This window comes from Sminthopsis crassicaudata, chromosome 1 (assembly GCF_048593235.1).
Source record: "Sminthopsis crassicaudata isolate SCR6 chromosome 1, ASM4859323v1, whole genome shotgun sequence".
In the NCBI taxonomy this organism is placed as follows: Eukaryota; Metazoa; Chordata; class Mammalia; order Dasyuromorphia; family Dasyuridae; genus Sminthopsis; species Sminthopsis crassicaudata.
The window spans coordinates 428,185,890-428,474,247 of NC_133617.1; the positions used below are offsets into that span (position 1 = coordinate 428,185,890).

General features: G+C 36.3%; 5 protein-coding genes and 2 long non-coding RNA genes across 13 annotated transcripts; 4 read left to right on the plus strand and 3 right to left on the minus strand.

Annotated features, from left to right (window-relative positions):
• The first annotated feature begins 11,479 nt into the window (after positions 1–11,479).
• On the plus strand, positions 11,480–29,637 carry METTL22 (methyltransferase 22, Kin17 lysine). The gene is given in 12 exon segments (XM_074280497.1): positions 11,480–11,633; positions 14,808–14,974; positions 15,851–16,228; positions 17,210–17,250; positions 17,335–17,479; positions 21,190–21,261; positions 21,544–21,597; positions 22,815–22,895; positions 24,082–24,116; positions 24,118–24,185; positions 25,871–26,039; positions 28,730–29,637. Coding segments are annotated over 11 exon segments (1,215 nt in total). The 5' UTR covers positions 11,480–11,633; positions 14,808–14,838; the 3' UTR covers positions 28,766–29,637.
• A 37-nt stretch (positions 29,638–29,674) lies between these two features.
• Positions 29,675–32,263, plus strand: LOC141550153 (uncharacterized). Its single transcript, XR_012484528.1, has 3 exons — positions 29,675–29,761; positions 29,848–29,908; positions 32,171–32,263. It is a non-coding gene; the product is annotated as an uncharacterized LOC141550153 (long non-coding RNA).
• A 42,061-nt stretch (positions 32,264–74,324) lies between these two features.
• Positions 74,325–199,941, plus strand: ABAT (4-aminobutyrate aminotransferase). Its single transcript, XM_074280515.1, has 16 exons — positions 74,325–74,477; positions 138,002–138,125; positions 159,335–159,432; positions 160,988–161,017; positions 162,412–162,529; positions 171,697–171,746; positions 179,112–179,196; positions 182,676–182,767; positions 184,498–184,560; positions 185,584–185,647; positions 185,928–186,076; positions 188,154–188,291; positions 189,909–190,076; positions 192,095–192,241; positions 194,758–194,869; positions 199,710–199,941. The coding sequence occupies exons 2-16, from the start codon at positions 138,056–138,058 to the stop codon at positions 199,829–199,831; spliced, it is 1,506 nt and encodes a 501-aa protein (XP_074136616.1). The 5' UTR covers positions 74,325–74,477; positions 138,002–138,055; the 3' UTR covers positions 199,832–199,941.
• LOC141550159 (uncharacterized) lies at positions 186,106–194,749 on the minus strand. Its single transcript, XR_012484529.1, has 3 exons — positions 194,679–194,749; positions 187,087–187,183; positions 186,106–186,285 (listed from the first exon to the last, which is right to left on the minus strand). It is a non-coding gene; the product is annotated as an uncharacterized LOC141550159 (long non-coding RNA).
• Positions 199,942–208,950: 9,009 nt separating the features above from the next.
• Positions 208,951–212,709, minus strand: TMEM186 (transmembrane protein 186). The gene is made up of 3 exons (XM_074280766.1): positions 212,674–212,709; positions 212,214–212,378; positions 208,951–210,232 (listed from the first exon to the last, which is right to left on the minus strand). The coding sequence occupies exons 1-3, from the start codon at positions 212,707–212,709 to the stop codon at positions 209,606–209,608; spliced, it is 828 nt and encodes a 275-aa protein (XP_074136867.1). The 3' UTR covers positions 208,951–209,605.
• PMM2 (phosphomannomutase 2) lies at positions 212,633–241,042 on the plus strand. The gene is made up of 8 exons (XM_074280507.1): positions 212,633–212,773; positions 218,919–219,030; positions 219,687–219,763; positions 220,361–220,452; positions 221,946–222,045; positions 222,204–222,279; positions 228,971–229,086; positions 239,803–241,042. The coding sequence occupies exons 1-8, from the start codon at positions 212,708–212,710 to the stop codon at positions 239,902–239,904; spliced, it is 741 nt and encodes a 246-aa protein (XP_074136608.1). The 5' UTR covers positions 212,633–212,707; the 3' UTR covers positions 239,905–241,042.
• Positions 241,043–244,218: 3,176 nt separating this feature from the next.
• On the minus strand, positions 244,219–271,026 carry CARHSP1 (calcium regulated heat stable protein 1). 7 transcript variants are annotated; one of them, XM_074280511.1, is made up of 5 exons: positions 270,841–271,026; positions 249,170–249,346; positions 248,574–248,738; positions 247,241–247,363; positions 244,219–245,915 (listed from the first exon to the last, which is right to left on the minus strand). In XM_074280511.1, exons 3-5 carry the CDS (start codon positions 248,729–248,731, stop codon positions 245,753–245,755), a joined length of 444 nt encoding a protein of 147 aa, XP_074136612.1. In that variant the 5' UTR covers positions 248,732–248,738; positions 249,170–249,346; positions 270,841–271,026; the 3' UTR covers positions 244,219–245,752. The 7 variants fall into 7 exon arrangements, with proteins under 7 accessions (XP_074136612.1, XP_074136613.1, XP_074136609.1 ...); XM_074280512.1 differs by lacking the exon at positions 249,170–249,346 and adding an exon at positions 261,521–261,633 and having other exon boundaries at positions 270,841–270,942; XM_074280508.1 differs by lacking the exon at positions 270,841–271,026 and adding an exon at positions 266,297–266,834.
• Positions 271,027–288,358: the final 17,332 nt, after the last annotated feature.

Here is a 288,358-nt window from a genome sequence, read left to right on the forward strand (position 1 = left end):
AATTTTTTGGGTTTATAGTTAATGCTATTTGGAAGTTTTAAAGCTCCACCCTCTGACAGTTAGTGGAACAATTAACTGGAATAAAACTGGGTTAAATATGTGCTGAAGGTTGAGTTTTAACTGCTTATGTTATATGATAATCATGTCCCTGAATTTTTTCCTCCAGACTGATGTGACTGATTTCTACAATTAGAGCAATGGGCAATAGAAACTGTTAATACACTTCAATTATGTCATACCTTGCTATTTCCAATCTGGTTATATGTAATCATTATATTCTAAATACTTGGGGAAATCTGTTACTGGATGTTGTGACTGGATATTCAAGTTTTTTTTAAAAGGTTTCTAACCAATGAGAGGACAATTAACAGTGGTCTGTGAAACCTAACTGCTATTTTATTTATTGGGAATATGGCTAACAGCCATTTGCCTGTCTGTGAAGAAAACCTGTTAAGCTGCTGGCCAATCTATTTTGGCCTCCCCACATCTTGTAGCAGTCCTTGTGGACCAGTCTTTCTATCTTAGATTGTTCTAACTTTTATTTGTTAGATTGGGGGGGGGGGGGGGGAAGTGTTAGATCTTGGTCAAATTACAGCCATATCTGGGACCTAGATCAGCTTTGATTGTCAGCATGCCACACCACATTCATCCCCCTCTCTGGACTGAGAATCTCTACCCATTCTCAGCATGAAACAGTTTTTTGAAAAGACCATCACCCCTGCTCCTAGTGTACTTTGAACTTACATGGGGGAATTTGGGAATGGTTGAAGAATGACTGTTAAACACTGACTGGGTCAGCTATTACTGTGTGTTTAAGATTTAGGATGGTAATTGTTAAAACTGTATAACTATTGCTGTTATGTTTCAGGGATTTTTAGGAAACCCTACTGTATTATACTGTTATGTATAGAAATTTTGATTCACTCTTGAGATTTATATGTGGGATGGTTATTTGATAATTCCTTCTGTGAGAAAAATAAAAGGGAGGAAGAGATAGGAAATTGGGGAAACCAGTGGATTTTTCTCAATACCTGAAAGAAGGGGAATTCCTAGTTTCTATTCACTTTGCCTCAGGTACTTCTGCCCCACTCCCTATCTCACGAGTTCAGATTGCATTGGAGGTCCTTAAATTTACTGGACTATGATTTGCTGGTTATGCTTTAACTTTGAAATCCCATATTCTGTTGGAATTGCCCTGGCAGACTCTGTTTGGGGATTTTTTTTTAAACCATCAGAAATCAGACACCTGTCCTGGGACTGGCAGTCTCTCTGATCTGTTTCTCCACTCCGTAACCTCAATTCCTTAATTAGTATTTCAGTATTCTTAAAGGACCTTGCAGTTTGGTATCAGGCCTCTAAAAGTTTGGGGTTGCCTGCCTTGGACTAACTGTGCATACTCTGACACTTTGCTCAGAAATCTGGATCCTTTCTGCAGCCCTGTCTGTTCCTCTGGGCGGGAACAGGTGGAGCTACTCCAAGCCTCAACTTCACCCCTGGAGAGGTTGCCCCTCTGAATGGGCTTTGAGCCCTTGAGCCCTGCTAATCTATAAGGAAAGGCTGAGTTAAGGGCACAAATGACTGCAGACCACCTAACTCACAGTGAACTGTCCATAGCAAACGATTCTCTGGCTAAGATACTCCGGAATTGCAGAGGGCCTGACATGCTAGCAACAGGAAGCCTTTGTATTGCTGGTTAACTCTGGGGTTATCAAGGAGAGACTTGTCTTTGCCATAAGTCCTTGCATATTTCTAGTTATATTTTGTTTATTTGCTTCACATAGGGTTGGTCAAAATTATGGTGCTAAGACCTTCCAGATATCTAGAGGAAGATAATTCAATTATTTGAATAGTCAGAGGGGAGAGAGAGTGTGGAATGTTATGCCACAGTTCCCTTTTATTGTCCTGATTCAGTTTCCCTAACTTTCCTGTCCCAACTTCCCTAATTCATTCTGCCTCTGTTCCTAACTGTAATGCTCAATCCTGCAATACCACCCTTCCCTCTTAATCATCAGAATGTTTGATGGGATAAAGATCTTATAACTTAGACATCATCAGAATGTCAGGTGCCTCTCTCTCTCTGGTGCCTCTCCCCATTATGCCATCTTTCTTGTTACCCTATAAAAGAATCTTTGTATCCCACATTGGTTGCTGGATTCTTGGAGATGATAGTCTCATTCAGCTCTGGGATCCAAACCATGGGATCCATTTGATCCCAGTAAATCTCTCCCTTTCAAATAAAATATTAAAAACTCTCTAATCCCTATCTTGCCTCAGTTTCTCTGGCATTACACCTAACAGAACTACACCCCTCTTTTCCTCTCTGTTGGGATTTCTCTGCTAGGAACTTTCTCTCTCTGTTGGGATCTTGCTGCAAAGGAAGTTAGCCTTCCTCACAAAGGCCAATTTTTCAATGCCAACAAACATTTTTTTGTCAGTCTAATTTTAAATTCTTTTAAAAAAGATCTGCACTGGCTAAGGAACTTGGTATGCAGCCAAGAATAACTTAGCCAGCAAAAATGAGCATCGTTTTCCAGGGAAGAAGATGGACATTTAACGAAATAAATGAATTCCATCTATTCTTGATGAAAAAACCAGACCTACATAAAATGTTTGATCTTCAAATACAGAACTCAAGAGATTTCTAAAAAGGTAAAAAGAAATCTTGAGAACTATACTTTTGCCATAAAAATATGTAAAGAACATATATATAATTCGTCCTAGAAACTAGAGGTGGAAAGGAAATTATATCATAAAAAAGTGTTAAGTGGTGGTACTATATCTCATGAAGAGGCAAAGGTAACCTATTATATCTGAGAGAAAGAAAGGGGGGAGATGAACATAGTGTGTATCAATAGACATATTGGATTTATGGTGAAACTTCTTCCACTTCATTGAAAAGTGAGAGGGAAGGAGTAAGCTAAGGGGAAGGGAATACAGAAATTATGAGGAAAAGGAGTAAAATAAGGGGAGGAACTTTAAGGTGGGGGAGGGATACTAAAAAGGAAGGGCTATGAAAAGCCAGTGGTGTTCACAAGTTTAATACTGGGTAGGGGGGTAAGAGGGAAGGAAAGGGGAAAAGCATAAGGATGACAAGCAATATAGAATTAGTCATTCTAACCATAAATGTGAATGGGGCAAACTGCCTCATAAAGAGGAAGCAGTTAGCAGACTGGATGAAAAGTCAGAATCCTACTATATGTTGTTTACAGGAAACACACCTGAAACAGGGTGATACATTCAAACTAAAAGTAAAAGGGTGGAGCAGAATCTACTATGCTTCAGGCAAAGCCAAAAAAGCAGGGGTAGCCATCCTCATCTCAGATCAAGCAAAAACAAAAATTGATCTAATTAAAATAGATAAGGAAGGGCATTATATCCTGCTAAAGGGTGGCATCAATAATGAAGCAGTATCAATATTAAACATATATGCACCAAGTGGTGCAGCATCTAAATTCTTAAAAGAGAAATTAAGAAAGCTGCAAAAAGAAACAGACAGTAAAACTATAATAGTGGGAGATCTCAACCTTGCACTCTCAGAATTAGATAAATCAAACCCCAAAATAAATAAGAAAGAAGTCAAAGAGGTAAATAGAATACTAGAAAAGTTTGAAATGATAGATCTTTGGCGAAAGCTAAATGGAGACAGAAGGAAGTATACTTTCTTCTCAGCAGTTCATGGAACCTATATAAAAATTGATCATATACTAGGGCATAAAAACCTCAAAATCAAATGCAATAAGGCAGAAATAGTAAATGCATCCTTTTCAGACCACAATGCAATCAAAATTACATTTAATAAAAAGCCAGGGGAAAATAGACCAAAAAATAATTGGAAACTAAATAATCTTATACTAAAGAATGATTGGGTAAAACAGCAAATCATAGACATAATTAATAAGAATAATTAATAAGAAAATGACAATAATGAGACATCATACCAACATGTGTGGGATACATCCAAAGCAGTAATAAGGGGAAGTTTTATATCTCTACAGGCCTACTTGCATAAAATAGAGAAAGAGAGGGCCAACAAATTGGGCTTACAACTAAAATTGCTAGAAAAGGAACAAATTTTAAAACCCCAGACAAACACAAAACTTGAAATTCAAAAAATAAAAGGTGAGATTAATAAAATTGAAAGTAAAAAAATTATTGAATTAATTAATAAAACTAAGAGTTGATTCTATGAAAAAACCAACAAAATAGACAAACCTTTAGTAAACCTGATTAAAAAAAGGAAAGAGAAAAAGCAAATTGTTAGTCTTGAAAATGAAAAGGGAGAACTCACCACTAATGAAGAGGAAATTAGAACAATAGTTAGGAGCTACTTTGCTCAACTTTATGCCAATCAATTTGATAACTTAAATGAAATGGAAGAATACCTTCAAAAATATAGCTTGGCCAGATTAACAGAGGAAGAAGTAAGTAGTCTAAATAGTCCCATCTCAGAAAAAGAAATAGAACAAGCTATTAACCAACTTCCTAAGAAAAAATCCACAGGACCAGATGGATTTACATGTGAATTCTACCAAACATTTAAAGAACAACTAACTCCAATCCTATATAAACTATTTGAAAAAATAGGGATTGAAGAAGTCCTACCAAATTCCTTTTATGACACAGACATGGTACTGATACCTAAACCAGGTAGATCGAAAACTGAGAAAGAAAACTATAGACCAATTTCCTTAATGAATATTGATGCTAAAATCTTAAATAAGATATTAGCAAATAGACTTCAGAAAATCATCCCCAGGATAATACACTATGACCAAGTGGGATTTATACCAGGAATGCAGGGCTGGTTTAATATTAGGAAAACTATTAATATAATTGACCATATTCATAATCAAATTAATAAAAACCATATGATCATCTCAATAGATGCAGAAAAAGCATTTGATAAAATCCAACATCCATTCCTACTAAAAATGCTTGAGAGTATAGGAATAAATGGACTATTCCTTAAAATAATAACGAGCATATATTTAAAACCTTCAGTAAACATCATATGTAATGGCAATAAACTAGAACCTTTCCCTGTAAGATCAGGAGTGAAACAAGGTTGCCCACTATCACCATTACTATTCAATATAGTACTAGAAACTCTAGCCTTGGCAATAAGAGTCAAGAAAGAGATTCAAGGAATTAGAGTAGGAAATGAGGAAATCAAATTATCACTCTTTGCAGATGACATGATGGTATACTTAAGGACCCCAAAGACTCTGCTAAAAAGCTATTAGAAATAATTCAGAATTTTAGCAAAGTTGCAGGATACAAAATAAATCCATATAAATCCTCAGCATTTTTATACATTACCAACACAATCCAACAGCAAGAGATACAAAGAGAAATTCCATTCAAAATAACGGTCAATAGTATAAAATATTTGGGAATATATCTACCAAAGGAGAGTCAGGAATTATATGAGCAAAATTACAAAACACTTGCCACAAAAATAAAGTCAGATTTAAATAATTGGAAAGACATTCAGTGCTCTTGGATAGGCCGAGCGAATATAATTAAGATGACAATACTCCCTAAACTAATCTATTTATTTAGTACTATACCAATCAGACTTCCAAGAAACTATTTTAGTGACCTAGAAAAAATAACAACAGAATTCATATGGAACAACAAAAGGTGGAGAATTACGAGGGAAGTAATGAAAAAAAAAAAATTAAATGAAGGTGGTCTAGCTGTACCTGATCTAGAACTATATTATAAAGCAACAGTCACCAAAAACATTTAGTATTGGCTAAAAAAATAGACTAATTGATCAGTGGCATAGGTTAGATTCACAGGGCAAGATAGTGAATAAAAATAGCAATCTAGTGTTTGACAAACCCAAAGATCCCAACTTTTGGGATAAGAATTCATTATTTGACAAAAACTGCTGGGAAAACTGGAAATTAGTATGGTACAAACTAGGCATGGACCCACATTTAACACCACATACTAAGATAAGATCAAAATGGGTCCAAGATTTAGGCATAAAGAACGAAATCATAAATAAATTGGAGGAACATGGGATGGTTTACCTCTCAGACTTGTGGAGGAGGAAGGAGTTTGTATGCAAGGGAGAACTAGAGACCATTATTGATCACAAAATAGAAAATTTTGATTACACCAAATTAAAAAGTTTCTGCACAAACAAAACTAATGCAAACAAGATTAGAAGGAAAATAACAAATTGGGAAAACATTTTTACAGTTAAAGGTTCTGATAAAGGCCTCATCTCCAAAATATACAGAGAATTGACTTTAATTTATAAGAAATCAAGCCATTCTCCAATTGATAAATGGTCAAAGGATATGAACACACAATTTTCAGATGATGAAATTAAAACTATTTCCACTCATATGAAAGAGTGTTCCAAATCACTACTGATCAGAGAAATGCAAATTAAGACAACTCTGAGATGTCATTACACACCTGTCAGATTGGCTGAGATGACAGGAACAAATAACGATGAATGTTGGAGGGGATATGGGAAAACTGGGACACTGATGCATTGTTGGTGGAGTTGTGAAAGAATCCAACCATTCTGGAGAGCAATCTGGAATTATGCCCAAAAAGTTATCAAAATGTGCATACCCTTTGACCCAGTCATACTACCACTGGGCTTATATCCCAAGGAAATACTAAAGAAGGGAAATGTGCCAAAATGTTTGTGGCAGCCCTTTTCATAGTGGCTAGAAACTGGAAAATGAATCCATGTCCATCAATTGGAGAATGGTTGGGTAAAATATGGTATATGAATGTTATGGAATATTATTGTTCTGTAAGAAATGACCAACAGGAGGAATACAGAGAGGCTTGGAGAGACTTACATCAACTGATGCTGAGTGAAACGAGCAGAACTAGGGGATCATTATACACTTCAACAATGATACTGTATGAGGATGTATTCTGATGGAAGTGGATATGTTCAACATAGAGAAGAGCTAATCCAATTCCAATTGATCAATGATGGACAGAATCAGCTACATACAGAAAAGGAACACTGGGAAATGAGTGTAAACTGTGAGCATTGTTTTGTTTTGTTTTGTTTTGTTTTGTTTTGTTTCTCTTCCCAGATTATTTTTATCTTGCGAATACAATCCTTCCTTTGCAACAACAACAAAAAAATTCGGTTCTGCACATATATATTGTACCTAGGATATACTATAAGATATTTAATATGTATGGGAATGCCTGCCATCTAGGGGAGGGGGTGGAGAGAAGGAGGGGAAAAACTCGAACAGAAGGGAGTACAAGGGATAATGTTGTAAAAAAAAAAAAAAATTGCCTATGCATATGTACTGTCAAAGAAAATGTTACAATTATAAAAATTTAAAAAAAAAATCTGCACTGACCAGAAGGGGTTCCCAAAACTCTCTGCCCTGTACCTAATCTCATCATTTCCAGCTCCAAAACTTCCAGCCTCTCTGATTCTCAAGTTTCCTCATCCGTAAAATGGGGTTAGTATTTGTACCATCTTACATCCAGTTTGAACAAACTGATCCAGAAAGCTGACATGACTTGTCAAGGATTATTGGGATAGTAAGCTTCAGAGCTATGATTCAAATTAAGGTCCTCTGAATCCAAATCTACTGCATCATGATTCTTTTATTTTAACTAAAAGTCTTCTTACTATTCCTCATCCAATAGAGAAGGGAAAAGCAAACCATTCCAGTAGTTTTGCCAAGAAAATCACTTACCAGGACACAAAGAGTAGGACAGGATTGAACAACAACAAAAAGATATACAGACTTGGAACCACAAGAAGCAAAGGAAATTACTTTTACCAACAGAAATTAAGGGGTAGGTAAGGACATAATGTGCTGAAAGTAACAGAGAGAGGTGTGGATAAATTAATTAATGCCTGTATTCTTTCATGGAAACTGAACACAAACTAAAACAGAGGTAGCTCAAAAGGTGTGAAAAAGGTCTGGGACAACCCTAGTGTAAAAGAAAAGCAAGTAAATACTTAGAAATAGCCAAACCTACCCAATTAATGACAAGGTACCTAAGGTGATGGTTTGTTTTTTTTGTTTGTTTCCTTTATCTAGTCAGAAACCTGTTCCATTTCTCTTCCAACCATCCCTAAACCATGTTCCCAGGTATAAAGTAAGGGAAGGGAAGAGGAGATGAATAAACTCTCATTGTTTTTTGTATTTCTTTGCATTTGTAAATATTCATCTGAGGTGCTTAACACTGGAGAACTTAATAAATGCCTTATCTGTCTACCAAATGATACTTCCAATAATTGGCTATCCCTAGGTCAACAGATTTATAACTATAAAGAAGTATAATAGAATTATAAAGTAGAAATATATAAACTTTTTTTCTATTAAAAATAAAAGCTTGGTAAATATATGTGAATGGCATATCCCTGTCACACTATCCATACCTGAATTAAACCTAACTACTCTGCCTGTGCTATGTTACATAGGACTATATTCACCTGGGTAGTAGGTGCAGTATTTTAGGGTCATACAGCTAGGAAGTGTTAAGTGGCTGAGACTGAATTTGAACTCAGTCCTCCTGACTTCAGGGCTGATGCCCTATCTACTATGCCATTACCCCTTAGACCTAGACTCCAAGGCCCCCTAGACCTTGGCCTTTTCTAGGTCTCAGCTTATCTGAGGCAAAGTTCATTCAGTAGTTTAGGGCTAAGCAAAGAATTGAGACAAAAGATGGTTTACTTCCACATCACAAAAGAATCAATCTGGGAGGAAAAAAAACTAAGATTTTCTGGCTAGAAAAGAAAACTATTTCTATTTATGCTTACTCTCAGCTAATCAAAACTCAAGTAATGCAAGAAAGGTTTGGGCTGGGACCTATTGTTGGCTATTCAATGAATACCAGAATGATTTGGTTTGAAAGGCATAGTCAAGGTGTTCTCAGTTTTCTTGCCTCAGTTTCCCTGAATTGTTCTGTTTCTGTTTCCTTGGTGGCAACCCTCTCTTCTTGGTCATTAGGACTGAGAAAACTAGGGCTGTAGAGCCCTGGCTACTCTAGCATTGCAAAGAGTCATAAACTCCAGATGACTTATCTCAAGTGCTTGGGCATCTCCTGGGCCCAGATTTCCTGTTTCCAACTTTCTTCCCTCTCAACTTATCAGAATTTATGATCCTTCTTCACCCCTAACCTATCAGAACTAAATTTATGGTCTTTTCCTGGAACTTCCATCTACCTAGTGCTTTGCCAACCCCCTTGCCTTTGTTTCCCTGATTGCTACAGCCCTATACAAGTCTCTGGAATCCCTTGCTTATGGTTGGATGCTTTGAGACAAGAGTCCCAGCCATCCAGCTGGTTAATATGGTTTCGCCAGTACAACTCTCTACTATTAAAATATTAAAAACCTCTCTAATCTCTGCCTTGCCTTAGTTTCTCCAGCATTACAAAGGAACTCCATTTGAATCACAATGGGCTTTTCAAAATCTGTTTTTTCAGAACTATATTTCAAAAAAAATTATAAATGAAAAATACACAAGAGAATTAGTTGTTTAATTTCTTTTTTAAAAATTATAAAATCAATAAATAGGAAATTTTTTAAAATGTCTAGCCCCCAAACCCCAAGCTATTTCATGAAATATAAGCAACCAAAAATTATATCCCTTTAGACAGAACCCCTACAGTTGAGGGTATACTTCCCCACGTGGGCAAAAGGACGACATGCAATAAAGAAGAAGAAGAAATATCAGAATTGTATAACTCAAAGTGAGTAGTTGAATCTGGAGATGACAGTTACTATTACTCACAAATTGTTGCTTTTAATGATAAGAAATAACAAGAGATAGATAAAAGAAAATTGAACTCCGTTTTCATAAAACCAGGGAAGGTTCTATTTTTGTTGAGTCATTTTTCAATCATGTCCCTGACTCTCCATGATACCATTTGAGGTTTTCTTGGGAAAAATACAGGAGTGGTTTGCCATTTCATTCTCCAGCTCTTTTTACATATAAGGAAAGTGAAGTAAACAAAATTAAATGATTTGCCCAGGGTCACAGAGCTAGTGTCTGAAGCCAATTTGAACTCAGATTTTCCTAAGTCTGGTATTCTATTCACCCATTCTCTAGCTATCCCAAAGTGCTGGAGAAAATTGATACACAGTAGAGTCAGGGTACAATTACAAAATATTGTATACACTGTCAGAAAATGTTTCTGTTTTAACTGTTAACTCTTATAAAATAGCATGTATCAACCTCTGAGAAATTTTGGAACCCTACGTTTCTAAACCAGCAGAAAAAGTTCCAAGGCTGCAACTGCCTTCTTCTAATTTCCTATCAGCACTCCTTTCTTGCAGTTTGGCTCTTCTGTTGACAGTAGGTAACTCTGCCTTGGTACCAGGCCAGCACCTTGCCTCTGCCAATATTGGTATATTGGCTTATCCCAATCCTGTTCCATCTACTTACCTGCCCGTCCCTCCTGAGTGTATACATCCTGTTGAAACTCCCCTCTCCGGGAATCCTTGTAAGAAAAGAAAGCCCGAGCCCCAAATTTCAATTCCTTGAACCTTGATAAAATGCTTCACTTGTTTAGTGAGTGAGTTGCTGGTCTCAGTTGTTTTTTTTGTTTGTTTGTTTGTTTTGGGTTGGGTTTGGTTTTTTTTTTTTTGAGTACTTGACACAGGAAAAGTTTATTGAAATCCTCCATGACTAACACCAGTAAAAAAAAAATTTTTAAACAAATGAAGAATGAAAAGAAGGAAAGAAATGTTAAAGGGATAAGGAAGGAAAGAAGATAAAGGAAAGAGGAATTAAGGAGAATCATGAGATCATAGATTTAGTCTTAAGTGATTTTCAAGGTCATCTCGTGCAACTCCCCTAGTTTACAGCAGAGAATTAAGTGATTTGGCCACGGACGGTCACACAGTTAGTGTTAAGAGAATGGAAGTGAAGTCAAGTTTTCCTGAGGTCAAGGTCAAAAAGGGAAGGAAGGAAACAAATACTGAGAGGAAAGAGAAGGAAGAAAAAGAAGTGGAGAGGGAGAAGAGAGAGGGGGAAAAAAAGAAATGGTAAGAAAGAAGAGAAAGGTAAGAAATAGGATTTAAAAGACAGGGAAAAAAAAGGAAAGAGAAAATGAAGTGGAAAAAAGGGAAAAAGAAGGAAAGGAAAAGGAGAGGAGAAAAGAGGGAAAGGGGGAGAAGGAATGAAAGCCAACACGAAGAGAAGGTGAGAAGACTCCGGACTAGCTCCACGCTTATCATCAGCCCCGGGATCCTTCAGTGCTCCTCCCGTCCTCCCTCTGCCCCGAGCAAAGGGGCCGCACTGCTGTAAGATGCGCGGGGCGCGCGCATGGAGCAGCTCAGTAATAAATGCAGGGTTCGAGTTATAAGTGCTTTTTCCTCAGGGACCCTGGGAACGGAATGGCACAGGTGGCCGAGACTGTAAGCGCTAGGCCCGGCGCTCTCGGGAGCCCTTCTCTCCGCTCTGATTCCGCCTGGCGCGCGCTCCCGTCCAAAGCGCCCTCTGGCGGTTCTTGCAGGCGCGCTCCCAGGCTGGAGGTGGAGAGTGGGGAGGAGGAACTGTGCAGTCGCGCGCGCCGAACATGGCGGCGGGGGAGGTAGCGGCTCAGGCTTCCCCCGAATGGTGAGCTTGAGAACTGGCGGGTCCACTCGGACTCAGCCTCGCCCCAGCAGCTGGGTAAGCCTCCCTGTCTCCCATCGAAACACAGAGAGCAGTACGTCCCCTGTGGAGCACGGAACATCGGGGGCGCGCTGGGGGAAACGCTGGGGCGGACTTTGGTAGGCCAGTGACCGGGGGTCGGAGAGGTGACGTACACGTGCGCGCGCCCTTGGTGCTGTCTTGGGGTGCCGGGGTCCTGACGGTTAGGCGGGCACGTACCCGTGATGGGGGGGACGGAAGCCTTGAGTGGGTTCGGCGGTGACGAACTTAGGGAAAGGTCTGAATGTCCTGCCTCTGTGTCCACTACGCTGCCTTTGACCCCGTACCTACCGACCTTCACACGCGTCAGCCCACCAGTGCTTGGAATCCCCATTCATTCATTTCCCAAACGCGTGCTAAGGCCTCCTCTGTGCCAGACCCCGCTGCTAGTACTGAAGGCTGTTAAAAAAAAAAAAAAAAAAAAGTAAGAAAAGTTCCCCCAAAGGAATCGAGACTCTGATACATTGTAACATTGTATATTTTTGCTGCTACTGTAGCGCCTTCCACCCACCTCACCCCACCTCCCAAAGTGTGTCCTGAACAACAATAAACCTCATCTTTTCGTGGTTTGTGGTGGGGTATCCTTCTACTTTGTAAAGTCCGGCTTCAGGAGCAAAGCGCTGTTTTCTCTGAGGAATGGGTTATCAGGTGTTATGTGGATACATACCCATGAAAAGTCCCCAACAGGACTGCCCCAAATGTAGTAGGCCCCTTGGCTATGTAATGCGTCCGCGGTGTTACTGTGTCGGTCGTTCTGTAAAAGGGATTTTTGTCTCAGTAGGAGATGGATCTCCATGACTACCCAAACCCCAGATTTTTTCCAGCTTTTTTGACTCCATGATTTATGTTAGAAATTTAGGTCTTAATTCCAATAGACTTGCGATGGAAGGTGCCATCGTCATCCAGAGAGAGAACTATGGAGACTAAATGTGGATCCAAGGATGGTGTCTTCACCTTTTTTGTTGTTGTTTGTTTATTTTAGGTTTTTCCCTCATTCTTTTTCCCTTTTGGTCTGATTTTTCTTGTGCAGTATGAGGAATATGGAAACTTGTTTAGAAGAATTGCCCATTTTTGACTTATATGGGATTGCTTGCGGTCTTGGGGAAAGGTGAGGGAGGGAGAAAAAAAAATGGAACACAAGGTTTTGCAAAGGTGAATGTTAAAAACTATCTTTGTATTTGGAAAAATAAAATACTTTTAAAAGGAGGAAAAAATGTACATCTTTCTACTTAGGCAGAAAAGGGACTTGGGGTTGAGAAGGAACCTTCCAAGTTCTGTAAAACAATAATGCTTGTGTGAATTTTTAGGCTGGTCAAGGGTACATTGTCCAGAACAAACCTACCTGTGTGGAAGGTAGTAAAGTTTTATTTTTTCTCATTTGACAGATGAGGAAACAACTGGGGAAGATGGAAAGTGACTTTCCCAAGCACACACAGTCAAGTGGTTAAGTTACTTACTTAAATTTGAAAGTCCAGGTCTTGGAAACAAACCATCATGGTCCTTTTGAGATAAGAAATTATAAATATGGTGGTAAATTAGATTCCTTTTCTTTCCCCTGCCCCTTTAGAAGGATACTGGACATTTGTAGTTTACAGAGTGTTTTTCTGAAGTTTCTTTTAGGAATGTAGACATTTATAAGAAAAGGAGCCACCATTCTCAATTACATGGATTAAAGAAAGACAAATTAAATACCACCCCTTCAGGTTTCTTTTCTTTCTCCCCCTTAAAAAAAAAAAATAATACTTTTATCAGAGTTGTTCACAGGCATGGAGACAGACTATAATTTTGCCTTTTCCCTTTTTGCTGCTGACAGAGGAAGAGGAGTAAAAGAGAGTTTTGAGTAATATCCCTAAAAAGAATCATTGGTCTAGTGTGGTTAGATTCCAAGAAACCAGATGGATTCCTGGCTGAGCTGTGTCTCAAGTAGTAATATTTCTTGCATATGGTTTGTGTTATATTCCTTTTGTATGATAAAGTACCTTTATTAGACATATTGTACGGGCTTGCAATTTACAAAATACATGATCTCATTCATCACTCAAAATAGATTATAATGCCTTTATGTTCTTAAATAGTCTAATTTGCTTTATATTTATTTGTATATTTGTCTTATCACCACCATTTAATTATAATGTCTTTAAGAACCTTGTTATAGTTAGCTTTGAATGTCTAGTGCCTATCATTTTGTGCTACATCATTTTTTTTTTTTTTTTTAGATGGGACCTGAGGTTTCACTGGTCTGGGAAATTCCTAATAAGTAAACTCCTTCTTCCCTAGTCTTAAAACAGTTTCTCAGGATGCTAACATACCCAGGTTCATACAGAAAGTATGGGTCAAAGGCAGAATTATTGAACCTGGGTCTTCCTGAACTCTGAAGCTAGCTTATGATATAATCCACACCTCTCTGTTTATTGTTATCACATATAATAAGGCATTAATAAATGCTTTTTGAAGGCCAAACCAACTCAAAAGTATATTTCTAAGTATCTTTTGATAAATGTTACATGAGTAATGAGACATTTTCATTTGTAATAGCCTTTCATTAAGGGATCATCTTTTTTTCTTTTTTCTTTTTTTTTTAATTAAAGCTTTTTATTTGTAAAATATATGCATGGGTAATTTTTCCAACATTGACCCTTGCAAAACTGTTCTGAATTTTCCCTTCCTTCCCCCCACCCCCTCCCCTAGCTGGCAGGTAGTCCAGTACATGTTAAATATGTTAAAATACATGTTAAGTCCAATATATGAATACATATGTATACAGTTATCTTGCTGCACAAGAAAAATCAGATCAAGAAGGAAGAAAAAAACTGAGAAAGAAAACAAAATGCAAGCAAATAACAACAGAGAGAGTGAGAATGCTATGTTGTGGTCCACACTCTGTTCTCACTGTTTTCTCTCTGGGTGTAGATGGCTCTCTTTATCACTGAACAAGTGGAATTGATTTGGTTCATCTCATTGTTGAAGAGGGCCACATCCATCAGAATTGATTGTCATATAGTCTTCTTGTTGTCATATATAATGATTTCCTGGTTCTACTCATTTCATTTAGCATCAGTTCTCTAGGCTTCTCTAAAATCATCCTGCTGGTCGTTTTTTACAGAAAATAATATTCCATAGCATTCATATAAGGGGATCATCCTGTCATTGTAGATGCTCCTATACAGATTAATAACAACACTGCATGATGGTGGACCCAGAAGAGGAGGAAACTATGGAAGAAATTACATTTAAAAGTGATACTGTGCTGTCTGATGTACATCTAAACACCCCAAACAAAAGGCATCTCATGGTGCGCCTGAATGCTGTTGGCCAACCTGGTAAGGATAAAAGGCTCAGGAGAGAAAAGATTGATCTCATGTATTTGTTTCCCATTTGCATTTGATTTGCCAAGCCATCCCTCAAAATAGAATCGTCTATCCTAGTGTTAACACTGATTGGGGAGAAAAAAGAATGCGGAGTTGTTTAGTTAGCTGCACTATGAGTTCTTCTACCAGAAAAAAAGCAAAAAAAAAAAAAAAAAAAAAAGCCAATTTTTTTTCTAGGCTGTGATAGAAGTATGATGCAATGGAAAAAAAATCCAGGATTGAGGAACTGGGCTCAAATCCTAAAATCTTTGCTCTATGACTTAGTGACCTTGTCACTTAATCCCTTCAGGCCCAGCTTTCCTATCTGTAAAATATTAGGCTGGGGTAAATGACTTCTGAGATCTCTTATCATTTTATTTTCTTTAGAGGTAATGAACTACTCACCACTCACTGTCCTCTATATAACCGATCATTTAAATATAGAAACACTAGGATTTGGGTTTATTTAACCTTTTCCCCCCAAATAGCTCCTTGGAACTTTTCTCAAAGAGTTTAAGTGCCAATCTTTAACATCCATCTCATAGCTATTGTCTAAATTGCAGGAGTTCTTAATGCATGATCTCCATGAACTCCAAAAGAGCCTAGGCTTCAGCAGACTGTGAACAGATCAAGGACACACACACATTAAAAAAAAAAAAATTTAAAAATCTGTGATCTAAAATCTCTCTAAATTTCCAAACCTCTTTAGCTATGAAGTTCTGAATTGAATATAATTTGAGGATTACCTTGAGGTTTCTGTGTTCTATATTCCTGTTCATGTCATTATCATGCTATATACCAAAATATATTCAGTGATATACTTTTGAACTTTTCTGTTTTATCTTTCAGTTTTTCTGTCACAATTCAAAATTCTATGGAACAAAGATTCTTGGAAAGATACTCAAGTTGGAGATAAAAAACAAAAAAACATTCAAATAGAAAATAATGCAGTTGATTACAGAAATATTCAGAAATCTTGTGGCAAGAATAGCAATGGTATAGATTGTCTGGACAAAAATGAAACTCAAATTCACCCTTGTACGAGATTAGAAGCTCTATTGGATAATGATGGTGACTTGGAAGTGGTAAGAAGACCACGGACTTTCTCTGAGACAAAACAAAAAGAACTATCAAGAAATAAGATACATCCTAAAATTCTAACCCAGGGAGCAGAAAATGTCAGTGAAGAAGTGCAAAAAAATGTCCATCATAGTATGGTTAAAATAGGTAAATATGCAAGAATTGTGTCTTCTGTAAGATTGTAGAAACATTATCCACTTCCCCTTTATGCAAGAACCCATTTGATAAATTTCCACTGACTGGTTATCCACTGTTCCCTTTGTTAAGTCTTGGTGCCTGGAAAAATGAGGTACTATTGATACAGATTGGTAACTGGCTTGGGGGTTGGGGGGAATGATGTTGCATTTGGGATCATGGCAAGATATATTTGTGGTGATGTCAAATAAGCAATTAGGGAAATTGAAGATTCTGTGATGTCGAAGCTGGAGGTGAAGATTTAGATGATCTCTATAGACATAAAGAGAATGTAAAAGTAGGGCAGTGTATGTGGTAATCCTTCAATAAAGTCTATAGTGATAGATAAAGTCTCAAAAATCAAGTGTGCCTCATGTGAGTGAAGGAGTATTAAAACCTGCCTTAGTAATATTCTAGATAGTACGTTTCTGAATTACCATTAGTCTTAATGGCTAAGTTTTGGCGGTTTGGATTATTAAATTTTTATGCCTTCTTGAAAGAGTGTATTTTATTACAAATAAATACATGGTTAGTTGTTTTACCTACTAGTCACAAATTCATCTAACCTAAATTTCTACTAGCCATTAGTTTGGAAGCATAGAATGAGAAGGGTGCTTTTTGGCTTTTAAATTACCCTTGCCTCAGGTACCAATAGTAATTTGGCACAGTAATAAGCTTGGAATATGTCCACTTTTAAAATTCAGAGCTGTTATTCTTGCCTGTTGGATACTTATTTTGTGAACAAAGAGCAAAAAAAAAAACCCTTAACTTTTAAAAATCAAGACTGTCTTCCTCCTTAGAATTAGATTTGTTCACCTATTTTCAAAGAACATATGATCATTTTTTTTTTAATTGAGACTTAAATGTAATTCTAACATCTCCTTTGACGTTATAGTTTTTGTTCAGCCCTCATTTCACTGTGGGTGTTTTTGTTTTGGTTTTCCATTTTGCCAGAGCACACCATGGCCACCCCTCTTGAAGATGTTGGCAAACAGGTAGGTGTGTTCTTTTGTTTTTTGTCTTTAACATCTTAGAACTTTCCTCTAAGCTTGACCCTTTGCTTTACTTGTGCCCTGAAGGTATGGCGAGGAGCTTTCCTTCTAGCTGACTACATCCTGTTCCAATGTGACCTATTCAAAAGTTGCACTGTGCTTGAGCTTGGGGCAGGCACTGGGATTGCCAGCATCATCACAGCAACGGTTGCTAAGACTGTTTACTGCACAGGTACTTTGTGTCTCCATTATTTGAGATAAAATAGCAGTATTATTAAAGTGTGCACACAAACTGAAAATTGAAAGCAAGCAACTATTGATTTTTCTTTATTACCCTGGCTTTCTCTCTCCTCCCCCCTTCCCCACCTTGATTTTGATCTCTATTGTCAAAGTGACCCTGAGCTTTAGATCAAAACCAGATAGAAACACAACCCCTTTAAGCCTGTACTCTTATCACTCTCCTACCAAGTGAAAAAGGAAAGAAGTGCCAGAGAAATGAAGGGGCAAAAGATAGGAGGGAAAAAGGAATGCATGCCTTTCTCATTTCCTTATTAAATGGAGAAATGTGAGAAAAGATCTTAAAATCGTGTAACCCTTTTACTAGCAAATTCTGTAACAGAATTTGGGTTAATCATGATTAGAAATCTATGATGAACACTTAGTATATACCAGCCTCTCCTTCCCAGTTTTTTGATAAATAACAAATGTTTACTTCTCAAAAAGATTAGCTAAGTGAAACCACAATCTTGAGACAGTTATTCAAGATGATTTCCTTTAATTTCTCTTTTTACCACATATTTAATAGCAAGCAGAATTTTGGGATATTTCAGAATCTCTTAAGAAAGTGTTTCTGTAACTCTTTCAGGTGAATCATAGCATTTTTGAGCTGGAAGGGACCTAGAGATCATCTAAATCAATCTCATTTTACAGATGGGCAAATTTCCCCCTGACCCCCCCCCCATCAAGGGAAATAGTTTACTCAAAGTCAAAGAGTTATTTAATGATTGTGCTAGGTAAGACCCAGTTCTACCAACTCTTAGTCAAAGCCTCAATTTGTTGCTTTTAACTTTAGAAAGGACTAACATTTTTTTTTCTGCCTAAATTTTTGTGTTTTGGAATCTGCAGTTAATAGGAGAAGGTTGTTTGGTTCACTTGCCATCTTGGATTTTTAATATACAGTAGGATGAATGGGATAACAGGTCTAGAAGGAGTAAGTTGACTACTTGAACTTTGCCCACATCTCCTCCTTGCTACAAACAATTAACCAGAATAGCACTCAACACCTCGAAAGAGTGTTCTCTTTCATGTTCATATTTGGGGGGAAATATTTTTTTTTTAGGACATTTAAATTAAAATTTAAGCAAGTGACTGTTACATAAAGAATCATTCTTTAGGAAATGTGTCACTTAAAATTTCAATAGAAGACATAACTATTAGACAAATGAATTTTTAAAGTCTTGTAACCAGATGCTATAAACTTATATTAATTTCAATTTTGATTTTCTGATGAGATCCTATAATTATATAATACCCCTTCCCCAAGTAAATTAAAATTTTAATAGGTCATATTTTCTATAATTCAAAATAGCAGTAAGAGGGATATTCTTTGAAATTACCTGATCCATTGTATTAAAACACTTGCCACTATTTATTAGAGGCTCAGTATCTCCTTATATAAAGAGGATGTTAAGAATCTTCTGTGTATTATTTAGGAAAATGATTCATTTCCAAGTAAAACCTTTCCTTATTCTAATCTTTTCATAACAAACTTTGAAAATCCTAACTTGAGCTTATTACAACTCCCCTATTGTTAAACTTTTATATACTATAGCAAAAAAAAATAGTATATTAATTTTTTCTGTTTTTCACATTTGTTGCCTTAAAACAGTAAGATTAGATCACATGGTTGACTTCTTTATCAAAAGCAGAATTATAGAAATAGCATTGATTTCTTGTAAACATGTTATTAAAAAAAACTGAGATGTATTTTTTAGCATACATGGAAAAGATACTTTATTTTCCATGTGTATCAGATGTAATATAGTCTCAAAAATTACTTTTTGAAAATTACTTTAAGAAAAACCAACTATAGTTTCTTTAGGTCAGTATGATTGCAGTAGAAGTATCCATTGAAACAAATGAGAAAGAACATGTCACAGAAACAACTTAGAAACTTTAAGTATAAATGATAGGAAGGGTTAATAGTGAAATATGTAGAATTTTAAAGGAATATTTTAATTTGATCTTGTGAGAGTTAGGAAAGGGGGAATCCCTTTTGGGTCGGCGCAAGGATAGTCCAGTGACAGCACAGAGTCCCCTGTAAAGGAATTTACAGGCCTGAAAATCTAGATTGATAAAAAAGGTTTATTGTAGGGGTTTGAAGTAAAGTTTAGTTAGTAAAATTGAGGGTAGAAATAAAAGGGCACTGGAATAGATCCAGTGGTCAGAAACCCTTGATATGACCCACATAAGGATGCCATGTTTGGGACTAATGCAAAACGTGGACTCCAGGGTTGCCCCTTTTATAATGGGGGCTCTTAGTGATCTTGAAGATGGGTGGAGTCCCAAGCTCCTGGGGGGTTTTCAGCTAGGGTCAGTATTGAATAGAATTCAATGGGTTTTCACATAAGGAAGAAACTGTTTGTGGGGGTTGGGAAAACCTAAGTTAGCTCAGATCCGGAGGGGGTTGGGCAAAACCCGGATATCATTGGAATTCAAAAGGGTGCTTTTTGACCGGGATTTGTGAATCAAAAGATCCTAGCTTAAAGGGACTCCAACCCCTATCAATCTGACTAAATAATAGTTATTCTCCCTCTGATTAGCTGTCTTTTAAGCACATATTTTAGTATAAAAACTCATGATGACAGTTCTTTATTACCCTCAGAAAAAACAATATAAGTAAGGTTGATGAGGTGAAGTCTAGTTTTGGGGGTTCCCAGTATAGGAACCAAAAATATGATGAGGTTTAGGTTTTGGGGTTCCCTTTTATAGGGAACCAAATGATAAGGTCTAGATTTAGGGAACCAAAATGAAATTAGGGTTTCTGGTGGTCAGGGAGCTAAATGATAAGGTCTAGTGGCAGGTTTGGGGTTCAGGGAACCAAATGGAGAGGTTTGGTTCTGAACCCTCTGAACCCTCTTGGGATTCGGTGCAAGGATAGGGAGTTTGGGGGAATTCCCTTCTAGGGCCGCAGAGATTCTCTGTAAAGGAATTTACAAACCCAAAAACCTAGATTGATAAAAGAGGTTTATTATGGGGATTGGGAAGTAGAGTTAGAAATCTTAACAGAGAGGCATAAAGTCTCCTTAGGGAAATAGATGAGGGGAAAGAGAGGGTAGCACTGGAAAAGAATATTATCCAGTGAGCAGAGATTTCCTTGGCATAGCATGGCATGTTTAGAACCTCTGCAAAGAGAAGATTTTAGGTTGGCTCTTTTATAATAGGAGCTTTGGCTACAAGCTGAAAGGTGCTAATGGGTGAAGTCCCAAGTTGGCCCATCTACAAGCTGGGTTTCAGTTTGAGCTGGAATTTGAATAGAATTGAATGAGTTTCTTTAATTCAATAGGGTTGGAATTCTTTTGCTCTGGACTGAACCGACCTCACCTAGATAACAGAATGAAGCTGTTTATCTTGTTTCCCTCTGGCGGGGTCCCTCACTGAGACAGAGTCCAAGGAGAATTTCTCCTTCAAGAAGTTTTAGAGTTTTGGGGTCCCTTCTTCAAAGTCACTGAATTTACTCTTCTGATTTCAGAGTTAAGATAGACTGGAAAAGTTTTTCTATACCTTCAGTATCCTTTCCTTACATAAACATAATATGGTCTTCTCCTATAATTTTATTTTATTCCCATCTTTATTATTAAGACATTCCCCAAATTAAAGCATTAGAATATAAATTGTTATCATTTCTCATACTGAAAAATGTTTTCAAACATGGACTTTCAGATGTGGGTGAAGATCTCCTGGCCATGTGTGAACGGAATGTTGCCCTAAATAGGAACCTAACTGCAACATCAGGTAAAGTTCATTTGATATTTTGCACTTGTGTGAGAAGGTTTTTTAAATCTGATTTTTGTTTTGTTTTTGTAAAATAAAATCACATTTTTCAGGCTGTTTAATAGTGGGAAAAAAATAGATTTTTTACTTTCTTTGATATATCCTACCAGCTAAGTAGAAAAGTTTATTTTCCTTAGTTATTGGATTCAAGCTCATTGTGTTTCTGGGAGACTTTTTTCTCCACATGTATTGACTCTACTTTCCCAATTTTTAATATGTGATTTGGTATTTTTTGCCCAACAGGAGGTACAATTAAAGTTAAAGAACTGAATTGGCTGAAAGATGACTTGTGCACTGGTAAGTTTGCTTCCTTATTATTCTTAATATTTGCTTCAAATTTTTGAACTGAAAGCTCTTAATTATAATGTCAAATCATCTACTTTGAAATCATTGCTAGTTTTTTGGAGGAGTTTCTCTTTTTTTATTCTTTGTTAAAAGAAAAAGCTGTGGTTAATTGTACACTATTTCAAAGTCCGATTCTTTTTGTGGACATGTATATATATTGTATTTAGCTTATCCTTTAACATATTTTACATGTATTGGTCAATCTGCCATCTGGGGAAGGGATGGGGGGAAGGAGGGGAAAAACTGGAACAAAATATTTTGCAATTATCAATGCTGAAAAATTATTCATGCATGTATCTTGTAAAAGAAAAGTTATAATAAAAAAAATAAATATACTCTTTAGAAATAAAAAAAGAATGAAAGCTGTTTTGGAAGGAGGGAAGAAAAGATGCATTTGGAAAGGATATGATATAAAAGTAAATATATATATATATATGTGTGTGTGTGTGTGTGTGTGTGTGTGTGTGTGTGTGTGTGTATAAACATTTGAAAAAAACTATTCCTGAATAAACGCTGAATTTCTGAATGAGAGGCTCTGATATATATATATATATATTGAAATATATATATATTTTTTTTCTTTTAAACAAATAATTGTCATATTTGCTAGATTTACTAAAGACATGTGGGAACAAGGTGACTGAGAAAGAAAAGTAATTGTCCATAGTCTACAATTTGAAAGAGCTGAAAGGGATCTAGACTTTATATTATACTCCCCCTGCTGCTATCACAGTGATCTTCACATTGTAGTTCCTTGATGATGAAATCTTGGCCAGATGCCAAAGCTGAGAGCCAGAAGATTTAGGTTACTTGCCCAAGGTTGTATAGACATTTAAGAAAAGAACCATGACTAGAGTCCAGTTCTTCTAACTTTCCAGCACCTTTGAGCTTTCTCTCTGTTAAAAGTTGGAGCTATTTGACAAATGAGTCAGTTTTCTAAAGTATGTTCAGAACTGATTTTAAATCTAGATTTCTCAATCTTTACTCACTTCAAAATGAGCAGATTCCTTTGAGTAGCCTTGCTGAAACTTTTTTTTTTTCCTTTTGTCTTCTACTAGAAAACCTGATTTATTTTTTTGGTAGCAAAGTATAATGGGGAAGTTGAAGTCACAATGCTCTCTTCTTTTTTCCTTTTTTTTTTTTTTTTTTTTTTTTTTTGATGGGCATAGATCCTCAAGTTCCATTCAGTTGGTCTGAAGAAGAAATTTCTGACTTATATGCTCACACTACTATCATAATTGCAGCTGATGGTAAGGTAACATTACTTATATAGAGGATTTTTTAATATGCTTAATACAATATGACTCCCTCTACTTGGTTTCTGGATTACAGAGGTGTTTCCAGAATTGATCATTTATAGATTCAGGCAGTTCTATAGCTCAATGAGGTACTAGTTCAATTCTAAAAACTGTGTGTTTCTATGAAGAAGTGTTTTAAAAGACTTTTGATAAATTAAACAACTCTGAGGTACTACCTCACACCTATCAGGTTGGCTAATATGACAGAAAAGGAAACTGTGGGAGAGAATATGGGAAAAATGGAATACCAATGCACTATTGGAGTTGTGAACTGATCCATCCATTCTGGTAAGCAATTTGGAAATATGCCTAAAGAGCTATAAAACTTTTGATCCAGCAATACCACTAACTAGGTTTGTATCCCAGAAAGATTAAAAAAAGGGAAAAGAACTTACATGTGCAAAAATATTTTGTGGTGGCAAAAAATTGCAAATTGAGGGGATGCCCATTAATTGGGAAATATCTGAACAAATTGTATTATATGAATGTAATAGAATACCATTGTGCAATAAGAAATGTTGAGCAGGCAGATTTCATGAACATGTATAAAGACTTATATTAGCTGATAAGAAGTGAATTGAGCAGAACCATATTTTTGAGCAGAAAAATATTTTACACAGTAATAGCAACATTATATGGTCATCAATTATGAATGACTTAGCTCTTCTCAGCAATACAGTGATCCAAGACAGTTACAAAGAACTTAAGTTAGAAAATGCTGTCCACATCCAGATGAAGAACTGATGGACTCTGAATGCAGATTGAAACATACTATTTTCACTTACTTTATTTTTTTTTTATAGGTTTTTCTTTTCCTTTTTCGGCTGTTTTTTTCTTTCAAAACTTGACATAATATAGAAAGTGTTTTACATCATTGTACATATGATGTACAAATTGCTTAATTTATATAAATATGTATAATATATATGTGTGTATATGTGTGTGTGTGTATATATATATTTTAAGAGGAAAACATCACATAATGAATTCCACATTATTATTTTCAAACTAAAAAAAAAAAAAAAAACTGTATGTTTCCTTTTGGGAGAGAATGATTTCCATATACCATTCATAGGTATTATAAGAAGATTGAAAATTTTCAAATGGTAATAAACTGTTTTTATTAAATTTTTTGCAGTTTTTTATGATGATGATCTTACAGATGCCTTATTTAAAAACACTCTACAGAATTACTCACAATTTGAAAAATGCTTGTACAATCTACTTATCAATAGAGAAAAGGTATGTTTGGCCTCACATTTTGTATGAACTACACTGATGACATGTAAGATTTTTTTCATGGGCCACCAAAAGTTTGCCTTTTTAAATCTCAATGTCCCTATCTCTGTTTCTGTCTCTCCTCTTCCTCTCTCTCTCTCTCTCTCTCTCTCTCTCTCTCTCTCTCTCTCTCTCTCTCTCTCTCTCTCTATGTCTCTCTTTCTGTCTCTCTCTCTCTTCCCTCTTTCCATACTTCCATACATATATATTGATTCTGTGATGGAGAATATATATATGTGTATATACACACATACATATTCTTCCTCATAAAATCCATTCTCATGGCTTTAATTATTATCCCCTAATGCTAAAATCTGCTTCCTATCCCCTTTACTCAAACTCTAGTTTCATATCTCCAGTTACCTACTAAACATTTCTACTAGATCTCCTGGCATCACTTAAATTCAACATTTCCAAAAATGAATTTATCTTTCCTCACAAACAAGTTCTTTCTAACTTAATATTTGTCAACAGCACCACTTCCAGAATCATGCAACTTGAGAACTTTGTCTTAAATCCTCCTCTACTTAACTAACTCCTCACTATTCTTCAGGGTTAAGCTTCCTTTCCTTTTCCACAAAGTGTTCTCTGACTACTTGATAACTAATAAGAGTCCAAAGTCAGAAAAGCTCCATCAAGTTCAGCAGAGTTCCCTTTTCTGGATTGCTAATGAGTAGCATAGGAAGAAACAAATAAAGTGTATACCTCAGAGATACACTTGAAAGACTCTAGAAATAAATATATACAACTCTAACAGCTATTTTTCCCCCCTGTCAAATAAAGTTTAAAATGTTTTTCCTTATTCCTTAGCATCTCTGCATTACCTCCAGGCATTTGAAACACAATTATGTTACTTCAGTTTTCTGACTACATTGTGCCTGCAAGTCTCTGTTCTTTGGGGTCTAGTATCTGAGGAACTGGGCACATTTCTGCTGATTTTCATTGGCATTTATATAAATGTAGTTTTTGTCTTACACAGAACATTGGCGTTTATGTATTTTTAAATGATAGAAAAATGACTCAAATTTTGGATTCAGACAAATGGAGAAAATTGCATGGTTCTAATAGAACATGCCCATTTTTTTTTCTTCTTAGAAAAGTGTTGCTCGTTGTGTACCCAGTGTCATCTTTGCATTTCTCCCACAGCTCTTCACCTAGTAGGCATTTTTTTTAATTTATTTTTTATTTATTTGCTGAGGCAATTGGAGCCTAGTAGGCATTTTAATAAAGATTTGATGAAAGTCTGCAGTTAACATTTGAACTACTTAAAATTACAGAGACAGCAATAGAATTATTAACCCCAAATTGAAGTCTACTGTGACTCAGCCCAAAAATGAAAAAGAGGATCTAGAAAATAATAAAATCATAACTATCCTGAAACAGATTTTAACTTCCCATTTAAATGCAGAATTTTCATTTCAACCTATAAACTCTGTTTATTTTCTAAAATATGGAACTTACTAACCAAAACAGTAAAGGAAAAAATAGGGATAGAGGCATATAAAGACATTGATATTCAAGCTGATATGTGTTTGGGATAATGTCAAATGGGTAGGGAAGTGAAGTTGGCAATGTCTGTAAGTATTATAGAATAAAGGCATATCTTGAAAAATTCCTCAATGTAACACATGGTTCTTTGTTTTTTCCAGACTAAACTTCACACTTAGACATTTGGACATTACATGTGAAGCTTACAATCATTTTCGATTTTCCCTAAATGATCTAGAGAAAGTCAGAGATGGCAAAATGAAGTTTATCGTAGAGCCAATTGAAGCTACTTTCCCCCAGTTCCTTGTTTATGAACGTATAGAGCAGTTGGTAAGTGCCATTCATTTAGTAAACTAGCAGTAATGTGCTGAGTTAATTGCTTTGCCACTAAGCTGTTTAGTCAGCAGAAAGAAAAAAAAAAAAAAAAATGTGAATGTGCCAAAAAAAATCCATACTGAAACTTCTTAATTACAATACTTTAAGAAAGTGTTTTGTTTTGTTTTGTTTTTCCTCCTCTGCATAGATAGTTGTACCCAGGGACTAGGATGTAAAAATTGTGAAGTATGCAAACACTAGGCTTAACATTTCCTTCCTTCTTTCCCTTTCAACTCTGTTCTTTTTAGCAGCTTCTTCTCCACCTTTCCAGGGAACCAGTACTCTTGTTAACTACCAAATTTTGTCTTTTTTTAAAAATCCTCATCCTTCTTGATATTTCTTATGCATTTACTATTATTGATTATCCTTTCCTCCTAGAAATTCCTCTAGAATTTCATGACACTAAACTCTCCTGGATTTTTCCTACATGTCCTAGTCTCCTTTGCTAGTTCATCCTCTATATCATGTTTCTTAAATATAAATGTTTCTCAAGGTTCTATACTAGACACATGCACATTCTTTTCTCTCCATATTTTGTGACCTCCTTAGTCACATGAATTTAATTATTTCCAAGTGGATTGGATTTATACATTTAAATCCATTTTTTCTTCTAAACTTCAGTCTATCACTTGTTGCCTACCAGATATATCACAAGTATACTGCAGAATAGCTAGGTGGCACAGTGGATAGAACAGACCTAGAGTCAAGACCTGAGTTCAACTGTGGCCTCAGACATTTACTAGCTGTGTGACCCTGAACAAGTCATTTAACCTAGTTTGCTTCCGTTTCCACATCTATAAAATGAGCTGAAGAAGGAATGGCAAATCACCCTAGAATCTTTGCCAAGAAAACCCCAAATTGAGTCACAGTGAGTTGGACACAACTGAAAACAATTGAACAAAAAAAAAACAACAGTATTGGAGACATCTTAAATTCAACATGTGTAAAATAAAACTCACTTTCATTCCCCATACCCAACTTATTCCTCTTCTAAACAATGCTATTTCTTTTGAAGGAACCACAATTCTTCCAGTTTCCTAGATACATGATCTCAGTTTTATCAGTTTCTCTCTCTTTCAGATCCTGTAAATCCAGACCTGACCAATCTTTCCATTTCTTTGTCTACAATATCTCTTATGTGACTCTTCTTTAGACACACAACTATCTCATCACTTCTTACCTAGCTTATTTAAATTGGCTTTTTCTTCCTACTCCAATCTACCCTCCACACTACTGCCAAAGTGATTCTCCTTAAGCCTTGTTGTAACCATATCCCTAATCCTACTCGTTCATCTACAGTGGCTTTCTATTACCTTTAGAATCAAATATAAGTACATACAACACTCCCATCTTTTTTTCCTGACCTTATACTAGCTATCCCCCATGCCTGGATTATACTCTCTCCTCACTTCAGAGAATCCCTGTTTTCCTTCAGTATGCACTTTATACATGAAGTATATAAACACTGACACATATAGATGCATACCCAAGCTAGTGTTTTCTTTTCAAACTACCTTGTCCTTATCTAATTTGTGTATAAATTTGTATTTATTCTCTTTATAACCATTATTTGATCATATGATAAAGATAGCTTTCTGTTCACCTATACTGAGGTTAGTCCAAGTGACACACTTACAAATACAAATGGTATTTTAGAAAATTGTCTTTTTTCATGTTTACTTTTATAATGTACATAAAGTGTATTCTGAATCCTCATTATGTATTTAATGCTATCACAAGAAACAGAAAATAGTTGCTAAATTTTACTATTGTTTTAAAGAGGAGAAATTTATGAGAGTAGGAAACTAATGGCTTTTTTCTCTCTAAAAAAAAAGCTGGCTTTTCAAGTGTTATCAGCATTTAGGGATACTCCATGTTCAAATAACATGTCCATCAAAACTGGACTGACATGAAATTTTTTTTTGACAGAAAATGTGAATTACATATGTTGCTTATATGAACCTTCCTTGTTTTATTAAAAGTATTACTGATCTGTATAGTAATTTGCATAATGTACTCTTATAGATGAATAACCTGTTCAAATTCTACATGAATGTTATACAGAAACAAACATATGTGTGTTCATATATATTTCTTATGTCAATACCTTTTTTCTGACAAGCTCAGGTATGGAAGTTGAGATCATTTGAATGTTCCTATTTTTCAATATTTTTCTAAATTAAAAGAGTTGATGTTTGGATGTGCTAAGCATATCCTTAGAAAATGAGTTTTTTACAGAAAAAATTCTTTGATGTTTTACATTCTTCACCTGCAGGCTTTAAGGGGAACAGTATATAGCAAAAGAAAAACTATACAAGATTCATCAGCCCACAGTACATTGTGCTTAAAACCCATTAAAATGGGAAAATTGTGATGACATTCATTTTGGCATTTTTCATTGTTTGAATCCCAAATGCCTTTTTATATTGCAAGAGATTATAGATTCAACTTCCCTTACTACAATTAGATGAGAGTATTTCAGAATAATAAAGAAATTTCCCAATTCCTAAAACAATCTTCTAGTACTCATAGAATATCATAGACATAAGGTTTAAGAATCTTGTGCTAATTATTTCCCTTTATTAAATTCATATTCTCATTATAGTGACCAGAATTGAGTTTTAAAATCTGTTTTTCCCTTCCAGGAACTCTGGAAGATTGTTGCTGCACCAATAAGTTGATCTCTCATGTGAACAAGGATGAAGATATTCCCCTAAGTCAGTTTGTTACATTTCTCCCTAAACTATACTTTTAATGAAATCAAAAGCTACCAAACTATTTGCTTTAATTTATATAATTAAAAATGATTAATGTGCCTGATGCAATATAATCATTTTTAAATTTTTGTGATAATTTTTCTGCTGCATAACACTGATTCATACAATCTTAAGAGTATTATCTCTTTTGTAAATTAAATGAGAATTATTTAGTTGCCACCATCTGTACTAGTCACTCGTGCAGCTTCTTGAAGACATTGAATCCTGTCTTTATCCAGTTGAGAAAATTCTCTTAGCTTTTCATAGCTCAGGTACTATTACCATGCACTTCAGTGGTGGCTAGACTAATTATAGGCTTTTACTAGTTTTTCTCAGTATTGCTGCTCTTATGCTTGCCATGTTAGCAGCTTGTATGTATTTATAATAATCAACACTAAAGATTCATCTGTTCCTGTTATTTTATATTCTCTCTGTCACAAATCAATATATCTGGGATCTGGAGCATGTAAAACTGACTCTGCCACTACATCATTGCTTCTGGAGCAAAAAGCACAAGTCATCGTCAAAATTTCTCTTTCTTCTTTTTAAAACTTATGGGTGATTTATGAATAAAATCAGGTAAATGTTCTTCATCCTTTGAAGCAAATACCAAAGCTGCCCACTGCTTTGTATTCTGTTTATTTAACCTTTACTCTCTCAATCTAAACTGCTTGGTTTGTTTCCTTTTACTCCAATCTGATTCCTCTTTCATCTGTGAATATGTCTAATCTGATTTACAGATAAACTTATATATGATGTGTATGGACATATATGTATATAAATGTGTGGGGCTATAATTTCTTCTGATGCTGTATTGGTTTTTTTTTCCCTTTTTAGAAGTAAGACTAAACCATAGGCCCTTAATAATGGGGGTATCTCCTCAAGATAAGATTGCCAACTGATTGATGTTCAGCTTGACAGGTATTTTATCACAGAAGCTAACTAATTCTAACTGATATGTCATCAGAGGGCCAGGTTTTCTTATTTTGATTAAAATCTTGTTACAGACCACTGGATGTTGTTTATCCATGAACCTGATATCATTTCTCACTGATTGGCAAGAGAATAGTAAGTGATGGACATGCTTCTTTCTTCTTCAAGTTCAACATGTTCTTTACACAGCTTATTCACAAAGTAAATAGATACCTAACAAATCCCTGTCTCTTTCTCCCTGTGGCTATATCTCTTAATGAAATAATATATCTTTCTTGTTCATCTGTATCTTTACCAAATTTATTGCTAAAATATTCACATTAATTTTTTTACTAAAAAACCATAATAGGTATTTCTACCTAACTTTTAAAACTGTACCAAGTGAGCAAAACCTGATAGACCACAGACACTTTATACATTGCAAGTTTTATTTAAGAAATCACTTACTGAAATACTTAACTTTAATTAAGGAAGGTGGCAGAACACAACACAGTAGCTGTGGATGAACTGAGAATTAATGTTCAGAATGGCAATCTAAGCTTCAACTAGATATGCCACTTTGTTATATTTCAGTGCTAACTCTGACATTTTCACAACCTTGCTAGGTACATGACTATAAATGTAATTTACATAGAGCAATAGAATTGTCAAGGCATTCACCTGATGCATTAGTATAGACTCAGGTTTTATGTGTAAACAACTCAGATTGAATGTTTCTTTTAAATGGGGCCAGGAATTAATCTTGATACCACTGTAATTCAAAACATCATCAGATTCTCACTCTTTGGAGTATAAATGTGATGTTATCATTCTGTTTTACAACTTAATTCTGAATTCCTCAGTTTAATGGAGCTTAAGCTGCTTTGCACCAATATTTTTAAAATATCAAGACCCTCTGAATGTTGTGATAGTTAATTAATTGGGCCAGTGGCTCATTTTGTAGTATGGTTTAACATTTCAGAATGTTATATGTCTATATGGTTTCATCAGTCTACTACAGTATATATTGAAGAAGGCTTGTAATAAAATAGAGAAGCTATGATCTGAAGGTTTTAGTTTTTAGAATCTGTGAAATGTCTTATCAAAAATCAAGGTAAGGAAAAAAACAGCTCTGAGAAGGTAGGATCATGTATAATTTATGGGAGCTTCACTATGTGAAATTAATCTCTAGCAGTTCATTCTTGAAAACAGCTTTCAAAACAATGAATGAATTTGACCAATATTGTTAATGATAACATGAAATGTTACATGTTACTTTTTTTCCCTTAGTGCAAACTGGTAAAAGAGCCTTAATCACATTAAGATTTACATTTTGCATTTAGGTCAGAAGGGTTAATGCTTCCTTTGTAAATAAAAATCATAAGTTAAAGCTTGGGCTTTACTGAATTAGCTTTCATGTAATAGGATTTTTTTTTTGAGCTTGATTTGCAAGGCTAAATATCCTATTTCATTTTCATTTTTGTCATACAGCAAAACCTTAGTTGCTCAGATTTCAGCCACCTATATGTCTTTCCCCCACTTTGACCCTCAATTTCAGCCCTTAGAGTTGGGCTTCTTAAATTTTTTTTCCACTCTTTTTCAACCAAGAAATTTTTATGTGACTCCAGGTATAAAATACCTAGTATAAAATAGGTATGCAAATCAAATATTATAAATCATAATTTTGCACACATACACCCCACATTAAGTTACCATACACCTTATGCTGTCATGACTGCCGTTTAACAAGCTGGGTTCTAGAATGTGTTTTTTAGCAGAGAGAGACAGATTACAAAAAGGATAAATTTTGTTGCAAGGATTTATCAAAACAGACAACTTTCAATAACTTTTCTAAGGATCATCAGCCCATTCTACTATGTTTGTCATAACTTGTGTTCATAATATAATTTTTCCATGTCTTGTCTTGGCATAAAGATGATCTCATGGAGCATTTGAGTTCAGACTCTGACAGGTGATCTACCAGAATGGGATGGCCATAAGTATGGAACTAGCAGCACACTGCCATCAAAGAACCAACTCAAATAATAAAGCAATTGACCTCAAAGTTTTACTGTGTATTAGTAAAAAAAAAAAAAAAATTATCAGAAAAATCATAGTTTCAGAAAACATGGTATCATATGGTGCTTTTGTATGAATTATGTTCTCATTTTTCTTGGTGGAACCGTGAAGAAGTTCATGCAAATATAAATTCAATTAACACAATCTTCTCTCTCCATCCTTCTACTCTTTTTCCCATTTCTTAAGCATTATAATTCATTTCAATTCAACAATTATATTAAATTTCAAAGTGTTTTTTAAATAAAAAGCTACTTAAATAACTTGAAGGATATTTAGTACTTGTGTCTGAACTTTGAAAATATAATAAAAATGATAATAATACATAAATTGTATTTGCAGCTTTGATGCTACAATCAAACTATCAGTAGGATATTTTACGGAGCTTGACTAATAATTATTTGGAAGCATAAATGATCTAGACTTGCAAGAGAAACAGTGAAAAACAACTTAGGAGTAAAGGGGAGATAGCACATCCAGACTTCAAATTATACTATAAAATAGAAATCAAAACTGTCATTAAATTTTAAAACATGGCTCTGATGGAAATTTGTTTTGCTTGACTCTGCATAAGTTTTGTTTTTCTCTTTCAGAACAGGATAAGGAGGTGGGAAAAAATGTAATTAGTTGAAAAAATACTTTTTAAAAGAACTATTCAGTAATGATTTTTAATATCATTTGAACAAACTAGATAAAGAAGTATCAGAAACAATTGAACTCGAACAAATATTAGGTTCCTACTATAGTACCAGGTGCCAAGAATTCAAAGAGAAAGTAGTTCTTGCTTTCTTAGAATTTTTATTCTATTGAGGGTAAGGGTAGGGGGCACTGGAAACAGAATACAGTATATATAGCATGTGTACTGATGGGTGTACAAAGTAATTTTTAAAGGTTAGCACATTGGTATATGAATATTATGGAATATTATTGTTCTGTAAGAAATGACCAACAGGATGATTTCAGAAAGGCCTGGAGGGACTTACATGAACTGATACTAAGTGAAATGAGCAGGACCAGGAGATCATTATATACTTCAACAACAATACTATATAATGATCAATTCTGATACTATATAATACTATATAATGATCAGTTCCAATAGAGCAGTAATGAATTGAACCAGCTACACCCAGCAAAAGAACTCTGGGAGATGACTATGAACCACTACATAGAATTCCCAGTCCCTCTATTTTTGTCCGCCTGCATTTTGGATTTCCTTCATAGGCTAATTGTACACTATTTCAAAGTCTGATTCTTTTTGTATAGCAAAACAACTGTTTGGACATGTATACATATATTGTATTTAATTTATACTTTAACATATTTAACATGTATTGGTCAACCTGCCATCTGGGGTGGGGGGAGGGGGAAAATTAGAACAAAAGGTTTGGCAATTGTCGATGTTGTAAAATTACCCATGCATATATCTGGTAAATAAAAATAATTAGCACATTAAACAGGGAGATGAGAAAAGATATTGCAGAACTGACAACTTGAGTTGTGTCTCAAAAGAAGGGAAGGATTCCAATGTATTCCAGAAATGGAGAACCAATTGTGCAAAGGCATGAGATAACATATGTTAATGGATTAGCTAGCTGTCCTTTTTGTCAGGAACAGAGTATAAAGAGGGAATGATTGCAATTAAATCTAGAAAGGTAAATGAAGAACCAGACTATAAGGACCACAAATGCTAGGCTGAAGCTTTTGTATTTTATCTAAAGGACAATAGAAAATCATTTTAAGTGACTGACTTAATCAGATTTGTGTTCTAAAGCTATTTGAACAGATAGTGAAGGCTAGATTGGAAAAGAAGTAACTACAAGGAGGGAGGCTGATTTTTTTTTCTTCAGTATTTTATTTTTCTAAATACATGAAAAGATGGTTTTCAACGTTAATTTTTGTAAAACTTTGTGTTCCAAATTTTTCTCCCTCCCCAAAACAGCATGCAATCTGATATATGTTAATTAAATATGTGCTGTCATTTTAAACATATTTCCATGTTTGTCATGTTGTGCAAGAAATATACCAAGAGGGAAAAACACAAAGAAAAAAATGAACAAAAATGTGAAAATACTATGCTTCGATCCACATTGTCTCCATAATTCTCTCTCTGGATATGATAGGCATTTTCCTTCCCAAGTCTATTGAAATTGCCTTGAATCACCACATTGTTGAGAAGAGCCAAGTCCATCACAGTTGATCATCACATAATCATATTGTAACTATATACAGGGTTCTCTTGTTTCTACTCACTTCACTCAGCATCAGTTCACATGGGTCGTCTTAATCAGCCTGCTCATTTCTTCTATATGGAACAATGTTTCATTATCTTCATATTATTCATAACTTATTCAGTATTCCCCCAATTGATGAGCATCCACTCAATTTCCAATTCCTTGCCACTACATTTTTTACACATATGGGTCCTTTGAGGGAGGCTGATCTGAAAGCTATTGCAATAGTTTAGGTCAGAAATAATGAAGGCCCAAGGTAAGGTAGAATTTGTACAAAAAGAGACAAGAATGAATACAAATGTTTTGGAAGAGTCAAGACTTAAAACTCTGTGGATATTAAGGTTAATAGAGATGGAAGAATTAAGGATGAGTAAATGGAAGGATAGTGTTTCTCTTCATAAAAATAGGGAAATTAAAGATGGGATGGCCTACAATATTAATTTTTACATACATATAAAGTATGTATAGATTGTGTAGACCCATAAATTGGGAACTAGGGATGACTAGAGAGAATATTTTTTAAGCATAATATTTAACATATAGTGCTTTACATATATTGTGTTCTTGACATTCCCCTCCCCCCCCAACAACCCTGTGAGGCAGAAGCTATTATCTCTTTTACAAATGAAAGAATTAAGACTGATCACTGGACTGTCTTAACTGCTTCATATTTCAATTTTCTTTATACTTGTCTGAAAATAGATGGAAATACCAGAGAACCTTTGGCCTTCATCTTTATAACATTAAGCAACAGAGTAATATGTAATCAGTATAGTCATTCCAGTATGTGACTTCCAACCAGTTAGTTGATCTTCAGTACTACCCCTATTGAAAGTAAAATGCTGCATGGAGACAGAGCAGTGTTGTGAGAAGAGAACTGGGCTTGAGTTCAAAGGACCTGTGTTAGAAATCCATCTCTGTCATATATGAAATACATGGTCTTGAGCAAATCTCAACCTCTCTGTCCCTCAATTTTCCCCTCTGTAAAATGAGTTGGACTTAATTAGCTTTATAGTCCCTTTTAGTTCTTGTGTTAAGATCCTTATATTAAATTGTGGCTTCTTATCCTATGATAAGCAACATCTGGAGAGTCACCCAGGAGAAAATTCAATTCCCCTTAAACCATTGACTGGTTATCTAATTGTTTCTCCTACCATTGTAATGCCAGAGAAACTGAAGCAAGATAGATTACAGAGTAATAATTTATTAAATAGGAGAAATTTACTAGGACCAAATTGATGCATGGTTTGGTCCCAGGGCTGAATGAGACTATCATCTCCAAGAATCCAGCAGACAGAGTTCTCAATGACCTTTATACACATGGCTCAGACTCAGGGGGGTAGACTGAGGTGGGGACGGAGCCAGGCTGCTGAGAATGGGAACGGGACTCTGACAATCCGGTTCTGATAAGGTGAAGGGAGGCATGAGGGGAGGAACTCCAGAAATGGGGACAGGCCTCTTGATAAGACAGCATCTGACATTCTGGTAGCTTGGGATAGGGAGAGGCATTCTGATATTCTAAAACATAAGATCTTTTTTCCTTATCAAATATTCTGATGAAGAGGGAGGGGAGGTTTTGCAGGACTGAGCTTTGAATTGAAGCAGAGAAATTGAGTCAGGACTGGGTCAGGATAATTATGGAAACTTAGAACTGTGGCATAACACATCATGAGTTATACTCTTGTCATAAGAGTGGACTGAAGAAGGGAGTTTTGAGTAATCTGCCAGAGGGAAATCTTGAATCTTAAGTGTTTGGGAACCATCGGGGTATGCTGGAGCCAACTCTTACCCCTCATCATGGTTCATTTTTCATTGTATTTGCATCTTGGAAATTGGTAGATGCTGCTAGTTTAGGCTTGTTTTATTATCTAGATAAGGGATGGAGAAAAAAGTCAATACAGATTCAACTTAAGAGTATGTCCTACCAAATGGCATCTAGAAGATATCCAAGGATAAACCTGTACTGTGTTGTTGAAAAATGACCCCACCATCTATTAAAAAAGCTTTTCCAATTTTCTATATGCTAGTGCATTATCCCTGCTGAATATCCCCAATTTGTGAACTCCTTGAGAAATGGGACTATCCTTTTTCTATGCAACTATAGTGCTTAACATTGTGACTGGCACACAGTGGATATTTTAAAAAGTGTTTCCTGCATACCTTTTCCCCGGGAGACTTGATTGATAAGCATTTCTCAGCACATCTCTGAGAACCATACAATAACAATAAAAAAAAATATGAATAAGATTTTTAAGGAATGAGAAAAAGTGGTCAATACTTTCATAAATAACCTTGTTCTTGTCCAACCTTGTTCTCTTTGGAACCCATATAATTCTTTTTTCCCTAACACATTATTATTGCTTATAAAGGACAATTTTTATGCTTTTAAATCAGTCAAGTAGAATTTATTAAATCTTTACTATATACTAGTCACTGTGCTAATGCTAAAAATACAAAGAAAAATTTGCAGTCTTTGTCCTCAAAACTTACATTCTAAGGGGAAAGATAAATCTATAAACAGATATATACAAAATAATTTCTTAACCTGGGGTCTGTGAATGTACTCCTTTTAAAAATATTTTGATAACTATTTCAATATAATTGGTATGCTTTGTAATACTCTATTTTAATCTATTTAAAAACATAATTCTGAGAAGTCATAGGCTTCCCCACACTACCAAAGGTTTCATCACACACACACACACACACACACACAAGATTAAGAATCGTTGTCTTAGAAGACAAAAAAAAAAAAAACGTAGCTGGGAAGATTGGTAAAGACCTCCTGCAGAAGGCTATATTTGAGATGGGTCTTGAAAGAAGCCAAGCATAGAGGAAAAAGATGGAATTTTGTGTTAAGAGAAATAACTAGTTAGCCAATTTGAAAGGAACACAAAATACAAAAGGTAGAGGGGGAACTGGGGAGTAATATTCAATAAGACTGGAAAGGTAAGTGGGAACCAGACTAGAGAACTACAAATGCCAGACTGAGGTTTTTGTATTTTATTCTAAGAACAATAGCAAGCCACTGATTTTTTTTTAAAATTTTTTATTAATTTTATAATTATAATTTTTGACAGTACATATGGATGGGTAATCTTTTTTTTTTTTTTTACAACATTATCCCTAGTATTCACTTCTTTTCCAAATTTTCCCCTCCCTCCCTCTACTCCCTCCCCTAGATGATAGGCAATCCCATACATGTTAAATGTGTTATCGTATATCCTAGATACAATATATGTGTGTAAAAGCAAATTTCTTGTTGCAAGCTAAGAACTGGATTCCGAAGGTAAAAGTAACCTGGGTAGAAAGACAATAGTGCAAACAGTTTACACTCAATTCTCATTGTTCCTTCTCTGGGTGTAGCTGTTTCTGTCCATCATTGATCAACTGGAACTGAATTAGATCTTCTCTATGTTGAAGATATCCACTTCAATCAGAATACATCTTCATACAGTATCATTGTTGAAGTATATAATGATCTGATTCTGCTCATTTCACTCAGCATCAGTTCATGTAAGTCTCTCCAAGCCTCTCTGTATTCATCCTGCTGGTCATTTCTTACAGAGCAATAATATTCCATAACATTCATATACCATAATTTACCCAACCATTCTCCAATTGATGGGCACCCATTCATTTTCCAATTTCTAATCACTACAAAAAGGGCTGCCACAAACATTTTGGCACACACAGGTCTCTTTACGCTCTTTAGTATTTCTTTGGGATATAAGCCCAGTAGTAGCACTGCTGGATCAAAGGGTATGCACATTTTGATAACTTTTTGAGTATAGTTCCAAATTGCTCTCCAGAATGGTTGGATTCTTTCACAACTCCACCAACAATGCATCATTGTCCCAGTTTTCCCACATCCCCTCCGACATTCATCATTATTTGTTCCTGTCATCTTAGTCAATCTGATAGGTGTGTAGTGCTATCTCAGAGTTGTCTTAATTTGCATTTCTCTGATCAATAGTGATTTGGAGCACTCTTTCATGTGAGTGGAAATAGTTTCGATTTCATCATCTGAAAATTGTCTGTTCATATCCTTTGACCCTTTATCAATTGGAGAATGGTTTGATTTCTTATAAATTAGAGTCAGTTCTCTATATATTTTGGAAATGAGGCCTTTCACTGATTTTTTTAATAAGAAAATAATTTATATTTGTATTCTAAAAATTATTATGTATCCTGAGATATATTAAAGATGGATTGGAAAGGGAAGACTGGAAAGATAGAAGTCACTTTGAAAGCTACAAAAATAGTACAGGTAAGAAATAGGGCAGACCCAAGATTCTCAGAAGCATAGTGAGAAGAAAAGATTCCACTATATGATTATCAGTTCTGATAGATGTGGCTATTTTCAACATTGAGATGAACCAAATCAGTTCCAATAGAGCAGTAATGAATTGAACCAGCTGTACCCAGCAAAAAAACTCTGGGAGATGACTATGAACCACTACATAGAATTCCTAATCCCTCTATTTTTGTCTGCCTGCATTTTAGATTTCCTCACAGGCTAAATGTACACTATTTCAAAGTCCAATTCTTTTTGTTCATCAAAACAACTGTTTGGACATGTATACATATATTGTATTTAATTTATACTTTAACATATTTAACATATATTGGTCAACCTGCCATCTGGGGCGGGAAGGGGGGAAGAAGGGGAAAAATTAGAACAAAAGGTTTAGCAATTGTCAATGTTGTAAAATTACCCATGCATATATCTGGTAAATAAAAAACTATTAAAAAAAAAAAAAAGAAAAAGAAGAAGAAAACATTCTAGACATCTGAAACATCCATAGCAAAGCCATAGACACAGGTGACAGTCTGTAGACTATACTGTGGTTGTACTACTAACAATGATAAGACTTTAAAGCTTGCAAAGTGCTTTACATTTTGCCTATTTATTGCTCCCAACAACTCTGTGAAGTGGGTGGATAGCTCCATTATATAGATGAGGGAAATAAGGTCAAGTGCTAAGAATCACAACAGCTAGCAAGTATCTGAAGCAGCATTTAAAATCAGGTGTTCTGACTCCAAGTACAAGAATATAAGAAAAGAAGTCTGCATATGTTATGTGATCCATGATCTAGTAATAATAACAGGAGACATTTGAACCTAGACCTCTTCTGATACCAGAGCCATTACACTATGCTTCTCCCTATATTATGACAATCATCTCCATAGATTCTAACCCTCTATTCATGTAAATTTCCTTTTTAAAAATAATTTCATGCCTTTTAGATTCATGTATTCCAGAAGATAATATATGCCTTTAACTCAAAATATGAAATATAGAACCTAATTTTAATTAAACCAATAATTTGATCCTAGAAAAAAAATGTCATTTTAGAATTTTATTCCAACTCTTCATGATGCCATTTGGAATTTTCTTGACAAAGGTACTGGAGAGTTTGCCATTTCTTTCTCCAGCTCATTTTACAGATGAGGAAACTGAAGCAAACAGGTTAAGTGACTTGCCCAGGGTCACTCAGTTAGAAAATGTTTAAGATCAAATTTGAATCCAGGTCTCCTGCACTCTGGGCCTAGTGCTCTATCCATTTCTATCTAGCAGCCCTTTAAACAGTCTGATTAAATAGGACATTTTTTCTATGCAGCTGAAAAAACTTAGAGATTATTTAGCCCAGCCAGCTCTATTTTAGAGCTGAAGAAACTGAGGACAGAGATACCAGACATACAGAGGAGAAGCAATTTAGAAATGTCATTAGCAAGTGAACAATTTCTTTTCAGACAGCATATAATAACCTGCAAATGTAGGGTTGTTTGGTGTTTGGTGTATTCAATTTTTTTCAGATTGGGAAGAAGATCCAGACATGTTACTTCCTCCAAAGACATAATTAAAAAGTCCTCCCAAGGGGAGGAAGACAAATAGAATTGAGGAAATTAAATGACTCAATAGTGGACCAAAAGCAAAAAGGTCATTGCTATAAGACAGTAAAAAAAGAAAAAAGAAAAAAAAAAAAAAAACAAGTCATGGCATTCAAGAAGTATTTTTCAAAGTTCTAGTATTAGGGTCCTCATAATCAGTGTTCTTGGCCAATATTCAAAGGAAGATAGCACCAGAAGAAGGAGGCCTACTCCTAAAGACTCATCAATTTAGATCATCTCTTCCCCACTACTCACAAACTCCCACAGACTTCTTTGTCCTTAACAGTGATGTAACTCCTAGGTAACATGTCTGAAACAGAATGATAGTGCCTATTTTTAAATTTAAATTGAGAGCAGTTGATAAGGCAGACAGGGCTGAATAATAGGCTTGAGTTATCCTGGCACAAAAAACAAAAAAATTTTCTGCAAAGTAGAGGAAGTAATTATAATTGATGTTCTATCAAGGTATTGAAAGATCTTGAAAGCACTGATGAAGAAACATAGATTCCGAATTGTTACTTGACTTCTCCAAAGCTATATAATTGCATTTAGTTCAATAAATACTTATTAAGTAATTGTTATATGTCAGCCAATGTGCTGGGAATACAAAAAGAAAGCTCCCTCAAGGAGCTTGCTTTCTGCTGGGACCCTGGATTATACAACATGCATATAAATAAGCATTACAAAATACATAAATTATAAAATATATACAAAATATATACATTACAAAAAAATACAAAATTACAAAATATATATATATATATATATATATATATATATAGACAGTGACTACCAGGCCCCTATTGCCTGAAAGCCAGATTGTTGCATTTTGTCCCTTCACTATGGTTCTCCAGTACCTTAAAGAGGCTTAGGGATGTCTCATGTCATTAACTCTATTTCCTATCTTTATTCCCCCAAGTTCAGGAGGACCTCTGCACCCGAGTTCCATTTAATTACTTAACATAAGATTTTACAAAGAAATATTTATGCAAAGGAAAAGTAAGAATAAACATAAAAATATTCCCTCCCCAAACCTGGTAGCATAATCACCCTATACCACTCCCTACCCTTGGGAGGAGAAAGCCATGTTTATGGCTTCGCTTAGTTCCTATATAGCACAGTTCCAAGTTCCAAACCAAAGTTCCCCTTGGGCATGATTCTGAGGCATTCTATCTTCTCAGGGTTTCCCTGTTGGTCTGATTGATTTCACATCTGGCTTTGAATTCTGCCTCTAAGGTCATCATGATTCATATCTAGGGGCAGTGGGGATTCCACCACCTATGCCTACAACTGAAAAGGACAAAGAAAAAAAGACCCAAATCAAAACCCCACTTTTGTTTCTCAGGGCCACAGGGTTAAAGGTGAGGAGGAGGAGAAAGGTGCATATATGTGACTGAGAAATTTGTTCCATGCAGTGATTAAAAAAGAAAATTTAATGAGCTGCAACGCTGAAAGATCTTGAAGCTTTAGATATTGCTGAAATTGAACTGAGTTTAATATAAAAAGGGAAATGGTAGCCATTTTCTTCCTTTTTTTTTAATTAAAGCTTTTTATTTTTCAAAATATATGCATGGATAATTCTTCGACATTCATTCTTGCAAAACCTTATGTTCCAATTGCCTCCCCCTTTTCCCACTCTTTCCCCTGGATGGCAAGTAGTCCAATATTTGTTAAATAAACATGGTAAAAGTATATGTTAAATCCAAAATATGCATACATATTTATACAATTATCTTGATGCACAAGAAAAATCAAATCAAACCGGAAAAAAATGAGAAAGAAAATAAGATGCAAGCAAACAACAATTAGAAAGAGTGAAAATACTATGTTGTGATCCACACTCAGTCCCCTCAGTCCTTTCTCTGGGTGTAGAGGGCTCCCTTCATCACAAGATCATTGGAACTGACCTGAATCATCTCATTATTGAAGAGAATCATGTCCATCAGAATTAATCATTGTATAATTTTCTTGCCGTGTACGATGAAAAGAAGGAACTTTTCAATAAGGCAGCCTTTGCATCATAAGGATTCAGAGAAAAAGACAATGGTAAAATAGAAGAATTTCACTTACCAGACATATAGATTGTATTCTATCCTTCCACTGAAAAGCTACACTGATTTTTGACCTTAGACATTAGAAAAGACAGTATTGCTCCTTGTAGCTTAAGAGTCAGGTCCAAGTCGATGTTATTGGTATCTGTTGGTTGTTGTCCTTTGTTCTTGAAGAACAAAATTACATGCTATGTTAAAGTTGAGTTACACTGTGTCTGACTGTGGCTGATCAGATCAATATGAGCTGGGAATGCTCTGCCCCAGATCAGATGCAAACAGTCCATATGGATATTTGGGGTGTCTTCTCTAATTTTGCAATCTTGCATTATTTCCAGGCTATTTCAGTTCTGCTTTACTCAGAGCACAGCACCTTCTCTGATAAGGGCACACCATGCCTGATGGTCCTGGGCCAGTATCTCCTATACAAGTAGATTCTAAAATTCTTAAGAGAGAGTTTGAGGGTGTCCTTGGGTCACTTTTTCTGACCATCCTGTAAGAACTTGTCCTGTGTGAATTCTCCCTAAAATAATCTTTTTGGGAAGCATACCTTTGACATTTACACAATGTGGCCATAAGATATTTAGCCTGCTGTCCTCTGGGTTATCTGTAATTCTTTTACTGCCTATAATACTATGAGTGAAACAGTCGATAGAGTGCTGAGCCTGGAGTTAAGAAGACCTGAGTTCAAATTTGGCCTCAGATACTCATTAGCTGTGTGACCCTGGGCAAATCATTTAACTATATTTGTCTTAATCTAATAGAGAAAGAAATGCTCAATCACTCCATACTTTGCCAAATATTGTTTGTGGGTTACAAAGAATCAGACACAACTGAACATTACAAGCATATTTCTTGCTTTGATAGCATAAATTTGGAGAGGCTCAAAAAGTGTGCAGTAGTTTTAGAGTATGTGACTGAATTCCACTATAAATTGTTTTGGGGTTTCTTGTGATTGGTGTTTTATTTTAGGGAGGCCTGAATTATTCAGTGAAGCTTCTTATAAATCTACTGGTGGTCTACATGTTATTTCATGATGTTATTTCATGATAAGCATTTAATAAAGGATTTTTTCACACACACACACTACCATTATCATCACTACATTATGATCTGTCTTCTTTCTCAGATTCAACTTTGGGGAAAAATATAAAGTAGAACTTTGTTTGGGTCTGTCTCACTTCTTTTGGCCCCTCTGCCTCTGAAATGTTTCCTGGAATGGCTTTCCCAAGTTGTCCCTTACCTAAATTTCATAGACAAAACACCATTAAGAGCACCTTTCTTGATTCCTTTCTTTCCGTACTCTCATTATAGTTTATCTGTCTTTCACTCAGGTGATAATATCTTATTTGTTCATTTATTCTTTATTGTTGCTGTACTCCGAGTTGTTTCAGTAATGTCTCATTCTTCATGACATCATTAGAGATTTTCTTGGCAAAGATAATGGAGTAGTTTACCATTTCCTTTTGCAATCTATTTTTTTAAAAAAGATGAGGAAACTGAGGCAAAGAAGATTAAATGATAGTGATATCTGAGACTAGATTTAAAGTCTTAAGGATGTTTTCCTGATTCCAAGCCCAGTGCTCTATTTACTGTACCTTTTAGCTGTCCCTCTTCATCTAATCCTTACTAAGGTGTTATTGAGAGCTAATAAGTTATTCAACAAGCATTAAGTATATGCTATCTGTGTTTGGTACTGGGAGATTCAAAAATAAAAATGAAACTTCCTGCTCTCCAGGAACATACATTCTAAGAAATAACACTATGTAATCTCCCTAGGTAACAACTACATTGATACATTGATTAATTGATTAATTAATTAATAGAACCTTCAAAACCATAGACAAAGTGAACATTTTCTGAGGATTTCAGACCCAGTGATAGGTAAAATGGGAAAGAAATTTTGAAGGCATTTCTCTCAAGGCACAACAGATATATATATATAGCTGTTTTTGTCTGTACTTAAAGCTGACCATATTTTTGTATTCTTTAACTTTATTTATGAAAGCAAATGTCTTTCTAACAGCATATTGGAAATTATGAAGGCATAATGAGCTTAAGGACTTTACCAAAAGTAATTATGCTAATTCCCTTCTTCCAGTGTCATAATTGTTAAATATTTGAAGTGTGGTATAGTATAAGGAACATTAAACTAATAATAAGAGATAGCAGTTATATATTATATTAAGGTATTCAAAGTACTTTGCAAATAATATCTTATTTTATCCTCACAGCAAGGAGGTGAGTGCTATTATTATCCTTTATAGAGGGTATTAAGGTTCACAAAGCTAGTAAGTATATTGGAACTAGTAGGTAAATCCTGTATTCTGTCCCCTGCATTACCTAGTTGTCCCAAATTATTCTCCCTACCTAAAAGAGATTTGGATTCTTCTGTTCCTGCCATTAACTTACTTTTTGATCTCTGATTTGCTTCCATTTATCCAGATGGGAAAAAGGAGGTTCCTATTTATAGGGTTTTAAGGATTATTGAAATAAAATCCTTGGATATTTGTCAGGGAAAATATTGCACAAGTTCTCCCCAGAAAACAATGAGTGACCTCCAATGCAGGGCCTCTGGATCATACTCACCACAAGATGGCAATACAACCTCAGGAACAAGCAGTGATCCCTCCATACCAAAGTCGCTCTGCACCCTTGTTCACCTTGGACCTCCCACCCTCACTGCCACATTTCCTTTAATAGCATTAACACTCAGAGGACGACCTGTGAAAGTCCTTGGAGGATCTGTGATTTCATCATGTCAGACTGTTTATCATAGTCATAAGTTGATTTTCCAAATACTTTGCTGGATCTTAGAACTGGAAGTAATTGATCTTTTAATCCATTCCCCTTCTTTTAGATGAGAAAACCATGGGAGGACTGAAGAAGAAAAGGGGAAAAGAAAAAATGGGCAATGTCTTATTTAAGTTAACACTACAATTTACTGGGGAAATCAAAATCCAGTTCTCCTGCAAGACAATGGAGAAAAAGGATAGAACTTTAGATTCTGGATTCCAATCATAGAGCATAACCCCTTCTTTGATGAGGGCACACCATGTTGGGCTTGTGTCCTATGTCCCTAATGCCTTTGTGTGATCCTGGACAAGTAATGTAACATCTCTGTGCCTCAGTGTCCTCATCTGCAAAGTAAGGGAAAGAGCTGGCCTCAATGGCCACCCAGGTCATAAATAAATTATGTTATTATCTAGGTTATATCTTAAATAGATGATCCTACCAAGTCATTACTCTTTCCAATACAGTGTGCTGCCTGTGCCCTCTGCTGGTGATCTGCCCCTCTTACTTACATTGCTTCAGGTTATCAATCATGGCTTCCAGTGATTCTAAATGTTCCAGACTGCATCTTGTCGCTACTTATTCTGTCTCACAGCCTTGCACAAATCCCAGTGCAGGGACCTAGCCCCCGATCTTACTTCCAGGTGGCTCCTTTAGTTGAAGATGTATCTTATTAGTTCTACAATGTGCCCTCCAGACAACCACCTGCCATCCATGAGAGGGCTGAATTTCAGTTAGTTCCAGTGGCTCTCCTTTTCAAGAAGGGCAAGGCAAGGGGTGATATGGTTGGCGCCCAGAGCTAGGACTTGTAGGTTCAAAATATTGCTTTGACATCTATTATGCATATAGACAAGAGCAAGTGATTTTAATCCTACAAGACTGTTTCTCATCTATGTAATGGAGTTCGTGATGCTCATACTGCTAAAAGAAATCAAAGAAAAATATCCAATATGCTGGAATATTACTAATAACATTCTATTTTTGTAGCAAAAACAGTAAACAAAATTGATAATTATTACTGATGTGGATTATGATGTTGGGCACAGAGATATATGGGATGTTAGAGACAGACAGACAGACAGAGACAGAGGGAATGCTAGGCTGGCACCAAACGATGTAGTTCGAAGACCCAAAGATGCTGTGGGCAATGTAGACACCAGATGATGATAGGCACCAGAAGTTGAGGTTAGGTCATGTGAAGAATTCTCTTTGGCAAAGGGTAGATTTATTTAGGGAATAGGTTGCAGACAATATTGGAGGGATACAATAGACATTGGGATTGGTAAATATGAAATAGAATGGGAGAGCATGAATAGGGGTTTTAATAACTAATAATAGATAATTTAATAACTAATAGTGGAACTTGCCATTTGCCAGGAGAAACATTTCATGTTGGGGCATGCCCTTGGCTGGCAGGCTAAATCCTGACAGGGACTTAGCACCTTAAAAGAGTTAGTAAGCTGTAAGGAGAAGTGGGATCAGGAAGCTTAGTGAAGTTAGGAGAGATACTATGGCATGGGGGAAGGGGAAAGGGAGAGACACCATGAGGCAGAATGCCTTGGCGGACTGACCCAGGGCAAGATGGCAACCATGGGATGACCCATGAGTAGTTTTCATAGGGAAGATTTGATCTTAGGGACGTGGCTGGGATTCCTGATAGGGCATGGCAAGATGAAACTGTTCAAGACCTCTATAAAAAGTGGGTCTACACAGTGGATATAACTTGAATCCCAGACTGGATCATCTCCCCATAGGGTAGGACCACGGAGCAAAACTGATCTCTATCAGTACCTTCTCCCTGCTTGCCTCAGGGACTCCTACTCAGGTAGGATTGGACTGGCAGGGAAGGAGGACTCAGTTCCTATTCTGGGGTCCATTCCCCCGGCTTGCAAACTTGCTGGTTTTGGAAAAAACTTGGTTCTGGGTGTAGAGTTCCAACCCCTTCACCTTTAGGTTTTTGATAGGGATTTTTGGTAATTAATCTGAATTTCAGGATTGAAAACTATATACTAATTATTTACACAATCTGTTGGCTTGGAAAGATGAAGACTTAGTCTATCTTTCCCCCACTGGGTGTGGCCACTCCTTAGAAGTGAGATAAAAAACCCATTCACTGGAGCTCACCCTTAACCCTCCTTCCCTCCCCCACCCTGGTTAAATGAAATTCCTTTAACATTAATAGCTTCTAATATTTAAAGAAATAGTTTACATTTACAAGGTTTTAATAATGGAATATTTTTTTTTAAGTCTGTGGTTATTTTAAGAAAAAGTCATTTGATGCTATATCAAAGGTTCTACTGCTTAGCAATGTAAGGAACTTCTAAGTTTGCTATATTTCTGGTTAACTACAATTTCTCAGGAAATGATTATTTCAAAACCCATCTAACAAATCATGGTTTCATTGTTTAATGAATATGATAGCAAATGTGATCTATAGCTTTCTTGAAGTACCTAGAGCAGGTTTTCAATCTAACAGTTCTGCATCTAATTTTGGCTGTGCTCTGCAGATACATGGGACAGATGGTTTAAGATCTAAAACCTTATTAGTGAAATTTGCTACTAAAAATGAAACAAATCTTTTAGGATTATAACTGTTATTATTTTGAATCTTGAATTTGGGAATGATTATCTGATGAATTATTAATAACCCACCATTTGAGAGCTGAATTGGCTATAAGATAGGATTGTTATTACATAACTGGTTGTCAGCTGTGACTTATGTGTCCTCAGATTGAAGCCCTGAAGGATCAGTTCTGATGCTATTATAATGGTATTCTTGCTTTTTCCTAGTATAACCAATCAGAGTAAGTGGTCAATAGAAACCATAAACACAGTTTAAGTAGATAATTTCTTGCTGTTTTCAATCTGAAAATATGTAGTCATTATATCTTATAATAAAGTAAATGAGTAATTTGGTCTAGTCACCTATCTGTTGCTAGATATATATGCCTATATAAAATAAGGTTCTTAAAAAATCTTATGTAAATATATAAACAATTGATAAAACTGTTTGTGGGACCTATTATTTTATTGATTAAAATCTGAAAAATCTTTCATATGTTGTGTGAGACATATGTATGCTAGAACCCCTTGCCCAAATTGACTACTTAGAGACATCTTCAGATACAAACAGCAAGCATTTATTTGCTCCTTGCAAGGAGAGGCCCAAGCACACCTGTTGAGCAGACCCAGAGCCTCTCAGCTCCCAACTCCCAGCACTGTGCCTGGTCTAGTGAGCAGGAAATAGTAAATCTGGCTAAATAACAAAAGACTTGGATTCATTGGGTGGATTGAAAAGGAATTAACCATCAACCAATGGTCAGCAATGCTGTCTGCTTCCTGTGGGTCATGTAACTTCCTGAAGCTTAGACTGAGGGTCTGACCTTTTGGCCCCTGAGAATAGGGATCATGTGACTTAGGCCTAGGGTCTGACCCCCTCCCTCTCAGACTTTTTGAGAAACCTTCACCTCATTCAGTGCTCCCTCTTTTTCATACGTTTGAAGATTTCTTACAATAATCCTGACATATTTCTTCCAATAGGACATCCTCATTATATAGGCCTTCAGTCTGGTCCCTCTTCAGTACTAACTATAATCCACCCTCTACATTCAGAACCAACACCTGCACATCAGTGGAAGCTTTTACTGAGACCATTGAATTATTCTAGTGACTATGAGCAGGAATCAGAGAATCCACTTCCACAAACTCCCACCATTTATCTTGGAAACTCTGTTATCACAAACCAAAGACTGGCTTCTGGTGGCCATAGCACTACAGCACTGAAAGGTCACTGGCAGCCTCAGGGCCATTGTCATGACCTTACCACCTCAAGCAGTCCAGACCCAGATTCATTGGGACAAAGGGATGAAGGTCTCATTTTCTGGAACTGCTTAAGGCTGACAAGGGGTGTGCAACTGGTCCTACCCAGTGGGGTCCTGACTGAGAGGGAAGATAAGTGACTCCCCAGCTTTTCCTGGAAAAATACTAAAGAATGTTTTCCCCAAATCCCTGCTTTTGTTTCCTAAAAGGATATGGGGCAATGGGTGGAACATTGTGGCCTTAAGTGAATATGATCTCCTTTAGCATAAACTTTAGGGCCATTTCAGTCTTATAAAGAAAGGCTTTTACCCAATTAGTACAGGCATTAATAAAACCAAAAGTAGCTTGAAGCCCCTTCAAGGGGACATATATGTAAAATCTATCTGCCAGCCCTCCCCAAATATGTACCTTTTCCTCTTAAGTTTCAGGAGAGGGGGGTTTAACAGTGTTTTCAGAATTTACTTGCCCTGGCAGCTAGATGAGGGAATGAAAGAGTCAAGAGTTGGGGAATTAAAGATGCCATGGTCAGGAACAAACAGGCAGACACATAGGCTTAGATTCAGCTGCCCATTTTTCTTAGCCTGAAGAGAATTCCCCCCCCCTTCCTTTGAGAAACATAACAGAAACTTCTCTAAATCCAGCTTGTGGTAATTGTTTTCCTCATACTTAATGGAGGAATGTTTGGCTGTCAAAATCCCCTTTCTTTTCATATAACCCCTGTGAGCATGCAAAACAAGAAAAACTTATTTGAAATCAGTATAGATATTCACTCCCATTTCTTTCCACAATTCTAAAGGAATTAGTAAGGCAAAAATGCTCTGAAGCATATGTGGGGAGCAATTGGCCCGGAATGAGTTTAGAGACTTCCTCAATTAGAAGGGCTGTGGCAGCTAACTCTAGGGCAAGAGGGTCACCCTAAAGACACCAAGTTTCTTTGAGAAGTAAGCAAGGGGTCTGGGATAGGGTCCCAGAGACTCTAGTGGAGTCAAGATCCCTTAGAGCTGGCCCCACGTTCCATCAATGTTCAGTACAATGTCCAGTACAATGTCCAATATTAAAAGCTATAGTTTTAGATAGGGCTAAGGCCAGAGTAAGAGATTAGTTTAGCTTTTAAGGCCCTATAAACCTTGGTCGGATCAAGGTGTGATAAGATTGTCTGCTTCCCCTCTAATGAGCAAAAGGGAGGTGGGAGGTGGCCCAAGTACTTAGTCAAAGTGGGTCTTCAGACAAAGAAACTCTGGACCCAGGAAGCAAGAAAGTTAAAGGGTTTATGGCAGCAACCAAAAAAGCCTTCAAGGCTGCAGATCAAGATATCATCTACATACTTATATTGTGCTCATGGCTTCTACTAAATTTGTTATAAAAGGAAAAAAGCAGGGAAATGATTATAATATAATATAATCAATCAAAACCCATTCTTCAGGGCCTCAGTCTAAGAGCACATACATGTCAGGATAAAGCATCCTTAGCTCTGACAACCAATCATGCAATTCCACCTCATAGCCAGACTCAGGAATAATCAGGTGGGAAGCAAAGAAACAGAACTGGGAAACTGAGTCAAAAGGAGCTCACCTTAAGCAGATGTTGTCCTCCAGCTCTTACACAGATTAAGACCTGTAAGGCAAATCTCTGAATAATTTATGGCATTTCTCTGGAATGATGGATTACTGACTTAATGATACATCAAGCAATCATATCCAAATTTGAAACTCAAAACAATATTAGTTTCAGTCCCAAGAGATTTCATCTCAATAACAAATTTCACTAATCAGGGGCTTCAGGTCTATATAAACACACACACACACACACACACACACACACACACACACACACAAAAAAAAAATCTTATAAGCAATTATGCATAACCTACAACATACCTTAGCAAAAGAGGGGGAATATCTTTAAAAAAAAAAAAAAAAAAAAGAGAGAGAGATATTGGCAGAGAGGCTTTTACATGTATGCCTCATATAGAAGTTTGGGTTAATCTCTATCTCAATATCCTGCTTTTGACAGGTAAAATAAACCTGTTAACAAAGAATTTTGTGAATACCTCTGTTATTCTAATGGGATTCACTCTTTTCTCAAAATTGCTTTTGGGATATAATGTAATCCTTATTAAAAGAGATGATGCTTAACTAGCTATTTGCAAAATCTTCAGAGAAAATATAAGCACACCTCCCAGGAAGGAGGGTTCTGCTCTTTGTACTTTCCTCTCTCACTCTAATTCTCTTAGGTTTTGTTTTCCTCTAGGCTTTGAGCAATTCACCTTCAAATAACCAGCATTAGATAGCTGTATTGACCAGCTTCAGGGGGTCTGATTCAACCCATTGGATCTTCAATCAGCTCAAGTTCCCTCACATGGGACCCTGTAGGATGACCTAACTCAACACCCATTCTCAGCAGAAAGTAGTTTCAGAAGATGAGATCATTGCTCCATACCCCAAAGGATTTTGTCACCTAATATCTGAGTGAGTTCCCTGTAAGGAGTCCATCAATCCTGTGAATGGGGGAGGTTATTAAAGCTACTCTCCTGCTACAATAATATTTGGAGTTTAGGATGGGGACATATTTGGAAAAGATACCCTACAAACAATTTAGTTTGATGCTTGTCAAATTGCAGAATTATAGAGGCTTGTCTAGCTATAAATAAATAGATCCAACAAGTGTTTGTGTCCTGTTAGAGAAAAAGAGGATTGTATGGAACTGATTGTCCATTTTGGAACAATGTTTGGTTTACTATAAGGGATGGACATTTAGAAAATGCAGATCAAAGAGTACTGTGGTAATAGGTATAGATTTCTTAGGAAGATTTGGAATCAAATTGAGGTCTTAAGGCAAGTGATAGGCACCAATACCTGAGCAGAATTGATAAAGTATTTTGTAAAGAGTCTGAACAAAAAGCTATTTCAATATCTGTTATAGGTTGCCCCATGGCCAGATTGCACCATTCCCTTTGGGTAAGGAAAAACATGGCAGTGAATTCCTTCTGTTCCTAAAATAACATTCCAAGGAAGAATAGCAGTGCTTTGCTCCATCTTTCCTTTTTGTGAGGGAATAAGCCAGGATATAGCAGCCCCTTAGTTCTGGATATCAATCAGCTTGCCTCCCATGGCAGGGTGAAAGATTCCAAAATATATGGACTGTAATGACATGTATCTGAGTCTGGAATGTAACTGAGGGTAGCTCTGGCATTTTCTCAGGGATGATCATACTCCAAGGAAATCTTGAGTGGTATCATGGAGGTAGCACTCTCAAACCTGCTTTGCCCAGGAACTGAATGGGCACCTGTGTACCAATCCAATTGGCTATTCCTTTTACTTTGACATTCAATGAAATAAGGAAGACTGAATCAAGAAGAATTAAGTCAAGGACTGTAACTGATGAATTCAAGGCTAGAAATCTAGTTCTGGATTTGGGTCATTCCTATTCTTGGTGAGTAAATATTATTGGATAAGTTACACCAGAGAAGCAGTGAAGGGTATAGCAGAATAGTTAGATGCCACTAGCAGAATGGCATGGGAAAATAGGATGACTCTAGAAAGGTTATTAGCAGGAAGAGGAGGAACATGCATCACAATTGGAAGTAGTTTCATTTCTAGTATAACCCTATCAGAAGAATTAGCAGAGTGAATTCAGAGATTAATTATCCATCCTGTATAAGGAGATCTGTGCAGGAATTAATTTATGAAGTGGAATATAAAAAAAATTAGCCAAATTTGAGGGATTAGAAAAGCATGTGGAAACCAAATTATTAAAAAGGAAAAAAAGGAGGAAATTGTGAGAAATGGATGGGCATTTTGGTTTCCACAGATATGAAAATTAAATTGGAGAAATGAAACTTAAATTAGAAAACTGAAACCCACAAGGACATCAAGGAATACTCAAGGATGAAAATTGCCTTCTCCCAAAAGAATGTAAACTTCTTGGGAGCAGGAACTGGCCATGAAATGACGGGTGGAGATTCATGTCTTGTAACTTCTGTAACATGGGGAATCAATGGGGAGGGACTTACTATTCAGGATAGGAAATAAAATGCTACCTTTGGACTTTCAAAAGTGTGTCTACCCACCTAGGCACCCTTTTTTGCAAAACTGTAAAAAAATCTTTCCTACATTCATCAATGAGTCAATAGAGTTCTTCGTAAGATATTTTGTTTCTTACAAAAATCATCTGTATAAAGATGATAACCATGGGAATTGAAGAGACAACCAAGTAAGATAATATGGAAGGAGAAGAGAAGGCCTAGGACAGTCATGGAGGACCCCCATGATTAGCAAACATACTAATGTATAAAAGGAGTGAGAAACTTTAGAGGAAGACATTAGGTTGGGAGGTTGAAGTGAATGGGAATTAGGAAACAAGCAATGGGAAACTGGGAATGGAATCTGAATGATAACTACCGCTGATCATTGATATGGGGAGGATATGACCAGAAGAATTTGTTAATAACTAAAAAGAATTAGCTATGCTTTCATTATCTATGGAGGTTTCAATATTAGAATATAAGAAATAAAGAATATGAAAATTTCCAAAGAAAATATAGGAAAACGTATATAAATTTATGCAAAGTGAAAACAAAACAAATGTTTTATTGTCATATTGTTTCATTATACATAATAAGAACAACAACAAAAAAAAAAAAAAAAACCCAGAATTTTGTGTAATAATAGTAAATCAGGAAGCCTGATGTTTATGAGTTCAAATCTGGCCTCAGTCACTTACAAGCTTTGTAACCCTGCTGATTATCTAAGTTTCCTCAAATGTAGAATGATCTGAAGAAAAAATGGCAAAACACTCCAGTATCTCTACCAAGAAAATCCCAAATGGAGACATAAAAAGTTGGACTCAACTGAAAAAATGACTTGCACAATTTTATTTTAAGATTTGCAATGTTTTAAATAAAATATTAGCAAAGAGATTACAGCAATTTATCATAAAGACAATACACTATGACTTGATGGAATTTATATCAGAAATGCAGAACTGTTTCAATATTAGGAAAACTATCAGTATAATTGGCCATATAACAAAACTAACAGAAATCATATGATTATCTCAATAGATGCAAAAAAGGCTTTTGACAAAAGACACCATTCTTATAAAAAAAAAAAAAAAAAGCAATTAGAGAGTATAGGATACTTAAAATGATAAGTAACATCTATCTAAAACCATCAGCAAGCATTATCTGTAATAGGGATAAGCTAGAATCTTTTTTTTAATATCTTTTTGTAATTGTCCAATTGTGTTTTTATCTTCTATGGAATTTTTTTCCATTTTATCTTTTTTATTTTTTAGAGAGCAAATCCTGTTTTCCTTGGAGTTGTTTACCTTTTCCAGCTCACTAATCCTGTTTTCCTAGGAGTTGTTTACCTTTTCCAGCTCACCAATCCTGTTTTCCTAGGAGTTGTTTACCTTTTCCAGCTCACTAATCCTGTTTTCCTAGGAGTTGTTTGCCTTTTCTAATTCACTAATTTTGTTTCTCAATGATTTGATCTCTTTATCCACTCTGGATAACTTCTCCAGGCTCTCTTGCCAAGCTTCCCTTTCCTTTTCCCATTTCTCTTCCAGCTCTCTTGTGAGAGCCTTTTTGATTTCCTCTATCAAGTTCTTTTGTATTGAGGAGCAGATCACATTCCCCCTTAGGAGATTCCTCTAGAGACAATCTGCTTTTAGTCTCCTCAGTATTTGAAGTCTGCTCTCTCTCCATACAGAAGCTCTCAATGGTTAGAGCCCTTTTGAATTTTTTGTTCATTTTGTCAAGAGCGGAATGGAAGAAAACAAACTGACAAGAGAAACAATTGGTCTGTTTTGTGGGGGATGGGGCTGGATGGTGTTAATGGGCTTCCTCTACAGACTGGGGGTAGGGCAGCAGAGAGCCACTAACAGAACAGCAATGACTGTACTGAGTCTGCGCTCTGAGGCTCCGAGAACGCACCGAGTCAGTCCAGGTGGGGGTTGGGGGTGGCCGGGCTCTGAGACACGCTGGCTTTCTGGGGTTTTAATCTTCACCTCCGGTGTTTACACCCTCTCCGCTGCTCCTGGCTTGCTGCCAAGACGGAGCATCCACACTGGGGCAAAAGCCTTTTCACAGAAACTGCAGAGATCGTACTTCTCCCCCCTTTGGTCTGAGCTGAGTGAGCTGCCTGTCTTACTCTGGCTGCCTGCCCTCAGTCTGCGCCCAGTCTGTTCGACCCTCCCCCGAGCAAACACAGACCTTCTCTGGTGAATTTCAAGGATGTCTTCTGTTGGTGATTATTTGTGGGTTTCTTTTCTGGTCAAGCATTAATTCCGAGGCTTGTCATGAAGTAAGTTCTGAGAGTAAACCGGAGCTCAAGCAGCTGTGTGCCTCCACGCCGCCATCTTGGCCGGAAGTCGGATAAGCTAGAATCAAGAATGAAATGAGGATGCCCATTATCATCATTATTATTCAGTATTGTACTAGAAATGTTAGCTTTAACAATTAGAGAAGAAAAAGAAATTGCAGGAATTAGAAGAGGCAATGAGGAAACAAAATTATCACTGAAAATAATAGGATGGTATACTTAAAGAATCCTAGAGAATCAACTATAAAACTATCTGAAATATTTTACAATTTTAGCAAAGTTGCAGGATATAAAATAAACTCACATAAATAATCAGCAGTTCTATATATATTACCAACAAAGCTCAGCAGCAAGAGACAGAGAAATTCCATTTAAAATAACTGTTGACAATATAAAATATTTGGGAGTCTACATGCCAAGACAAACCCAGGAATTGTATGAACATAACTACAAAACACTTTTCACATAAATAAAGTCAGATTTAAATAATTGGGAAAATATCAATTGCTCATAGGTAGGCTGAGCTAATATAATAAAAATGACAATTCTACCTAAAATTAGCTTACTTTTTTAGTACCATACCAATAAAATAACCATAAACATTTTATGGAGCTACAAAAAATAACAAAATTCATCTGGAAGAACAAAAGGGTGAAAATATCAAGGGAATTAGTGAAAAAAATGTAAAAGAAGGTAGTCTACCTGTACCAGATCTAAAACTATATTATAAAGCAGCAATCATCAAAACTCTTTGGTACTGGCTAACAAATAGAATAGTGCCAGAAAAACTTACAAGTCAAGCCAAGACAATATCCAATCGTCCTCTTAAGGGCAAAAAACCCAGAGAAGTAGATATCAACAATACAGACAATTTACCTTCAGGTAAACGGAACCAAAAAGCAAAAATAGTATTAGGAGAAAAAAAAAAAAAAGAAGTCATAAGAAATGTAAAAGGATCCACATGTACAAAAATGTTTATAGCATCTCTTTTTGTGGCGGCAAAATATGGAAATTGAAGAGATACCCATCAATTGAGGAATGGCTAAACAAGTTGTGGCAAATGGATGTAATGGAATACTATTGTGCTATAAGTAGTGATGAGCAGGCAGATTTCAGAAAAATCTGGCTTTCCAGGTTTTTCCACTTACATGGACTGATGTTGAGGGAAGTGAGCCGAACCAGGACATCATTATACACCATAATAGCAACACCGTGCAATGATCAATTATGAGAGACATAGTTCTCAGTAATGCAATGATTCAAGACAATTCCAAAAGATTCATAATGGAAAATGTTGTTCACATCTAGAGAAAATACTATGGAGTCTCAATAAAAATGGAAACAGACCATTTTCATTTTTTGGTTTTTGTTTTTTCCTTCTTGTGGCTTTTGCCTTGTGTTCTGATTCTTCTTTCACAACATGTCTAATGTGAAACTGTATTTACTGTGATTGTACATGTATATTTTATATCAGGTTGCTTGCTGTCTTGGGGAGGAAGAGAAAGAGAGAGAAGGAAGAAAAATTTGGAATTCAAAATATTATGAAAGTAAATGTTGAAAACTATCTTTACATGTAATTAAAAAAAATAAAATATTACTAAATGGAAGGGGAGAGAGATTTGCAGTGCACTTTACATATGTTATCTCATCATAATGACAATCAGAATATTTGTGTTTATGTTCTAAGCCAAGCCCCATTTGGTCATTGTTTGCGTCCAGAGTGATTCAGATTGAATATAAGTAGCAATCATTTCTTCTAGAGACCCTGAATGTTTTCTCCTCCTAAATTCATTCATTCATTCATTCATTTAGATGTTGGGGGGGGGGGACTAGATTAAAGAGGAGATTCTTTGCCTCAATTACTACCTAATTTTAATAATGAAGCTTCAGTCAAACAGACCTGTTGAAGACCTTAGCTTAAAAAGGCTAAGGTCTTCCATTTCATCCAGGGCCATCTCCAGTCATCTTGACCTCTGTCTTGGCACTGGACCCAGATGGCTCTGGAGGAGAAGGTGAGGCAAATGACCTTGCACAGATTTTCTTCACTTAAATCCAACTCACTTGTATATTATGGCATTACCTACCTTAATTCATAGTTCTCTTTGACAAAAAAGATAAGCAAAGTAATGACAAAGAAGCTTGACCCTGGAGAAGATTGGAAAAATGTACATTATTCAATTCTTCTTTAAATAGGATTGTTTTTTTCATTTTCCTTTTATATTCTGCTATCAGGTATGGCAGAAGAGAAATCTACTCAAAAGTGAGTATGAGGTGAAAAAAAAATCAACAAAAATTTTTTTATCTTAATGTCGTATGAAGTATGAGTTATTTATTAATTTTCTTTCCAACAGGTGTGGTAAGGTAATTTTTACATTGGTATGTAGGATTAGGAAGAGTAAATGGCCCATTGGATTTTTGCTGAAGTGAACCTTGAATCCAAAAAGTTTGACAAAAAAGTATTCTGGAATAGATGAAAAGTATTACTTCTTCATCTTTATGATTTAATGCTTTGGGTTTCAGTCTTGTTTCATTCCATCCTTTACAAAATTTTCATAGATTGTAAAATATAGCCTTTTTCTTATTTAGTGAATGAGCTATGGAGATAATTTCAATAATGATTAAGAACATATGTATCCCACAAGAATAAGATCCCAAATCAGAAAACATTTCTAATATAGTGAAATTCAGAGGGAAAATCCAAAATGACCCCACAAATTGAAGAAATAGTGCTACTGCCACAAATATCAGTAAATCTGGGGTTAAATACAGAGTTTGTTTAAAGATCAAAGAGTCACAACCAAAACAGAGATGAAAACAAAATCAGGGCAGAAAAAAGGTCACAAATTACTTAGCAGAAAGATATCATAATTATAATTACTTATAAACTGATTATAGCAAAGTTTTGAAAGATGTGATTTCATTAATGTAATCCAATTCCAACTTTCTATGATTTTTTAATTTTCATGGACAAAAGAAGTTATCATATGTGATCTGCTGGTGGTGAACTTTTTTCCACTTAGCTAAATTGATTGCCAGATGATAGATACTCTGTTGCTGTACCCATACTCAAATACTTTCTCTTTATAGCACAATATGAATATGAGTTGAGAATATTTGTGCTAAGATGTGTAAAAAGTAACACAAGCTTAGAAATAATTCTTCTAATGTGTTCTGTATTCATGATACTCTCACTATAATGATATAATTTGCCTAGTTTGTACACTCATACTTGGAGAGGGTCCAGAAGAAAATAACACAAATAAACAAAGAATAGAAGATTTGGCCCTATGACAAAAGATTAAGAGGGGAGATTTATTTTAGCCCAGCAAAAATAAGAATAGTGGATTATTATAACAATATATATGTATATGAGGAGAGTATTTTTAGAATTGTAATCAGATATTTTCTATATTCATAGAAAAAGTGAATTGGAAAAATAAAACAGGTTTTGGATATATTGGAGATACAGAATTCCATTAACTATAAAACTATATTTATTAGGATATAATTTCATGAAGATCAAGGTATGGCTGCAAATAATGAAAATGAGTGCTAAATAGAGGCTGCATAATTCCAAATTTGAGAATAAAATAGATAAAAACCATCAAGTGTAGACATTTAGAATCAGAGACTCACAGAGCTAAGGAAAACCTCAGAGAAGGTTTCATCCAACTTCCTCATTTTGCAGAGAGAAGCAAAGTGACTTAAAGCAGTCAACTGAACCATCTAATGAACCATGCTCTTCTGGGTGAGAAAGCAAGATGATAGTATAAAAAATAATCCTGGATTTTAAATCAATAGGCCTGGATTTAAAATCTACCTCTATTTCTTACTACTCATCATGACTTTGTATAAGTTACTTAATCTACTTTAGACCTCAGTTTTCTTATCTCTAAAATGAAAGTATTGCTCTATGATCTTAAATCCAGTACTCTCTCCCTTATAACAAGTGATTCATAGAATAAAGAATCTTAAAGATCTTGAAATTTAATCTCTTCATTTTACAGATAAGGATTCACTTTCCTCACCTTCCTTTGACATTTATGTTAAATAATAATTAGATCAGCTGCCCAGATTAATGTGATGTTACATTAAAACATTTCCATACATGGATTTTTCCCACAGAGAACTTCTCCTATAGAAGACACGATAGAAGCTAGATATAAAACACATTGGAAGAAGAGAAGAATTAAAAGGGGGGAAAGCCTACCAGCTTTAGGAATTACACAAATTAAACGATGAGTATATATAATAAAAAACTAATACCACATGATAAAGCAGGTTGTAATACTGTTGTCATTCAACACACATTTAGGATTCTATTCTATGTGCATGGAATGGGAAATGAAAGAAAAATTGGTTGTTCCAGTGTCATAGTTTACATAAAAGCTTAGTTACATTCAAAAGGGATTAGCCAAGTCTTCATTAGATAATTAGTAGCTTTTCCAGTGGTTTTTATATTTTATTTATATATATTTTTATATATGCTTATAGAAAGCTTTAAGTTTTTCCAAGCATCTTACATATAATCAGGGGAGAGTTGTACAGGAAAGAACCAATTATTAAGTTTTTATTATAAACATTTAGCCTTTGAAATCAGCAATTACTACACATCAGGATTTGCTTTGTAATTTTGTTGATTTTCTAGACTTAAAAAAGCAATGCAGAAAATTTTAATAATGCAGATTAAACTTAAAAGAATGTTGTGTGTACAGTTGTCTTTTTTGTGTGTGTGTGTGTGTTATTACTGTTGTTTTTTCTTCCTGAGAGTTAAACATTCACCAGCATATCTCCGCATGAAGTCTCATTTTATCCTCACAACAACCCAGTGCAACAAGTGATGTTACACCCATTTTACAGATCAGGGTATTAAGGCTGAGAGAGTTTAATGACTTTCATAGCCAATAAGTGTCTTATGCCAGAGTTGAAGTTATATTTAATTCTTAAGTGCTATATTCTATATATAGGATATTCTATATCCTACATATATATTATATATCCTATATATACTATGCCAACCTGATCCAGATATACTGAAAACTTTTTGAAGTTTGGGATTTTTCAGTACTTTTACGCTTACTTCCCCAGATGCTTTATAGATGATGGATGATTCCTATTCATAATCTTTGCCCCTAACAAGGTGTTAGGTCATCTAGATTCTGGGAAGTGCCAGTGAAGTAGATCCTTCCAGCAGGTGGCATCTGGAGATTCCAAATGAGAGAAATGAAACTACAATTTATGCTTTTATTTTAAAGAGTATCTCTGTTAGAAAGCAAGATACCCGGTCAATTTTGTTCTAAGATGCTTTAACCTCAGCTCCATTGAATGTCCCCATCTCATTTTCTTTGGACTCACTGCCAGAGGGAAGACCATTTATCTGACATTCCAGTGTACCTTTCATCTTGGTTGAGAGAAGTGGAAATAGGAGTTGGATAAAACTCCATTCATATGTTTGTAGTCTCTGACTGAAAATCAAGTAAAGCGATGGGACAGAAGGCAGGCAGTTCTTGTCAGACTGCCAACGAAGTGTTTGAACTGCAAAAAGAATCAGTCTTTTCATATGGCTGCTCCCACTGTGGGAGACAGATCTATATCGTGCTGATCCGGGCTCAGGACTAGTTAGCCTTCCTTTATGATCAGCTGCTCATCATTCATTGAAGAGTAAAAAAAAATTAAAATTAAAAAAAAATTTTTAAAAAGATTTAGGCTAAGTAGATGGGAAAAGAATGCAGATTCTGGCTAGTTTGCTAACATGGGATATCCTAACTAGATTTTTTTTTCTTTTTTTCAAAAGTATGAGGTACCAATTGATATCAAAGGATATCAATTTTCAGATGAAGAAATTAAAGCCATTTTTAGTCATGAAAATGCTCTAAATCATTATTGGTTGGAGAAATGCAAATTAAGATAACTCCAAAGTACCACTTCACACCTCTCAGACTGGCTAATATGACAGGAAAATATAATAATAAATGTTGGAAGAGCTGTGGGAAAACTGTGACACTAATACATTGTTGGTGGAGTTGTGAAATGATCCAACCATTCTGAAGAGCAAATTGGAATTGTGTCAAACTATAGACTCTTTGATCGAGCAATATGTCTACTGGGCTTGTATCCCAAAGAGATCATAAAAAGGGAAAAGGACTCACGTGTGCAAAAATGTTTGTGGCAGCCCTTTTTGTAGTGGAAAGGAAGTGGAAACTGAGTAGATGTCCATCAGTTGGGGAATGGCTGAATATTAATGTTATGGAATATTACTGTTTTATAAGAAGAGATCAACAGGATGACTTCAGAAAGGCCTGGAGAGACTTACATGAATTGATGCTAAGTGAAGTGAGTAAAACCAAGTTTTCTTTGTACATTGTACACAAGATTATGTGATGATCAACTGTGATGGATGTGGCTCTTTTCAACAATGAGGTGATTCAGGCCAATTCCAATAGATTTGTGATGGAGAGAGCCATCTGCACCCAGAGAGGACTGTGGGGACTGAGAATGAATCACAACATAATATTTTCACCTTTGTTGTTGTTGTTTGTTTGCTTCGTTTTTTTCTTTCTCATTTTTCCCTTTTGATATAATTTTTCTTCTGCAGCATAATAAATGTGGAAATATCTTTAGAAGAACTGCACATGTTTAACCTGTATAGGATTACTTTCTGTCCAGGAGATAATGGAAGGGAGGGAGAAAAATTTGGAACACAAGGCTTTGCAAGGGTGAATATTAAAAACTAATTTTGCATGGATTTTGAAAAATAAAGTTATTATTTTTAAAGTATGAGGCAGTCAGCAAAAGTGGATAGAGAGGTGGCCTTAACAGGAAGAAGATATGGGTTCAAATTATAGTTCTATCATACACTGCCTAGCTAGGCAGTTCATTTAACCTCTTGGTTCCTCCCAATTCTCTAAGATTAAAAATGGCAGAATTGGTGCTTATATACATTAACAAAAGTTGTTTCCTTAGAGTTGTGTACATAAAATTCTAACTTCTGCCCCAAAACAACAAATAAATATTTATTTTTTCATAGTTCTTATAGCAATTCCTAGAGCAATCTTGTAGTATTACACAATATAGGAAAAAGTATTGAAATATCAATTTTTGGAGTGACCATGAGAAGACAGGAGCACTAATGGTCCATTAATGGAGCTGTAAAGTGATTTGGCCATTCTGGGAACTCAATTATATTTTTACCCAAAAAGCCACTTAACTGTGACCCAATAATACTACTACGAGGCATATCCTACAAACAGATCAAAGAAAGAAAAAAACCTCTTTTTATTGTAGCAAAAGAAAAGAAAAGGGGTACTCATAAACTGTAAAATGATTGAACTATTATATATGGTTTATAGAATGTTATTGTGCTATATGAAATAATGGAAGAGTTTCAAAAAAAAAAAAACCTAAGAAGAGTTGTATGAATTAGTGAAGAGAGTATTGAGCATTATCTTCAATTATCTTAAGATAAGAAGAAATTATCTTCAAGTAAACATAACCAAAAAAGAGATATGATCACAGGAGGAGAAATATTTTTTATTGCATAAAATTAAAAAGGCTTCTCATAAACAAAACCATTGCAGCCAAAATTAGAAGAAAAGCAGAAAAGCCAGAAGAATCTTTGCAACAAATTTTTTTCTAATAAAGGTCTCATTTCTAAAATATGCAAGGAACTGAGTCAAATTTATAAGAGTAGTACTCATTCTCCAATTGACATCCCTAGCCAGTGCTCTCTGCCACACATCCCCAAAACCTACCGTGTTTCCCCGATAATAAGACACTGTCTTATTATTTTTTTGGGACTAAAAAACACCAGAGGGCTTATTTTCAGGGGAGGGCTTATTTTATCCTCCATCATGCCCCTTTTATCCTCCATCATGCCCATTTTAGCCTCCATCATGCCCCTTTTATCCTCCATCATGCCCATTTTAGCCTCCATCATGCCCCTTTTAGCCTCCATCATGCCCCCTGAGTGCTTATTTTATTCTCCATCGCTTACTGAACTTACCGAGTTTTTAGATGGTCCTGTCTCAGCTCTACTCCGCGGCGCTGCTCTCAGTAGCGCCAGCAAGCAAATCACCAGGGAAGAAGAGGATGACGCGCTCACTGCTGCAGCTCTGATTGGATGCAGCTCGGAGCGCGACGTGCGTTTCACCCGGGAGGGGAGGGCGGCGCTGCTTACTGAAGGTACCGCTACGCAGCATATAGCGCAGGGGATCACCATGATGACCGTTTTCATAGTAAGTTCGATAGGGCTTATTTTCGGGGGAGGGCTTATTTTAGCGGAATATTAAAGAGTATGTGGGTGTCTTATTTTCAGGATAGGTCTTATTATCGGGGAAACACGGTAGTTACCCAGTGTCTCTAAGATGGGCCCAGCTTTTTAGGGAACTTGCCCCACTATTGCCTGGAAGAATCTAGGTATCCTTGGCAGCTCCTAGTGTAGCAGTACAAGGTCAGGGAGCCAGCCAGCTTCTGTCCTTGATAAGCCTACCCTTCTCTATTCCAATTGCAAATGCGTATTAATTGTATAACCTATTATAGATTCTTTTATCTGTTTGCCTCAGTTTCCTCATTTGTAAAGAGAGAGGTAATAATGGTCATTGTTTTGAGATCAAAACAATTTAATGATTGTACAGTCTTTACCATAGTGACTGGTATATGCTAAATACTACATTATTATTTCCTTAATTGAATATAATTGTTCCATATTTATAACTTTAAAGTAGTTTTAAAATGCCAAAGGTAATAAGATCAATGTTTTTTATATGTGATAATTTGGAACTGCAATTGATGTCATCTGAAGTATATTGTTTATATTATCGTATTTCTAAATTTATATTGTAAAAATTGAGAAACTACTGTAAAATAGAAATGCTGGTAAATAAAGCAACTTTCAATCTGGATATTATCACACATTGAATCAGGCTTTTAAAAGGATGTTATAGAAAGTGTATATTTGAAAATTATAAAATATTTAATGAGACATATTTTAGTTATAAGCTGGTAACAATAATAATAATATTTATTATACTAGCAGATTTTCATTTGAAAATCTTGGCTGTTATGTAAGTATATAAGGTGGTTTAGAGATGTATCTTCAACATATTAGTGATGAGTCAACTGTCATGTATATGATTTATGTCTGAAGCTCCAGAATTTGGGTAGTGTTGATTTATAAGTAAAAAATTAATGAAATGTTAACTGTTAGGGAAGCATCAGGAAACATTAAGCCATAAGTTATGGTTAGTAAAATTTTGCCATTTAAGGTAAAAATTCCTGGGACCATAACATTATCATTTTGAGCTTTGATTACTGGGATAGTTATCTAAATTGACTTAGAGTCAATAATTGAAAGTGGCATGTGCAGCAGTCTGGGGATTAATGTAGATGTCTGTGCCTGGGAAAAATTTTACAGAGAATCTAGGACACAGTATCCTGACTTTATTTCCTTATTGTATTATTTTCTTGCTGAAAAGGAAAATTTCCCCATCTGATTAATCTTAAACTTTGCCTTTCACAATCTGTAAATACATAATTGGCTGTCAGATGTCATTCCTGGAACCAAATAGAGCTAAGGGAATTTTTCTCCAGTATGCTATAACAATGTCCCTTGTTTTGTTTTCCCAACAAAATTCTATAATCAAGAAGTTTTGAAAGTACAACACTAACTCTATTAGATAATAGATTAACACTGGAGCATTTCTGAGTATTATAAAAGAACTCAAGTATCAACATCTTACAATTTTAACCTATATTTATGGTCAAATATAGGGGTATATACTTCAAAGAGGAAAATAATTAGACAAGGTAATAAAGCAAAGATGTAATGTAAAAGTTTTCTAATTAAATGAAATAGTAAATTTTGAGAAAAACCATAGGATTAGGCAGTTTTCTCAAAAAACTATACACAAATGTATATTGTTGGCTTACAAATTTATCTATCATGTAAATTCAGGCTTTAAGTATGATTAGGCAATAAATTCTAAAGTTTTATTAATTAAGGATTAATTGGATTTTACATGTAAATTGTATTGATAATGGCATAGAAAGTGAAAATATTTTCCAGTTTTTAGTACCTTTCTGATAATTTTTAAAAGCAAAAAAATAGGCCATAAATAAGCTTCCTAAGAAAAAGCACTAGGACTGGACAGATTTACAAGTGAATTCACATTATATACAGGAGAGAAACAGAAAATGATATATGAACTGAAGTTCTCTAAGGTTTCAAAATTAGAAAACTAATTTTATAACCTCTAGATTTGGAACCAAAGAAATAGAGGATCCTTTAGAATTGTCCTGAAAATAAAGCGTATTATCCAAGAAAAGCTATCTAGGGACCAGATAACTACATGAACTGTTTGGGACTATTCTTTCTGCATGGTCTGTCCCCCTAAGCAATTGTTCCCACCTGCTCTTTTCCAGTTCCACTGCCACCAGCATTCCCCAACTTCCACAGGCTAAGAGACTAGTTAGTTAGCTCATGCCTCTGTTACATGGGATTTTATGTTAATATTTAAGTATTTTTTGTTATTTTGGTAACATGTAAATCCCCCATTTCAGAATTAGTCCTTTGTGAGCGCTCCAAGTAATTTGATATGTGCTTGACTTAATCTAATTATGCAATTATGGGAGCTGTGAGAAAAACTTTATTGCATGGTTTAAACCCAGATCATTTGAAGCCCCTATATCTAAATAGATGGATCCAGAAGCAACTGATATCCAGATGAGACAGCTGTTCAAAATTTCCAGACAAGGGATGAATGTACTAGTTTTTTCTCTTTTCCCCCCCTTTTGTTATACCACCAAGGCCCTGATTCAAATGTGTGCTGGCATTTTATCACTGGCATTCTTGGACCTTTCTCTTTTCAATAAATTACCTGGGACAGTGTTCCCTAATAAATCATTAGGCCCCTGGGTAATGTCCTGTGACATATACCTGCTTCTCCTTTATTAGCCATAAAAATAGAGATTCTTCCCTCTCTTTGGCCAAAAGGGAAAACTTTCAAAATATTTTGGAGATACCGTTTCCCACAGCTAAGGCCCAGCAAGCAGTCTGTGCCCTGAGCTTGGAATAACAATAATCCTTTGCACTCAGGATGACCTCAAACTCTGACAAAGTATATTGCTTAGGCCAATTCCAGATGTTCATTGAGTGATTAACTCCCCCTATTTCCCAGGGCCATCCATCACATGTTCACAATCCCTGTTCCCTGTCACTGACAGAAATTGCACTCCTATTCCTATCAGAGAGCTCTGGTTCTATACCTGGCAAAGTGGCTACCAAACCCTAAAAGGAGACAAGGGCTGTTCCCACAGGAGACAAAAACACCTGTTTTGTCCCAAGAAATTCTAACCATGAGAACTATCTCAAGACCCAAGAATGTGGTGTGAACCAATCCCTTTCATGCATATAAGTGTCCCCAGCCTTAGCAGCATTAAAATCATCCTTTTTACAAATCAAAACGCCAAGAAATATAGTGGCCAAGTTCAAGAACCATCAGACAAAGGAAAAAATATTGGAAGCTGCTAGAAAAAATCAATTCAGATATGGAGGAGCCACAATAAGGATAACCCAGGATCTAGCAGCGTCTACATTAAAAGAATGAAGGGCCTAGAATATGATATTCCGAAAGGCTAAGGAACTTGGTAGGCAGCCAAGAATAACTTATCCGGCAAAAATGAGTATCATTTTCCAGGGAAGAAGATGGACATTTAACGAAATAAATGAATTCCATCTATTCTTGATGAAAAAACCAGACCTACAAAAAAATGTTTGATCTTCAAATACAGAACTCAAGAGATTTCTAAAAAGGTAAAAAGAAATCTTGAGAACTATACTTCTGCCAAAAAAATATGTGAAGAACATATGTACAATTTGTCTTAGAAACTAGAGGTGGAAAGGGAATTATATCATAAAAAAGTGTAAAGTGGTGGTACTACATCTCATGAAGAGGCAAAGGTAACCTATTATATCTGAGAGAAAGAAAGGAGGGAGATGAACATAGTGTGTATCAATAGACATATTCGATTTATGGTGAAACTTCTTCCACTTCATTGAAAAGTGAAAGGGAAGGAATAAGCTAAGGGGAAGGGAATACAGAAATTGTGAGGAAAAGGGGTAAAATAAGGGAAGGAACTTTAAGTTGGGGGAGGGATCCTAAAAAGGGAGGGCTGTGAAAAGCAAGTGGGGTTCACAAGTAGGGGGGTAAGAGGGAAGGAAAGGGGAAAAGCATAAGCAGGGGTTAATAGGATGGCAAGCAATATAGAATTAGTCCTTCTAACCATAAATGTGAATGGGGCAAACTGCCTCATAAAGAGGAAGCAGTTGGCAGACTGTATTAAAAGTCAGAATCCTACTATATGTTGTTTACAGGAAACACACCTGAAACAGGGTGATACATTCAAACTAAAAGTAAAAGGGTGGAGCAGAATCTATTATGCTTCAGGCAAAACCAAAAAAGCAGGAGTAGCCATCCTCATCTCAGATCAAGCAAAAACAAAAATTGATCTAATTAAAAGAGATAAGGAAGGGCATTATATCCTGCTAAAGGGTAGCATCAATAATGAAGCAGTATCAATATTAAACATATATGCACCAAGTGGTGCAGCATCTAAATTCTTAAAAGAGAAATTAAGAGAGCTGCAAGAAGAAATAGATAGCAAAACTATAATAGTGGGAGATCTCAACCTTGCACTCTCAGAATTAGATAAATCAAACCACAAAATAAATAAGAAAGAAGTCAAAGAGGTAAATAGAATACTAGAAAAGTTTGAAATGATAGATCTTTGGCGAAAGCTAAATGGAGACAGAAAGAAATATACTTTCTTCTCAGCAGTTCATGGAACCTATACAAAAATTGATCATATACTAGGGCATAAAAACCTCAAAATCAAATGCAGTAAGGCAGAAATAGTAAATGCATCCTTTTCAGACCACAATGCAATGAAAATTACATTTAATAAAAAGCCAGGGGAAAATAGACCAAAAAATAATTGGAAACTAAATAATCTTATACTAAAGAATGATTGGGTAAAACAGCAAATCATAGACATAATTAATAAGAATAATTAATAAGAAAATGACAATAATGAGACATCATACCAAAATGTGTGGGATACAGCCAAAGCAGTAATAAGGGGAAGTTTTATATCTCTACAGGCCTACTTGCATAAAATAGAGAAAGAGAGGGCCAACGAATTGGGCTTACAACTAAAATTGCTAGAAAAGGAACAAATTAAAAACCCCCAGACAAACACAAAACTTGAAATTCAAAAAATAAAAGGTGAGATTAATAAAATTGAAAGTAAAAAAACTATTGAATTAATTAATAAAACTAAGAATTGGTTCTATGAAAAAACCAACAAAATAGACAAACCCTTAGTAAACCTGATTAAAAAAAGGAAAGAGAAAAAGCATATTGTTAGTCTTGAAAATGAAAAGGGTGAACTCACCACTAAGGAAGAGGAAATTAGAACAATAGTTAGGAGCTTCTTTGCTCAACTTTATGCCGATAAATTTGATAACTTAAATGAAATGGAAGAATGCCTTCAAAAATATAGCTTGCCCAGATTAACAGAGGAAGAAGTAAGTAGTCTAAATAGTCGCATCTCAGAAAAAGAAATAGAACAAGCTATTAACCAACTTCCTAAGAAAAAGTCCCCAAGACCAGATGGATTTACAGGTGAATTCTACCAAACATTTAAAGAACAACTAACTCCAATGCTATGTAAACTATTTGAAAAAATAGGGATTGAAGGAGTCCTACCAAATTCCTTGTATGACACAGACATGGTACTGATACCTAAATCAGGTAGATCAAAAACTGAGAAAGAAAACTATAGACCAATTTCCTTAATGAATATTGATGCTAAAATCTTAAATAAGATATTAGCAAATAGACTTCAGAAAATCATCCCCAGGATAATACACTATGACCAAGTGGGATTTATACCAGGAATGCAGGGCTGGTTTAATATTAGGAAAACTATTAGTATAATTGACCATATTCATAATCAAATTAATAAAAACCATATGATCATCTCAATAGATGCAGAAAAAGCATTTGATAAAATCCATCATCCATTCCTACTAAAAACGCTTGAGAGTATAGGAATAAATGGACTATTCCTTAAAATAATGAGCATATATTTAAAACCTTCAGTAAACATCATATGTAATGGCGATAAACTAGAACCTTTCCCTGTAAGATCAGGAGTGAAACAAGGTTGCCCACTATCACCATTACTATTCAATATAGTACTAGAAACTCTAGCCTTGGCAATAAGAGCCGAGAAAGAGATTCAAGGAATTAGAGTAGGAAATGAGGAAATCAAATTATCACTCTTTGCAGATGACATGATGGTATACTTAGAGAACCCCAAAGACTCTGCTAAAAAGCTATTAGAAATAATTCAGAATTTTAGCAAAGTTGCAGGATACAAAATAAATCCACATAAATCCTCAGCATTTTTATACATTACCAACAAAATCCAAGAGCAAGAGATACAAAGAGAAATTCCATTCAAAATAACAGTCGATAATATAAAATATTTGGGAATATATCTATCAAAGGAGAGTCAGGAATTATATGAGCAAAATTACAAAACACTTGCCACAAAAATAAAGTCAGATTTAAATAATTGGAAAGACATTCAGTGCTCTTGGATAGGCCGAGCGAATATAATTAAGATGACAATACTCCCTAAACTAATCTATTTATTTAATGCTATACCAATCAGACTTCCAAGAAACTATTTTAGTGACCTAGAAAAAATAACAACAGAATTCATATGGAACAAGAAAAGGTCGAGAATTTGAAGGGAAGTAATGAAAAAAAAATTAAGTGAAGGTGGTCTAGCTGTACCTGATCTAGAACTGTATTATAAAGCAACAGTCACCAAAACCATTTGGTATTGGCTAAGAAATAGATTAGTTGATCAGTGGCATAGATTAGGTTCACAGGGCAAGATAGTGAATAAAAATAGCAATCTAGTGTTTGACAAACCCAAAGATCCCAACTTTTGGGATAAGAATTCATTATTTGACAAAAACTGCTGGGAAAACTGGAAATTAGTATGGCAGAAACTAGGCATGGACACACATTTAACACCACATACTAAGATTAGATCAAAATGAGTCCAAGATTTAGGCATAAATAATGAAATCATAAATAAATTGGAGGAACAGGGGATGGTTTACCTCTCAGACTTGTGGAGGAGGAAGGAGTTTGTGTCCAAGGGAGAACCAGAGACCTTTATTGATCACAAAATAGAAAATTTTGATTACTCCAAATTAAAAAGTTTCTGCACAAACAAAACTAATGCAAACAAGATTAGAAGGGAAGAAACAAATTGGGAAAACATTTTTACAGCTAAAGGTTCTGATAAAGGCCTCATCTCCAACATATACAGAGAATTGACTTTAATTTATAAGAAATCAAGCCATTCTCCAATTGATAAAGGGTCAAAGGATATGAACAGACAATTTTCAGATGATGAAATTAAAACTATTTCCACTCATATGAAAGAGTGTTCCAAATCACTATTGATCAGAAAAATGCAAATTAAGACAACTCTGAGATATCATTACACACCTGTCAGATTGGCTAAGATGACAGGAACAAATAACGATGAATGTTGGAGGGGCTGTGGGAAAACTGGGACACTGATGCATTGTTGGTGGAGTTGTGAAAGAATCCAACCATTCTGGAGAGCAATCTGGAATTATGCCCAAAAAGTTATCAAAATGTGCATACCCTTTGACCCAGCCATACTACTACTAGGCTTATATCCCAAGGAAATACTAAAGAAGGGACCTGTATGTGCCAAAATGTTTGTGGCAGCCCTTTTCATAGTGGCTAGAAGCTGGAAGATGAATGGATGTCCATCAGTTGGAGAATGGTTGGGTAAATTATAGTATATGAATGTTATGGAATATTATTGTTCTGTAAGAAATGACCAACAGGAGAAATACAGAGAGGCTTGGAGAGATTTACATCAACTGATGCTAAGTGAAACGAGCAGAACCAGAAGATCATTATACAGTTCAACAATGATACTGTACAAGGATGTATTCTGATGGAAGTGGATATGTTCAACATAGAGAAGAGCTAATCCAATTCCAATTGATCAATGATGGACAGAATCAGCTACATCCAGAAAAGGAACACTGGGAAGTGAGTGTAAACTGTTATTTTTACCTTCTGAATCCAACTCTTCCTGTGCAAGAAATTCGGTTCTACACACATATATTGTATCTAGAATAAATTATAATATATTTAACATGTATAAGACTGCCTGCCATCTGGCGGAGGGGTTTGGGGGAGGAAGGGAAAAAATCTGAACAGAAGTAAGTGCAAGGGATAATGTTGTAAAAAATTACCCATGCATATGTACTGTCAAAAAAAAGTTATAATTATAAAATTAAATTAAAAAACAAACAAACAAACAAACCAAAAGAATACTCCAGATCACAAATAATAAGAAAAATTCTAATCAGAACAACCCTTCACATCTGTCAAATTGGTAAAGATGACAAGATATCAGAATATTCAATGTTGGAAGGGTTGTGAGAGGATATGCACAGTGTATGGTTAATAGAGCTAAGATTCAGTACAACCTTTTTGAAAAGCAATTTAGAATAAATAAAATTACTAAGATATCCATACCCTTTAACCCAGATTCCATTAATGGGTTTATATCCCCAAATAGGGAATATAAGAAAGTCCCCATATGCACCAAAATATTATAGCCATACTTTTTTATGATAGCAAAGAACTAGAGGTACAGAGGATGCTCAACATTGAATAATAGATAATCAAATTATGGTACAAGAACATAACAGAATATTACTGCACACAAAGAATATGCAAAGACTTGTGTAAACTTGTGCAGAGTGAAGGAAACAGAACTAAGACAATAAACACAGTTATTACAGTAATGTGAATGGAAAGAACACCCCATGCACATATATACACATACATACACAAAATAGCAACAAAAATGAATATTCCAAAAATCATAAAGAACAAGGCTAATTACAAAGAAAAGATATAAGATATTCTTAGCTAAGCTCCCTCCTTAAATGGAGGTTTTAGGGTTAATGAATCTACCCTCTAATTAGAGAGAAATTAGTGATCTGGTGGAGTACCAAGGTTAATGGGATCTTGCAGAATGATGAGGTCTTCCCAATAAGTTTCCTAGGACATGGTAGAGAAGTTGGTCTCACTTGTATCCAGAAGAGAAATGTTATTCACTTAGATATTGGCACAATATGATGCATCCACAGGTCATTGAACATTTCACAAAGGAGTTTGTTTTGCTCAAACACATTAAAATAAGCAATATTACACTGGTATTTATCTTCTCTGGATGAGGCCCCTCCAGGCTCCATCTGGAAATAATCTAGTCAAATATGATGATTCATGTGATCTCAGGTATCCACCAAGTCAAAAAGTATCAAACTATAAGAAGTTGGGACTTCTTGTTCTTCTCAACCAGGAATCTGTGACAGGAAAGTGAGGGTCAATAACAATTGAATAAAGAGAAAAAGCTAGGGCTGTCAGTCAAGCAGAGGCTAACAGATGTTACTATAGGAAAATGTGGGTCTTATCACATCCTTTACATCAATGAACATTTCTTTTGTGTGTAAGAACCCTAGTAGCTGATTTATACCATGCAGTAAATAGCTTTCTATTTCCCACTCATTAGCTCACATCTAAACTTTAAATAATTCCCCTCACCCCAGGCAGAAAAATAAAGATGTAAAGGACTGAAAAGTGTAATAAAAGAAAGCCTAGCCTGTCTCATCAGAGTCCAGGGTCTCCCAGGACTGAACCTGATTTGGAATGCATGCAGGTGTCCGAAACAAAGGAGCCTCTTAAGGAGAAGGAATGGGTGTAGTGTCCCATCCCCACTCAGAATCTCTCCTAATGTTAGACTAGAATTTCTGATGCCTCTCTGTTCTATCTTTTTTGTGTTTCTGATTCCTTTGTGAAGCTTCCTACAATAAGAGGAAAAGTCACTGTACAGCCCCACTCTATAGCAAAGATAGGGACACCATAGTTGGAGGAAATGTAGGAATGAGGGAAGGGGACCTTTATTTAGAACCAAGGCTAAAGTCAGCAACTTTGAGCCCCTGAGGAACTTCACCACCACCTCCTTCTGATTAATAGCTAAAGCACTGAACTTCAAATCAAGAAAAGTTAGGTTCAATTCCTGCCTCAGTGCTAATGAGGGACTGAAGAGAAAGAGAGAATGGGTCTAAATCTAAAAGTCATTTACGAAGAGATAATCATGGAATTCATGAGGGCTGGTGAGCAGATCAAGCCTATACATGATCCTATAGAGTGAGCCTGTACACTTAATACCAGTGTGATACTGGATATGCCTTGATCCATTAACTGTTAGATTTAAATGCCATTTAGGTTCCTTTCCTCACTAAATCTATCATCCAGTGCCCCTGCCACTCCAATCTAAGGGCCTTGATTCTTTAGGCAATACAAAGAAAGCAAAGATGGAGTCTGAGAAGAAGGTAGCAATGAAGCTAGATTAGGCTGCAGTCTGACTGTGCCAATGAAGGATGCGGAAAGAATGAATGAGAATCTGACCCAAGGATGTTGGGGAAGAGGGAAATGCACTACAATTAGGTGACCTACATACAAATAGAGGTGAAGAACCAGAAAATTAACAGATTAGACTGCTACATAGAGACTATATAGAGATATATTCTAAAGAGAGAGGAGAAGGGTACAACTAGCTAGGGCAAGTAGAAAGGTACACTCGAAAATCTGATGGATTTAGAATGAAAGGATTAGGATTTAAATCTTATTGACTTTAGGCAAAACAATTAACATCTCTAGGTTTCTTCATCCGCGAATAGAAGGGATTAGACTACTAGGCTTCTAAAGTTGTATGAATGGGGTGGGTGGGGGAAGGAGTGACAAACTAACCACTGACATACTTCCAAAGCCATAGATGTGGGGATGGGAAAAACCACAACGAGAGTCTGATTAGGGCAGGAGATGGTGGGAGATAGGGAGGAGCGACAGATTGGAGTGACATATGGGAGAGGAGGGGCAATAGAAAAACTGGCTGAAATCATCAAGGATAGGGGAGAAGTCAGGCTGGTTAGAGCCTGAGCTAGTAGGGCTGGGGGAATTTGCATCCTAATCCCTCCTCCAGTTCTCAGTTCCCGAAAAATCAATCCCCAGCTTTGTTGCTCCTTGGGCCCCCCAGAACGAACATTGCCTGGGACCCTAAGGCTGGACCTTGCCCCAGGTCTAGCTCCCCCCAGCATCCTCCTCCTGCTCGCCCCTCCCCCTGGGGGGCGGTGGCCCGTGCTGGCCCATCCCATTGGCTGTGGCCGGAGCGTGTTTTGGAGACACGGTGGTGATTGGCCCGAGCGGCGCGGCAGAGCCGGGGAACGAAGCAACTGGGACAGACTGGTGGGAGAGCAGCACCGAATGCCTGGTCCGAAGACCGGAGCGCTCTGAACCTTTCTGAGCCGCCCAGAGGACATTGAGAATCGCCTGAGCGCGTGGTGAGTGAGGGGGTCCGAAGGACCGCAGATCAGGCCTCGAAGGTACCTGGGTGGAGAGCGGGGTTAGTGATACGGGGAGAGGATCAGGATCCACCCTGATAGGAGATGTGTGTCCCCCCTCTTTTCACCTCCGCCTCCAAGACTAGATTTTTGCCTATGCCGCGAACCCCAGAGATTCAAGATTTGTGTCCCCGACAAAGAAAAGAGAAACAATCCACCCCCACCCCGAGAAAAAAATGAAAGTAACCCTCTAAGACCTCAGATTGGTGATTCTCCAGAGAGGAGAAATAAGATGTTCCACTGGGAGGAGGTCAGGTCATTGTCGTCATCCCCACCACCACGACCACCCACCACCACACACACACACACACACACACACACACACACACACACACTCGTGGTGATAACCCACTTCAGGTCAGAAACATATTCCTAGAAAGGATAAACAGAAAGAAGATCAGGGTCACCACAGAAGAACATCTCTCAGAAACTGGCAACCTCTCTGACAGTATTAGAGATACAAATGGGAGATTTTGAGTGTTCAACATTAGGTGAAAATTCAGGATGTTCTCCATTTAGAGAGAATTTTTGAGATCCCCATCCACAGATGGAAAAAATCAAGACATTATTTTTTGACCCAAGAATGGAAATCAGTGTTCTTTTTCAATGGAGACTCTTGATTGACATTCTACCTTAGGAATGGAATTAAAGTCCCACATTAGAGATGAGGCAAGGGTTTTTTCTCCCTCCTTGCCCCCCTCCTATAAATGTCCTCTTTCAAAAATGTCATACTAACTTCCCCCCAAAAGTGAGGGACAGATCATTCTAACCTCTGTGGGGAGAAGAATGATGTTCCTTAAAATTTAATCTCAGTTTGATTCCTGAGACTGCCTAAGATGTCCTCTGTGGTGGTAGATTTGGGATTTGGTAGCCCACCAGAAGAATTAACCCCAATTAAAAACGTGAGGCCACATCCTAGAAAAATAGAGCCCAGTAGAGGTGCTTTTCCCAACAGAGAAGTGCTGGCTTAATCCTTGAGGCTTTCAGCAGTAGAGCTGAAATGTCTGATTTGTGGAGAGAGTTCTCCCAGTTTTGGCCAAGGCCTCTGGCCATTTCCAACCATTGCTTTTGCTAGGGTCTGACTAGAAAATGTGATGTTGGTGGGCATGACAGCAGAGGCCCTGCAGCAGAACAGAAACAGTACCCAGATAAAAGCAAACATTTTCTTGACAGAAGCTACAATTGGCTGGGGGTAGGGGAGGGATGGGGGGAGGGGGAAGGAAGAATGGAGGAAGGGGAAAGGAGAGTCAGGAAAGAAAGAAGGGAGAAAAGAAAAGATTCCTGGAGCTGCTTTCCCAAGATAAGGCAGAAACAAACTTGTGAGGGAGTGAATCCTAGAAGATGGAAGATTTGTCTAGGGAACTTGAGAAAATGCTTTCTCTCTAAGTGCAAGTGATAGTCCTGAAGTCTCTTAGAATTCTCCCTCATTTTCTCTTGAAGCCAGTGGTATGTTTGAATATTTCCCAGAGATAAAAAATAAAAGTAACACTTCCATCTTCCCTTATCCTGATTTTTTCTATCCCCTTCTTCCCTGCAGAAATCTTCCTACTCAAACTTTTTTCATTAAAGGGGAAAGTAATGAGAACTCTGGAACTTCTCAAAGCATCACCCAAATTTTTTCAGGATCTATAGATGCAAGTCATATAGAGGACCTGCATTATCATTGCATTCCGTTGTCTGACTATGACGTTGTTCAAGTGGTCTTCCTTGCATTCCCTCCTGACCTCAAACCTTTCATCCCTAAATTCCCTCAGAGCACAACTCCAATGCCACAATTTATGTGAGGCCTTTCTGGATGACCTCCCCATCAGTATCTTCTCTTTCTTATCATTATTTTGTATATAATTTATATTTACTTGTGAACATGTTGTATCACCAACTCCTCTTTACTAAAATAAGCTTGTTAAGGATTGGGATTATATAGTTTGGTTTTGGGGGGAAGGTAAGCTGCTTTTTTTTTGTTTGTTAACTCATGTCCCCTGATTTTTATATAATATATACTCAATAAATGTAAAATTATTGAGGGGGTAGGGAATAGGGTCAGTAATGAAGCAATCCAAACCATTGGAGAGTACTTTGAAGAGCCTGGGCATGAAGCTGTCTTGTCAGCAGAAAGATTGGGTCACTCTGAAGTAGAGCCTGGATCAAAGTTCAAAGAGAAGATAAATCTGAAGAGTTCAGAGACTGGCCTCCTACAGCTTCCTGAAATTCTTTTTGTTGAATTTAAATTTTTAGACTTAAATTCCTTGAATCTGCTGATGGGTGACCTAGATTATAATTGCTGGACTCAGAACAGTGATTAACTCCTTGAAAGCAGAGACTAGATTGATTTCAGGATGTGAAAGCTGGAAGGGAATTTAGAGATCATCCATTAACCCTACCCTCTCATTTTACAGAGAATAAATTGAGAGCCAGAGAGAAGTAAGTTACTTGAGCTTTTGACCTGCAGCTTGGAGCCAGGTTCAAGGATAAGATAAGAAGTGTTCAGCAATCAGAAATTGGCCTTCTCCAACTACAAAGGTCACAAGTTGAAGATTGGAACTGAGGTCCCCTGGTTCTTCCTAATGTTGCTATTTAGGAGAATCCAGAGAGTCTTGGTCTCTATAGCAACTCTAAAGTAGCATCTTTCTATTCTTTCGAGGAAGAATATGTGTGACACTCTCATTCCTTCTGATATGCCAGAAGTCAATGTGATCTTTGGAATCAAACTTAATCCAAGATGTGAGGTGGCTAGAAGAGCAGCTGTTGCTCTGGTTTGACAAAGACCTTTGATCTTCCTGTTTTTATTTCATTAAAATTCTGTTGATTTTCGTTTGCATTCTACCTTAGTTACACAATGGACTAAGGCTATCACACTTTCCCAGGCCTCTCTATGTCACCCCAAAAGTACCCAGCACTGGCACTGTGTACATGTTTGGATGCCAAAGAAGTGTTGTTGACTGGTTTAGTAGAATAAGCTTCATGAGTCTGACTTACTTTCTCTGCATCCATTTTTACAAGAAGGGATGTCATTACACCTCCATTCAGGTTTTAGACCAGAGTGACATGGGCAATGTGAGCAGAGATCAAAGTTTTATAGGTTTAAAGATTGGAGGAACTCTAGAAACCGTCTAGTCCAAACCTGTCCTTTTATAAATGAGGATATGAAGCCTAGAGAGAAGGGTTTTGCCTAAGGTTACACAGGTCATAAGGGAAAGAGTGATAATTAGACTCAGGTCTTCCAGGTCCAAATCTAGGACTCTTTCCAGAGAAATTACTTGAGGTGGGGCAGATGCTCAGCCTCTAGAGAAAGTACGAGTTCTCTTCTCCCAGAGAATTTTGTGACCTAAGAGGGGCTGGATGAGTTTGAGCCCTAGTCATTGCCAAAGGATTTCTCACATGATGATAACCTGCTGTTTTGTCCTGGGTATGGGAATCTACCCTTCTCTCAAAGGCTTCTTTAAAGATTTGACTGAAACAGTGACTAAAATCTGCATAGCCTTTCCACTATTAATACTTCCTTTCCCTGGACACCTGCCTGCCCTACTTCCAGGAAGGGATAGAAAAGGGAAAGAAAGCTTAGTGAGCAAAACAATTCTATTCTGGTAGCCTTGAAAGACCAGTTCAGCTTGCTGGATCAAATCCTTGCCCATCCTAGCCAAGGAACAAGAGGTTGATCCCTGCCCATTCAGGCCATTGTGTGCTTCTAATTTCTTTTCAGAGCCACACTTAGAGTATTTGTCACCTTGGAACCCAGCCCATGTCCCTGTACTAGAAGCAAATGACCCCATAAAACTTCCTTCTCTGCCAATTCAAGAGTATCAAAGGGCAGTTTGTATCCAAGGCTAGAAGAAGCATGCTTATGGATTGGAAATGAGTGGGAAAGGGAAGGGGATGCTTGAGGTGGGTAGAGTTCTGCCCACAGCTGAGATAACATGGAGTGGGGATGGGGTAGGAGGATGGGAGGAATACAGAATATGATGATGTTTTCACCTAGCTGTTGCTGATGACTGCAATAGACCTAGGTGTAAATATATATATACTCACATTTGCTAACTATGTGATCCTGGACAAATCATTTAACTTCTTTGTACTTCTGTTCCCTCATTTACAAAAGAGAATATTCAATTTAATGATCCCCTAAGAGCTCTTCTAGCTCTATGATAAGTAACATTTTCCCAATTAGTTATTAATAGCTGATATTTGCATTGTATTTGCAAAGTATTTTACATCCATGAGATAGTAGTATCCCAATTTAAATTTGGAAGGAAACTCAGAAATATTTTCTTTGGAGTATAGTATAAAGCCACCAGAATTTTGTGGTTAAATGCAAGGTACCCCCTTAAAAAAAAAAAAAAAAGATAAATTACCTTAGACCCTTTAAGGTTGAAGCAACTTGTTTCCAAATTTCCCATAAGTATTGAGCAGCAGAGACAGTGTTAGAACACAAATCCTCCAACTTCAAATCTGGTTCATTTTTCACTCTATTCCTATACCTGGAATATGTTCCTTGTGTCTTTGTTTGTTCTTTGGTTTTATTTTGTAGATAGCATTTTATTTGTTCTAATTACATGTAAATATATTTTTCAATTTTTTTGTAATATTTTTAAGTTCCAAATTTTTTCTCCCTCTCTCTCTTATTGCCTCTCTCCAAGACTGCAAACAATTTGATATACAAGCAATCAATTGCATTCCCTTCTTACCACAACTTGTGGAAACTCTCCCTTCCTTTAAGATTTAACTCAACCACCATCTTCTCCATGAGATCATTCTTGATCTCCAACTACTAGTGCCTTACCTCTCAAATTACTTTGTATTTAACTGATGTATATATATATATGTTTTATTCATTTTATGTTTATGATACTGTATGTATATGAATTCACAATTCCTTATGTACTTACTAGCTATACATAGATGTATATACATCTATATGCCTGTGTGTTGTACCCATTTATAAACATGTATGCATGTACATGCATATACATCACATGCATTTGTCTCCCTCATTATAATGTCAAGCTTATTGCAAATAGAGTATTTTTTATTTTGTGTATTAGGCATATGAGTTTAATAAATACTTGTTGGTTGATTGATTATCAAAGCTCTGAAGTCCTTAGAGAGTGGTATTGTCTACAGTGACCAAAATTTGGAGGAAAAGCCTTCTAGTCTATAGAAGCTAAATGTAGTCAATCCTCAAGAGAGAAATATCATAGCTAATTTTTATTATTGGTAAGTTGTTTTCAGTCATGTCCAGCTCTTTGTGATCCCGTTTTGGAGTTTTCTTGGCAGCAATACTGAATTGGTTTGCCATTTCCTTCTGCAGCTTATTTTATAAACAAGGAACTGAGGAAAACAAGGTTAAGTGGCTTTCCCAGAGTCACACAGCCTATAAGTGTTTATGGCTGGATTTGAACTCTTGAAAATGTTTTCTTGGTTCAAAGTCCAGTGCTCTATCCACTGTTCCATCTAGCTGCTAATATAGCTAATAGGAATTCTGAAAAAGTCAACTGTCTTCTCTAAATCTTCATCCAGAGTATAGTTTTCTCATTCTGTTTCAGCCACAGGCCTAGGGTGTATTTTACTGTTTGTTTTTTTTAATTGCATTTGTCCTTGAAAGATATTTCAGTATTGAAATATGTTCAGAGCTTCTTTATGAATTGCTTTCCCATTGGCCTTTATTTCCCTGTCTGTGCCAGAAACTTAATTTGGGAAAAGACAAATCTTCTGTTTTACCCTATTCCCTTCAATAATAATAGCACTTAAAAAATTTTATTAACTGCCTACTATGTGCCAGCTATCATGTTAAGTGCTTTACAAATGTTATCTTCTTTGATCCTCACAACAACCCTGGGAGATAGATATTGTTATTATCCCTATTTTACGGTTGAAAAAATAGTGAGAGAAAGTTGAACTGATTTATCCAGTGACAGAAAACTAATAAGTGTCAGAAAGCAAGGTAGCTACTAGTTAGTAGCTACCAGTAAGGAAAACACTTATTAAGGTTCTACTATGTGCCAAGTGCTATTTTAAAAACTAGTGATACAAATGTGAAAAAAAAGTCTTTGTTTTCAAAGAGTTTACAATCTAATAGGGGAAAAACACATAAAAGGAAACTGAAAAGAATGAGGAAAGAAGGTACCTGGTTTGGAAGCATACCAGTTCTCAAATTCCATTCTATTAGAGTTCCTTGGCTCTCTCCATCTGGGATATTCAAGACTTAGAGCTGATGATTTCTGATCATGTGATTTTAATGGCACCATGTAACCCTTGTGGGCCGTTGTATACATATTAGTGAAAAGGGGAAGAGCAATACTTGAGCTATCTATGAGGAAAGAACTTTTTAAACTATGTAGCAATATGTAAATGAGAATTAGCTTTAGATTTCTAGTCTAATGCCTGCTAATGCTGGACAAGTCCCAGAGGTCAATACCTTGCATTTAACCACAAAATTCTGGTGGCTTTATACTAAACTCCAAAGAAAATATTTCTGCAAGGCAATTTGGCAGTTATAGGAGGTTTTCCAGCAGGAAATCTTGGGCAATGACTGAAGAGATAGAGAAATGTGTCTTTGGGGGCTTCAATTCTCTATGTGGTAGTAATCAGCTCCTCTTCTCACTACCACCCCTGTGTAAAAATAAGTGCAAAAGACAAGAGACAGAGAGGAAAGAGGGAATGAAAGGTTGACTAATCACCACTCTATTTAAGTGCTTTACAAGTATCTCATTTGAGCCTCCCAACAAACCTAGGAAGGAGGTATGTTATGATCTCCATTTTATTGTTGAGGAAACTGATGTAGGCAGAAGTTTAGTAACTTGTCTTAAGTCACACAGTCTCAAACACAAGTGCCTAACGTCAAATTTGAACTCTGGTCTTCATGCTTCAAGCCCTGTGCTCCATCCACTATGCTCCCTGATTGCCTCTGAGCTATATAATTAATGCTTTTTTGTTATTGTTGTTTTGTTTTTCCAAGTATCATAATAAGATTCAAACTGAAAGGGACTTCAGGGGTCATAGGGTCCATATTCCTAAAGTCACAGATAATAAGAAAACTAAGTCCCAGCTAAATTAAATGACTTTCTCAACATCAGACAGATAATAAGTAGCAGAACCAAGTTCTAAACTCAGATCCTTTTACTTCAAATTATAATTCTCCCAGCTGCCTCCTACTCATGGAAGGAAGGAAAGAATTTGAGGGGAAAAAAACCAAAGAACTGGAAAACTTTTCCTGGGACTGTCTCCTTTTCCTGACAACTTTCTGAGAGATCTTTGTAGAGATGTTTTTGTTTTCCTTAATTTGAGTCTAATGACCTTTCCTGACTCCTAACTTCCACCTTTTACTAGAAGAGCCCTCTATGGTATAAATCTCTGTCATGCACCTATTATAAGCTTCATTATCTTAATTTTTCCCTTATTATTCATCATAATATTGTTCAATGCTATTTCAAAATTAACTCTGCAGTGGTTTCTTGGGTTTGTCCTCTTTGAAAGTCAGTTAATGATTGAGATCTGATTGGGCTGGTATTCAAGATCCATGGCACTTAGTTAAGACAGTTGTCTATAGGAGTCTAAGAGCCTGCCATTACTGCCTGGAGTTCCTTTTCGGTAAAATGTGAGTGTCTTGAGGACAGGGATTTTCATTCTTGTACCCTTCAAACCTTGTATAAAATTGGCACTTAAATGTTTTATGAATTTGAATTGTTAGTATTTCTTTTTGAATCTCAACGTATCCTATTTTCCTCTGCATGAAATGCCCTCCATTTTCTTTCCATTTCCCTGAAACCTGACCATTCAGGTTCCTCCCCCATATATCTTTACTTCCACATATCCTTTACTGACCAACCCAACCTATGGTCATTTCTATCACATTGTGTCTGTGCTACTCTATGGGCCATTGTTAGGTAGTGAAAAAATGTTTATTTAGAATCAAAGAACCTAGCTTTCTTGTTTGTTATCTATGTGATTTTGGGCAAGTCATTTCTGTTCTCTGGCCCTCAGTTTCTCAATCCATAAAAAGAATAGGTGAAACTGAATAACCACCAAGGCAGTTCTTAATCCCTAATTTTTAATTGCCTTCTATTATTTTTTTATCATGTATTTCTTAGTTTTCCCATCTATATTGTAAGCCCTTGAAGGAAGAGCTTATAATAATTGCTCATTAAATAACTATTGATGACTGTTCCTGAAGGCAGCTATTAAAATACAAGTGCTTTCTAGGCAACATAACCCATGAAGCCATTATCAAATGGATAATGTGGAGAAAGAGAGCAGGTCTCTGCATCATAAGAGAGCTGAGTTCAAGTCCCATTGATGTAGTGTAGCTCCTAGGGAGGATGTGGCAATAACCTTAAAGCCACCTGGCCTTGGGAATGTTGTAGTTTCACATACAATGTTGCTTTTCAAGTAATCTGTTGGTTAATAATAACAAAGTTTCTGAAACAATCTAAACCATAGAATTCAATAATGGGAGTACAACTCCACTTCTAAACCAAATCTTGCAAATTTATCTTCTTACTCCTGTTTGCAAAATTCTTTCAAAACAACCTGCTTTAATTGACATTACAATTTTAATAAACTTTGCCCCTCAACTTGAAGATGGGTCCAAACCTGCAAATTCTTTTGAGACACTTTGTAACACCAGTCTGGAACCTCAACCTTTCTGGAGTCTCTTTTGAATCTCAAACCATCTCTAATAGATATAGACTGTGTGGTCCTAGATTATTTGTGATGTCTCCTCAGTGACTGTAAGTTGCTGTTACTATAAGATGCCAATTTGCTTTAATAGAGGGAGTTTCATTCCTGGGAATTCTCTACTCTAATCAAATCATAGGTCTCTTTCTGCCCTTACCCTGGAAAAAAAAAAAAAAACCTTAGCTAAACTTAATTTATCAATTCATTTAGCAAAGGTAAAATCATGATGGAAGAGTAAACAAAAGAGAGACATCTCATTAACAGTTAGATTAGTGTGAGGACCCTAGCTTCCTGAGAGACCTAGTCATAAGATTTAGAGAGGACACAGAAAATAACAAAGTGAATGGAGACATAAGTTCACATACAAAAGTTCTAGACTGCAAGGCTAGAAGGACATTTACATTAGACATGCTTTCTTCCAAACTCCATCATTTTGCAGAGGAGGCGGCTAAGGCTTGGGGGGAAAATACCCTACAAAGTGCATCATAATGTAGTGGAGAGAGGCTTGAATTTAATGTCAAGACTAATATCATTGGTGATCTTTGACAAAATATTTTAATGGTCTGAGCCATATTTTCATCAGCTGTAAAATGAGTTATATGGTTTGGATTAGATAGAGTCCTTAACTTGGAGTCTGTGGAGATTTCAAGAGATCTTTGGCCTGGATAGAAATAACACATATTTTCTTTTAACTACTATCTAACTCAAATTTAGCATTTCCTTCAGTTATTTAGCATAATAATTCTGAGGGGGGATTCAAAGGCTTCACTATGGCTAAATGGGGGTACATAAACCCCTGAATCTAATTTTCTGTCCCACTCCAAAGCCTGCAACCTCCTGAATTCAGTCTCTGTACTCTTAGTAAACTGTTCTTTCAATTGGATTCTTTTCTCTCGTGCCTAGCCCTGGTAGTGTCTTTTTCTATAGACTACTGAATATCTTCATTTTTCAGGAAGCAAAACAAAACAAAGCTACAATACTTACTGCTATTCACCTAACATTATAGAATCTCCATAGAAAATTGTTTTTTTTTTTCCTCATGAGGTGTTAATAACAAATACATTCCTAAACTGTAAGCAATGAAGCAGGGTCATAGAGTAGTACAGAGTTCTTTCTAAGACCCTATTTCAAATTCTAGCAGATGACTTTCATTTTTTCAAATAATAGTTTGTTTTTTTTCAAAATACATGCAACGATAGTTTTCAACATTCACCTTGCAAAACCTTATGTTCCAAATTTTTCTCCCTTCCTTCCATCCCTGCCCCCCTAGACAACAAGTAATCCAGTACAGGTTACACATGGGCAATTCTTCTAAACATATTTCCACATTTATCATGCTGCACAAGAAAAATCAGATCAAAAAGGAAAAAAAAATGAGAAAAAAAAAAGACAAGCAAACAACAACAAAAGTGAAAATATTATGTTGTGATCCACATTTAGTCCCCACAGTCCTCTGGATGCAGATGGCTCTGATCATTACAAATCTATTGGAACTGGCCTAAATCACCTCATTGTTGAAAAGAGCTAAGTCCAACCCAGTTCATCAGCACATAATCTTGTTTCTATTTATAATGTTTTATTGGTTTTATTTGATTTAGCATCAATTCATAGAAATCTCTCCAGCCTTTCTGAAGTCATCCTGCTGATCATTTCTTATAGAACAATAATATTTCATAACATTTATATACCGTAAGTTGTTCAGCCATTTCCCATCTGATGGGCACCCACTCAGTTTCCAATTCTTTGCCACTACAAAAAGGATTGCTACAAACATTTTTGTACATGTGGGTGCTTTTCCCTTTTTTATGATCTCTTTGGAATACAGTCCAAGTAGAGAACACTAGCAGATGACTTTTTAAAATCTGTTTTTTCTAATGAAGTCCTGCCAACTGATTGGGGTTTGGGGAAAGGAGGGTTGTGCAGACTTATGATTTTATTGGTGCAGGGAAATCCTACTGAAGAAATTCTATCTACCAAAACAGAATGGTTCTGTTCGTGAATTTTTTTTTTTATCTTGCAAAGCAAGCTGGAACACTGAGAAGTCAATTCACTTGCTCAGGGTCACACAACCCGTAGGCATAACTGGAACTCTAGTCTCCCTTTCTCTAAAGGGACTCAATTCTATGTAACTCATTAGGATTGGAAAAAAGATAATTCTACTAGATTCATTATGCATATTGAAAGTGAACTTCTTTGATTTACCACAGGTCTCTAGATTTTAAATTCCCAACCCTGAGTTTGCTAGAGAGCTTTTCAAGGGGCAAAGCTGAAAATTAGCAACCACGAGAAGCATTTGTGCAGATGAGTGATTGCATTGTTCTCTAGAATTGTGCACTGGGAACAGCTGGCACTTTTGCTTCAGGGCCTAAAACATGTAATCTTGGGTAGAGTTGAGGCCAGTCCCATAAAATCGTTTAGTTCCCATGTGCTTGGCTCAAAAAAAGTGGAAATTATGTAAGATACTCTCTGTAAATAAACTCTTCATTCTATACTACACTAAGAACAATGTTTCAATTACTCTGTCAAGGTCTGGGGACTGATTGACCTTGGGAAAGGTACATCTATTTCCTCATCTTTAAAATAAAAAGTTGGACTACATCCGGGATTCTTTTTCTTCCCTCAATAGCATTTTATTTTTATTTTTATTTTTATTTATTTTTACAAATACATGTAAAGATAGTTTTCAACATTCATTTTTTCAAGACTTTGTGTTCCAAAATTTTCTCCCTCACTCCTTTGCTTTCCTCCTCTAAGACTTCAGGCAATCTGATACAGATTAAACATGTGCAATAGTTTTAAAGATATTTCCATATTTCTTATATCATTCAAGAAAATAAAAGACCAAAATGGAAAAAACCAGCATGAGAAAGAAAAAGCAAACAAAAGAGGGGAAAATGTTACACTTCGATCCACATTCAGTCTCTATAGCTTTCTCTCTGGATGTGAATGCCATTTTCCATCCCAACTCTATTGGGATTGTCTTGACTCATTGAATTGTTGAGAAGAGCCAATAAACTTGGGATTATTAACCTTTTTGTGTCTGTAGTTCCTTTGGCAGCCCTGATGAAACCTAAAGACTCGTCTCACAATAATGTTTTAAAATATATAAAATCAAATAAGTAGAATTACAAAGGAATTGAATTAGTTATTGATTTTATTTTTGAAGAAAAGACTTTACATACTTCAGGTTACAAACCCTTGATATAGAAGGTCTCCAAGGTTTCTTCCCAGTATGAATCCTATGACTGCATTGTGTGGAGGTAAGAACAGTGAACTGCAAGATTGGGAAGTGTGGGTGATGACAAAGTGCTCCAGCTAGGGTCAGGAAGACAGAAGACAAAAGAGATGAGTCAAAGCCTGTAATCTTGTCTCTGAACTACACTAGTTGTAGGGTACTGCAAAACTTCTTCACTCTCTCTGTGCCTCAGTTTCTTTATCTGTAAAATGAAAAAGCTGTACTTGCTGGCCTCTCAAGTCCCTTCCAGAATAAGGATTTTTAGAGATACTCCATTCTCATCATCTGATTACAAAGACTTCTTTTGAACATTTTTTAAAGCTCCCACTAGATAATAATTGTACTCTTTTTGCCTAAGAAAATACATGATAACAAAGAGATTATGAATTCAGTAAGACTTTTAAATGCAGCTAACAGCACCTATCTTTACATTTTAGGGAAAAAATAATATAGGTATATAGAGATAAGGCAGCCTTGGGAAAGTGGATAAGGGTGGAAGGAAAAGAAGAGAACAAAATTTATTAAGTGCTTACTGTGTGCCAGGTACTATGTTGTGTTTTTATAAATATTATCTCATCTGATTCTCTCAAGAACCCTAGGAGGTAAGTGCTATTATTATTATTCCCATTATATGACTGAGACAGACAGAGGTTAAATATCTTGCCCAAGATTGCACTCAAAGCTTCCTGACTCTAGTCCTAATATTATATCTACTGTGCTTTCTAGTTGGGCTTAGAGTCAGAAAGAAAGTCCTGTCTCTGACAAATGCTGCTGAATGATCCTGAGCAAATGTTTAACCCCTCTGTACTCCAGGCAGTACACTAGGATTCTCAGATTCAGGACAGTTATATGCATTGGTAAAGGGAGTTGGTTCATTTAGAATTCCCTGCATCAATAACATCACAAATCTAATTAACATATATGTTGTAATAATCATATAATGTTATCTGAATATATTGTATGTGATACATTTTTATATATTCTCATTTATTTAAGTAGACCTGGAATATATGTGCGTGTGAAGATACAATCTACAGGAGATATGTTTGCTTATTTATTATAATGTTACACTGTATATTTTGTTGGAGCTGAGTAAAGATTAAGATGGTGCTTTTTGATTTGTTTGTGGCATTTAACTTTCACAAAATGGGAGCTAGTGATGAAACTGAGCTCCAGAGAGCCCAAGGAATTTGTCCTTTCAGCTAAGAAGTGACAAAACCAAGATTTCAATCCTGATCTCAGGTCTGCAAGTTCTATCATCTCTGGTTCTAGTTTTATCACTAAGTTGTCATGGCATTGGAAAAGCCACTTAACCTCTCTTTACCTCAGTTTATCCATCAATCAAATGGAAGTAATCGTCTCTGCCTACCAAGATTATTGCTATTATATTACTTATTATAATGAGAAGCTGCTCTGGAGACATTAGGAGTGCTATGTGATGTGTTCTAATAAAGCTTATGTAACTTTATGATTACCACGCATATCTCATCCATTATCCCATTCGATTCTCACAACAAACCCGGGAGGTAGGTATTACAAGCATCATTAACCGCATTTTACCGATGAGGAAATTGCAGTGTCAGAGGTAAAACAACTTAGCCCAAGGTCATTTCTCCAGGATTTCACTATTACTTCTCAATGATTCCTCCCTAACTGGGCCTTATGTTGTTAAGAAGTAGAGTTAAGCAAAGCAAATAACAAGGTGGCTGCATATGCAAATAGGTCTCGTTCCATACCTATAGTTTAACCTTTCTGACAAAAGGGGGAATCAAGTTTCACTAACATTCCTCTGAAGTCATCAATCAACAAACATTTATTAAGCATGCAAAAATGTTTGTGGCAGCCCTTTTTGTACTGACAAGAAAATGAAAACTGAGTGGATGCCCATCAGTTGGGAATGGCTGAATAACTATGGTATATGAGTGTTATGGAATATTATTGTTCTATAAGAAATCATCAGGATGATTTCAGAAAAGCTCTGAAAAGACTTACATGAACTGACAGTGACTGAAGTAAGCAGAACAGTAACAAGATTATGTGATGATCAATTGTGATGGACTTTGGCTCTTTTTGAGGTGATTCAAAACAATTCCAATAGACTTGTGATGGAGAGAGCCATCTGAGTCTATAGAGAACTAGAGAGACTGAACGTGGATCAAAACATAGTATTTTCACCTTTTTGTTATTTGCTTGCTTTTTTATTTCTTCTGTTCCCTTTTGATCTGATTTTTCTTGTGAAGCATGATAAAAATAGAAATATATTTAGAAGAATTGCACATGGTTAACCTATCTCAGATTGTTGTCTTAAGGAAGGGGAGAGAAGTGTAGGGAGGAAGAAAAATTTGGAACCCAAGGTTTTACAGGGGTGAATGTTAAAAACTATTTTTGCATGTACTAGGAAAAATATAATACTATTTTTAATAATAAATGATAAAAAGAGGGGGAAGAGAGAATCCCTGCCTTCAAGGAGCTTATAATCTAAAATCATGATTAACTGCTGCATTGATCAGAGTTCTAAAATCTTTTAGTGTGGTTTTCCTTGACATTATTGTGATCATTGTATGAATTAAGAGTCATTTAGGTGAATAGAGTGCTAAACTTGGAGTGAAGAAGACTTGAGTTGAAATCCTCAGAACCTATGTGACCCAAAGTAAATCTCTTATGCTCTCTCAGCCTCAATTTCCTCATCTATAAAATGGAAATGGCAATAGCACCTATGTCCCAGGGTGCTTGTGAAGATCAAATGAGATAAAAAACATACATAAGGTACTTAAAAAACTTAAAACATATATAAAAACCAACTATTAAATTATCCTCCTGGTTCTGCATCAATTCATAAAAGTTATTCACAAATTTCTCTTATTTCTTTATATTCATCATTTCTTACAGTGCAATCATACTCAATTATCTTCAAAAACTATGTTTCTTTCAACTATTCCATAATCAATGGATACCTACTTTGTTTCCAGTTCTAATTCTTACAAGAATCCAGAATCTTTCTGATCCACCCAGGTACTCAGCTAGTACCTCAAGGGTCTCTGCCTTGATGGAGGTATTTGTTTCTCTCCCCATAATTTGGCTTGTTAAAGTACAGAATTGTGGATGTAGAATTCTTATGGAAAATTTTCAAAGATGAAGAATTTAATAAGATTGGTTACCCTCTTTTGGTTGCAATCTTGTTTTTCTTCTGCCCAGTGACTAGTTAATTGATTTTTTGGAGAAGGAAGAGACAATTGGGGAATGGGTAGATAAATAGCAGCATCTTCAGTGATGCATTTTTGGCTCTTTCCTGTGTACCCAAGGGAAAAATAAACTCATTTCTGAAACTTCAGTCCAATTCCAATGTAATCTTCTCACTTCAGAAATACCACTGAGAAGCAAGCCACTGATACTATTTGAGGTGCCTAGAGACATTTTAAGAAAATCAGGTTTAAGAACAGACCTTATCACAGTCTTAGCACCTTATATTATTTTTTTTCTGTATCCCCAGCTCATAGCAAAATGCCTGATACATAACAAGTGCTTGATAAATATTTATTGATGGATTGATTAATTGATTGGCTGGTTTCCTGAAACTAGTTACTATCTTGTGGTGCTCTTGTGGTCTTGAGACCAATTGGAACCTTAATGACCTCTTTTCCCTTTCTGGGAGGAATAGTAGAGGGGCACTCATCAGTAACAATTAGGGAAAAAACATGGTCATCCAGTTTCAATAGATTTGGGATAGAAAATGCCATCCATATATAGAGAGAACTCTGGAGAATAACTCTGGATTGAAGCATACTATTTTCACCTTTTTTGGTTTGCTTTTTTTTCTCATGGTTTTTTCTTTTTTATTTTCTTGCACAAAATGACAAATGTGGAAAAAAGAAGGCAAGCAATTCAATATAGGTTAAAGATATATAATCCTTCTAAGATTATACATCTTTAACCTATATTGAATTGCTTGCCTTCTTGTGGAGAAGGAGATGTAGGGAGAAGAGAAAAAATTTTGGATCACAAATGGATGTTGAAATTTACTTTTACATATATTTGGAAAAATAAAATACTGTTGAGAAAAATAAAATAAAATAATATATGGGGGGAAGAAAAATAGTCATCCCATTTTAGTATGTACCTCTAAAACCTTCCTACCTCATCATAGCTCCCTTGATCAGTGACCCTTACTTGGATCTCTGAGAACTCTTAATGTAGGTTTATTCTCCCAGTTCTCCAAGAAGTCTGAATTCAATAAAAATGTATTTTCATTTCAACAACTATTTATTGAGTAGCCTCTATATATGCAAGGCATCATGCTTCCTTCTTCTTAATCCTTTCCCCTTTTTTTAATTTTCCATTTGACTGCTTCCTTTTTCCCTCCAGCAGTCCCACTTCACCCTCTGTCTGGCAGGTACCCCAAGGCCCACAAACCATTAATGAGGATAATAGCAATTCCTCCCTTTTGTACTTTGATGCTTTGAAGGATCCCCAATTTCATCCATTCCTTCTACAGACTTGTTCATATTTTCCCAGAAATCAATGCTCTAAGGAGGATCAATCCAGCTCATTGGAGTTTTTCTTTTATTCATTTAATATGTTGAGCACTAGCATCTCAGGTTCTCCCTTGATTGTTTCTACTTCTTAAAAATGACTCCCCCACCAGTTTTTCTTACCATGCATAACTTTAAAAATGTATTTTTTACTATTTCTCATGAGCAAGATCTCAATATTATGCTATAATTGTTTGTGCTTTTCCCTCCATTACTATTGTTATTTCTAATTTTAATTCTTTTTGTTCCAGTTTTCCCACTTATGATGGGCAGAGCCCACATTTATGGTTTAGACTAAGCCAGGATGAGGCAGCTAGATTGCACAGTGGATACAGCACAGGGGCCTAGAGTCAGGAGGATCTGAGTTCAAATCCAGCCTTAGACATGTAATAGGTGTGTGACCTTGTACAAGGTACTTAACTCTGATTGTCTCAACAACAACAACAAAGAAAGAAACTACAAAGAAAAGACTGAGCCAGGTTCTGGAGCTAGCAGCTATGATGAGGTAGAAAAAGGCTTTTATCTGAAGCCCGAGGACCTGAGTTTGAATCTTATCTCTGCTGCTATTTACAGCCTGGGTAATATTCACCTAACTAATCCATCCGATGATCAGTTTCCTCATTTTTCCTCATTTGTAAAATGAGAGTTTAAGGCCCTACATGGTGGATAAAGGGGTTAGGATGATCTGAGATCAAATTTGGCCTCACAATTCCTTATCTCTAAAATGATTTGGAGAAGTGGCAAGCCACTCCAGTATCTTTGCCAAGAAAAAACCCAAATGAAGTTCTCACCTCTCACCAAGTCTCACCCTATCTTTCACAAGAGGCAGGGCCTTCATCTCTACCAGTAAGAAGAGAGGCTTATTCCTATGGGCTTTGGAATAGAGATTAAACAGGTATTTCATCTATATTAATAAATACACTAAATGAATGAATTATTAGGCCAGTATTCAAAATGGCAGTTTAATCAGGCCCCAGAATTTATTATTGTACATATAAAAAAATAATTAGCAAGTAGAGTATAGTAACTCTCTTCAAGTATCTACAATATGATAGAGCCCTGTTCCCTCCCATATGCCCCAGTGCAGTTCTGATTCTACCTAAAGTTGTCATGATATTTCAGTTTGGGGGGAGAACAGAGAGAGAGAGAGAGAGAGAGAGAGAGAGAGAGAGAGAGATGAACAGAAAAATGGCAGAAATAAGGCATTATTCTCATTAGAATTCTTGTCAGCTCTTAGAGGCACACACTGTTATCCTTAAGATCACTAAGAGCAAAAATTATTCATGTTATCAATCTATTCATAGCCAGAATTAAAAACACAAAGAATGGAACACAATCTTATGGTGGAGAACCTTTTTTAGTCTTAATATGAGTAGGTCATTTTTATGAGCCAATTGTTGTGCCTGAGCTAGCCCACCCCAAAAAAAAGTAGTAGTCTCTGATCTCTTTTTCTTGTGCCAGAGATCTAGTCTGCTCTCTTCACCCTGGTGACTGTTCCAAGGGCCTTGATTAAGACACAAGTCTGGCTTTTAAAATAATAGAACTAATGTTGTATAAGCCAGCAAAAAAAAAAAAAAAATCTAATTAAACTGTCCTTCACTCTCCCAAGACAGGAGGACTCCTCAGAGCTGTTTTTAGCCCAGAAGATGGATGTGGTTTTCATGAGTCTGGGCATCCATTTCCTCGCCCATTTTGACATTCTCAGTTTTCAAAGAAGTGAACTCATTAAGATTAAAAAAAAAAAAAAAAAGGCATTAAAGAGCTGTAGTCAAATAAACTTTCTCCCACCCCTAATCCCACTCTGGGTTTATAACGGGTTAATGGGATATATTAAAGGACTTTTCTGAAATCTGCAGGATAATTAGAAAAAAAAAAATTGCATTTTTTTTTTCAGCAGAAAATGGGTAGGATGGATTCTAGAGATTCTTAATAGAGGATTCTACCAAGTTGTTTTTTTTTTGGGGGGGGGGTGAAGAAAATGTTTCAGAAAGCTTTATTCAATGCCATGACTTTTCCAGTTCTTTTGATGATTTCAGGTACTCAGCCACAATTAGGTATTAGTCATATGTTGTTGAAGATTTCATAGCTTCTCATGCTAACAGCCAGGTGAAGGACTAGAACATAGAAATTTGTTTTGCTCATCTCTGGGGGGAGGTAGTAGAAAGAGAAAGTAGATTATTGTTTGTTGAAAAACAATTTAAAATTTTAAAGACTTCATAGATTCTAATGATCTAATGACAAAGGAGATTTACTAATGTCCCTTTTAATTTTTTTTTCAATTAACAAGCAATTATTTTTTCCTCTTGTACCTCTTCCATGAGAAAAAAAAAAGAAAAGAAAAAAAAATTTTTGTGACAGTCAAGCAAAAATAATTCCCACATTGGACATGCCTCCTAATTGTGCCTCATTGTGTATATTTAGCCCATCAATTCTCTTTCAGAAGATGGGGAAAAGTCTTCATCAATGATTCTCTGGAATCATAATTATTCATGGCATTGATCAGAGTTTTTAAGTTATATTATATTGTTTATTTTACTTTGCAACAATTTATACATGTCTTCCCTGGTTTTCCTGAAACCATGCCCTTTATCATTTCTTATAGCACAATATCACATGCCATGATTTCTTCAGCCATTCCTTAATTCCTGGACATTACCTTATTTTCCAATTCTTTGTTTTCTCCCCTCTCTCTCCCCCCTCTCTTTCTTTGTCTAGGTGTTTTATCATTTTCTGGGTTGTAGTCCAGTATTTTATTATCATTCATGCACAAGATTTTAAAGCCAAAAGAAATCTGAGAGGTTACCTACTACTACCCGTCATTTTGCCAATAAGGAAATTGAGTTCAAGAGAAAGAAATTAAATAATTTATTCAAGGTATACAAAATACCAAATCTAGATTTGAACTCAGATTCCTTTTTGTCTTTTTCACTCTCAATAATATTTTGTTTTTCCAATTACATGGAAATATAGTTGTCCACATTCATTTTTATAAGTGTTTTAAATTTTTTCTCCCTCTCTCCCTTACCTCCCTTCTCCCCAAGAGAGCAAACTATCTGATGTAGGTTATCCAGGTACAATCATTTTCACATATTTCCATATTAGTTATTTTGTGAAAGAAAAATCAAAACAAAAGGGAAAAACCACAAGAAAGAAATTATGGAGACTGAATGCAATTTGCATTCAGTCTCCATAATTCTCTCTCTGGATACAAATGGCATTTTCTATCCCAAATATATTGAAATTGTCTTGGATCAATATATTACTGAGAAGAGCTAAGTCTATCATTATTGATCATTATACAATCTTGTTATTGCTATGTACAATATTCTCCTGGTTCTGATCACTTCACTCAGCATCAATTCATAAGTCCAGATTTCTCAGAAATCCACTTGCTCATCATTTCTTATAGGACAGTAGAATTCTATTACCTTCATATGCCATAACTTATTCAGCCATTTCCCCAACTGATGATATATAATATTATTATTAAATAGATTGGCTGGCTTTGATGGCTAGAGACTCTCAAATCACCAAAACCAGTGCCAGTAGTCCTCAGTGAGACCCAACAGATAGATTTTGCTGCAGCTTTTAGACAAGAAAGAGAGTTAGGATACTAATTAAGGAGAGAAAGAAGATCCTCAGAACAAAAAATTCTAAACTAAAGAACTCTTGCCAACAGCAACTGCTTCTCATTGCTTTTGAAAGGAACAAATCTCTGAAATCTGGGCCTCCATTTCTTGGCATATTTGAAATATATAGCTCAAAGCCCAGCATCCCCTGTCTATGCTGTACTCACCAGGCTGAGAAGAAGACTGGTTCTTATGAGAGGAACAGCCCAAAAGGAACACAGCCAGGGGATCCTGGAGCTCTTTTCTATCCCTGGGATTTGTTTGGTGACCTTGACAAAGTTATTTCTCCAGAATCCTCTCATCTATGAAATGAGCAGTCATGACTTTGCTTAGATGGAAAGATCTTTGTAAAAAATAAAGTGCTAGGTAAATGCAACATTACCAGCTTTAGTGGAAAAGAAAATAACGTTCTCCAGGAGATGGTTTGGAAAGAAAAAGAAAAGAATTCACTTATATTTTAGTTCAGTGACTGGGGTGGGGGTACTTGACAGGCTTCAATAAGAAGTTTATGCCTTGCTTTAATTTTAGTTTTCTTCAGGAGCTGAGTGATTGCATTTCTTTCCCACTATAGCATGACAGCCTTCTTATAAATTCTGTCATTCAATCTCTTTTCACAGGGCTTTATAGGCTTTGAACACCCAAGAAAGGATGAAACCCATAGGCCATAAATCCACTTCTTTTGCAGATACAAGGTAGTTTTGGTGTTTGTATTCTCTGCAAATTAAGAATTTCAAATTCCATTTTCTTATAGAACTAGAAGAGATCTTAGAATACAATTCCCTTATTTTATACATGTGGAAACTGAGGCACAGAGAGAAAGAAATGTTAAGTGACTTGCCCATGCACACAAAGTGTATGAGGCAAGATTTGAATTCAACTCTTGGATTCCCAAGTCCGATATTCTGCTTACTACATGCCATCTAACACTTCTTCAACAGTAGTCCCTTATGCCTACAACTCACATCCTCCTTATTTCTACTTGGACTCAGGTCCAGGGCTGTCTCGTATAGATTTCCTACCCTTACACCCTCAATTGTTAGTATTGCCCTCCCCTCAATCTGAAATTACTTTATATTTATTTTGTGAAAATTTTGTACTTTTTTTTTTTAGCATTTTGCCCCTAATAGAATGTGAATTTCTTGAGGACAAGGAATTATTTAATTTTTGTCTTGATATCCCCAGTTCTTGGTAAGCACAGTAAGTGCTTAATGTTTGTTGAATGAATGAATAAGAATGATCTTGAATAAATGAATGAATAAGAATTATCTGGACTTCTCCGATAGAAAGCTGACAGATGGGGGGAAATCATGTGTTTTGTTCAAACTAGAAGGGACCTTAATTACTCATATTTAACCTATATTAGACTGCTTGCTATCATGGAGGGAGAGGAGGGAAAGGAGAGAAGGAGAAAAAGTTTGGAACACAAAGTCTTTTTTTAATATCTATTTTTGTTGTTTTTTTTTTTAATTTTCTTTTTTTATAGCTTTTTATTCACAAGATTTATGCATGGGTAATTTTTCAGCATTGACAATTGCAAAACCTTTTGTTCCAATTTTTCTCCTCCTTCCCCCACCCTCTCCCCCAGATGGTAGATAGACCAATACATGTTAAATATGTCAAAGTATTTGTTAAATACAATATATATATATACATGTCCATACAGTAATTTTGCTGTACAAAAAGAATCGGACTTTGAAATAGTTTACAATTAACCTGTGAAGGAAATCAAAAATGCAAGCAAACAAAAATAGAGGATTTGGGAATTCTAGGTAGTGGGAACACAAAGTCTTACAAAAATGAATGTTGAAAACTATCTTCCCATGTATTTGGAAAAATAAAATCTTATTGAGAAAAAATAAAAATTATAATATGCAAAAAAGAAGGGACCTTAGATCATTTCCAGTCCTTTCATTTTATACTTAAGGGAACTAAGGCTGAGAATGATGACATAATTCTTTATAAAGAATTTACAGAAAAGCACCGACAATAATTGCACAGGATGAGGCTTTGATCTATGTTAGTGAAGGCAGCATCCATTTCAGTGAAATTAGTTATCAGATTATTGGCCTATATCAATGCTTGTGTCCAGGACCTTTTACTAGTCTGCTAGATGCAAGAAATCAAGAATTATTCATCATTGTATCATAGCACCATTAATAGAATTGAACTGGAGCTCATCTATTCCAGCAACTGTATTTTACCATCAGGAAGGGAAAAATCACTCAGTTCAGTACAATGGAAAGATTGTTGTCTTCTGGAGGCAGAGGCCCTGGGTTTACCACTTCATTCTTAACTACTTCTGTGACATTGCACAAATCATTTAACTGCCTTGGTTCTGTTTTTCCCTCTGTAAAATAATGGGATTAGAACTAGATATCTTCTGAAATTCTTTCCAGCTCTTGATCTAATATCTTATTAGTCTATTGCCTAGAGTGCTCTGGTGAAGAGAGAAAATCAGGGAAGGCTTTGTGGGGGGAAGTAGTATCAGAGTTGAGCTTCAAAAGAAGGAACAAACCTCAGTATAAGAGGAATCTATTCCAGGCATGGAGTAAGTTATGAGTCAAAGCAGAGAAATGGGAGATGGAGGACATGATAAGAACTGGGACAGAGAGTAATCCAATTTGCCTGGAATACAGGATATATGAAGGGGAGTAGTATGAGATAAGGATGGACATTTGAGTCAGAGCCAGGTTGTGAAGGATCTTGAGTGCCAGTCTGGAGAATTTATACTTAGATATCCTAAATTAATCACTAAATATTCTAGACTGATTTTAATCGGTGTCAGAAATTAATATATAGGCATTGTCATATTAGAAACCAACTCATATAAGAAGCCTTTGTGGATGGGCAGATGAAAAGTTAGGAGAGGAAGATGAACTATGATTGCTGACACTTACCCAAGAGGCTCATTGTGATGGCAGCAGTTAGAAATGCTCAGTTACCAGGACAACTCTGTAATGCTAGGGATGTTAAATAGTTGAAATCTGAAATTATTGACCTTTCCCATCTTACCTCAAAGCTTACTATTTGTTACGTGCTATACTGAATCAAAAGGCTATCGTAACCAGGAACATCCCAAGTCTAGGAGCTTTTGATCTGGTGAGAGAAATGAAACATGTACATATTTAATTCAATTCATTTCAACACCCTAAACACTTAAGCAACTCCTATAAGCAAGCTACTACTCGAGATTCTAAGGATGCAAAGACAAAAATTAGATAATCCATGTCTTTCAAGGATCTTACATTCTACTAGAGAGATACATGCATGTGCACACACATATATATTATGTCATATATACATATATATATATATATATAATGTATGAATATATGTATATAAGTAATTTTAATTAACAGATTCAAAAGCATTCATTAAGGACTTATGATAAGCAAAGCTTATCAAGCACCCACTGTGCTTAGCGGTGGGATTGTAAATACGAAAGAATGATCTTTCCTCTTCTCAAGGAACTCATATCCTAATTTGGAGAGACAATATATGAGATTTCAGCTATAAGTCAGATAAAAGGTCCCATGATCATTGGGATGCAAAAGCAAAGCAGATATTAATGCATCTTTAATGTCTTTTTTGATGATAGTCAGATCTGTTTCAGATATGGAGCCAGACAGCAGTGTTAAGGATTTTGGTGGTCTTTAATTACTGTGACTTTTTGAGCCACAAAGGGCTAGAGCTCCTGTAGAGGCTGATGTTAGGTCTCATCTCCATAGAGATTGCTTCTGGGGATGATTGCCAACAAGGGCAATCAGAACAGGGGTGGGGATAGGGGAAGGGTGCTGACCTGCCCAGGGCTCTTGGATTCATATGCTCACTGGGGTTAGTTGGTCAGCAATTATTATTGATATCAGGAAAAGTGGATCCCTTTTTCATAGTGATCTCTCAATGATGCTTGCAGGGCCTGGGATGTGAACAGGATCAGTTGTGTAAGGGGTCACTACTATTCTCAAGTCTCTTGAGTTTAGTATCTGGAGCTATTTATGTTGGAGTTGAGGAGAGGTGGTAGTCAAGATGGAAATTTGCCTGGGATTTACTATCTCCTGTCTCTCTCTCTGGGTGCCTTATTGCTTTAACTAAGATAACTTGCTTAACCAGTGGATAAAGATCAAGTTTGTGAGGATGACTAATCCCTCCTTCATCAGAGCTACTTCCCAGATACTTGAGGAGGGGTGGCAAAAATCCTTGTGAGCTGTGCCATTATGGAAATTAGCAATTCTGCAGGGTATAAGTGAGGAGGGAACACATTTCAGGCATGGAGAGAAAGATTGTCATGTAATGTGGAACAGCAAGTAAGCTAGTTTGACTGGAGTGGTGAACAAAAAGTCATTGAAGATTTTTAAGTAAAGGAGTGACATGATCCATTCTGTATTTTGGAAATGTTAATTTGGCAGCTGTGCAGAAAATGAATTAGAAAATGGAGACATGGAGGCAAATTAGGAGACTAGTCAGTGATCTAGGGGAGAAGTATTGAGGATCTGAACTAAAGCAGAGATGATATTGCTAGAGAGAAATATAAAAGATGTGATGGGATTAAAATCAACAGAATTGGGCAGTATATTAGACATAGGAGATAAAGGAGAGGGAAGAGTTAAGCATAACTCCAAAGCAGTGGATCTGGGTGATTTGAAGAATAGTCGTGCCTGCAGCAGAAATGGGACTGTCAGAAACAGGAGTAGATTCAGGAGAAAATATATGTTCTATTTTGGACATGTTAAGTTTGAAATGCCAAAAGGACATGCAGATGGAGATATTTAACAGGCAATTGATGATGTGGAACTGGAGCCCTAGGGAGAAGAGAAGAGAGCTATTATATAAATTTGGAAGTCTTCTTCTGAGAGATGATCATTAAACCCATGGGAACTGATGAGCTCACCAAGGAAGATCACTTAACTACAATAGAAGGCGGTACAGGATATGTGCCATATACACTGCCATTAAATACCTGTCTGGTGGAAAGAGTCCCTAAGTTGAAAGCAGAAGACTTGACTTTAATGTCTGGCTCTTAACATTTATTAGTTATGTGACCTTGGATAAATCATGGAAGTCAGGTGAAACACCATTTTTTTCTCCATCAGTATAAAAAAGATTTAGCATTATCTGCTTCTCAGGTTGTTTCTAGCAAAACACATATTATTTAAAGTACCAGATCAGTGTTAACTATAGCTAGGGCAGTCAAGGAAGGCTTCAAGTCAGTCTGCCAACAAATATTTATTAAGTGTCTACTGTACACCAGGTACTCTGCTAAATTTTAGTCATCAAAGAAAAGCAAAAGACAATTTCTGCCCTGGAAGAGCTCACAGCCTAATGGGAGAGATGTGTTAATAACTATATACAAACAAGCTGAGAATTAGGTAGGATTGGAAAAGGCTCACTTGTAGAAGGTAAAATTTTAGCTGGAGTGTAAAGGAAGCCAGGGAGACCAGGAAGCAGAAAGGAGGAGGGAGAGCATTTGAGACATGAGGACAATACATGAAAATGCCCAAAGATGAGAGATGGGATGTTGTGTTCAAAGTACACTAAGAGGGCTGATGTCACTGGTGCTTTCAAAAGTATTCTTTGAAAAGCTGCAGTCTAGCTAAAGCAGTACTCAGCCACTAACCTGAACTCAGCAGTTTTATGAAGGTTAAGTGAGATAAAACAAATTTCCAAAAGGGGAATTGGCTGCCTCAGGAAGTGATAGATGTCTTGACAGGAAAGGTCTTCGAGCTGAGGATGGATGAGTTAGGAATGTTGCAGAGAGGGTTTCTGTTCAGATATGGGCTGCATAGGATGGCCTCTGAGATTCTGAACTTCTGAGTATCTTTGAAAGCACTTTATAAACTGTCAGGTGTTATACAGTGACCATTTCATTAACATTGTTGCTCTGGAAAGATTATAGTAAACATAACTCAGTAGCTGCTTGCTAGTTGATTGGTGGTCAGAGTATCTCATATGTAAGGAATACTGTGAAGCACCCTGCTCTATGCTGCTTGCTGGAAACTCCTGTGAGACTTGGGAATGAGCAGATTTTATCTTCTCTGAACTTCATCCAACTGTTATCATGCCTAACAGATGTTAATATGCTGACTGGTACATTGGCAGGAAAGATGATCAGACTTTTCTCATAATGGAGAAGTTTGGGGCAGCAGGTATAACCTCATCAGGGTTCAAGGGTAGCAATGAATACTTCCCTGTGTGTCCTCAGTGTTTAACAGAGTGCCAGGGAAAATAAAAAAATGATAAAAGATTAATTTGTCCAATGAAATCAACTCATAGATTGGTTGGGGATCTACATCCCTACCCCCAGTACCAGCTTCCTGGTTATCATAATCCATAAGATTGTAAGGCAAAAAAATGAAGGAAATAAGCATTTATATAGTGCCAACTATATGCCAGGTACTGTGCTATATGCTTTTTACAATTATTATCTCATTTGATCCTCACAAAAACCCTGGAAAATAGGTACTGCTATTATCCTCATTTTAGAGTTGAAGAAACTGAGGAAAATAGACGACTTGCTGAAAATCACACAACTAACTAGAAAGTGTCTCAAGTCTTCTTGACTTAAAGATATCACACAGATATCTACTATGCTACTATACCTCAGATAGTAGAGAATCAGTAACTGGTCAGTAACTGGTTATTACTAGTCTTTCAGCTCAGGGAAAATAGTATTGGATCATAAACTTAGAATTAGAATGAACTTTAAAGGTCATACCTGACCACCTCATTTTACAGGTGAGAAAACAGAAGAGATTAACTAATTTTTCCAGTCATATGGCTAGTAAATAAATGCCTGAGGCATTTTAAGTTTTCCTGTCTCAGATCCAATAGTTGATCCTTGTACTACATAGGCAACTAGATGAAATAGTGAATAGAGCCCTAGACTTAAAAATCAGGAAAATCTGAGTTCAAATCCTACCTTAGATATTTATGAGCTGTATAATGCTAGACAAGTCCTTTGACCTCTCCCAACCTCAATTTCTTCATGTTGTTGTGAGAATCAGATGAGAAAATGTGTGTGAGGTGATTAGAGACCCTAAAAACACTACAAAAAGGCTGGCTCTTAATTGTCCATACTGCTTCTATATCCTGTTGGTTCATAGGCCTTTCTAGCCTGCATTCTACTAGTCCATCCTATTCCCAGATTTTCTCAATGCAGATTTCTTTTTTAATGAAAAAAATTAAAACAGAAGCCAAATATATTCTAAAACCTGAAAAGGGAAACGGTTGGTTTAGGTTGTTTTTTTCATTCCTTTCTTTTTAAAGTAGGAAATAAAAAAGATGTACTGCTGAGCTTCCCATTGGAATTGGAACTGGCTGGCTGGCAGGCCGCTGTGTGGGGGAGTGAGTGTTCCCACTGCTAAAGAGAGCATGAAGGAACAAGTGAACTTAAAAGTTCTGCATCAGCACTGCCTTCATATTTCTCTCTCTCTCTCTCTCTCTCTCTCTCTCTCTCTCTCTCTCTCTCTCTCTCTCTCTTTCACACACACACACACACACACACACACACACACACACACACACACACACAACCTCACCTGGTCTCAAAAGAATTCCCAAGGACTCAGAGTATCCCTGAGGGGAGAAGTCCGATAAGGAGGAGCTAATGTCCTGGCTGATTTCCTGGCTGGAAAAAAAGGAGATGGGTTGTAGAACAAGTTCCTTAGAGATTGTAAAGAGGGTAAAAAGTCTATCTTTCTGGATAGAAAGAGAAAAAAATAGTCCGAACAGGCACAAGACAGTGATGAGTGATATGAAGAGAAAAGAAAAAAGTGCCTTGTGGCATTTGCTTATGAGACTCAGTTTCCTCCTCTTTAAATGAAAAGTTGGACTAAATGGCTTCTTGGATCTATGACACTGTGATCTCCTTCATTAGATTGTAAATTCCTTGAGGGGTAGGAACTATCTTTTGTTTCTTTTTCTGTCCCTAGTACATAGTAAATTTTTAATAAATGTTTATTTATTGGTTGATCCCAGGGAAGATTCTTCCATGCCTTCATATCCTTCCATGTAAGGTAGAGTTAAGAATGAGAGGTAATTATGAGATAGCAGAGAGAGAGCTGGCCTTGGAAGTAGATTCAAGTTTTGCTTCTGACATATACTAACTATGTCACCTTGTATGAGTCATTTACTATTCCAAGTCCCTCATATCTCTTAAAATTCAGTTCAAGAGTACTAATGCAGGTTCCATCTCTGCCCTATTGTGAGTTCCTTATGCCAATGAAATTACAAGTCCAGTCCAAAATAGTAAAATTTATACTTGACCTCACAGGATTGTTGCAGAGAAAATATGCTGACAAGCTAAAATTTGGAAGGATTTGCTTTTTGAGTTTTCTCAGAGAAAAAAATGGTAGTCCTCCAGTCCTATCTGCTCCCTTGAATGAAGGGTGTAGCCAAGATAGGCTACAGCATTTCCAATGTGACTTGGAAATGTGACAGCATGTTCAATTGACTTTTTCTGGATGATGGGAAAGGCAGAGAAAAAGCAAGAGGTTACCTAGAGATTTCCCTCGATGCTTAGAAATACCATTCATGAATTTTAGTATTTGAAGGGGCTTTGGAGCCAAGTCAGTCTAACCCTCTCATTCCATAGAAGTCAAAGCATCCATGAAAAGAAAAATTTAATCAAGAATTGAATTTCCACAGTTTACAAGACTGTGGAAACAGGATGCTGAAATGGGGAGGCGGGGACGGGCAAAATCAAACAACAGAATGCTCTCTGCTCCTTGAACAGCCTCTGATTAACTATCTTCAATGTGACCAGCCACTTAACCTCTATTTCTCAGATTCTCTCCTTTTATTTATTTTTTTTTTAATTTTTTATTTTATTTTATAATTATAACATTTTTTGACAGCACATATGCATGGGTAATTTTTTACAACATTATCCCTTGCACTTACTTCTATTCAGATTTTTTCCCTTCCTCCCCCAAACCCCTCCCCCAGATGGCAAGCAGTCTTATATATGTTAAATATATTACAGTATAATTTAGATACAATATATGTGTGTAGAACCGAATTTTTTGTTGCACAGGAAGAATTGGATTCAGAAGGTAATAATAACAGTTTACATTCATTTCCCAGTGTTCCTTTTCTGGATGTAGCTGGTTCTGTCCATCATTAATCAATTGGAATTGGATTAGCTCTTCTCTATGTTGAAGAAATCCACTTCCATCAGCATACATCCTCGTACAGTATCATTGTTGAAGTGTATAATGATCTTCTGGTTCTGCTCGTTTCACTCAGCATCAGTTGATGTAAGTCTCTCCAAGCCTCTCTGTATTTCTCCTGTTGGTCATTTCTTATAGAACAATAATATTCCATAACATTCATATACCATAGTTTACCCAACCATTCTCCAATTGATGGACATCCATTCATCTTCCAGCTTCTAGCCACTATGAAAAGGGCTGCCACAAACATTTTGGCACATACAGGACCCTTTCCCTTCTCTAGTAGTTCCTTGGGGTATAAGCCCAGTAGTAGTATGGCTGGGTCAAAGGGTATGCACATTTTGATAGCTTTTTGGGCATAATTCCAGATTGCTCTCCAGAATGGTTGGATTCTTTCACAACTCCACTAACAATGCATCAGTGTCCCAGTTTTCCCACAGCCCCTCCAACATTCATCGTTATTTGTTCCTGTCATCTTAGCCAATCTGACAGGTGTGTAATGATACCTCAGAGTTGTCTTAATTTGCATTTCTCTGATCAATAGTGATTTGGAACACTCTTTCATATGAGTGGAAATAGTTTTAATTTCATCATCTGAAAATTGTCTGTTCATATCCTTTGACCATTTATCAATTGGAGAATGGCTTGATTTCTTATAAATTAAAGTCAATTCTCTGTATATTTTGGAGATGAGGCCTTTATCAGAACCTTTAACTGTAAAAATTTTTTCCCAATTTGTTACTTCCCTTCTAATCTTGTTTGCATTAGTTTTGTTTGTGCAGAAACTTTTTAATTTGGTGTAATCAAAATGTTCTATTTTGTGATCAATAATGGTCTCTAGTTCTCCCTTGGACACAAACTCCTTCCTCCTCCACAAGTCTGAGAGGTAAACCATCCCATGTTCCTCCAATTTATTTATTATTTCGTTCTTTATGCATAAATCTTGGACCCATTTTGATCTAATCTTAGTATGTGGTGTTAAATGTGGGTCTATGCCTAGTTTCTGCCATATTAATTTCCAGTTTTCCCAGCAGTTTTTGTCAAATAATGAATTCTTATCCCAAAATTTGGGATCTTTGGGTTTGTCAAAGATTAGATTGCTATTTTTATTCACTATCTTGTCCTGTGAACCTAACCTATGCCACTGATCAACTAGTCTATTTCTTAGCCAATACCAAATGGTTTTGGTGACTGTTGCTTTATAATATAGCTTTAAATCAGGTACACTTAGACCACCTTCCTCTGACTTTTTTTTCATTAGTTCCCTTGCAATTCTCGACCTTTTATTCTTCCATATGAATTTTGTTGTTATTTTTTCTAGGTCATTAAAATAGTTTCTTGGGAGTCTGATTGGTATAGCACTAAATAAATAGATTAGTTTGGGGAGTATTGTCATCTTTATTATATTCGCTCGGCCTATCCAAGAACATTGAATGTCTTTCCAATTATTTAAATCTGACTTTATTTTTGTGGCAAGTGTTTTGTAATTTTGCTCATATAATTCCTGACTCTCCTTTGGTAGATATATTCCCAAATATTTGATACTATCGACTGTTATTTTGAATGGAATTTCTCTTTGTATCTCTTGCTGTTGGATTGTGTTGGTAATGTATAAAAATCCTGAGGATTTATGTGGATTTATTTTGTATCCTGCGACTTTGCTAAAATTCTGAATTATTTCTAATAGCTTTTTAGCAGAGTCTTTGGGGTTCTCTAAGTATACCATCATGTCATCTGCGAAAAGTGACAATTTGATTTCTTCATTTCCTACTCTAATTCCTTGGATCTCTTTCTCGGCTCTTATTGCCAAGGCTAGAGTTTCTAGTACTATATTGAATAGTAATGGTGATAGTGGGCAACCTTGTTTCACTCCTGATCTTACAGGGAAAGGTTCTAGTTTATCACCATTACATATGATGTTTACTGAAGGTTTTAAATATATGCTCCTTATTATTTTAAGGAATAGGCCATTTATTCCTATACTCTCAAGCGTTTTTAGTAGGAATGGATGTTGGATTTTATCAAATGCCTTTTCTGCATCTATTGAGATGATCATATGGTTTTTATTAATTTGATTATTAATATGGTCAATTATACTAATAGTTTTCCTAATATTAAACCAGCCCTGCATTCCTGGTATAAATCCCACTTGGTCATAGTGTATTATCCTGGGGATGATTTTCTGAAGTCTATTTGCTAATATCTTATTTAATATTTTAGCATCAATATTCATTAAGGAAATTGGTCTATAGTTTTCTTTCTCAGTTTTCGATCTACCTGGTTTAGGTATCAGTACCATGTCTGTGTCATAGAAGGAATTTGGTAGGACTCCTTCAATCCCTATTTTTTCAAATAGTTTACATAGCATTGGAGTTAGTTGTTCTTTAAATGTTTGGTAGAATTCACCTGTAAATCCATCTGGTCCTGGGGACTTTTTCTTAGGAAGTTGGTTAATAGCTTGGTCTATTTTTTTTCTGGGATGGGACTATTTAGACTACTTACTTCTTCCTCTGTTAATCTGGGCAAGCTATATTTTTGAAGGTAGTCTTCCATTTCATTTAAGTTATCAAATTGATTGGCATAAAGTTGAGCAAAGTAGCTCCTAACTATTGTTCTAATTTCCTCTTCATTAGTGGTGAGTTCACCCTTTTCATTTTCAAGACTATCAATTTGCTTTTTCTCTTTCCTTTTTTTAATCAGGTTTACTAAGGGTTTGTCTATTTTGTTGGTTTTTTCATAAAACCAACTCTTAGTTTTATTAATTAATTCAATAGTTTTTTTACTTTCAATTTTATTAATCTCACCTTTTATTTTTTGAATTTCAAGTTTTGTGTTTGTCTGGGGGTTTTTTAATTTGTTCCTTTTCTAGCAATTTTACTTGTAAACCCAATTCGTTGGCCCTCTCTTTCTCTATTTTATGCAAGTAGGCCTGTAGAGATATAAAACTTCCCCTAATTACTGCTTTGGCTGTATCCCACACATTTTGGTATGATGTCTCATTATTGTCATTTTCTTGGGTGAAGTTATTAATTATGTCTATGATTTGCTGTTTTATCCAATCATTCTTTAGTATAAGATTATTTAGTTTCCAATTATTTTTTGGTCTATTTTCCCCTGGCTTTTTATTAAATGTTATTTTGATTGCATTATGGTCTGAAAAGGATGCATTTACTATTTCTGCCTTACTGCATTTGATTTTGAGGTTTTTATGCCCTAATATATGATCAGTTTTTGTATAGGTTTCATGAACTGCTGAGAAGAAAGTATATTCCTTTCTGTCTCCATTTAGCTTTCGCCAAAGATCTATCATATCAAACTTTTCTAGTATTCTATTTACCTCTTTGACTTCTTTCTTATTTATTTTGTGGTTTGATTTATCTAATTCTGATAGTGCAAGTTTGAGATCTCCCGCTATTATAGTTTTGCTATCTATTTCCTCTTGCAGCTCTCTTAATTTATCTTTTAAGAATTTAGATGCTGCACCACTTGGTGCATACATGTTTAATATTGATACTGCTTCACTATTGATGCTTCCCTTTAGCAGGATATAATGCCCTTCCTTATCTCTTTTAATTAGATCAATTTTTGTTTTTGCTTGATCTGAGATGAGGATGGCTACTCCTGCTTTTTTGGTTTTGCCTGAAGCATAATAGATTCTGCTCCACCCTTTTACTTTTAGTTTGAATGTCTCATCCTGTTTCAGGTGTGTTTCCTGTAAACAACATATAGTAGGAAGATTCTCTCCTTTTAAATTGGAATGGAAGAATTTGTCCTGATGATGTGAGGATAAATGAAATGATTTATGTAAAAGCAAACTGAACTTTTCAAAGAAGAGAGTATGCTTGGGATATATTTTGCAGTTTCTTTAGATGAGTGTTAGGTTGGAAATAAGACCAGTGGCTGAACATTAAAATTTTCCTAGCTGGCATGTAATGCTTTCTCTAAAATTTGTAGCCCAAGCTTGAAATCATATATAATAGCCAGGCATTTGTATTTGTAGTAGGAGCAAGTTAACTCTGTGATTTCAATTCAATCTCAAATACCAGGCTGAGGAGTTGGGACTTTATTCTACAGACTTTCCAAGGATATCTCAGGTTTGCTTTAAAAAAAAAAAAAAAAAAAAAAAAAACTACTGTCTTAATGGAAGCTGAGGGTGAGAATAAGAGAAAGAATATGGAATCTGGAAGTTTTAAAAACAAATGTAAAAAAATTGTTTTAAATGTAACTGGGGGGAAGTGTTAAATAAATGAATAATATTTTAAAAAGAAATCACCAAGATCCATCAACTGTTTCTCTTTTCTTGTGTTGGGGAAACTTCTGCCTTCCATCCACATGCCCCACCTAGCTATTTGTCTGTCTTCTTCTGTTACCAGTCTTCCTCTGCTGAGGTTGAACCAAGAAAAAGGCAACTTGATGTGAATTTAAAATGCACTGAAGTTCAGAGGGAACTGATTGAAGTTCAATTTAAAATATTTCTTTCTGGGGATTGAAATCGAATTTTAGTTGATTAAATGCAAAAAAAAAAAATTTAATGTCCCTTTTTATGATCCACTTTGAAGCTTGTATCTTATTTCCACACCTTTGGAAATCCAGCTGAACACAGATCAATTTTCAAGTGCCTCTGGGGTTCTCTATTAATGCCACATCGAGTTATTCAATAGTTGTTTTCCTATAATTAAATGTCTAGACACTCTCACTGTCATCAGCTGTGCTTTTGAACATCTCCTGTTGTGGTCTCTTGGACTTAATATGTGACAGAACTTGACTTCTTAAGGGGAAAAAGTAACCAGCCCCTCATTGTCAGGTTCATGGAGTGATAAGATCATAAATTTTAGGGCAGCTAGTCTTTATTATCATTTAGTTGTGTCCAACTCTGTTTGGAAGTTTAGAGGCAAAGATACCTGAGTGATTTGTCATTTTCTTCTCCAGCTCATTTTACTGATAAGGAAACCAAGACAACCAAAATTAAGTGACTTGACCGGTGTCACAAACTAGATCTGAGGTTAGATTTAAACTCAGGATCTACTGCATCATCCCACTGCCCTGCATCTAGTCTACCTCACTCTTTTTTATCAATGAAGAAACTTGACAATAGTCAAGTTACTTACCTGTTATTACACAGGTACAAGTGGTGAGTAAATGACAGAACTGGGATTCAAATCCAGTGGGATTTTTCCTATCCATGGAAGTCTTATACCCAAGGGTGTAAACACTTGAGGGCTTACCTGTACTTTTATATATATTTACTCTGAATTGATCTTCTTTCCTAGCTTTTTGAGGCTATACCAGTGATACTTTGAAAGTTCTTGAATTTCACAAAGCACCTTTAAAGTAAGGCATTTTAAGTAGATGCTGGCATTATATACCACACACACACACCCCCTCCTATTCATTAATTCACTCTGTAACCTTGAACAAGACAGATACTTCATATCTCCCTGGTTGTTCATTTCCTTTTTTTTTTTTTTTTTTCACATTTCATATTTGAGTTTTTCTTTAGTTTTAATAGTAATTTATTGTTCAAAATGCATGCAAAGATAGTTTTCAACATTCACCTTTGCAAAATATTGTGCTCCAAATTTTTCTCCCTCCCTCTTTCTGTCCCACTTTCCTATGACAGCAAGCAATCCAATATAAATTAAATGTGTGTAATTCTTCTAAACATATTCCCATACTCATCATGCTACACAAGAAAAAAATATGATTAAAAGGGAAAAATCTATAAGAAAAAAAACCCAAGCAAACAAACAAAAAAAGGTGAAAATACTATGCCTTGATCCATATTCAGTCTCCATAGTTCTTCATAGTTCTTTCTCTGAATTTGGATGGCTCTTTCTTTTTTTTTTGTCTTAGAGTACCTCCTTGTTGAAAAGATCCAAGTCCATTACAGTTGATCATCATATAATCTTGTTGTTGCTGTGTACAGTGTTCTGATTCTGCTCACTTAACTTAGCATCTTTTCCCAGGTTTTCTAATCATTTCCTAATTTGTAAAGTGAAGAAAGAGCTAGGAAGGGTCAAAGTTCTCAGACTTTTTGATCTCAGAATTCCTTTCAGTTGAAGAACTGCCAGTATAGTCTAGTCTCATTTTACAGGTGAGGGAACCAAGGTTATAAGATCAGACTTTAGGACAGGAAGAGACTTCATAGAGACAAATGAATGACCATTTTAATAGTCAATAAGCATTTTAAGAGGTATTCTTTGTCAGACAATAAAAAGGAATAAAAACTGTTTTAATTTTCATCCTCCCCGATGAGTAAACTATATTTTCTGATGTAATTATGGCAATACATAGTTGCTTAAGGCAGTAAGAGCTTAAGTGACTTACCCACATTATATATGAACAGATAATTTTCAGATGATGAAATTAAAGCGACTTATAGTTATATGAAAAAATGCTCTAAATCACTATTGATTAAATAAATACAAATTAAAACAACTCTGAGGTACCACCTCATGCCTCTCAAATTGACTAAGATGAAGGAAAGGAAAATGATAAATGTTGAAGAGGATGTGGGAAAACTGGGATACTGATGCATTGTTGGTGGAATTGTGAAATGATCCAACCATTCTGGAGAGCAATCTGGAATTATGCCTAAAGGGCTGTAAAACTGTACATATCCTTTAACCAAGTAATGCCATTTCTCCGGGGGAAAAGAAAGACCCACATGTACAAAAATGTTTGTTATAGCTCTTTTTGTGGTAACAAATAATTGGCAAATGAGTGGATGCCCAACAATTGGGGAATGGGTGAACAAGTTATGGTACATGAAGATAATAGAATAGTATTGTTCTTAAAAAAGGATGAACAAGCTGATTATAGAAAGGCCTAGAAAAATTTGCATGAACTGATGCTGAGCGAAACAAGCAAAACCAGGAATATGTTGTACATAAAAACAGCAAGAATGTGCAATGATCAATTATGAAAAGCTTGGTACTTTTTGATAGTTCAATGACCCAATAGACTTTGGACAAAAGATGCCATGTATCTAGAAAAAGAATTAAGGAGACTGAATGTAAATCAATGCATGCTATGTTCATTTATTTTTTCTGTTTTTTAATCTCTCCCATGGTTTTTCTCTTTTGCTCTGACTTTTCTCTCCCAACATAATTTATAAAAGAATGTGTATTAAAAATAAATAAACTAAAAAATATTTATGGGAGAGAAGGGAACAGAAAAAGGTTGTAACTGATCTGTTTTTCTTTTAACATGATTGTGTTGAAAGATGAAGCTACTCATTCCATGTAAAAGAAAAATCAAATGTATGGGAATGTTCATTCGCTAGTTCTTGCTCTGAAGTGTAAGATGAAAGAGAAAAATTTGTGACAGAAATAACTGTCCAGTTAATTATATATTCTAGAGGCTGAAGATTGGCAAGAAATTCTGAACTGGTTTAAAACACACTAATAAAGAGATTTTTAAATTAAGCAATATGTGTCAAATCCATTCCTCTGAAGATTAGGGAAATAAAGACTAGTGTGCCTAAAAGATGCTTAAGAACATTCCTACAATATTTTTCCTGGCCATCTCACCATCACATGTATCCATGGCCATCATACTTATCTTCCTCTACCAGACCTTTAGATTTTACTCTTTATCTCCTTCCCTCCCACCTCATCCCCATAGGTGAGTTTAAGCTTTAATTTGCCCAGAAATAAGCTTCTCTAGCACTTTGGGGCTAACTTTATCATGCAACTACACACACACCCTTACACACCCTTTCCAGCTCCCCGGGATGTGTTATCTTTTCTATTAGAATGTATGTTTCCTAAGGGCAGGAATGCCTTGTTTGCTAGTCTTTATATAGTCCTTATATATAATCACTAATCAATGATTAATATAGTAAGTGTTGGTATTTATTACGCTCTTCTTAAATGCTTCATCTTTTATCTAAACCAAATATGAACATTCAGATTTAAATCAGTTGTGTATTTGTGACATGATTATAATTTTGTTTTGTCTTGAGATGTTTAATGTTCTGAGAAGTGATAGGTTAACCTTCAAAGAGTTTATTACATGAATTTTTAAATCTTTTTACCTCCTGATTAGTGAAGAGAGCATGTGATCAAAAGTCAGAAATTCTGGGTTCTTGTTCTGACCCTTCTGCTACCTAGCTATATGACATCAGACAAGTTCTTTTTCTTTTCTAGACTCACTTTTCACACTTGAACTATTGATCATCTTTAAGATTCCTCTCAACTTAAAAAAAAATTCTGTGATATATCTTATTATTCCCCCAAACTAAAAAAAAAAAAAAGAAAAAAGAAAATATAGAGTTTTTATTGTTCTGTTGAGTTAACTCTTTCCCCTTTTATTGAAAATTGTTGGTTTAACTGGTACACAGTGTGTTGCTGAATGCATTTCTTGCTTGCCCTGTATTCTTTTGATGCTAATGTGTTCCATTTCCATCTCTCTCAGGTCCGTGTGACATTTACCATTTTGACATTTTGGCTTTAGCCTTAGAAGTAAGCATTAGGTTCATCTTAAGTTCTGTGGCATGATGTAAGGTACTTATGCTTTCTGGATAATACTTTCTATAGATAGATAGATAGATAGATAGATAGATAGATAGATAGATAGATAGATAGATAGCCAAGATAGTAAGTGCTGATAGGTTTTTTGAAACATATAGTAATGTATATAACTATTTTCATGGAATATAATAAGCTACATGTCTTTAGCATGGCTAAAGTATAGAAGAAAGTAGTTTTCCTTTGAATAGTATTTTATTTTCTAAATTGCATGTAAAGACCATGTTTAACATTCATTTTTATACTAATAGCTTTTTATTTTTCAAAATACATGCAAAAATAGTTTTCAATATTCACCCTTGCAGAATCTTGTGTTCCAAATTTTTTGTCTTCCCTTCCCTCCAATCCCTCCCCTAGACAGCAAGTAATCTATTATAGATTAAATATGTGCAATTCTTCTAAACATATTCTCATATTTATGATGCTGCACAAGAAAAATCAGATCAAAAAGAAAAAAAAAAGAAGCAAGCAAACAACAACCACCACAAAAAAGGTGAAAATACTGTGTTGTTATCCACATTCAGTCCCTGTGGTCCTTTCCCTGAATATAGATGGCTCTCTCCATCACAAGTCTATTGTAATTGTCCTGTCAACAATCACTTTCAACAATCACTTTGTTGAAAAGAGGCAAGTTCATCACTGTTGATCATCACATAATCTTGTTGTTTACAATGTACAAAGAAAACTTGTTTCTCTACTCACTTCACTTAGCATCAGTTCTTAACATTCATTTTTTTAAATACAATTTTGAGTACCAAGTTCTCTCCTTCCTTCCTTTCTCTTCCTCTTCCCTGAAATGGTAAGCAATTTGATATAGGTTATATACATGCAATCAAATAAAACATTTCCATATTAGTCATATTGTGAAAGAAGAAACAAAACAAATGAAAATAGTATGCTTCCATCTGCATTCAGACCATCAATTCTTTCTCTGGATCTGAATAGCATTTTCCATCAAGAGTCTTTTAGAATTGTCAAGAAGTCGATTTTCACAGTGAAGTAATAAGATCCAGCATTCATGGATTGCGTCTCTATTTACTCTACTGACTACTAATTAATCAAACAGTTTCAGACATTGTGCTGAGCAGTGGAGATACAAAAAAAAAAAACCAAGTCAAATTCATTCCCTTAAGAAACTCATATTCTAGAGGGAGGACAACTTGAATTCAAATGCCACTTCTGATGCATGCTTCTTGTATGACCTTGGGCAGTTTAAGGAACTGATGACTTCTGAGGTACAAATCTGTGAAATCTAAATCTGTGATCCTCTTTTGTCTCACTCTTTATACAAAATAAATACAAAGTGGCTTTAGAAGAGATGAAACTAGTGAATAAGAAATCAGGAAAGGCCTCATGTAGAAAGTGGTGTATAAGATGAAATTTGAGTTTGAGTTGAGTCCAAGAGGCCATGTTGAGGAAGAAGCATGATCCAGGCATGAAGAACCATCAGTAAAAAGACAGAGACAAAAAATGAAGCATTGAGTGTGTCTAAAAGCAAATTCTTCACCCAGTGATTCATTATTATATTCAAAAAGTCACTAAATTGTAAATACCCTTTGACCCAGTGATACTGCTACTAGTTATATTTTCCCAAGAGATCAAAGAAAGAGGGAAAAAATCTATTTGAACAAAAATATTTAGAGAAGCAGCTTTGTCATAACAAAGAATGGGAACATTTCAAAAAGCCTTTTCATTCCAAGGCAAAAGGCCTTTGTTGGGAATTCAAAGAGACAGGACACACACACATTTCCTTGACCTCACAAAGCTTATAGTTTATGTGGGAAGACTGAGTATAACGGTGATATTTACAGATCAATAATCATACCACACCACATGGCTTCAGTGGATAGAGAATTAACTTTAATGTGAAGAACTCCTGGATGCAGGTCTTGCCTCTAATATGTATGTAGTTAGCTGTGTGATCATGGGCAAGCCACTTAATCACTGCTATTCTGCTTTAATGAAGAGAAGTTCCCCACATCATCCACAGCCAAGGATCATAAATTTGGAGGAGGAAGAGCCCTCATGAAAGGTTAAGACCACAAAAACAAACAAACAGCAATAGAAGGCATCGTATAACAGAGCCCAGATGAGCAGTGAATCCAGTATGTCTGCTTGCCACCTAGCGATTAAAGGATATCCCCTTCCTCTTTTTTAAATGATTAAATCTGCTGCTCTAGCCAGATCCCTTTCTAGTTTTCACTGGGTCCTGTGATGTAAAAAGATCTGGGTTGTGGTACCTCTTGGTGCTTCATTCCCCCAAAAAAGAGACTTTCTTCTTGGAGTTTAGATTGGATCACTCTAATGTGCTGATTACTGTGCTGGGTAAGTCAGTATCTGGCTTGTAATAATTATAGATTTCCTCTGTGATTTTCTCCCATTGGTTGCCACAGCAACCATGTAATAGCTCTGCTGAAGCACTGTCACAGTGATTTCAGGCCAAAATGGCTCAGGCTGTACAGCTTCCCTATTGCTGTTTCCTCTAGTACTCCACTCCTCCATCCCCAGGCAGTTGTCATGGCAACTGATTGGAGGCACCCAAGACCTGCAGTGTTTCTCAGCACCAGAAACACAGCAGAAATCTCTGAATTCCACCTCTATCCCTCCACTCCCCAACCTTAAGCAGCCTCCAGACCCCCTCCCTTTCTTCTCCGGTTATACGGCATCCCTCTTCCCTCTCTTAGGCATCCCAATGTGGGTAGGAGACGATAAGGGCCCTCAGCCAGTGATGAATGGGTGCGGACGAGGCTCAGGAGCCTCGATTAATCAAATCCTGGGCAGGTTGGGACCAAACGAGCAGGATGGTGGGAACTTCTTCCTCTTGAGGGAGGGCTCAATGAATGTGTTCAGCAGAATGCTGCCAGATGCAGGGAGATGATAAAAGACTGCTTTTGCAGCTGCTAGGCTCCTGCGTAAAACGCTAAGAAACCCAGAGACTCAAAAGCCCCGTTGTTTTCATCGGGGCTTCATTATTATGCTAGTTGACTTCCTACTGGTGAAGAGAAGAAGCCACAAAGAGGACCTTTAGCAAGCAAGAGAGAGGTGGGGGCAAGCAGGGGGAAGAAGGGAAGGAGAGACTGTTCTTTGCAGGGGGGTCGGATGTCTGTGACAGAGTACACGTGAATCTTTACGGGCAAATGAGGAGGGATTCAATCTCATGACCCCCCAAGCCCTAGCTCTCTACTCTTCCTCTTTGCATCCCGGCTGAGCCCAACAGTTTTTAGAGCCGGGTTGGTTCAGAGAGGTGGTTCTCCTTTCTGCCAGCTGAGATGTCGGGTGGCTGCCGTGTGACTCCCCCTCCCCCTGTGAGTGATCCACATTCTCAGGACTGACAGTCCCTAGCAGCTCCTGAGGGGGGCTGAGAGCAAAGATCTCCCTTTAGGATGCACCCCACATGCTGCAGCCCCGGAATTCTCAGGAATGAAACGGAAGAATTAGTGTAAACTCGGCAAGCCGCCTGCTGGAAATCTTCACCCCAAGCCACACGAGTGTCTTGGATTTCTCCTGTGAGTGTGCGTGTATGTGGATGTGTGTGCGAGGGACGACTGTGTCGGAAGGGGGGGTGTTTTGCCAGCTAGGGAAGAATTTCTGAAGCAGGGGAGGGCATGGTTAAGCTCTCATTCAATGGAAAAAGCCAAAGGGGAAATTGTAAAAAAAATTTTAAAAAAATGCTATTTGCAAACATTATCCACGCAGAATTTGCTTGTATCTGCCTGCTTACAAAAGCAACCCAGTGAGATGAAGCGAGGGTCACCTTGAAGGATATGATGTCAAGCGCCCAAAGAATTATTTTACTTCTCCAACAACGCCTCTTCCCCCTATCTCTCCATTTAGGTGTTGTGAGGGAGGTTTTCTAGATTTTTTATTTGTTATTTTTTAAGTTAGATGTCCCCTTTTTCCTTGGGACATGACCTGGATGTTTCATTAATTTCTTTCCAGTGAGAGAGTATTTATTGACATGATGTAGTCTATTGAAAAAAATGTAAGTTCTAGGTCTGCTACATAACTTAGACTTTTTTTTTTAATATTTGGGGAACTCGGAATTTATGAAGCTGTGTGCATTTTTCCCCTTCTACCTTATGAGTTGTGTGGTCACGTTAACCCTTTAAAACAACCAAGTAGTTTCTTAACTGAAAGCTTCTAGAACCAAAGGAGCAGCATGTAAAGAACTCTGGTTTGAAAAGAGTCAGAAGCTCCAAGTAATTTTAGACCCTTAGCTTTACTCCTTGGAGTCTCAGTTTCCTCACTTGTAAATGGGACTAATAAGTGTCCTGGACTTAGAGTCATGAGACTTGAATATAAATTCCATTTCCAGAATTTACTATCTATTTAAGTGACGACCTACAAGTCACATTTAAAAGCCTCAGCTTTTCATTTGTAAAATGGATGTAATTATGTTTATACCACTTACCTTAGTGATTTTGAAAAACTGAAAAGGCTATGTAAATATATGAATCTTCTTCCTGCCTTAGTAGGTTGTTGGGAAGATCAAATGAAATAATACGAAGTTCTTTGAACTATGAAGTGGTATTCAAATCAAGGAGCTATTAATAAAAGGTTAGAGTACCACATATGTATGATTTCAGTGGAAGGTTATATTTAATTTATAAGCTGACAATAGAAAAAATTGGTGACATTTAGTTTTTAGGCTCATTATCATTTTCAAGTAGAATACATATGTGTACGATGAAGAAATAAATATTTTCAGTTTATTTCTGACAACAGACCTTCAAATGAACTTTTGTATGTTTTCTATGCTTATTCACCTGGTATAGCCTGTCTACAACTTTAGTTAAAGTGACTTATATAAACAATGACAAAATATTTATTGTTTGCCTGGTGGTGACTCTGTAAAGAAGTAAATGATGTTCTCTGCCCTCTGGGATCTTACAGTCAAGTTGGAAAATATAGCATATAAGTGCTTCTAGACAGGATAAGTGCTTAAGGATCAGTTCTTGATGAATATGATAGTGATGCTATATGACCACAGAACAGTCATTTAACTTCTCGGGGCCTCAGTTCCCTACCCCCCCAAAAATGGAGATAATCCTTTTTGTGCTGCAAATCTCAAAAGTGCTATTAAAAAAAGTACTTCAAAGTGCTATAAACATGTGAGCAATTGTAATGAGTTATAAATGTGTCCAGGGCCTAATGTAGTCTTACTATAGACATGTAAATTGAATTTGGGGATAGACAGTTCTCAGATATCAGATCGTAGGATTAAAAATTCCCATCCAGAAATTATCTAGTTTTATTCTCTTATTTCCTAGCAACTATTGTCCCTAAATTTCCCCCTTCTTGACATTTTAAAGCTTCCTGAGGAAAATAAAACAAAGCATGAAATCACCATAAGACATGAGTTCAAGAACCTGCTTCAGATTCTTACTAACAGAATGACTTAATATGTTTTTTAATCACCTTGGATCTCAATCTGTTCCTCTGTACAATGAATATAATAATAGCACCTATATCAGAAATGTTGTGAAGCTCACATGCAATATGTTAAGATGATTAAGTGAAATATGAGCATGTTGAGTACTTTACAAACCTTTAATCTATAAAAATGTAAATTATTACTATTAGTTTTACTGTAGAAGTCTAATATGGAATTAGTAAAAGAAAATTGACAATGCAAACTTTTAAAACGAGGTTATATCTTGAGGCTTGTGATTATTGATTTTTTCCTACTTCTCTCTTTGAATTTGAATTCCTCAGCTACTCAGAACCCCAGAAAATGAAAATATGATCTCAGAACTCTCTGCTCCTCAAGATTTAGGAAAATTCAAGGGCAGTGAGATCTCATTCACTCCCAGGTTATATTTAGCATGTGATCCTGGGGAAATCAATTTCTCTTACTAGTCCTCAGTTTCCTCATCTGTCAAATCAAAGCATTAAATAAGTTGATCTATAAAATCCTTTTACAAGGATTTGTGATTTGTGACCCCAAAGTCACAGGCAGAAAAAAAAATTACAGGTTTGGAAAGATAATATTCATAGACCTGAAATGTAAAGGAAAAGGGCTTCTAAACTGGGGAACAGAGCTGAATATATCTTTTTCTCCACATTTAGTGTGCAGAGGATCTCTGCTCCAAGACATTGAAATGGACCGCATACAATAGGCCAGAAATCAAGAACCTCACCAATAAGTGCAGAATAAAATAGATTCTGGGAACAATGTCTTCCCTTTACCTTAAAGAATGAATGGGTTATTTTTCCTTCCAGAAGAGCAAATTGTTCATTTAATATTCTTATTCTTTCTTTCTAACTGCAGGCAGATCTTGTTTGCAATGAAGATTTTTTTTTTACAAACTGGGAATTGATAATTAACTCATTGAATTTTGAATCAGAAGTCTTGAGTTTTCATTCTGGCTCTGCAGCTTACTTTCGTATGAACTTGGGAAAGTCGGTATGTAGTAGAAAGAGCACTGGATTATAGTCAGAGAAACTGGGTTCAAATCCCACCTCAATTCTGCACTGCCTTTATGACCTTTGTTAACTAACCTCATTTCTTTAGGTCTGTTTTCTTATCTCTAAAATGAGGGGAAATTTTTATTTTCTTTTCATCCCCCTAACACCTGGGGGATTTGATGGTGATTTAATAAATGTCTGCTAGTGTATATTAAATTTTACTCTTAGGGATATAAAAATAATGCTCAGATACTTAGCCAATTAAGTAAAAAAATTACTTAAAATATTGATATTGGGTTAAAAAAAAGTTCACTTTTCATGAAATTGGGATAGTCTCAGTAAATCCAGGTAGGTTGGTATCATGCTCATATTTATGACTGGCTGGCTATAGGAGGCCAAAATTGGGAATTAGTTCTAAATCCAATATTCTGGTTATCTGCTTGTCATATTATTTAGCTCTGCAAAATCAGAAACCAGATTTTCTCAGTTCAGCTATCTCTGATTAACCTTTTTGGTACTTGAGTTCTATAATCACCAGAAATAAAAGGAAAAACTGAAAATTAATGATCTTTGGAGTCAGAGGATCTGGATTCAAATCCTACCTCTAAAACTTAGGCCTGTGTAACTTGAAGTCATTTAACTTCCTTGGGTATAAAATGCTCTGCAAGCCTACAGAAATGTTAATTATTATTATTGTTACTATTGTTATTGTTAGCATTTGTAAAATATTAGGCTAGATGGCCTCTGAGATTCTTTTCAGTTGTCCACTTGTGATCCTGAAAAAATGAGGATGATAATTCCTTCATTTATTGTGAAGAATTCCTTCCTGGTGTCTAAGTATATTGTAAACCAAATTTGTCATCAGATTACTTACTGGACATGGGATCAGGAAATGGGTGGAAGCAGCTAGGGGAACACTGGGTAGGGCACTGGACTTGGAGTCAGGAATTCCTGAGTTCAAATTCAGCCTCAGATACTGCACAAATTATTATTTCTGTTTCCCTCAGTTTCCTCATCTATAAAATGAAGCTAATAATATCACCCACCTCATAAGATCTTTGTGAGGATCAAATGAGATAATAATTGTAAAGTGCTTAGCACAGTGCCTGGAACAGTATATAAACATTAGATATCATCATCTTCATCATCATCATCATCATTATATAGTTTTGAATGTTTTTTACCCAGGGATTGGTTAACTATCTCTTTAAAATATACCCCATCTATGATTAGTTATTGTGGTCTCTATTCCCTGGACTCATCTGGAGACACAGTAATCAGTTCTTACTCTGTGGTTCTTACTCTGTGGTTCTCTAGATTCTATGCAAACCCCAATCCCACTACTTCCATTATGTGACATTATCTTATGATAAATCTGTATCAGCTAATTTGACTACCCCGTATTTTACATTTAGAATGGTAATTCCTTAATGAAATTTCAGGAGATTTCAAGGCACCTTAGTCATTTTAGGATATGGGTTTGAATTCCAACTCTTGCATAATTACTCATTATGTGAATGAGTAAGTCTTTTGTTGTAGATTTTTTTTTCTTTTTTCTTTTCCTTCTTTTTTTGTAATTGTTATTGTTTCTGTTCTGATGTTATTGATATAGGAAACTCTCATTGACGAAAACTCCCTCCCCACACCAGGTAGCCAGTTGTTCACAGAATTTGAAAGTGACAATTCCCTCACCTGACTAGTGGTCATCCAGCCTCCAAATATGGGAAGCTTACTACTTTTGAAGAACTTAAATTATTGGGAAGTTTTTTTCCTAAAAACAATATCAAATTGTCTGTTTGCAAATTTCACCTACTGCTCCTCTTTTGTCCTTTGAGGCTAAACAGAGCAAGTCCAATCCTTCTTCCATTTGACATTTATCACCTCTTCACCTTCTGACTCTTCTCTTGCCTCAGTCTAAGTATACCCAATTCCTTCAAACTATTGTATATTTTATAGTCTTGAGCCCCTTCACCATTTGGTTGTTCTCCTCTGGATACTCTGTGAAGTCCAGTGTCCTTTCATGACTCCTAGAACAACACTCCAAATGAGGTCCAATGAGTGTAGAGTACTGTAAGTCTCACTTCATTCTTGGACAGTATCTCTCTCAACCCTAAGGTCAAATTAGGTTTTGTGGCTGCCACATAACAATGTTGACCCCTATTGAACTTGAAGTCCATAAAAACCCCAAGATCCTTTTCAGAAGAACTGATATATTGTCCAACAATGTCTCTTCTATGCTTTTTTTTTACCCAAGCACAATATTTTATATGTGAACATATATATGCATACATATATTTATATATGTATATATATATAATTTTATATGTGTGTATATATAAAATATATAACATATATGTGTATATATATATGTATATATATATATATATATATATTCTTTTATTGCATTTACTCTTATTAAACTCAGGGCTCTAACCTAAAAATATCCTTGGGTTCTGATTGTCCTCCACTGCATTAGCTGTCCCTTTTGTGACAGCTACAAATTTGACGAACAACTAATAGTCCTATGCAATTTTTAGTCGAGTTTGACGAACATAGAAATGTTTAGAAGTTCTGCATATATAGTTTAACCTATATTAGATTGCTTGTTGTCTTATAGAGGAAACAAGGGAGAAAGGGAGAAAAAATTGGAATACAAGGTTTTGAGAAGCTGAGTGTTAAAAACTATCTTTGCATGTATTTGGAAAAATAAAATACTATAATTAGAGAAAGTTATTTGGGGCCCTGAGATTTAAAGTGACTTGCCCAGGGTCACATTGTAAATATGTCTGCATTGAACCTAGGGCTTTCTGGCTCCGAGGTCAGAGCTCAATCCACTAAGTCATGCTGCTATTAGTTTTAAAGAGACCTTGGAGTTCATCCAAAGCAATCCCTTTATTTTACAGGTAAGGAAACTTGAGGCCTCAGTTAAGTGACATTTGCAAGGTTCACAGGTGGCAAATGGCTGAGCCAGACTTTGCGCCCAGATTTTCCAAATGCTGATCCAGTGACCTTTCCTAGCCTCAGTTTTCTCATCTAAAAAATAAAGAGATTAGACTAAATAATTGGTAGAATCCTTTCTATGAATTTATATCTGTAAGGCACACTCATTATATTAAAAATCTATTTATAAACCATCACTTTTGCTGTCTAATGGCATATATATGATTTTATATTCACTTTCAAAAATAAATTTTCGGATCAAATTCAGATCAAATTCTGTTTAAGGCCTGTTTGGAAATTCTCTATATAGTGACTTTCATGTATTCATTGACTATCTTCTCCAAACTCCAGTTTGCAAAAAAAAAAAAAAATTAATAAAAAATGTTTTTAATCCACAGCTAAATAAATAATTCTATTTTTCTGTCAGTTCTTCTACTTTCCTTTGTTAAGTATACTCTAAGGCATTGAAGGACATTCCAAAATTAATGATAAAAGCCATCTGCCCCAGGCGCCTCATGGGAAGCCTCCCAGTTCTCCCTGAGTGGACAGATTAGGGTTTATAGCTCATAAAAATAAATTTTATGACAAATAGGAAAAGGCATGGGGTTTTAGAAACAGACATATCAGCTACCCAGCAGACAGGACACCCCCTCAAATACTGGATTAATGTACAGTGATGGTAAAAATGAGAGGTGGATGACTGTTTTGCAATTAAAATAAGTTTACTGAGGACAATAAAGCTTTTTGAATACTCACTTTCCTCCTTGCATAGAAAAGGAAAAGGAGCAGAGGAGGAGAGGTTTCTACTTCATCAGGCTTATTATCATTATTATTGATGAAGCTTGTTTTGACATAATACATCCATCTCAACAAGCACCCAAACAATCCCTCCAAAATATCCTCCCCCCCAAAAAAATAGTTAAAACATCCTGGAAGATTAATTTTGATTGTTTGTGTAGGGTGCTCTCCTTTTCTGTTGTTTACCAATTGCTAACAGAATAGGCTCATTTAGAAATGGAAGAGACCTTTGGTGTGAATATTTAATCTGTTGTCTTTGATTTGAGTTTTATCATCTTTTAATGTTATTCTCACTCTTGCATTCATTTTCTGCATTGCTCGTTTGCCCCTGCTTCCTTCTATGTCTCTTCCTACATATTTTTCCATATACTTCTTAATTCTTCATATTCATTGTTCTTTATTTCTATACCTCAATGTCTTTGTGATCTCATTAAAGATAGATTAGAATCCAAACCCCTTGGCCAAAGATCCATATTGATCATTTCACAGAGTCATCAAAAAAAAAACCAAAACTTTTTATAGTTATATTTGAATCATGGTTCCATTAGGAATTTTTTTTTTTTGTGATGTATGTCATAACTTGTTTACTATAGAGTTGCTTTCCAGACTTTCCTATAAGTTCCTGTCAAATATGAAATCCTTTTACTCAGTTATATTTTTTTGGGTCAATTAACATTAAACTATAGTATACATTTGCTTTCTTATGTAATTGATGCCATTTTGATATTCTACCATTTTAACATTTTCCCCTAATACTAGGTAGTTGTTATAATTACTGTTTTGTAACATAATATGATATGTTGACACAAAATTCCTTTCATTCCTATTTTTAATTTCCTTGATATTCTTGATCTTTTGGCTTCTATATATAAATTCTGTTGTTTTGTCTACTTCTGTAAAATATCCTTTGGTAAGTTAATTCATCAACCGTGAACATTTAATATCCCTCCAACTATTTAGGTTTTCCTTTATTTCTATGAAGAGTCATGTATATTTGTGAATCATTTATGTTTCTGGATAGGTAACTCCTAGATATTTAATGTATTTTGTTGTCTTTTTGAATGCAACATCTATCCTTGGCTCCTAGTTTTTATCCTAATTATTGTAATGTTAATGATTTTGTGAATTTAATTTTAATATTTCTCATTTATAAAAATCATTACCCCAATTTTTGTATATTCTCTAGGGTTTTCTAAGGAAGCCATGGTATATGCCAATAGTACATAGTTTTGCTATCTCTTTGCCTATGATTATTTTCTTAGTTGCTTTTTTCAGTCTTAAAACTAACATTTCTAGTACTATGTCCCAGAAAAATGGAGGCAGTGGGCATGCCTGATTTACTCCTAATTCTCCTAGAAAAGCTTTTATCATTATTGTTATAAATAATGATAGCTTTTGGATTTAAACAATATTGCAGCATATTTAAGAAATTATCCTTTTATTTCTGTTTTAATGATACTAATATAAGTAGATATTTTGTGAAAGGCCTTTTTTACATACATTGCTAGAAAATCACGCAATTTTTTTATTGCTCTTATGACAAATTATACTAAGAATTTCCCTAATATTAAGCCACCCTGGGAACTTTTGGATCTTCATTTACAAGTTCAGTGAGAATCCCATGTACAATTTTACTTCACCTAGTTTTTTTCATAAAGAAGTCTGTAGGAATGACATGTTGAAGGCATTTAAATTAATTCAACCAGTCTTCATTCCATGCATACCATATATATAATATTCTATTTGAGGTACCACATATAAAACATTCTATTTGAGGCTAAGAGTTATATATATTTTTTGTGTGTGTGGTATGGTATTAAGATTGATGAATCCATAGACAGAGGATTGGGATATAACTACCAGCTCTTCCACTTGCTACTAGTATGATTTTATATGTTACTTAGCTTCTCTGAGTTTTAGTTTCCTCATATTCAAAAAGTGGGGATTGGACTAGATGATCACTTAGCTGCCTTCTATTTGAAAAGATTCGTACACTCTGCTTTCACACAATTTATCATCTGATAATGGGATAAGCAATAAGACACAATATTTACAGGATAAGTACACTAGAAAACTAAAACATTGAAGGCCTTGTGAGATTTCATAGGAGATCACCAACTAGGGAGATCAAAGAAGGCTTCATGACATAGGTGGTATTTCAATAAAACTTTGAAGATAGGAAGGAATTTACAGGCAATCCAAGGAATGGGGATCAGTGTGAGCAAAAACATAGAAATTGAAAAATTCAGGACATATTTGGGAGGCAGAGGGTATACAAATTAGATTAGAACATAAAGTTACATGAGAACCAGGTAAAAAGGAATTTGAATTTTACTCAGATAATAAGTCTTATTGTTCTTAGCTGCTAAGAATTTTTTGAGAAGAAAAGAAACTTAAATAAATTTAAGAAATAATATTCTGGCAGTGGTATTAAAGATAAATTGGTGTCAGGGAGAAAATAAAAAAGAGAAGTCCTGGCAGTGTAGTGCAATAGACTTCCCATTCCCATATGGGTTACTGCTCTACATGGTAAAGGATTTTAGTCTCGTATTGTTTAGGTATTGTTAAGAAGGACGTAAGTCCTTACTTTGTGAGATCAATACCAAGTCAAACTTCAGGGTCAATCTTTATTAGATTTTTAAATCTTAGCCAACAAAAGGAATATCCTTATTTAAAAAAAAAGAGAAAGTTGCTTCCCAACTATGATATGAAGGGTTCCCAGAATATGACCACCCTGAAAGTTTTCCCCAGTCTGTCAAAATGTCTGAAATTGTACTAGAGTGAAAGTGCAGCAGTCTAAGAACAAATAAGTTCAAATAAGGGCTTAGAGGAATATGAGATCTAAAGAATGGAATGCTGGCTTAAGTGAATAGGTTTTGCTAAATATCAGGTCTGGGGGTGCTGAGCCCCTGGGATTTAGAGGAAAATTTATCAAAAGAGAGGGAGAGAGAGAGAGAGAAATTGGAAGAGGAGTGAAAACAAACTTTGCATATTTCCCAGTTTTATCTTTTACTAAGCAACTTTTGCCAGTTCCAACTTAGAAAGTAATAAGCCTCTCAAAGCAGGACTGAGTGCTGTACCAGTGCTGATGGTAAAAAGCCCTTCCCAAGGAAACTGTTTTCTTCTCTCTAAAAAATGACTGGTTAGAATCTGCTTCCTAGCTATTTCCAACTTAGTGAACTGTACAAACCAATACCTGTAATAGGTAATGCATCTTCTATCTGAGAACTTAGCTGCAAAATCTCAGCTCTTGATTAATGTTTGTCCTAATTATTCAATCCTGCTTGTATGAAACTTTTGCTTACAAGAAATCAAGCATATCTCTAGAAGGGAAAGACTTTGGAGAGTTCCCATGTCAACAAGTATTAAGAACACCTGCTTACCAAGGTTGTCACTTGTGAGGGGCACAGTGTCTATGACCAAAAAAAAAAAAAAAAAAAAAAAAAAAAAGTGCCTGCCTTTGTGTAGTTTAAAATCTATTTGACATGGCAGATTTTAGACATACAAAAAAAGTAGCCAACAATATATTGTGTCATCCAACTTAAATTATGGGCTCCATATCTGTTACATTGTTATATCCTCACTGGGAGAATGTAAATTCGTTGGGGATAGGCACGAATTCATTTTTGTATCTGTTTCCCCAATGTCTAATAACAATGCTTTGTACATACTAGGTGCTCAATAAATGTTTGTTAAATTGAATTGTGTGTAAAGATTGTGAGCACTATAGGAGTTCACTCCCATTTTCAAGAATATAATGTGCTTTTTTTTTTCTTTTCCAAGGATGTTGATGATGCATGAAAAAGCAAGAGAGGGAAGTGTTTAGAAGCCCATGTTTCAGGGAAAGCAAAATAGAGAACTTTGAGTTTAATGGAGTAAATTTGAGCTGGGGCAAGGAAGAGAGAAAAGGAGGAGGAGGAGGAAGAGGTAAACTGTAGAGTTAAAGCCTTCTGTCCCAATTGCATCAATTAAACCAGCGTGAATGTGGGACTGTTAGCCATCTGTGAAAAGCAAAAAACTGTGGCTTTATGTGTTGCTATGACAACCCATGTCCTTGACAACTGAAATGCAATTACTGAGTTTGTAATTATGTCCAGTTCTGTAGGAAAGCTGTGAGGGCTGCTGTCAATACAGCAGAAGTTTGAGCATTTTGTCCCTCCTTTCTGTAGAATCTTATAACTCTTAGACACTTCAGAAGGAGAATGCTTCTTCAGGTCCTTGGAACCGCTGAACTTGGCTTTGGGTTTTTGGTCATCATGCTTCTTATAAGTGCCTGGCTCATCTGAAGTTTTGAAAGTAAGAGTTTATGGAGTCCTAGTGTCAGAGATAAGGGGGCAGAAGAGGAGGGGAGGGGCTGTGCCACTGCTCTGATTCTCTCTTGGACATACCAAGCTTTCCAGCTAGCCCCCTCTTCTCTGCTGACCTGAATGGGAGCCATTTCCTCTGTTCCTCTCCTCGTTCACTCAGAGCAGAGACTTTCTTTTTGCTTACTGTTTGCTCAGTGCTAGCTTGAGATTTAAGCTAGCTAAAATAGGAATATCTATGGAATACTTAATGAATTCTCTACCTTTGGAGAGAAAGGCTCACCTATCCTGAAGCTTTAGCATTGATATAGTGAAAAGTGTACCTGATTGTAAGTCCAAAAGACTTGGATTCAAATTCAGATTTAGCTATTTACTGACTAGATGACTTAGATAAGTCATTTAAACTCTCTTAGCCTGTTTCCTCATGTGTTAAATGAGGCAGAGTTGGAACCTGAGATCCCTTCCAGTTTGAAATTCATTATTCTATGAACCTTCCTACATTCCAAGGGAAAGACAACTTCCTTCCTTTGCTACAGTCATTTTTCAACCAACCAGACCAGACGTGGGAGGTGTTTTCCACAATTGTCAAACAAGAGCCAACTGCCAAGTATAACAGTTGGATCACAGTGAGCCAGCTGATGATGGGATTCCTGACACCTTGTTGATATAAGGGATTCCTAGATTATTTTGGCCCCTAGCCTGATGTTGTGGCTCCCACATGAGTCTTAATCATCTCTGCATCTCCTACAGTACCTAACAAAATGCTTCACACATAAATACACAGTAAATATAGGATGAATAATAATAGCTACCATTCAGGAAGTTTTTTTGATCCTCACTTAGAGCTTTCATTTAAAAAAAAATAAGGCAATGTGATAAGTAATACCAAAAAAAAAAAATTATATAAAAAACAAAAAATAAAAACCCACAATAACCTGTACCCAACCTCAAAGTGTTTACATTCTATTTGAGGATGGAATATTGGTAAAGAAAGGCAGCATGATTCAATGGAAAGAATACTATCTTTGGGGTTAGAGGCCCTGGATTCACATCCTTCTCTGATGCTTTTTCTTTTCTTTTTTGGTACCATATATTTTTATACCATCTTCATTTCCTAATATGTCCTTTCTTCCCCTATAAAGTAACAAATTTAAAAAGAAAAGACAAAAATAGTAATTCAGCAAAACCAACTCACATATCAGCCAATATTTTCTAATATTCTACATCCACAGTCTCCCACTCTCCCAGGAGAGGAGATACATTTTTCCAAGTTTTTATCTAGAATCAAGCTTGGCTGTTATAATTAAATAATATTTAGATTCTTGTTGCTGTTGTTCTTTCCATGTTGTTATATTTCCTAGCTCTGCTTCCTTGTGTATCAGATAAGATTCTATGCTTCTCTGAATTCATATTTTTACCACATAATATTTCTTTATTCATGTACTACAATTTGTTGACTTTTTCTGATAGGCATCAGCTTTCTAGTTCTACTCTTTGTCACCAACAAAAATAAACAAATAAAAAAATGTTTTAAGAATATTTTGTATATAGAAGCTTTCTTGTCTTTTGTCTATGTAAGGGATAAGCCTAGATGTATAGGGTCTCTGAATCAAAGCATGTATGTTTTGCCCCTCCCCCCTTTTACTTGATTCTAATGGCTTTCCAGAATGACCAACAGCAAATTAATGTACCTGTCTTTCTGGAGCTCTTCCAACACTGGCTATTTCCATCATTCATCATCTTTGCCAGTTTACTAGGTATAGGGAGAAATCTAAATTATTTGGGTTTACATTTCTCTTATTATTAGTCACCTGGAGTAATCTTTCATATGATTGTTGATATTTTACAACTCTTCATTTGAGAAATGGTGGTTCTTATCCTTTAGTCAATTATCCAATAGGAAACTGCTCTTGATTTTACATATTTACATTACTTTTCTATATGACTTAGCTATCAGACACTTGGAGAAATGTGGCACAAAAACAATTTCCCCCTCCAGTCAATGATTAATGAATAAGATCAATTATTCATGCATAAACTTTTCAATTTCATATACTTTAAATGATCTACTTTCTCTTTTTAAAAAATCTCCTCTATCTCTCCACCCACATGTAGCTGTGAAAGATACATGCTCACATTCTCTTCTATTTTTTTCTTTTATGATTTAATTTTTTACATCCCAATCCTTATTTTAAACAAATAAAAGTATGGTACCTTTGGAAGAACACCGACTTGAATCAGTCTTGCCCCTAATGCTTACTGCCAGGCTTCAGTTTATTCATTTGTAAAATGAAGATGTTAGACTATATAGCCTTTTAAGGTCACACTACATTTAAATCTATGATAATAAGATGTTTGTACAATAATGTATAAGGAAGTGAGAACATAGCAACTGGGGAGAACAAGAAAAATTAAAGTGTTAAATAAAGAAGCACCAATCACAATCTTCCCTCCAACTCAATAAGCGCTGGTAGCTAATTTTACCAACTGCTTTACTGAGCTCAGCAATTCATTGATGTACTGTTTGCATATTTATTCCAGGACTAGAACCCCCAGGTGCCACAATTTAACACAGATCCTTTATAGATCTGGTAAACACACTGACTCATCAACCAATTCTTCAGCCCTTTCTGGAATAGTTTTTCAATCCCACAATCTAGAATGAAAGGCTCACTGAGAATTTTAAATCTCTCAGGGGAGAGGGGACAATTCTGACTTTTGATTGATGGTGTGGTGATCAACTGGAATTGCTAGTGACTCTGTTTGAAGTAAACCCTAATGGATGCTTGTTGGTTGATTGATTGATAAGATACTTCAAGGTCTGTGCCAGGAATTGGTGACACAAAAAACAAAAATGAAACCATCTAGGGAGTACTGAAAGCTATACATTTCAGTATATAAGAAAGAAGAGAAGGGAACAAGTTTTTATTAAGTGTCTTTTATATGCACTGATCTAGACACTTTTTTCTAGAAAAGGAGAAAGACACATGGAGATATATATGTTCAAACCTTTTTGTTGCTGTTGTTGCTGGTTGCTTGCTTGCTTTTTTTTTTTTTTTTTTTCTTTCTTGTATTTTTCCCCTTTTGATTTGATTTGATTTTATGTTTGTGTGTGCGCAGCATGACAAATGTGGAAATATGTTTAGAAGAATTGCACATGTTTAACCAATATTGGATTGTTTGCTATCTTGAGGAGTGGGGGAAGAGTGAGGAGAAGGAGAAAATTTTGGAACAAATCAGGTTTTGCAAAGGTGAAATGTTGAAAACTATCTTTGCATAGTTTTTGCATATTTGCATGTAGTTGGAAAAAGGAAATATCAAGATTTTTTTAAAAAATGCCTGGATTTAGAATAATGTAAAAAAAAATGTTTAACTGTTTCTGGCACACTTGTATAGAAAGCACAGAGTATAGAATTTTTTTTCTTCACCAAAGGGTACAACATTTAAACAGATAAATATCAATTTGGGCTGTAGTAAATGTCAGTGTTACACAATGAGACATTTCTTGATCTAAAATGTATTGATGTGTGACTTTTCACCTTCTTACAAGTACACATATGCTATTAGTATTATCAGAGATCTTCCCTTTTGGAAACAAGTCAACTTAATTTAAAGTAAAAGCATGCTAGAGGAAATATCTTACAGGAACTATAATAATTTTTTTCAATTATAGATTAATAGATTTGCAGTGATATCAATAATCTGAAAGCTCCCCATTCCCTAAGAAAAAAATTAAATATAAGGAAAATAATATAACACTTCATTTAACTAATGCTAAAATTAAACTGATGTTTAAACTTTTCCCAAGATGCTTTATTTTCAGGCTGTAAAAGTCAACAGAATTAGCTAATTATATGCATCTTCAGAAGAAATTTTCTAATTAGTACCCAAGAGACTTGAGTTTAAGCCCTGGGTAGGAGAAGAAGGGGTCATGAATAGTGGTCCAATGAATAGAAAGCAGAGCCTGTAGCTAGGAAGACCTGAGTTCAAAACCAGCCTCAGATATTCACTAGCTATGTGGCTTTGGGCAAATCATTTAGTCTTTTGTCTGCCTCAGTTTCCTCACCTATAAAAAAGAATTATTATAGCACTTTTGAGAGTTCCTTTTGAGGATCAAAGAGCTCTGCAAATCATAAAGCACAATATTAATACTGACTATAGGTATTATAACTATGACTTTGACTCATTGTTTGAAGTTGGGCATGTTACTTCCCCACATTGAGCTTCATCTATTATATCTAAAAAGAAATCCTAGTAAAAAGAAGGGTTTATTTAAAATCAGAGAATCTGAGTTTAAATGCCAGTTCTGCTGCAATGACCATATAATTATAGATAAGTAACTTAACTTTGTAGTACTTCTCTAAGACTATAAGTTTCAGCCCTGGCATGGGCTCATGGATCTAAAAATGGAAGAATTTCATAGATCATTGAGTCCAACTCCTTTGTTTTACAGAGGAAACCAAGGTCCATAAGGATAGAGTGGCTTACCGATGGTTATACTGATAGTAAGCATCAGAGGTAAGATTTGAGTCCAGATCCATATAGGATACAAAATCATAGGTCTAGAGTTAGAAATGATCTGAAAGTACATTTGCCACCAACATCATTTTGGAAATGAGGAAATTGAAACCCAAGGAGGTAAGCACGGAGAGCGGGAGTGGAGGTGGGAAGACCAGGATTTGAATTGATGTATTCTGATTAGAGAGCCAGTGCTCCCTCCCTCCCACCTAGGAGAAATGGGATTTCTTTACACTAATAAAATCAGAAGAAAAGGAGGAGGAGGAAGAGGAGGAAGAACAGAAGGAGGAAAAAGAGGAGGAGTAAGAACAAAAGGAAGACTAGAGGAAGAGGAGGTGCAAGAGCAACAGGAGGAAAAGGAGGAAAAGGAAGATGAGGAGAAGGATGAGGAATGGGGGAAGAGAAAGAGGAGAAAAATCAAATATCCCAGTTTTCTTTTCTCAAAACATGACATGCAGATTTTATTTCCATTCTGAAGTATGTGGGAACCATTTGTAGAACTGATTTGTGTTAGTATCCTTTGCTTTTAAAATTTTTGGTTTTTAACCTTTTGTATTACCTATTGTGCAGAAAGAATGCTCTTAACTTTTGTAATATGATTTGTAATATGATTGTTCTGTCTCACAATAGCTCACATTTATATATTATTTCAGTCTATAAGGTACTTTCTTCATAAATACTGGGAGGATAGGAAGTTAGGTCCCTTCTATTTTATATAGGTCTATGATTCTAGTATAAGTGCAATTAACTTCATTTTACAGATGAAAAAACTAAGGCCCAGAGAAAAAATGATTGTATTAGGTTTTATTCTATTGACTGCAAAGTAGCAGGAATAATACTATTTACTAAGACTTATGCTTATAGAGAAAGAAAAATTACTCCTGGAATTTGAAAGGGATCAGAGGTCCTTAAGGCTATCCCTAAATCTACCACTTTTTGGTCATGGACAAACTCTGACCTCAGTTTCCTTTTCAAAAAAATTGATTTTAATATTCTTACAATATACTTCACAAGGTGTAGGTGGCAAAAGAACTTCATAAAGCCTGAATTTTATTCCCATATATGTAAGGCATTTTTATGAAATAATGAAAACCTTCACCATGATGAAATTCTCTACTGAACCTAATTCCCTTATAATTGTAGTTCATATTTCAGTTAGTTCCCTTCTGAAAAGAATCAGATTCAATGTGATAGAAGCTTAGCTGTGCACCACAGGAATATTTGATTCATTCTGGCATCCTTGCTCATCTCTCAGCTTAGCTAGTGAATTCTGGGATTCTTGTTCTTGATAGGAATCAAGAGGAGCACACAACTCAAACCTGCGAAGCCACCTTAGACATCATCTTTTTTGTTTGTTTTAAAGATGAGAAAACCAAGACTCAAATGTCAGGTGGTCTGGATTTGACCCCAAGCTTTTGGACTCTAAATCCAAGGCTTTTTCCACTAAATCATGCTCTGACCTCTCAGGAATAAATTATTTGATAAGCTGCCAGCCCAGAAGGGTTTCTCATTATCCCTCCAGTGTTTCCCTCATGCAGTGTTCAATGAGCCAAATCATGACTCAGAAAAGCAGACTTATGAAAGATGAGACTTCAGATAACTTCTGTCTAGGCTATGAGCCAAAGATTTGTTTTGTAGCAAAAAGTACCATATTTTTCTGAATATATGCCACACACTTTCCCATAACCTGGTTTTTTAATAAGTAGAGTACAATATTAAGTTTAAAATTTCTATTTCCCCATTTTATAAGATCATAGATTTAGAGCTGAAAGGAACCTTAGAAACCATCTAGAAAAAAACTCTTCATTTTACAATGAGGAAACTGATGCCTAGAGAAGTTAAGTAATTTGGTAAAGATCATGTAAGTAGTTTTAAAATATTTGGGATCTGAACCTGAATCTATCTATCTATCTATCTATCTATCTATCTATTTATTTATGCAAGGCAGTTGGGGTTAAGTGACTTGCCCAGGGTCTCACAGCTGGTAAGTGTTAAGTGTTTGAGCCAGGATTTGAACTCAAGTCCTCCTGACTTCAGGGCCAGTGTTCTATCCATTATATCACCTAGCTGCTCCAGATCTAAGGCTCTTTCCATATATCTATGGTCCTATCACTATGAATATTCCTTTTATCAAAACTGCTCATAGCCCACTCATCACATGCAGATCTTGTTCATGTTTTGCAAGGGTTCTTCACAGACTCTACTCAATGTTCTTTGTGACTACAGAAGAACTATTCATCTGTTATCCTTTACTCTTGTTATTCACACACTGATCTACCTTTTTTTTCTCCAGTCATGCAATTCTTCAGTGATGTCGCATAAATGGGACAGGTTATTCTTGCACCCATCCTGTATGTCTACAGTTGCCCATTCAGTTACTTGCAAATCTGATTTTTCAGAAATTGTATTATACCTTGATTTACTATTATATAACATGATTAAAGTTAGGCTTTTAAATAAGAATTTATTGGTATCTTTTTTGTTTTTATGTAGCCTAAATTCTCTTTTGTATCCCTTCTGCCTGCCCCTCAAAATGAAGAATACTTTTTTTAAGAAATGAAAATAGAGGAAGAGAAAAAACCACAATAATCAGTAATTTTTAAAAATCTGCCAAAATATTTGACAATGTAATGCAATATATTCAATACACCCATGCAACAACTACATGATTTGCCATCCTTCCTCCTTCCCTCCTCCTCACATCTGTAAAGAAGTAGGGGAAGGTGTCTTTATATATAGCCTCTCCCAGGCCAACCTTGTTCTTTAATTCATTTTTATTGTTTTTATGGTTTGGTGATCTTTCTGTTTACATGGTTATAGGCATTGTGTACATTATTTTCTCTACTTATTTCACTTTCCATCAGTCAATATAAACCTTTTCATTCTGGTGAATATTCATCATAGTTTTTGTTTTTTACAGCACAGTAATACTTTGTTACATTTATGTTCCACATTTTACCCAATCAGAGACTTCTACTTTCTTTCCAGTTCTTAGCTTCTTCAAAAAGTACTGCCATAATTAATTGCATATGAAACCCTGCCTTTTTATCAATTATCTCCTTAAGTTATATAGGTAGGAGAATCTTCATGTCAAAGAATATGGATATTTTAGCCTCTTTGTTTGCATAATTTCCAAAGTATTTTCCAGGATTCAAGCTTCATCAATTTTTGCACCAATCTCTCTATATGCCTCCAGCAATCACTATTTAAAGGAGCTATTTTTGTTAAAAATAAATAAATAAATAATACAGGGTTTTCTTCTGAGAAATAGCTTGAAATGGTCACAAATACTTCACAGTTTCATAAATGCAACCCAACCTTCTCTCTCTGCAATCCTTTTGGCTCAGCCAGGTGGCACAATGATTAGAATATTGATTTGGAGTCAGGAAAACCTGAGTTTCAGGTTCAGCCTTATACACTTCCTAGTCATGTGGCTTTAGGCAAGTCACTTAATGTAAGTCTGCTTCAGTTTCCTCAACTACAAAATAGGGATAATAATAGTGCTATTAGCTCCCTTACAGAGCTGCTGTGAGTGTCAAAAGACGTGCTATTTGTAAAGTGCTTAACACAGTGCTTGGCACATAGCAGATGCTTGACAAATGCTTATTCCCTTCTTTCCTCCTTTTAAAGATTTGTGTACAAGAAGCTGCTATCCAACTGCCTGTCAAATTCTGAACATTAGGTCTTTTTCATCCATTTAATTTTTTTCTCTATGGATTTACTAAGTGAATCTTTTTTGGTTAACTATAGAGTTCATTGTAGAGGTTCTGTATAGTTCTAGGACATGATGTAATTAGCACATTTGCAAACTACATTTGAATGACCAAAGGAAGCCCTCTTCCAGTGTAGAACATTCCTTGTGATATACATCTCTTTTATGCTTATTTCACATTAATAATCACAGTGGGTAGGGAGATAGAGTCAGAAAAACAGGGTTTAATTCTAGCCTCAAATGCTTACTAAATGTGTGACTCTGAACACATCACTTAACTTCTATTTATTTCAGTTTCCTCCTCTGTAAAACAGCAGTAACACCTACCTCTCAATTGTTGTAAGGAACAAATGAGATAATATCTGTAAAGTATTTTGTAAACCTTAAAGTATTATGTGTTTATTATTACAATACTCTGATGCATGGGAATTAAGAGAAACCAGGGTTAGATTCTCACTTCTTGCATTAATTAGCCATGTTACCATAAGTAAGCCAACTTAAACTCTATGTAAACGTTTTTCTTCATCATCAACAAAATGGGGAATAATAATAATTAACTAAAATACTTCACAAGATTGAATGAAGATCAAGTTAGGTAATGGTGTGCTAACTACATTATTACTACTATGTATAATAGCATTTTAGTAATTATGTAATATTTTCCAAGAAATATTATAGGATCTAATATGATAGAGAAAAAGATAGAGAAAGAGAAAGATGAAGAGATTAAAAAAGAGAGAGAGGGAGGGAAAATTTAACTAGCACATGGGGGAATCAGACCTATCACATTGATTTTTTTGTATTATGGAGCTATAGTTGTAAGAGGTAGCATGGGCAAACTGAAAATGGAACAAGTCATTTTCTATTTCTTTTCTCTGGGCCTTAATTTCCCCATCTGTAAAATGAGGTGCTAGATTAGATGACCATGGGATCAATGTAGAGCTTGAAAGGACCTCAAAGGTCATTTTGCCTTCATTTTTATGGAGGCCAAGGGAGGTTAAGTGACTTGCCTAAGATCAAAGAAATCATAAGAATCAGAGGTGTTGAACCCTGTAACTCCAAAATCAATGATCCTTATGAACTAGGCATTCAACCCCAGGCTTTTATTTTAAAGTGCCCTAAATTGCCTTGGTATACAGCATAACATCTCTTCTTTGACCTCAATAGTCAACAAGGCTGGCCATTATGACTGAAATAATTTACCTAATTAAATTTATCTAATTTAAGCAACAATGAAAAACTTCAGAATTCTGAGTAATACAGGAAACAGTTGTGACATGAAAAGATCCTCAATTCTAGAGCTGGAAGAGATTGTAGAGCTCATCACGTTAAATCCTTCCCCTATATTAACGTGTAGGAAACTGAGGTATGGTTTTAATAATTTGCCCAAGGTCAAACATCTACTAAGTGTCTTAAGTTGAGACCTAACCCTTTGTCTTCTTCATTCCAAGTCTAGCAGAAAAGCTTTGAATAAGACTTATATTCTAAGATATATAGCCAGTGTACTTATTGGATCCTGCTTGACTCTACCTAGCTTAGATAGAGAGCCAGCCTTGGTAAGGAATACACAGGTTTATCTTCAGCCTCTTACATATATATATTGGCTAAGTGAGTGCCTTAATCTCTAAAGTGGACTCTTTAGGGCTTCAAATTACAGAGTAGGGAAAAGGTGCAGATCTGAATTGGTAGAAGTTTTCTTATTGGAAGGTCCCTTGTACCAATAAAAACCATAGGTTTAGTTTTAAAATCCAAATGTATTTGTTATAAGGGAGGTGAGCTGTTTTGTTTTGTTTTAGGGGAAAGGATGGATACAATATTGGGTACAAGAAGAGCAGCAGTATATATAGCAACTCTTTGTGGTGGCAAAGAATTGGAAATTAAGGGGGTGCTTATCAATTGAGGAATGGCTGAACAAATTGTGTTTTTGGGGGTTTTGTTTTTTGTTGTTGTTTTTGTTTTTGTTTTGTTTTGTTTTGATTTGTTTGGTTTTTTTGCTAAGGCAATTGGGGTTAAGGGACTTGCTCAGGGTCACACAGCTAGGAAGAGGTCAAATTTGAACTCAGGTCGTCCTGACTTCCGGGTTGGTGCTCTATCCACTGTGCCATCTAGCTGCCCCACAAATTGTGTTTTATGAATATAATAGAATGCTATTGTTCTCTAAGAAATGATGAATAAGGGGCTGTGTGACCCTGCACAAGTCACTTAACCCCAATTGCCTCAGCCAAAAAAAAAAAAAAAAAGAAAAAGAAAGAAAAAGAAAAAGAAATGATGAGCAGGAAGATTTCAGAAAAATCTGAAAAATTTTACATGAAATGATGCTGAATGAAGTGAGCAGAATCGAGAACAGTCTTACATAGTTACAGCAACATTATGCAAAGGTCATCTTTGATAGATCTTCTCATCAATCATTGTGTTGCTTATTTTTTATCAATAATACAATGCTCTAAGACAATTCCAAAAGACTCATGCTTTCTACAACCAGAAAAAGAATTTTGGTGTCTGATACAGATCAAAGTATACTATTTTAACTTTTTGTTTTGTTTTGTTTTTTTCCTGTTTTTTTCCTTTTGTTCTGATTCTTCTTTCATAACATGACTAATAAAAAAAAGTGCTTAATATGATTGTACATGCTATTTAAGAAAAGAAGAAAAAGAAAAGTCCACTGGGCTCAGTCAATCAATAAGCATTTACTAAGGGCTTACTATTTGCCAATCACTGTGGCTAGGAAACAGGTTTCTTTTCCTTCTGGCTCTACTAAGAGATTTCCTATGGGACTTTTTTATGTGACCCTAACTGTGAATAGGTTGTTGGCTCTCTCCACATCTGTAAAATTGGGGATAATACCCCATGAATTGTTGTGATGCTCCAATGAGGAAGTGCCCCTGTAAAGGCGAAGAAAGACAATTGTAAGGGATTAAACCTTAGGGGTGTTTTCTCTTTTCAGACCCACCAGGTAGGACCTTTCCTAACCCAGGTGCAACTTATAGAGATCTAAGTGAGATTTTCTGATTTCTTTCCAGGATCATTGTCAGCAAAGGAATTCTCTGAAGTTCCTGACCGTCCCTTGACTGAAGATGGCTTCCATGCTGCTCAGTCGACAGCTGACTTGTGCAGTCCAGCAAAATTGCCGGTTGTTTGTATCTGGTAAGTACCTAGAGTATCTTAGCAAAAAAAGCTGATTTTTCATTGGAAGATATCTCCAAGTCTGGAGCTTCCTTGTCTTGTATATCTTTAGAAAACAGTGTTTCTATTAAAAGCAATTAAGTTAAAATAGCTTTATGTGAAAATCTCCACTAATAGTGCCACAATAATTTATATAGACATACCTATGTCATTATTAGATATTGAAGACAATTCTTTGTTGTGTCAAGAATAATCTTTCATATCATACTTCACACGACTTGTAATTCCCAACATTATTTGTAATCAGCAAACTTGAGTATATTTGTACCAGCATTGTGATATGCTGTGACTGTACTGCTAAAAATGAATTATTGACTTAATATATAGAGTGTTCCAAAAAAAAAAAAAAAAAGAAAAAAAGAAAGAAAGAAAGAAAAAAGAAAAGGATGTTTTCTGGAGCCCAGCACAGCATGTAAAAGATGCTTAATAAATACCTATAGAGTTGAACTGGACTGAATTGAATTCATTTAGACCTACAAAAGAACCACTTGCAGTTAATCAATTTGAAAAGCATTTACCAGGCACTGAGCACAAAAATAAATAAATAAATAAAAACAACCCTTTCCCTCAAGAAGCTTACATTCTCATGTGAGAGACAACTGGAAAATAAATTGTGTTTTGAGAGAAGATAGACTATGAAAGAAAAAGGGATTTGCTAACCATAATAAACTTCCACCTCTTAACTCAGAGGCTCTTATGTGTGCCTTTTCAGTGTGATATCAGAGTATTGAGCATGCCTAATTGGCCCACAATCCTCACATTCCCTACAGAGGTATGGGAGAGAGATCATTGAAGTCTACTAGTCAATCCACTATAGCTAGCATTTATTAAGCATTTCCTATGTACAAGGCCCAATGATTTGTGCTGGGATACAGAAAAAGACAAAAGCAGCCTCTGCTCTTATGGAATGAACAATCTAATAGGGAGACCAAGAGGAAAAAAAAAATTGTAGATATCTGTATTTCTATATATAGTTGTATAGAAAAGATAAATTGGGGGTAATCTGAGAGAGAAGGCAGTAAGATAAAGAGAAAGGCTCTTTGCAGAAGGTAGAATTTCAGCTGAGGCTTGAAGGAAGCCAGGGAAGCCAGGAGGTGGAGGTGATATGGGAGAGAGCGCCAAGCTTAGAGGACAGTCAATGAAAAAGATCAAAGCCGGGAGATGGAGTATTTTCTGTAAAAACAGCAAGGATTGTCACTGGATTTCGTTAGACAGGAGGGAGGTGTTAGGAGACTAGAAAGATGGGACATTTAGGACACTTAAAGGGGGGCACATAAGACAGTACAATGAAATTATATAATTTAGATTTTGACAAGATAAAGAGATCCAACTTACTCTTCCTCAGTAAATAATAAAGTTATTATAGACTTTTGTTGATTTTTTTTTTGTTTCCCTTTTGCCTAGAATTCCTTCTGTATCTTTCTCCCCATCCCATCTTCCAGAACACCACTCTATATAAGAAAAAAAATTTTGAAGGGGGGGGAAAGTTCAGTGAAGCTAATTAGTACAGTGAAAAAATATGAGAGTATATGCATTGTTCCACCAATTTCTACTGCGAGAGAGAGAGAGAGAAAATAGGGAATATTTATCATATTTCATCTTTGGAACCAAACTTTCAACAAGCATTTATTAAATGTCCTCTTTGTGCTGAATGATGAGGATACAAACAGAAAAGAGGCAATCTCTGCCTTCAAGGAGCCTACATTCTAATGGAAAAAGCCATATTCTCTAATTAAGTTCATATTCTATAAAATCTACTCCAAAGGGAGTAGATAAATTCATTTCAGAATTCATCCTCGGAGTAAGAGGAATAAAAAAATATATGCTTGTATATGTGTAGAGGACTGTAGATAGTAGGGAACTCTGGGAAAAGCATGCTTGAAGCAAGGATACTTACAGCAGGATGTTGACTCAGTGTGATTGATGAGATAATATTCCTTAATTCACATATACTTAGTGTGATATGGTGATGTAATGGTTCTGCAATTGGCACATGCTCAGTGTGCTGTAGTGATATTTAAGGGCTGAGAGGACTCAAGACTCCATCCTTGACCATCATCCTGGTGGTGGCTCTCCTGCCTTCATCACTTCTCCACCTAAGACCAAGGTCCGCCCAGAGATCCTCCAGAAGGCTAGTCTGGACATTATATGTATGTGTTTATTTAATCATATCAAATTGACTAAATCAAGAAGGTGATTTAAATCATAGATTCCCCTTTTGCCTAGAATTCCTTCTGTATCCTTCTCCCCATCCCATCTTCCAGACCACCACTCTATATAACAAAAAAAATTTTGAAGGGGGGGAAAAGTTCAGTGAAGCTAATTAGAACAGTGAAAAAATATGAGAGCATATGTATTGTTCCACCAATTTCTACAGAGAGAGAGAGAGAGAGAGAGAGAGAGAGAGAGAGAGAGAGAGAGAGAGAGAGAGAGAGAGAGAGAGAGAGAGAAGTGGATTTCCCTTGACTTTTCCAGCCTGAGTGGATAAACAGATCAGAGAGACCTATAAAAGGGACTTTCCTCTTGAAGCCTCAGGACTTCAGATTAGTCAGCAGATCTAAAAGGAGAGTCCTTTTTCAGGTAGTTTATTTTGTTATAGAATGTAAGCATTTACACATGGACACATCATTATCCAGACTTTTTTTTTTTAATCTGAGCCAAGTATTTATAATACACAGGACTGTGTACTGGGATATAGGAAGTCCCCTTGATTTAGGGAATGAGGTTTCCAATTTTCTACTGTTGACGATCCTTCAGCATACAACCTTTAACCTAGATCCTACTACATGCCGGATGGAGGCGGCTGAATGATTCAGTGGGTAGAGTACTGGGACCTTCAGTCAAGGATTCCTGAGTTCAAATGTGGCCTCAGATACTTACTAGCTGCATGATGCTAAGCAAATCACTTAGCCTCCATTTGTCTTAACCTACTGGAGAAGGAAAATAGCAAACCACTCTAGTATCCTAGTCAAGAACATCCCATGTAAAGTATTGAAGCACTATGGTTTACAAGGTCACAACAAGTGAGACACAACTGAACAACAACAATGTGCCAGAACCTGGGCATGCAAAAACAAGAATGGAACAGTTCCTGCCCTGCTCAAGGAGCTTACATTATAGAGGGGACAAGTCCATGTACAAGTATTGACAAGAGAAATACAAAGTAGACATATGGTTATTTTTAATTTTAACATAAGATAATAATGTCTAAGACAATAACTAATAATATTTAAAATGGAGTGGATGCCCTTTATTCTCCTATTTTTCTTACCTTGGGATGTTGTTAACCAGCCTTCATCCCCAACAGTGGAATGTTCTGACCAGAGAATGCTACCTTCAGGGTAGTCAGGTTACTTAGTTCCAGTCGGATTTTTCAAATTGGCTAAACCTCATAGGGCAGTATGATCCCAGGACTATGGTGGACCTATGGTTATTTCAGGGATGGGGAACAATTGTAATTTGTAGTCTAGTGGGGACCCTAGCAGACGTGGCAGCCTGGAACTCTTGGTTCACATCTCCTTTTGACCCTGAACCTGTGCTGTTTGGCTTGCTCTGCCTCTGATCCCACAACCAGAGGTATTTTAACCTAATGCCTGACTCACATCTCTTGCTTTAACCCTGTGAGACCTTCAAGCTGTTCTCTGTCTTTCCTCCTTATTACTAAATAAACTCTCTACCTGAAGAATTCCCACTTTCCCTCCTTTTGTTCCCTTTTCAACAATCTTTTGTAATCTAGCTTCTGGCTTTCCCAAATCAACAAAACATGTTCTTTCTGAAGTTACCAATGGTCTCTTAATTGCTAACTCATATCCCTATAGCCTATATTTGATGGTCATTCTTCTGGACTTTTCTGCAACTTTTGACATTCCTGACACCTCTTCCTCCAGTATTCTCTCTCTCTTCCCTGGGTTTTGGGAATCATGTGCTCTCCTAGTTCTCCTCCATCTCTTTTGCTGGGTCAGCATCCACCTCCTGACTCCCCCAAGGTTCTATTCTGCTTTATATCTTATCTCTTGAGAATAAACTCATTTCCCACTGATTAAATTATCTTTCTCTCTTTCTCTTTCCTGAGTTCCAATTCTTTTTTCTAACACATATATCTAATAATAGTGACATAAATATGGTCCTTGCTAATGAACAAATCACAAAACTAAAATTTCATTTTTCTTGTACTTTATAAAGTTACGTTTCAGCAATTTTCTTACACAGTGACAAATTGGATCCAAGTATAAACAGATAGAAAACAACTAAGTATTGGTGAAGTAGTATATATCTGTATGTTTATCAAGTAGATTTGATAGGAGGGTCAAATGTGCTACATAAATTTAATAAAGAATTTAAGTCAGAGTTCCAATTCTGTATCACCAGGTAACTAGTTCCACAGAGGCATTTCAAACTCAGCCTGTTTGAAATAAACCTCAAAAATTAAAGCTATAACACTATTCAATAATATAGCAACAAACTATAACATTTTGAATCAGCAATACAATTTTGATCCCGGAGGATCAAAGAAAAAGAAAAAGACTCATATGTATTAAATTTTTGTAGTGGCAAAGAAATGGAAATTTAAGGAATGCCCATCAGTTGAGGAATGGCTAAGCAAGTTATGGTATATAATGTGACGGAATGCTGTTGTCCTGTAAGAAATGTTGAAGGGAGTGGCAGTTGTATAGAGCACTGTCCACGAATCAGAAGAACCAAAGTTTAAATCCAGTCTCAGACATTTGACACTTAGGAGCTATGTGATCCTGAGTGAGTCACTTAACCTCGATTGCCTTGCCAAAAAAAAAAAAATGATGAAAAGAATGGTTTCAGAAAAAAAAACTAGGAAAACTTATATGAACTGATATAAAGTGAAATTAACAGAGCCAGGAGAACAGTCAACACAGTAACAGCAATGTTGCAAATTTAATCAACTGTGAAAGACTTAATGACTCTGATCAATAAAATAATTCACCACAGTTCTAAAGAACTCATGATGACAAAAGCTATTCATCTGCAGATAGGGAATTGATGGATTCGAAGTTCAGATCAAAGCATATTTTTTTCCTTTTTTTCTTTCTCTCTTTTTAAAATATGCTAATGTGGAAATAACTTATATATGTATAATGTGTACATGTAATATGCATTATATATATTTAATATGTATGATGGGTATTCACTTCTTATGGATAAGGAAGGAAGAAAAAAAAGAATTTGAAGCCAAAAATAAAAATCAATTCAAATAAAGACATATCACACAATATTTCCCATCCAAAAATCCATCTCTTCTCTAAACATTCCTATTTCTGCTCAGGTTATCACTATCCTCAAGTTTGAAATGTCAGAGTTATCTTTGACCATTCTTTTTTTCTCTACATTCCCAAATAATAGTTTCTATGTCTTACTGATTTTACCTTTACAACAGCACTTTGCTATGTAAATATTAGCTATTATTCCACCCACCTGCCTAATAATCCAGCTAAAATGTTCTCCTGGCTAAATTCCCTGCTCAAAAAATGTCAGTGACTCCTTATTAAATCTATAATAAAATGGAAAATCGGCTTGACATTTGAAGCCTTGATTTGGCTCCACCCAAACTTTTAAGGCTTACTTCAAATGATTTCCCTTCACATACTTTCCATACTTCTCTGGTCCTCCTTGCAGTTTCCTTTTTTTTTTTTTTTTTTTTTTTAATAGTATTATATTTTTCCACATACATGTAAATATAGTCTCCAAACTTTGTGTTTTTTGTAAAACTTTGTGTTCCAAATTTTTCTCCCACCCTCCTGAAGGGTGCTGTCTCCTGAAGACACCAAGCAATCCGATACAAGTTTTAACCTATAATATATGTAGTGCATGCAATTCTCTTAGACATATTCTATATTAGTCATGTTGTTTCTTACAGTTTCTGAACCTAGCATTCAATCTTCTGTTCCTTTCCTCATCCCATCCATGCAATCTTCTGTTTTTTTGCTCATTCTCTCTCCAGTACCTAGAATTCATTCCCTTCTGTTCTTCACCTTATATTTTTTTTTTTCTCTACCTTCTCTCACTTGGAGATCTCAACAGTTCCTGTGGGTTTAATTATCATCTTTATACAAATGATTCCTAGATCTCTATATCCATATCTATTCCCTAGTCCCTGTCCTGATACCAGATCATCAATTTTGTCTGTTGGACATTTCAGCCTAGATGTCCTGAAAACATCCCAGAACAGAATCCGTTATCTCCCCTTACTTCAACCCTCTTCTGGACTTCAATTTTCTGTCAAGAACAGCACCATTTTTCCAATCACCTAAATTCATAGTCTTGGTGATTTCCTTGACTCCTCACTATTTCTCATATGAAAATCCATTGCTAAAACTAGTCATTTTTATCTCCACAATTTTGGGGGGGGGCGAAGGAGAAAGGAGGCCAGTCAAGGTTAAGTGATTTGCTCAGAGTCACACAGCTAATAAGAATCTAAGGCTATATTTGAGTTCCAGTTCTTCTGACTCCAAGGCAGGTACTCTATCCCCTGTACCAACTTGCCATACCTCATAATATCTTTTCCAATATGGCTTCCTCAGCCATCATCCTATTTCAGGCCCTCTTTAATTATAAACTGGATTATTACAAAGGCTACCAGTTTGTTCTTCCTAATAATAAATAAAATCATCAATAGCTAGCATTCATATAGCACTTTGAAGTTTTCAAAACTACTTTACAGGGGCAGTTAGGTGGCGCAGTGGATAGAGCACCAGCCCTGAATTCAGGAGGACCGAGTTCAAATCTGGTCTCAGACACTTAACACTTCCTAGCTGTGTGACCCCGGGCAAGTCACTTAACCCCAGCCTCAGGGAAAAAAAAAAAACTACTTTACAAATACTCATTTGATCCTCACAGTAATTTTGTGAGGTAGATGCTGTTAGTATCCTCATTTTATAGATGAGGAAACTGAGATACAGAGTTTAAGGGTCTTGCCCAGAGTTACACAGTTAAATAAGTATTTGATGCAGAATTTGAACTCAAGTCTTTTTGACTCCAGGTCCTCCCCTCTACCCACTGCACACCCAGATACCTCTGGTCTCTTCCTACTCCAATTCATGATCCATATGGCTGCTGTGCTTTCTAAACCATCTGCTCATGTCATTCCCTTACTCAGTATAGACCAATGGCTCCCTGTGACTCCTAGGATCAAATAGAAGCTGCTCTCATTGGCATTTTAAAAGATCTTCCTGATCTGGATGCTTCCAACATTTCCTATATTCTAACACGTTAAGCCTCCTTTCTGTTTCTCACACCCAACTTAATTTCCTTTTCCCATAATTTTACATTAAATGTTCTTACTGCATGAATGTTCGTCTCCATACCTTCAGCTCTTAAAATCCTTCATTTTCTTTGGAGTTCAGCTCATGTGCTACTTTCCATAGGAAGCTTTTTCTGATTACCTCCTCTTCTCCCTACCTGCTACTGTCCTCCATCCTAAATATCCATTTTGTTTATATGGGTATGTGTATATATTGTTTACTAGAATATAAGCTTCTTAAAGACAGGATCCGTTTCAGGTTTGACTTTGTATCTTCAGTCTGGCAAGTAATCACAAGCATTTAATAAAAGCTTATTGACTAATTGCTAAATTAGAATTCCTAGTTTCCTTGGAAGCTCAACTTATGTTGTATCTGTTGTACACAAAGCATGTCTTGATCCTCTTACTGGTTATTCTTTGCTCCCTTTACCTCGAATTATTATGTATAATTTAGATCTATTTATAGGTGATACCCCTTTCCCTCCTAGAGGCTCAAAGTGACTCATGGTTTGCTTTTTTCATATCCTATCACTTAGGATGGTGCCTGGTCCATAGTAAGAATCTAGTAATTGTTGATTGAGTGACTGATTTTATATCCCCAGTATTAGCATAAAGCTCAGTAGAGGAATACATTTTTTAAAAAATGGGTGGGTTAATCAAATTAATGAATGCTTTATTGGATTGAATAATGGCAAAAATGCCCTCTTTGGTTTGAGAAGCACTGATGCTTGCATTTTTTTGCATTGCAAATAATAACTTATCAGTTACTGAAAATATAAGATCAGAAAAATGCAAATTAAGACAATTCTGAGATACCTGTCAAATTGGCTAAGATGACAGGAAAAGATAATGAGAATGTTGGAGAGGATGTAGGAAAACTGGGACACTGATGCATTGCTGGTGGAGTTGTGAACAGATCCAACCATTCTGGACAGCAATTTGGAATCATGCTCAAAAAGTTGTCAAACACTGTCGAGCAGTGTTTCTACTGGGCTTATATCCCAAAGAGATATTAAAGAAGGGAAAGGGACCTGTATGTGCAAAACTGTTTGTGGCAGCCGTTTTTGTAGTATCTAGAAACTGAAATTGAATGGATGCCCGCAGGATGAATATAGAGAGGCTTTGGAAAGACTAACATGAACTGATGCTAAGTGAAATGAGCAGAACCAGAAGATCATTATACACTTCAACAATACTGTATGAGCATGTATTCTGGCAGAAGTGAATATCTTTGACAAAGAGAAGATCTAATTCAGTTCCAATTGATCATTGATGGACAGAATCAGCTACACCCAGAGAAGGAACACTGGGAAATGAATGTGGACTACTTGCATCTTTATTTTTCTTCCCAGGTTATTTTTACCTTCTGAATGCAATTTTTCTTGTGCAACAAAAGAACTGTATGGATCTGCACACATATATTGTATCTAAGATATACTTTAACATGTTTAACATCTATGAGACTGCCTGCCATCTAGGGGAGGAAGTGGAGAAAGGGAAGGGAAAAGTTTGGATAGAAGTGAGTGCAAGGGACAATGTTGAAAAATTACCCATGCATATGTTCTGTCAATAAAAAGCCATAATTAATAAAAAAAAAAAAAGAAAGAAAGAAAATATAAATCCTTTGCACTTGGTTAGATGGTCTACTGGAGTCAGGAGTCACAGAGTTAGCAAGTAGCATTTGATTGGTTGTTATCCTTCATTCTGGAAGAGGACCAAAATGATATCTCTGTGGTTGTGACTAATCAGAAGCTCAGAAGGCTCTATCCCAGATCGAGCACAAATAACATTTGGATTAGAGATGACTCTAAATTTGCCCATCGGATGTTTCTTTTGAACTACTGCAATTCTGCATTGCCCATAGAGCACAGTGCTTTCTTTGAAGTGGGCACACCATGCTCCGATAATCCTGTACTGTGTCCCTCATGTCTCATGATTGATACTTAAAAGTTCTTCAGAGAGACCTTGAATCGCTTCTCCTGTCTCCATGTGAGTGCCTGCCTTGTGGGGGTCCCCATTAAAAGTTGAAAGACTACCAAGTAGGTGGAGAACATTGTTCTGGACTATGTTCTCACAGAAACATAGACTAGGAAGTGGAAGGGAGAAGTCAGCCTTATTCTCCTTCTACATGAAAGGAAGTAATATGAGTTAATCAAAACAGTAGGTTGGACCCAAAGGTTGATGGGCTTTTAATGTCAGGCTCAGAGGCAATTGAAAGCCATTGAAGATGAAGACCTGTGCCTCAGGCATTATTTTGGTAGCTATATAGAAAATGTAATAGGGGAAAAAGGAATTCACGAGTCAGTGAGACCAAGTATGAGACTGTTGAAATAATATAGGTGAGATAGAATGAACTAGCTAGTATGGAAGCAATATAAGGGAAGATAAGGGAACAGATCAGACTTGGTAACTGTTAGACTGTGAAAGGCAAAACATGAGTGAGTATAAAGAGTCAAAGATGATTTTGAGGTTGTAAAACCCAAGGGACCAAAAGGTCCAGTTTTCAGCAGAGATATATGTTACTACTTTCCAAACACTTGCAAAAATATACCCTGTAGGTCTTCAAAAAAATATATGGTTACTGAGCCCTCACTCATTTAATCCATCCTAACCTATAATATGCTTAGAGCCCCCATGCAAAAGGAATGGAGTTTGATGAAAAGCATAATAGGAGAAGCAAATTAAATCAAATCATGACATGTGTATTAATCACTTGTTTATGTGCAGGATCCTAAGCTAGTATGATTGTTAGCAGACCCAGATTCATATTCTGCTTCTTACTCTACCTGTACAGCTTTGCTCAAGTAATTTCCACATTTGAGGCTCTCAGTTTCCTCAGCTGTAAAATGAAGGAGCTGGACTAAGTGACCTCTGAGGTCCCTTCTAACTCTAGGTTCCCAATCCATTGTAAGTCTAAATTTATGGTCTTATGATCTTAGGATTATTGTTCATTGAGTTTGTTCAGTGAACTGGGGCTGAATCCTGACCTCTTGCTCCCCATGTGAATCCCCACTGTGGCAGAACGCTTACATCAGGGATAAAAAAGACATGAGGGGTTTGGACAGAACAGATGTCAGTTTGTATTTCAGCTCCAGCCTTGCCCAGCTGGATGTATCCCCAGACCCCATGGGTCTGACTCTCTTAGATGCTTGTGCTCAGAGGCAGAATTGCCAAGCTTGATTAGTTCCTCCTCCCATAGCTAGTGGGGTGAGAACCAGCACAGCTGCCCATCACCCAAAGCCTGAAATGGGGCCCGGGTGAAAGGGTCACCTGGCAACAAAGAAAGTGGTTAGGAGCAATTCGGGGAGCAAGGGAAGGTTTCAGCTGGGAGGGAGATGCCGGCCTTCCCTCCCACATTGAGTTAGAACAGTCCGGATTGAAAAGATGTCAGCTGGGGCAAGGGACTGCCCTTTCAGCTGTTCAGAGCACCTTCATCATGGTTCCGTCTAAATATCCCCTCCTCATCTTAAAGAAGAGCTATAGGATCAGAGATATGAAGCAATCCTATTTAGGCCACCCTCAATGTAAATCACTGGTGTAGAGAGGTTAGTGGACTTGCCCAGCTCCATGGCATGTGTTTTCTGAGACCAGATCTGAACTCAGGGCTCCAGGTCTGGCGCTCTAAGTGCTATACCGCCTGCCTATCCTGGAAGATTTAAATTCAGGTCCCTTCTCTGACACTTACAGGCTTTGTGAGCATCGACAAGTCATTTAAATTCTCTAAGCCTCATCTGTAATATGATGATAACAAATATATGAGGCAATACAGGGCCAGTCTTGGAGTCAGGAAATCTGGATTCAAGTCCTGCCACTAACACAATACAAGCTATGTGACTAACTTCTCAGTGACCCAGGCAGTTCTTCAGGACTAGAAGGGGTTATTTTGTGCCAGGAGAGGGAATTTTCACACTAGGAAGATCTCTACATGGATGAAATTATATTATCAGACTCCCCTCTCTCAAAGGGCCTACCTCATAGGCTTCTTGTGAATCTCAAAGGAAATAATGTATTCAAAACACTGCAAAACTCTTATAAATACCACTTATTATTATTTTGGAATGTCTCAGTGGCTGCAGTGGAAATGAATAGGAAAAAAAAATCACTGGAACCCAGCTGTGATTACCAAGAGAAACTATACACCAGGCAGTTGATATCCTATAGACAAAGCAATGAACAGCTTTGGGCTGGACCTAAAGCTAGGGTCTCTGGGAAAAGAACTAGTTATTAACCAAGACTTTTACAAGAGTCACTTGCTGAAGCTCTTGTCAAAGGCTTTCCCTGAATTGAATGTTATACATTTGAAAATGCATACACTTAGGAAAAGGAGGGAATCAAGAGTCCCTTCTCTATGGCTTTCCTTATATCTAGACCAACATCTAGAACCCAGTATTCTTAGCTTTTATTCTTGGATCAAATGAGATATTTGTAAAGTGCTTGGTACCAATCATTGGTACCTAGTAAACATTTAGAATGTTCTTATTCTCTTTCTTCCTATTACTTACTTGCACAGCTGATGTGAAACAGTTAGATCCTTCCCCAGGAGCAGAATTGTAATAATATGATTAGATTTTGATCATTTGACTTATTACCATTGATCATTTGATGAGTTACATATTGACCCACGTTCTCTCCCCATAGCCTTGACAAAGTACCATTAATACTTTTAGCTCAGCTTTTTGTATCTGTAGCATGGGTTCCCTTTCTGCTCCAATTCTGCGGTCCTAAGAACCAATGGGAACATGATAATATTATCAATGAGTGCTGAATTGAACAAGGACTGAGTTAATTTATCTCTTAAGGTGTCTCCAGCCTTAAATATCTGACGCTATGATCCCAAGATCCTTTTCAGTACCTTGCACAAAAAGGACCGTTAGAAAGTACTCTGTTAAACTAAATTGATATTCAGATTCAATTAGACATAAACCACTTTCATAAGCATGAAAGGCCAAACAATAGCTGTTCCATTTGGATATCATAAAAGAGGCCCTTTTTTTTTCTCATTATAGCCTCTGATGCAGTCTCTTAGTTGAGTTGACGAAATACATTTAAATCAGAACAATATGTTTCCAATTTTGGCTCTGGCTTACATAAAGCACCTGTGCATCTCATTATAGTTTTCTCCAATTATTGTCATTCCTCTCTTTGATACCAAAGGAGTTCCTTATAAAGGGTTCATTTGTTTACATGATAAAGTATGGTAATTAGAATAGTCTTAGCCTTCTTAATGCTACTTATTCCAGGCATTTAAAAGACCAACCATTTCCTGCTCCTCCGGAGGAAAGTTATCAGTTACAGGATTTTTCCCCCCAGAAGAAAAGCCTATAACATCAAAAACAATGAAGAATATACTAAAATATTACCTTGCAGATATCAGTTTAATTGGAGAATTATCCAAATTTGATACAGAATCTCTTACTGTTTGATGGTTATTGTCATTTGACATTTTATCTAACAAATATGTGCTGAATGTTTACTATGTTCTAGTCATTTTAGAGAATCATATATCATAAGCTGTTCCTAGTGACTGTATATTGGATAGGGTAGATATTGGAGAGGAGCTAATATGCTATATTTTATGTTATAGAATTATAAGTAATTAAAAAATTATGCAGCAGCTATGTGCTGGCCTAATCACAAAATTGATCTGTATGGAAATTTTAACCCACTCAGTTTTTCTGACTTAAGTTTTGTAGCCCAGTGGTCTTCTGCCTCCTCCCCAGGGAGTGGCAAGGGTAGCCAAAGCAGTGCTAGACTTAACATGGTCATCAGATTAGCTTTCTCCCGGTCACAATTCATATAACACCCAAATTTAAGCAATTCACCAGCCTCAGCTTTTCCCAGTAGCAAAGATTACAATTATGTGCCATCTCTACCACTCTCCCTCCGACTCTGAGATGACTACTTTCAGAGAAGGTACCGATTTACCAATGATATCTCAGGTCTGGTCTCAATACTAAATGAAATTCAGCTTCTGGAAAAGTCATACTTTAATTCAGTGACTGTCATATTCACTCTATGTGTGAATTAAAGCAAGGATTTACTCTGGACCATAGGTAAACTGTTCATCTGTACAAGTTGAGAAATAGCTATTTCTTTTTTTTTTCCCCCTCAGGCTGGGGTTAAGTGACTTGCTCAGGGTCACACAGCTAGGAAGTATTAAGTGTCTGAGATTAGATAGGTCCTCCTGAATTCAAGGCTGGTGCTCTATCCACTGCGCCACCTAGCTGCTCCAAAATAGCTATTTCTGAACAGCAGCAGTTGTGCTTATGTGTCTCATTTGACACATAAGTCAGTCAGTCTGTCACTCACTTATGAAAGCACATCTACTACGTGCTTTCTAAGCAAATATTAAGCACTGGGGAGACAAAGAAAGATAAAAAGCAACTTCTGCTCTTGAGAGCTTGTGTTTTAATGTGATATGATGAGCAATATAAAATATAAAGCTGAAAAGACTCTTCAAGATCATTTTTTTAGAATAGTAAGGAGATGAGCAGTTCCAGTTGCATTCCAAGGTAATATTATTTGTAGATAGGGTTAGGAAGATTCTTGGCATAATGTGATTTAAAGAATTTCCCACTGCCCCCTTCTCCCCCCCCCCCCACTCTCCTCCCAGGGGGTAAAAAAAGTATCTCTGTTCCTCCAAAGTCTTCACTGGTTTACCAGATAACTAAAATTCTTACCCACAAGCTGTGTTCACAGATGTTCAGGGATACTATTCTATATCCACTGTTTTATGGGTTGAATAGGTTTTTGTGGACTAGCCTCAGAATATAACCATTTTCTATAACGGTGTTTATATAGAAAAGAATGCCTTCCAACTTCCAACCTATCAACTTACATGTGTTTATTCGGAGCAGCTCAGAGAAAGAGTACATGAGAGAAATCAAATTCCTGTGGGTGGAAGCATTGAAAGCTAAAAATCTTATGATTGGAAAGGTTAACAATCTATTAACTCATTTAACTAATGTGTTACTTGAATTAATTTCTCATTCTAGTCCTGGAAAAAAGAAAGCCCTCAAGTTTTTGAGGACGCAGGTATTAACCAAAAATAGTATCACAAGTCCATGAAATGTGTTGCAACTAGATTTATTACAAGAGAAATGAACATGCATGTGGAACCCAAAGAGTTCACAATCCATACAAAATTTTGCATATTTATGACATTACAACAGAGAGGTGAGGAGGAAACAAACATTTCTACCTAAAAGGGACATAGCATGAGAGGAGGAAAGGTGGAGTAAAAGTGGAAAAAGGACAGAATCCTTCCAGAAGAGATCAAGATGATCATAAAAGGGGTATTCTTTTCCCTTGAGAACTGCTAGACCATAAAGATATGATGATTTGCTTATCTATAAAGGTCTCAGATGCACAAGTAGTTTCTCAGCCTAGTGAAGACTGACTGGCATCTGTCTTTACTCTAAGGACATACAGGCTATCCAGTTTAGGAGGCAAGCAATAATTTATGTCAGCTCAAGGCAGGATGGGGAGGGGGGAAGGGTTTCATCCTTGACACATTTGGGGCCTCCTGCAGATTCTGGTACAGTGTTTCTGGAAAATATGGAAACTCAAAAAGATAAGTTCAGGGAACCCTTAACATTCTTGAAAGCAAGAAAGAACTAGAGATGTCTTTTGCTCTTGGGAACACAAGCCCAAATAGATAACCAGAGTAGATTGTGGGATTCCACAGAATTCTAAATGTAGATGAAAGGACATTTAAAAAAAAAAAAAAAGTAGAAGCAACATGAAAATGAATGAACCTTGCTGAAAGCAACCCTTACCTACATCAAAATTTTGCCTATTAATATCAGATCTTGCCTTTTTCTTTTCCTTAAGTTTAGGAATATATTAAGCTTGGATACACATGAAATATGGCTGATTACATCCATGAGAAGCAAGCAGTGAATAGAGAGAAAAAGTCTTTTAAGAATCTCCAGTTAGTCCCATATACTTTTAGCTGATATTTCATAATTACAGGTCAGTAAGAAATTATTTATGTTGCCATTAAAAAGTGGATTAATTAATGTTATAATGTCAGAGATGAGGCTCTATGGGTATAAAACATATTAGATCAGATTTTAAAAATTTAATATTTAGTATTTATTTGTATTTAGTTTTGCTGATTTTTTTTCTTTAAAAAAATCCTTGTTTTTAGCAATGGCTATCCATGAAGAGAGATGGGGAAGGATACAAGAAATATAAACAAAATCAAAACAAAATATTAATAAAAATACTTTTTAAATGCTCTTAAAAGCAAAGACTCTGTAAAGGCTTAAAAGGGGAATGTGTTAAAATCTGGATTTTTTTTTTTAATTAAATGAATTTTTTTTCAATTAATCTGTTATCTCATTTCACCTTTGAGAAGAATAAAAACAAAACTCTTGTTTAAATATAGTCATGCAAACCTAATTCCCACATGGTCTTGTTCAAAAAAGGGTCTTGAGTCTTACCAGGAGGTGGATAACATGTTTCATCATTGGTCCTCTGGAATCCATAGTCAGTCCACCACGCTGATCAAAGTTCTTAAATCTTCTATTTGTCTTTGTGATGTTGTTCTCCTGGCTCTCTTCTTTTAATTCTATGTCAGTTTTCCCAGGTTTCTCTGAAACCCTTTCTTTTGCCATTTCTTACAGCTTTCCATTTCATTTCTCAGTCATTTATCATTGAAATTTCTAACTCTTTATTACTATAAAAAGAGCCTCTATAAATTTTTTTGTATGATGGGTCCTTTTTTCTCTGGGTTATAGATCTAGGAGAAACATCATTGAATCAAAGGGTCTACATAGTTTAATAACTTTTGGGATTGATTCCAAATTACTTTTCAGAAAGATTAGACCAATTAACAACTCTACAAACAGTGTATATAAGTTATATATAATTGATCAATTATCACCTGGGAAATGCCTTTTATTCTTATAAATTTGAAGGAGTTCTTTATGTATCTTAGAAATGAAACCTTTATCAAAGAAACTTTCTATCAAGATTTTTTTTTCTCAGTTATCTGTTCCCTTGTCATTTTAGCTGGTCATGTACAAAAGCTTTTAAATTTTATGCAATAAAAGTTTTCCATTTTATCTTTTGGTAATGAACTTTTCCCCTAGCCATAGATGTTAAAGGCAATTTCTTCTCTTGGCCTTTTAAATTGTTTATAAACAGTAACCTTTTTTGGTCAATTACATATCCATTTAAAAGTTGTGATGATATATAGTGTGAGATTATTTGTCTTTACTCTGTTCCTGACAGACTGCTTTTTTTCCCCAGTATTTTTTGTCAAATAGTGAATTTTTATTTCCTAAGGAAACTACAACATATTAAAAAGAATTAAGTTGAATGTATACCAGAAATATAGAGTTAATTCAGTTACAGGAAAGCTATCAACATAGATCATATTTAACAATAATAATATAGAGTGAACCAAATACCCAGAATCTATAGATTATTATTCTTTGGCCACTTGTTAACATTTTATCCAGAGTGATGGTTCTCAAAAGTGTGGTCAGAGGATCCTGAAGGTGTCTGAAACCCTATCTACAATATCTACAAATTCAAAATCAGTTTTTGTTTCTAATATGTTAAATCCATATAAATATAATCCATACAAACAAAAACTCTTTGGACAGATAGTAAATGGTTTTTAATAATATAAAAATGCTGGGAACAAAAATTTGAGAACCACTGATCTAAAGGGTAAGCAGGACACTGGGAAGTGTAAAGCCATATCATCTGAAACTGATTGGAACAAATTTGTAATGTTGGATTGGAATGAGTTTGTAATGTTGAGACAAAAACGAAAAGATGTTTGAAAGATAGCTGTTAGATAAGAGAGAATATAGCTAGGGGTGGCAATTTGCCAAGGACCAAATTGGGCCTGCACTCTGTGTACTGCCTGGAAGTTAAGAATCTACATTTTAAAATAAGCCTTAATAAAATGTAAAAACCATGCTTAGCTCACAGGTTACAAAAATAGGCAGCAGGCCTGTCTATAATTGGCAAACTATTAGTGTAGCCTATGTTACTTTCAAGGACAAAACTAGAAACAAAAGGAAAAAAATTATGAGGAGGCAGATTTTGATTTAATCCAAGAAAAAAAAATGTTCTCCCAAGATGCCTTATTATGAGATATGTTTTCTTCAGGAATGTGCTAGAGCTATTCCTAGCAAGCTGATTGTTAAATTTCAGGTATAAGCATTTACACCTCAGAAATTGCAAACGTAGAAATTAGGGCTTTTTTTTGGGGGGGGGGGGGGCGGGGAGGTTGTTGATTATCCAGAATTAAGAAAGTGATGAAAAAAAATATTAATGATTAAAAGTATGTCATGTTTCTGAGAGCTGATTATTAAACACTTACTGGTTCTCTATCACTACACGTAGTAAGATAGAATCTAAATGATATCCATATATCTTGGATATAATTGAACGATTCCCTTTTAGTAAATGATTTCTTACAGTAGGTTGTATCCAGTTTTAATTTCCATGTAACCATTTAATTTTCCATTTTATGAATTTGGAATTATTTGGTAAGCTATTACATTACTGTTCATTTTCTGACTCTATATGATTAGAGAAAGAAGGGGAGACTACTCTAGCCTTTTATTTGAGAAGCAAGCTATCTCAATAACCTGCAAAGAACTCCTGCTTGTTTCTTTCTCTCTTTTCAACATTTCTGAAGTCATTGGTTGCTTATTTTATCAGAAAATAAATTTCTAGTTTCTGAGACTAAACTAGGAATTCCTTTGACCCAATGATACCTCTTCTAGGCCTATACTCTGAGGAGATCAAAGAAAGAAGAAAATAGCCATATGTATAAAAATATTTATTGCAGCTCTTTTCGTAGTAATTATGAACTAGATATTATTCCCCATATGTTGGGGTATCTAAACAAATAATAGTATAGGAATGTAAAGGGATATTATTGCATATGTAAAATGACCAGATGAATACTTATGTATGAATTAATACAAAGTGAAGTAAGCAGAACAAGGAAAAACGTATATAACAAGAACATTATAAAGAAAAGTAATCTGAAGAGAGATGAGAACTCTGAACAGTGCAGTGCCAGTTATAATTCCAGATGATTGATGCTACTCACCTTTAGACAGAGAAATGATGATCTCAAGGTAGAATAAGACATGGTTTCAAACAGAGCTGATATGTGGATTTATTTTGCTCAACTCTAAATTTATTAAAAGGATTTTATTTTTCTTTTCTTTTTTCAATGGAGAGAACAGGATACAGAGCAGAGCAAAGATAAGGAAAGGAAAGGAGAAAGAAAATAAAGGATCATTGGGGCATTTTTTAAATATATGGAAGAAAACAAAAGGAATGTCAGAAAGAAGCACAGACAAGGATAGATTCTAAAACCATGGTTTGAATTCATAGAGGGTATCCCAGAAGTCTAAGAGCAGTTATTAAAATTTAGGGGATATATTTTAAAAGAAAATCAGGTGCACATTTACATGTACAACTATCTTTTTGTTCTACCATATATATGGAAATACCTGTGTTATTTATATCTTGCTAAGTTCAGAAGAAAAATGATTTTTATGACTTTAAAAATGAGTAGAATCAGTAAGTGAAGAGTTCTCCAGTTTTAGCACAGATCTTTAATTAAGGTTGAGATGAATATTTTAATATAAAGAAATCATAATATTTTTCATAACCATATTTATTTGGATAAAATAACCAATTTCCCACCCCTACCCATGCAATCTCAAGAGGATCCTATGTGGTCAAAGGCTATGCCAGCAGATTTCAAATTCTCACATTTCCTACCCTGTTTGTAAAGCTTAGATAGATCAGGTAGGGTCTACATGCTCACCCTTTCAGAATCAGCCTAGGTGAATTGGAGATATTCATCACCCAGAGAACTGCTTGGTTGTGAAATGTTAGATCCTAAAAGATCATCTATCTACTAAATCAGAACAGTTACAGCTTTCATGGGTGGAGGAATATTCACAGCAATCTAATCACTTATCTTCAAGTATTCTTTAAAAAAAAAAAAAGTTACCTTTAGTATTATTTTAAGTTTGCTTATTCATGGATTAAAATAAGGCAGATGTTCAATTTTCTACATTTATTAGAATACATGCTATTACATTGTATGGTTCATTTGAATGACTTTTTTGATGTCCCTAAGAATATTCTTGTTCATGGAAATTGAAGTATAAATTAAATGTGTTATTGTTATCTGATTTTGGTATTGTTCTGCTCTAAATCAATTCTCCCTCTTCCTCAATCATTTTTTTTATTTTTTTTTATTTTAGGGGAGGATAATTATCCAAGAATTTTTCTGAGGGCACTAGCAGGTGACTTTTTTTTCTATCTGATGATTTTTCATCCTCTTTGAAAATGAAGGATGAACAACATCTGGTGATTTATTGACCAACAATCTCATAATACTTTTATCCATTTTGAAAAAAGGAAGGAAGGAAGGAAGGAAAGAGGAAAGAGAGAGAGAGAGAGAGAAGGAAAGAGGAAGGAAGGTATTGGGAATAATGGGTGGATTTTTATAGGAGAGTTTTTTAAGGCTTATTCTTTTACTATCTCTAATGTATTCTTTTAAGGCTATTTGTTGTCCTTCATTCTTGCTATGTAGCTAGTATATCTGCTTTTATATATATATATATTCCATATTAACAGTAATTTTGGGGCATAGCAATGTGATGGTTATTATCATTAGACCAATGTCCTTTGCTTTGTTGTGAGTTTCACTAAATAGACTGTTGTGTTCCTTGAATAAGAGCTCTAACAAAATTTTTCCATCAACAGAGGATCTTTTGATTGGAACATAAGAAGCAGGGATATAAATTTTATATTTCTAAAGTCATAGGATCATAACTCTAGGGGAATTCAGAGGCCATTTAGTCCAAACCCCTCATTTTCCAGATGAAGAATCTGAGGTCCAGCAAGATAAGTACTTTGTGAAATGAGCAGAACCAGGAGATCATTATACACTTCAACAACAATACTGTATGAGGATCATTTCTGATGGGAGTGGATATCTTCAACAAAAAGATCTAATTCAGTTCCAATTGATCAATGATGGACAGAATCAGCTACACCCAGAGAAAGAATACTGGGAAATGAGTGTAAACTGTTTGCAATTTTGTCTTTCTTCCCAAGTTATTTTTACCTTCTGAATCCAATTCTTCCTGTGCAACAGAAATTCAGTTCTGCACACATATATTGTATCTAGGATATGCTATAACACATTTAACATGTATTGGACTGCCTTCCATCTAGGGGAGGGGGTGGAGGAAAGGAGGGGAAAATTTGGAACAGAAATGAGTACAAGGGATAATGTTGTAAAATATTACCCATGCATATGTACTGTCAAAAATTATAATTGTAAAATTAATTTTAAAAATAAAAAATAATTTAAAAATTAAAAAAAAGATAAGTACTTTGCCCAAGTTCACACAAGTAGTATGTGCCTTTAAGTGGAAACTGGAAGACCATTGGGTTTGTTGTAGAAAGGTATCTTATTTCACCTATAAGTTAGACTAGATGATCTAAGGTCCTTTTTAGCCCTAACATAATAAGTTTGCATATCAAGACGCAACCTCCTTACAAAGTAATGATGGACTGACAGTTCACAATGAGACATATCTTTGGATATGGCCAATATGGGAATTTGTTCTGCTTAACTATCTATATTTGCTGTAAGAATTTTTGTTTTGTTTTCATTGGGGATAGAGGGAGGGAGAATACAAATGTCTTAATTGAATTTTATAATTTTAAAAAGAATGTTGAGAAAAAAACTGATTCATTCTTCAAATGATATGACATGTCTTAGACTCCTCTCACCTCAATCTCAAAGACACTCTGAGATATATGAAGATGTAGGTTAACTGTAAAAGGCTGTTGAATGTGTTTCATATGATTTTTCTTATTGCTCCTATAGGATGCAGGTCTATCAGCCAAGCTGCTGCCAAAATTGATGTTGACTTTGATTATGATGGACCTCTGATGAAGACTGAAGTCCCTGGACCTAGATCCAGAGTGAGTTGATCATATCTGGCATGTGTGAATTGGGAATGAATTTATGAGAGAACATGAGACCATAAAGCAAGAAATAGCAGAACTCAAATCATTGCCCCCTATACTGTCAGCCACCTGCAAAGTGGCCTAGAGGAACTGAGTGTTAGAGTCAGTTTTCAGTAGATCATCTTGTAATCTGATAGCCAGCTCCCATCTCTTTTTAACTCAGGTCCATATGCAGTAAAGAGCATAAATAAACAAATTCATTGTTTAAATCATAAACTAATGAGATTGAAGGAAAAATTGAGGTTTCCTCTCTTCCATCTTGACTTTGCCAATTACAATCAATTCTCCACTGTTCAGGGACTTCATTTAGGTTGTTTTATTATCAAGTCCTTTGCTTCAGTTCCTCCCTATATTAGCCTCTGTTGAAGAATAGGAAGGGGGAAACCAAAGTAGAGGAAATAACGGGCTTATCAGCTTAGTTGCTTGTTAGCAACAAGTAAAGACTTGTCTGGAAACCTGCTTGCCTAATCCTTATTGACAGCTATGATGATAGATTTGACAGAGGAGAAAGTTATATCTATTGGCCCCCTGACAAGATGATCTTATTGTTCTTCTGTCCTTATCTATCAGCTTACTTTTTATAAATGATCTAGGGACAAATACCTGAACTCCTTTGATGATAACAGGGGTAGATTTGTTATAAATTTGTTATTTTCCCTTGTCTTTTAATAGTCTGTATATAATTGCTTATTCCTAAATGTTCCATCCACCATTTAGCCATTTAGTGATTGAATGAGAGGAATTATGATACAATGGGGAAAGTATTGACTCTAAAGCCAGAGGGCCTGAATTGAAATCCTGCCTCAGACTCTTACTTTAATTGTATATATTTTGGACAGTTCACCTTACCTCCTCAGGTTTGTTTCCTTATTGCTATAATAACTAGGTTGTACCATATGGCCCCTGAGGTTCTTCCAGTTCTACATGTATGAATCTATAAATGTCAAAAGACCCTGTTGAAGTCTGATCCTCTTATCAGCAGGAGATCAGTGGTTTCCATCACAATTCTGACATGAGCAAGTTATCTAAAGAGACAAATCTGCTGAGTAGTAGGGTTGAATGTATTTCTAAAATAAGTTCAAGACCTGGAGCCCCTATAACCTCCTCTCCAACCCCCCATCCCAGTTTTAAAAGGGTCAGAATTAGAATTTCTCTTAGGTGACTGAACTGTGTTTTTTGTCACGAACAAAGTGGTTCTCGTAACTGCTTTCATTGTCTTATGTCTCTTTCCTCCTAGTTATCCCACTATTTTCAGTTCAGTTCATTATAGATTGCATGTAAGAAAAAAAACTACTTAACAGAAGATCCATTTGGTATAGATTCCTTGTTAATATTAATTTTCTCAAATTCTTCTTCCTCCCTGGAATTTCTATAATTACTTTTCATTGGTGTGTTAAACTGCCTAGTGAATTGTTTTATGCATATTGTCTCTTCTGCTGATATAGTTTTGTAATAAAAGTCTTGATTCATCTCAACTTTATTCAATAAAGATTTTGGTTTTTTCTTTCAGGAATTAATGAAGCAGTTGAATGGAATTCAGGTAAACTTTCCAATTTTTGACCAAAATTTCATATTTCTGAAATTACCATTTGATTGTACGCTTCTTTAATGACTTTTCCAAATGCGCCTTTACTGGCGGGAGTCAGAACAATTGATACAACTATCATTTCCCCACAGGATGTCTCAGTCTATCTCTCCCCTCAGAACCTGCCCACAGGCAGCATGGAGAACCACAACCTCTTGACTCCTGATTGAGGCTGGCTTAGAATGTTAAGGCTGATTTTAAAGCTATGTGTGATGGAAGTAAAAGCAAGAAAATTGGGACATTTCTTTGAGGCAAAGCAGTCTGGCTAGGGAGAAGAGGGCCAGTGGATCAAGTGAAGTGTTCCTAAATGGTCTTTGTCTTTTTTTGTGTTGACCTATAAGGCAAAGGATTTGTGTATTCATGCAAAAGTTGTTTATGCTGGGCCATACTTCTGCCAGAGGTCTTCAGTATAGAGAACACCAAAGGAATCATTGATAACTATAGTCACAAGGTCTATCCTTGCTTGTTCTCTTGCATAGGGCTTTTATAGATGTTGGTTCCAGAATTTTGACCCACTTTACCATTCTGTCCCATTCTCCCTTCCCCAATCCCAGCAAATACAATATCTCATCTATGCCAAAAAATGGAGTCATCTGTTTCTAAATTAAAGCATAAATGCACTAAGTTTTACTATTACAAAAATAAAAAGGAGTCATTTGACTCTTGCTGTTTTGACCTGACTCATTCTGATGCAAATTTTAGCATCTACATACACTCATTTGCTTCCTTTTGGATTAAATATAGATTTGGGGTATATGTAAATCCCTGGGTCATAGAGACATATCACATATGTAAGGGAAATTAGGGGTTTTCTACTAAGGACATAAATAACCTTCAGAGAAAAGTAACTACCACGGTTTAATCTCTATCAGAGCCAGACTCTGAGATAGGTGAACCACTGATATTATCCAATTTGGCATTTTTGTTATGTTTACCTATACATCAGCTTTCATTGGTTTGTAAACAGGAACTAAGAATTTGAGAATATTTTCTATTTAGCTAAACAGAGTCTATATCCTGCTATGAGGTTCTCTGGCTCTGTGGAACAGTCCACTATGTCTTTTAGACTGAATGCAGGAAGAATCTGAAAAAACTATAGTTTTTCATGATATTAATTATTAAAGTTTAAATTTGCACTCAAACTTTTGAGAGAGAACATTGCCCAGCATCCGTGCTCGATTTATGTGGTAAAACTATATCCTCTTATTTAAAATATTGATTAGAACAGAGATTATTCTCTGATTTTTTTTTTTTTTTGCCAATTTAAAAAAATGTGAGGTTGATCTTGAATGTATTTGAATCTATAAGGTTGTGATAAGCCTAAATCAACTTTTCTTCTTTTCTGAAAGAATGCAGAATCTGTTCATTTCTTCTGCAACTACAATGAGAGTAGAGGCAACTACCTGGTGGATGTGGATGGCAATCGGATGTTAGATCTTTATTCTCAAATTTCCTCTCTTCCTATAGGTAAGTTTCACCAAAGATGGGAAGCATTGGTCACAAGGGGGAATATGTGAAGGAACATACATGTTGGCGCAACTGGAAACCATTCAGCTACTGAAAAATAATTCATATGCACACTCTGTTACTGCTGAAGAAAAATATTTCATTATTTGCCAGGGACCAACAATTTTTTTGCAAATTATTCAAGCATCTTTCCAGGCTACTTGACCTGAAGCAAATCCTTAAACTCCCTCAATGGCAGGAAAGTAGTCTTGATATACCTCCATCACACAACTGTTATTAACTTTACTAAGTGTATATAAAGCAAATTAAAGACATAGTCTCCAGAGAGAAGAATTTAAAATTTAAGCTGGATAACACTGGCAAAGACCTACCTTGATATGACTAAACACATTTAACAAACTTTGTTGTTAAACAACTGAATTTCAATTAAATATGTAAATTTAATTCTGTGCAACAAATTGATAAGAGCTCTGGATTAAGTGCTCAAATAATTAAATCCTAGGTCTGCTTAGTCCAATTGAGCAAATCATTTAGCTATAGTAAAGGTTCAATAATCTTGTCTCCTTGATACCATGCAAATGCAGTTTTTTTTTTAATTTTTGTGAGATTTATTTCATTTAAACTTACATGAAATTTCATGTCAAAATGATAATGTGCATTATGTGACACCCTATAAATAGTCCATACTTAAAAGAAGGAAAAAAAAAGTTCAAACTTCCCTCTTCCTTCCTTCCTTTTTCTTCACCTTTCCTCCCTCTATTCACATAGAATATCATACCCTTACCTACAGAAGCTCTTAAAAGCATTTTTTTTCCTCTTTTGCATTTCTGAACCTTCCCAAGATATCTGGGCATTTAGTAACTAGATTTCTTTCTTAAGGACCAGACCTTAAACCAACACCAATCTGATTCTAATTGGCCACCAATAGATCCTAGGCCAAGCCCCATTTGGTCACTGTTTGGGTACTGTTTGACTCAGATTAAATGTAAATAGCAGTCATTTCTGCTTTGACCAGAAACCTTGAGATTCTTCCCTTCCCAGATTTATTTATTTATTTGTTTGTTTATTTATTTATTTTGGATTAGGTGAAGGAGGAAATTCTTTGCCTCAGTAGCTACCCAGCCTTAATCACTGAATAGGTACGGTCTCAATCAAACCTTAGCTTAAAAAAGGCCAAGGTCTCCCACATCTCCAGTCATTTTGATCTATATCTGGCCACTGGACCCAGATGGCTCTGGAAAGGAAGATGAGTCTGGTGACCTTGCCCAGCCTTCCCTCATTTAAATCCAGCTCACTTGCATGTCACGGCCTCTTCTCCCTGAAGTCATAGTCCTCTTCAAGAACAGTGGACAAACGACAACAACATTGATCCCATATATCCCCCATTACTGAAGTATACTCCTGATCCTCAGCTTCACTACTACAGTTTTCCATCTAAGAAGTCTGCCTTTTCAATGTTGAAGGACCTAGTTAATACATGTTATGCAGGTCTCATGTGGAAAGGCAGTTAGCTTCAGGAAACTCTGATGTCAGTCTCAGCTGGGAGACTTGCTTTGGGGTTACTGAGTGCTTTTCAAACATTTTTTTTCAATTGATTCCCTGCTAAATTTAAAGATCTGTAGGCTGAAGAACTGATGAAGCATGTGCCCTCAGAGATAACACAGGATGGTTGATGGCAGAGATAATCTTTGGCTATCCTCCTACTTACCATTACACCTCCACACTGGCCTGAAGATATTTCTCCTGAAACATACTGTGCCTTCCACATTGCTGCATTTATTGAGTACATTACCTCAAACACATTTACTTGCCATCAAAAGATGATTAGACAATAAGGAGCTACTGAATAGAGAAATTGAGATGATGTGGCAACTGCTACAAATTCCTTCACAAGAATCTATTATAAAGTGAGGGTGCTTGTGTCTTTGCAAAGCTTTTAGATTCAATAGTTTATAAATGTCTTCTCTTTTTAAAATTCAATTCATTGAGTTAAATTAATTTAAATGAAATAATGTCTTCTCCAGTTTGCACTTAGCTTACAGGCCAACTAATCCAACCCCCTCATTTTTTTTTAATAGAGGTGGAAACTGAGGCCTAAATTACTTCAGCATTTATTAAGTCCCTATTCTGTTCCAAGCACTGCCCTATATTATAGGGATACAAAAGTAAAAAGTAAAGATAGTCTTTATCCTCACAGGATTTACCTAAGGTAGAAAAGGCAATAAGTGGCAAAGTTAGGATTTGAATCCAGTCATTTCTAGATTTGGTGGTTTCAACAGTTTAAAAAAAAAAATCTCTCTTCCATATCTATCTTTATTAGAATTATAAAATCATTTAATCTTACAAGTTGGAAAAAAATGATCCAACCCCAACTAAAACATGAGCTACTTATAGAACCTTGATAACTGGTCACTCTTTCTCTTTTTGAACACTTCTAGTGAAGGGGCACTCATTATTTATTGAAGTAGATTGTTCCTTTTTTGGAATGCTCTGACTTTTTGCTGAGCCAAAATATAAGAAGCAAACTGATTTCAACAACTATTGAGTTTTTTCAAATATAATTAACAATTATTTAAAAAAAAAAAAAAAAAAAAAAAAAAGCTTTTTGAGACCATGCACAGTGACTTGACTTGGGGAATACCTGATGGGAAGGTTGAGCCAGGTATGCTTTTCCCTCTATTTTTTGATACCTTTGTTTTCAAATCTCCAACTAGATTCACCTCTAGATAAACTTATTTTCATTGTCAAAACTTTTTTTTTTTCCTGAGGTGACTGGGGTTAAGTGACTTGCTCAGGGTCACATAGCTAGGAAGTATTAAGTGTCTGAGACCAGATTTGAACTCGGGCACTCCTAACTTTATGGCCAGTGCTCTATCCATTGTGCCACCTAGGTGCCCCTCATTAACAAAACTTTATCCAGATCCCTACACATAGAGGTTTGGTGGGTCATGGCAAGTTGGAACCTTAGTGCCTAGGAAGGAACAGACAAAGACAGCTCTAGATATGGACACATATTCCCCATAGGACTTTCCTATCCATCATCTCATTTGATCCTTACAACATTCTTGAGGCAAAGGGCTATGTAGATGTGTACACATACATGCCTGCACATGGGGATGATTCATTTTCTCACTGAAGACTTGACCTAAACTAGGATGCTGAGGCTTTTCATTTCCCATTCTTATATTTCAGGGGCTCATAGTTCCTCCTGAGTCCTATCTGCTCCCCAAAATTTTGAGATTGAGAACAAAAATGTTCATATTGTTAGATATATAAAAGAAATTACAAATTTCTTAGTTTAATCACCTTACTTCTAGATGAGAGACCCAGAGAAAGGAAAGTACTTGCCCAAAGTCACAAAGTAAGTTAATAACAGAGACAAACTGATTTTGTTCAAGCCACTTAGCTTAATCTTTCAGTATTCACTGCATCAAATAACTTAACTCACAGAAAGTTGCCTAAATTTAAGTTATAAGCCTGCCAAAATTGCATTTTATTATTCATGGCTGACACATTCCATATACTTTATGTAGCCATGAGAAGTGTTCTAATAATTGTTAACAATTTTAAATTTTGCCCCAGATGCAGAAGGAATATGGGATATAGTCAAAGAACCTGAATTCAAGTCTCAGCACTACCTTCAAGCTATCATATTCATAATTCATAATTTGAACAATTCCCTTTACCACCAAAATCTTGAAGAAGTGGCCAAGATCAGAAGTGCACTGCCAATCCTACTGTTAGATTAGATTAAAATGCAATTAGTAAATATAACATAAATTAAGAGCATAAGTAATATTTAATATATGATTTCCTAATTCATACATGGACCACAAAGAGCATTCTCTAAGATTTGGTGTACATTTGTATTTGAGTTTAACACCACTGGTTTAGATACTTTTAAAGTTCCTTCTAACTCTAAACATATGAGTCTACGAATATAGATAGATATTCATATATATGATATGTATCATAGATATATGAATTATAGGAAAATATATATAAATTATAGGGAAATAAAGTCATGAATGCTCTGGGTTCAAGCCTAACCTCTACCATTTACTGTATGTCCATGGAACAAGTCATCTAACTTCTCAGAGCCTCGGTTTCCCATCTGTAAAAAAATAAATAAATAACATTCCCATAGTACATATGATTGTTGTGAGGTACAAATGAGAAAATACAGAGAATGTCACCATGCTTTATACAGAAAAGTATTAAGTAAATATCAAATTTCTTAGGAGAGAAAAATTAAAAGGTTAATTTTGATGACTGTTGACATAGGTTGGAAAAACTGAACATGGTCTTCAATTTGGAGGCATGATTATCTATTAAAAAAAAAAAAAAAGTAAAATGACATTAAGAACTCCAGGTGATTATGGGCTTTGGGATTTCAGATTAGAGTCTCAGTTATCTCTTTACTATAGAAGCCAACAAAATTATTTGAATCTAGCAACTAGATTATGCACCCTTTGGGATTTAATAGAACATTCCTTTGCCAGAACACACTTATCCAAGACAGAGAAGCTCCACTAACTGCCTGAGCAGAGAGATAAGGGATTAATTTGGAAAGACCTTTAGCCAAAAAAAGACAAAGAAAGAAATAAAGAGAGAGAGAATGAGAGTGAGAGAGAGAGACAAAGAGAGAGGGAAAGAGAGACAGAGAGAGAGAGACAGAGAGAAATCCCTGAACCAGGAGGTTCCTTTCTTAAAATGTCTAGAGTGTTCTAACCCTGGGCATTTTTTTTCCTCCTTCTCCTCTTCCTCTCCTCCTAAGAAAAGAAAGTTGGTTTGCTATGCATAGATCTAATGTGTATCTGAATTGAGAGAAAATAGAATTTAAACCTTTATTTCATTACTCATAAATTAACTAATCTGGAAGGTAAAAGAAAGCCAAGCATCGCAGCTGGGAATTATTCCTGGTCCACAGCACAGGAATGATAATATTCCCCAGAATTAGGGTCCATGGGTGCTAGAAGGAACCTTAGAGACCTTTTGGTCTTCCTTTTGTAAAGAAGGAAACTGAGGGCTAAAGAGATGAAATAACCTGAATAATATTACAGAAATGCAGAGCAAATACTTGAACCCAAATCCTGGAACCCCAAATTTACTGTTATTCCCATCTTGCAATATAGCTGAGACACATTCTCAACAAGCTTTTAATAAGTTGCCACAGTGTGTCAGGCAATGTACTAAATGATGAGAATTCAAAGACAAAAATGAAAAAAAAAATCTCTGCCCTAAAGGATCTTTAATCCAATCTACATGCCTCTGTATTGCTAGGCTTATTGTTAAGCTTTCAAAAAAATGCCAAAAATAAACTATTTTGTTTCCCATTAAAATGGCCCCCTGGAAGCAGGAAGACTTGGATTGTGGTTCAACCTTTATTATTAATTAATCAGGTTGTAGGACATTTGACCAGTTACTTAATTTTAGTGCTCTGGTTTCTTTATTATCATCACCAATAAATATTTAGTTTCTATTCTGTGAATGCAGAATTGTATTTAGTAGCATAGTGATTACAAAGAGGGATAAGGCATGGTTTCTGCTCTCACAGAACTTTCTGATCAAATTGGGGAAATCTAAGAATAATAAGAAGCCTAAGAAATTATGGAAAACAGATTTGGAGTTGGTGAATGTGAGTGCTCCTCTTAGTTCTGCTACTTGCTACTTTTATAACCCCTGGCAAGTTATTTCTCATCTCTGAACCTCATTTTCCCGATCTGCTAAATAAGGAGGTCAAGTAAAATAATTTTAAAGAATTTTTCATGCTCTATCTGCAATTCTATATAATATACATAAAAAGTAAGATAATACAAGGCTAACAAATGTCAAATGAATGGTAAAGATAATAAAAGCTACTAATTTGCTTTGTAACTCCTCTGATCTCACATTCTTCTTGTAACGTGAGAGGCTGAGAGAGATCTTAGGATCATAAGCCTAGAGCAAGTTGAGACCTTAGAGGTCATCTAGTCTAACCCCTTCACTTTACAAATGAAGAAACTGAGACCTAAAGAAATTAAGTGACCTCCCGAGATCTCATAAGCCGAAAGAGTAAAAGAAGATCGATTTTCTCCTCTTTATTGCACTCTCCAGCAGCCAGTTTTCCTCTTGATATAACATGTTAATAGCTCTAGTTAGAGTTCATAGACGAATTATGGTGTGTAGATGAAATTAAAGCAAGAGGAAAGAGGTTTCATTTGGGTAGGGAAATACAAAGTGGAGTACAAATCAAAGAGCTTGCTTTCAGTCATTCAGAAAATCCACAAAGATCAGTATATCTTGTGGGGGAGAGAAGGGGGTCTGAAATAGCTATGATGTTGGTCAGCTCGGATAAATTTATTATTATTATTATTATTTTATTATTGTAATTATTTTTAACATTATCATATTAATTATTATAATTGTATTGTATAATTATCTATTATATAATATAATATTAATATTAATGTATTTATATATTATCATAATTTATTATTATTTACAAGACATATGCATGGGTAATTTTTCAACATTGATCCTTGTAAAACCTTCTATTCCAGCTTTTCCCCTTTTCCCTCCCACCCCCACCCTAGATGGCAGGTACTCCAATACATGCTAAATGTGTGTGTGTGTGTGTGTGTGTGTGTGTGTGTGTGTGTGTAATTATATAGTTATCAGATAGATTTTTAAGAGAAATCAGATTCTGAGAATAAATTTAGGATGACAGAATTAAATATGTCCAATGTGGAGTTTCTTTCTAGTTCACTTCGTATTTAATCATGGGCCACTTGTTGACATCTCCTCTATTGTTTTCTTAGGCAATCAAGTTTTATACATGAAAGAATTGTTTAACATTTCCCTATTTTTATCCAGTCTCCTTGGTTAGATTGGCTCTACAGGCTAAGCATTGTGTCACATATTTGTCATGTACTATCATCTATAATTCCGTTCATAAGCTTTTATTAAGTATCTACTATGTTCAAGGCACCATGCTAGACATAGTATTAATAGTGACCAAAATGAAAAATAGTCCCTACCTTCATAGAGCTTACATTCTTTTGTTAATCTGATTTTTATTCAGATCTTGTCTTTTTTTCACATTGTCTTTTCCAAACATATTTCACCCATCAAATGGTCCTTTGTAACAAAAACTTTTTTAAAAGAGAGAGGAAAAAGCAGTTTAGCAAAATCAACCAATATTACCAGCTATGCCTGATGGCATATATAACATTCTATACTAATGGTATATTTTAGGGGAGAGGAAAATGAACCTTCGCTTATTGTTTTCTCATTGGATTGTAAACTCCTAGAGAGTAGAGACTATCTTTTGCCTCTTTTCATATTTAGCATTTAGCACAGTGCCTGGTACACAGTAGGCACTTAATGTTTTCTGAACCAAGCTTTGTCTCTGCAGTTACATAGTTTCCATGTTCATTGTGGCAATCATTGCCTTTTGGGGGAGGGGGAGGTGTTCTGTTAACTTCTGCATTAGTTCAAATATATCTTCCTATGGAGCTTATGTTTTATATATCACAGAACTGGGCAGTTCTCAGTAAACAGATATTAATTTGACTTTGCAAATGTAAGGTTGTTAATAGAAAAGTAGATGTTCTTATAATCTGGTCACATTTTTTAATGTAGCTATCTGGTTTCCCCCCCAGTACTGGGAACATAATAATAATATTTACTTGTGGCAGCTAAGTGGTGCCATCATAGAGTTGAGGCCTGGAGTCAGGAAGATTCATTTTTCTGAGTTCAAATCTGGCCTCAGACACTGATTAGCTGTGTGACTTTGGAAAAATCACTTAATTCCATTTGCTTCAGTTTCTTCATCTATAAAATGAGCTGGAGAAGGAAATGGCTAATCACTGCAAAATAGCATTCATGCAGAAATGACTGAACTGTTGTTACACAGAATGTTCCAAAAGTCTTAAGGCAGTTTTTAAACTACTAAAGTTTGCAAAGCATTTTTCTATGTTGTCTCATTTGTTTTTCCTTCAACAACCCTCTGAGATAGGTGTTATTATCCCCATTTTTACAATAAGGAAACAGAGGCACGGATAAGTGACTTGCTCTGAGCGACATGCTGTCTGAAACAAGATTCATGACTAGGCCTTTCTAACCTGAATTCCAGTGCTCCATCCACTATGCCACATAATAGGCAAGTTCAATAAATGCAAATTGAATTAAATCAGATTCCCAATCACCAAATGTATAGTAGCACTTCTTGATAATTGTGTACTTTGGATTTAATAATTATTTCTTAGCTATTATGCCTCACTTTGGTCCACACAAGAATTGGGGTTATCAGTATAGCATAATTGCTTGAATAGATTCTTGATTTCATTAATGTTAGTTACTCCCTCTATCAATCTAGATCAGAACTTATCTGCACCTTAGTCCATGGTTTCATGAGTTACTGTAGCCAAAAGATTTATCAGATGGTAACTCACTTTCTAATATTAGACTTCTTTGAACTTGGGTAGACTGACCTTAAGACTAAAACTACACAAGCTGACCCATACCTAAATATTTCCCATTTGATAGGAATTACCAGAGCTGGCACTCTGCTGGTATGGGGCTTAAGAAGGATTTTAGTGGAATAATATTGAGTGAAAGAACATTGGATATGGATTTTAGAAAGACCTGGATTCCAGGTACACTTGGACAATCCACTTATCCTCTCTGATTTTCCAATTTCTAATCTGTAAAATGATGATAATAGTGGTCATTATGAGACTAGTGGATGATGAAGAGTTGTGGATACAGTGAAAGACTTAAAGGCAAGAAGCCTAAATTAAGAATCTTGTCTCAAGCACTTAACCAGCTACATGATACTAGGAAAATCATTTAATGCTTCTCAGCCTCTGTCAGGGAATTCCAATCCAGCTTCAAACACTTATTAGCTGTGTGATACTAGGAAAGTCACTTAACTTCTGTTTGACTCAGTTTCCTCAAGTATAAAAAGGAGGATAAGAGGTTGATTAGATGGCCTCTGAGCTCCCTTGCAACTCTAGCTCCATAATTCTGTGATCCCAAATTTGTTCTTAAAAAAAAAAAAAAATTCATTATAGTAGTCAAACTATATAGAGGCCAAATTAAGGTAGTATATGGTCAAAAGGAAGCAGATTAGGGAACTTCAGATGCTCTTCTGGATTCTAATCACATCTTTCTCTCCCTCTCAGGTTACAGCCACCCGGCTTTGGTAAAGCTTCTCCAGCAGCCCCAAAATGTGGTAAGTCATTTGGTTTGTAGGGGGAAAAAAAGTTATAGTTGTCTGGATTAGGTATGAACATGTAGAGGGATCAGCAGAGCAGGCTGGAACTCTTGGAGTTTATTGGGTGCCTAATGCAATGTAAGAATTTTTCTCCTCAAAAGCTTCTTCTGAACAAGCTAAACTTTAAATGTGAATGAATCAGTTTACACATGAATCTGTTTCCTAGTCCTCTTCTTTATGAATCAGGAGCACTTGGGTCGGAATTCTTTTGGCAGCTGGGTGGGTGGTTTTTAATTTTTTTTTTTTTCAGTTGCAGCTTAACAAGTTCAGCTCTGTTTTCTTCTTTTAAGAAGGAACCAAAGTCCTCAGGAAGGTTTCTAATGAAGCCTATTTTGGGCAGTGCTGCAAAGAGTTTATTTTCTTTTGAAGAGGAATTTTTATTTCTAAACTTTGTACAGATCCCAGATGCTATACCAGTTGGTGTCAAATGAATGTGTCAACAAACATTTCCAATACATTTTGTGATGTCAACTGCCATCAGGAATGGCATTGTACTGAACAGATCTTGACTTCAGGCTTTCTGAGGGAAACAAGCCTGATTAACCACTCTGAGCCATTCTGGATGTCCTTTTGGAGTAATCATCTTGTTCTTCCCTGCTCAGTAGATAGTGCTGAGATTTACTGACTGGTAAACCACATAGATAGAATATTTTACAGAGTACTTTCTTAACAACTCTGTTTAGGTACAAGTATTTGATAATAATCAAGATGATAATAACAATAATGATGATGATGTCACCTACTTGACTTAATAGGGAGCCCTTGATTTGAAGTCGAGAAGATATGAGTTGAAATTGTGATGCTTACTATATTTATATATATTTATATATTTATGAGCCTAAGCAAGCAACAGAGATTCTGCATATCTGAATGTCCAGTCATCTTCACAAGTAATTATAAATTTAATCTTTTCAAGCAATTATGAACATTCCTCTTTCCTCTAAGACTGGAACTCAGCAAGATGTATTTATTTTTTTTCTTTGTTTTTTAGAAGGATAGTTCTGGGAGAGGTTGATTAGTCTATAGGGTCTTCCAGTGAGAAAACTCCTTCTACCAATATAGTTCAGAAACTGTTCAGCCACTTAAGAGTCTTAGGGAGCTACCTAGGACAGAGATGTAAAACTCACAGCTGGACATAGCAAAAATCCCTGGGAAAAATTCCCTACTGAAGACAGATGCAAATTAAAATGTAATTTGGAGGGGCAGCTAGGTGGCACAGTGGATAGAGCACCAGCCTTGAATTCAGGAGGACCCGAGTTCAAATTCGGTATCAGACACTTAAAACTTCCTAGCTGTGTGACCCTGGGCAAGTCACTTAATCCCTTTGCCTTAGGGGGAAAAAATGTAATTGGGAAATGTTTGACAAAAATGCAATACAACATATTTAATATATAGTTTGTTTTCTAAGTCAACATGCAGCCAGAAGGAGCTCTGTCTGAGTTTTATGCCATTGGCCTAAGACACTTAGGGATTAAAAAACTTTGTTCAAAGCAGTCTATATCATAGGGGGGACTTGCAGATTTTGAATCCAGCACACTAATCATTTCTCCATGCTGCCTCTCATTTAGTTATGCAATACAAATACAGTGCCAGCAAAAATAACAACAAAAACTCTAGATGGTGTGATTAGTATGAAAGAAAGCATCATGTGTTAAGAATGGAGTCAGCTAACCTGAGTTCAAATCCAAACTCTGCATTGAACAACTTACTTGACCTCAATGGGTCTCAATATCTTCATTTGTAAATTAGGAGAGTGAGGTAGGTAATATCTAAGGTCCCTTCTAACTAGAGATTTATGATTCTATGATGTTATAATCCTATATGGATGGTTGGAAGACTATGACAGATGCTGAGAGTAGATATTGAATCTAGCTGTGTTTATTTGGCCTTCTGTGTTTGTGAAGGTCTCATTTTACATGCTTTAAGACAATCAGGAGAACCCTGAGAACCTATTCTTCTTCATTTCAGGCTCTGCTAGGTAACCTAAAAGTCCCATTTCTCTTCCCTGAACCCAAAGGAAAATACACTCATGTCTTTTCAAATAAAAAAAATGGAGAGTCCAAGTTGTGAACTTGTGCATTTTGATTCTACATTACCATCCACTTCCCTTTGATATAACTCCTTCCCTATAGCAAAGAACAAATTTCATTATGTATCTAACTATAATGCATTGAGCTGGATATAATCCATTTTCTAGCATCAAGCACTTCGACTACTTAGAACCAAATCATGTTGAGAAAAGTTGTTTCAATCTTACCAGGTATTCCCTGATAGGACAACCTGATTCCATAGCCATCAACCAGGCTAGGGAACACTTATTTATCTTATGGATAGCCAACTTTCTTTATAGTGCAAAAGACTGTGCCTCTCAATTTCCTCTTCCCATGATGACTTCTGTCATATTTCTCTGGTTCTATACCATAGAGAAAAACATGAAAGAGCTTACAGTCTGATAAGGGGCTAAGCTACAGTCACAAATGACAACAATATTTCCTGATAAGTACACCAGAGACATAGAAAACAAAGTGATTTGTGAAATCTAAGGGAAACTGACCAGAAGAGTAGGGAAAGTTTGAGAGGGCTTTTAAAAATGAGTGGGAATTTATAGCTAAGGAGAAGTGGGAAAACATCCCAAAAGGAGAAACAATACAAGCAAAGACATGGAAGTAAGAGACTAGAATAAACATATTTATATTTGGGGGGAGGATTTTTTTAGTGATAAGATGGGAATTATTGCAAAGAGTGGTGTCATTTTGGCTCAAACACAGAATTAAGGGAGTTTCTTGATTCAAAAATTCCCTCTGCCAATGAAAACCAGATATAAACCCTATCCCTATATAGAGTGTTTCCCAAGGACTGGAAAGGAAAGATAGTGCCAGGTTGGAAGGTGGAGGAAGGTAAATACCAGTCAAAGTATTTTTAACTTTGGAACACAGTAGAGAAGTTTGAAGATTTTTGATCAGAAGAGTAGCATAACTATATCAGAAGAGTAGATGACTAGATAAGTAAGATCATGCTCTATCAGGGAGCCCCTGATAATAGTGAAACAACAAATAGACTTCTTGTAAGGAGACTATTAAAAATTATAGATGGGTGCAAACAAGAATTCATATTGTAAGAAATGTTGTAGAGATAAAGTCAACAGGTTGAGGTACAGTATTGAAGCAGAGATAGAAATTGAAATCCAAGTCGGGAGCTTAGATGTGAGATCAGTGTTAGATATAAATTTGGGAGTCATCTACATAAAGGTGTCATTTGAAATAATGAAATTAGATGAACTTGACAACGAAGAGAAAATATAGAAGAGACAAACTTTTGAGCATTATTCATACTAAGCCATCACAAATCAATTAACAAGCATTTATTAAATGCTTCTTGTACACCAGATAATTATTTTCAAAATAATTTCAAGGAGTGGGACATGAAACTAGAAGCTATGTTTGTATCTGGAAAGATTTCATATAGGAGCTAGTTATTGAGATGAGTTTTGAAGAGAGCTAGTGATTCTCAGAGTCAGAGTTGAAAAGGGAATTCATTCCAGGTATGCCAAGCAACCTGGGCAAAAGCACAAAAATGTTAGAGGGAGTCACAAGAAGTGATAGGCAGAGGATGAAAGAAGCCATAAGGAGTGATTAAAGAGGCAGGAAACAAATATGGAGAGTAGGGTCGCTAAAATCAAGAGAGGAAAAAAATTATCTAGTAAATAAGGATAAGAGGAGAAATGCTTATAAATTAAAAAAAAAAAACATTTCAAAGATCCAGGAGAGGATTTGTTGATTGATCATTGGCAACCTTTGGGAAAACAACTTCAGTACAGTACTGGAGACAAAGTACAATAACTAAAAATAAAACAGATAATAAAGAAGTACAATAACTAAAAGTACAATAACTAAAAATAAAACAGATAATAAAGAAGTAAAAAAAGTGAGTATAGATATTTTCAGTAAAATTAACAGCAAGAAAAGTAAGAGAGGTGGGGCAAATAGATCATACTATTAATATATATAAATAAAACATAACAAATAAGATGCCCCTCCCGTATATAAAATTTTGAAGCTAAACCTAGAAAGGATCTTAGATGGCATTGTATCCAATTTCATTTCTTATAGATGAGGAAACTGAGACTAAAAGAAATTAAATAATTTGTCCAAGGTTATATAGATCATGAGCATCAGAGACAGGATTTGAACCCAAGTCCTCTGACTTCAGAGCCAGTGTTTTTTTATCATCCTGCCTCCATAATGGGCAAACGATTACCTTTTTTAAGGATTGTTTATGGGCACATGGAAAGGAGCCAGAGGAACTGGATAAAGGGACAAAGGAATACCATGTTATCACATGCAAATGTTTTTTTTTTTTTTTTTCCATTCCCATGCCAGTGATTAATGGCATTCTGAAAAAGAATGCTTTGATGATAGCTAATTTACATGTCATTGCATCCAAGGAATACCAAGTTTATGTTCATTATGGAAAATGCCCTTCTCTTAGTTTCAGCATGAATCCTTGTTCAGGTCATTTTATTTTGCTTATGTGCCTAACAAAAGAAAACTCATAACTGTTGGGTCATAAGGATTTTTTTTTTTAAATGAAGTCCCCAATTGCTCCTAAATCAGGAAATATAAATATAGCAGTATGTTCTGTGCTCAAGCAGCAGCCAAATAAGGGACGAGGCAGAAGAGAAGGCTTTTAGTGCTGAGGAGACTAATGGGAACCCAAAAGACCCCAGCAAGAAAAGGAAGGGAAGGAGAAAAGCCTAGCATGCTTAGTTGAAGACCTTTTCAAGGTAAATGGCCCACTGCAAAAGAAATAGCTAGGGAAATCAAGTTCCATGTTCAAAATGCAAAGGAAAAAATTCTCTAAAGCATGAGACTGTAAAACTGACCTCGAGATCACTGTGTGATAATGCCATATATTGGAAATAGGTTTCTCTGACAAGAAGGATCCAAGCTCAAGAGCTTGGTTAGAGTAGCTCCTCAACCGAGCATGTACCAACAAATAATCTAAGCAATAATTTCCTGCTTCATTGCATTATTATCTCTCATCCTCACTCTCTGAGCTTACAGTAGGCTCAGAACTGGGAGTACAAGAAAGGAGCAAAGATGATACTTTGATGAAAATAGAAAAAAAGTGATTTCATATGCTCTATTTTGGTTGCCCAGCTTTGGAATTAAGTATTTTGATTCCATTTAGTATTTATGAACATTCAGTAAATATTCAAACAAAAATAAATTGTGCCCAGGGGGTTGATGATCTTATGCCAGAATTTTTGCCTAAGAAAGGACATTCCTCATAACCAAAAAAAAAATGCCTAAAATTAAAATTTTAAACTCTTGAATTGAGTTGCAACAATACTAAAGTTCCCAGTGTGTTTTTTGTTGTGATATTGTACCCTGAATGACAGCTTCTGTCTATGCCCATGGAGATAGAATGATTTTATCTATAGTTCAGGCAAAACAATGAATGCTTGAACAGTGACAGGAGGAATTCCCTCCATGACCCACCCAGGGAAGATCACCTCCTGCCTTTTCAGTTATGTACATCAGAAATATTCCCATAGTCAGTGACTAATAGGACAGCTGACAACAGCTAGAATCACACTGGGTCTGCATGTTTGGCATTCCTTGGATAGCTTGGCCAGGAAAGGAAAGGCCCTCCCGTGTATCTTAATGCACTGTTAAAGCAGGTGTCTTTAGTGGGTTAGCAACCAAATTACTTCAAAGAGCTTTGAAGCTACTGTTGAGCAGTGGGAAGTCATTTATTCCAAATCACTTGTTCAATTTCTACATTTTTGTTGATTACTTCTAGCAGTCAAGATTGGTCCAAGGCAAAAATTATATGGTAAATGAAAAGTTGAACTTCAAATTTCCCCCAGGCTCCCTTTTCAGAACTTCCTCCATCCTACCAGCCTGGCTAACAAAGGACATTGCAGCTAATTAATGCAATTCAACAAGTACTTATTAAGTTTTGTGATCCTATATTAAGCTCTTTGTCTCAATTCTTATCTCATCCTTAGTCATTGAATGGGAATTGCCTCAGACTAACAGAAAGCTGGGAAAGATCTTAATTGATTGATTGAATAACCAGTCATCTTGATTTTTCTCTTATCACTTATCTTAATGACTCTGGAGGAAGAAATGAGGATGATTACTCCCTTAAACCCAATTCATGTTCAAATCAAAATATTGCCCCATGATATCATTTCTTCTCTTTGAGGACAAAGGATGAACAATAATCTGTTTAGACCCTAAGTTATAAATCTTTGTTTCCCCGCCCTTCCCCCCCTCCCCCCTCCCCGCTATCAAAAAGCAGGCAGCAGAATATCATGCAAAGTACTAGATTTGGAGTCATGAAATGAGTTTGAGTCCTACCTCTCTCACTCTCTGTGTGATTTTAGGCAAGTCACATATTTGAACCTCATTTTCTTTATTTGCATAATGAGAATAATAATTCTTGCACTTGGTCTAAAGAAAGGGCTGAGAAGATTACACTACACAAACTTGAGTTATTATCCATTATCTGTGCTAATAATGTGATGAGGGGTACTACTAAGTACTTACCTCTCCTGGATAAACAAAGGTTGGGAATTTCCTGGAAATATATCTAAGCCTAAAGCAGAATTTTTTACACTACCTTGGCAGACCTGGGGGGAAGTTCTTCGTGCCCCTCAAAATCATAGTACACAGGCATCCATCTGCTTTGCTGACTTAGCACTTTATCCTGAAAGAAAGAAGTGACTATGGAGGCCATCTAGTTCAACCTCTGCCTTTTAGAGATGAGGAATGTATGGTTGAGAGCTGTTTAATTACTTAGCCAGTGAACTCTTTTAGAGTCCAGCTACTCTCTATAACTTAAAGAAATCCTTTGTAAGTGAAAGAGGTCATATACTGTGTTCAGATTTAGCAACCTACCACTAATTGGTCTGTGGATCAATTTTATATGATACAATTGACAATCTGTTGATTCCAAATCAGTACTTTATTCATTCAATCTGTCATGCCTTTAATCCTAAAGAAAACATATAACTACTAAGTAAATGAATAATCAGAACAGCTACAACAATTTGGCATATTGCAAACAAAAATAAATAAATAAATCATGATGGGATCATGTTAAGTAATTTTCTTATTTCCTCCTACCCATCCCTGCAAAAATAAATAAAAGTACATCTAAATATGTATAGATTCATTTGCAGTGGTAGCCAAAAAATGATGATAGTCCATTTAATATATTTTTTAAAGTACTAATAAAATTGTTGCAATTAAGAGATATGCTGAAAAGGTATCAAAAGTCAAATTTGAAGAATTTATTGTTTCTATTTTTCAGGGTACATTCATCAATAGACCTGCCCTTGGAGTATTTCCTCCAGATAATTTTCCTGAAAAGCTAAAGGAGTCCTTACTTTCAGTAAGTTCATCATGAATACTTAGTGTCTGTTTAAAATAATAACATCATTCTTGATCTTTTTTAGAGTCCAGCTACTCTCTATAATATAAAGAAATCCCTTGTAAGTGAAACAGGTCATATTCTGTGTTCAGATTTGGCAACCTACCACTAATTGGTCTGTGGACCAATTTTATATCATACAATTGACAGTTGTTAGCAGGGTGTTACTAACTTTAAAAATTACTTGTTGCTCCCCACTTTCTGACATTTAAAAGTCAGCCTCTCACTTTACTAGCTTGTCAAGGTCCAGAAATCTCTTACACACATAAGCTCAAAAAATAGAAAAAGACCTAAAAGACATCAAAGATCTAATTGTTCCTAAATCTACTGACAGTCATTATTGTTTAGCCCTTTGATAAACTCTGTGCCTAACAAGACCTCAGACAAGCTGTAGCATAACCCAGGGCATAATTTTTCCATAGAAAATTATTTCACAGAAAGAGAGAACCAAAGATAAAATCCACCTAGGTAACCAGACTCCCCAAATTTTCACTATTCTTACCATTAAGATTTCTCACCTGACTGTCTTTCTCTTTCTCTATCAAAATATTTAGCTCCAGTTAAGAAATAATATCTAAAGTTCTGAGTCTCCCTGTCTATAGGTAGCTTCAGGATACAAGAGAGAATAATTGATTTCCTGCTTTCACAAGTCAGTTCCTTCACCTCTGTCTCTCTGGCTATGTTAAGTTGAATTTTAAATACGACTATTAAATATTTTTCTATTTTTAAATTTAAAAAATGATGAAATTGAGCAAGCTAAGAAATCATATATGAACTGATGCAGAGTGAAGTGAGCAGAACCAGTAGAACAATATATACAGTAGCAACAATATTGTGAAGGCAAACAACTGAAAGACTTAAGTACTCTGATTATCATAATAACCAACTATAATTTCAGAGAACCCATTATGAAACATACTACTCATCTCTTGACTGAGAGGTAATGGACTCAGGGTGCAAAATGAGACATATATTTTTTGAACATGACCAATGCAGGAATTTGTTTTGCTTGACTATGCATATTTGTTACAAGGGTTTTGCTTTGTTTTGTTTTTAGTGAAAGAGGAAAGGTGGGAAGGAGAGAATAGATTTTTGTTAATTGAATAAAAGAAAATTTCATTTTAAAAAAAAAAGAAAAATAGTCAGACCAGACAAATTATATACTAAGAAATCTATTCTAGACTTAAAATGTTTTTTTAAAATATTTAGGGATTGATTTCCTTTTTTTTTTTTTTAATATATGTTAAATACAATATATGTATACATATTTATACAGCAATCTTGCTGCTCAAGAAAGAGCAGATCTAGAAAGGTTAAAAAAAAATCTGAAAAGGAAAACAAAAATGCAAACAAACAATAACATAAAGAGTGGAAATGCTATGTTGTAGTCCACACGCAGTTCCCATAGTTCTCTCTTTGGGTGTAGTTTCTTTACTGAACAGTTGGAACTGGTTTGGATCATCTCATTGTTGAAGAAAGCCACATCCACCAGAATTGATCAATTGATTGTTGAAGTATATAATGATCTCCTGGTCCTGCTCATTTCACTCAGCATCAGTTCATGTAAGTCTCTCCAGGCCTCTCTGAAATCATCCTGTTGGTCGTTTCTTACAGAACAATAATATTCCATAACATTCATGTACCACAATTTATACACCATTCTCCAAATGATGGGTATCCATTCAATTTCCAGGTTCTAGCCACGACAAAAATGGCTGCCACAAACATTTTTACACATACAGGTCCCTTTGAGGTATTGATTTTCAATATATTTCAGAGAAGTAAATGAAATGATTGGAAGAAACCATGGATGGTGTTTCTTCAACATTTCAATCCTTTGATAGACTTTCATCTTATCAGTGTGGGTATTCTCTTCACTGTTAAAGATTGCAACCTGACTTAATTTTCTTTTACAACTTAATATTGAGAGATTTTAAGAGTTGGGACCAAGACCACTTTTTTACAAATATTAATTCTTAGTCATCAGCACTGCTCTATCACTCATGTCATAAAAGCAGAAGTCAAGAATTTATTTGCAATTCAATTCAATAAACAATTCATTAGCATCTACTATGTTAAAGGTACTATCACATACACTCTGAGACTACAAAAATAAAAATGATATAGTCATGAACTTTAAAGAATTTACATTCTACTGATATAAAACAGGTATATAAACAAGTAGAAGATTATATGAGGAAAGATGAAATACTAACCTCTGCAGAAATTAGAAAGGCTTCAGAGAAGAAATGACATATAAGCTACACCTTGAAAGAAAATAAAGATTCCAGGCTAAGAAATGAGTACATTTCAAGCCTGGGGGCACAGCTTATGAAAGTGTATGGAGACAATAGGTGGAAACAGCTAACTGTCCACTTTGTCTCTACTATAAAGTACATGAAATTTAAAATTTCAGGCTAAAGAGTTTGTATTTTATTATGGAGACAATCAACAGCCACTAAAGATTTGTGAACAATGGAATTATCTTGATGAAACCTAGACTTAAGAAGAAAATTTTGCCAGGAGTATAGAAGAAAGGTTGGAAACTTGGGTTTCAGTAAGGCATTTATTACAGTCCGGTCAAAGGGTGCCTGTGATTGAATTGAAGATGTTCTGATGTGGTATGCTGGGAGTTATAATTGCTTTTGCACTTGATTGGATTTAGTGCTTTTGCACTTGAAGGAATGAAAAGAGTCTAGGATGACTATGAAGTTGTAAATCTGGATGACTGGAATGATGATAGTGCCCTCAGTAAAGAAGGGACATTGAAAAATAAGTTGGAAAAGATCAACTGCATCCAGATTTTGATGCCAGACCAAAAAGTTTTTATTTTGTCCTAGAGGCATTGCAGAATCCCTGAACCTTCTAAAGCTAAGGACTCAAAATACCCATTCTTATAGGAATATAAATGTGGCAGCTATGTAGAATATAGAATGGGGAAGAATAATAAATTAAGAGACCAATGTAATGGACCTAGGAAGAAGTAAAGAGAGGCCTGAATCAGAATTCTGTCTAGAAATATGGGGGACATATGATCGATATGTCTTTATAGTTGATTAGACATGGCGGAGGGAGAAAAGAATAAAGAATTAAGAATAACTCAAGGATTATGAACTTGAATGACTGGAAAGTGGTATATTTGACAGAAACAGGGAATTAGAAGGAAGGGTAGGTTCAGGGAGAAATTAATCATATTTAATTCTATACAGTGAATTATATTTTGACCATAGATGTTTGAGATGCTTAAGGGAGATTCTTAAGTGGAAGTGTCCACTATGCATTAATGATATGGGATTCTCAGGGCTAGATGGAGATATCTGCAGAAAGACAGAAATTAAACCCATTGAAGCTGGTTGGATCATCAAAGAAGAGAGGATAGAAAGATAAAGTTTTATGGGTTTAGTATTAATAATTATTTCACTTTATTTGTTTGCCTTTTCCTAGGTGGCCCCAAAAGGCCTTCCCAGATTGTCACAATGTCCTGTGGTTCCTGCTCTAATGAAAATGCCTTCAAAACCATATTCATGTGGTACAGGGTGAGTTTCTCTCACATTCACAAGGGCTTCATCAATTTCCTCATCTTTAAAATGAGAGAGTTCTAGAACTCCTACTTTACACTGATTTGAAGGGTAAAAATAGAAAACAAGTACATACACATATGTGATATATTTCCAAAGTAATGGCTATGGTTGAGCCAATATACAATAAAATAAGATAAGAAGAATGAAAAAAAAACTTCAGATAGGTTAAATGTAGGGAGATTCATAAAAATAAGTTTAAAGCCCCAATATATTTGAATTTAGGACCAGATGATAGTCCTCCTCCTCAACAAAAAAAAAAAAAAAAAAAAAAAAAAAAAAGAGTCCAAATGAGCCATTTTATGGAAGAAAGAAAGGGGGAAAATTGACTAGGACCATTGGATCAAAAGCACAAAACTTAAAGGAAGTTTGGAGAACATGTAATACAACATTTTGTAAATAAGGGGGCTGAGACATGAATAGGGAAGAAACAATAAGACTGATACCTTGAGAATGCGTGGCAGAGGACTTTGAATGCTAAAGCTATAAAACCCAAATAAACTACAACTTGGAGACAAATTCATTATCTTTTATCTAGCCAGCTTACATATTTTTTTAATATGACTTTTTATTTACCAGATATATGCATGGGTAATTTTACAACATTGACAATTGCCAACTCTTTTGTTCCAATTTTTCTCCTCCTTCCTCCCACCTCCTCCCTCAGATGGCAGGTTGACCAATACATGTTAAATATGTTAAAATATAAATTAAATACAATATATGTACAAAAAAAAATCAGACTTTGAAATAGTGTACAATTAGCCTATGAAGGAAATTAAAAATGCAGCAGACAAAAATAGAGGGATTGGGAACTCTATGTAGTGGTTCATAATGTCTCCCAGAGTTCTTTCGCTAGCCAGCTTACATATTAACTAATTTGACTTTAAGGATTCTCCACATGAACCCAGCAAAAGATCATGAATTTTCTTGCCAATTAAACAACTTGAATAGTCTGAGAAGCTTGACGTGTTAAGGTTTCTCCAAAGCAGGAATAGATGAATAGGCCAGGGAACCATCTCCTCACATTTTTCAGAATGTGGTATTCTGACCCAGGATGTATTATATTTCTACCTGAAGAAATTATTTATTCTACCATCTCCCTTCTATCATTCCTTGATTACTCTCCAACCAGTTATATTATATTATATTATAGTATTATAATATATATATATTATATATATTATAGCTGGTAGGAATCTCATCCCTCTTCTTTTTATGTTACAACTGAGAAAAGTGATGATAGGTAAAGAAGAAAAGTGATAATAAAGAACCCATAGTTTTTCTCACTTTACCCTTTCTCCAAAGGACCAATAATGATTACAATGACAATAATAATAGCCAGTATTTATATAGGACCTTCTATATGTCAGGTATATGTGCTGAGAACTTTATAACTATCTCATTTTATCCTCACAACCATCCTGAAATGAGGAAACTAAAGGAAACATAAGTTCAATAACTTGCCAGCAAGTGTGTGAAATCAGATTTGAACTCAGGCCCAGCACTCTGTCCACTGTTCCATCTAGCTTCATTAACTCTACATATACCCCTTATAGCACAAGACATTATAGTGCACAAATATTGTCTATAGAACCATATTGGGCCAGCCTCATTATGTCCTCTTATTCTTTCCTGATGAATAAAATCTTTTTGATTGGGGGTGGATTGTTTTTGCTTTATTTCAGAACAAGGAGAGGGGTAACACTGGTGCCACAAAAGAGGAGCTAGACACATGTATGATTAATCAGGTAGAGTTGAATTTATTCTTTCAATTTGGGACCTGAAATTATTGTTAGCACCCAATGGCTGTCTTATCCATATATTCTCATGTCTGAACATGAAAAGATGAATTTCTCTGTCTGGTCTGCTTCCATCTCCATATATATATATGTCCATTCACCAGGTAAAAATTCTTGACCTTCTGTACTTGGGCATTTATATAGGGATTTCTCTAGGAAACTTCAAGAATTTAGGTAGTCTAAGAATATGGTCAAAAGCTGAGTGGCTCATGACATTAATGAAAAGCCTAAAGATTACTTCAATGATTTGGAAAGGCAGAAGTAAGAACAATTGGTTCAAGTAGTTTCTTCTTGCTCTTAAAAACAACCCAGACCATCAAGATCCTAGAATGCTATCTTAAATCCTAACCAATACCTCCAGCTTGAAACAGAATAGTGTCTATAATTCAGACTCTTTTCTAATTCTGATGGGGGACTAGGAAGAATTATGGCTGCATTTTACTCAGGGATTAGACATGCTATTTTAGAGTCCACCCTGGCTTTCTGAAGTGCAATTAATAGCTTCCTACGAGGAACTGGGAAGAATCTGAAACCTAATTTCTGAAGGGTCTAACTTCCCTTGTATCCAGCTCAGTTCTTCTATAAGATTTTACTATCTCTCACGGGTTTTCTTGGATTGTTTTTCATTTTAAGTTGTCCTAGTCATCTCAACTGCAGCTATAAACCACCAGCCCAGTTTCCCCACATACATTGCAACAGTAGCAAATGCCTTAATGTAACTGCTATTAGGTGTTTTAGGGTTCTAAATATAATATAGTCCACTAGATTTTGTATGAATGATTTATCTGGTTTGTCCATCTAGTTGGTTTGAGAAGAAAAATTAATCTGCAGTTGGTGAAGGGCAGAGGTAAAGACAGGGAGCCTATTGCTATGTTTCTTAAATTCTAAGAGAACAATCTCTGGCCAATTCCAGAAAACAAAGTATCCTGCCCCCTCCATGAGGCATAGTGACTGACTGTTTTATGTTTCTAGTATCCAGGTTGCCCGGACTACAGTATCCTATCTTTCATGGGTGCATTTCATGGGAGAACAATGGGTAAGAATGTCACCATTAATTGTTTCCAAGTTGGTATTTCTTGGTTTGGCAAAAAAGTTTCCAAAATGTAATGTTCTAAGGAAATGTATATGCCCACAGGATGCTGGGGAAGAAACAGGAGCCTAAAGAGGGGTGCTGCAATTGGCTTCCTCTTAACTGTTGATGACTCTGGGGATATTAAAAGAGTTGGGCAAAAACCTACAATCTCTTTCAAGAGCTCTTTTCACTCCCCACATAGTAAGATTCTAATTCTTGGGTTTTGGGGGTGTTTTGGATTTAGGTTGCCTAGCTACCACTCACTCCAAAGCCATTCACAAGCTAGACATCCCTTCCTTTGACTGGCCCATTGCTCCATTTCCCCGGCTAAAGTATCCTCTGGAAGAGTTTGTGAAAGAAAATCAACAAGAAGAGGCCCGCTGTTTGGAAGAGGTAATAATATCCTCAAAACACATGCACTGACCTTCCTAACCTTATTTGGAAACATATTGTTGGTTAAGTCAGAGTGAGGAAATATGCAAACAAAGGGTCTGTCTGAAGAACTGAACAGCTGCCATCAGTAGAAAGATTGGTCAGAACTGGGACAATGCTTCAGCAATATGAAATTGGTCCTTGTTTCCCAAATGCCAGAAGAAGCCCAGCTATAGAATCAAAAAAAAAAAAAAAGTGTTTTAGTGAAAGTAGCCTAAAGTCCATCTATTCAACTCAATCCCCTGACCCATTTTATGGATAAGATTTGGAAATTGAGCAGTCAGGTGACCTGTCCAATGTTACATATCTTTTCTTCTTTTTCCAACCCTATCTTGTCATAAAACCCTTTTGGATATCTGTTCCTCTCCAGATTTCCATTAAATCCCTAAAATAATAATTCTTTATCATTCATATCATTGTATTCATTATATATATATTATTCTCTTTTGTACTTTTTTCATTGTACTACTTCATGTATTTTGCATGTTTCCTGATTTCTTCATTGTTTTTTACAATACAATATAAAGTTGTCCCATTATATTTAGATACAACAATTTGTTCAATCATTCCATTTTTTTTTTACCATTTTCTATCCTTTTTAAAGCAATTTTTACTAGTATAAAAGATGCTGCTATGAATATTTTATTAAAGCAATTGGGATATATATATATATATATATATATACATATATATATATATACATACTCAGTTACTCAGGCAACAAGTAATTATTAAGCACTTACTCTATGCCAAGTACTATACTAAATACTGGGAACACAAGTAAAAGCAAAAAGAAAGACAGTCCCAGCCTCAAAAAACATATTCTAATAGAAGACAACACATAAAAGGGACCTGAAAAGGAAGGGGAAAAATGTATCTGCATAGTATAGTTTGAGTCAAAAGCCCAGCTAGGAGGAGAATAAAGGGTCAGCCTGGGCCATTTTAAATTAGAGGCCCTAGAAAGAACTCACCAATGAAAATGGAGCCAGCAAAGTAGAATGGTGTTCCAGGGTGAAAGGGTGATGGAAGTTCCAGGGTAAGAAGAGAACTAAATCATGGTGGCCAAGTCTAGAGAAAGTAAGAAACAAAGGAGAAGAATGAAGTTTGGCTGGCCTGAACCCATCTCCAAAACATAGGGATTCTAAAAGAACTTTGCCAGTGGGAGAAGGGGACTAGAATGGCACAGGAATATTTTAGTTTGAAAAGTTAGCTAAGTCATGGTGGTGAAGTCTGGAGAAGTCAGGAAAGAAAGAAAAGCAAAGTTCAATAACTGTTCATATGATCCAAATTATTTTCTAGAATTGAGTGGACTAATGCACATCTTGTTGTTTGATTCAGTTCTGACATTTTAATGGCTATGAGGTGAACTCTCAGAGTTGAAAAAGTTCAATGCCTTAACATTGAATAAAGAAATTATTTGTGAATCAAGTAAAGACCCTAGTCAAAAGGTTATAATTCCCTAGAATAAAGGAGAGATGAGGGAAGAGGAATTATTAATCATTTAGAGAGCATGATTATAGCAAGAGTTATGAGACAAAAAGGTAGTCTTCCTGAGATTCCCTGATACAACCCCTTGGGTCACCAATAGCCATCAGGTACCTTCTAATATTATCAGCATATATATCATACATCATGATCTTTGTAGGCCAGAATCTTTCTTTTAGAACAACCAGCCACAGACTAGGATTGTATGGGAATTAGAATAAGCATATCTGTTGAAAAGCCTATGCTGAGATCTACCTGTGTGCCAGATAGGGCATCCAAAACTGTGCAGTGGAAAGAACACTGAATTTGGAATCAAAGAACCTCAGTTTAAAAACGATTTTCCACTCACTATTCATGTGGTCTCATTTCTCTTCTTTAGCCATTTCTTTAACTATAAAAATTAAGTAACTGGACTAGCTGACCCAGTATGATTCCTTCCAGGCCCAAATTCCATGACCCATTGACCCAAATGTGTAAACATGTCTATAGGTATTTTTGAAGAAAGACTGTTTCTAAGGAAACAGAATATAATTTACTCTTTTTTTCTGTCCAGGTGGAAGATTTGATTGTGAAATACAGGAAAAAGAAGAAGACTGTGGCAGGGATTGTTGTGGAGCCCATCCAGTCAGAGGGTGGGGACAACCATGCATCCGATGACTTCTTTAGGAAGCTGAGAGACATTGCTAGGAAGGTCAGTGAAGCTTTTACATAGGTAATAATTTAATTTGCATAGTGCTTTTAAAAGTTTGCAAGATGATTTACAGATGTCATTTCATTTGAACTCCATCTACTCTGGGATTAACCTCATGTTAAAGGAGAAACTAAGGCCTATGGAATTTGTGATGTGCCTAATGAAGGAAGATAAGGAGTTCCATTTTTCTAACTCCAGTGCTCCATCTGCTGCAATGTGACTAGACCACCTGGATTTTTCAGGCTTTTTAATCTCTCAACAGGAAGGTTTAAAACTATTTTATATATATATATATATATATACATATATATATATATATATATATATATCTTTGGTAAAGGAACATAGAAACTCTAAACCTTCTTAAAGAGTTGACCTTAGCATCTTTCAAAGAATTTCTCAGGGACAACACAAGGATCAATATTCCCAATTATCAGCACTCTTTTGCCTTAAAGTTTAATTTTTTTATGCTTTGAATAATTTTTTTGAACTTGTTTTGTGATTTCATTGATATAGGGCAGAAACATCAAATTCAAGACCAACAAAATTCCCAAGCAGAAGCCAGTTTTAAAAATAATTGGGAAATTTTTTATCAAAATTAATAAAACTATAATACAACAGAGATAATGTTAGTTTGTGATTCTCTAAGTCACTATGTGACCTACAGGGATCCTCTTCTAGTTGAGTTTGACACCACTGATGTAAGGGATTTCTGGTGAGGAAACTCAAAATACATACTGATACAGATCATTGGACTTCTCAGCCTTTGGTTGACTGCTTGTAGAGAAGATTGGGAGTGTTCAGATTTTTCCCCAATCTTCAAGTCTACCATTTCTATTGAGGATTTTGTTCCCTTCAATTTTAAATGTTTCCAAGATGACCTCATCTACTCTCTTCATCTTTCTTGAGATCAGTCCTTTCTCTCTGAGATTGCTGAGAAATGGGAGAGATTTTTTTTCCTCCTGAGTATTTTCCAAAAAATAGGTTCCTGGAATTCTAGGACAGCTTCTTTTTTAACTTTCTTTTTTGTCTTTGAATCCTTAGTAATTTTCATTACTTTGACATGCTAAGCACTCAATAAATACTTTTTGAATGAATAAATGAATTTATTGGTGAATGTATATTATTTTCTCAAGAAAGTCAAGATCAAGGACTTCAGCCAGATAAAATATTGATTTGGATTTTTGGTTGAGCAAATATTTAACATTCTAGTTTTGTTCAACAGTTTGAAGAAGCATGTGGGGAGTGCTGGTTCAAGCTAATTCTTTTTTTTTTTTTTTTTTTTTTTTCCCCTGAGGCTGGGGTTAAGTGACTTGCCCAGGGTCACACAGTAGAAAGTGTTAAGTGTCTGAGACCAGATTTGAACTCCTGAATTCAGGGCTGGTGCTCTATGCACTGCTCCACCTAGCTGTCCCTCAAGCTAATTCTTAAGATGGGTAGGGAGAAGCAACAATTTTCATTTGCTATAGGGCTAAATAAGATGCTCAGGTTTGGTTCAGAATGACTTGATCTGTCTGCCTTTTTGGTTCATTGTTTAGTCCAAGTTGAAATTCTATCCAGCTCTCTTTGCAGTTCATTTTCTCCTTTCTTCTTAACACATCCTCTCTCTTCATGCAGCATGGATGTGCCTTTTTAGTGGATGAAGTACAGACTGGAGGGGGATGTACCGGCAAATTCTGGGCCCATGAACACTGGGGATTAGATGATCCAGCTGATGTAATGACCTTCAGCAAGAAGATGATGACAGGAGGATTTTTTCACAAGGAGGAATTCAGGCCCAATGCTGTGAGTACTTAACTGGTTCTTAGTTTCCCTATGTGGGAGCAAAGGAAAGGAACCTATAGAAATATTTATTTTAGTATACCTTCTAAATGCAGAGGAGTGGGAAGGTGCTTTAAAATGGGTTTCTCCCATAGAGTGATATACCTTTGAAGAATGAAAAAGACTAGTGAAATGGTCCTTTGTTTGGTGTGTGTTTATACAGGTATATTTAGTACAACTGAAACTGATAGTAACAGGGGTCAGGCTTGATGTTTAAATAGCTAAATTGGGACTTGAACATACAAAGTCCTGAAATCTTTGAGTATTCAATTTTTGCTGGTATGAAATCTCTTAATTCCTTCAAAATACAACTCAAGGGCCTCACAAGGCTTCTAAACACCCATCCTCCCACTCAATCATTAACCCTCTTTCCCTCTTGAAAATATGTATTTCTTTAACCAAAATCAGATTGCTCAATGTCTTAGAGGAGAAGTAAATAAGGGAGGAAATGAGGAAAAATTCAGAACACAAGATCTTACAAAAATGAATGTTGAAAACTATCTGTACATATATTTAGAAAAATAAAATACTGTTGAGAAAAAAAAGAATGAATATTTTACTTTGTATTTTTTTTTTTTTATTAAATCTGTAGTTTCATTGTAAGGCTGTGGTATCAAATTCAAATAGAAACAGATGCCTGGTGTAGCATGCTAATTTAGAAAACCATAATTTAACATTATCTGTGTTATTATATTTTTATTTATTTTATCAAACATTTCTCAATTAGGGGGCAGCTAGGTGGTGCAGTGGATAGAGCACCAGCCCTGAATTCAGGAGGACCTGAGTTCAAATCTGGTCTCAGACACTTAACACTTCCTAGCTGTGTGACCTTGGGCAAGTCCCTTAACCCCAGCCTCAAAAAAAAAAAAAATTCTCAATTATATCTTAATATAATATAATATAATATAATATAATATAATATAATATAATATAATATAATATAATATAATATAATATAATATATTAAGAAGTCCAACATGTCTGGTGTCATTCTAAATGAGCAAACTCTCATCACTAATGCAAGTCAGCAGCTATAATTGAAAGGTTAAATAACTTGTCTAGTAAAACACATCTAGTGTGGGTATCAGAGACTAATTTTCTAAACATTGTGCCTCTATATTATGAGAGATTCAGTTTTATGTAGTCTTCTTTTTCTGTTCTATTTTGTATGTAGAAATCCTAATGTATTTACATATATATATGTGTATGTATATATATATATATATTACATATTGTTTTGAGTAGGCTTTGGGAGACACAATATGTGGATAGAGAGCAGTCTTTGGAACCAGGAAGAATTATATTCATGTTTTGCCTATTATACATATTCTCTAAACACCCCAGATAACTCTCTAAAATTTTATAAATTGCAAAATGCATTAGTATAAGTAGTTTCCTTTTTTGAGAGTTCCCTATACCAATAAAATCACAAGTCTCGTACCTATTTTATGTGTGTGTGTATATATAGTTTTATTTTTTTATTTTTTATTTGTATGTATGTTATATGGTATTTGGGAGGCTTCTATCATTATGTCCCTAGCAGCTACAACACAGTGCTTTATACATAACAGTCAGCCCTTAACTTCACAATAAATATCTATTGAATTGAATAAAATCATATAGTGAACAAGCATTTATTAAGTGCTGACTATGTACCAAGCACTGTGCTTAGCTTTTGTGATACAAAGAAAGAAGTTTACATTCTAATGGGAGAGACAATATTATATATCTATCTATCTATCTGTGTGCTTGGGTGTGTAGAGTATAAATGAACATTGATCTCAGAGGTAAGGTACTAGGAATGGGGAAACTGGGAAGTTTTCTTCATAAGGTAGAATTTAAACTGAATCTTAAAGGAAGCCTAGGATTTTAAAAGATAGAAAGAAGGAAGAGCTTTCCAGTCAGACATAATATTGCAGTGATATGGAGGCTTTTGAGGTTTGACTATAGATATTCCCTAATATTTGTGTCTCTTTTTAAAGCCTTTCCGGATTTTCAATACTTGGCTTGGAGACCCTTCTAAGAATCTGCTGATTGCTGAAGTCCTCAATGTCATTAAGAGAGAGGACCTCCTCAGTAATGTTACTCATGCAGGGAAGGCACTATTGACTGGACTGATGGATTTACAGGTAACCAACCATATATGGAAATGAAAGTTTCAAAGGAATTGCTTAGAATCCTCTAGGACAGCACTTGAAATCTCTCCTTTGACTCTGACTGCTCTGTAATCCTTTCATCTCCTGCCAAATACATCTGCCTCCCAAAAACATCTGGATCAATATGGTATATCTAGTCACAATAATAATGGCTTTCTCATCAATCCTGCAGGCAGCCCTATGCCAGAGACCAAATCAAACTCTATAGTTCACAAATTCCTTTCAGGTTTGATACATTCATAAGAGTTCTGTGTTAAAGTAGAGAATGAACACAGGAACTCTGATTCTAGTCATCTGCAAAAATAATAAGTTATAATTCTGAAAGACTGTCTTGCCAGTTGGGTCCTCAAGAGACTTGGAGAACGAATACCTTACTCATATGTAGCCATACCATGCCCAAGCATTTCTCAGTTTTCCCCTTCCTTTCCCTCCTCCATCTGGAACACTTAGGGCCTCCATCTCACCCTCAACCCAATAATTTAACTTCCATTCTAAAGGCATTTACATTCATACCAATGTAAGGACTAAAAATAATTCTCAAAACGTATCTTAAAGCCTGGACAACAGCAGGGGTCACACTGCTTCGAGATATGACCGGAACAGCCATAGACTGTGTACTTCATCCTTCACTGACTTAGAAGGTTGTTTTTACAATCTGTGTAAATACTGAGCTCCCCCCGATCTAGAAGCAACTAGTCACACATGACCGACATTGCATCGGGAGAGCTGCTAAGCTGTGCAGGGCTGTTGGACTGCACCAAGAAAACATCAAACAGCCTTTAGAAGGGGAAAATTGCTGCTATTATTATATCTAAGCAAATGCCTTCAGTGAAAGCAAAATGACACCAGGCTTTTATTTTTCCCCCTTTGGCTGCTTTCTTTGGATTTGGTTCATGTCCAAACAGAGGCAGAGGAGGGAATCAGGAAAATGTCTTTGCAATGGGTTAAATCATTACTCCCTGCTAAGATCCTCTTTAATCTTCTGGCTAGTACAAATAGGAGAAATGACAGAAGTAGTTTATTTTCCCATGTGATTTATGGCCCAGCTCAGAGTTGTTTATGCTGAATCTTGGATTGCACTCTATGTGCCTAACCCAAGTCAAGGAGTACAGAATCAACTCATCATATAGCTGCCTCAGAGCCATGAGCTAGGTTCTGTACAGAGACAGAAATAGCAATTTTGGACTATTGGGGTGGGATGGGATTATAGTCAAAATTAGAGGAAAAAACAAATAATGAAACTGATATCCCTGGAGCTAAATAATGAGAGAAACTATGCAATCCAAGTGTAAGTTTCAGGGAAAGTGCTATTTCGCTGGAATATTTTTTTCCAGCTTTTTCATACACATCCTTGATTTCTCTGCCTAATGAAGCATATCCATGCTCATTGCAACCAACACTGTGGTTTGTCCTGAGGAGAGGAGGAGAGAACTGACCTCTCATTAATTAAGGTCAAATTTTGCTCTCAAAGGAGATTTGGTACCAGCTGCCAAGAAGCTTAAAATAATAACATGTAACTGTCTTTTTCTCTGGTGTAGTTCTGTGAAACTGCCAAGCTTTTGTCCTTTCATTCATAGATTAGCCATGAGTTTGGTTTGTTGTTGTTGCTGTTTTTCATTTCATTTATATTATTAGAATAGGTCCATTAATATCAGAATTTGAAAAAAAAATCTGATTCTAGGTAAATTGAAATTTCTATAAACATGGACAGAAGGACAATTATTTGATAAATCACCAGCTGCTTAGTTGTATGGGACACCATTTCTCTGGATTCTTCCAGGAAGGTTAGGAAATATTTGTATAGTCAGTAGATTGATCTCACTTCCTGGGCAAGGGTACCTTGGGGAATAGTTAGTTATCAACCAGTTGGTTTTCAACTAAGTTAATAATACAATATACCAAAAATTTGGGGATGCAGCCAAAGCAACCCTGAGAAGAAAGAGCAAAAGAACAGACTAATTAATTGAAATGCAACTAAAAATATTTTTTAAAATCAACAATTAAACACTAAGTTAAGAATCATTAAAATCAAGGAAATGATTAAAAAATTGAAAAAATAGAATTGGAAGCTATTTTTAAAAAATAGGCTAACCACTAATTTAATTTAAAAGAAGAAAGAAACCAAATTATCTATATCAGAAATTTTTAAAGAATTCATTACAAAAAAAGATATATTAGAAACTTTTGCCCAAATATATTAACAAAATTAATGAAAGTTTACAAAATATTTAAAACGTCAATGAAGCTTTAAAAAAATTTAAGGGATCTTGGAATACACAAAAGCATCATATGATACATTTTGAAGTCATGATATGCCTTTTTGGATCATTAATCTACCATAAAATGTTGTGGAGGAAGAACCTGACAATAACTCTGCTTCTATCTTTGGCCTGATTTGAGGGAAGTTTACCTTTTCAACTGCTTTTCCCCTGTCGCATCCTTTCTGAAGTTCTTATTACTTCCCTCTTCTGTGTCTTCCCATATTGCAGGCCCGATACCCACATCTCATCAGCAGAGCAAGAGGTAGAGGAACATTCTGCTCTTTTGATGCTCCAGATGAAACTACAAGGAACAAGTTAATTTTAATAGCCAGAAACAAAGGTAGGGGGGCAGTGAGCATGTGGTATAATCCTGGGGTTTTATCTCTTGAAATACATATTATGCTTTTTCATCTGTGCAAGTTATTATTTGTCCAACTGAGTACCATATTGGCAAACTAGCCTGGAAGAAACTTCCTCAGTTTTGTTATACTATTATTTAACATGTGTCTAGAAGGTCACATATGGCAAGCTCAGAGATGACCTGATTTTTCTTTATTGTTTCTAAATTCAATAGACTTGCACTTGGGAGAACTGAATTCTACTATTGGCTCTGAAATTAACTAGCTATATGACCAGGTGTAAGTTATCTCAAGTGGATCTATCTGAGATGATTATTTCTATGCCTATGTATCTATATTCCTATGGACCACCATTCCTTTATCCTTAAATTAAGGGGTTTGAGCAAGATGATTTCTAATGTATCTTCCAGGTCTAACATTCAGTAACACTAGTAAGATCATTTAAATATCTTTGTGTAGTACACTGTGATAGGTACTGAAAATGCAAAGAAAAACAATACTCTGCTCTCAAGAAACTTACAATCTAATTGGAGTATAAAACAGCCATACAAATAACAATATGTTAGAATGTGGTCAATGCTGGGAGCAGGGTTTGAGAATAGGGGAGAATGAGAAATTAGGCAGAGCAGGATTCCTTCATCACTTCAGACATTAGGAAAGAATTTATGGAGTTTGTTTTGCCTGAGTTTAAGCCTTGAAGGAAGAAAAGGATTTCATCATATAGAAAAGAACCCATTCCCTTTATGAAAGAAAGCTTATATGAACATATAAAAGGGAAGAATGAAAGTAGAGAAAGGCAGTAAATCAGTTTTCTTACAATATAGAATCTTCCAGAAACAAAAAGTAGGCTGGAGTCAAATTATAGAGAACATCAAGCACTAGGATAATGAGTTTCAATTTTGCACTGTAGCAATAGTCACTGAAGGAATTTGATCAGAGGTTAGACCTATATGTTGGGGAGGTTTCAGCATCCTTAGGCATCAACATTATATAGGATGATCTGATCCTACAAGGAAATGTTATGGGCCAGAACTTGAAACAAGGTACTAAGTGGAATTGAGGAGACAAGTGGTTAAATCTAGTTTAGTATTGATTTAAGCCTACAACAAATAATGGTTTCCTAGTGATGTAATGATTGGAGTACACTCAGTATATAGCATATAAGCAAGAAGCTCTCAGGGCCAGACACACAACCCTAATCTTGGAGGCGGAGACAGATTCATTCCATTTTTCCACCTTAGCTGGAGGCTTTGGATTCAGAGGGAGCTAGAGGAAGAAGCTGGAAGAGACAAAGGACTAGTGGCAAGAGCTCTCAGAAGCAAGGAGATAGGCCTCTAAGAAAGTTAACCAGGCTATTTAGAAAGATACAATAAAGGATCTGAACTTTTAACTCCTGGATGAATTTGAGGTGATTATTACACTGAACTAAAACTAAGACTGCTCCCAGAAGCTCCCCAAGAAACCTGCTCCCAGAGAACATTATATTTTAGAGAAGAGAACATTACAGGTCTCCCCTCTAATTGGGGGGTTAGACATGTTGTCTCCCTGACTATATCAGTAGTTAAAATAAAGGTCTAAATGAGGATGACGGCCATGGTAGCTAAAAAGAGCAAGGATTATTGTAGAGGGAGAACTAATAGGATTTGACCAACTGAGTGAATACATAAAATGAAAAGAGAAATGCGTTAGATGATGTAAGAAAAACCAAAACCAAAACCATTGCTTTTCAATTCCAATGGTCTTGTGATGAAGAGAGCCATCTGTACGCAGGGAAAGGACTGTGGGGACTGAGTGTGGATCACAACATAGTATTTTCACTTTTTTGTTGTTGTTTGCTTGTATTTTATTTTCTTTTTCATTTGTTTCCTTTTTGACCTGATTTTTCCTTGTGCAACATGATAATTGTGGAAATATTTATAGAAGAATTACCCATGTTTAACATATATTGGATAACTGGAAAGGAAAAGGGGAGAAATCTGGGACACAAGGTTTTGCAAGGGTTAATGTTGAAAATTATGCATATGTATTGAAAATAAAAAGCTTTATAAAATATAATTCCTATGAATTAAAGAATATTAATGTTTATATTACTATTAAAGAAATTAATAATTTTTTTAAATTTTTTTATTATATATATATATATATTTTTTTTTTTATAATATTATCCCTTGTATTCATTTTTCCAAATTACCCCCCTCCCTCTATTCCCTCCCCCTGATGACAGGCAATCCCATACATTTTACATGTGTTACAATATAGTCTAGGTACAATACATGTGTGTGAATATCATTTTCTTGTTGCACAATAAACATTAGAATCCGAAGGTACATGCAACCTGGGCAGACAGATATTAGTGCTAACAATTTACATTCACTTCCCAGTGTTTCTTCTCTGGGTGTAGCTACCTCTGTCCATCATTGATCAACTGGAAGTGAGTTGGATCTTCTTTATGTTGAAGATATCCACTTCCATCAGAATACATCCTCATACAGTATTGTTGTTGAAGTGTACAGTGATCTTCTGGTTCTGCTCATTTCACTCAGCATCAGTTGATTTAAGTCTCTCCAGGCCTCTCTGTATTCCTCCTGCTGGTCATTTCTTACAGAGCAATAATATTCCATGACCTTCATATACCACAATTTACCCAACCATTCTCCAACTGATGGACATCCATTCATCTTCCAGTTTCTAGCTACAACAAAAAGAGCTGCCACAAACATTTTGGCACATATATGTCTCTTTCCGCTCTTTAGTATTTCTTTGGGATATAATCCCAGTAGTAGCGCTGCTGGGTCAAAGGGTATGCACAGTTTGATAACTTTTTGGGCATAATTCCAGATTGCTCTCCAGAATGGCTGGATTCTTTCGCAACTCCACCAGCAATGTATTAGTGTCCCAATTTCCCCACATCCCCTCCAACATTTATCATTATTTGTTCCTGTCATCTTAGCCAATCTGACAGGTGTGTAGTGTTATCTCAGAGTGGTCTTAATTTGCATTTCTCTGATCAGTAGTGATTTGGAACACTCTTTCATGTGAGTGGATATAGTTTCAATTTCTTCCTCTGAGAATTGTCTGTTCATATCCTTTGACCATTTATCAATTGGAGAATGGTTCGGTTTCTTATAAATTATAGTCAGTTCTCTATATATTTTGGAAATGAGACCTTTGTCAGAACCTTTGTTTTTAAAAATATTTTCCCAATTTGTTACTTCCCTTCTAATCTGAAATTAATAATTCTTACAATACTTGGTATAGAGGTTATATTTTATAGATGAGAGTACTTTAATCCCAGGGAGGGGCAAGTGGATTTGTCCAAGATCTTAGAGCTACTAAGTGCTGGAGCAGGTTTCTTATATCCCAGTCATCCATTACACGTAGGCTATTGACCTACAATATTTGGTTTTGTAATGTACATTCACCTGATAGAGGTTTTAAAGTAAATTAGCAAAAATACTGCTGATCCCTATGTGACAAAAGAAATGTGTCATTGTCAATGGAAACCTATGCTGTTAAGGGGACAGAGCTTGTTTGGTGGCTTCAGAACAAAAGCATGCCACAAAAACATATAATTGACAGCCATTTATTAAAAATCATTCTGAACAATGCTCTATGCTCAGCTCTTAAGATATGCACTAGTGTATATATAAGAGGGGAAAGTACAACATAAATACAAACATCAAATGTCACTTTTACTCCTCATGTATTTTGTTTTGGTACAAAAGAATTTTCTTTATTTTATGCTTTATAATATAAATCTTTTGTTTCTGAATATTTAGAATCTTCCTTCTGACCTTTCCTCATAAGAGAAATTACTGTCACGAAAGTTACCAATAATCTTTTAATTAATGAATCTAGTGGTCTTTTCTCAGTCCTCATCCTTCTTGACCTTTCTGTAGCATTTAGCTCTCCTTTGGCACTCTTTCTTGGTGCTCCTCCTGTCTGTCTGTACCTTCTTAGCCTCCTTGTCATATTTTCTGTCAGTGGAAGTAGCCAACCCAAAAGCTCTACCATGGGCTCAAGTCTTCCATTCTTTTCTCTCTCTCTACTTCTCTTCTATTACCTAATCATCCCCAATGGGTTCAATTATGATGTCCTTTGTGTAGGTATACTATCCAGCTCTGATCTCCCTCCCTAATCCTCAGCTATCTTATAGAAATTTTGAACTGCATTTCAGATTCAACATGTTCAAAACTAAACTGCTTATTTTTCCCCAGATATACATCCCTCTTCCAAATATACTATTTCTCACAATGGCATTACCATTTCTAAAGACAATCAAGTTAGCAACCTCAGAGTCATTGTCAACTCCTTACTCTCCCTCATCCAAAGTTAGCAAAGTTCTGTGATTCTACTGCTAGGATATCTCTTGTGTTCATCCCCTTCTCCCTACTCACATGACTGTCACTCCCTTTGGTTCAGGCCCTCAGTGTCTCTCTCTTGGACTAATCTCACTGGTCTTCTTGTTTCTAAACCATCTTCCAGATAGCTGCCAAAGTGAAATTCCTAAAGCATAGGTTGACCATGTCACTCTCCTCTTCAATAAGACTAGTAGCTCCTTCTTTCTCTTAAGATCAAATATACTTTTATTTTGCATTTGAAGCCCTTTACCAAACTGGCTCCTATCTACTTTCTCAGTCTTAATATAAATTTGTCTCCTTTACACTTTCTATGAAAACCTGAAAGTGCTATGGAAAATGTGAGTTATTATTGTTAGTTTTATCCCTTAGGCTTCTTGTATTCTTTGATGTGTACAGAAGAAATAAAATAGGACAAAAGTAACAAGAATATTCCTAACCTTTCCACTTTCTCTCCTTGCAGGTGTAGTACTGGGAGGCTGTGGTGATAGATCTATCCGTTTCCGCCCAACATTGGTCTTCAGGGATCACCATGCACATCTTTTCCTCAACATTTTTAGTGACATCTTAGCAGACTTCAAGTAAAGGATTATTTTTCCATTGCACTGAGAAGGTCTCAATCTCCACAACTGTCAAATTGATTAGTTTGCCTATTTCATATTTTCACTTAAAGTACCAAAAGATGAATCCATAAACTGGAGGGCTGTTTTTTGTTTGGTTGGGTTGGGTTGTACGGGTGGGTGGGGTGTATTAGGTGGTTTGGGGAGATAGGAGGAAGAAGAGGGGATTGGTTTGGGTCTTCTTTCCAACTAAGCCAATATCACATGCTGATTTCAACACTAAATTCCTTTAGTGCCCTGGACACAGGCAATCTTTGGGTGGGGGCTGTCAGCACCTTGCCTAAATTTCTCTTAAAGCCAGACACGAGACCTGTGCATGGGCCTGGGAGTTAGAAAACTACTGAGTTTCAGATCTGGTGTCATATCCCTTTCAGTGACCAGTTTGTTTAATTTCCTCCCTATGCAAAATAAAATAAAATGGGATTATTCTAGTCTAGCCCTACAGGGGACATAGAAAGATCCCTTGAAGTACAGAACTAAAGGATAAAATTGTATTTCAACTGCAAAGTGATGAGGTCAGGTCAAGAGAGAGTGGAAATAGGGGACTGCTGGCCCTCTTAGAAATGTCAGTTCACTCCCAGATGTGACCTGGCCCCCAGGGGCTTTATCTGGCTGGCTTGATAGTCAGCTTTTATTTTATCTTTCCAGTAAATTTGTCTCCAGTGAAGGGGGGGTAAGTGCTTGAGTCTTGCCAAAAGGTCTGCCATCAGAGGCCAGGGAAGGTCCCAGGTATGACTAGGAGCTTGAGAAAAAGAAGAGGATGAGAGGGAAGGAGCAAAGGAAACATTACCACTGCCTTGGACCTCAGACAGACTCCTATTTCCATATTCATGTCATTCCAATTGCTTGTTCATGATGTTGAATGTCATATAATGAATCCATACACAAGAATCTACATCTCTTGAGTTTCCACAGGGATACAAGGGAAGAATTGAAGCACAATTCTGCAGCCTCACTCCTGGGAAGGCAACACTTGGAAACAGGGGCCAAAGAATAACTTAATCTTCTTGCCTCTGATACACTCTATAATATTAGAGGTCATTCCCCCATGCTCACCCCAGACCTTTTCCCACACCCATGAAAACATTGTTCTTTGTCTATCTGTTGTTTCTCAACATCTGCTTCATTTCTAAGGAGCTCTGTGAAAAGCATAACTGTTATGCAGAGTAAGTCTGTTGCTTGACTAGATTCTTCTTGAGGGAAGCATTCATATTAAAGAGATTTATTGATTAATGTGCAAAAGCTGTAAATGTGGAATGTTAACCTGTTAATTGCTGATTTGTTTTGGGTGGCTTCATTGTGTTGCTATTCAAAATTCTTAAGATATTTTCTTAGAATGTAGATTATGCTAATGTTCATTTTCTTTCTCTTACATAATTGGATGGTGCCTGAAATTAATTTAGCATTATTTTAATTTGAAAACAATTTGAACTAGCTCTAGACGGTGATTATCATCCTAAACACTGATCAAATGGAAGCACAAAACCCAGAGTTGATGGTCTCTTCTATCCCTGTCATTTGTTAATTATGAGCTAATCATTTCATTTTCTGGTACATCCATTTAACATTTTATAAAATGGGCACGATAAGGCTAAGCACTTGGCCCTTTTGTAACGTTTCATGCAAAGATCTCAAAATATCATTAAAGTCTCTAGAGACCAGCAGACATCCATATAAATCTTTTTGAAGAAGTCTGAATGCTAGCTATTATCTATAACCAGAATTAGCAAATTCAGAAATTATAGCTACTGGAATTTTTGTCCTTAAGGCTGTTTAGATTTTTTTTTTAAGTATAAAAATTCTGCCTTAATTAGAGCCATTATCACCCATACAAAAAAAGAGAAAGTCTGAGTCCCTTCCCTACCTTTTGCATTTAATACTAGGGACCCAGGCTCAGCCAAGTTTCATATGCTGATATCTCTAATAAAGGCATATTGAACTCTATATAAACAAAAACTCAGTTCATGAATTTGCTAAGTATTCTTCACTGTTATGGACTTCAGCCAACTTTTAGCCATAAATAAAATATTTTAGTGAATGAAGTTGTAGAATTCTCTCAAAGGCTTTCTTAGCCAGGATTTAAATGATAATTTCATTTTCTTGGGTGGAGACAGTGGATTCAATTTTATGCTGTCTTCCCTGTAGGGGTTTACCTGGGAATGTAATTATTTCACCTACAAAGTAATTTCCTTGGGTATTATTCATTCATTACCCAGGAAAGTTCCTTCAAGTATATGTTTTTAAATGCTTCTTTAACAAATGTATGTTGACCCAAGGCAATAATGGGTACCCTGGAAAGTCCATTGAGGAAAAATAGCTTGTAAAAGCTAGAGGAAAATAATTTTATAATCAAAGATTTAAGACTCACAAAACAGAAAGGATTGTGATGTAATAAACAGGAAGATTCAACAAACCTGTTGTCACAGTAGACCTAGTAGGCATGCAATCATTAAGGGCAGATCAATTGAGGAAGACCTTCATTGGCCAACAACTGGAAATTAGCTCATGAAACATATCAATTTAGTAGATTTTAGAAAATGTCTCTAGCAAGTCATGTACTTTTACAGAAAACAAGGTCCAGTAATATCGAGTCCAATTCACATCCTCACTTTTATTATAAATGGGTGTTTTTTTATAATTTTTACTGACACTCAGTAACCATATAAAATTGTGCAAAACATATATATATATAAACATATATATGTGTATGTGTATATATATATTTATCAGCTCATGATAGACAACTTAATAGAGAGCACTGCATACCTAAGCATAAGAAGTAAGATTGTTTACAGTGTTCTGTGGACATTGCCAAATAAATGTCAAAGAAACTAACTACACTTCACAATGTAACTGCTTACCATGTACACAATTCCATGAATTAAATCCATTTCCTGTGTTAATCAATATTCTTAAATAAAATATTTATAATTGAATATCTCCAATGAAAATGCTATCTCTTTCACAGCAGTAACACTTGGGCTTCTAAGGAAGGGTCTATAGGGATGGTGGTCAATGTCAATATATTAGGTGAAAAGATCTTAGGAAGATTTTAACAGCAGCTGAGGGGAGATTGGAATTATTGAAATATAAAAACAAACAACAGTAAGCATTTAGTAGATGCCAAATAGACACTTTTTTTTTTTTTACTATTGTAACGCATTTAAATATTTGGATGCTATGACATTTGGTCCGTATATGTTTAATACTATTATTTCATTATCTATTATACCTCTTAGCAAAATTTAGTTTTCTTAATTATTTTTCTCAATAGTATTTTATCTTTCCAAATACATTAAATATAATTTTCAACATTAATTTTTGTAAATTTTTCTCCTTGCTTCTCCCCCTCCCCAAGACAGCAAGCAATTTTAAACATATTTCCATATTTATCATGCTGTGCAAGAAAAATCAGACCAAAAGGGAAAAAACCATGAGAAAGAAAAAGCAAACAAACAAAAGAGGTAAAAAAATATTATGCTTCAATCCACATTCAGTCTCCATAGTTCTCTCTCTAGAAGCAAATGGCATTTTCCATCCCAAGTCTATTGAAATTTAGACAATTTTTTTGAAGTAATTGAGATTTTGCCTTAATGAGGGCTCTTTGCATTGAGTCTTTAGTATTGTGATATAAAAAAACACTAGGTTAGTAATAGAATCAAAGCCACCTAAGCCATACATTAAGAATCTCTGTGGACTGCATATTGATTTCATTTCAAAATCTTGTTATTAACTATGTTTACTTATATTTTTACTTATTTTGCTAAATACTGCATTTTAATCTGGTTTGGGAACAGAATGTTGTGAGTCAAGTTGTTGACACTTCTAAACCATCCTCTCCTTAAAGCTAAGGAATCAGATTTCTAGAGGACAACAATTTTGTCCAAGGTCACAAAGCAGCAGAAACAGAATCTGAACCCATTCCTCTTTTGTTTTTTCTTTCTTCTTTCCACTAAACTGGATAACTAGATATGTCTTCTTGTCCTTTAAAACAAATATATAGTACTTCTATAAAGATAATTTTTACTGTTAAATATGAATCTTCATATCTGAGTAATTTATAACCCTAAGTGAATCCCAGAGTAAACTTATGCTGTTAATCAGTAATATGACTGTTTCATAAACAGGTCTATATAAACACAGCCAGAGGTAGTAAAACCTCCTGATTAACTTTAATAACACAGGATGTTATAGTTGAACGGAATAGGATCAAAACAAGGCCATAAAAATTGGACTCTGGTGTTTATGTTGGAGAGTAGGGAGGGAGGGATATTAAAGGATCCCCTATTACTTTCAAGACATAGACCTACAAGCATAAAACACCAATTAAAAACCTGTACTCCTAGTTACTTTTTAATTTTAGCAAATACAAACCAACGAACAATAACTAGCCTGCCAAATAAGTTCTAGTCCATGCTGTTAGAGGTCTTCCATGTCTATTGAAATAATATTGGCAAGCTAATGTATGAAGTCTTGTCCTGATCCTTGTGAAGACAGGCTATAGTATTTAAAAAAATGTGTGTGTGTGTGTTTTAAGTCTGCAAGATACTTTACAAATACTATTTTCATCCAATCCTCATAACCCTGAAAGTAGATATGCTCTTATCTCCATCTCACAGATGAGGAAAGTGAGGCTGGCAGACGTTAAGTTGACTTACCCAGGATCATACAGCTAGTATATGAGGACCTATTTGCATTGTTATTCTTGACTGCAACCCCAATAACTGTGTCACATTTTTATTGTGCATGCCAGATACCTTGCACTGTCTTTCATATCATCAAATGAATATTTATTGAATCAACTTAAATTCAACAAATACTGATATTGATTATTGGATGTCTCATTTTTAGCAAAAAACGTGCTGTCACTACACTCACTACACTGAATTCACTTCAGTTTGATATTAAGGATCTACTATGTGCAGAGCATTTTGCTGGGTGCTGGGGGAGTTACAAAGTTCAAATAAGGCAATAGCTATCCTCATGGAGCTGGTCAAGTAGGAGGGATGAGGTCTGCAATTAATCAACAATTATTAAGCACTAACTACATGTTTAAAATGTGCTGGATGTTTTTTTTAAAAAATGGGGGAGGGGGTGGAGAGGAGGGTAAGTCCCTGTACTTCAATAGCTATTAATATTTTGTGTGTTGGAGAGGTACAAAGCAAAATGCTATGGGAGAAGTAAAAAGCAAGATCAACTAAGAAGACTTTAGTAAACCACATTATGACAGATGTTAAGGCCTGATCCACTGTGTCACCAGGAGTTGTTAGATGCCATCTCATGAATTCTATAATAGTCAGGGCCAAGGGGAGTGAAAAAAGGTCAAAGGTAAGAAAGAAAAGGCCACTTGTGGTGGTGATGCCATCTCATGAATTCTATAATAGTCAGGGCCAAGGGGAGTGAAAAAAGGTCAAAGGTAAGAAAGAAAAGGCCACTTGTGGTGGTGAGTCTTTTCTTATCCTAGCCATATAAGGTATGATGAACTATCATTTAGTTGTTACGTAAAGATAGAAGAAAGAACAGAAAAATATGAAATGGGCTTGGAAAGATAGAATATTGTCATCTTCTAGAGGGCCTTTAATGCTAGGAAAAGGAATATGAATTTTACTTGGTATATAATAGCCATTTAAGATTCCAGTACATAGGAATCATTTCAATCAACAGCATTTATTAAGCACTTACATATAAGGCATCATGAACAAAAATCAACAGTCCCAGCCTTCAAGGATAACATGACTGGAATGAGCAAGATAGTTTCTGGTTTCTCCAACCATCCCTGCCCACCCTCCACTCTCTAGGCAAGCATTTCAGTGTTTAGAGAGACTTCACCAGGACAAGAGGAGGGCCCAGACCCATACTGAACTCTCCCCTTCCCCCCACCAAGCCAACCTGAACCAATCCAAAATAGGCACAGGAACAAGCCCAAACTTACAGCTTTGTTGCCCACTCCCCAGTTCTGGGTCACAGATCCAGAGGGGGCTGAGAGGGGTAACTGCATATATCAGTGGTGTCCCCTGAGTAGGAGGGGCCATGGCCAGTATACCAAAAAAGCAAAACCAGTAAAGAGACCCAATGGCATGATGCAACATAGAAAGCCAGGGGTCCAATGAATAGAATCATGAACTTGGGAGTTATGAAGACTGGAATTCAAAACCAGCCTCAGACATTACTAGCTATATAATCTTGGGCCCATCCCTGAATATTACTCAGCCTCATTTTCTTCCTTCCACACATGGTTACTGAGATAATATATAACACACTTGCTAACCTTGAAGTATATAAACACGAAGTTCATAAATTATCAAAAACAAGTTTGCCTGCAAAAGACCAATTATTGGACATATCATAGAATCACAAATCTAGCTAGAACTAAAAGGAACTGAAGTTATCTAATACAACTCCCCATGTTATAGATGAAGAATTAAGGCCCCAAAGTTAAATAATTTCTTTAGGTCATTCATCTAAATGTTTAAGGAAGGATTCAAACTGAGGTCTTCTTTATACTCTAGACTTTAGGCTTCCCATCTCCATTGAAAGTAGAATCTATTTGGGGCCTCTAGGCAACACAGTGGATAGAGCACCAGCCCTGAAGTCAGGAGGTCCCGAGTTCAAATTTGACCTCAGATACTTAACACTTTCTAGCTGTGTGACCCGGGCAAGTTATTTAATCCCAATCACCTCAGCAAAAAAAGAAAGAAGAGAAAGTAGAATCTACTTAAAAGAAAGGACCACACATAAAATAATTTTTTTAAATTACATGAGCATATTAATATAATATAGTCACCTATAACCCAAGCATTAATTCTATCCTCTGAAGATAGTTGTTTATAAAGAGCTCCATCTCATTGTACAAATTACAGATGCTGACATACCATAGTGTTAATTTGCTTTTTCCTTGCTGTTTTATGGTCTGTGTGTAAAATTGGCTTAATCACTTAAAAAGCAAATTATTTTATGCTTGGAAAATAATTCTTCAATCAGTTAATCACATCCTTTTTTTTCAGTTTGGTTGGCTAGTCTAAATAGAATTTATGATTAGGTAAGGAATGGACTAGATTTCACAGGTTCTAATGATGCTAAATTGGGACAATTGTCAGAATTGGGTTGCAAAAGTCAGTTTCCTTTCAGTTATTTTAAAATTTTGTTTGTTGCAGTAAAGTTGAAGATGATCATAATTTGCTTTTTTGCGCCCTCTGGTGGTATTGCATGAATCACAATGTAAGAGCTCAAAAGAACTTAGGAACTCTTACAGTTCACACAATTCCTTAGTGGCAGACTTGGAACCTAAGTCTCTTATCTGCTATTACACATTTGTCCAATGTACATTGTGTCAAATCTTTCTATTAGGCTCATAGATTTCGAACTAGAAAAGACCTTTGAGGCTACCATTTACAACTTTTTCATTTTACAAATGAGGAAACTGAGGCAGAGGTTCCAAGTTCATTACATCATGCCCCACTACTAAAAAGTAAGTTGGTATACCTTGATAATAACACCAGCTTTATGTTTGAGGAACAGCATAAATGCTTATGTTCTGAAAAAAAGTGCTTCTTATTGAAATTATTCCTGGCTTATAGTTCTGAATTTTGTGAACTAAAGTTACTATCTTCTTAAGTGGCTGTTGAAGAGCTACTTACTCTGGAAACTTACAGGTAAACTTATGATCTTTCATATATATTTATCAATGTAAAATGAACAAAAATGGTGGGAAAACATTTTTTCCTTTGTGCTTATAAACTATAACTTTTTTTTCAATTCTTCCTCCTGCACTTGCTCTTTTCTTGAATGGTTTGTATTATTCTTTTGCTTCTCCTCCCATCTTGTTGACATGGAGCAAATTCAACAGTAAGTTAAAGTCCCTTCATATATCATGATTATGCAAGTGGACTAATTTAAGAACATTGAAATGCTGCTTTCACATTTTACAAACTGATTCACCTCATGATTTTCTTGAAGAAGTACTTGCAAAGGACCCCTTTTAATTCTTTTGCCCTGAATCAAGTTACTGCAACTTTCCCCTCATCCCCAAAACCTGACTCTGTGGTAGATAACACCTGTTGAAGATCTTCATTAAAACTTAATGGGGGTGCTGCTATTGGGCTTATATCCCAAAGAAATACTAAAGCGCGAAAAGGGACCTGTATGTGCCAAAATGTTTGTGGCAGCTCTTTTTGTAGTAGCTAGAAACTGGAAGATGAATGGATGTCCATCAATTGGAGAATGGTTGGGTAAATTATGGTATGTGAATGTTATGGAATATTATTGCTCTGTAAGAAATGATCAGCAGGAGGAATACAGAGAGGCTTGGAGAGACTTACATCAACTGATACTGAGTGAAATGAACAGAACCAGAAGATCGCTGTACACTTCAATGTTGTATGAAGATGTATTCTGATGGAAGTGGATATCTTCAACATAAAGAAGATCCAACTCACTTCCAGTTGATCAATGATGGACAGAAATAACTACACCCAGAGAAGGAACACTGGGAAGTGAATGTAAATTGTTAACACTACTGTCTATCTACCCAGGTTACTTATACCTTCGGAATCTAATACTTAATGTGCAATAAGAAAATGGTATTTACACACATATATTGTATCTAAGTTATATTGTAACATATGTAAAATGTATGGGATTGCCTGTCATCAAGGGGAGGGAGTAGAGGGAGGGAAGGGATAATTTGGAAAAATGAATACAAGGGATAATATTATAAAAAAAAAATTACTCATGCATATATACTGTGAAAAAAAATTATAAAACAAACAAACAAACAAACAAAAAAAAAAAACTTAATAGGGGCAGCTAGGTGGTGCAATGGATAGAGCACCAGTCCTGAATTCAGGAGGACCTGAGTTCAAATCTGGTCTCAGACACTTAACACTTCCTAGCTGTGTGACCCTGGGCAAGTCACTTAACCCTAGCCTCAGGGGGGAAAAAAAAACCTTAATGAAGTTTTAACTTAAACTTCTTAACAGTTAAGTGACAATTTATCCCTCTTCCTACCAAGACACCTGCAACATCACCCAATGGATCATGGTTCCTTGCTGAAGTTCTGTAAAAAAACAGAAATACATGAACAAATGACAACTCCCACATTTTTATTAGACTGTAATTAGCAGTGTATGATTATTTAAATCTCTGAAAGGTAAAAAATTTAATTCTCAGTTATGATCTTAGGCTAATCTTTGATTTTAATCATGTTTCTGGGAAGTGCACAAAGTTGCCTTTCTGAGAGGGATAAAATAACCCTGTTTTTATACTAGTCCTGTCTTCCTCAAGTACTTACTCTCTATCAGCATAATAATATCTTCTTTTTGATAGATTAAATAACATTCATATGCCAAAATGGCCATTATAATCAGTCAAAGCAGGAAAAGGATCCACCGTGTCCACACAATTTTCTCTCCAGAAAATCAAGCTGCCTTTTTCCAGAAAAAGTACACAAGTAGAAAAAATCAATTCCCACTGCATCACTAAAAGCAGTTTCATGGTTCCATTGAGTACTGCCTTTTCAAAATCCGTTCAGCAATTGTTTTACCAGAAACTTAAGTCTGCTTCTAGTTCATGTATCTTTTGACTTTGAAAGACAAGTGCATGGCATATAGTAGATCTTTGTTGACTGCAACCAGACACTCAAGTTTCTTGTCTCTCAACCTTCTCTAGTTTAAGCCTTGGGAGATAAAGCTACAGTGAAAGCACATTTCCCAAAAGTACAGGAGTTTTTTCTACCAAATCATCAACGTTTTCCATCAAGATTCCCAAACACTTGTGCAAAGCGTTTCTTATCCAGGATGTGTCCAAAGCGCAATGTTAAGTAGAAGATCTGATCACAATCATACTGTTGAATCTTCAAGAAAATATCCAAGGGATGTTCACTGGTCTCAGACACAGGAATTATGTTGGCCACTGGGCAATATGTATCTTGACGCCGGCCCCAGAATGTCAGGTGTGCCACTCGCAACACAGTGCCAGCCTCGTTCACATAAAGGATCCCAACAAGCCGCCGAAAGAAATGACTAATCCAATACAACATCACTAAGGCAAAGCTAGCAATACCCCCTGTGAAAAATAGGGAGTCTAGGGGAATGAGATCCTGAATGTACCAATAACAGCTAGGTGGCAATATTACCATAGTAATCCCTGTCTGCAGAATCTTCATCCGGGATAGAGACCCACAGAATCTGATTCCAGGAAACCGATAAATCATCTGGAATTTTTCACTCTCTGAGGCTGAAGGTTTTTCGGGGGATGTGGAAATAGGCCTGCCCACCGACAAAATAGGAACTTGCATCTTGTTACACCAAGGCCGAGGCTGCAGCATCACTACCCAACGGATTGGGAAACCAGCTCTGAAGATGGTAACCTGAAAAGGAAAAGAAACAACTTCTCTCACCAATCCCAATATAAAATAAAAGGGAAGTTGAGTCTTTGCCCTCAAGGGTAATCATATGTAAAAGACTAATAAAATTACAGATAAATTTCCCAGGCTCACAACCTAGATGTTATCCTCAACTCCTCACTCTCATCTCCCATATTTAATAAGTTGTCAAGTCCCACTGATTCTGCCTTAATCAATTTTCAGTTGGCCTCCTCTGACAAAGTCAACACTCTGGTGTAGGCTATCATATTACCCTGAGACTACCGCAGGAACCTGCCAGCTGGTCTCCTGATGCCTCAAATCTCTCCACATTCTAACTCATCCTCTGTTCCTATATCAAAGTGATCTTCCTAAAATTCAGGTCTAACCTCATCACTTTAAAACTTGGCTCCCTATCTGTGATTCTGTTTCACTCATGCTTTTCTCAAACCAAACACTAGAAATCCTGTCTCTTTTTTCTGGTCTCCCTGGTCTACTTTAAGTCCCAATTAAAATTTGACCTTCCACAGGAAGCTTCTACCAATTCTTAATTCTATGCCTTTCCCCTTGATTAATTCCGATTTATCCAGTGTATAGCTTGTTTGTACACTGTTGCTTACATTTTGTCTTCCCATTCAGTGGTCCTCAGACTTTTTAAATAGGGGCCAGTTCACTGTCTGTCCCTCAGACTGTGGGAGGGCCGGACTATAGTAAAAACAAAAGCTCACACTCTGTCTCCACCCCTCAGCCCATTTGCCATAACCAGGTGGGGGCATAAACGTCTCAGCGGGCCACATCTGGCTCCCAGGCCTTAGTTTGAGAACCCCTGTTAGATCATGTATTAATTGAAACAGGGACTGATGTGTTTGGCCTTTATTATTAAAAGCTTGCTAACTGATTTGATGTGAAAGACAGTAAGTGGGGTGAGAGGTGTTATTCAAATCTAACAAGGCTTCCTTTGATGACCAAAGGGTCAAAAATGACCCTTGAAGGAAGCCAAGGATCCTAAAAGAGGGAGAAAGGCTGGGGGAGGGAAAGGGAAGCAGCCCATGCTGAGCTCCAGCGTTCTGGGAGCAGCAAGAAAGCCAGTATGGCAGCCAAGCGAATGTCACAGAAAAGGGAGGACACATGAAGGGATGCTGACAAAATCAGCAGAACCAGGCACACATTGCACACAGTAACAAGATCATCCATGACCAACAATTTAAGACTTGGTTCTTCTCAGTAATTTTTAGTCCAAGGCAATCCCAATAAACTTCGGATGGAAAACACCATCTGCATCCAGAAAGAGAACTATGGAGACTGAATATAAATCAACCCATGCTATGTACACTTCCTTTTATGCTTTCTTTTTCCTCTCGTGGTTTTTCTCTTTTGTTGCGATTTTTCTTGCCCAACATGATTCTTAAAGAAACATGTATTTTAAAAATTAATATATATGTGTAAACAAAATAATAATCAAACTTTTTTTTTTTTAAGGGGAGGATAGTCTACTAGTAAAATGCACTAAGATGATTTAACTGGGAGCCAAGACGGTCTTCTGGCCAATGGGGGTTGGGTGGGTGAGTGGGAGGAGTGGGAACAGCCCAGGGACCGCTCATCCAAGGGCCCGAGGGATTGTAGCCTTGGGGGAGGGGGGGGAGAGCAGCACAAAGGATCAATGAAAACTTCGGGACCCCACGGTCAAGATGACCCAGTGTAGCGTAAAAAAAGGGACGTAGTCTAATGACCTCGGAAGGGAAGGCGAGAGGAAGACGACACCCGGAGCCTGATTCGGAGGTCAGGCGCGGCCGGAAGTCTTCCCTAACCCCTCAATTCCAGGGCTTTTCCTCTTTTAATTCTCATTTATGCTATATATAGCTTGCTTTGCTTTTATTTGTATGTTGTCTCATTAAACTGTGAGCAAGTACGGTCTTTTACCTCTGATCCTTAATAAACACTGAATTTATTCAATTGAAATCACGATCTCAAAAACAAGACAAGGTACCTGGGGCCTGAAGGACCCCAAGTGCGTCCCGTCCCCCAACCCTCTCCGGAGGACTGGCTTCTTTCCACCTATCGCAGATAAAGTAACTAAATCCGGACTCCCAACTAGCGGAGCTACCCGGCGGACCCTTTCCGGCACCCAAGCAGCTCCCACTTTCCCACACTCCTAGAAAACCCAGCTTCTCACCATGGTACAGCCGCCCACTTCCGGAAGTTAACCTGCTCCGTCCTCCGGAACCACTAGGTGCGTAGCGTGCCCATCCTAAACTCTGTCAAAGCGCAGGGAAGGGGAGGGATCTGTTTGGTGTGTTGTATTCTGGGAGTTGCAATTGCCTTCTGGGAGTTGTAGTTTTGTGAATCATTATTAGCTCTAAAAAGAGATTGGGTCTGCCTTTGGTCTTTCACCTTCCCAGCGTGCCCCACGGTTCATAAGGTAAATCCCGGAAGCTCCTAGTGCTTACGCGTCTCGTCGCGTCTGTGACCTGAGCTATTAGCATGGCTACTCCGGCACCCGTTCTCTGCCTCTTCGATGTGGACGGGACCCTCACCGCCCCGCGACAGGCAAGCAGACCCTGAAGCCCCCCTCCCCCACGCTGCTGGTATCTCGAAGAGCCTCAGTGTCCCTCCCACTCTGGGAGGAAGGGAGTGGTAGAAATCTGTGGTCTCCCCTGAGCAAGGAGCGGGGGGGTGTGCTGGCGTGAAGTCCTAGAACCGAAGCACCTTAAAGCGCATTTGAGATCTGGCCCAACCTCCCCTCGTTCTACAGAGGAAGAAACTAAGGCCTAGGACTTGCCCAACCGCTCGTAGCTAATAAGCCGCAGGGTCGGAATTCGAACCCTTAACCCTAGGCTCCAAATCCAAGAGTGACACCCCCGGCCTTTGGGCTTCTAGGCCTGTTTCCCCACCCCAAATAAAAACCGGTGGCTTCCTTTTCCTCCCTCCCACCCTGTTTGGGGGGCACTCTGAACCCGATCTTCCTTCGGGGCTCCTGAAGTGAGGGGGGAGACCCGAATAAAGCGGGACACTTGCCCTTTGGAGAATCAGAGAAATTCAGTTCTGCAGTCCCACGGATACTTACTAAGCACCTACTGGGTACCTGGCAGTGCAAGGATAATGATAGCCAGCATTTGTGTGCGCTTTAAGGTCCGCCAGTACGTGTTATCTGCTTGAAGTCCTGAAATAACCGGGCCCCGTAAGGGCCGAGATTACCTGAGTTTTACTAACGAGGACACCGAGATTTGCAGAGATTAAGTGATACGTCCCGGATTTCTCGTAGCTCATAAGGGCCTAACTCGGGATTTGAATTCAGGCGGTATTGAAAAATCATAATCCCCGAAGGGCCAGTGTGCAGCACTTATAATTTGATAGGACAAGATAAGACCCTACACAATTAAGTGTTCTGTTAAGAAAGAAGGTGATAAGTGCAAAGGAAAAATCCAGACAAAAAACTTTTTTTTTTCTTTTTTTCTTTTTTTTTTTTTTTAAATTAAGAACAAGATTACTTTCAGCCGAGGAAATAATCAGCAAAGATGTCTTAGGGGTCATCTGGATTCTCTGCAGTTCTAAAAAAAAAAAAAAAAAAAAAAAAAAAAAAAAAAAAAGGAGCTTAAGTGTAAGGGAACTTTTTTCCAGGTCGAGTCTGAGCAAACAAGGCAAAAACTTCTAAATAGAACAAGCAGAATAACTAAATTTAGAAAGTACTAGCATGGAGAGTGGGGTGGGGTCAGGTCAGTCTGATTCAGCTAAGATTAAGTCAACATGTATACAGATAAATATAAAACATACCCAGAGAAATTTAGTTCGTGAGAGTGTGCAAGGATATGGAGAACTAATAATTAGGGAAATGGGGAACTCTCTTGTGGGAAGTGTCACTTGAGTAGAGACTTGAAAGGGAACTAGGTTTCCAAGAGGCAGAAGTAAGGAGAGAGCTTTGTAGGCTTGGGAGACAGCCTGTGCAGTAGCAATACAATTGGGAGATAATTGTGTTGTTCATTGAATCAAATTGTAAAGATCTTTAAGTGCTAGAGAGGAGATTTTTTTCCCCCTAAAGATAATCATTGAAGCTTCTTGAATAGAAATGGTGAAGCAGCCAAGCATGTGCTTTAGACTTATTAGTTTGGCATCTGTGTGGAGGATGTATTGAAAGTTTAAATACAGTGGAGCCAACTAGGAAGCTATTGCAGTTATCCTGGTGATAAATGATTAAGACCTGAATTATTGTTATCTTTAAGTGAAAAAAGAAGCTGGAAGCTTAAAAGGTAGAAACTAGGATTGACAACTGATTGGATATAGAAATGGGGGTCATGTGAGGAGAGTTGAAAACCTGTCTGACTAGTGAGAGTAATAGGATTAGTATATGACTGAGATCTCAGTTTAGATTAGCTAATATCAGATTGTAGTAGACCCTGTCTAGATTGTGACTTCCTCATAGTACTTGGATAGGAATGGTGCAAGTAATCCAGGGTTGAGCAAGAGTAGAGGTAGAGACGGTGTAAAGTTGGAACTGATAGGATCAGACTTTTGAAGAGAGAAGTAAGACCAGACAAGTCTAATGGCTGGGTAAAGCAGGAAAGAGTGAAATAATTAGAGGTTGCCCTGAGAATGGAGTATAAGTTTACAAAGGGGAAGGAAGAATCAGAGATTGTGATCAGATAAAAGTCTCAAAGTTATAGATTGTGGAGGTGGGCATTTGAAAATTCATCAGAATGTAAACTGAAGCTCCCAAGTAGAAGGGAATGGAGTGGAGAGGAAGCCTGAGTCAACTACTGAACTCTTGAAGACTGTCTTGGAAATCAGTAGATAACTAGGTCTTGGCCATAGAGACAAAAGGAGCAGTTATTTCTCTAAAATATTTCTAGTTCTTTTAGTAGCATAGAAGTGACACTGAGTACTCAAAAGGCTATACTAGCTGTATATAAACTCCTATCATGGGCTTTAAGAATTTGTTTTTTTGGAGCAACTAGTCTTGAAGTCAGGAGGACCCGAGTTCAAATGTGGACTTCCTACCTGTATGACTGGGCAATTCACTTAACCCCAGTTTCAGGGAGGGGAAAAAAAGAAGAATTTGTTCTTTTTTTAGACCCATGTCAAAGACAAATGATTAACTTTTCAGCCACAGCAACTCTTGAAGATGACCTACTGAGAGGGTTCCAAACTTTTTACCAGAGATATGTGGTGTGTGATAAACTATGGACTGCCATGGATAGGACATTAAGTTTGTGCTTACTTGAACCCTACAGTTGCCACTCATTTACTCTTTCCTCATTCAGGCTCATATTATTTGAGTAAGGAAACAGAAGTACAGAATAAGTAGGTGACCTCTTAAAGGTCATTCAGTTAATGGCAGATTAGGACCCTAGGTCTTATGACCTATGGATACTTTTACATTAGCAAAACATTTAATGAGTACCTTCTATTGCATATATTGGATACTTTTGTATTGTACTAATGTGGGGGAAGCCTGAAATACAAAAGAATGTTGATACATTTGATATCCAAGAAGTTATATTTGAATGAATTCCCTCCTTTGTATAATATTTTCCTCATGCATATGCACAAGTCACTTTTTTTGGTAGGTGGTGGGGCTAAAATTTGCATGTTATTATAGTTACCATCAGAAGAAAAAACTTTGCAACTTATTTCCAATTATTTGGAAGTGGTTTTCTGGAAGACAGAGAGAGAGCTGGGAAAATTGAAATTGAAGCAGGAAATTTAAAAAAACATGATGATAGGAATTATAATTATTAATAATAGAACTTCCCCCCTCCCTATTAACTACCCCATGAGTTAAGGAAGATCAACTTTATTATTCAGTAATATAAATTCCTTGAAGAAAGAGATTACTTCCTAGCAGGAGTTTGGGGTTTTTTCCCCTTCTTTTGGTAGGGACTTATTTAATTGATGTAAAAAAACTCCCAGTAAAAATATGCCTTTTGCTAATGTAAATGGGCTATTGCTTTGGGATTTGTAAAATGCTGAGAGATTAGGATACTTGCCTGCAGTCACAGTCAAATGTCAGAATTATCTGAATCCTTGTCTTCTGATTCCCAGGTAGCTTTCCTGTCAACTGTGACATTGTTTCTCTCTCTCCCCCCCTGGGAATCCCTCACCCACCTCCAAACCCCTTCCCCCCACCCAAGCATAGAAGATGTTTAATAAATGCTTCCGGAGTGAACTGAATCCTCATTTTACAGATGAGGAAATGGAATCATAGTTTGAGTTAAGGTTTAAATCAGTTAAATATCAGAGCAAAAAGATCAAACTTGAGTCTTATTCCAAGAGTGTATTATATTTATGCATTTTATATTATCAATGCATATTACTTTATCTAAAGCTTTTTTTAATAAAATAATTTTTATATTTTCTTTGGTGAAAGTCAGAAAATACAACTGCTACACATCTCTGCTTAATAAAATGATTCATAATTTCCAGTCCATGTATTTTCTTTTAAATATTTTTTTCATTGATATATTTTGTTTTTTATAATATTACTCAGCAAGCCATCCCTTGTAACAAAGCATTAAAAAGATGGGGTTGGGGGAACACAATTCATCAAAACCAACCAATATATCAACTGACTGACTATATGAATGATTCCACATCCATAGTCCTCCATCTCTGCAAAGAAGGGAGACAAGTTCATTTTTTCAATTCTTTGAAATGTCGTTTCTTTCCTTGTTTCAATTTTCTCATCTATAAAAGAATTTCTGAGGTTGTCCCAGTTTCGATATTGTGATTCTGTCACTAATTTTTTTTATGATTGACTTTTCCTGTACTATTTAAAACACCATTTTCAGTAATTTTACTTTTTTCAGTAATTATGGAATCAATGATTTTAGCTTCATTTTAAAAAAATGTTGACTTTAGGAAGTCTCAGTTTTTTCCTTTGTATAATGATGGAATTGGACAAATAATTTCGAAGATCCCTTCCAAAAGGTGAGGAAATGTGGGGGAAACTGGTTCTTTTTTTCTCTCCACCAGATGGCCTCCTATTTCTCTGGGAAATTTTAGTTGCTCATTATTAGAGTTCAATGTCTCTTGTCACATGGGATCAGGAATCTTTCCCTGGTGATAGCATTGTTATAGGGAAGTCATTCTCTCTTCAGATCTTATGCCTTCAGTCTCTTCCCTTGCCTGAATATAGGATTTCCAACTCTTTTTCTCTTAGTCCTTTATCCTTTCTGCCCCAAGATTCCCCATACAGTTTTTTTGTTTGTTTGTTTTCAGTAATAACATAACCAGTACTTCCTAAATTACTTCTGGCTCTAGGAATGAAGTTCCTGGCAAAATAAAGAATTATGAAAGGAAAACTTGGAGTATTGGAAATCCAGGGCTCTAATTCTAACACTGTTGCTGAAATGCTATGTGACCTTAAGTAAATCACTTCATCTCTCTAGTTTTATCATCTATAAAATAAAGATATTGGGCCAACTGATTTATGAGGCCCTGTCCAGTCATATGTGAAGAATGTTATTACAATTCATCTTCTGTTACTAGAACTATTACTTTATTTTCAATAGAAAATAACTATTAGCAAATTACAAAAATAGAAAATAACTTACTTGAAGTTACAGTTATACCATTAAGCAATTTAGCTCAGTTATTTTCTGACTGTAACTTGTAGAGAATTTGGACACTAGTTGGTTAATGCCCTATGCCAACATAAAATATATCCAAAACTGAGCAAGGACTTTTAAAAGCATTGTTTTAATTTCATAGTGAGAATTTGTTTTTTTATCATCAGGAATAATTTACATGTAGTACTTTAAGATTTACAAAACACTTTTCTTACACCATAAATGTAAAATAGTAAAAGCAAATCTCGTCCCCATTTTACACATAAGAAAATGGAGGCACAGAGGGCTTGGATGACTTCCGTGGTCACTCAACTTAAAAAATTTAGTTGGAGCTGGTATTCAGACCAAGATCTCTTGACTCCAAGTCCATCATTCTTTCTATTACAACATGTTGCTTCTCCACATAAAGCATTTTTATTTTAGAAGTGAAAGTGATTGCTTATACAAAAACCTTTTATGGTATCTAGGATTTTATCTAGAGATTATGGTTGTACAAAAGTTGCTTTTAGTCTGATCAATAAACTTTTCTTCTATCACTCAATTACTTTACATATATCTTGGTGACTTAGCTCATTATGTTGCTGAGAAATTAAGATAGGGCAAATTATCATAAGATTATGTTTGGAGAAGGCATTATGTTGAATTTCTGATATTTGGCAACTGAAGTTAATTTTTTTGCTTCTTCCTAATCTAGGTAGGGCAGAATAAAGTACTTGAGGCATTCTCTTTCATTGCCTTTACTTGATTTTAGATAAATACTGTATGCATAGTTAATACCATCTTGAATTTCAAAATAATTATCCATAGGTCTGTTTATATTTTTATACTACAGGTTTTATATGTTAGATTTGAATTTTATACTTTTGAAGTTTTTGAAAGTGTGAAATGTATATTAATATGATTGATAAAAGCAATGTGATAGTTTGAACTATTAAAGTCATTTTGTTGTACATTAATGTGGGTATGAGCACATTTTTATGTTTTATTTTGATTAAGGGTTTTAGGTGACTTGATTGGGCTATTTGAGCTGGTGACCTACATTAAGAAACACTGAAATATTTACAATAATTCTGTGATTTTAATCTTATGGCCATTTTTTTTCTAATTGATTTGTCTTTTTTAATATACAGAAAATCACTAAAGAAATGGATGAATTTCTGCAAAAATTGAGGCAGAAGATAAAAATTGGAGTAGTTGGAGGCTCAGACTTTGACAAAGTACAAGAGCAACTGGGAGACAATGGTAAAAAGCAATTACTGTCCTAATAAAATATTAACTTCTTTTGAGAAAATTATGTTTAAAAAAAAATTAAGATATATGCAGCTTTAATCCTGGATCTTCCATATAGTGGATCCTATTTACCAAACAGCTTATCTAATAAATAACTGGAATTACCAGCAGGTAAGTAAATTTGGTGCCCAATATTAGTGGGTCACCTTAAACTAACAACATACTAGGCATAATTTGAATTGCTGTTGGCAATTTAACGTGCAAATTGTAGTTTTTGACTGAAAATCATTTTGAGAATCAAAGGTTATCTCCCATAAATAAGTTTTCCCCATTGTTTGGTATTTCTTATTGTATTCTAATATGCTTTAAATCTCTAAAATGACAAAAATTAATTGAAAATTGGTCCTGGGGATGGATCATCATGTAATCACAGAATTTTAAAGCTTCTAAAATCAGCCTGTCATCTCATAGATGAGGAAGCAGATGAAGAGACATGAACTGGCCTAACTTCATATCATAGCTAATGACAAAACCCAAGCTCAATGCCAACCCTCCTAATTCCTAGGCTTATGTTCTTTTAATCACATCACTTGTAGTCTTTAAAACTCAATCTTGAATAGAAACATAAATAAGTTGCATTATGATTTGCTACTCATTTTTATTTTTAGTGCTTGAAAAATATGATTACGTCTTTCCAGAAAATGGTTTGGTAGCATACAAAGATGGCAAATTTCTGTGTAAGCAGGTAGGTCTGTTTCAGAGTCTCCGAAAATATTTTTTTTGCACTGTTGTATAGTAACAACTTCTAAAATGAAATTTGATAGCCATGCTTCAGAAATAGGGTAGGAAATATAAGGACTGACTTTAAATAGCATGTTCTAATGACTTTTTAGACATGTTATAGTCTTTTTTAGTACAATAACTATAGCAACAAGTAAATAAAAATGACAGTTTGGGAGAAAGTGGTAATATGTACTTGGATTCTGAGAATTACTTGACAGTGTTTATTGTAATCTCTTCCTCTTTTGGTTTCAGTGGAAGCTTTAACTGAGTATTATCTAAGAAGGTGTAAATCTCACAGTTTTATGGGAGGCATTTGCAAGCCCATGAAAATAGAATCCAGAGTTATAAAACAGAAAACACAGTTGGTTAATAAACTCAGTGTTCTGATTAAGAAAACTTTGTTTTATCCTGGGAAAACTAAAGGAAGGGATAAAGGTAGTAATGACATACATTAACCTCATAGTTGTCTCAATCATATACCAACTTTAGTTGATTGGAAAGCTATTTGGGAAATGAATCATACTTAACCTGGTAACTCCAAAGTCTTTTGTTTGTTTAGAATATTCAGGGTCATCTGGGTGAAGAGCTAATCCAAGATTTAATCAACTATTGTCTGAGTTACATTGCCAAGATTAAGCTGCCAAAGAAGAGGTGGGTGTATATATATCCTTTTTAGTTTAATTAAAATAAGTATTCTCTATCTGGAATGAAAATGTGATGCCTTAGATACCAGTATTATTAGTGGACTCAGTACTAATTTTAATCAGAAAACTTCCTCTTGAGTTTCAGGACATACTATACTGTTAGGGCAAATTTAGACTATAAAAAGGTAGGAAAGCCTGTTAATTAACTCTGGAACAATTGATGAAGTATTTCCCAGAATGAGATGAAGTATATCCCAGAATGGGGTAAGGATAAACAATAATGGACCTGGACCTGTGGTTTTATTGATATTGGGAGCATTCTCTAATATTGCAGGCAGGTTGGTACCTTTTGTTTTACTTTCTTTCTTACTTGTGTAGACCATTGAGAAGTTAAGTGACTTTCTCAGGATTATACAACTATTATGTCAGAAATGGAATTTGAACCAAACCTTCATAACTGAGACTAACTATCTGCCACACCGCACTGCATCTTGTCCCACAATAACAGGTAGTAATGTCAGGAACATTGAGAATCCAATTTTTTATGGCCTCTATAACTAAAGATCAAGATATGCTCAAAGTGCTTCTTATAGGTATGGTTAAAATCAGAATCATTATTGGGCTAATGTCTGGAGTTTGTTTTTATTAAGTCTGATTAAGGCTTATTTAAGTGCAAGAGAAAAAGAGCTATTTAATCATTAGGTGTCTGTCAATAGGTGACTTCTGGTTTGTTAAAGTGTTCTTATAAGAGGCTAGTGGCAACACTTAAAAAGATTTATTTAGACTGCAAAGCAGACCATGGAAAAAATAAAAGGAATTCCTGCTGGGAATTAGCAAATTTTATCATAGACTAATATTCATTTCATGTAATGAAAAATCTGGCTTGTACATTAATGGATAGTGAAGGAAGGTATGAAATGAGATTGTTTTTCCAAATAGAAATTTTTAAAATATAGAATTACTTATTTTAGGATAAATTCAAGGTATTTCCTAGAAAATTTAGTCTTGTGTCAATTTTTGTAAATTTGGAACTATAATTTAGGATTAACCCCTCCTTGGATGTTCTCATTTATTACCAAAGCTTAGAAGACATTCCAAGAATGTTTTTGTGCTACTTTTCTAGTAAAAAGCATTGTATCTAAAGTCTCTAATAAAGTAGCAGTCTGGAAATAAACTCCATATTCTAGGCATATCTATTGTGTTCTTGTATTCAAATATTTATTGGTATTATCTGTATTGATATCAGTAATATTACTCTTTACCTAGCACTTAATAACAAATTCTTGCAGTTTTTCAAGTATAATGTGTGAACTTAAATCAACTAGTTGAATGCTATTAAACATTAGTTACCTATTGGTATGTGTCCTCATCTCATCAACATGAACAGTCTCTTGACTTTTTTCAGGCTAACCCAACATCTTACCTTTGTTTATACAATTAGAAAGTACCTAGGATCATATTTCTCAATGCACCTTTCCTCTAGCTTATCTCTTTCTTTAGGGGCACTTTCATTGAATTTCGGAATGGAATGTTAAATGTATCCCCTATTGGAAGAAGCTGCAGCCATGAAGAACGACTTGAATTTTATGAACTGGATAAAGTAAGTCTTTCTTAAATGTCCTTAGCCAACTATTATACTTTTGAAAGTGAGCTAAGATACATTACTTTGTTACCAAAAATAAGTGAGGAAAAAATTTCTTTTAAAATATTTCTAAAATAAAATGTAGTAATCTACATCTCTATGTTTTTTCTCCACAGAAAGAAAATATAAGGCAGAAATTTGTGACTGATCTGCAGAAAACATTTGAAGGAAAGGGTCTTACATTTTCTATAGGTATTTTCTATTTTAAAACTTATTCGGGATTTTGGTACCCTTTACCAGATCTTGTTGAATTGTTGAAATAGTAAGCTTCATTTTGTTTATAGTGCAATGGACTAGAGAGATGCCATTTGAGGTACAAAGTTTAGATAAATCAACATTCCTAGACTAATAGAGTTTGCAGTCTAGTAGGAAGATGTGATATATATACATATGTTTTAACATTTTCGAAAGCACCAGAGTCCTACTTCATTATGTCACTGACATGACCCTGGATGCTGAAAGATGTCAGCTGACAAACTTTGACGAATGCCACCAAATTAGAAAGATTTTAATTATGGATCTAGTTTTATCATCCAAGGACTGGCCTTATTAGTAGGTTGACATACAGAATGATGAATTTTCCATTCCAGCAACCCTCACTGACTAGCTAGTAGAGTAATCTGCTTGAGAGGAAATAGACATACAGATGAAGTCACAGATCCTTGAAGTATTAAAGTAAGTCTAATTATATGTAATCATATATGATAGGGTCCTATATTTCAATATAATTAATTTCCTTTGTAATCCTTTTTTTTTATGATTTTCCTTACACAAAAAAAGTTAAGAGTCCTTACCATATGTTCTCAAAAGTTCTCAAAAAGTTCATATGTTCTCAAAAGTTATCTCTGTAGAATGTAAGCTCTGACAAATTCTACCCCACTGGAAATATGCACAGGCCTGGCATTAGAACATTGTCCAAGAAACAATTTAGCCAAATTCAGATACACTATCACTAGAAGTTGATTATCAGATATGAATATTCTTGGCAGTCACAACATAGAAAACTGTACTGAGGTGTGGATGGGGCAGTGACTTATATAAAAGAGAAAGGACCCATAACAGAGGAACTGAGAATCATTTGAAATAAGTTCATAAGAGAGGCAAAGAATAGACGTCTGAGGAAAGAAAAGTAATTATAACCACTGAGGGATCAAAGAAGGCTCATGGGAAATGGCAACTTTAAATGGGGAATTATCAGAAAAATGAAAAAAACTTTTTAAAGTTTTATTTATTCCTCTTTTATCCAAAAATATAAATTCAGAAGATATAAAAATTCAGCAAATCACAATGAGGGAACTCCTATTTTCCTAAATCCAGAAGAATCTACATCAAGGATAGGTAATAGTGTGAACAGAGGGACAGCAGCTGGGAAATACAGACTGCATGAAAAACAACAACAGGCTATTTTGGCCTAAGGGTAAAAATAGATGTAGAGAAATGTTAGGAAATAAGAAATAAAACAATAGCTCAATATCAGATTATAATGGAAGATTGAATAGTAGGCAAAAGAATTCTGAGCCTTACTCAATAGAGTGTAGAAAGCCATTGAAGGGATTTGATTACAGGAAGAACATGGCCAGGTGGATTCTAAGAAAGAAAGGTTCACATCCTACCTCGGGTGCTTACTGACAATGTCACCCTGGGCAACTCACATAACCTTTCATGGTAGCAGCGTCCTCATCTGTCAAATGAAGAGTTCAAATAAATGGATTCTGAATCTCCATTCAACCCCAGACCTGAAATTCAGTGACTCCCAAAATGTTGAATGATTTGAAAGAAAGTATAGATGGAAAGTCAGATTATTGATAATTGTACCTTTGAGATAAGGCTGGAATTGGGTTAAACTTCAAGCTTTGGGTTAAGAGAATTTTAGCATTTAAAAATTTACAATTGAAAGGAGAAAAGCCCTAATAAAAGAATCTTTCCTTTTTTGAAAAGTCATGACATTTGTCCTCCAATCTTATAGCTCTCCCATTTTCCGTGATATTTAACACACTACTGATATTGATTGATTCTTCAGGCACATATCCCAGTAAATTGTGGATCCAAATCTGGAGCAGATAACTTGAATTGATCAAGGTCAATTAGCTTATCTCAAATATTCATTCATAGTTATTTTTGTTCTGTTGTTTCCAGTAAAAAGTTATTTCTCCTTTGCAAAAAAAAAAAAAAAAAAAAAAAAAAATAAGATTTGAGCAGCTGTACCTATTCTTGGTTTTCACTCATTTTCCAGAGTGTTGAGGGAGTATATTGCTGTGCTCAAATGGGAACTGGGTCACTAAGCCATACATAAAGACCCATTTTGTTAAATATTTCCCAATTACATTTTAAAGTGGTTGGGCTATATTCAAGAATGTTGTAATTCATATTGATACTTCTGGTATAGTGGAAAGAAAGCTTTGGATATAAGAGTCAGGAAGACCAGAATTTGAATTTTGCCTCAGGCACTTACTAGCAGTGTGACCTTAGGCAAGTCTCTTTCTTAAACTCTTCTCTCAGCTTTAGTTTCGTCATCTGCAAAATGGGAATAACTTCTTAGGGTTGTGAGGACCAAATTAGAAAACACATGTATTTTGCAAACCATAAAGCACTATACAAACATTAGCTATTATCCCATCCACTCAAAGCAATCTCTTCCATGATCCTTTTTTTAATTGCCTAAAAAAATCTAAACCTTTTTCTGTTGTCCTTATTTTCTGTTGCCATCTTCACCTCATTCTGAGCTTTAGTATTCCTACCTTTCTTATATTCATCCTCAGTTATTTGATTCTACTTCCATCTCCTGTATATTTCTTTTTAAAATGAGTTGATTCATGAGTTCACTCTTTATCCATATCTGTCTTTTCAAAGAAATCTCATTCTTTTCTCATTTATGTTTTCAATATTTCATACTTAGTTATCCCAATCCTCTAGACATGACTTGTCATGAACTCTGGTTGCTAGATTTCCCCACATGAACAGACTTTGATTATATTATTCTCATCTCCCTGTTACCTATCTGGGGTGTGGGTATTTAAATATTCCCCCATCCAGAGCCATAATCCATTGATGGGTATCATCACCAGGTAAGTGTATGAGATCCTTTATACCTTTTCTCTGAATCCTTTGAAATCATTTTTCCTAGAGGCAACTAGGTAGTGTGATGAATAGAGCACCAGCCCTAAAGTCAGGAGGACCTGAGTTTAAATCTGATCTTAGATACTTAATACTTCCTAGCTATGTGACCCTGGTCAAGTCACTTAACCCCAATTGGCCCAGCAAAAAAAAAAAAAAAAAAAAAAAAAAAAAAAAAAAAAGGGAAAAAAATCACCTAAGATGTATGTTAGACTATTCTCCTTGATCACAATCTTTAAAGAATGATCTTGTACCTGAGGCTTGCCACTATTTACATCCCAATAGCCAGCCAGCCCTTACTATTAATGAGAATCAGATCCTGACAAGAATTTCCTTTTGTGGGTTCTTTTGCTTTTTTTGAAGGTTGAAATACTGAGATCAATAAAGAAGACATTAATTGCTCTTCTTTTTGTCAAAGCTAAATTTCTAGCAGAAGTCTGAATAATTGAAGTTCCCTATCACTGTATTCCTTTGTACCAATACCAGAAATATATGTTTTGTAATTGTTATTCAGAAAGCTACTCATAGACCTGGTTTATTGAATGAGTAGATATCAAAGGTTGGAGCATTTGGGATCAAACACATTGGCAATTATTGTTTGAACAGAAATAGTAACCAAAATTCTACTCTACCAGAAATTATAGAGTATTTTAATTTTAGTGTCTGTTCTTTAAAGCTCTCCTTTGAATTGTGTATATATGTATATTTATCAGTTAAAGTAGATATCCCTGATCACTTTTTTCCTTCTTACTAGATGGCTTTGAATCTCTCCGAACTTTTTCTAATAAACTATACTCAAACCCTTCTTTTTAAAAATATCACCAGAAAATTGTATAATGATTACATTTTTTTAAACTGTCATTTCATTTCTTCCTTAAAAACAAAACAAAAAACAACTATGAATTATATATTTAGCATTGCAAGAGATCTTAAAGGTTTAAAGGTCATCTAATCCAGCCTCATAACTTTGCAGATGAGGATAATTAAGAAGCTAAAATCAGTTAGTGGCAAAGGTAGCATTTGAGCCAGAAGTACAATGCTTTTTTCTCTACTACTATTCCTACTTGTATCCACTTGCCTCTCCAGAAAGACAAGGATTAGTATCCCCATTTTACAGAAATTTTGCTCAAAAACTAATTCTGATGCTTCAGCACGAAGTGACTCACTTCTAGAACTCTCAAAATTTATGCTAGGTAGAGCACAAAATCTGGAAGGCATTCTCCTTTCTTTCTTCTTCCGCACCTCCTCCCCGCTTGCCCCCGACATATTCCACATCATGCCATAAAGGTTTAGAATCTATCTTAAACTCATCTATTCCCTCTTTCCGTCCTGGTAATATAAGTATATGCCAATGATAAAACCACTTTCACCCAGATACCCTTGTCATGAATTCTGGTTGCTAGATTTCCCCCCATGAATAGCCTTTGATTATACTATTCTCATCCCCTTTTACTTATGTGAGGGGTGTGTGTGTTTTTTTACATAAAAAAATCTAGAGCTGTAATAATCCATTGATGGGTGTCATCCCACCATGTTTATTTGGTCAATTTTGTCTCTATGCATTAGGATTTCTAGTTCTCCCAGTTTGTTGCCTGAACTTAGGACTTTCTCTTATAATTTGTCATGAGGCCAAAATCCATTGACTTGGATTTCGTATCCTATGAATTTGTGAGTAGCCCAAGTGCTATTTTCCCCTTTGTTACTATGTATAGATTTGCAAGATACTTAGCAAATGCATTGTTTTTCAGTCTTTGTTCAGTATGCTCCCATCTCTAGCCAATAATATTCTGGCCTTATATTTTACCCCTTGGTCTAGAAATCTGAATTCCATCCTCAGACATCACCTTGTTACTTACCTATTCATTTCACAAATTGTTCTCTTCTGCATTCCTTCTCTTTAATAAACAAAAATAAGGAGAATATAACCTGTATTCTTGAAGTCTTTAGTTTTTTGCTTGATAGTTCATAATTGCTGGCAATATTTTTTTTTTTGGTTTTTTCTGGAAATATCATTTGTGCCTATGTGAATCATTAAAATGGATAATATTTATTTTTGATAAAATATGTATGTCTCGGATTCATACCCCCCAAAAACAACAGGCTTTAATTAAATCAATTACATCAATTAAAGAGGAGTTCATTGCCCCTGAGCAGGAAATTCACAACTACTACTACTCTTCTCTTCTTGATCTCTCACCTGATTTATTCTGTGACTCTCAGGCAACTTCTACCTCCGAGCATCCAGTTCATGTCTCTTTAAAAAGAGCTGTTTTTAAATCTGATTATACAGTACTCTTTTGCTTCCTTTTTTCATTATCTTGATAAAGGGTCAGTTCCCCCCCACCCCCAAGCCCTCCACCTCAGAACACTTTTATTCCCATTGAACCCTGCTGTCTCCTTTAAGAATGTTTTCTCCTTAATCTGGAGATTTAGAGGAGATATTCTCCCAGGTCCCTCACTTTTTCAAGGAGGAAGGTCTGCCTACACTTGGAAAACAGATAATTCACTCTATTGTGGTAGAAACAAAAGTGGACCACTCAATACATGTCACTGCATGATTTCTCCTACTCTCCATCATACTTGTCTTAAAACTATTTGGTGAGTCCTTATCCTTACTGGTTAAAATCTTTTAGTGTTCATTTTTCTAGCAGTCTGTTCTACTGATTTACTGAATTTTTGTTTGTTCCATTTGCCTTTTTATCCTTTCCTTACCTTGCCTTGTTTTGCTAACTACTATCTTCTTAGTCTTTTTAGATCTACCCCTTCATATTCCACTACCTAATTCTGTTAAGTCTTTTAAATCCTTATATGTTTTCTTTAATTATCCTTGATCTTGCTTTTATACAATTTAAGCAGTTGACTCTCAGTCAAATCTGGGTTTAAGGATTCTTCAAAATTTTCATCCATTTCTCCTTTTCAGATTCAACTTCACCTAATTAATCTGCATTATTTTGCTCCTTCCCCACAGAAACAGGAAGCAAAAGTTCTCATTTATGAGATTGGTTTGAGCAAAACTTGTTTTTGGTCGGAATGTCAGGACCTGATTTTAATTCTGTGGAACAAGTCAGAAAAAACACTAATGTTTTAACTGGTTTTAAATTAACAAAAAATGTCAACTTCTTTAAATAAGTTATATTCTCTTGTCACGCTGATTAGTCATTACATCTCTCTTTTCCAACCTTTAATAAGAATTCTGAGTTAATGCTAGAAATAGGGATCATAATTGAGTAAGATTGGTGCTTAAGTATTCTCATATCAGTAAGATGAGCATTTTTATAAAACATTTTTTTGTCTCCAGATTAAAAAAAAAAAAAATTGTGGTTTTTAAATCAGTAATTTGTGGTTTTAAACCAGAAACTTGAACTTACTAATTTAGCTTATTTTCATTTCTATGACAATTTAAGCTATATATAAAATGTTTTCTCCCTAAAAGCCATCTGCAATTTGAGATGTTTAAGCCTCAGGGTAGGCTTAGTTCAGTGTCATTCTTATCACATTTGTGATAAATGTATTTCCTTTGCTATCTACTTGCTTGGCAGCATTTACATGCAAATAATTCCCTGAGTTGACCCTTCCTCATCAAAACCCAACTAAAATGCCAAGCAAGTGAAAGATTTGTGAAAGTTGGAATTTTAAATCAAAATATTAAATTACATTCATCAGAGTGAAAGTAAAATATTGGAAAATTAAGCAGAATAGCAAATTCTATGTTGTTTAAAGATTACCTTTCAATGACCCTTTTTTATCTTTTTCTCTGTCTTTTATGCAGGAGGCCAAATAAGCTTTGATGTGTTTCCTAATGGATGGGATAAGAGATACTGTCTGAGACTTGTTGAAAATGATGGCTATAAGACAATTTATTTCTTTGGAGATAAAACCATGCCAGTAAGTTTTAAAGTATTTTTACAGTTTGTTTATTCTTAGTATTCTACTCTAAATGAGAAAAATGAATAGGCTTTCTCCACATAAGAAAAGTACTGAATACTTGATCATTGCCTGAGTTTGTTGCCGTGTTTAGACATAATGCTAGTCTCACCCATTCCTAAGCATTTTCCTAGAAACATAGTTCTGGCCATAAGGGAATGGAGAAGCACAGATGAGGCTTTCTCTTTTAGCTAAGGCATGTAAATTTCCACTGTAGGAAGAAGCAGCAAAGCAAACTTAGATCTATTTCAGTTTTAATCTTTAAATGTTGCCCTTTTTTAGTTACTTAACACATTGTTTCAATTCCATTACTGTTGAAAATTTGCTCTTAGCCAATCTGGTTTGCTTGTTATAAAAATTGTATCTTAATCTGTATTGTAACTTTTTAAAAAACTGCATAGGATTTAGAACGAGGGACCTTAGAGACCATTGTAATGCAACTTTTTCAGTTTATAATCAAGGTAACCCAGATCCAGAGAGATCAGGTATCTTGCCCAAAATTGTACAAGTAGTGAGTAACAGATAATGTTTGAATTCAAACTCTGTAACTCCCAACATACTTCTTACTGTACTTTGCTTCTATTTGCATAGATTGTCTTGTGAAATCCTTCCTTAAAAGTTAGATATGATTTGAGTTATATATTGGCAAGAAAGTGAATCTCATTTAGAGGAGTTGAAATACATTTTCTTCTTGTTTTTTTTTTATGTATGGCACTCACACCAAAGATAGTATAAGTGGTGACTGAAAATAACCAAAATTATGTAGAGAGGGGAAGGAGTAATCCAGTTCACCTTACTTCCCAGTCCCAGACTGTCAGTTCCCCAAATTCTAAATACCCTATCTTTCTGGTATAGAAAATTATACTAAGATATTATCAATAAAATTATCTATTTAGGCTGGCAGCCCATGAACCATGTCCTCTAATCCTGGCATAAAAAATAGATTGGCATTTAGTATATGCCATTTTGGAATTTAATTCTTGCTTAGAAATATCCTTTGTTAAGCAGACCAGCCTATTATATGTCCAAGATTTTAATGAAAAAAATTTATTTTGCAATATATAATAAAGTCATTTTCATAATCTATAATTCTCCAGACTTATAGTAATAGTTGATTTTACTTTCTTGACATTAAGGCAAATAGCACGAAATATGAGAAGGCAAAGGGTGTTAATGGATTATGGTTTGGCAGAATGCATTACCTACAAATCTGGGTTTGTATCCTTTTAATGTCCTCTACCTTAGAAGTGAGGACATTAATAAAGTGTTTTGCCATTGACAATATAAGTCACTAATAAACTAAGCCATTATATGGTGAAAGCCTCATCCCTTGAGTTTTACCAATTTAGATTTTGTGACAATTCATAGAATGATAGACTTGGAAAGCATGTGAATTATCTAGTCCAACTCCCTCATTTGATAGATGAGGAAAATAACTTACTTTGAGTCATATAGCTAGTAAATGGCAGAATTAGGACTTGAACCTAAAACTTTGGTCATTTACTTCAGGGTCCTTTCTGCTATATCATACTGCTTCATATACCATAATATGAATTAGGATTGCAGAGAATGAGTGAGAGATTTGGGATGAAGGGGTGGAGAAGAGGATGATGTTAACCCTTCCCAAGAGAATAAGTTCAGGCCCTATCTCTTAAGAAACCTTTCCTGATCACCTCAGCCAGCTAGGGTCTCCCTCTGCACTGAAGTCCTTTAGCAGTGTCTATACTACAAACTTGGCACTTCTCATGATTTTTATTGTAATTATCTTTTTATGTAGAACCCCAGTCTCCTGAATAAATTATAAATTATAAGCTCCTTAGAGGCAGAGACCACATTTCATACTTCTTGATGCCTATCATCAAATACAGTATTTGCATGAATTAAGCACTCACAAAATTATTTAATTGCTTAAAGTGATTTCTCCAAAGCCCATATAGTTGGTAACAAAAGCCTTTTAGATATCTTGACTCCAGTTCAAGAAATATTTGATAGCATGTTACAGAGTACCTTCTGGTAGAGTTAAGTTAAAACAGTTTTGTTCTTTTCATCCTTGTGATGTGTATTCATATAAATAAAATTTTATACTTTATATTCTTTATGATTGAAAAAAATTTATATATGATTGCTATATCTAGTTATTGAAATCATTTTCAGGATAATGTTCATTAAATAGGTTCCATTTAAAAAATCCATTGCAAACTGTCACTATCTGATCTCATGCTATTTCTGTTTTTCAAAAACAACTAGGAAGTATAATTATATTCTATTCAGATGCTAAGTAACTCTTAAGGAGCTTACTCATACCTGCCTACTAAATGTCATTTTCTTTCATAGTGAAGAAAGGAGGAACTTGTTAATAGTACAAAAACTTACTTTGGGGAAAAGATGGCCTTCAGATTGTCATCAGAAAAAGTCTCATTTTGTTTATTCCACTTGACAAATTAGAATCTAATTCTTGAGACCAACAAAAATCAACTTCAGATGTTTTTTCTAGCTATTATTCAGGAAGTTTTCCCATATTGGGATCATTGCCACTCTCCATTCTTAAGTACCACTTATACCTCAATTTGCAAACCCTTTATCCTTCTTTCCATAGCCATCAGGATCTGTATTTGGGTTTTTTAGCTCCCCCCCTTACTGCAAATTGCCTTTAATCCACTCCCCATGCACACACTAAACTGCTAATGTCTTAAATTTCTATTTCCAATGTGAACATTCTCAGCTCCTGCCCCCTTTATAAATCCTGTCAGCATCAGCTTCTCCTTCCCACTGGTCATAGAAGAGAGGTTCCAGCTATTCACCAAAATTAATCCTTCAGTTTTTAATATCATTCCCTCATGCCTCTTTAGCACCTTATTCCAACGATCATTCCCTTGTTCTCATTGCATCTTTGCATCTAGCTAACAAGTATGTTGAGGTTTTCTCATTCTAAAAGGAAAAAAAAAACGAACAACTTTTAAGCATTTCCATTCTATCTTCAGTTCTGTATTTGTCCATAACAATGCCAACATTGATGCCTCCACTTCTTCAATATTCACTCTCACCTTGACCCCTTGCAATCAATTTTGATACAATTGAAACTTCCAGTATATAGATCTCCAATAGAATGTGAGCTCCTTGAGGGCAGGGTCTGTTTCTTTCCTCTTATTTTTCTTCTCCAACATCTTACCATGGTGCCTGCCATATAAAATTAGTACTCAATAAATGCTTATTTACCTATTTAATGTCACCAGGACTTTCCTATTAACCAAATCCAAGCAGGTGGTGTTTTCCTTACTACAGGATATTCTCTTTGTTGGTTTCAGAGACCATATTGGACTGATTTACCTCTCTAACTGACCTCCTTTGTCTCTTTCACTGACTAATTATTCCTGCAAAACCCATAATGTGGACATTGCACAAAACTCTATCCTTGGCCCTCTCCTTTTTTTCTATACACTAATGGTGCTGTGGTAATGTCATTTGTACCTGTGGCTTTAACCATTACTCTTAGACAAACAATTCCCGTATCTATCTCTCTGGACTTTTCAGTCTATACTTTCTTCTTCTCCTGCTGCCCTTAGGACATTTCCATCTGGATATCCCCATAGTGATCCAGATCTGACATAAACAAAAGAGTTCATTATTTTTTCCCTGACCCTATTCCTTCTTTGACTTTACTGTTTCATTCTGTTATAATACCATTCACCTAATTTTCCCTATTTGTAACTTAAGGTCAATTTATTTCTTCTCCCTCACCTCACATATATAATCATGGGAACATAATAGAATTAGAGCTGGAAAATCCATTAAAACCAACAAGCCTAATACTTCAAAATGCAGAAAAGTCCAAAGGAAAATGCATAAATATGCAGTAAAAGAAGGTAAAGGAAATTGATTTTTGGATGAACTTCTACTTTTAAAAAAATTCTCTTTAGTAGGAGTAACATCATCAACAAGAAATATTTAGTGAACCTTTTACTTTAAGTATTATTTTAAGTCATTGAACTGGTTTTTTAATGTCTTTGTTATAAAGGTAGCAAGATTAATAAGACGTACCAGTCAGACTTCCTTGGAAAGATTTTTCAGGAGACCTAGGTAATTTTTATCATTTCAGAAAGCTCTCCTAAATTCTAAGATCTCCAGTTGGTCTATGATCTCATTGATGATGCAGGTGATCCCTCAAAGATCACCATTCCTTTTCATCCTGGGTGATTCTTGCGTCTTACTATAAAATTTCTACTGGGAATCTACTAAGTATTATATTCCTTCCTTGAGATCTCTTGATATTTCATTTGTTCCAATAGGAATGTGGGCTATCAGTTGACTAATCCTTTCTTGTTATAGTACCAACCTACATAAACTTTCCTGGTTATAAATATTTCTTGAATACTATATTTTCATCCTGTTTCTTCTGTTCATTTCTTCATTGATAACAAGTTACACCGCTTATTTCTACCTACCATGCAAATTCCATCAATTTTTAGGTGAACTAACATATATTAACATCATTATGTTCTAAATATTTCCTAGTTACATTTTAATCCGATTCCAGCAGCACTGAGTAGTTTTCTAGGGCCCACATTTGAGGCCTTTGGACCATAACAGACTGTTTTGACTTCACGTTCACTATCGAATAAAATAAACCAACATTTAAGGTCCTTTGTAATTGGCTGCAACTTACCTTTCCAACCGTAATTTATTTTCTTTTCACACATTCCATCCAAAATGAACTTGTTTTCTGAACTCAGTGCACTATTTCCTCTTTCTATGCATTTTATAGACCAGAGGTTCTCAAACTACGGCCCAAGGGCCAGATGAGGCCCGCTGAAGACATTTATGCAGCCCACCAGGTTATGGCAAATGGGCTGAGGGGCAGAGACAGAGTGTGAGCTTTTGTTTTTACTATAGTCCGGCCCTCCAACAGTCTGAGAGACAATGAACTGGCCCCCTATTTTAAAAATTTGAGGATCACTGATATAGACTAAATAAGGTTTCCATCTTATTTCCACCTTTCAGAGTTCTTACTTTTTTTCAAGCCTCCTGTCATATACTACTCCCCTCTTCTATAAAGCATTTCCTATTCCCTTCAGCTGAAAGTGTTCTTTCCCCTCCTACAGTTTTCAAGAGCATTTTGTAAGGTTCTCTTCTTGGTAATAATCATACCTAGCTCTGTATTATTGTTCTTACTTATGTACATGTTGCATTGCCCCCTGTAAAAATGTAAATTTGAGGCCATGGATTGTTATTTTTAACTCATTGTACATCCCATAATGAGCACATAGTATTTAACTCATCATAGGTACCTACTACATGTTGAATCATTGAGTGCCTCCCTTTCACCTGCTCCTCCTTTGGAGTCCTTGTACTTGCCTAAGGTGTCACGTGTAATTAAGTAGCTGGGACAGGTGTAGAACCCAGTTATTCTGGCTCCAAATTCAGTGTTCTTTCATCATCATCTTGCTGCCAGAAACTAATGTCATGAGTTTTAAAAAAAAAAAAAAAAAAAGAAAGAAAAAAAACAAACAGATTATAGGTTCAGAAGATCATGGGATTTTGAAGCTGTTTCAATTCTCTCATTTTATAGATAACAGTAAGATAAGTTATGCATTTAAAACTGCTATTAAAAATAAGTCTTTGACTAAAAATTTTTTTCTTAAAGTATTTGTCAAAATTAATGATACCTTACTTATACAATATTGCATATAATTCTACTGCACACATTTTTCGTTTTTAAAAAATCATTTCTCCTTTACCCTCCCTTCCCCCAAAAAAGGATAGTGACAAGTTATAGATAAAAATCATAAATTCTGGAAGGCCTTATCTGAAATTTGAGCCTTGCTAATTTATATACAATCTAAGAAATTCTTGGTACTTTATATGTAATAACAAACTTAAGCCCTATCGGTAAGCAGGTAACTAATTTAGCTACCCATGAATCTAAATCTTATTTCTACCACTAAATAGCCCTTTGTTCTCTTAGACTGGAACTTTGTTCAATAAAAGCACACAGGATTATAGGATTGATTTAAAGCTGGAAAAGACCTTAGTGACTAATCCACCCCAATCATTTACTGTAGAGGGTCACAGTCAGTGCAGAAACTCTGGGTTAGGTATAAGACCCTTCAGCTCAGAGGACACCTGCTAACAATGTCTGGTTTGGCTCCCCATCTCCCCTAAGGTCTCACGGCCTTCCTGAGAAGTCAGGGAGCGGTGACCCATGTTGAGATTGAAGCAGAGTGATAGCAGGTGGCAAACTACATACAATAGCATGTTGTTTATGTGATCCTACGTGCTCAGAGTTGTTTTTGTTACATTATAAAAAGGGGAAAGTCCCTGAAATAAACGAACTCAATTTTTTCCACCATCCTTGGGAGTCCTGCCTCATCACTTCTCCACTAGGAAGGCATATTTTAATATATCTTTAATAATGGGGGTTCTAGAAAGCAATGGTACATTTTGTGTCCCCAGCTTGGGGGCTAAAAGTAGGATACAACAGTTTTACTGCTGAGAAAAAGGCCAAGAGACACAAGGTCATATCCCCTATTAACCTAAGAGTTGTATAGTAACAAGTTAGATGGTACAGTAGTAATGTATAATTCACAAAAGCCTTTTAACATTTATCTCATTTGATCTTCATATAACCGCTCTAGGAGGTTAGGAGACAATACCATCCACATTTTATAGATGAGGGCACTATGGCAAAGATAGGACTCCTATATATTTTATTCCAAATCCAATAACCTTATGATGGGTACAGAATAGAAGGATTATTCAGAGTCTTGTAGTTTTGATGAAATTCAAATATGCTATATGAAAACACTTTTGTCACATTGTGGCTGATTGAAAAGGTAGATTAGCCAGTGACCAAACAGCTTCCCAGCACTTGGTGTATTTGCTTTCTCCAGTGTTTCCCAAGAACTGTAATTTCACTGTACCATGACAACTGTAAGATGAATAGGTATTCAACAGCCTCTAGAGCAAATTAATTTCAACACTCACTGTTTTATATGCTCTAGCTTTTCCAATTCAGTGAGAAAGCAAGCTTTTCCCAGATTCACTGTGTATAGTCTTTTGCAGTGAGGAAAGGAAAGCATGAATTGTTAAATTTTCCTATAATAGGTTTGTTGAAATAAGTCTGCCAGCTTTTTAAGTATCTATGTACCTCTAAACCATCTGTTGCTGTATCGATACAAATGTTCTTCAGTACTGTGAGCTAATTTGTGAGCAAGCTGAAATAGGAATCAAAAGATCTAGTTCTACCACTAAATAGTACTTAGGCAAGTCATTTCCTTTTCTGGAATCCATTTAACTCTGTAAAAAAAGGGTATTGAACTAGATGGTGTTCATGTTCCCCTATCATTCTAACATTTTATACAGTCATCTTCCCCATGATGTGGTTTATCCTTATAATCAGCATCATAATGGTACTCTACTACTAAAATTATCAAGAGCACGTGCAAGTGTTGGAAGAAAAATAGAATTTAAGAACCTATCTCAATACTCATAACTTCTACGAAATGGCAGGTGCCCGGGGTGAATTACTCTAGACTTTTAAATATTAATAAGCTGGTTTCACTGATAAATTATTGCTAGCCCAAATATATGAGATTCATGGCATATAATCTCTTCATCCTCTCCTTATTCTTCATTAAAAATTTTTTTTCTAAAAGGCAAGTATTTCGTTAAAATAGATCAAATTTTAAAACAAAACAATGAAAACAAATTGCTTTATATCTATTTAATCTAGCAAAATACATTCTCCATGTTAGCCATGTCTGAAACTCTGTTTCTGTATCTTAAGTTTATCTTTTCTCCTTCAGGAGGTAATGTTCCATCTTCATTCATTTGGACTCAAGATCTATCATTGCCCTATCAGTTTCTAAAGTTTTTATGTTATCATTGAGTAAAATGTAATACTAGTTGTATTCCTTTTTCTTTGCATCAGGTTCATAAAGATCTTCCCAAGTATCCTTGAAATGGTTCATTTCATTATTTCATAAGACAGTTATTCAGTTACATTCATATACCATTCATTTGTTTAGCCTTTTTCCAGTAGCCTCTCAGATTGTTTTGAATATATGTTTATTTGTGACTTCTTTTACCAAAAAGTCTCTTTACTTCACCTCTGACAACACAGATAAGCAGTACTTAATAATGGCGGGCAGATCCCAAGTTAGAAATCTCCTTTTCTTTATGGCTCCAGGGTTCATTCTTTTAGAAATTGTCTGTATTACCCACCCTCAAACCTCAAACCCTGCCCCTTTTCTGGTGTACAAGAGGAATACCTCCACAGGAAGGAACACCCAATAGCTTTTGCAGAAACTGAAAGTTAAAAAAATTTCAAGCCCCATCCTCAAGAAGGAAAACCAAAACCACTGAGGTTCAATTGTTTTATAATGCAAAATGCTACATTTAAGCCCTAATAATATTAGCAGAGGTATTGGCAAATACTGGCACCATCTTTCCCCAACAGGTGTTTTTAGGGTTATTTTAGCCCTGTCATGTTACAGGTTTTCTTGCCCAGTGCTACATGGCATGTTAGTGAATTGAAAACATGAATCCACAACTCCCATTTACCTATATACTTCTCTCACTTCCTCCCTCTTCTGGGAATATACCATAGAACATCTTTAAAACTGTGCTGCTTTTCACACATATATCTATACCAACACAGTATTTTAATATATCATATAAATGGTAGTTTTTCATAGCAGGAAAACGCGATCAGAGCTCTTGTCTTCCTAACTGGTCCATGCAAATGCCCAAGTCCTAAAAATTGCCTTCATTTGAATGTGGCACTTAACAAGTGAATACAAACTAAGTATATCTTTATCCCAAGGACAGATATAAAATGTGTAAAATCTTTCAGCTTCAGAAGTTAAGGCACAAACAGGCCAAATTTTGTTTCTGTCATGAGGAATTCAAATAAATGCTTTAATAAAAAACCTATAACCGTGTTAAATTTAATATAGTTAAATTTTATATAAATTTAACATCAATCCATAGTTTAATCTAGTTTTTTATGATTCATATGTGAAATGTTTATTAATGATTACATTTTTAATAAAAAGATAATTTTTTAAAGTTTTGTTGGCAAAATGATGGATTTTAATCCGTTTAATGAACTCCTCCAGGTGTCTCTGATTTATTTACAAAAATAGCTTGTCTTTGACAGATGTTAAATTTCCATGGACAGCACACCAATTTACTGTTCTTTTAGATATTTCTTATCTACCAACCCATTTCTACATGTACTTTGTGAAATGAGTGGATGCCCATCATTTAGAGAATGGCTGAATAAGTTGTGTTATATGGCTGTAATGATACTATTGTTCTGTAAAAAATGAGGGGCAGCTAGGTGTTGCAGTGGATAGAGCACTGGCCCTGAAGTCAGGAGACCTGAGTTTGAGTTCAAATATGGCCTCAGAAACTATGGAGACTGTTTGCAGATTTGAAGCATACTAATTTCAGGGTTGTGTTTTTTGTTTTTGTTTTTTTTTTATTGTGGTTTTTCCCTTTTCTTCTAATTTTTCTCTCACAATGTGACTAATATGGAAATGTATTTAAAATGATTATACATGTTTAACCTATATGAGATTGCTTACTCTTTTGGGAAGGTGGGAAAGGAATGGAGAAAGGGAGAAAATAATTTGGAATTCAAAATCTTTTAAAAATGAGTTGAAAACTATCTTTACATGTAATTGGAAAAAATAAAATATTGTTAAGTCGAAAACCACGAAGTGCTGTCTAGAAGTGAGATCTGAAATATAGTAGATATTTCACAGGGCTTAGAAGAATATAATCATCATTCATAAAACTCAAATTCTTAAACATCCAGACAGGATGCAAAGGCATCTTTTTTTTTTTTTTTTTTGCTGAAGCAATTGGGGTTAAGTGACTTCTCCAAGGTCACACAGCCAGAAGGTGTTAAGTGACTGAGGTCAAATTTGAACTCAGCTCCTCCTGACTTCAGGGCTGTGTTCTATCTACTGCATCACCTAGCTGCCCCTGGCATCCATTTTTTAAAAATGGATTAGATATAGAAAAGCTCTAACAAAGATTTACTATATAATTTGTTTATTCACTTTGAGTTCTAATGATGCGACTCACAAAATTACGAACTTGTTTTAACTATAATTTGTGAAAGCAAGTGTTTTAAGGGTGAACATCTAATTTTCCAAGAAAAAGAACTTGGATATAACCTTTTTAAAAAATATATTGATGTAAGTAATGTTTTAGCTTTGGGAACAAATCACTTTCCCTTTTTGGGCTTTTTCTGCAAAATAAGATAACAGATAAAGATAATTTCTAAAGGCCCTTACAGCTTTAAGTTTCTATGTTTAAAACCTAATCACAGTTTTGTGGACAGAAGGAAAGAACTAAATAAAGCAGCCAATACAATAAAAACATAATTTTTCTTTTATAAGTGTAATTGCATGTTCCAAGTTGACTTATGATTCAAAGAAAAGATTTTTATCTTTTTTTTTTTTTTTTTTAAACTTGTTTCTTGATTAATTAAGGCCTTTTCCCCCTTCCTTAAGATTAATGGATTAATCTGTGGTATATTTCTCTATCTCTGCTAAGAGTAAAGTTTTTGATTTCTTTGGCAATTTTTGGCTCTGAAGTAACAATAATCACATGCTAAAAAGAGGTTAATAAGTTAAAAACCTATTTATGTCTTTCTTGTGTTTATAGGGTGGAAATGACTATGAAATCTACACAGATTCCCGAACAGTTGGTTATTCAGTAACGAGCCCAGAGGATACACAAAGAATTTGTGAAGAACTTTTCTTGTAGTTTTACATTTCCTGGCCATAAAGAGTGAAAGAAAGAAAAAAAGTCATCTCAAAACTAGAGAAGTTAACAAGCCTCAAAGACTTGATACTTCATTTCAAACTCAAGAAATGCTGCCCTGCCCACCTCTAATTCAGACATCACAGGGTCTTTTACAGCATGTTTTGAATTACTGTGAGCAGTGGTCAGTACCCTCAGTAAAGTAGACACACATATCTTCACTCCTAAATTAAAGTTAGAGCCCATCTTTCTTCTTTGTATCTGGAAAAACTAAAGAAACAGAAGAGTTCTTGATTTGTGGATCCTAAGGCAACAGTTGACTCAAAGGAACATCCATTTTTCAAGGAGAAACTAAGCATAATCATGGTATACACATTTATCTTTTGGGGGAAGTTTTTATAATGGAAAGTAAAAGTGAAAATTTAACTACAAGTGACAAACAGGGATCCTGTGACAGATTTTATGTGTATAATTTGACCTCCAAAACAGCAACATAGCATTTCTTATATGAAAAATTCTGCAGTTTGAAACTTAAACCCACCATTCACTAAATGGAAAATGTTCCTACTGATTTTGGGCTTTTGATGAAGACTCCTTGTTTTGCCAAAATTATATTATGAAACTCACATCCCTGTGATCACTGCTTTATTCATATTAAAGGACTTTATTCATATTAAAGCTGATTGCGTACGATTGGCTAGATGACAGCCCCTAGAAAACTTATCCTTTGGTTCATCACTGTTGGAAACTTGGGAATTTACTTCTATTTGAACAGTACAGCTAGTTCATCCACTGTATAACAATCATATCTGTCAACTCACTGCCTTTGATGGATGAGAATGGAAAACATCCAACTAGCACGTGATTGCTGAGGCCAGAATAACCTTCCAGGATCCTGACCTAATGGGAGCCTCAGTTTACAAAATCTGGGCTGGTCTCTTGAGTACCCTAAAACAAAACAGCTCTAGAACTTTTCCCCAGTCATCAAGAACCACGTTGTACTTGGCTAGGCTGTATAAGAAATGCTCTAAGTTAGCTATCTACCTCCTAGCTATTTTAAAGGTAAAGTTTAAAAAAAAAGCCTAACTAACCAGTCAGCAATATAAAGTTTCTCATCCTACCATTATTTATTAGTGAAAAATATCATTTATTGCTTAACCCTCGTGTAAAATTGAATACTTGCTTTAGAAAAAAATGAGAACATCTGTGGTTTCATTTCTTTTATTTAGTTGATTCAGTATTTCCTTATTTGAATTTTGGATAAAAAATGGAACAAAATCAGAAACCTTTGTCCATTTTGTAACATCTAATCTCTCCAGTGAAGCAATTAAAAAAAAAAAAAATAAAAAAAAAGCACTCCCCTTCTTTGCAGCTGATAGAATGAAAGGATAGGTGACCATAAGGACAGCACCTGCAGCTAGGTTTTACTAACAGGACCTTGTACCAATTATACTTTCTCTTGACTGGCTTCCTCTTTAGTGTCATCATTGGCAAAACTATTGAAGTGGCCCAGAGCATGCAAGCAAGCACAAGAGAAAGACTAAACCCTGCCTAACCCCCTTCTGAGTTAGACTGGGGCTAGTAGTAGCCCCAGTCTAACTTCTACTTACTTGGGAGTGATAGCCAGCTAGGCACTGATCTGGGGAAAATATTGGGAATGGAAACCATAAATCTCTGCTCTCACCGAGCAAAGTGTTGCACATGGCATTTCTGATTAGTAACATTCAGAAAACGTGACTGATCAAAGGCTTGTTTTCTTTAACATTGCAAATGAAATAATGTACAAAAAGATTTCTTTTCAAAATCAAAAATAAAATTTTACAGTTTTTAGCAAAAGCACCACTTTTGGCATTATTCATCTTAGTTGACATGAGTTCAGGAGTTAAGGTTTTGCAAGTGTACCACGCAATTTTAAAGTGAGTCATTTGATTGCTTATGCTGTACAGATGAGAAAGACTAAATGGATCTCCCATCCCCCCTTTGGTGTCGGCATGAACTGAAAGAATGTAGCTCATAGAGAGGTTTTAAAAGCCGTCATTTCCTCTGCTTCCCTCTATTTTTATTATAAACGGTAACTAACCTTCATTTCTATCATAGTATTTGCCAGTACTGACTGACCAAATGGCTTTCAAGACCTACACCTATTTTCTGTTATGGCCTTTGAATTTTATATATCAAAATTCATCAAAGTCTTTCATTCTTATACTTAAGCACCAAATTTAAAATTTTCCTTACATGTTGCTTTTTCCACAAATCAAAACTTACTAGGCAACAATTCTTGTGAACTAGGTTTAGACTGAATTCTTAGATAACACCTTATTTGTAATCATAGAATCATTTAATATTAGAGCTGGAAAAGATCTTGCCAAGATTAATAATTAGGTCTCAATGCAGTGCTATTTTTCTGTATGACAATTTCTGAGTAGGGAGTTTTTCAAAGCATAATGAAAGTAAAACTTTAATTTATCCAGGTGAACACCTTTCCACTTTATTATCTAAGATAAATATTTTATATTAAAAAATCCCAAAGAAAAACTAACTGTGAATCAGACTGTGTTCCCCTACATATGCAGGCCCTTTATGAAACAGTCATTCAATCTCATTTACATGGGACTTTGATCTTTCATGACAACTTTTTGTGAGCATGTTTCATTTGAAAAGGAAGCCAGCATATGAAAAACAGTAATAGACAATAGTCCCTCAGGAAAAAATATGTAAAGTAGATATAGCAAATCATTTAAATGACAGCACCTGATTTGTGGATATTTCCCCCATATATGGTAGTGCGCTCCTCTGAAGAATTGAGGAAGGTATTTGTAAATCTTAAAGCTGCCTCAATCTCTGTAAGAAAAGCATAGTGTAGGAACAGCACAGTCTTTGGAGATAGGAAATACCCTGGGTTCAAATCCCAGAACCTTACTTAGTACCTCTGTGACTTTGGTCAGGTCACTTAAGAGCCTCAGAGCCTCAGTTTCTACATTTGTAAAATGACTGACTTCTAAGTTCCCTGCCAGCCCTACATCTTCCTGATATCTTTTATCCAGGAAATTGAAAGGTAAGACTCAGTTCTTTCAACTCATAAAACGTGTTTTAAAAAGACATGAATGATAAACAAAACCTGGAAAAGACAAGAATGTCTTGGAATTTGCCAGAATTTAGACAAAGTGTATTTCCATTTGAAATACATTTCTTGTGTGCAGCCTGAAACAGCACTGAATTTGTTATTAGAAGAGAGTTCAAATCCTAAGTAAGCCTCACTGAATTTAGGTTATCAGACACTACATATATATATATGTATATATATCATGTCACATATATGATACCCCATGATGATAGCAAGCTATTTAAGTGATTTGAGCCTCATTGTCTTTATCTATAAAATGAGAGGGTTTTTGGTCTACTCTAGGAACCTTGGAGAAAAGGAGTCAGCGATTGGGGAAGAATGTTACACCTTTGACTTGGAAAGCTAATGTGTACCTTCCAAAGCAGAAAATAAAGGTTCCCAATAAGACCTTGAGAAAGACAGCATATGAACCTGGGATCCAAAGCAATGACAATATCGTCAACTTATACATTTGCACAATGATTTACTATTTACAAAATGTTTATATTTAGTTCCCTCTTCAATCATTTAATAGCTATTATATTCATTTCCTGTGTGTGTAAAGTCTTGAGATTAAGCAATATGCCCAAGATCAATTGGGAAGAGACAAGAGCTGGAATTTGAGTGACTCCACTCCTAAATTCTTCTCACCCTACCACACATTAGCATTTCAGTGATGCAATCTGTTTTCATTCCATCCTACCAATGTAAATAAATCATTCAATGCCTTAACAGACAACCTCCTTGAGCTGCAATCGATCCAAAAATTCCTTCCCTGGTGGCCAATATTTTGGTGATGATCTTCTGAGCATAACCAGCCTGGCTACTAGACACAAAATCTGTCATACTCTAGTAGCTCCCATAACCTACTGTCTGGTACTAGGTTTTACTTACCCTCTCTGGGCTACAGCTTCTCCATCTATCATTGAGGAAAAATATTGGACTAGATCAGAAATGTCAGAAAATCAGCCTGCAAAACTCAAATGGGCTGAATCAAATTAAAATAAAACTGGAAACTAATCAAAATACAGTACAACACAGATCATGTCAATCTATCGTTTGTGGTCAGTGAAGTTCTGTTTCAAGGGACTAGCTATCTGAGGTACCAGCTTTAAATCTCTAATCCTATGACTACAGTCATTTTTAATTACAGTCTTTCTAGCATTCAATCTGTTCAAACTGTGATTCTTAAAGAATAAATAAGAAACATGAACAAAAGTTAAGAAACTTTACTTAAGCCATTTTCAACAAAAGTTAATAAGCAGTTAATTCTTGAACTTCAGTTTAAATCATCAGCAAGTAATCATTTCAAATGATTTTTTTTATCATTTTCTAAAAGCCACCAAGTTTAGGATATAGCATACATTTTTCCTTTTAAATAGCAACCACTGAAAATGCAGAAAACCAATTACAAAGAAAATCCAAAAGCCTCATTTACCTAAAAAAAAAGTATATATTTAAAAGACTTGCAATCTTGTAGCAAAACAAGCGCATACATGCAGTTGAATCTGGTTTAAGACAGAAACCTTAATCCCTAAAAAAATTACTAAACATTTAATATATCACATTTAAAATAAGACAGCATCCAAAATGTGTTTAAAATGTTCACTTTAACCAGGTTGTCAGAAAGCAAGCTACTACCCTCCTTAGTCAGCTAGTGTTTCAGCACAAACCTTTAAGAAATGATTTTGTTTTCTAAAGAGGAGCTTCTCATTGTTCCACCTTTCACAGTATAATGGTTCAAACAGCACAAAACAGCCAAACCAGAGATGTGGACCCAAACTTGACACCTCAGCGTCAAAGCCCACAGGCTTTGCTAGGAAGCAGGGAAGTTCTCGTACTTGTTTAAAACTTTACAGGAGAATGAGGGATTCTGTCTCACAGCTCAGCACAGCTAAGACTGGATATGAGCGTCCAAACGGGATCTGAGGATTCACATAGGGGCTGGGCTGTATGATCTCCCATCAATCCCTCTTCTCTGGCCAATGGTTAGGCCTTCCTGCTTCCCCCCACCCAGAGAAATTATACCCCTTCAAGAAAGGCACTGAAACAAATTCTTAAGAATCCAGAGATTCATTCCCTGAACTCAACTGCTTCTCCCAAGTCTCCATCATCCTCAGGTCAGCCCCATTCTAATTAATCAGTAATTCTGGCTGAAGGCTAAGGCAGAGGCTACATCTAAGAATAGCAAAGGACATTAAGAGGTGACAAGCTGAGTCATTATAGGACTGGGATATGAGGGAAGAAAATCCAAACTGCCTACCATGGTTCTTATTGTGCCTCTGTCCCAGAGGCCTAACTTGGTGATATAAAGTACCAGCGTACACAGGTACAGGGAGAAGGTCAGTCTACGTGGAGGCTGGGGCTAACAGTTGCCCAGCCAGAATGTTAGGAAAATAACACATCCCAAGTTGCCCTTTCTACATCTCTTTGGGCTCAAAGTTTAATCCTCCACTCAGCTACTGAGCCTCTTCTTTTTAAAAAAATTAATACATTTCAGGTGGTAAGGAATCAAGACTTTTCCCTCACCCCTGTTCCCTTGCCCCTGGTCCTCCACTCCTTTCTTCAGGAGATAAGTCACATCTAACAATTTGACCCTTGAGTTCCCACTCCCCACCCTTTGGCCGAAATTTACTCATAACTCATCTATCTGTCCCCAAAACTTGCCCCACCTCCCCTCCCAGAACAGTGTCCTTCAGGAGAGCCAAGCTGGGGAGAAGAGAGGAAGCAGGGGTACCAGGAGGCTGCCTAGGAACTGATAACATGTCCCGACCAGGTCTCATGTTTGGTGCCTGGTGCCAGGTGAGTGATAACAACTTCCACAGCCTGATGCTTTTCGTTCTTTGGCGGAATTGAACACATCTTGTAGGTGACTTCATCTCCTTCCATAGGTACATATTCTCCTTCAACACTGTCAGGGAGTAGCAGGTAGGGAGAAGGAAAAAGAAAACTCAGTGGTCAGACATGGATGTGCCTAATACCCCACAATGTGCTTTCCCCACTCAAGCCTCATAATAAAGAAGCCAGGTCTAAAAAGGCCCATCACATCAAGGGACAGGAAATTAGCAACTATGACTAATACAGTAAGACTAATTTACAATGTGGTCTACAGAAGTCACATCTCAGATGGTGAGCCCAGTGTTACAAAAACTTGTATTGTGGAAATAAGGCTTCCAAAACTAGCTGATGAAGAGGATTGTTTACACTATAACCCTGGTTACTTTAATTACTGAACTCTCCTGATGAACTAGAAAGAACAACCCGATTTAAAGGTGGGGAGAGGGGGGAATTGTTTTGTTTTTCTTGGACCATGACTATATTCCATAAAGTAGTTCACTGGAAGGACCCTCCCATTTGTAGAACATGTTTATCTATACAGGTATGCACACATGTATGACTAGGATATAGTTACAATAAAGACATATATGGAGAATTGACCTCAGCGTCAGAAAAACTAGAGTTCCAAGTCCTGCTTCCAATACAAGCAGATTATTTTTACTCTAAGCTCCAGGTAGCTCTCTAAAACTAAGTTGCTGAACAGGTGCAGATGGAGATAAAGTGTGTGCCCTATGTCTTGAGATAAAGTATGTGCCCTAGGTCAGTGAACTCACAGGTCTGATCCAAAAGAAAAAAAAGTTACAATTACCCTGATGTTGGTAGAAGCTAACAAGTGCAAGAAGTCTACCTTTCTACTGATAGGAACCCTCATGCCCCGCTGAGGAATGGAAGGGAATGGGCAGTACTTCTGTGTTCTTGGGGACGGAGACATAAGTGCCCCTGTGATTATAGAGACTGGGGGGAGGGGAAGGAAAGGGAGAAGAGGCATTCCTGGGATTGTCCTGCTGCCCATTGGCTGATGGGGGCTTAAAGACATAAACAGTCCCCTCACTCAAATTAAGTGTCCATGGATAGACACTTGCATACATACACACTTTCCTCACCATCCCACTTCTCCTTTTACCTCTTTTTAAAGTCCCTTCCTCACCCTCCACCCCCCCAGAAATCCTCTAACTACCTTTAAGAAAAAAATGCATCTCCATATGGGCCCTCCTCACATATCCACATACCACATGACATGTCCCACATCAGTTTAGCCTATTAAACCCCTGATTCAGGGCAAGACCCATTCAGACTATGACACCTCTCCCTACCCACCTTTTTCTTCCCCTGATCTCCCTCACCAACACCACCTAACAATTGTCTGCCCACATATTTTATCTACTCCTGGCCACTTACTCAGAGATATGAAGGAAGATGTCTGGTCCACCATCAGCTGGTGTAATGAAGCCGTGCCCCTTGGAGCGACAAAAGCATTTACAGACACCCTTATAGACAGGTCCCTCAGCTGCCCGCACAGTCCTGAAGCAGGACAGAGAGAGCCATGAGTGCTTCACCCCTTGTTCCCACCAGGCCCAGACTCAAGAAGAAGAGAGAGGGAGCAAAGTAATTTCAGGTTCTCTCACCAGGGCATACTAACCCAGGACCTGTGTTTTCTCTGGAGACAGTGAAATCATAAACTTTGTGGATAAAGACTCTCATTATAGATATGGACCCATCCACCCAATTCCTGGGGCTCACATGCCCCGAAAGTAGGGGCAAAGGGTTGAAAAGCTCAGCTGACAACTTCTGGAGAGGTGAGAAAAGCTAGTTTCTAGTCCTGGTTCCAACCTTGTACACCTTGGGCAACTGAATTAATCTCGTGATCTACAAAATGAAAATATTCAAATTCTCTTCCAAATGGACCTCTGAGAACTGATACAGAGTGAAGAAAGTAGAATAGGTCATTCTACAAAGACAACCACTTTATCGAGGAAGAGAGCAGAATTAGGTCATTCTACAAAGACAACTTTATCGAGGAAAACAACTTGGAACAATTTTAGAACTCTGACTAAAGCAGTGACAAAAAACTACAGAAGACCACAGATGACAGATGTTGGCCTCAGAATACACAAGGAGACATACAATTTTGGACACAACCATGAGGTTTTGTTTTGACTAACCAGGATATGTTAGTAGGGCTTTTTTTTTTTTTTTTAAATTGTTCAGTAAGGGAAGATGGAAGAGAGAAAACAAGAGCTTGTGAAAAAAATTAGAAAAAGTTTAAAGTTTAAAAAGAATAAAAAAAAATTTTTTAAAACATAATGAAGTTCTTTTCTAGAACTAACATTCTGTGATCTTATGATCACACTCACACAATATAACCCCAAATCACCATCACACCACTTAGCTAATCCAGATTTACAAAGCACAGCAAAAAGTGGCTTTAACTGTTTTGCACAGCAAGCATTTGATATCTGTTCTATGAGGTAAGCAAGGTAGGCATTTTTAATCATTATTTGAAAGTTGAGTAAATCAGAGGCCCAAAGGGATGTTCAAATGATTTGAAGGTCTAGAGCCAGTACTAGAACTGAATTTTGTGATGAACTCAATATTTTTTAACACACCTCATCAAGAAGAAGCCACACAGGGAAGCACATTAGGTTGATCATTTTGGGCCCTCAGCCAATTGGCCTTTTCCACAAGAAGAGTCTCCAGCCTTTACTCCCCTTCTCTTTTTCTGGGTACTCACGCTGAAAAGGTCCTAGTCCGCCGGGTTGGCAAGGGGCTGGGGATGAGGTACCCTCTCATGGGAGATGGTGAACGGTCCCTTTCCCGGGGACCATCAGGTAGACGGAGAGAGGCTGGATGGGTGGGGGGCTTCGGTGGTTGGGGAGGCTCCGCTGACATAGTTTACCTGAGGGGAGAAATGAAGGTTTCTGAGATTCTGAACTCTACTGGCAGATCCCCAGTACAAACAACAATAATCCACAGCAGACAGAGCTGGGCACAGACTCATTCATACTATGAGTAAAATAAGCAAAGCCAGATTTACATTGATTTACATGTCATTTAAAAGACAAGAGAAACCACCCACCCCTACACAATTATATAAAATCACTATCCAACCCAGCTGCCATAAACTCATGAAATTCTACTGTTAGAGAGTTATCCTTCATATTGAAATGAAAATTTGCCCTGAAAGCCATAACAGCTTATGATATGGTAATTTATCCTTGAGTTGGCTATCCTTAGACCAAAGTATGGGTCAGTCTCTCTATAAAACCTTAATTAAGTTAAGGATCACATAAAACAGACTCTGCCCTCCAGACATAAAAACCAAATTACCACTTGTTGGATATGACGTAGATGAGAGTTCCTTGGCTCAGCGATGGGTTAGACTAGGCAGCCTCTGGGGTTCCTTCTCTATTCTGACACAGTGATCCTGAGTTCAGAGTCTAGCAGAAGCAGCGAGAGAGGCAGGAATCCAGGGGAAACAATGGCAAGAGCCAGCTGTGTAAAGTGCTGAGGGAGGCAGGAACAATAAGCTGTGTGGTGCTGTACGCAAAACTCCCAGAGAAGGCGGGCACATCCCAAACCTGCTTCTCCTCCTCTTGCCCATCCTGACTTCCCTGTTTCTGCTGACGGCATCACCATCCTGCCAGTTACCCAGGCTGGCCCCCAAACAGCAAAGGGAGTCATGGTTGACTCAGGCGCTGACATTCAACCCTCTGTCCAAATGAACAACTATCATCCTATCAGACATCTAATATAATCTCTTTCACACATCTGTCACCTTCTTTTCTCTTTTCCCTAATAGCTCTCAGGTCCTTATTATTCACTTCTCTCCTAGACTACTCCAATGACCTAAACTCAGCTATCTGTGTTCTTTCTTTCCCTAATCCATCTTCCACTCTGCCACAATAATTCTGCTCATAGTTCTAACCCTCTTGCTCAGTGACTTTGGGGCTTCTGAGATGTGTAACCCTAAAGAAAATCACAACTCTGGAAGCGATAGTCCCTCTTTTTTAAAAATGAATGATGTTATGTCTTGTGCAATCTGCCTCAGAGGGATATTATGCAAGGGAAAGCACTTTGAAAACATTAAGCACTATATGCCTATGGGTATATGTTCAATATACCCATATATTGTTATATTGTTATATTGTTGTTGTTGTTACTGTTGCTCAGTCCTGTCTTGACTCTGATCCCACGTGGGATTTTCTTGGCAAAGATACTAGAGTGGTTTACTATTTCCTTCTCCAGATCATTTTACAGATGAGGAAACTGACACAAACAAGATCAAGTGACTTGCCCAGGATCACACGGTTAATGTCTGAGGCTGATTTATCGACTGTACCACCTAGTGTGCTTGTGCTCTCTCCATCCACATGCACACATACATATATATGTGTATTTGAATATATGTATACATGTCTATATATACCACTATGTGTGTATACCCACACAACATACATGTATGTGTCTACCATTAATAATGGTTCCCACTGCCTATGAGAACAAAAGTCAAAAATTCCTCAACTACTCATTCAAGGCTTTCTATAATTCAATCAACAATCACTTATTAAAAACTTACTGTGAGCCAGGTTAATAGGCTGGGCACTGAAGATACAAAGAAAGGCAAAAATATTCCCTGCCATGAAGGAGTTTATATCACGTAAGGACTTCCACACAAACACTAAAATTCCTTCATACAAATATAATTCTTCATTTATCAGATTGGCTAAGATGACAGGAAAAGATAATGATAAATACTGGAGGGGATGTGGGAAAACTGGGACAATAATACATTGTTGGTAGAATTGTAAACTGATCCAACCATTCTGGAGACCAATTTAGAACTATACCCAAAAAGCTATCAACTATGCATACCTTTGGCTCTAGCAGTGTCACTACTAGGTCTGTATTCCAAAAAGAATATAAGAGGGAAAAGGATCTATATGTATAAAAATGTTTGTAACAGCTCTCTTTGTGATGATAAAGAATTGAAAATTGAGTGGATGCCCATCAATTGAGGAATGGCTGAATAAGTTATAGCATATGACAGTAATAGAATATTAATGTTCTATAAGAAATGATAAGCAGGATGATTTCAGAAAAGCCTGGAAAGACTTACATGAACTGATGCTGAATGAGTGAAGTGAGCAGAGCCAGGAGAAGACTGTACAAAGTAACAACAAGATTGTGTGATGGTTAACTAGGATAAATTTTGCTCTTCTCAGAAATGCAGTGATCCAAAGCAATTCCAAAAGACTTAAGATGGAAAATGTTTTCTGCACCCAGAGAAAGAACTATGGAGACTGAATATGGAGTATTTTTCCTATTTCCTTTTAAACTGAAGGGAAGGCCTAAGAGGAGGAGGAGTATTTTCACTTTTTTTATTTGCTTTTTTTTCTTGTGGTTTTTTCTCCTTTTTGTTCCAATTTTTCTTCCACAATATGACAAATATGAAGATATGTTTAAAAGGACTGTACATGTATACAAGCTATATCAGATTCCTTGCTGTCTTGGGGTGGGAGAAAAAATTTAGAACATAAAATCTTAAAAAATGAAAACAGTTCAAAATTATTTCTACATGTATTTGAAAAAATAAAATACTAAGAAATATAATTCTCCTACAAATACTCCAGTCCCTTTTCCACCAAATTAGTCCAGCAGTTCTGTAAACATTCCCACATTTGTACCACTGTTCAAATGCTTTCCCTTTATAGAAATGCCCTCTTCACAATCTCTCTCACTGAAACCCCTAAAGTTATTTTCTACCTTAAATGCCACCTTTTCTCTGAGACCTTTCTCTATTATTCTCAGAGATGTTAAATGCTCACTTCAACTTCTGAATTTCATATTCCGGTAGCTTTCTCTTGTACCCTTCTCATTTATTTATCATCAGGGAAATTTCCTAGAATTGATGATCAGTGCTATATATCCACTTCCTCAAAGACAGGTGTTGGATACAGGATACAAAATGAGACTTACATTTTTTGACACAGTGAATGTGAGAATTTGTTTTGCTTGATTATTGCCTATTTACGAAGGTTTTTATTTTTCTTATTTCCTTTTAAATTAAAGGGAAGGGAGGCAGCTAGGTACCGAAGTGGATAAAGCATCCAGCCCTGAAGTCAGGAGGACCTGAGTTTAAAATCTGGTCCCAGATACTTAATACTTCCTGGCTGTGTTACCCTGGGCAAATTGCTTAATCCCAATTGCCTCAGCAAAAATTAATTAATTAATTAATTGGAGGGAAGGGCTAAGGAGGAAAAAATAAATGTTTAATTGAAAAATAAATACATTTTTCAAAACTTAAAAGAAAGTTTTTAAAAAGAACCTAAAAGTCCTGTAAATCCAACCCTTTCATTTTATAGATGCCCTTACAGTAACAGCCCTTTGAGATTAAGTGATTTAGCCAAAGTCATTAGGGTATTATTAAGGAGTAAATCTTCCTAATGATTTCTCAAAAAAACAAACAAACAAAACTCACTCTCAGAAGAGGTGATTGTGCAAAACTTAAAAAAAAAAAAAAAAAGGTTGGAATCTGGACAGCCACTAGCCAGCCTTATCCTGCCCCACCCCACCCATCCAAGGAAAGAAAAACTTGGTGCTAAAAACACCAAACAATGGGTCTTGTTGCTTCTCCCAGCCTGCCTCTGCCCTCCTCAGAGATACACAGGCTACTGGAGCAGAAAGAACCTTAGAGATCATCTGGCCATAACCCCTCATTCTACAACTGGGGAAACTAAGGCTCAAAGACAGGGACTTGATTTGTTCAAAGTCCCTCAGGGACAAAATTCAGATTAGAATCCAGGTCTACTGTTCCAGGTTGACTCTCCAGTTTCCAATGCTCAGACCAATAAAGTCAAGGAAGCCAAGGGCCTCAACTTCACAGGAAGGAAACACCACCTAGGGAAGTGGGGATTCCCTAGAGCCTTCATAGCCTCATCTCCGCCAGGGTAGGCAGTTTGTCTAAGGCAAACCATCACTGTTGCTCCCGCCCCATCAGGAAAAGCAAAAATAGCAGCTCCTCTGTAGGCTCTCCCTTCCTTTGTTTGCCCTTCCCATCACTCCTCCTGCACACATGGGCACCTGCCTCCCCCAACCTCTACTGGAGACCACAGCCCACTTGGCCGGAAAAGGAGGAATAAAAGGGGAGAGGAAGTGGCCTACCAGCCTCCCTTGACTTTGATAGTTGTTTATCTGTATTCATATAAAATCACCTCTAAGAGGGAGAAAAGGGAAAGAGATCAGCAAGGGATAGAACATCTACTCTTACTCTTGTATGTGAATCCAGAACTGCACAGGGAAAAGTAGAGAGAGAATGAAGAACCAATGTGGAACAGTGAAAAGAATTCTAGATTGGAACAACAACAAAAAGACCTAGTTTTTGAAACTGATTTAGCTACTTTTTTACCTATACATATGATCTGGGCAAGTCATTCTAATCTCTGCTCTTCAAGTTTCCTCCTCTGTAAACTGAAGGTCTTAAGGTCACTTTCATCTCTAAATCAATGATCCTATGAAACATGAACTTATATCCACCTTGAGAAAAAAAGGTTTAAAATATCTAATCAAGAGACATAGAAATCAACTCTGCTATAGCACTAGACTTCCATCAATTTGGCAAAGATAACAAGAGTCATCAAAATTCAAAATTGGCTAGGCTGTGGTAAATCAGACAAGCTAACATCATCCTGTCACTGGAAGCATAAACTGACTGAAACTTGTAAAAAAAAGAAAAAAAGTGGTCATGCAATAAGAGTTATAAAAATCCTCTAAATTGTGACATAGCAGCCCCCAAAAATCTAAAGAAATCTTAGGTTGTGTTGACAGAATTATTATGTCCAGGAAAAGCATACTCCATTCTTCCATATTCTGCTCTGGTTAGACTACATCTGGAATATCTTGTTCACACATTCTGAGCCCATTTTAGAAAGGATAAGGCTGAATAGAGTTTAGAAGAAGGCAAGAAGGACAGTGATAGACTTCAAGTCCATCTTGAAGATCAGCCAAAGGACATAGTCTGCAGAAGAGAAGACTTAATGGGTACATGATAGTCATATTCAGGATTTCAAGGGGAGGGATAAAACTTGCTCTGCTTAGCTCCAGAGGACAGAATTAAGAACAATGGGTGGAAGTTGCAGAAAGACAAATTTAGTCTTAGGGCAAGAAGTAATTTCCTAACAATTAAAGAAGCTATCTAAAAATGAAATGGGTTACCTTTAGAGATAGTTGAGTCTCCCCCCCCCCCTTTGAAAGCCTTCAAGCAAAAACAAGATTTTCTGCTTAGTGAGTATGATGCAAAAAGGATTTCTGTTCATGTATAGATTAGTAAATGGAAGAATCAAGATTTCAACCAGACACTAAATGCAATGTTTTTTCTACTTTAATTGGCAAAACCTTCTAAAAAGCGAATCAAGAGGAAGCCAGATGGCGCAGTGGCCATGGAGCAACGGCCTTGGAGTCAGGAATTTGTCCTCAGACACTTAACACCGACTTATCTGTGTGACCCTGAGCAAGTCATTTAATTCACACACACACACACACACACACACACACACACACACACACACACACACACAATTTAATTAGTTAAAAAATAAGAAATTGAATCAGGAATACTGATTGCCTGTTCAGAGTTTCTTCCAAATTGAATTTCAGCCTCTCCAATAAGAGCTTCCAAGAAACAAACATTATTTAGTCAGTCAACCAACAAGCATTTATTATAAGATTACTATGTGCCAGGCATTGTGATAAGTGTTAAAGATTCAAAGAAAGCCAAAAACAACCTCAAGGCTGCTCATATCCTCACTTTAAGAAATTAAATTGTGGATAGGATTATATATCTAATGAGAGATACCCAACTTAGCTAAAGTTGTATGTTTTCTTTTTCAAAATAAGAGAAGGTGAAGTCTTGAATTGCCTCACTAACAAAATAATCAAAAGGTAGATAAAGAAACGAGAAAAACAACTCAATCTGATTCTTACCAACTAACTGGAACTGGTTCCTGGAATGGAAATGGCGAGACCCTTAATTCCATATGCAAAGCACTTTACAAACACAGTATCATATTTGATCCTCATGGCACTTAGGTATTACAGTAAGTACTTTAATTCTTGTGTTCTAGATGATTTAAGGCTGAGAGAGTCTAAGTAGCTTGACCAGAGTTACGAAGCTAGTAAGTTGTCACAGGCAGGATTCAAACTCCTAGTCCAGCACTTCATCTATTGTACCTCTCAATAGCTTCAAACAAATGAAATAAAGGTAAAGCTCTATACAACAAATTTTTCTGCCTTTTAAAAGAAGGAAGTCTAGCTTCATAGGCACTCTAGGTTTTGGGAAGAATAGATATCTAATTGATAAGATGGACCCTGGGGGACCAAGAACTTGCTTATCTTGTCTGAGGGAGAAATCGTAGTGAACTCTGGGATGGAAAGGGACTGAGGCCATCTAGTTTAAGCTGTTCTTGGAAAAGAATTTTTCCTTAACATCTCAAAGAAGTATGTAACTAAAGATCTCTGGAAAACTCACTATCTCCCAAAAGGCTCCATTCCATTTTTTCATAACCCAAATTGTTATTCAGTTGTTTTTTTCTAACATTGAGCCCTAGTCTGATTTTGCCATTTACAGTTGTTTCTGGGCACCAAACAAAACAAGTTTTTAATCTCTTATCTTCTGGAGATAGTCAATTAAGTCACCAAGCATTTACTAAGTACCTGCTCTGTTTCAGCCACTTTGCTAAGTGATAGGCATACAAAGGTAGACAGAAACAATCTCTGTTCTTGAGAAGCATGATAGTTCACCATAGCTCTTACTATCCTGTACCCAATTTGGCCCTGACCACCCACTTCCTGATGACCATGGTTATGTTTTCTTTTAAGTATGTGTCTTGTGTCCCAAATTAGCCTGCAAGTCCCTAGGCAGCATCCTATCTTGAATATGGTGAAAAATAAGTGTTTAATGATTGATTCCACTAGATAATGTTGGGCAAATAATTGAGTCACCCTTCTGGGACTCAGTTTCCTCACCTGTAAAACAGAGGGACTGGCCTACATCCCAGAATCCTGATCCTGCAGCTCCGCAAGGCAGGAATCAGTTTTCCTCCAGGGCACATAATTACTGCTGCTCTAATTAGCAACAAAGCTTAAAATCTAGAGGCCCTCAGGAGTTGATTCCGTAAGGGGGTAGGGGGAAGGGAACCTCCCAGAAAGCACTAAAAGCTTCAATTCTCCCTAGGCTAGAAAAAGCTCCTCCTCTTCCCCTTTCCAATCCAAGATTGTTTTTATCAGAAGATGTAATTTAAGCCCTAAAATATCACTTTAAGCTTCTCAGTTCCTTACAAGGTAGTTTCTAGAGTCACTAGCCTTTCATACTCAATCTTTGGATCCACAATTCAATCCTAGGACAGACCAGATCACTTCATTTCACAATCTTCGCCCCTGCCTTCTTATTGCTTATGGAATAGTTTCAGAAGCAGGTATTGACTATCTCAACCCCAAGGCAAACTTGGAGGCAAAATTTTCCAGGCCCCCAACAATATTCTTTAATCTCAACAAGTCTGTTTTGTTATGGGACAATAGCTGATAAGTCTTCCCAGGCAGACCTAAGAAAACTGTAAATAAGCAAGGGCATTTTATACTAGTGGGACTTCTGGGTAAAACAGTAGCAAGAAAAGCTGTAAGGAACTCATCTCTCCCACATATGCTCCAGCAATTAAAAACAAAAAAACAAAAAAACAAAAAAAAAACTATAATGGATAATGATCACAAGATCAAGAAATATCAATAAGATGCTTCATACATCCCAGTACTGTACAAAAAGACAGAAGCCCCAAATACTAGAATAAGTGTGCTACCAGGAAACTTGCATCTGAGCAACTATAAAGAGATGAATTATTATAGTAAATTACTTACATCCTAAACGGAGAAGAAACAAGTAAACCTTCAAAATCCTAATGTGTTCAATTCTCACAGAAGTAATTTAAAAAGGCACAGAACCAAGGAATTTTTTTGTTCCATCCTGCTTCTCTTAAAGGTAAGAAAAGGAATAGAAAAAGGAATAACACTAAAGAACAAATGAAAAAAAGTGGGTTAGAATTTACGTTTATCTCAAAACTGGATGTACAAGAAGACAAGCATATAGGAAAGAAGGGTGGAGGAATAAGACATCACACAAACAAACCTCATTCTTATCTAAACTGGACATTCTTATCTGAAAAGAGGACTAAATACATATACACATACAGAATTTAATGTAACATTAATTTAAGCAAGGGGATAAGTAAAGGACAGGGAAAGGGGAAAAAAGATTTAAGGAGAATATGTCTTCCTTGGAGGGAATGGTCACAAACAAAATAAACCAATTCCGAATGGTTAAAAGAAAGAAAATGTCAGAACCACAGACCAGAGTTCTGAGTGAGGACTGGAGATGAAAGGGCAATAAAGAAAAAGGACATCATTTCAATTACAATTCATTAGCATTGATCACAGTCCTCTTTTACCATCCCCTTCTTTGGAAAGGGGACAGTAAACAAAACAAGACAAAACAAAAAAGGAAAAGGATGTGATGAAGGGAAATACAAAATCAGCATAATACTGTGAATACAAATGGAATGAATTCACCCAAAAAACAAGAGGACAGAAAAAATGGATTAGAAAGGATATATTGTTTACAAGAAAACATCTGAAACAAATATTCATATATATATACACACTTGAATTAAAAGTTAAACAAAATACAGGAAGAAATAAACAGCAAATATAATAGCTGGAGACTTCAATGTATTCTTTCTACAACCCTAGATGAAATTAGAGGGAAAAAAAAGACAAGGAGGACATGAGAACTTTAAAAGTTAAGCACTATAGATCTCTGAAGATTACTGAATGTGAACAGAAAGAAATATGCATGTTTCTTAGCTGTGCATAACATTTTTGCCTTTGCAAAACTTGACCACGTGTAGGGACATAAAAATCTCATATCTAAGATTCAAAAAAGCAGAAATATTAAACACATCCTTTATTGAGCACAACACAGTAAAAAGTTATAATCAATAAAAGGCCTTTTCAAAAAGGACTCTAGCTTAAATGAAGAATAATTTTTATCCCTATTAAATTTCACACCATTAGCAAATATGAAGTCAGCCTAAGGGGGTTCTTGAAAAACTGTCTTAATCTGAGTTAACAAAAGTAGTTCTGCCTTAGAGCAAGATAATGAATGAGTTAATAATTATAACTATTCACAGTTATTTAACACTTTCAGGTTTACAGAGCCCTTTCTACAAAACAATTCTATAAAGCTAAAAGTTAATGTATTTAACCCCATTTTTTGATGAGACAACTGAGGCTTAGTTAGGTGAAGTTTACTTGTCTTAAATCATATAGGAAGATTTTGAATTAGAAACCAAAGATCTACCCCTTAATGTTTGGGGTTTTTTTTGGGGGGGGGAGGTTGTTTGTTTGTTTTCCCAAAATATGCTTTCTATCTGGGCTTTAAGCCCATTATAAAGGCCATAAGATAAGGCATAGGCTGGGTCTCTGAGCATTCCCAGTATTTGACTTCTTACAGTGATCTCTAGGTTTGGAGCTTTCTCTTCCTATATGTATTATCTCAGGATGTTCTGTTAGAGCCTAGTGGATATCAGGGGCAAAGGGATGAAGATAAAGCCCAGAAAGCTATTAGCAAATATAAACTGATTAAAAAGATATAAACAGAAGAAATTACATTATGCTTAATGGTACCTGCTGCCTGGACCTCAGCTCTAGGAACATTCCCTATGAACCTGAGTGGAAGAGAATGAATAGGGAGAAAGCAAGAGTGACTTACTCAGAGCATTAAGACACCATAAGAGATGAATATGTTGAATTTAGAGAAACATGGGAAATTGTGGATGGATGACCATACCTAAAGTGTAGTCATTGTATAGTCTTATTTCAAAGGAGCAAAATTAGGAATACAAATGTGGTCCCAAAAGTCTTGTCCCACAAATTTTAGTGCACTTAAAAAAATTTTTTTTAAGAAGCTTAAAGGCTGCATTAAGATTTTAGGGACAAGCTACACCCAGCGAAAAAACTCTGGGAGATGACTATGAATCACTGCACAGAATTCCCAATCCCTCTATTTTTGTCCATATGCATTTTGGATTTCCTTTACAGACTAATAGTACACTATTTCAAAGTCCGATTCTTTTTGTGCAGCAAAATAACTGTTTGGACATGTATACATATACTGTATTTAACTTATACTTTAACATATTTAACATGTATTGGTCAACCTGCCATGGGGGAAGGGATGGGGGGGTGGGGGGAAGGAAGGGAAAAGTTGGAACAAGAGGTTTGGCAATTGTCAATGCTGAAAAATTACCTATGCATATATCTTGCAAATAAAAAGCTATAATAAAAAAAATTCTTTAGGGACATAATGATAACAATAATGTAAATGAAAACAATGCTTAAAAAAAAAAAAAAAGTAGCCAAACTCTAATTAATTGGAATGTACAGTCTTGGCTTCAGAGAATATCTATCAGTACTCATTTAAGTGCTTGCTATGTGCTTTGAATACAAAGGCAGGCAAAAAAAAAAAAAAAAAAAAAATCCCTCTTCTCAAGGAATTCACAATCTAATGGTAGAAAGAGGGAGAAGGGGAAAGGATAACAGGTAGAAAAAGTCACAGATGATGCCAATAATTTTAAATATAAAATTTGCTTAACATGTATATATGTGCTATATAAAACAACAGGAATTAATGAAAAATTTTTAGGGGGAAAAGTGACTTGCTCTCAGATCCAAGACCTTGTAAGGCTTAGGAAAAAATTATTGGAATGCCCTCAACACATAACCTCGAAGCTCTAGAAACTTGGTCTTATAATCCTTTTCACTCGTAAAGTTAGCAATGCTTTTCAAAATGCTTGCATGTGTATTTGTATATAAACACACACATACATGCACTGTTAATACATGTATGTATGTGTCTATACATATATACCTGCATGTAAGAATGTATTTCCATTTAGTCTCATGACAACCCCATGAGTCAGGTGACCTGTCAGGAGTATCCTATTTTAAAGAAGAAACTATATTGCAGAGGCTAAGGAACTTGCTGAAAGGCACATAACCGGTTAAATGCAGACCTTCTGGCTCTAAATTTAAGATCCTTTGACTAGAACTTGAATTCTGGCTGCCAGTTTTTGATTTTTCCACTGAATCCCTGAGCTCAGGCTGAATGACTTGGAATTTGTCCAATCTTTTACCTGAGGATTTAAATTAGACCATTTCTTCATTCTCCTCAAGATTGTGAAGCCAATATCCTACTAGCTGGCCTGACGAAAGAAAGGAATGAGGAGAGTGCTAATCTAGCCTTAAATTGTCCCTGGGACGTGCTGCATGAAGCCAGTCAAAATGTATTCTACAGGAGGACTTTCTCACTGTCCCCCACCAATAGGTATAATCTGACATTCCAGCATTTCCAGGAACTCTGGAGAGATTCCTTCCAGAGAACAGACCAGAAAGGCTGTGATGGCAGTTCAGGAGAGTTCCCTTTCCATCTCCTTTTTTCTAGAACTTAGGGAATTTCCTATTATAGTAGCCTCTCAATCGGTTTTAACCCACCTTCCACCCATTACCAAAGTGATTTCCTTAACAGTGGCAGATCCGATCACGTCAGCTTCCCAATAAACTCCAAAGTCTAAGATCTAATATAAACTCCTATTTGGCATTTTAAGACAAGTCTTTGTCTTTCAACACGATTTCACATGTATCTTCTCAATGGGGATAGAGGATACAAAATGGAGAAAGGAAATATGGAACTCAAAGTTTTAAACATAAATATAAAAAAATTGTTTTACATATAACTGGCAAAGGTAAAAAAAATGTATATAAACGAAAATATAAACTTTGGCACTGTGAAATTATAGGGCTTTCCAACTTCTCACTAGGACGAAGACTTGAAGCTTGGAGAACCAGGTCTCTAAAAGTGGCTCTTATAAGACCTGGCCCCCAGGATTGTTATGTTTTGCATTAAAATCATTCTAGAGGCTAAAAAGACACAAAAACATGTAGACATCTAGAGTGGGAAAATGAACAACAGGGCTATTCTATAGTCTAAAGTTAAAAGGAAAGAAGTCAGAATACTGCTCAGAAACCTAAACCCCCTGGGACCAAACCTAAAGTACTAAGGTAGTAAGCCTAAAAAACAAATTCCCAAACCAAATAGCCTGGGAAATGTCAGAGTAAGTTAAAGTGGGTTCATCTCCATACCCAAGGTATGATTCAGAGATAGAACAAAGAAAGTGGTTCACAAGGAGATAAGAGGACATCTACTCAAAATGGGGCCATGAACATGTGTACTTAAATTTCGTCTAAGCATTTTTAGTGATCCCAACCCATGATATTGGTGGTATTGGGCAAGTATTTTGCAATTAATGATCTTAAAAGAGTTGCCTAAGGCACTGAGAGTTGTAACTGGGCAGATGGCTGCATTTATAAAGCAGAAAAGACCCAGCTGTTAGGACGACTCAGGGCAGGAATGGCCAAAGGAGGGAGAGTGGAGAAGGGAAGGGGAATTATTACAGAACAGTTAGAAGAAAGCTAGAGAGTCCTAAAATGTTTCCTTCTGTTATACCCAAATTTAAACTACTTTGGAGGGAGGTTAATTGGTTTGGAATCAGGGTAGAGAAAGGAGAGATCTATCACCTTATTTTTCTTATATCTCGACTCTATATAGAAAGAACCCTTCCCTCCAGCCTTGGAAGTCCTTCAGTCTATCAGTTCTGTCCTTCTCCAAACCTCTAAGGTGCACCAGGCCTCTGGAAGAAATTAATAAGGATGCAGAAGGAAGAGAAAGAAAAGGGAATATGAATTTATTAAGTGCTTACATGTGCCAGGAACTGTGCTAAGTACTTTATTACACATATCATATCATTTGATCCTTACAACAACCTTGCAAGAAAATTGCTGTCATTATTATCCCCATTTAATGTTAAGGAAACTGAAGCAAATAGAAGTTAATCTGGCTTGCCCAGGGTCACACAGCTATTAAAGTGCTTTGAGGTTGTTTTGAACTCAGCTCTTATTGTCTCCACATCAGCCCTCTATCCAAAGAGCCTGCCAGAAGCCTAAATGATTTTCCTTTAGCAATTTGATTGCAATGGCAGTTAATGGGCAATTTAGAGCTCCTTTCCTATTTCTTTTCCCAGAATTTCCCTGACTATCTCAGTAGCCTTCCAACTGGTCTCCCTACTTCCAATCCACTCTCCACCCACAGCTGTCAAGTTTCCTAAAACATAGGACTGACAATAAGTCACTCCCCTCCTTGATAAGCATAGGCTCTCATCTCTAAGATCAACCCCTATTTGATTTTTAATGACCTTCATATCCCCGCCCCAACCTAGCCTTTCCAGCCTTATTACAATCTCCAATTTCCAAACAGCTTTTTATCTTTTTTTCCTCGTATGTGGCAGGCCACCTACAATCTCCAGGTCTTTGTAGTTTTTTCCCCCCAAATACCTGGAAGTGACTCCTCCCACCAGCCCCTCTTAGAATCAGGCTTTCTGTGATGGTCTCCCATCATCCAACATTTTAAAACTATCTATTTAGTATATACCAATATATATCCACATATCTCCCTACATAGAAAGTAAGCTCCCTGAAGGCTGTTTCACAAGCTTGGTAAACAGAAAGCACTGAATAAAGGCTTGTTGATTAACTGAATTCTAAGTGGCTAAAGTTTGTCTGTCTCCTTCCTTCCTTCTTTCCCTTCCCCCCCTTTTCCCTCCCTCTTCTTTCTTTCTCTCTGTCTCTCCTCCTACACTGGCCTCTCCTGACACCCCCAGATGACAGCCCTCCACACAGACACACAAAACCTAACTCTTCCACTAGAATGAGCACACCACCACAGCCAATACATTCTAAAAGACACTCTGAGCACACGAAGCCCCCCTCTGCAAGACACTTGGAACACAACCTGAACAGTGAGAGAAAGGAATGAGGGGGTTGCTTTGGGGGAAAAAAAGACTACTGAATAACAAAAGTATATCAAAAGTATATCATCCACCACTTCAAGCACAGATTTCCATTCATTGTTCCTGGTTCCCAAGGAAGGGAAAGCTGAGATTTTAAGAAGTGGGTGGGAGGAGGGAAAGGAGTCATGGGAAGCTGGAAGCAGTTCTGAACAGTGAATGTAGCCAATGCCAACAAATATTGAAGGGGCTGAAGAAGGGAAAGTAAAAGTTACATTTTCATCATCCTTTGACCAGAGCTTTCTGAGAAGGAGGAGGCAGAGCTAGGGAGCAGGAGAGGACATGTATCCTCTCTCCCTGGGAGTAAAGGATTGGGGATAGAGACTGGAAGGGAAGAAAGGGGAAAAGTTCCCCCAAAAAATCACCTCTTACTGGACCCAAATTGCCTAATCATGGTTAGGCAAAAGGAATCCTAGGGCAGAGGATGATAATGGAAAAAAACCCAAGCATCTTCCTCCAGGGCTAGGCTTCCCCACTCTCCTCCCTTCCTCCTCAACATTCCTGAATCCCCAGCCCCAGGCACTACTGCTCACAGCTGGGAGAGTCTTCACCAGGCCCGGCCTCAGAGCCCTCCAGTCCAGACCAGTTGTATTTTTCTATTTTAGAGGAGGCAGACAGGAGATCTATTAGAAGATAAAATTGGTTCAATTATCCATCATCTGGACTATTGACTGTAATAGATAGCTCTTGGGGGTCTCTCTCTTCTTCACTCCATCCCCAATCAACTGCCACAATGAAATTCCTAAAGCTCTAGTCCTGACCCTTGCTCAAAAAGCTCCAAAGGTTCCCTTTTTCTTCTCACAACAAATACCAATTCCTGTTAGGCATGAAGCCTCTCATAATCCGGCCCCAACTTACCTTGCAAGGAGCTTATTACATATTATGCTCTGCTTCACTTATTTTACACTCTAGACTACAATCTAGTCAAACCCACCTCCTAGTTCCTAGTACAGGACATTCTATTCTCCAGGCGCCGTACTTTTGCAGTTCTCTCCTATGCCAGAAATGCTCTCCCTAATCAGGGAAAGCCTCGGCTTCTGAGCACCCTAGCCTCTTCCCAAGTCCAGTTCAAATGCTACCTTCTACATGGAGGCTCTTCTTAGCACTCTCGGCAGCTAGTGCCCCCATTACCTTATATAAATGTTGTATTTACTTATCCACCCATAGAATAAAACATCCTGGTTGGCAGGGAATGTGTCATTTTTGCCTTTGTATCATCCCTGGTGCCTAGCAAAGTACATAGCACATAATGGGCCTTTATGAATGCTTGTTAGTTGACTTTATGTCATTCACTGCCTCCCCTTCATCTCATAAACTCATTCACAATAAGGAGATTGTGATTAGTTACCACAGTGGTGGTTGGAGAAGCTTTAGTGGGTAATGGTCAACGCAAAGGAATGAAATACTATTAAGTAGGATACTGGGCATTGAATTAAGTGATATTTTTGGATAGCTAAATCATAGTGAACCTTGAGAATTAGTTGGCCCCTTTTCCCCACAATTCTTTCTTACCCTCTTATACATGTAAAAGGGAGGGTTCTCTTCCTCACACACAGCTGGTACTTCAAAAGAAGCTTAATGAATGAATGGGAAACTATCTTCAGGAAATTTAATGAGTCACCAGTAGGTCCATCCCTCCCTAAAAGCCTGCAATTGGGGATGTCAGCTCTTTCCAGGGGGCCTGCCTTCAGTTGAAATTCTGATTCTGATGGGCAACTGGTTGGCTGATTCCACCATACCACCACCACCCCCAAACACTTATCCCACTCACTCCACATCCACATCAAAATTGACCATCAAAAAATTCCAGTTTTTAATGAAATAATTGTTTCAATCACAGTTCAAGTAGTCCCTGAAACTGGATTAGAGACTACTTTTACTGAAAGGCTGCTGGCAGAGGCTGGGAGCATTCCTTTGATCAGGTCTCTAATCTATAATCCCTCTCCTGGGCCCCACACTCCTTTCTTTACTCTTCCCTGACCCCTCCCACTCACATACCCAATCCAGCTGCTGCTTCTCTCACAGATGTTCACAGATATTTGCTTCTCTGTTTCTCCCCGTCTCCTCCTCTCCCTCTCTCTCCCTCCTCTCTCATTTTTTCTCTCTCCCCCTCCTCTCATTTTTTCTCTCTCCCCCTCCTCTCTCATTTTTCCTCTCTCCCCCTCCTCTCTCATTTTTCCTCTCTCCCCCTCCTCCCTCTCTCATTTTTTCTCTCTCCCCCCCTCTCATTTTCCCTCTCCCTCCAGTCTCTCTCTCTCTCCCCCACACACATACACGACACAATTTTTGCCATACGGAGGCACCAGCTGGAAAGTTCAACAGTTGGACTGCTGTTATACATCTGGACCAGCTGGCCCTGCTGGCCCTTCTAACTGGCTTTAATCCAAGGCAGCCTGGTTCCTCAGAAAGCAGCTACACAAGCTCAATATCTAATCCCCCTTAGGAATCTCAAAGTCCTCTCTAACCCCTGCATGGCAAGAGTCGGGGAGGGGACCGCGGAAATGAATTCTACTCAATTCTCAAGAAGTAGTCAAGGAAATTTCTCAGTCTCCCAAAAAAGGGAAGACTGAGAGCTTTGCTTTGCGATTCTGAAAGGAAGTTCTGCTGAATATCAGGCTTGATTGAACAGGTGCAATTTTCCGGGGGGGGGGGGGGGGGGGCAGAAGAGACAAGAAAAGAAAAGAAGAGAAGCGTGATTAATTAGAATTTCTAAGACCTAGCCCAAAAGAGGGAAAGGTAAACTCTCCACCTATTATTCTCCAGTCGCAGTTAATTCCACCCCTTCGGCCAGCAAAACACCATTTCGGCCTGGGCTCAAAACTCCCAAACCATATGTGTGGGGTTTAACCCAAAACAAACATGAAGCCCATTAGAGCGAAACATTCTCCCTGCCCCCACATACAAACACTCGGCACCTCGGCAATGGGGGAGCAGACAGGCGGGTACAGATCCCACCAGCCCTCTTCTTCCCGACCCCCCCCACCCCCAACCAAAAAACAACAAAAAACAAAACTAGAAAATAAAGAGGGAAGGTTAGGAAATAAGGGAGTAGCAGAATGACTAGTGGTGAGGAAGAAAACTCGAAACCCCAGGACAAAACTGCCTGAATCCACTGACCCCAGGTAAATCCCCCCTCCCCCCTAAGAGATTCATTCCCGGTCTCCAGCCCCCAACTCCCACGTCCTCAATTCCGCCCAAACCAATACCCTCGCGGGGTCTTCAATCCCGGGAATCCGGGCCCCGCTAGAGAAGACGGTGGGGGCTCCGCCCCAAGCTGAAGAGGGTTCCCGGAGAAGGGTCCTCTGTTCTGGAGCCGAAACCCCAACGCGGTACAACCTGTCCGCTTTCCAGTCCTTACTCCGGGTATGTTCCGGACAGCCCTAAGGGTTCAGCCCGGGGAAGAGGTAATATTCCTCTAACGCTCCAGCCGCACCCCCCCAAACCCCTTTACCTGGGGTTCTAGCTCCCGGGGGCGCAAAACAGCTCGACACAGACTCAGCCAGCGGAGCTCAGGGGGCGGGGCTGGAGGGCAAGAGGAGGGAAAGCCTGGGTGGGCGTGGTCTGCGCTGGTGGTGGGCGTGGTCGACAGGGGCGGGGCCGTGTTATTTTTCTCATCATCATATCAAGTAATTTCTAGCTCTGGCCCCAGCTCCTAACCAGGGTGGGGCTCTAAATTGAACTTCTGATAGCTGCACCCCGCTCGGCCCTCATCTCTCTCCCGCACGCACAGCCCGCGGGAGGTACCCGGGACTAGGTGGGAGGGGCTAGAAGACCGGACGAGAGGGAGGGGCAGAGATTGCTGAGGGTGGGGGGAGGTAGGGGGTAGGATGGGAAGAGGAGGCGGAGAGTTTGTTACAGCTGGATGCGCAGAGTTTGTTACAGCTGGATGCGCACGGTGCCCGCCCTGCACCCTTGCGCGGATGGCGACGCCAAGAAAGAACCGTCCTAGTGTTGCCAGCCGTCCCACCGCCCAGTAACCAGTCGCCCCTCCCCTTTCTGGGGTCCCGAAACCCTTTCTGACACCGGTACTCGGGTCCTGGCTTTGTCGTGCCCCTACGAAGACCGGGCAGACCCTGGCCCTCAGATCCGCCCTCCCACTCCCTCCTAGAGTAAGAGCGCGGGACAGCCCGGGGTGAAAGCGAGACGTCCGCGTCTAGAGATGGCGTGACTCCATAGCCCAGACTTGGGACTGGCGGGTCCCCGCCCCCGCCCTGAGCCTGAAGGATAAGGCTAGCTAAGGACCAGTTAGAGGCAAAACAGGAGTGGCCCGTTTTGAGCGGGAAGAGCTGGGCAGGGTGGGGTGGGGCGGAGCCGGGCCTTCCAGCGCTATTGACATCCCAAGCAAAGGGCAGCTCTGTTAGCCCGTTGCGGAGAAGGGGAAATCGAAGGGACTGTTTATGTATCCTTACTGTGGATGGGAGTGTTGGACTTCTTCACCTGGAGGTAGTGTGTGATGGATTACCTAAAGGAGACTTTGACAGTAATCCTGGTTCTTGGATCCCGAGAGAGCCACAAAGCGCAAGGCATTTCAAGCTCCTCTTTGGGACCCTGATGATACTGGTTTGTCCTGGCCCATCCCGTCCGGGCCTAAAACCCCAGGACTTCTTGCCACATCATCATTTCATCAGTGCGGATACCAGAGGGGAGTAATGTGTAATAAGCCTGGAAAGTGGAGGGAAACCAACTTAAAAAAAAAAAAAACAAACAAACCAGCGGGCGCTTTTCAAATGATTGTTGAATGTGAAATTACCGGATGGTTTCATGAGCCAGACCAGGAAGGTCCTAACCCAGAAACCTATTCCTCATCTATGTGAGACCTGATATTCTACCGACAGTGATTCATTCCTCATCCCTTTTGGAGTGTCTTTACAAATTGTAAATTCCGCTTTAGGTTAGGTCACTGGACAGAACAGAGAAGCAAAACCGAATGATATTCGGTGAGAAGTGGTGGAGTCTTGTGCCCCGTGGGGAGAGTTCCTCTCAATGAGAGAAATTAGGCCTCTGAGTTCATTAGTATAAGGAACTCCAGGGTGCTTAAACTGTCAATGCACCTCCTCCCTTCCCAACTTATTGTCATAGAGAATTGCCTAGATGTAAAAACACTGAGAGATTATGTGATTTGCCTGGAGTTACACAACTAATATATGTCATAAAGGCAGATTTTTAACTCACCTCTTACTCATTTCAAGGTCCAGCCTCATCCCATATAAGAAGTATGTGAAAGGGAAAGGAGGGAGCTTCAAAGTTATTAGAACTGATTGGGAATCTCTTATAACATAGTCCATCCCTCTCATTTTACTGTTCTGGAAACTGAGGCCCAAAGAGATATTGAAATACCTTGCTAAATGGCACAATGAAGAGAGCTGGACCTGGAGTCGGGAGACTCTGAGTTCAAATCCAACTTCAGACATAGGGATGATAACAGAGCTTACCTTCAAGGATTGATGTGATGATTAAATGTTTATAAAGCACTTAGCATAATGCTTGCCTCCTAATAAGTACTCAATAAATGCTTATTCCCTCATTCCCTTCCCCTTGCTCATGATTACAATCAGTGACAAAACCCAGGTCTTCTAAATCCCAACTTAATGCTTTCTCCTGCCCTAGGCTGATGCACTCAGGTTAGTGAAGAAAATGAGCACTATTTGTATCACAACTGACCTTAGGCCCTTGCCTGTGTCAATAGTGTTGGGAAATCTAGCCTTTCATTTCTTTCCCTCACAATCCTCAGAAGAATCATCAAAAGACTAGGTCAGGACAAGATGGTATCCCAGGGCAAGGATATTACCCAAACAGAAGTGATAGGTGGGAGCAACAAAGGCTAGAAAGGGCCTGGTGAATGAGAATCAGACAGTGTCTACCTCAGGAATGAATTGCTCTCTACTTCTTCCAAGCTGTTTTTAAAAATCACTGATGTGTTTTAATCCTTTCAGAACTGAAAGCTGTCACATTTCCCTTTCCTTTTTAAAGAGTAGACAGAGCCAATATTGCTGTGACTTGGAACTGGTTGCTTGGGCATAGCACTCCTAAAGACAGTGAGTTATGAACATTAAGTGCCTATTGTGTACCAGGCACTGTGTTCACACTAGAAAGGTAAAAGCTCTCAAGGAACTCACAGTTTAAGAGATGAGACAATAGACAAACGATTATGTATAAACAAGCTTCATACATAGGATAAAATACAGATGATCAAGAGAGGGAAGGCACTAGAATTAAGGGGGATCAGGAAAGACTTCTTATGGAAAGGGGGATTAATATGTCTGAATGAAGCCAGAAAAGTCAGGAGATGAGAGCATTCTAGTCTTGGGGGATAGCAGAGAGAATGTCCAGGGACTAGAAATGGATGTACAGGGTTCAATGTCATTGAATCAGGTACTGTGAAGGAGGTAAACATATGAGAAGAAGTTATGAAATTAGGAAGGGCTTTGAATGCCAAACAGAATTTTTTATATTTGATCTTAGAGGTGATTGATAGGGAGCCACTTTAATTTATTAAGGTGGAAGGATGTGACAGAATCAGATATGTGCTTAGGAATATTATTTTGACACTGATTAGAAGATCAACTGTGGAATTGGGAAGAGACTTTTGTGGCAGAGACCAACAGCAAGCTATCAGATAGTCCTGGCATAAAGTGATGAGAGTTTATATTTATATAAATATTCATCCATCATCTCTGACCATAAATTCTAAACCCATTCTTGTTCTCCTCTTGACCTACAATATTCTTCCTAGTATGTAGTAACTTTTTAATAAGTAGTACTTGTTGATTCTCCCAGAATGACCCATTTTGGCCTCCCTTCCCTTTTTTCTTCCCCTGACTTTTTTCTCCTCCTTTCCTTTTTCTATGTATAACTGAGAATGTTCATCCATCATCTCTGACTAGATATTCCCATCCTTCCATTTCTCTGAAACCCATTCTTGCCCTCATTTTGACCTCCAATATATGTTCCTGGTACATAATACTTTTAATAAGTAATACTTGTTGACTCCCAATATTATCCCTGTTCTAATTTTCCTTCCCTTTTACTTCCCCCTCAAATGTTTTTCTTCTCCTTTCCTTTTCCTTCCTTTTCCCTTCTAGAACTTTGACTTTTCTAGTCCCTCCCTCTCAGCAGAGTAACTCACTTTATACTTGACTGAGAAAAGCACCTACTATGAGCTCCCTTATCTGACTTCTCCTATTCTACCTCCCTTTCCTCATTCGTTTTTTTTGTCTAGTCTCTAATGAGAAAGTAGCTTCTTGTTAAAGTTAACCCCTCTGCTTGTAATGTCCTATTGATTATTCTCTCCTCCTCAAATTCTTCAGAGGCTGATGGATATAGTAGAACTTGAAATACTTATTCCCTTACCCAAATACTTAACAACATAGTGCTTTTTCATCTCTAAAAGTCCCTCCATTTAACCCTAGTACCAGATTGTAATTCATTTTGTCATCTGACTCTTCATGATCCCATTTGTGGTTTTCTTGGCAAAGATACTGGAGTGGTTTGCCATTTCCTTCTCCAAACTCTGGTATTATCATGACACAATTCAGAAGAACTAAGTTTACATCCCTGTGTTTCCTGTGCAAGTGACTGAATCTATTATTATTATTTTTTTAAACCACTGATGTGTTTAAACTTTTCAGAGCTGGGAACACTTAAACCATATCTCCTCTTTCCAGAACAGCCAGAGGCAATATCACTGTGATTTGGAGTTGGTCTGTTTGGGCATAGTCTTACTTTTCTTGTGATTTAGGGCAAGTGATTTAAGTGGGCCCTAGTTTCCTCACCTGTAAAACCAGGGAATTAAACTAAATGACCTCTAAGGTTCCTTCCAGTTCTAAATCTGCAATTCCTTCCAGCTATACTTTGATGGTTGCCTTTACTTTAGTAATCAAAGTCTAAGAAACACTGTCTATACTTGATGTTTTCACTTCCTGAACTCCCACTCACTTCTCAACCCTTTTACAGTCTTCCTTATGACTCTGCTGAAACTTTGCTATCCAAACTTACCAACTGTTAAAACTGATGGCCTATTCTCAGTCCTCATTCTTCTTGAATTCCCTTTGATACAGTTGACCACCCCCCCTCCTGCTGAATGTTCTCTTCTCTTTCAGCTTTTGTGACATTGCTCTCTTCTGTCTGCTCACTCCTCAGGCTTCTTTGTTGGGTCATCATCCATGTCCCATCTCCTAACTATGGCATTCCCTGAGGCTCAATCCTGGCTAAATCCTCTCTTTTCTTTCTTTTCAAGCCCTCTCTTAGTGTGATCTCATCAGTTCCCTGGTTTGATTATCAACTCTATGAAGATGACTTTAAAGGAGGGACAATGGGAATATCACTGGGTTTGGAATCAGAGAACTTAGAGTTAAATCTTTTGACATCCAGCAGGTGATAACATCCTTAGGCTACAGCTTGTTTCTCTGTGAAAGGGAGGTAATAAAAGAGACCTTTCCCCCCTCATCTTTTCTTGCTAAGGTATATATCCCATAGCACATTTGTGGGGCTTTATCGAAAAGGATAGGCCACCAAACAAAGAAGGGCAGACCCATTCAGGGAGGGCTAAGTTTAAAAGGAGTTAAACCACTCTTTTGAGCTTTCTTTTTCCTTTTGAAATATATGAGTTGGTTTTCCCTCAGACTTGGTGTGAAAGATGTTTTCCTCTCTACCCCTTGTGCTCCCCCCCCCCAAAAAAAAAATGGTGTGGAAAAAATGAGCCCATGAACAGTGGATGTTCTGGTCTAGGTAGGCTTGATGATCATTTGCAAGTATCTGGCTATTTTTTACCAGAGCACAGAAATCTAAGATGATGATTACTAGTCTTATTTTCTTTGACAAATCCTGGGTCTGGATGTTGGTTGCTCTAAAGAAGGTCACCACTGAAACAACTTCTTGAAAAAGACAATCACAGGCAAAAGTGTGAACTCAAGCTATGATCCTTGCCAAAAGATATGGACCTCAAGTGAGTTGCTCAGGCAGTGCAGAACTTTGGTGAAAGTTAAATAATTAACAGTTCCAAAAAAAATGTGCCACATTTTAATATTTTAAGTTTTGACCCACTAGGAAGGTGTAATTGGAATTAAGGGTTACTGCTGCATGTTTTGAGCATTCATTAATATATGTATTTATGAATTGTTTTAATAATGATAGCTAATATTCATATAATGCCAATTACTGTGCTAAGTGTTTTATAATAAATATCTTATTTGGTCCTCATAACAACCTTGAAAGATAGGTACTATTATAACCATTTCACAAATAAGGAAACTGAGGCAGAGTTTAAATCAGTTGCCCAGAATCATACAGCTAATACTTATATCTGAGGTTGGATTTAAATTCAGGTTTTCCTGACTCCAAGCCCAGCACTCTGTCTCCTGTACTATAGTAGAAAAAAAAACTCCTTGTACTTGTTTGCTTTTTATATCATGTATCTTTCTAGACATAGCACCTTTAGATATTATAAAGGTGTCTTTTGGAAAATAAAACTCCGAGTTTTATATTGAAGAGACTTGCAGTAAGAAAACCAACCAACAAGCTATAACAATAGTTCAGCTATGAGAATATGGAGGCCTGAGTATTGGTAGCCTTGAAATTAGGAAGAGGGGAGGGTTTTGGTCAAAAGATAAGGATTCAATTTTGGACACATTGAGTTTAAGATGTCCAGTAGTCTGTTGGAAATGTAAGACAAGTGATCAGCAGAAAGATTAAGGCTGGATAAGTAGAATTGAGGATCATCAGCATAGAGATGATAATTAAATCTATGAGAAGTGATGAGATCACCAAATGAAATAGTGTAGAGTGAGAGAAAAGGACCTAGGTCAGAGCTCTGTGGAATACTCATAGTCTGTGGGGGTGACCTGGATGGAGATCTAGCAAAGGACACTGAGATGACTTTGTCTCAGATGGGTAAGAGGGATGAGGTTCTAGTTCATGAGGTGGGGGTTGGTAGAGAAAGCCTGAAGTACCAGAAAAATTACTCCCTGCTTGCCTCAGGGAGGCAATGATGGGTCAACCTTACAGGCCCATCCCCTGTGGAAATCTTGGGTGATCCCACCTTACAGTATCTAATCAGAAAAAAGTTTTATCCAACCCCCCAGGTTAAATTTTCCCTATAAATTTGTTCTTGGCCTATGCAATCTTTGCTGAATGCCCTTTGGGTTAGCCTGCCATGATATTCTGCCCTGTAGTGCCTTTTTACCCATCACCTTCTCCCATGCCTCATGGTGTCTTTCTCCTTACCTCATGCCTCCCCTATGGCTTTCTCCTTCTTGTAGCTAACTACCTCTTTTAGGGTGCCAAACTTCTCTATGGATTTAGCCTGCCAATTAAGATCATGCTCCCACCTCATGATGCATACCCTTTCTCTTGGTTAGTTGTGAGTTCCACTGGGGAACTTGTCTTTTCTTTGCTAACTGTATGCTCTCCAAATCCATTTCATATTTACTTCTTCTGATGTCCATTTCACCTCTTTATTTTGTCTTTAACCTCTTCTCATAAATAAACCTACCTTTTGCCAAAGAGAAAGGGCAATGTGAATTCTTCATATGTGAATTGCTATCATGCCCCATCATTTGGTGCCAGTTGCTTTCTTCAATCTCATCATTTAGTGCCTCCATCAATTCCATCATTCCGTGTGCTTATATCATTCTCAATATTTGTTTTTGCTGAACATCGAACTCATCAGTAAGATTGCCTTATAGCAATGAGAGAACCTAGCTAGTATTATGTAACATAATTTTTTAGTAGACACATTTCAATTTCATGATTTTCTGCAGCTTCATTCAGCAGCACCTGGGTTAGAATGATGGCAATAGATTATGAAGGTGTATGAAGGCTGAGCCTTGGCAAGGAATGATTGGTATTAAAATAGGGGTAATGGACTCAAGAAAAGACAATTTATAGTTGAATTGGTTTTCCAAAAAGTCAAGATGGAGAAGTCAGAAGAGAGTATAACTAATGCATGGGTGACATTCTGAGAAAGAACTGAGAGATTAGAGTTCCTGTTTTGTTGTGGCAAAGCAATAAAGCTGAGTGCAATGTCAATAGATTGTGATCAAATAGTAGAATTTCAGAGTTTATGAATATGAAAGAGGTTACATTTGTGGATAGTGGCAAGATCTAGAGTATAAACATCAAAGTAAGGTGGAAAGTGTTTAGACTTTTATATACTATTCTGAAATGTCCCTCTAACTGTATAGAATATATTTAATAATAATTAAAAAAAAATTCTAAGAGCTGGGAGCTTTCCGGTTTCCTTTCCAGTTTAGAATTGCATAAAGTGCTTAACTTTGAGACAAAGAAAAACTTGGTCTCAGCCTCAGATTCATTGTCTATAAAATGGGGTTAATTTGACCTTCCTCACAAAACTTTATCAAACACTATATAAATGCCAACATTATTATTGATTGCACTAGACTGAGATTCCACTTGTAATGTGATGTAGATTTTGCTCCCAGTCTCAGCTGTCAGTTTGCAGAGGAACTCTGAGCAGCAGTGGAATTAAATGATCAGGGTGAATATTCAGGTTCAGAATTTAGTAGAGAAATAAATTAAAATTTAAGTGAATCTGTTCATTTATTTTTGTAGAGAATTCTCTTTATTAACACAGATTTACATTTACTCTGTAACATCAGGTCTCGAAAATTGGTTGGGACAAAAATTAAGTGACATACCTAGGATCGCCCACCTAATGTATGTATCAGAGGCAGAGTAGGAAACCAGTTCTTTCTACTCTGATTTTCTATTTACTTCTCCAATCTCTCCAAAAAGGAAATAAATTTAATCTTGAGGTCATATACAACTGAAAGGAAAGTACCTTTGTCTTTCTGTGCAGCTGAAAAGAGGATACAATTGAGGAGAAAGTATGGCTCTCTAGATACTTCCTCTAGTGTCCTCTTCCCATCACTTCTGTATTACTCAGAAACAATTTTTCTGCTTCTCCAAAAGCAAAGACCAGTAGCCTCCATGCCTTTGAATTCTTACAACACCTTAGGTGCCAGAAAGTCCACATTAGGGTAAAAGAACATCTGTAGCAGCTCCCTAAACATGACTTTTGAATCCATCCTCATGAAAAAGACTAATGATCCATCATCCTTCATTTCTAACGGCTTTTTTTTTCTTCTCTTTCTTCTCTTGAAATCTTTCAGATTCCTTGTCCTGGTCTCCTCCTTTCCAGAAACCCCATATGCTCAACATCTTACTAAAATTCATCTTCAGGATGCTGGGATATGTTGGTTGGAGAAAACAATTTTCATTCAAAGAAATTCCTTAGGATTTTCTTTCAAAAAGAGAGACAAAGGAGAGAGAAAGAGAAAATCAGAGAGACAGAGAGAAGGAAGGAGAGAGAAAGAGATAGACAGACAGACAGACAGACAGACAGAGACAGAGAGAAGGAAGGAGGAGAGGGAAAGGGAAGAGAGAGCAGAGAGAGAGAGCAGAAACAGAGAGAGCAGAGAGCAGAAAAAGAGAGAGAGAGAGATTTTCATGATACCAGCCATTTGGGGGTGATTCTCCATTCCAAGGTTTGCAAAGAATGGAAGGAAATATTTATGCATTTCATTTGGAATAGATATCAGTGAGGCAAGATACTTTTGCTTTCAAAAAAAAAATGTCGTATCTAAATTGACCAAAATGAGACATCTTATTTCACTTTTTTTTTTAATTTGGTAGCATCGTAAAATCTTCATGTTTTGCTTTATGTTTATATATATTTTGTCCCTTCACTTTCAAAATTCAAAATTATATATTTAAAGATGTAGAAAATGTGGTTGAAAATTTTGTTTTTGCATCAGAGTGGGGACTCAGTTGGAGGAATTAGGTGCCCTAGGTAATCTCTGTAATAACCCAGCTAGTGAGAAATCCAGGGAAGGATTTGCATTTGGGGCTAGGGTACAAAAAGTTATGTTTTTGCACTTTTTGGGATATTTATTCTAGAAAGATTATGAGTAAAATCTTTTCCTGGTTTCAACAGCAAGTCTGAAGAGTTCTTGGTAAGACTCTTGTCTCTTACACAGGTGGAAAACATGTCAGGACCAAGCAATCTCATATTTAAAAAAAGTTTTATTGAAGCCTTCTGTTTTTACATCATGGTCATTTCCAAATAAACCTTCTCCATTTCCCCTGTTTCCTTTGTAACAAAGAGACAGCTTATTTAATGTAAGTAATTGATTTATCAACTGCATCTAGCTGATTATGTAACATTATATAGTCATCAGTTCATTATGTCTTCTCTGGGCATAAGCTTGATTATCACTACTCAGAATTTAGCTTCTTGTTTCCTTTATTTTGCAGAAGAGGAAACTTGAGAGCTAAAGAAACTGAATGATTTTCTTAATGTTCTTAAAGTTTACTATTCTGACAGAGCCAGAATTCAAACGCAAAATCAGTTCTCCTGATGCCAAATCTAACAATCTTGCTTCTGTAACAATGCTTCTAAATCCAAAATAACTTTTTTTTTATATGACTATAGATAGCTTTAATTTCATCATCTGAAAATTGTCCACATCCTTTCACCATTTATCTATTGGAGAAGAGTTTGCACTCTTATAAATTTGGTGATTGTTTTTTTTTAAATAGTTTTTATTTACCAGATTTTGCATGGGTAATTTTACAACGTTGACAATTGCCAAACCTTTTGTTCCAATTTTTCCCCTCCTCCCCCCCATCTCCCCAGATGGCAGGTTGACCAATACATATTAAATATGTTAGACTATAAGTTAAATACAATATATGTATACATGACCAAACAGTTGTTTTGCTGAACAAAAAGAATCGGACTTTGAAATAGTGTACATTTAGCCTGTAAAGGAGGTCCAAAATATAGGTGGAATAAATAACTTTTAAAAAGAAATTTTGTAATTGTTTACCATGAGTATATGAGGGTAATGAGCTCAGAACAGCATTTTCTTTCTAGGATGTCTTCTGGTTTTTGGAAACATCTGCAAGCATATCTATTTGGCATAGACCCATGTGAATCCCAGACTAGAACCATAAACTTTCCTGAAAAATACAAGTTTTTTCAGGTATATAAGGACTTGTTGGGAGACAATAGGGGGAGAGAAGCACCTTATTTTTCCACAGAAAGTTTGGAAATATTTCCCCTCCCTGTGCATGGTTTCTATAGTGAATGAATCTTGAGAATATCTCCCCCCTTTTTAATAGTATATTAACAATGGCAATCTGTTTCTGAGTTTTTTCGCTGCTAAATATTTACACCACTTTAAAAATCCTGAATAGACCATCCCTGTTTTGAGACAGAGGGCTGTATAGATATCACAGCCTCTGGAAGACTTTGCCTTCTCTATGAGACCAGGAAGTCTCTATTTTTGTCTCTATATTTCTGTCTCTCAGGTTTGGGCTCTTGCCTGACTCTAGAGGTATCCGTCAGGCCATAAGGTCTAGAGTGAAGTTTTTCATTTCTGTAACATTAATAGTTTCTCAGAATTCATCATTTCCCCAATACTTGCAGATCTTTCTTCTAGTGTTGCCTTAGGGATGTAGCTAATTGCATTCAGGGTATGGGGGGGGGGAGATTTTCTTAATTCATAAGAAAGTAAATTATTGGCACAGGTGCTTAGTACAGAATGAGACTTGTCCTGAGAACAATGGAAGTAAAGATATCAGGAAGGAACTGGGAAGATGAGATAAAATTAGGAAAAAAGACTTTATTAAGCACCTTTGCTACATGCCAGACACTACACTAGGCAATTTCCAAATACCTCATTTGACCCTACAATCCTGCAAGGTAGGTTCTATTATTATTTCCATTTTACAAATGGGGAACCTGGGGTTAAATAGCTTATCCAACTGGTAAATGTGTAAGGTTGGATTTGAATTCATATCATGCTTGACTCTAGGCCCAAAATTCTATTCACTGTACCACCTAGCTGTCTCAACCCTGCTGGAACTTGCAAGGAAATTTCAGGAGAGAATCTGAGGCCTTAAACCTCTGGACAATCTCTTCTTGGACAAAGAACATTTGGAGATACCAAAGTTACTAAGCAAAGTTACTATGGCCCCTATAAAAATGAAGAGCATATAATTATGTTCTACTAAGTCAAAGTCACTTTGATTCTAATATTCTGCTCTTCTACTTTTTACCATAGCAACCTCAAGTGGGTATTCAAAAATTTCTTAATTCTTCCCTTAAATCAGATTATTTCTACTGAAAAAGTCTCTTCCCATCCCCTTCTCTACTTTCTATGAAGACTTCATTACTCTTCTGTCAGTGATAAAGAAGCCATTGGAAATGATGGCTGGAGGAGTGTTGCATATTCTTTGGCTGAAAGGTATTCAATTGCCTATCAGAGAATGTTATTTTTGCTTCTAAGAGGAGACAGCCTATTGTTGCTGGCGCCACCACTCCCACAAAGTAAGTGATAAGCAGATGTGTTGAATGAACAAGATGTGCCCTGCTCCCACTATGGGAGCGAAGACCACTGCAGGAGACCTTGGTTCTAGGCCTGGCTCTGCCTCTGACTAACTGTGTGACCTTGGGCAAATTTTCCTTTCCAGGCATCATTTTCCCAGCTCTAACATTGTAGGAATCTGTGATCATCAAAATATACCAGGATCTAGTGTTTTCCAGGTGTCTTAGGCTGTCATTTACTAAGAGAGGAAATAGAAATATAGTACAATCTTTTTCTTTTCTTTTCTTTTCTCAATAGTCTTTTATTTTTTCAAATACTAGTAAGGTAATTTTCAACATTCACTTTGGACAAGATTAAATTTAAATTTAATTCTAAATATTTCTCTTTTCCAAGACAACAATCTGATACAGATTAAATATTCCTTTTAAACATATTTCCATATCTGTCTTGTACAAGAAAAATCCCATTGATGGGATAAACCTGTGTCACCTTTAAACTGTAAAAGAGGGGTGATTAGGGTCTCAGCTTTCCCCTGGGAAAAGCCTGCAAACTCACAAGTTAAGTGGTTTCATTCAATTGGAGATCTTGGTCAAATCACCTTCCATTGAAACTGAGATCTTTGGGGGATGGTCTGGATCCCCTTTAGGGAGTTCCCAGACTCTGGGAAAAGCCTTCAAACTCCCAGTTAAGTGATTTTATTCTGTTGCAGATCTCAGCCTGATAATCCTATTGAGTAGCTCAAAACTGCAAGATAAGTATTCACTTTTCAACTGGAAATCTAGTCTCGGGGCATTGATTGAAGCCTGAGCCTCAGACCATTAATAAAAGACAACTCTGAACTCAAAATCTTTGCAGAAATCTAAAACAGGATTAAGCTTCCTAAGGAAGCTCTCTTCTTGGCAAAGCTGCCTGCCAGGATTTTGCCCACCATGAAGATACTCTCTTCTCGGTGTTAACTTTTGTTATTCCCCTGACAGGACCTTGCCACTAAGAAGTCTATTTTCCTAGTAAAGCCGACGGCCAAACTCCTAATGAGGAGTTTTGCCCACTAGGAAAGCGGGCTTTTCAGGGCCAATAAAAATCCCTTTTTGCCACAAATAGATTTTGGGTTTGCAAATTCTTTCCCATTGGACCTGCGTCTCCGAGCAGAGGGGATCTCTCTCCCTATTCCCACACTTCATCAATACCAAAAGGGGAAAAAAAAACATGAGAAAGAAAAAGTAAAGAAAAAAGTAAAAATATTATGCTTTGATCCACATTCAGTCTCCATAGTTCTCATTCTGGTTGCAGATAGCATTTCCAACCAAAACAAATACAATTGTCTTAAATCACCACTTTGCTGCGAAGAGTCAAGTCCATCACAGTTGATCATCACATAATCTTTCTAATAATATGTACAATATTCTTCTGATTCTGCTCATTTCACTATGCATCAGTTCATGTAAGTCACAATCTTTTCTACTCCCCCTGTTTAACCATAATGTTGAGGCCTTTAAAAGGTCTTGTGGGAAAGACTAAGTCTTTGGACTAAATGAATAAGTAAATAGGATTGGTTTCTCCAAAAGCTCTGTTCTATAGATGCTAGAGAAATCTCAGATCTCCCAGACTGAAAGGCAGAGATTTGAGACTATCTCTCCATGAACATGTTCCAGCTGTTTTACTAGCATTAAAAAATCTTCATGATCCACCCTTTCCCCCTTTTTCTATTATCTTTATGTATTTCCTATACCCCAGAAGTGAAGCACATAATCTACTGGCTGCATGGGATCACCAACACAGATAAAGTTAATATATTGTTTTCTAAGTTAATATATGCTGGCAGGGATCCTTATATATCATTTAGTAGCCCCATTTCTATTTGAGTTTGTTACCACTGCCTTACACAACTCTCAAGTGTTCTGTGATCCATCTGCTCACTGCAGGCATTTTCCTTGACTATATATTCCATTTCTGGAAAGACCCTCTTGGTTTCCTTCAAGTTCCAGTTAAACTTCTTTCTACAGGAAGCCTCACCTGATTCATCTTAATTTTAGTGCCTTTATTTTGTTGATTATTAAATATATATATATATATATATTTTATTTTTTTTTTCTTCTTGAGAATAAGAAATGCTTTGGATTTTTTTTTTTTTTTTTTTTGGTCAGTCTTTGTATAACTACTGCATACCACAATGTCTGGCATATAGTAAGGTCTTAATAAATGTTTATAGACTGACAGACAAATAGGGGGAAAAAACCCTTGCATTGCATGTTAGAGGTACAAAGACTTTAATGCAGATCATCTAAGCCAACCAATGCTTTTTCTTTTTTTTAATTAACTTTTTTTCTTCAACAGTATTTTATTTTGACAGAATCAGCTACACCCAGAGAAGGAACACTGGGAAATGAGTGTAAACTGTTAGCATTTTTTTTGTTTTTCTTCCCAGGTTATTTTTACCTTCCGAATCCAATTCTTCCTTTGCAACAACAACAACAACAAAAAAATTCGGTTCTGCACAGATATATTGTACCTAAGATATACTATAACATATTTAATATGTATGGGAATGCCTGCCATCTAGGGGAGGGAGTGGAGGAAAGGAGGGGAAAAATTCGGAACAGAAGGAGTACAAGGGATAATGTAAAAAATTACCTATACATATGTACTGTCAAAAAATGTTATAATTATAAAGTTAATAAAAAGCAATTAATTAATTAATTTAATTAAATTTTTAAAAAAACACACAAAACCAGTATTTTATTTTTTCACTTACATGTAAAAATAATTTTCAACATTCATTTTGTAAGATTCTGAATTCCAAATATTTTTCTCTCTCTTCCTCTCCAAGATAGGTTATACAAGTCCACCATTTTAAACATATTTCCACATTAGTCATATTGTAAAAGACAAATCAGAACAAGAGGGCAAAAACCCACTAGAAAGAAAAAGCAAATAACAAAAAAGGTGGAAATAGTATAGTTCAATCCACATTCAATCTCCATAGTTCTCCTATTGGATGTGGATGACATCACTGCCTTTCCTCAGCTACCATTACAGTCACCTCTTCCTTGACTTTTCTACAGCATTTGACACTATTAAATACTGAACCTCCTTTCTTTTGAATGCTCTCTATTCTCTTGACTTCAAATCCCATACTTTCTGGGTTGTCATCTTAATTCTGGACTTCTTGTCCCTTTGCTCTTCATCCTATCTCTAGCCCCTTACAGTAGATGTTGCCCTTCTTTAGCTATAACTCCTGTTGGGTCAGAAACCTTGGTAATATTATTTACTCTCCTAGCCATAGTTTTCCCTTGCATTTACACAGTTACTAACCTAGTTACTTTGTGGAACTTCAGATCTGCAGCTCCAATTGCCTATGTAGCATTCTTGGCAATCTTGCCAGCACCACAGGTTCAACACGTCTAACACTTAAGTCTATTATCTTTCCCTCTAAATTTGTTCCTTTTCTAGCTTCTTTATTTCTGTTCTATTATTCACCTACTCTAATAATCTTTGACTTTTCTCCTCTCACATCCACTCAGTTATACAAGACCTGTCTCCTTTGCCTCTGTAATAAGTCTCATACCTTCATCCTGCTCTCCATTCCCATTGCTATCCTAACTCAGATCCTTCATTATCATTGTGATTTCTCCCTGTCCTATGCAATCTATTCTTTTTGCTACTATTAGAATAACTGCCATCAGAGAGATGAATTCAGCAGAAATTTCAAATACAGCTGGATACAGCTGAAAGTGGAGCTCAGTCAAGCTAAGGGCTGGATCACAATGGGTCAGCAAGCATATTTAGGGATGAAAAGGATCTGAGAGATTTGAGTCCAACTTCTAGGTTTCCCAAATAAGAAGACAGAGAGAGATCTTGCCCAAGATCACATAGGTAGTAAATAATAGAGTCAAGATTTGAACATAAGTTGTTTTATTTCAAACCCAGCATTTTTTCTGCTATATCTTGCTACCTCAATGATTTTGAGCTCAGTTCAGTCTTTCTCTTCTGGCTTCCTTTGAAGGCTTAGGTCTCCTGGCTTCCTCATTTCTAATCAAGGTTTAAATCCCAATTTCTTTTCTTCTCTACCCCATATTCAGCCATATGGGAAAAGAAATGGGAAGAAAAGGAAAATTTTATCCTATCTGCAAGCCCTACAGTAACCTGCAATGCATTGTTTTACATTCTATCTGGTCATCCCCCCTCCCCCTTAGGATGCTTGACACTGGTGATAAACAACATAACCATTAGCAGAAATAGTCTACATATTATACAGCACACTTGAGAGACTATCCTTGAACCTGATTGAACTTTGTGAAGAAAATCTGGTCCCTCATAAGTGTGAAAAAGGGAAGAGGATTTTAAGAAGCAAATAAAGTCATAGTACTGTTATGAGCATGAAACTTGATGACTCCCTAAAAGGGCCTCCAGGATTTCTAGGGGTCCTCAGACCACATTTTGAAAACTGTTGATCTAAATAATATTTTGAGTCCTATGAATTTGTGTGTTTGTAAGGGTTAAAGTATATTTTTCAGGGTGAGAAAATAGTTGGATATTAAATTTTCCAGGTTATCTGAGCTAGGGAAGTGAGAATTTCCCCAAAAGATATTCAGGACCTTTGTGTCAGGAGGTTCACATAGCATGTGGTCTACCACAAACATTTATTTTCATCAGCACTCAATTATTAAGCACCAAAAGGGAAGTAGTAACTATTGATTCCAGAGACCACTGGACTTGAGTGATATTCTTGTTGAATGCAGTCACATTTTAGTATCCCATTCTCACTTTGGGGATTCACCAATTAATCATATTATATTTGGAAGACAGAATGCTAGCAGATTTCAGCCTAAACTCTGGAATTCATGGACTTCCCTCTTTTTTTTCCTCAATAGAATTTCATTTTTCCAAATACATGTAAAGATTTCATTTTTGTAAAACTTTGTGTTCTAAATTTTTCCTCCTCTCTCCCTTACCTACCCACTCCCCAAGAAGTAAACAACCTGATATAGGTTAAATATGCACAGTCCTTTTAAACATATTTTCATATTTGTCATGTGCAATAAAAATCAGACCAAAAGAAACAATAACAAAAAAGGAGAAAAGAGAGAAAAATAAAAACACAAGTTAAAAAAAATAAAAATACCATGTTTCTATCCAAATTTAGTCTTCATACTTCTCTCTCTGGATGTGAAAGGCATTTTCCATTCCATAGACTATCTTCTTTTACATGTAGAACTTTCACATTAGGACACAGGCAGAACCAGAGAGTTCTACTGGAATATATTTACTATCATTAATCACTTCAGAAAAGAGAGTTATAGTACAATACATGAAATAAACCCAAGTGATTCTGGAACAAACAGAACTTTGTGATACATGTGTAGTTCTGGCCAATGGTTAACCAAAGCCACACAAGTAGTTAATGACAAAACATAAGGACTCAAGGTTCTTGATTCCAGTACTCCACCTACTATAGAAAGATAGGTCTTCCCTAGTGGGTAAGCTCTTTCTCTGAAGAATAGATACCTTTCCCTAATTAAAAAAAAAAAAAAAAAAAAATCTCCTTTCTTCTCCAAAGAGTTTCCTATGTAGGAGCCACTAGAGATCCCAATTTAGAATAGAATCCTTAGATGAGTGATTTAGGCTGTGACCTTTGTAAGGAGATGATTCTCTTTATATCTATTGGTTTGATTTCACCATAGTTTTCTTTCTCCTGGTAAAAATTGCTCTTCTGTCTCATAGATGTGAGAACTGATTCTGATGGTGCAAATCAAAACCATTCATGAAACAGATCATTCTGTGGGAATTTTGTCCACATCTTCCCATGAATCTTTGATGTGCTGGTGCCCTTATATTATCACTTTAAAAATTCCATGGGTACCACTGCAGTATTTGGATTTTCCATTTACCATCCCTTGATTTCATGATGTGACTGGCCTTTCTCCTTTTCCAACGTGCATTTCCTGTGATGTTTTTAAGGTCCTAACTTCTTAAACTGTGATTCACAGATACATATGGGATAACTGAATGTGGGGATTATGAAAATATGTACACCATTATACCTGGGGTCATGTAAAAATTTCTTAGGCAAAAAGAGATCTCAAGTGGAAGAAGTTTAAGAAGCCCTTCTTTAGGCCTTTTTTTTCCTTTCTTTTTCTTTCTTTCTTTTTTTTTTTTTTTTAATCTCCTTAATGTCTCTCTTCCTCAAGGCAATTAGGTGGCTCAATAGATTGTTGGACCTGGAAGTCAAGGAGTCTCAAGGTCAAACCCAACCTCAGAGATTTACTAGATGTGTGACTTTGAGCAAGTACTTAACCCTGTTTGCTGTTTGCACCTACCTTCCAGGATTGTTGTAAGGATCATATGAGATAATTATAAAAAGTACCTAGCACCGTGTCTAGCTAATAGGTACTATTTAAATACTTATTCTTTTCCCTTTTCACATGCCCTCTTTTTTCTTGAATCTTTTCCTGTTCTTTACAGCTTACTCCCCCACACCTTACTTAAACAACCTTGAATATACTTTGTTAATGTTTTATAGATACTTGTTTGACAGAAGGGATTGTTTTGCTTTTATCTTTGTGATCCTCGTCCCTAGCACAATCCTTGGCACATTGTAGGTATTTAATAAATGTTTGCTGATTCTTATGCATAAACAATTGCTAGTGATTTGTTTGCTAGGTGGTGCAGTGGACAGAGGGCAAGATTTGGAGTCTGGAAGATCTGTTAGCATTCAGTCTCAACTACTTACTAAACTCTTTGACTCTTGTGCAATTGTGCTTCTATTTCCTCATCTCTACAATAGCATGTATATCTCAAGGTTTTTGTATTAAATGAGACAATATTTGGAAAGCTTCTTAGAAACTTGATGTGCTATGAAAATACCAGCTATTATTGTTATAATCATTACTCATATACAATAGTCTTTGAAGATTCTGGTGTTTCATGATTCTCAGCTATATATAGCCTTATGGGAAAAATATGTTCACATACCAAGGACTTATGATTTCATCAGTGCATACGCCTTCCATGGATACAGATGAAAACCCTTCTGAAAGATAGTCATAGATGGCTTTCATAAGCTGTTATGGACAACATTTTTTAAAAATTCCTCATCGTGTAGCCAAAGCTATTGATGAAGCTTCCAATTTATTTAATTCTTCAGGCAGCATTATCAGGCCTATAATGAAGCCTTTTCAACTGGAAAGAACCTGTCAGAGTTTGTGTAGGAACCATCTCTGAGAGCTCAGGGTCCTCTCTACATTACGATGAGTGGACAGAGAAAGAACAGAATAGAGAATATTGGTGATTTTTTAAAGTAGATAGCGTTTGGCATAAAGGAGAATTGTGAGCATTGGTATATATTTTTCGAAAGAAAAAGTGAAGTTTTTGTTAAAAAGCTGTTGAATAATTTCTTAAAGCTCCTGAATCAGAAATTGTCTTAGAAGTGTCACAGCTCAAAGGGAAGGGGCAGCAGATTGACAGTTCTCCTTTTAACATAAATATTACTAGCTCACACTTGTACTATTACAATACCAAAGCTTTTTGCTTTCATTTTCTCTTTTAATTTGTAAAAGCCATTGGCAGATTAGCAATTATTATACCTATTTTATAGATGAGGTGAGCCTGAGATATGTTAAATGGTTTGCCCAAGGTCACATAATGATATATTGGGAACTGAACCCAGTTTTTCTGATGCCAAGTTTGTCGCCTTTATTTTGCCAAGTTTGTTCTTTTGTTCTGTGACTTACTTTGAAAGAGACTTTATTAGTATTACAGGGAGTATTTGCGGAAAATGAACCAGTTATATGAGTCAGTGTATCCACCGAGCACTGACTGGGCCTTTGATTAGGAAGCCCTGAGTTCAAATTTGCACGCAGATACTATCTGTATAGCTCTGGGCAAGTAAGTCACTTAATTCTGCCTTAATCCACTGGAGAAGGAAATAGGAAACCATTCCAGTATCTGCTAAGAAAACTCCATGGACTATGTGGTCTAATCTGACATGATTGAACAACAGTGTTGGAAAATAGTGCTGTGATTTATTTTAAATGTATTATTATTATTATTATTATTATTATTACCGAGACAATTGGGGTTAAGTGACTTGCCCAGAGTAACACAACTAGGAAGTGTTAAATGTCTGAAATCAAATTGAACTCAGGTCTTCCTGACTTCAGGGTTGGTGCTCCATCTACTGCGCCACCTAGCTGCCCCAGTATTTTTTAAAATTATTTTTCTTCGACTCTACATTTCCTACAAGTATTAAAGAAAATAGATGTTTCAGGATTACAAACTCTAGACCACCAGGGGCACGTGTCCTGGAACTTGTTGGAACTGGGGTAAAGAGAGGAGCAATGGAAGCAACTAGAGATGCAGTCATGAGGTACCAAAAAAAAAAATCCAATCCCAACTCAGATTACCAAAAATATGCTGATCCTTTCTAGCCTTTGCTCCTTCTCCTATGTCCCCTAAGTCCCTGATCCCTTCTAATATACCCTCAACATCCCTCTTCCATTTTTTCCATTTGTACTCTCCTTTTCCATTTAGTCCCTTTCAGGCCCTGATTCCTTTTTTCTTAGGATGACACCACCCCTTAAGACTATCTAGTTTCTATCTCTTTAATGCCCCCCCACTCTCATGTTTTTAATTGATTTTTTAAACTTCTTAGTGATTTTTCCATATATGTTTTCCCCATCGAATCCTCTCTTCTAATAAAGTCAAGCAAAGTTGTTTAGATATTTTCAGTCATGTCCAACTCTTCATGACCCCATTTGGGGTTTTCTTGGCAAAGATACCTTTGAATAGCAAAGAAATTTGCTATTTCTTTCTCCAGTTCCTTTTAAAGATGAGGAAACTGAGACAATGGTTGCCCTAAGCTGAGAAGCTAAGATGCATTGAAGTAAGATTTAATTTGAAGTGTCCACCACTTCGGCAATCCTAATAAATTTTGGATAGAAAACACCATCTGCATCCAGAAAAAGAACTATAGAGATTGAATGTAAACCAATATATGCTATGTTCACTTCTTTTTTTCTTTTTTTTCCCTTTCCTGTGGTTTTTCCCTTTTGCTCTGATTTTTCTCTCCCAATATGATTCATAGAACAATGTGTATTAAAAAAAAAAAAAAAAAAGAAATGAAAATCAAAGTAGGGGACAATGGGAAGTAGGGGACAATGGGAAGGGAGCAGCTATTTGTTATTGTTGCTCAATCATTTATCATTTGTGTTTGGCTTTTCGTGATCTCATTGGGGTTTTCTTGGCAAAGACTTTGGAGTGGTTTCCCATTCCCTTCTCCAACTCATATTACAAATGAGGAAATTCAGGCAAACAGAGTAAAGGACTTGCTCAAAGTCACACAGTTAGTACATGACTGAGACTAGATTTAAATTCTGGTCTTCCTGACTACAGGCCTGACACTCTTATCTTCTGAGCCACCTAGCTGGTCTAACATTAAGTAAAACTGATCTTCAGCATATGTAATATTATAGTTTACAGAATATTTAATATTCTATGTTAACATATTAATATCCTATACTTCCCCATCTCAGGAATGGGGGGAGGAAATAAGCACATATAAAGAAAGCTTCAACTATATACCAGGCATTCTGCTAAGTGCCTTACAAATATTATTTCTTAACATTCTTTTTTTCTTGATAATATTTTATTTTTCCAAATACATATAAAGATAGTTTTCAACATTCATTTTTGTAAAACTTTGTGTTCCAAATTTTCTCCCTCCTTTCCTCTCCAAACAGTAAGCATTCTTATATAATATATGTGCAATCCTTTTAAAGATATTTCCATACTTGTCATTTTGTACAAAAACCAAAGGGACCAAAAGGGGGAAAAAAACTAGAGAAACAAATTAAAAGGTGAAAATACTATGCTTCAATCTACATTCAGTCTCTATAGTTCATTCCTAAGATGTAACCGATATTTTCCATCCCAAATCTATTTGAATTACCTACAAATATTTTTTCTTTGTGATTTTTACAATAATACTTTCAACTGAGTACAATTAAAATCCCTATTTTCACAATTAAGAAAACTGGGATACACAGAGGTTCCTTATTTTGCTTAGGATCACATAACTGGAAGTATCTCAGCCCCCTTCATGTCCTGAGGGAGGGCAGTGTGTTTTATTTTCTGTGGTGTGGAACACAGGTTGTTCATTGTAATTC

Bases quoted from the DNA above. Each gene is read 5' to 3' on its own strand.
- ABAT (XM_074280515.1), top strand. From the start codon at position 138,056: ATGGCTTCCATGCTGCTCAGTCGACAGCTGACTTGTGCAGTCCAGCAA. The intron at 186,077-188,153 runs GTAATAATATCC...TTTTCTGTCCAG, and splicing joins AGGCCCGCTGTTTGGAAGAG to GTGGAAGATTTGATTGTGAA. The intron at 194,870-199,709 runs GTAGGGGGGCAG...CTCTCCTTGCAG, and splicing joins TTTAATAGCCAGAAACAAAG to GTGTAGTACTGGGAGGCTGT.
- PMM2 (XM_074280507.1), top strand. From the start codon at position 212,708: ATGGCTACTCCGGCACCCGTTCTCTGCCTCTTCGATGTGGACGGGACC. The intron at 220,453-221,945 runs GTGGGTGTATAT...CTCTTTCTTTAG, and splicing joins ATTAAGCTGCCAAAGAAGAG to GGGCACTTTCATTGAATTTC. The intron at 222,280-228,970 runs GTATTTTCTATT...TCTTTTATGCAG, and splicing joins GGGTCTTACATTTTCTATAG to GAGGCCAAATAAGCTTTGAT.
- TMEM186 (XM_074280766.1), bottom strand. From the start codon at position 212,709: ATGCTAATAGCTCAGGTCACAGACGCGACGAGACGC. The intron at 212,379-212,673 runs GTAAGCACTAGG...TGGGTTTTCTAG, and splicing joins TCACAGACGCGACGAGACGC to GAGTGTGGGAAAGTGGGAGC. The intron at 210,233-212,213 runs GTACCTTGTCTT...TTTCCTTTTCAG, and splicing joins TGGGGTCCTTCAGGCCCCAG to GTTACCATCTTCAGAGCTGG.
- CARHSP1 (XM_074280511.1), bottom strand. From the start codon at position 248,731: ATGTCAGCGGAGCCTCCCCAACCACCGAAGCCCCCCACCCATCCAGCC. The intron at 247,364-248,573 runs GTGAGTACCCAG...GTCCTGCTTCAG, and splicing joins CGGACTAGGACCTTTTCAGC to GACTGTGCGGGCAGCTGAGG. The intron at 245,916-247,240 runs GTAAGTGGCCAG...ACTCCCTGACAG, and splicing joins ATCTTCCTTCATATCTCTGA to TGTTGAAGGAGAATATGTAC.